Source organism: Odocoileus virginianus, chromosome 7 (assembly GCF_023699985.2).
Source record: "Odocoileus virginianus isolate 20LAN1187 ecotype Illinois chromosome 7, Ovbor_1.2, whole genome shotgun sequence".
NCBI classification, from domain to species: Eukaryota; Metazoa; Chordata; class Mammalia; order Artiodactyla; family Cervidae; genus Odocoileus; species Odocoileus virginianus.
Window position 1 is genome coordinate 3982557 of NC_069680.1, and position 257063 is coordinate 4239619.

At 41.9% G+C, this 257063-nt stretch overlaps 3 protein-coding genes, 1 long non-coding RNA gene and 1 other non-coding gene across 8 annotated transcripts; 1 reads left to right on the top strand and 4 right to left on the bottom strand.

Annotated features, from left to right (window-relative positions):
- Window positions 1-5298: 5298 nt before the first annotated feature.
- On the top strand, window positions 5299-81290 carry ABCC2 (ATP binding cassette subfamily C member 2). 2 transcript variants are annotated; one of them, XM_070470017.1, is made up of 32 exons: window positions 5299-5775; window positions 7933-8106; window positions 24699-24824; window positions 26583-26717; window positions 26918-27025; window positions 27439-27494; window positions 28734-28968; window positions 30869-31032; window positions 32322-32499; window positions 37479-37733; window positions 38821-38886; window positions 41984-42121; window positions 42638-42784; window positions 44908-44992; window positions 45706-45772; window positions 47194-47320; window positions 51103-51279; window positions 52862-53029; window positions 55059-55239; window positions 59185-59305; window positions 59573-59708; window positions 60574-60793; window positions 60946-61100; window positions 64009-64164; window positions 65506-65705; window positions 67187-67313; window positions 68926-69027; window positions 69556-69699; window positions 70510-70668; window positions 71817-71983; window positions 74839-75033; window positions 76673-81290. In XM_070470017.1, the coding sequence occupies exons 1-32, from the start codon at window positions 5743-5745 to the stop codon at window positions 76800-76802; spliced, it is 4632 nt and encodes a 1543-aa protein (XP_070326118.1). In that variant the 5' UTR covers window positions 5299-5742; the 3' UTR covers window positions 76803-81290. The 2 variants fall into 2 exon arrangements, with proteins under 2 accessions (XP_070326118.1, XP_070326119.1); XM_070470018.1 differs by lacking the exons at window positions 5299-5775; window positions 7933-8106; window positions 24699-24824; window positions 26583-26717; window positions 27439-27494 and having other exon boundaries at window positions 26924-27025.
- Window positions 22002-22073, bottom strand: TRNAC-ACA (transfer RNA cysteine (anticodon ACA)). Its single transcript has one exon. It is a non-coding gene; the product is annotated as a tRNA-Cys (tRNA).
- LOC139035954 (uncharacterized) lies at window positions 71465-76737 on the bottom strand. Its single transcript, XR_011488601.1, has 2 exons — window positions 75569-76737; window positions 71465-72118 (listed from the first exon to the last, which is right to left on the bottom strand). It is a non-coding gene; the product is annotated as an uncharacterized lncRNA (long non-coding RNA).
- Window positions 81291-83542: 2252 nt separating the features above from the next.
- On the bottom strand, window positions 83543-201452 carry DNMBP (dynamin binding protein). Of its 2 annotated transcripts, XM_070470014.1 has the most exons (17): window positions 201341-201452; window positions 166869-167021; window positions 165230-165352; window positions 155667-157673; window positions 111437-111630; window positions 110549-110648; window positions 105380-105527; window positions 104797-104814; window positions 104246-104445; window positions 102577-102707; window positions 101418-101522; window positions 97078-97206; window positions 95133-95465; window positions 94602-94781; window positions 92831-93029; window positions 90114-90655; window positions 83543-88868 (listed from the first exon to the last, which is right to left on the bottom strand). In XM_070470014.1, the coding sequence occupies exons 2-17, from the start codon at window positions 167011-167013 to the stop codon at window positions 88683-88685; spliced, it is 4740 nt and encodes a 1579-aa protein (XP_070326115.1). In that variant the 5' UTR covers window positions 167014-167021; window positions 201341-201452; the 3' UTR covers window positions 83543-88682. The 2 variants fall into 2 exon arrangements, with proteins under 2 accessions (XP_070326115.1, XP_070326116.1); XM_070470015.1 differs by lacking the exons at window positions 155667-157673; window positions 165230-165352; window positions 166869-167021; window positions 201341-201452 and adding an exon at window positions 134420-136009.
- A 15959-nt stretch (window positions 201453-217411) lies between these two features.
- Window positions 217412-245266, bottom strand: CPN1 (carboxypeptidase N subunit 1). 2 transcript variants are annotated; one of them, XM_020914531.2, is made up of 9 exons: window positions 244816-245266; window positions 240480-240679; window positions 234738-234893; window positions 229416-229598; window positions 228109-228220; window positions 225049-225188; window positions 223675-223774; window positions 221204-221322; window positions 217412-217685 (listed from the first exon to the last, which is right to left on the bottom strand). In XM_020914531.2, exons 1-9 carry the CDS (start codon window positions 245033-245035, stop codon window positions 217527-217529), a joined length of 1389 nt encoding a protein of 462 aa, XP_020770190.1. In that variant the 5' UTR covers window positions 245036-245266; the 3' UTR covers window positions 217412-217526. The 2 variants fall into 2 exon arrangements, with proteins under 2 accessions (XP_020770190.1, XP_070326120.1); XM_070470019.1 differs by lacking the exons at window positions 223675-223774; window positions 225049-225188.
- Between the last annotated feature and the right edge of the window lie 11797 nt (window positions 245267-257063).

Sequence of the window (257063 nt, forward strand, 5' to 3'; positions counted from 1 at the left end):
GGGTCCAGCCTCGGCAGGATCCAGGGGGTACCCTCAGGATGAACGGCGTCGGCGAGAGAGAGAGAGAAGACACGTGAGACCAGCCTTGATAGGGCCAAGTCTGCGAGGGAGAGAGAGAGAGAGAGAGAGAGAGAGAGAGAGAGAGAGAGAGAGAGAGAATGACCAGACGGGGGTGTTTGCAGGGTCTGGCAGAGTCTGGCAATCCTTTATTTTTCACCATAGCTTTTATACCCTAAGTTAGTACATTTCTAAGGGGAAGATAGTTTAACATTACATCAGCTTGTCCTTCACGAAACCAGGGTGTTTTCTGCGTATTTTTTTGTTTATGAGGGTCTTGTACGTTATCTTCTGGCCTTGGGGCCTATTAACATTTTATGCAAGTCAGGTGAATGTAAACATATTTTCTGTTTCTATGGTGACCTTAACTGAAAGGTAACAGTCTCATAGGGCAACAGTACAGAGTAGAAGTATAACCTTGTTAACACAAAAATTAATCCTTCTGCAGAAGTTGTCAGTTGCGTTTATCTAAGAAGTTTACCCCACACAGACTCTTCAGCTTCAGTGAGGCAGCCTCTGCCTAGCATTCCTGGCTGACAATTAGCAACCATCTCATTGTTACCAGACTAGGGCTAAGTTCTTATTTCTCTAGATCTTTAACTATATTAACAATGGTTTCTATAACACAACCTTAGCACATTAAAAGCAAAAACACAGCAAGTAAAACACAGCAAGCAAACGTCAACCCAATAACCACCTTTAGAATAATTTTTGTTATGTTATCTAATAGGACTCCTTCACTCCCTCAAGAATGCTCTATGTCTATTAGGGCTTTTATATAATCAGGTTCTTTATGCTATTTTATGATTAGGATATTATAAGCAATCATGCATATTAATACCAAGGGCTTAAATGCATTTGGCTAACAAACTACCAGCAAAGGAGTTTAAATTAAAACACTCCTTCACCCTGGATAATCTCATAAAATACCACCACCTGGGAAACTTATTGATTAAAGTTCTAAATTGATTCTTCTTTGGGAAGAGATCGGGGAAGGCCTTCTGCCTGTGTCACAGAAATTAGGCAGTAGTCTATCGAGGCAGGCATCAGAAAGACAGATATCATCTTTAAGGTGAGCGCCGGGGGCAGCTTTTTGAGATCCCTGAAAACCTGATCTGCCTTGCCTGTCAGGTTTTCTCCTCGTGACCTTGTCATGGGTGGGATCTTGTGAGCTGGCCTTTTCGAAAACCCCTGAAAACCTGATCCGCCTTGCCCGTCAGGTTTTCTCCCTCATGACCTTGTCATGGGTGGGATCTCGTGTGCCGGCTCCCGGCAGATGACAGAGGATGAGATGGTTGGGTGGCATCACTGACTCGATGGACATGAGTTTGAGCAAGCTTCGGGAGTTGGTGATGGACAGGGAGGCCTGGCGTGCTGAAGCCTGTGGGGTCAGAGTAGGACACTACTGAGCGACTGAACTGAAAATCACCACAACGTGGAAAAGATAATTACTTGATGATCATGAGCACAGAGCCCCCAGACCTCCTGGAGTCTTAACCCCTCTGACACCGCCCTGTAACCTCACCATCAACCAATCAGAGAGTTGTGCACGAGCTGATTGCCTACCCTGGGATGCCCCTCCCTCAGGTCACTTTAAAATGCTTTGCTGGCGCCTAGGGATGGGTCCTGGTGTTTTGAGCAGTACCTCCCCTGGACTCCTTGCTTGAAGGCCTGCAGTGAGCGCTGCACCTTTCTTCAGCACAACCCAGCTCAGTAGACTGGCTTTACTGTGCACGGGCGAGCGGGCCCAAGTTTGGTTTGGTTGCAGAAATGCCAGAATTATAACAGACAAAAGCAAATACACAAGGCTAACAGACACAGATTTCCTGTTGTCTGCCACCAGCCACAAAATGGATTCCTGTCGAATGCCACTTGGCAGAAATTGCCACTGATGAATGGTCAGACATCCAAAATCCCACATCGCTGGTACCAGAGGAGAAGACTGATTTGATCAACAAAAATCTGAAAAGCCACTTGACTAGTGAGAGCCAAAAAGCTCAATACTGTTTATACCACTCACCAGAAGATCCAGGAAAGGTAAGCTGTAGACCTCATTCCGTTGGAGTGAGGTTCATTTTCAGGCATGTTCTTCTTTTGGGCTCTGATAATAGAGCTCAGGTGGGAAAGTCGGTAAAGCTTTCTGGGTGGTTTACTCTCATCGCTGCCTCCTACTTTCTATTTTCTTAGGACACATTCTGCCCTGCTGCCTGCTCCGACCCCTCCACCCCCTACTTGCCCTTTCCAAGGATGGTTGGGTGGGGTGATCTTACATCCCATGAAGGTGGAATTGCATTAGAGGGGTTCTCTTAGCTCTTTTGCATCTGCCCTAACTTTCTGTAGATGAAAGCTTAAAAAACCTGTGTTTACTCTCAGCTCTCCTAACTGCCTCCTTCCATTTTGTTGTACTGTTCTCAGCACTTGGTAAGACTGGTGTGGCAAAGAGTTGGGGATTGTGCAGTCTTGAAACCCCACAGCTCAGATGGGACTCAAAGCCAACCAAAACCGAGGTTGGGACTTGAGCCCATGGGCTAGGACTCAAATCCACTCTTTTAATTGATATCGCACACCTGGTCTCAGGACTTAATGAAGCTCAGGTTCTCTATGTTTCAGCACAGAGGAATTCAGGGAGAGGCAAAGTGATAGGTAAGAAGTGGGTTTATTTAGAGATACACACTCCATAGACAGAATGCTATTCATCTCAAAAGGTGAGAGACTCTGAAATATGGGGTGGTTAGTTTTTACAGACTGGGTAATTTCATAGATTGATGAGTGGGAAGACTTTTCCAACCTTTTTGGGAAAGGGACAGAGATTTCCAGGGACTGGGAAAACACTCAGCCTTTTATGGTTGGCCTTCATACTGTCATGGCACCTGTGGGCATGTTATTTAGCATGCTGATATATTACAGTGAGGGTATAATGAGGCTTAAGGTCTAATGGAAGTTGAATCTTCTGCCATCTTGGACCTGATCAGTTCTAACCAGTTTGTTTGACTGTGTCATTCTTGAAGGGTTGTGCCCTGCCCCCTTCTCTCCTATTTCACTCTTTCTTGGGCTCCTCTAGATTATATTCTGTCAGCCCCACAAAAGACCTTGAAAAGTCTATTAGAAAACAGACTGATTTCTCCTCAACCCCCTTTATGGTAGACTTCACCTCCCTGCTGCATTTCAGCAGAGATGAAAGCTGCTGTGTCTCTCCTCTGTCTTATAAAGGTCTTGTTTCCGAGGTTTTGTTGGCAAACTTTTCATTAAAGGGTCAAATAGTAAATATTTGGAGCTTTGTTACCCAAGAGGCAAAATTGAGCAGTCTGTCTTTTTCTCTTTAATTTGGCTGTGCTGGGTCCTAGTTGCAGCACACAGAATCTTTGTTGCTGCATGAGGGAATCTTTTAGCTTTGGCATGAGAAATCTCAGTTGTGGCATGTAGAATCTATCTAGTTCCCTGACCAGGGAGAACCCAGGTCCCCTGCACTGGGAGCAGAGTCTTAATCACTGGACCACCAAGGAAATCTTATTGAAAGGCTGCTCATATTGAAGAGTCTTGTTCACATTTTATAATTAAAAATGTAAAAATCAGTCTCAGCTCCAGGGGTCAGATTGATTTGTCCCATGGGTGAAAGCAATCTCTTGTTTAGTTCATGTAGATCTCTTTGTGTCCTCACTGGTGAGTCTTTTAAAAACCTATATAATGATGTCATCTTTCCAGCTTGTTTCTGTTAGTATAGTCAGAGGACTGTGCCAAAAACCACTATGCTAATATCATGCCTTTATCTGATCCTGGATCTGATTTCATTCCAAGACCTAAATCATTTTCTGCTGTTATAGACACACAGAAAAGTGTGGAAGTTCATCTCACAGCTATCTTCTCAGAAGATAACTAAATGAATAAAATATATACATCGTTCAGGTGTTAATAATCCAGAACATATCCACTGGTACTAGTGGTAAATATTTTTATCATTTGTGAATTTGAATAACCAAATTATATTTAACCTTAGACCAATCATTAAAATATAGTATAAATTATACACATATGTATGTGTACATTAAAGTAGACATTATTCTTTTGTTAGTCTCTGTTGAATGTCTGTATATATCCACAGAACAAAGGGCTTTCTTGTGTTGACCACCAAAATGGTTCCACTAAATTCTCCCAATGATGGTGTTTGCACTTTAATATATTGGTAAGCATGTCTGGCTGTCATTATTGTAGAATGTCCTAATTTTTGAAAGAACATTTGCCCTATTAGGGGAAGCAGGTAATGGGGAATGTCCAAGGAGTTTCAGTCTAGGAACACTTAGAAATGGTTCAGTTCAGTTCAGTTGCTCAGTCATGTCCAACTCTTTGCGACCCCATGGACTGCAGCACGCCAGGCCTCCCTGTCCATCACCAACTCCCGAGTTTACCCAAACTCATGTCCATTGAGTCGGTGATGCCATCCAACCATCTCAATCCTCTGTCGTCCCCTTCTCCTCCTGCCTTCAATCTTTCCCATCATCAGAGTCTTTTCAAATGAGTCAGCTCTTCACATCAGGTGGCCAAAGTATTGGAATTTCAGCTTCAACATAGAAATGGTTAAGATGGTAAATTTTACATTACACATTTTTTACCACAACACAAAATTTGCTTTAAAGATATTATTACATAAATAATTATAATGATAATTATGTAAACATCAGAAAATACAAGCAAAAAGGAAAATAAAATCACCCACAATGTTTTATTGCATGGCTGCATAAATCATATGTAGATTCACATTTGGATTTGCTATTTTATAACCTGACTTAGCAAGCAAAGTTTACACTATTTTTAGTTTAGTGTTTTTTTTTTTTTTTTTTTTTCCTGGCTATGTTGGGTCTTAGTAGCTGCGCATGGGCTCTCTCTGGCTGCAGTGAGCAGGGGCTGTTCTTCCTTGTGGGTGGGCTCCTCCCTGCAGTGGCTTCTCTTGTGCAGCATGGACTCCAGGCACCTGGGCTTCAGTAGCTGCAGTGCACAGGCTCAGTGGTTGCAGCTCCCAGGCGCTGGAGCTTGGGCTCAGTAGTCGTGGCTCATGGGCTCAGCTGTTCTGCAGCATGTGGGATCTTCCCGGACCAGGGATCGAACTGGCATCCCCTACATTGTAAGGTGACTGTTAACCACGGACCACCAGGGAAGCCCTTACACTATTTTTAACCATGTTTTAAGTTCTATGTTCTTAATTGAAAATGCAGAGGAGTAGAATATTTCACACTTCTGTAAACTCTAAGACCTCAAGGCAGAAGTGCAATGGCACATTTAGGGGTACACGCCTTTCTGTTGATGCTTCTCTTTTTAGGTCATGTGTCCTTAGGAGAAGGAAAGTCTCCTCCACTCCTGATTTGTCAGCCAGCTCCACTGACATCTTTCAGTGGTTCCTTTTACATATAAACCCATCTTTAGAGGCTTCTGGTACTTTGGGGACAGGTGTGTCTACCTGTCCCTGGGGCTTTTCAGTCACATGTCTATCTACTTGGGTAATGTAAATACACATCTGAGCAAGGTTAACGATTAAATTGTTGAGTTGAAAGGTCAGAAGACCTGTTGTTGGAACATCAGAATAGGAGATAAAGAACCTCTTGAAACTGGCCTTCTACCTTCTCTGAGGAAAAGAATAAATAAGAAACAGCACAGTCATACGAGAGTCTTCAACCCAGAAGTGATCCAGGAATCATGCTGGATACTTTCTGCAACTCTACTTTTTGGGTAAGAAATCACACTTATTCTCACTGACTCTTCTCAGCTCAGAATAAGTAGAGTAGCCTAGAGTGACCACTAATAAGAACTAGAAAAGTTAGATATGCAGTTTGTCTAAAGTTCAGGGGGTTTTTGTTTGTTTGTTAAAAGATAAGTCATAATATCTCCAGCGGATATTCTATGTGGGAGAGAGAATATATTTATTTTTCTAAGATACGTTTATCACATCCCAGACTTTTTTCTCAGAATAGGTAGCTGCAAAATTGCCTTCTCTAAAGAGAAATATGAGAAAAGCTTCCAATTTCATTAATCTTAGGAGAAATTGTTTGTGGAGTAGGAGGAAGAAGAGATGATCTATGTTTGAGCTTTGCTGAGAAATGTTGATGTTGAAATGATACTGATATGTTCTAAATGAACTGGCAATTAGTGAGATGGACTAGAAGTTGAGGCTAGGGATGCAAATTTGGGCATGAAGAGCACTGAGACAATTTTTGAACCGTTAGAGCAGAGAATTCAAGACAGGGTGAGTAACAGTATCACATGGTTTAGTGAAATAGAAATTAAGGGATTTTGAGAAAGTCTGGTTGGCAGACTCCTAGCATCAGAACCAACTGGAGTGCTTGTTAAATTAGCTTAACCATCTTAGTAATTCTTTCACATTCTAAAGTTAGATAATGTTACAAGGAGAGCAGAAATGAGAATAGCAGAGCACGAGGACAGCACTCCCCATCCTAGAAAGAAACTGGGCCCCAAGGTGTTGAGGCCCAGACACGCATGATGCTGAAAGTTCAGCTTTCCTGTCCACCAGTGCCGAATTGAATCTCAGAGACAGTTCTGGGTGAAGTAGAAAAGAATAGCTTTATTTCTTTGATAGGCAAAGGGGGCCACAGTGGGCTCTTGCTCTCAAAACCATGTGTCCCACCTTGCAGAAAATAGTGAACTTTTATAGTAATTGTTCAAAGAGGATGTGACCAGCTCCTGGACATTCTCCTGGTGGGTTGGTGGTGAGAAAAGTAGAAAACATCATTGTCTCCAGCTGGCCTGGGGTCTGAATGCTTGTGGGCAGCATGCTATATTTAATCCTTAACTTCTCCCATCTGGAGGGGGCTTCAGTATCTGCAAAATAGCTCAAAGATATTGTTGTGTGTATCTGTTGATGGGGAAGCAAGGACCTTGCCCCAAGGCCTTCTCTTGACCAGTTTGTTTTCCCTCATCTCGCATCCCCTCCCTTCCCTAATTAAAAACTGCTTGAATCTGCCCATCAGAACTCAAGAAAGTTTCTGGAGGTTGAATGAAGGCTGTTTTCTATAAGGCTTTGTGCCCAGGAACCCCACTGGGCCCTGCCCAGTATCATGTACACCACAGGAAAGGGGGCTTACCATGCCCCAGGATCACACGAAGTCATCTCAAGAGAATTCTGAGACTCATTTGACAGATCATCTTGGTCAGGGAACCTCAATCTTTAAGGAGTGTGCAAAGAGCTGTACGAAGCAAAAAATGTCTGCAGGAAGAGAAAGATCTACCCTCACATGACTCGGATATAAGAACTGGTGCCCCCACCCTCACCTCACAAGATACTTCTGTTTATTGCAGGATGCAAAGTCTAGTAGGAAACTTGCTGGGAATAAGCCTTCCCTCCAATATGCCTCTGCTTGCTCCTTAGCCTAAGGCCCCTTCAGGTTCCAACTTAAGCACTTGGGCCGTAGGAGATTAATTGCCCTATGTAGCTAAGCCCTCTGCTGCCTGCAGGTTTGGCGTTTGCCTGTGAGTTCGGTCAGTACTAAAAACTAGAATAAGTTTTTATATCCTAGGATTTTTCTCCTCTTTGGATTGTGGAATGGTCCCTCTTCTTCCCACAACTTGGCAGATGTAGTGAAATTAAATTTGTATAGATGGTGGAGACATTCACTTAGAATCACAGAAAGAAAGGTTTTTAGAGGCTTGCATCGTTTGGTCAGAAAAGTCACCAAACAGCATTAAATGGTGATGTTTGTATCAGTGGAGTTGGATAGGAAAATACAGCTAGTTGAAGGGTCAGGCTAAATAGGGATGTAGAACTGAGTTAGAACTGTTTGGAAGTGAGGGTAGGGGTGGTAGTGGACTGGGGTTGGTATTCTCTCTTCAAAAATGCATCTATCCAACAGTCATTCCATTTTGATCCCTCAGAATTCCTCGTTGTTGGATAGCCCGGAGGTGGACCTGCCACTTTGTTTTGAGCAGACTGTTCTGGTGTGGATTCCCTTGGGCTTCCTTTGGCTCCTGGCCCCTTGGCAGCTTCTCCATGTATATAGATCCAGGGCCAAGAAATCTCCTATAACCAAACTCTACCTTGCCAAGCAGGTAAGGAAACTCCGCTATTTTCAAATGAATTTTGTAGTATGCAATAGAGAGCATTTCTTGGTGGTTCAACTGTCTCCTTCCCTGTCTGTGCCAGTTTTCCCAGGTTCTGCTGCCTCAGGTAGAGCCATGCTCTGGAGGCCCCTGCTTCTACCTGCCCTGTGCCTCACTGACCCCCTGCCATATTCCCTAGTTAAGATTACTTTGATTATTGCGTAGGAATGATTCTGAAGTCTTATGGATATTGGACTCCAGACACACGAATGATGAGTAATCAGTCAGTCGAATAGCTGTCTCTTCAGCATTTGAGAAGCAAACACTGAATTATCTATCTTTGCTGCATGTGTGTGTGCTCAGTTGTATCCAATTCTTTGTTTCCCCATGGACTGGAGCCCACCAGGCTCCTCTGTCCATAGAATTTTCCAGGCAAGATCACTGTAGTGGATTGCCATTTCCTCCTCCAGGTGATTTTCCCAATCCAAGGATCAAACCCACATTTCTAGTGTCTCCTGCATTGATAAGCAGATTCTTTACCACTAGAGCCACCTAGGAAGTGCATATATGTATCTTCAAGCTGTTCTAATTAATCAGGAGAGTATAATTCAGTTGGCATCTACCATGAGATAAAAATGAACCACCAAAAGTGTCTCCACACCACTCAGGCAATCTTAACATCATTCTTCTCCCCAGACTTGGATCTGAAATAGAGCTTCTGTTCCCCACAAAGTCAACCCTGGGTCTGGATGGTTGCTCACCCTAGAGGGAGGATGGGTGTGTGCTCACTGTGACCTGCCTGAGTAGGGAAATAATCTAAAGGGGCTGCAGGAGAAAGCCCAGGAGGAATGAGGGTAGGCGCCTCTTAGCTGGCTGCACTGATTAATGCAGAGACGATCTTGTGGGAACTGAGAGATCTTCATTTGAGCTTGTGAAGCAACCTCTTAGTAACTATTACCTGCTGCTTTTCACTGGGATTTTTTTCTATCTTGTCCTGATTACTAAATAGGACTTTAGACAGATAGATTTGGTGTTCTATAAGCATACAGATCAATGAACCCAGGTTGTTGCAGTCTAACAAAATGCATGAAGAAATTTGTCCAGAGGAAGTTGAATTCGCACTGACACTCTGAGGTAGTGTTGGGCCTTGTCTCCTCTGGGTAGGAGAACAGTCTGTGAGGGCTTGGACCTGGGCCACTGTCTCCCTCGTAGGGCTGAGTGCCTGGCACAGGGCCGAGCACTTGGCATGGCATTTGCTGAACGCTGGTGTAAATCCATTCCAGGAACAGGAATAGGATCAAGAGTGGGTCACTCTGAACATCGAACATCACGCTTCAGTACCTTGGGGATGAGACAGAGCTTCTGGCTAGTCAAGTTAGAGAGCTTCTATCATTTTTTTGGAGCTTCTAAGCAAAGGTTGGATAATCAGTAAACCAGTATCATAGCTATTAACTTAAAAAAAAAACTTTATTGAGAAATAACTCACATATCTTATTAATACAATTTTACCCATTTAAATACAATTTTTTTTTTTTAGTATTTTCATGATCTGTGTAAACCATCACCACAGTCAAGTTTAGAACATTTCCCCCCTCAAAAATAAATCCTTTATTCATTAACCCATATCTCCCCATCTCCCCTAGCCCTAAGCAACCAATAATCAACTCTTTGTCTCTGAAGTTTCCCTATTCTAAACATTTCATATGAATGAAATCCTATAATATATGATTGATTGGCTTCTTTTACTTGGCATAAGGTTTTCAAGGTTCATGCGTGTTGTTCAAGGCTCAACCATGATATTCCATTATATGGCTATATCACGTTTTGTTTAACTTTCATAACACAAACCTCTAGATAAAACTCAATAGATAAAAATAAAAGCAGTGTATTTGGTTTTTTTTTAATTTCTATAATGATCCACTTACCCTTGCTCATAGCTTATAATTTATACTTTTTTTTGTCCTCCACCCTGTGAGTGAAAAGTACAGATTAGTTTCCTGTTAAAAATGTCAAGATAACTGGTTTATCCTCTGAAACAGTCCAAAGTATAACTCCTCAGAAAATAAAAATTCACTACTTCTTCTTGGCTCAATCCTCAACTTCATTTCTTCACTTCCTATTCTACTTGCCTTTAGGCTGTTCCTCTCTGATTCTCTTCCTCTCTTTTTTAAAAAAAGTATTTCACTGTATTGCTTGGCATGTGGGATCCTATTCCCTAACCAGGGATTGAGGGATGTTAGTTCCCCCACCAGGAATTGACCCCACATCTCTTCCATTGGAAACATGGAATCTTAACCACTAGACTGCCAGGGAACTCCCCTCTGACTCTGTTAAATTGTTATCGTTGTTTGATCATTAGTGCAGTGTTTATCTTATCTGGGCTAAGTCAATTTGTTTGACTAACCTGATGAGAGACTACCAGTTTGTTCAAAGGTGCGCACGTTGCATAAGGGACCCTGTGCCCCTGTGATTTCATGAATTGAATTAAAAATGAATGAGTGAATGAGCTCATATTAAGTCTCAGGGGAACAAAAAGGGAGTTTTGTTCTAGAGGTTATGAAATGGGCTGAGGTCAGATATGCAGCAAAAATGGGCTTATTGTTGAACCAGTGAGATATGGAAATCATCTTCAAGTATTTGTAGAAGTTTAACATAGGAGATTGCCTGGCTCATTCTGAAAGTGTCAGTCAGCAAGATCAAGTTAAGTTGGTGTGGGTTGTTCCAAGGGAGCTAACTTTAGCTAAACATACAGAACTTTTTCTTTCTTGTGTGTGGATGATTTAGCTTTTTTATCCTTTACTCTTGTATAAGTTTAAAGACAGAAAATCAAAGATATAGAAATTATTTTCCATTCAGCTGTATCAAAATTTAAGAACCTAAATTTGAGACAGCTTTATCAGTTGACTTTTCTTTGAGAGGGTTTTAAATAAGTTCAGTTGTAAAGACCATTACAAAGGTGGAAGAACTTTCCAATAGTAATAACTATCTGATAGTAGAATGGTCTCCTGGGGGATATAGTTCCTGAAAATGTTGAATCTGAAGTTATACATTTGTCTGCCAGAGAAGTGATGAAAACAGACACCCTATGTAATGGGTCAGAGGTTCAATCAGAGTGCGTTCATAAAGCCCTGGGGAAAGGAAGACTGTGCAGAGGTGGAAAGATATTAAATATGGCCAAACCACTTTTTTTTTATAGTACCAATGAGATTGTGTCTCCTTAGGAAGCTGAGTTCAGGAAACTCCATGTGCCCTTGAAGCTCCTCCAGTGATTCAGAGATTGAGTGCAAAGCCTATTTAAGGACTTGGTAATCATTAAACAGGGCTTCTCTGGTGGCTCAGCAGTAAAAAAAATCTGTTGCAATGCAAAAGATGCAGGTTCGATCCCTGGGTTGGGAAGATCCCCTGGAGAAGGAAATGGCAACTCACTCCAGTGTTCTTGCCTCAGAAATCCCATGGACACAGGAGCCTGGTGGGCTACAGTCCATGGGGTCACAGAGTCAGATACAGTTCAATGACTGAACAACCACAGCAATAATTAAACAACCATAATGTTCCCTTGAATGGGATTAAAAAATTGTTTCTGATTATAAAAAATGCATTGGTATAGAAAGCTTGATTATGTGATTATTGTAGAAATGTTGTTGACTCTAGGGAAATAGAGGATGAAATCATTGATAATTGTTATCACTGACTTCTGTTTTTAACATTTTGGGATATTTCCTTTTACTCTCTTTAAAAAACTAAATAAAAAAAGACAAATGAAAAAGACACTTCCCTCAACCCTCTACCTTCTAGTTTTATTCTCCAGAGGGTGCCATTTTAAATTATTTTGGTGGCTACCTCTGTATCTGCAAATAATGTTTTCATTCTGTGTTTCTTGATCCATCAACTTCAATAAAGATCTATTTATGTACTCTATAAAAGACAAGGAATTTATTCATTCACCCAACTCCCTAGCTTCCTTTGCCTCTCTTCCTCTTTCTCTCAGTCCTTGAATTCTATATTCTCTACTAATTCAGTCCTTTAATTAGTTTCTGTTCTTCTGTAGGTTATACCTAAAAATCTGCCATCAATTTAATTTGTCATGCCATGCAGCTTGCAGGATCTTACTTTCCCAACCAGGGATTGAATTAGGGGCCATGGCAGGAAAGCCCAGAATCCTAACCACTGGACTGCCAAGGAACTCCCCTCGGTTCAGTTCAGTTCAGTCGCTCAGTCGTGTCCAACTCTTCGTGACCCCTTGCGCAGCATGCCAAGCCTCCCTGTCAGTCACCAACTCCCAGAGTTTACTCAAACTCATGTACATCGAGTCGGTGATGCCATCCAGTCATCTCATCCTCTGTCATCCCCTTTTCCTCCTGTCCCCAATCCCTCACAGCATCAGGGTCTTTTCCAATGAGTCAACTCTTCACACCAGGTGGCCAAAATTATTGGAGTTTCAGCCTCAGCATCAGTCCTTCCAGTGAACACCCAGGACTGATCTCCTTTAGGATGGACTGGTTGGATCTCCTTGCAGTCCAAGGGACTCTCAAGAGTCTTCTCCAACCAGTTCAAAAGCATCAATTTTTCGGTGCTCAGCTTTCTTCACAGTCCAACTTGCACATCCATACCTGACCACTGGAAAAACCATAGCCTTGACTAGACAGACCTTTGTTGGCAAAGTAATGTCTCTGCTTTTAAATATGCTGTCTATGTTGGTCATAACTTTCCTTCCAAGGAGTAAGCGTCTTTTAATTTCATGGCTGCAATCACCATCTGCAGTGATTTTGGAGCCCCGCCCAAAAAAAAGTCTGACACTGCTTCTACTGTCTCCCCATCGATTTGCCATGAAGTGATGGGACCAGTTGCCATGATCTTAGTTTTCTGAGTGTTAAGCTTTAAGCCAACTTTTTCACTCTCCTCTTTCACTTTTTTGCCCTTTTTTCCCCAACAATTTTAAACTCTGGTTCTTCCTTTCATCTTTCTTAATTGAGGTATAACATTGTATAAGTTGAAGGTGCACAATGTGTTGATTTGATACATTTATATATTGCAGTATGATTACCACCATATCATTGGCTAACCAACACTTCTATCATGTCACAAAATTATCTTTTGTGTGTATGTGTGAGAGACAGAGAACATTCAACATCTAGTCTCTTAGCAACTTTCAAGTATGTAATACAATGTTTTGACCATAATCGCAGTGCCTTGTATGACAAACTTGCGGTTAGAAGATAAGTTCTGGAGATCAAATGAGATTTTTTTCTGTTTATAGTCTTTTTAAAAACTGAGGCACAATTGACATATAACGTTATTAGTTTTAGGTGTAAGCATAAGTTTGAAATGATCACCGCAGTAAGTCTAGTTAACATCCATCACCATACATAGTTGCAAAATTTTTTTTCTTGTAATGAGAACTTTCAGAATCTTTCTTAGCAACTTCAAATATGCAGTACAGTATTGTTTACCTATAGTCACCATGCTGTACATTGTATTCTCCGCTTGAACACTTTTGCATAATACAAGAAAATTAGTGCCTCCAAATTTCTTGGAGAACAGCCTCATATAAAACTTTCAGGAAAAAAAAGAATAGTAAATAAAGCCTTGCAGTCCCTGCTTTCTAAAAATATTGATCTGCATATGGAATGCTAGGTTCAAACATTTTTTTCAGCTCTAAAGACGTTGCTGTGTTATTCCCCAAATCTTGTGCTACCAAGTTAGAATTCTTCTCATTCCTTGTTATCCTCTCTAGAAACTTTTATCCTCTTTATTCTTGATGTCCTGAAATTTCATGAGCGTGTTTACATGGGTCTTTTTTCATTCAATGGATTCTACACTGTTAATCTAAAGACTCATGTCTTTATCATCTCTGGAAAATTTTTATATATTAATCTTTTCATTTTTCCCCTCTAATTTTAAAATTCCATCTCTCTAGACCTTCTTTTAGACATTGGACTCTGAATTGATCCTCCTCAAATTTTTTTTAAAGATACTTTAAAAAATTCTAATTTTTGGCTGCTCTAGGGTTTTGTTGCTGTTCATGGGCTTTCTTTGGTTGCAGCAAGGAGGGCGCTATTCTTTAGTTGCAGTGTTGGGCTTCTCACTGCTGTGGCTTCTCTTGTTGCAGAGCACAGGCTCTAGGATGTCTGGGCTTCAGTAGTTGCGGTGCATGGGCTTAATAGTCCCATCGTATGTGGAGTCTTCCCAGACCAGGGATCAAACCCATGTCCCTTGCATTAGCAGGCAGACTCTGAACCGCTGGACCACCAGGGAAGTCCTCAACTTCTTTTCAGAATTTCTTTTTCTCTTTTCCCCTGTGTTCTGAGAGATTTTCCTAATTTTTTCATTTAATCATCCTAAAGGGCCTTTATTTTAGCAATAATGGGTTTGATTCCTAAGACTCAAATTCTTAATTCCTGAACAAGAAAAAAAAGTTGGCCAAGCAGGGTGGCCTGTGAGTTGTTAGCTCCTTGAGTAGGGATTGAACCTGTGCTCCCTGCAGTGGAAGCAGAGAGTCTTAATCACTGGACCACTGGGGAAGTCCCCTGAATATACCTTTTTCTGACAACATATTAATGGATGCAACATCTTCTCAAGTCTCTTACAGGACATTAATTTTAAAATAATTTAAAATTCTCTTCACTTAATTTCTGTTTGTTCCATCTCAGAATCAGTTGTTCTGTTTCATTATCTTGGCTATCTTCTTCACTAGTATTGATTTTTCTCAACTTTTGGTGGTTATTGGTGTTCTGTTTGCATTTATAAATAGGGGACTAAGTCAATGATCACTCACCTAGAGCCAGACATCTTGGAATGTGAAGTCAAGTGGGCCTTAGAAAGCATCACTATGAACAAAGCTAGTGGAGGTGATGGAATTCCAGTTGAGCTATTTCAAATCCTGAAAGATGATGTTGTGAAAGTGCTACACTCAATATGCCAGCAAATTTGGAAAACTCAGCAGTGGCCACAGGACTGGAAAAGGTCAGTTTTCATTCCAACCCCTAAGAAAGGCAATGCCAAAGAATGCTCAAACTACCACACAATTGCACTCATCTCACACGCTAGTAAAGTAATGCTTAAAATTCTCCAAGCCAGGGTTCATCAATACGTGAACCGTGAACTTCCAGATGTTCAAGCTGGTTTTAGAAAAGGCAGAGGAACCAGAGATCAAGTTGCCAACATCTGCTGGATCATGGAAAAAGCAAGAGAGTTCCAGAAAATCATCTATTTCTGCTTTATCGACTACGCCAAAGCCTTCGACTGTGTGGATCGCAATTATAAACTGTGGAAAATTCTTCAAGAGATGGGAATACCAGATCACCTGACCTGCCTCTTGAGAAACCTGTATGCAGGTCAGGAAGCAACAGTTAGAACTGGACATGGAACAGCAGACTGGTTCCAAGTAGGCAAAGGAATACGTCAAGGCTGTATATTGTCACCCTACTTATTTAACTTATATGCAGAGTACACCATGAGAAACACTGGGCTGGAAGAAGCACAGCTGGAATCAAGATTGCTGGGAGAAATATCAATAACCTCAGATATGCAGATGACACCACCCTTATGGCAGAAAGTGAAGAGGAACTAAAAAGTCTCTTGATGAAAGTGAAAGAGGAGAATGAAAAAGTTGGCTTAAAGCTTAACATTCAGAAAACTAAGATCATGGCATCTGGTCCCATCACTTCATGGCAAATAGATGGGGAGACAGTGGAAACAGTGTCAGACTTTATTTTTGGGGGCTCCAAAATCACTGCAGATGGTGACTGCAGCCATGAAATTAAAAGACGCTTACTCCTTGGAAGGAAAGTTATGACCAACATAGACAGCATATTTAAAAGCAGAGACATTACTTTGCCAACAAAGTTCCATCTGGTCAAGACTATGGTTTTTCCAGTGGTCATGTATGGATGTGAGAGTTGGACTGTGAAGAAAGCTGAGCACCAAAGAATTGATGCTTTTGAACTGTGGTGTTGGAGAAGATTCTTGAGAGTCCCTTGGACTGCAAGGAGATCCAACCAGTCCATCCTAAAGGAGATCAGTCCTGGGTGTTCACTGGAAGGACTGATGCTGAAGCTTAAACTCCAATACTTTGGCCACTTTATGCAAAGAGTTGACTCACTGGAAAAGACCCTGATGCTGGGAGGGATTGGGGGCAGAAGGAGAAGGGGACGACAGAGGATGAGATGACTGGATGGCATCACTGACTCGATGGACATGAGTTTGAGTAAACTCCGAGAGTTGGTGATGGACAGGGAGGCCTGGCATGCTGCGATTCATGGGGTCGCAAAGAGTTGGACATGACTGAGCGACTGAACTGAACTGAAGTCAATGAACGTGTGGCTGGAGTAGGTTTCCTGGCAACATCTAGATCCGCTTCCCCAGGTGGCCTCTTCTTGCTGGGAGGACTGTCTGTGAGCTCTGAGTCCTGAATGACTGTCTATACCCACTGGCTTCCCTCAAGAGCAGGATGCTAGCCGGTACCTCTCTACCTCGGTCTGCCGAGTGAAGATGCATTTACTCTGGAGCTCCATTACCCACCCTATTCTTCTCCCAGAAGGATTCAATTTCTTTAGCAAATGCTTCTGTTTTAGCTAGCTTAAGTGTGCTAGTGGCAAATATAGTTGTCTGTGGAGTTGCCTGATGGTTTGGAGGTGGGTGAGAGAATAAAGTGACTGATATAACTACCAGTTCACAGAACATCAACAGAGACTCACTTCTGTCCTGTTTTCCATTCTTAATCTCTGCCGGGGTTGACTAGAAAGAATAGATTTATAGTAAGTTAAGACTCCCTCTTGCAAGTTATACCTGTTGGCTTAAGCAACACATTTTATTATCTTATAAAACAAGAAGTCTAGTGCAGCTCCTGGATTTGTTAATATAGCAATTCAAGAATATCAACAGATTGATTATTTTCATCTTTTTTTCTGATAACCTCAGCAAATCAAGCCAGTTTTCAAGCTGGCACGTGATTTCAGGATGACTAGCAGCTTTCACATACGAATGCAGTCATACAATATTTGTCCTTTTGTGTCTGGCTTCTTTCACTTAGCGTTGTGTTTTCAAGGGACTCTTTCATGTTGTAGCATGTGTTAGTATTTCATTCCTTTTTATGGCTATAGACTACACAATTGTACAGATTCAACATCTTGTTTTATCCATTCATCAGTTGATGGGCATTTGTGTTTTTTCCAGCTTTTGTCTATTTGAAAAATGCTGTTAGGAACATTTGTGTACCAGTTTTTGGGTGGACATAGGTTTTCAATTTTCTTGAGTATGTATATGCTTAGCAACAGAATTGCTGAGTCATATGGTAAATCCATCTAATATCTTGAGGAACTGACAAACATTTTCAAAGTGGCTGTACCCTTTTACATTCCTGCCAGCAAAAAAAAAAAATTTGGAGCATAGTTGATTTATAATGTATTAGTTTCAGGTGTACAATATGGACTCTAACACTCATCCACACCAGTACTTGTTATTCATCTTTTTGATGGAGAATATCATATATCTACTATCCCAGTAGATGTGAAGTGGTATCTTATTATGGTTTTGATTTGCATCTCCCAAGAGACTAATGATATTGAGCATTTTTTTCATCTGCTTTTTGGCTATTTGTATACCGTCTTTGGAAAAATTTATTCTTTGCATAAACCCTTTACGCATTTTAATTGGGTTATTTGTATCTTTTTGCTGTTATAAAGAGTTCTTTACGTATTCTGGATATATGTATCACTTTGATCAGTGAGGGAAACCTTTTTTAGAAGCCCCCACAAGCTGCCCCTCAGAATTGTGGGCATGTCTCTCTTTGGCCAGAATTGTGTTACATGTCTGTGGCAAAAGCAGTCCCAGGCCAGAGGAACAGGATCACCAGGATTGGTTTTAATTCACTTCATAGGATTGGAGATAGGTGCAGTTTCCACCCAAGCCTATGACTGAGCTGAGTAGCGTACATATTTTACAAAAGTGGGGGTTCTGTTACGAAGAAAATGGCTTTGAGGAGGCAACTCTACCAGTTAGTGTCCTCACAGGAGGCAGGTGGCTGAGGCAAAGTAAAATGGTGACAGGAGGTTGTATTTACAAAGAGACCTGGGGCTTAGCAGTGAACTGTTACCACTCCAGGCTCTAAGGGACAACGGTGGAGAGAGAATCTGGTGGGGCAGACAGAAGACACAAGCATAGTAACCAGTAATATCTATCTCAGGGCCCCCTTTCACTGCTTTTTCTTGTGTATATTTTAGACCACAGTTTTCTCTGCTCTTTTACTTGATGCTATTGACATGTTTGCATTTTGTTTTCTAAAACTGCCTTGTTTACCAAGCTCACTCACCCTCTTCCATTCATAATCTCAGTGCTACTATGGATTTATTTCTTGGGTACTTCTTTACCATCATTTCAATGGGATAGGAAAGGCTGGGAAAAAAGTATACTAAACCTGATATTTTTTTAAAATGCTCTTTACTGTGGTAAAATTCACATAACATAAAGCATACTATTTTAACCATACAGTGGTTACAAGTGCAACTCTTACCATCATCCATCTCCAGCATTTTTCACTTTCCTAAACTGAGACTCTATCCTCACTAAACACTAAGTTCCCATTCCCTCTCCTCACACTCCCTCCTGCCCCTGGAATCTACCAATGTATTGGGTTGGCCAAATACTTTCTGTCTCTGAATCTGACTATTCTAGGTACCTCGTATAAGTGGAATCAAACAGTATTTGTCTGCACCTACTGTATATTGAAATGTATTTTTATAAACCTGATATTTTGAACTGGAAACCCCTATCTTTTTCTGTGCATATTTTAAAAACATAATTGAATTCATTGAATGCAATATTATGGTCTACTTTTTTGCGCCTCAGTGTTAAATCACTTCACTCGTGTCCAACTCCTTTGCAACTCCATGGACTATAGCTCACCAGGCTCCTCTGTCCATGGAATTCTTCAGGCCAGAATACTTGGGTGGGTTGCCATTTCCTTCTCTAGGGGAATCTTCCCAACCCAGGGATTGAACCCAGGTCTCCTGTATTGAGACAGATTCTTCACTGAAAGCATTGCCTAGTATTACCAACATTATTCTTTTTTTTTTCCAACATTATTCTTAAAACATAATTTTTCGACATAGTTTTGATGTCCAAAAAATAGCTTATCACATGAGTATACAATAACTTATTTTAACAACTCTTCATAGTAGTGGCTTCTCTCAACTGTAAAAGAAATAATCACAAGCCTCAGTTAAGTAGGTGGAAAACCAGAAGAGGGAGTTCTCACCCACTATAACTGTAGCAGAGCCCAGCAAAGAAGAAGAAAGCCTCTTCTTTGTAAGCAAGGACTTGGCCAAAGAAAAACCATGGCCTCCTTGTTTACTGTAGCCCTTCCAATTTCCTTTTCCTCTTTATGAAAGTGTTCTCCTTCCCATGTCATAGGGGCACTTGCATGTGGCTTGCCATGGTTTCAGACCCCAAAATGCAATCCTCTGTTGAATAAATTGGTTTTTGCTGGAGAAATATCTGGCACTTCTTTCAGATCAATACAACAAACCCCTCCACCACTGTTTTGGGTTATTTTAGGTTTTATAAATTCTTCACTATAAAGAAAGAGACTTCAGTTAACATTCTTGCGCTTAAATATTTGCCTGCAGTTCAGATTATTTCCTCAGAATAGATTCCCAGAAGTAGAACTACTATATCAAAGTATACAAGCAACTTAAAACTTTTGAAACATAATGGGAAATTTTTTTAATTTAGGAAGGTTTTTTTTATCACCTTGTAATCTCACCATGGAAGTGTGTTAAAGTGCTTATCTCTGTACTTTTGCTAGCACTGAGTAACATATTTTTCTTTAATTTTATGTGAAAAAATTACATTCTATTGTTTTATTTTGCATTTCTTTAATAATGTGACTGAGTTTTAAAAAATGGTTAAGAATACAACTTTTAAAAAATGCATAATGTGAGAGTTGTGAGTTGTTTTATTTGAGGCAAAGTGAGGACTATAGCCTGGGAGACAGCATCTCAGATATCTCTGAGAAACTGATCCAAAGAATTAGTGGGGGAATGTCAGCATATATGTGATTCTGGTGAAGTGGGAGTGCATGCAATCAAGCACATATTTTTTGCAGAAGGTTTATTCTAGTCATGAGGAGCAGATGTCTCCATAAAGATTTTAGTGCTTTTCTAGAAATGAGGAGAGAGAGACAAGAATTTGGGTTCATAAAATTCAACTCCTAAAAATATAGTTTTAGATAGAAGATAGTTCCCGCTGGTTGCCCACCACCACCACCCTGAGCACAGAGTGCCTCATTTCTGCTCTCCACCAAGAACTCTTTTCAGGGGGTGTAGAAAGTCAGCAGCTGAAGCAGTATATGATTTAATCCTTGCAAAGGTAGATGGCAAGTGTCAATTTGTAGTCGACACTTTATTTTTAAATTGTCTGTTCACATCAGTTCACGTCACTTGCTCATTTTTTTAAAAAATGGGAGTATTCATTCACTTTTTATCTTTTGAACAGATAATTTGCAGAGGGTTACAAAATTCAAAAGCTACAAAAGGATACATGATACTCCTTGTCATTTATTCCTGTCTGAGGTGGCAACCATTGATACTGGTTCCTTGTATACTCTCAGAGATAACCTGCTGATGTATAACATTTTCTACACAAATGTTAGTACTAGGCTCATACACATCCTTCTGTGTCTTGGAGGTCCTCCCATTTTAGCACTTAAGATCTGCTTCATTCTTTTATCTTTGGCTGTGTTGGATCCTTGTTGCTGCGTGGGCTTTCCTCTAGTTGCAGAGAGCTGGGCTACTCTCCCTTGTTGTGCACAGGCTTCTCATTGCAGTGGCTTCTCTTGCTGTGGAGCATGGGCTCCGGGGTGCGCAGACTTCAGTAGTTGCAGCACATGGGCTCAGTAGCTACAGTTCCCAAATGATAGAGCACAGACTCAATAGTTGTGGTGCAACTTGTTCCATGACAAGTGGGATCTTCCTAGATCAGGGCTCTAACCCATGTCTCCTGCATTGGAAAGTGGATTCTTTACTACTGAGGCACCAGGAAAGCCCCTGCTTCTTTCTTTCTAATGATCACTTGAGATGCTGTTATTTGGATATACCACAACTTACATCCCCTGCTTGATAGAAATCCAAGCGGTTTCTAACCATCTGCCATCAAAAGCAATGCTGCAATGAGTATGTTTATAGGATAAATTCCTAGAAATAAAATTACTGGGTTAAAAGTATGTGGTTAAAAGTATGTGGACTCAATTGCTTTATAGAAAATTTTTTTGTTGTTGTTGTTGTGTTGAGTCTTCGTTACTGTGTGTGGGCTTTCTCTAGTTGTGGAGAGCGAAGGCTACTCTCTAGTTGCAGTGTGTGGGCTGCTCATTGTGGTGGCTTCTCTTGTTGCAAGGCATGGGCTCTAGGCACTTGGGTGTTGCAGCTCTCGGGAAATAGAACATGGGCTCAGAAGTTGTGACTTAGTTGCTCCCTGGCATGTGGAATCTTCCCAGACCATGGATCAAACCCATGTCCCCTGTATTTTTATCCATTGAGCCACCAGGGAAATCCTATAGGAATGTTTGATAATGTAAATTGGTCCTTTTTGATATGGATTGCTCAGTGTATTTCTAATCAGTTTGTATGAATTTAATATATGTAAGCCTGTGGCAAAGGTTTCTTCCTTTTCCTTAGCCTGGGGAGTGGTCTTCTGGTTTGTAGTCTCTTTATCCAGGCATCCTCAAGGGTGAGTGCTTTAGCTCTAGCTGGCACTATTTTATCTCCTAATTTACCTAAGTAAGTAAAGTCACTCAGTCGTGTCCGACTCTTTGCGACCCCGTGGACTGTATGTAGCCTACCAGGCTTCTCCCGTGGGATTTTCCAGGCAAGTGTATTGGAGTGGGTTGCCATTTCCTTCTCCAGAAGATCTTCCCCACCCAGGGATTGAACCTGGATCTCCCGCATTGTAGGCAGACGCTTTACCGTCTGAGCCACCAGGGAATTTACCTAAAGGCAAACATAAATTATTGTTTAAAAAGCTATGATTTTTTTTCCCAAAAAATCTTTACAGTCTCCAGTGAGGAAAGCAGAATATACTTAAGAAAGATGCATTCCCCTTATAGACATGTCTTTGACTCTATATCTTGCTAAGAAATAGCACTTGTCCTATTAAAGGTGCTTTTGTCTTCCTTCTTGGCTGGTTTTCATTATAAAGGGCCCAGGGACTTCCTTGGTGGTCTGGTGGTCAGAAATCTGTGCGAGCACTGCCGGGGGTTGTGGGTTGGATCCCTGGTCTGGGAGCTAAGATCTTGCTTGCTGTGCGGGGCAGCTAAAAAAAAAAAAAAAAAAGAGGTGGGGGGATGATATCGTTGCCTGAGCTGAACTGTTCTGTATGAATGAGGCTTATGGAATGAGGAGGCATAGATGGATGGGAAAAGGAAGTGGTGAAGATGGGGAGCTGATACTAAAGATGTTCATTTTGAGGAGTTAAGATACTGATGGACCTCCTCAATGGAGGTAATAATTTTCCCTTCTGATGGGTGGGCCATAGTTCTTTAGAACAACATGTATCATGTCTTATGACCTCATAAGACAAACATTGACATGGCTGCAATCATTAACTTCAAAGTTTATATGAGAAAGTGGGATATTGACCTAGGAGAGGAATGGTGTCATCCCAGTCATCCCAGTGGAGGAATTCCCCTTTTAAATCTATTTTATTGGTTACATATTGCTATGCAATAAATTATCCCCAAACTGGATGAGATGGTTGGATGGCGTCACCGACTCAATGGACATGGGTTTGGGTGGACTCCAGGAGTTGGTGATGGACAGGGAGGCCTGGCGTGCTGTGATTCATGGGGTCTCAAAGAATCGGACACGACTGAGTGACTGAACTGAACTGAAGCAGTTTAAGCACTTTTTTTTTTAACTTCACAGTTTTCATGGGTCAAGGATTTGGGAGCAGGTTATCTGAGTTCAGTGTCTGTCATGAGGCTGCAGTTAATATACAGGCTGGGACTAAGGTCATCTGAGGGCTTGATTGGAGCTAGAAGATCTGCTTCTGAAATGACACACCCACATGGCTTTTGGCAGGAGGTCTCAGTACCTATCCAAGTAGAACTCTCCAAAGAGCTACTTGAATGTCCTCACAATGGGGCTGGAAATTTCCCTTGTGGTGAGTGATCTGAGCAAGAAAACAAAGAGGAAGACACATTGTTTTCTACGCCCTAGTCTTGGAAGTCACTCACTATCACTTCTGTCATATTCTATTCATTACAAGCAAGTCAAAGTTCACCCCATACTCAAGGGAAGGGGGAACTAATCTCTAATTTTTGGAGGAAGGAGTACCAGGGAATTTGTGGACATATTTTAAAATCATCACACTCAAGACTTCCCTGGTGGTCCAGTGGTTAAGAATTCTCCTTCCAGGGGCCTCCCTGGTGACTCAGTGGTAAATAATCTGCCTGCAAATACAACAGACATGGGTTCAATCCCTGATCTGGGAAGATTCTACATGCCGAGGAGCAGCTAAGTCCGTGCGCCACAGTTTCCGAGCCTGTACGTCACAACTACTGAGCCCATGTGCTCTAACTACTGAAGCTTGTGCACCTAGAGCTCATGCTTCATGACAAGAGAAGCTCATGCACCACAACTAGAGAGTAGCCCCCACTTGCCACAACTGGAGAAAGCCTGCAGTAACGAAAACCCAGCACAGCCAAAAATAAAATAATAAAAATTCTCCTTCCAACGTATGGGACATGGGTTTGATCCCTGGTCAGGGAACTAAGATCCCACATACTACAGGGCAACTAAGCCCGTGAGCTGCAACTACTGAGCCCACACCGCAATGAAGGTCTAGTGCTGCAACTAAGACCTGACACATCCAAAAATAAATCTTAAAAAAGTCACTTCAACATTCCTTAACACTTATCATAGCATACTTTGAACTTTATCCCATTGCTTGAACTCTATGTATTAATTGCAGAAATATTTATTGTTATCTGAATCACTTTTATCATTTTTATTGAGCTATAGTTGATGTACTATATTATATAAATTATAGATGTACAATATGATTCACAGTTTCAAAGGTTATATCCCATTTATTGTTATAAAATATTGGTATAATCCCTGTGTTACATAATATATCCTTGTAGCTTATTTTATACCTAAGAGTTTGTACCTCTTAATTCCCTAACCCCTCTTCTCTCTCCCCACTGGTAACCAAGAGTTTGTTCTCTATATTTGTGAGTCTGCTTCTTTTTTGATAACAAAAAAGAATATAATATAAAATTCACTAGTTTGATATATATATTTTTTGGATTCCATATATAAGTGATATCATACAGCTATTTCTTTCTCTGACTTATTTCACTAAGCATGGTCCTCACCAAGTCTATCCATGTTGCTGAGAAGGGCAAATTTTCATTCTTTTTATGGCTGAGTAGTATTCTATTGTGTGTGTGTGTGTATCAGTCACAACTTCTTTATGCATTCATCTGTTGATGGACACTTAGTTTGCTTCCATATCTTGCACTGCCTACCATTTTTACCATCTGTTACTGGGAACCATTACGTTCTAAAGAATGATATCCTCCTAACAGTAGTCTTTTGCCTTCTCAGGTGATTGTTGGCTTTCTTCTTATTCTGGCAGCCATAGATCTGGCTCTTGCACTCACAGAAGACACTGGACAAGCCACGATTCCTGCTGTTAGATATACCAACCCAATCCTCTACCTGCTCACATGGGTAAGGCTAATCATCAGTTCTACCCTGTTTATCTTCTCATAGCCATCCAGCTGAAATTTGCTCTTGCAGAATGAGATTAAGTTCAATTTCATCTGCCTTTTTCAAAGAACCTATGTAATAGGATAAGACAAATTTTAGCTTTTCATTTGCTTTTAAACATGAGTTTATAATGCTTTCTTCTTAGGGTAAGTACTAGCGTTAATGACTAAGATGTACGTTATGGCTTCATATCTTGCCACCTAAGAATCACAGATGAAATCCAAGTTTCTTGATGTAAAATAATTTTCTAAATGTTGTAAACATTATTTTTAAATTGGTGACTCTTAATCAACAGATCACTGAGTCTAGAGCTGTTTGTATAGATTTGACAAACTTAATGTCTTTCCTACAGGCATGGTTTTGGGGGTGGGGAGAGGGAGATCTATACAGTGTTGGAGAAAACTATTAAATTTACTACCATCATTTTGTTTTATTTATTTATTTATTTATTTGGCCACACCATGTGCCTTGTGGGATTCTAGTTCCCCAACCAGTGACGGAACCCAGATCCCTAGCAGTGAAAGTGCTGAGTCCTAACCACTGGACCACCAGGGAATTCCCACTATCATCATTTTGAAAGAAGAAGATATAACATAATTGTTCAGATTCCTAAACTATCTTGAAAAATCAGAATGCCTGGCAACTGTGAGCTGACATTTCCACAGGGCAAGTCAGCCAGGACTGAAACAACCGGTCACTTTAGACCAGGCTCAGTACTATCCTTCAACCTCACTTCACTTGGTAACATGGTGTGCCTGGCACCTGTAGGGGCCTTTGTTTTGTTGTTATGAAACAGAGAAAGGTCTAGGCAGCAGTGTACTGGAACGGACTCACAGAGCTGACTGTGCCTCTCTTCCCAACCCCAAGTTTGGTGACGTGAGGCTGGAGATTGAAATCCACCATGACACTTGTATTTATACCATGGAAATTCACACATGCCTCAAATTCACGCCTCTGTTTTCAGAATGCCGGTTTATTAGCACAGTACTGGGTCTAGGAAAACAACATTGAATTCATTATTGTTAAGTGAAATAATATGAGGCAAAGTTTTGTTGTTGTTGCTTATTACTTAGTCTAATATTATTAGAAAATATCATGATACAGATACCCTGCACTTGTTCAGAATTTTCCTCCCCCATCTGATTGCTGTTGTGCCTAAAATTATTTTCTTGGTCTTTGGAAAGATTTTTCTGGCTCCCAAAGTTACTCCATTTAGGGTGTGACCCTCTGTGTTCTTGGCTGACTCCCCACCCAAATGTGGTGAATAGAGACGGGATTCAGTTCAGTTCAGTCGCTCAGTCGTGTCCGACTCTTTGCAACCCCATGAACTGCAGCACACCAGGCCTCCCTGTCCATCACCAACTCCCGAAGTTTACTCAAACTCATGTCCATTGAGACGGTGATGCCATCCAACCATCTCATCCTCTGTTGTTCCCTTCTCCTCTCGCCTTCAATCTTTCCCAGCATCAGGGTCTTTTCAAATGAGTCAGTTCTTTGCATCAGAGATGGGATAGGGAAAGGAGATTTCAGACAAAGCACCCGGTCCTGAAAGAGTAAGCTGGGTGGATCAGGGAGGAAATGTACTAGTTGGCATCAGATTAGTTACAACAGTCTCTGCCTTCAGCCTCCATTTCTCCCCCTGTTCTCTGACATCTCTCTTGCCTCTTGTCCTTGGTTGGTGACACTATTTTTCCAAACATGATGTAAATTTCTCTCTAGGTCCTGGTTTTACTGATCCAACACAGCAGGCGATGGTGTGTGCAGAAGGATTCTTGGTACCTGTCCTTATTCTGGATTCTCTCAATACTTTGTGGCACTTTCCAACTTCAGACTCTGATCCGGGCACTCTTAAAGGTAAGGAGATGGTGCCATGAGGAGGTACTCCTAGGCAACTTCTACATTGGAGTAAATGACATCAGGCAAATTGAGTTCCTGGGTAGGAGTGTATTTAGGGGATTTGATAAGTGACTTTAATCATGAGCATTGATACATAGGGACTGTTTAGATTGAATTCAGATAAAAGGCTCATTTTCTTTGTTTTTTCTCCCCCATAGGACAGCAGTTCTAATCTGGCCTACTCCTGCGTGTACTTCATCTTCTATGCATTCCAGATCCTGGTCCTGATCCTTTCAGCATTTTCGGAAAAAGATGACTCATCAGAAGTAAGACTTGAAATATGACCACCTCATATGTTATTTAATTGGATGGTATCTTGACAAATGTAACTTTGAGATGTCAAGTTGTCATGAAGGTCCCACAAGCCCAGAATACAGTAATATAGATGATTTTGTGTCATAAGGACACAAAATGACTAGAATTTGGAAACATTAATTTTTATATTGACCCACCAAGCTTCAGCATAGATAGTTAATTCATATATCTATGCCAAAAAGTCTGGTTATCCTTCTACTGGTGACCATAGCATGTCCAAACAAACACATTGAACAGGCCACTTCAGTGTTATATCTAGTTTCTAGCACAGCATCTATTTAGAAACATCAATTTCTGATTTTAGAGTTCCATTGAATTCCTGTTTCTAATTGATTTACCTTCTGATTTTTTGTGTGTCTTGCAGAATCCTTCTACCACAGCTTCATTTTTGAGTAGTATCACCTTTAGTTGGTATGACAGGTAGGAAATGCCTGAAGTGTGGCTTACCTCTATCCTTCACCCCTCAGATCTTGGTTTTAAAAGTACCTGCTGTGGCCTCCATTTCTCCCCTACTTAGAGTCAGAGAATGTTGAAACATACAGATCAGTTTATTGCATTCCCTTCACGGGGCAGATGGGGAAACTGAGAGGAAGGAGGGAATTTTTTTTTATTTTCATTTTTTGTAGCCTGGAGTGGGGGAATTCCACCCACACTAAAAAAAAGACAGAAGGAAAAGGAGGCAGGAGGACAGGAAAAGGGAAATTTGGGGGCAAGGAGTATGGCACAGACTTGGGTAAGGGATGAATAGCTGTCCTGGGCTGCCAGGAGATCTAGAGCAGCCATCCTTGGCCTTTGTAGTTGCATGGACCCTTTGGGCAGCCTGGTAACACCCATGAATTCCTTCTCAGCTAATGTTTTACACATGTACAATAAAAGACATGAAATTGTAAAGGGAAACAAATATACTGAAATGTAGTTACCGAAATAGTCTTTTAAAATCAAATCTGTGATATAGTAACACTTGTGCCTCTGTGTGAATGCATTAAATAACAAGACCCAGTGCTGGGTTTTAGTTTCACAGCAGTGATACGCGTACATGATGAGTCTGCATGAGCCATGAAAACATCTGTGGTGTCTCCTGGTAACAAAAGCACAAGTACTCTGTTTGACAACTGTGGTTGGTTGACTACATTCGTATTAGAACTAGGAAAGGCTGCGTTTCAGTTAGAAGCTAATAGGAGTAAAGATGTAATTTGTTTTCCGTCCATGTTCTTGAACCCCATGTTGAGGAGCCCTGATCTAGAGAGACACTATAGAAGCAGCCTCTGGGTCTGCTCATTTCCTAAAGGGCCTCTTGGAGGCCCCTCAAGGGATGTCAGGGCGTCAGAGAGGCAGCCAATATTTGAGGAGAAAGGAGCAGGATGTGGGTAGGTGATGCTCTTTTGGTTCTTAATTCAGTAGAACCCCTTCCCTTTCTCTCATTGTTTTCTCCCACCTTCCATCACCCCTACCTGCTCCCTTTTCTGCCCTCCCCACTCCTCGTTAGCCCTCTAAAGCCCTGCTCCTCCCAGGGCTAGGAGCTTGGGTAGCAGGGTAAGGGAGAAGCCCCATTCTTCTGTCCCTCCATCCTGGAACTGGATGGTTTTGATAGAGGCAAAAAGGAGGCCACCTCTGGCCCCCCTCTGCAGGGCCTCAGCCCGTGGCTCACTCTTGTTCCAGCACTGTTCTGAAAGGCTTCAGGAAACCTCTGACGCTCGAAGATGTCTGGGATATTGAAGACGCAGCTAAAACAAAGGCACTAGTCAGCAGGTTTGAAAAGTACATGGCAGAAGAGCTACAGAAGGCCAGGCGGGCGTTCCAGAAACGGCAGAAGAAGAAATCCAAGCGGAACCCTGGAGCCAGCATGAACGGCTTGGACAAGAACCAGAGTCAAAGCCGAGATGTCCTTGTCCTGGTAACTTTGCCACGAGTGTCTGTTCAGACATCCTGCACGTCATTGGTGTCCTGGTGGTGGTGATTCTGTCCTTACATTTCTATAGCACTTTACACTTTGCAGTACATTTTATATTACTAGTAGTCACAATACTATCACAGTACCTTAGTGATAGATGCTTGGGGGTGTAATGTAGTACTATTCTCTCTCCTTTGCGGTATATATGAAATTTTTCTCAATGTCTTTTTTAGCAGAAAAATAAAACAATACCTTAGCATTGCTAGAATTTGTATGTTGGTGGGATTTAGTGTTAGCTAATTTATTTTTTTATTCACTTGAAAATATTTATTGATTAGCACTGTGCATTGGAGACCATTCTGGGTACAAATATAAAGAGTCCTGAAGGAGTCCTCATCTTTAGAGAGCTAGAAACTAACTAATAAACCAATACATACGTTACCCTTTTAGAGCAGGAGGTGCTATTAGGAAAACATATTCATGTATTTGGGGTGAAGTGCTTCCTTAGAGTAATAGCAGAAGCTTCAGAGGAGGTGATATTTGGGCAGCGATCCAAGCGATGAGAAGAGCCCATCAGAAGGAAGCCTGTTCCACTCACGGGGGGCCAGGTTATGAGGCTGAGAGGGAAACATGGTTGGTTTGTTTGGAGAGGAGAAAGAGAGTGCGGGAACATGGAGAGAGAGGCTGAGTGTGCAGGGAGGTGAGTGCAGGAAAGAGGGCGGGTATAAAGTGGTATAGACCCTCATGGGCCATGGTGAAGAGTCTGGATTTTAAGTCTGATGGAAAGCCAGGGGAAAGCTTTGAGCAGAGGAGTAATGCAATCAGATTTACATTTTCAAAAGTCCACTTGGGCAGCTGCCAGGAGAATGAATGATTGGGGTGAGGGGGGGCAGTGGAAGCTAAGAGGTAGGCTGAGGCAGTTGTTCAGGCAAAGAGACTGATAAGATGGGACCTCAGTGACAGCCATTATAAGAGGATGCCACTGAGCCTGAGAATCTGGAATTGGGGGCCTGGTAGGACAGGGAAAGGAAGTAGAGGGTGAGTGGTGGTGACACCCCACACCGTAGATTCCCAGGGTTGCTGAGACAAAGCACTACAAACTGCATGGCTTAAAACAACAGAAATGTATTGTCTCACAGCTCAGGAGAGCAAGAGTCTGAAATCAAATCATCAGGAGGACCACGCTCCCTTCACACCCTATAGAGGAGAAAGCTTCTTTGCCTTTTCCATCTTCTGGGTTTGGCCAGCAGTCCTTGGTGTTCTGTGGCTTTTGGATGTATTAACACACTCTCTGCCTCTGTCATCACATGGCCTCTTCCCCTGTCCTCCGTCTGTCTCTCTTCTTACAAAGACACCAATCATATTAGAGTAGGACCCATGATGCACTCTCATGAACTCATCCTAACTTGATTACATCTGCAAGGCCCTATTTCCAAACAGGGGCACAGTCTAAGGCACTGGGGTTTAGGACTTCAACATTCCTTTTGAGGTGGATTCTATTCAACCCATAACATCCCACAATAATCTCAAGCAAGAAGAGAATGAAAAGTCTTCTAAGCATCTGAAATATATATTAAGTTATATGTTAGCATGTCCATGCCCTTCCCTCCCACAATGCCGCACAGGCCCCCCTCAGAGTCTGTTCTGTTTTTACATGCTATTTTCATCCGCTTTGTTGCCTGTTTTCCTGATTCAAAATAGATTCTAAGCATCAGTTAAGAGGTGAGAGGGGAACAGTGACAGCAGCTGAAAAGGTGGATGGGACCAGGCAGTGAAGAGAAGACTCAAATCTGTTCACTGATGGCCGCAGGGATCAGGGGCTAACACTCGGGAGCTGGTCAGTGAAGACAAAGTCTTACACCATGCACTTCTGCAAGCACTGCTTGTTTGGTTTTGTCCCCAGGAAGAAACTAAAAAGAAAAAAAAGAAGTCTGAGACCACAAAAGACTTTCCCAAGTCCTGGCTGGTAAAGGCGCTCTTCAAAACTTTCTACGTCATCCTCCTGAAATCATTCCTGCTGAAGCTGGTGTATGACATCCTCACGTTTCTGAATCCGCAGTTGCTGAAGTGAGTCCCCAGACCCTGGGCTGTCTCTTTAGGGCCTCCTCTGCCACTCTGCTTTTTGCTCCTTGTATATGCACGCAGGAGCCTATTATTAAGTTCCTAATTTTTTTTTTTTAATGGAGCAAAGGTGCTTTAATGATTTTTCTATGAGTATATACAGGCTGCAGTACAAGAAACTTCTTTCGGGAATGATAGAGTTCAGCAAACCAAACAAACTGCAACGGTTCCCAAGGGAACAAGGAGTAATGTTAGTCACAAGGTCAGGAGACAATCCATATCTCAAGAAAGGGGAAGGGGACTAAGCAGTTTTGTCTTAAAGAGTTGCTCTGCTGAACTTGGTGTTCCTCTGGACTTTGGACGGTGTTCTCGTGGATTCTCTGTTGTTGTTTAAAGGAAGTCAAGCCACTTCTCGTGTTTGATGGGGAATTCGGGATGGCTCTGGAGCACATGCAGGGGAATCTGGACTCATCTCGAGTTGATTTGCAGAACACGGAGCCCTTTCGTGTTGCTGCGGTGACATCAGGGTCCCTCTAGACTTGTGACAGTGTTCTTGGGGACTCTCTCGAGTTCCATCAAGGAAGTCAAGGCTCGTTTCGCGTTTGATGGGGATATTAAGTTCCTAATTTTTAAAAAAATGCTCATAATTTTCTTCCACCTTACAGCATTGTGTTCATGAAAAGCACAAGGCATTTTTCAAGGTCTAAAACAATATGTCCTTTAGCCTTCCCCGTTCCCATGTCCTTTTCCTCATAGGAGCCAAGTATACTTCTTAGGGGCATTTCTTTAAACAGAATTGCTGTGAGCTGAGCTGTGTCCAAGAGGTGGGCCTCATTCCCCAGCAGAGGCTTGTAGGCAGCCTTTGTAACCTCATTGCTCCCCAGTCAGGCGTTAAGTGGGCGGTTCCAGTTAATCATGACAAGACTTCAGTCTGCCAGAATCTATGGAATACACTATCCTCCAGGGGAAACCCTTCTAACTCACGCTGGATACGTGTCACAGCTCCTTCTACCGGGGGGAAGGGAAAGAGAGGGTTGGAGAAAGCGTGGCCGCGGCAGCTCTGCAGTCCGCAGCGTCCTGCCTCACAGCCGTGGGTCATCACCCCTTCGCCCCGGCTGCTCGTCTCCACAGGCGAGAGTGCTGGCGTGGCGGGGGAGCTCAGTCTTCCAGGAGCACTGAACAGCTGTAGTCACTTCAGTTACCTCCAGGGTAGGGCAGGGCAGCTGGTGTGCACTGTGAGGGGAAGGAGCCCTCGGAGGCTTGCTGTCAGCACTTACTTGGTTTTGCTCTGGCAGGTTGCTGATCGCCTTTGCAAATGACCGTGAAATGTATCTGTGGACTGGATACCTCTATTCAATTCTCCTCTTTGTCGTGGCCCTCATCCAGTCTGTCTGCCTTCAGTATTACTTTCAGCTGTGCTTTATGCTGGGCATGAAAGTGCGGACCACCATCATGGCTTCTGTGTATAAGAAGGTATGTGGGTTATGCCAGGGATCACCAAGAAAATCCCCTTAGTAAACACGAGCCTTTGTTCCACGATTGAGGAAAACTTGATGGAAGTGACAGCTGACCTCAACACTGAATTGTGGCTAAACATACAGCCTTCTTTAGACATTTCTTTAAAATGAAAAGTGTGTATATAGACACAGAATATGTGTGTGTGTGGCAGGGCGTGGGTGGTGGTGGTGGAGTGTACCCTACTGCAGGGGAAAGCTGGCAAACTCTTCTCTGCCCAGGATCTTCCTTTCAGCCTTGAAGGCTGGCATACCATCTCTCTCTTTCTTCTTTCCACAAGCTGACAACACCTTAGGATAGAATGTGAAGTCAGAAAAGAAGCTGACCAAGGGCAGACTCTTAAAATCACTAACATTCAAACCAAGTACTACGCGAAACTGGGCTCATAAGACCTGGTGTATCCATGTCAAATCACAGTTTTACCATAGACTAGTATATTCTGTGGAGCAGGACTCCATCTCCCTGGACTGCCTTTTGCCTAGTGATTTCTTTTTCACTCTTAAGTGGCAACCAACTCCTCCTCTGCCTGATTCTCTTTTTGGATTTGTAAATATCAATACCTTCACTCTGATTATTAAATTCTGCAGACTTGGGAGCTTTTCCATTTCCTTAAGATGATTTTGCCCATCTTCCCTCTGACCTGTTGCTTTATTATTATTTTTCCTATTTTTCCGCATGCCACATGACATGTGGGATCTTAGTTCCCTGACCAGGGATTGAACCTGTGCCCCTTCAGTGGGAGTGTGCTGTCTTAACCACTGGACTACCAGGGAAGTCTCTGACACGTTGCTTTTAGTGTTTAATTTTCTCAGAGCAACTTTATTCCCCTCTGTCCTAGACACCAAGGTGAAGTCTCATTTTCTTCCCCTTAAGAATTGAAAATAGACAAGTGTTGTTGTTGTTCAGTTGCTAAGTCATGCGACTCCATGAACAGCAGCATACCAGGCTTCCCTGTCCTTCATCATCTCCCAGAGCTTGCTCAAACTCATGTCCATTGAGTTGATGATGGCATCCCACCATCTCATCCTCTGTTGCCCCCTTCTCCTCTTGCCCTCAACCTTTCCTAGCATCAGGGTCTTTCCCACTGAGTCGGTTCTTCACGTCAGGTGGCCAAAGTATTGCAGCTTCAACTTCAGCATCAGTCCTTCCAGTGAATATTCAGGGTTGATTTCCTTTAGGATTGACTGGTTTGATCTCCTTGCTGTTCAAGGGACTCTCAAGAGTCTTCTCCAGCACCACAGTTCAAAACCATTAATTCTTTGGTACTCGGCCTTGTTTATGGTCCAACTCTCACATCCGTACATGACTACTGGAAAAACCATAACTTTGACTAGATGGACCATTGTTGGCAAAGTAATGCCTCTGCTTTTTAATATGCTATCTAGGTTTCTCATAGCTTTTCTTCCAAGGAGCTAGTGTTTTTAATTTTGTGACTGCAATCACCATCTGCAGTGATTTTGGGGTCCAAGAAAATGAAATCTGTCACTGTTTCTACTTTATCGCTATCTATTTGCCATGAAGCGATGGGACTAGATGCCATGATCTTTGTTTTTTGAATGTTGAGTTTTAAGCCAGTTTTTTCACTTCATGTTCACCTTCACCAAGAGGTTCTTTAGTTCCTCTAAAGGAACTTTCGGCCTTTAGTGTAGTCATCTGCATATCTGAGGTTGTTGAGATGTCTCCCAGCAATCTAGATTCCAGCTTGTGCTTCATCCAGCCCAGTGTTTCGCATGATGTACTCTGCATAGAAGTTAGATAAGCAGGGTGACAATATACAGCCTTGACGTACTCCTTTCCCAATTTGGAACCAGTCCATTGTTCCATATCCAGTTCTAACTGTTGCTTCTTGACCTGCATACATACAGGTTTTGCAGGAGGCAGGTAAGGTGGTCTGGTATTCCCATCTCTTTAAGAATTTCCCACAGTTTGTTGTTATCCACACAGTCAAAGGCTTTTTAGTGTAGTCAAAGAAGCAAAAGCAGATTTTTTTAAAAAAATTCCCTTGCTTTTTTGATAATCCAGTGGATGTTGGCAATTTGAATTCTGGTTCCTCTATCTTTTCTAAATCCAGCTTGTACTTCTGAAATTTCCCAGTTCACATATTGCTGATGCCTAGCTTGAAGATTTTGAGCATTACCTTGCTAGCATGTGAGATGAGTGTAATTGTGCTGTAGTTTGAACATTCTTTGGCTTTGCCCTTCTTCAGGATTTTGAAAACTGACCTTTTCCAGTCTTGTGGCCACTGCTGAGTTTTCCAAATTTGCTGGCATATTGAGTGCAGCACTTTCACAGCATCATATTTTAGGATTTGAAATAGTTCAGCTGGAATTCCATCACCTCCACTACCTAATGCTTCTTAAGGTCCACTTGACTTCATATTCCAGGATGTCTGGCTTTAGGTGAATGACCACACCATCATAGTTATCCAGTTCATTAAGACCTTTTTTGTACAATTCTTCTGTGTATTCTTGCCACCTGTTTTTAATCTCTTCTGCTTCTATTAGGTCCTTGCCATTTCTGTCCTTTATTGTGCTCATCTTTGCATGAAATGTTCCCTTGGTATATCTAATTTCCTTAAAGAGACTTTTAGCTTTTCCCATTCTGTTGTTTTCCTCTATTTCTTTACATTGTTCACTTAAGAAGACTTTCTTATCTCTCCTTGCTATTCTCTGGAACTCTGCATTTGGTTGGATATATCTTTCCCTTTCTGCTTTGCTTTTGCTTTTCTTCTTTTCTCAGCTATTTGTAAGGCCTCCTCAGACAAGCACTTCGCCTCCTGGCATTTCTTTCTTGGGGATGGTTTTAGTTCACCAGCTCCTGTACAATGGTACAAACCTCTGTCCATAGTTCTTCAGGCACTCTGTCTACCAGATCTAGTCCTTTGAGTTCCCTTAATAATTGAAAATGGTCAAGTAAACTTCAGTTTAAAAATTAAAGGAAAGAAATGAAAATAGAGTAGTGACCCTAAGCCTGAGGAGAAAATTCATCCAGAAGGAGACGATACTTTTGATAGGTCAGAACATCAAACAGTTAGTTGCCTCTTCTTCCTTTTTCCATCCACCACTGAAGTGTTCCATCATAGCGATTTCTCTGTAAAAGTTTCTGGTTTTCTCCTTTGCCTTCCTCTCTTAAAACTCCAAGATGACTTTTATCTTTCCTGAGTAGATGCTGACTGGACGAGAGACCCAGAGAGGTGATCCAGATGTCTTAAGATCAGAAGTCTGGTCAAGTTTTTTGAACCCCTAGATAGCCTCATACTGGAATTTGTCTTCTACAAAATTTTTAATCCCTTTATTCCTTCTGTAGTAACTGTGTTTCTGTTGGTTTGCAGGATATGAGGTCACTACCCAAGCTGTCTCAGATATATCTATGAATGTACACTTTTACAATTGTGACAATACATTCCTGCCTCTTTGATTCTTAATATATTCCAGGCTTTGCAATTGTCACAATTCATACAAACTGTGTAAAATAGAGCCTTTAATGAGACACCCATTCAAATAAATATTGCTCCTAAAATAGAATTTAAAATTGACTAATTTTATGTTTAGATTATACTTCATTTATGAAATGTTGTGAAATATATTTTATATCCATTACCAATTCATAGCTCTGTGAAGTAACTGCATCATCACTGTTTTAGAGAGAAGTAGGGCTTAGATCATTTTAATGGCTAGAATCACATAGACAGGCCCTGACTCCAGACAAGGGTTATTGGGACTATATGCTTGACTTTTTCACCCTATTGAGATTTATTGAGAAAAGAAAAGTATAGCAATTACCTTGAAAGGTAGTTAGAGAATACTTTTTTCTTTTACTTTTCAGTACCAAAGGGGGAGTTATAGCAGTGGACTGATTTCTCTAGAACCTTGGTGGCCTAACATTTTGGGAAATTTCCTTCTTTTTACTGTACAGCAAAGCATCCTGATATATTCTAAAGACTACATTGATGGATTAAGATGACAGAGCTTTTAGGAGGAGACTGAAGGTGGTAGCTAGGGCCGCTCATAGCCCATACACTGCCTTGTGGGAATTAGGCTTTCCTTCCTTCGGAAAGATGTGGGCCACACCAAAGGATTGCTTGGTGAGCGTAGTGTCAGCTGGTTTCTGCAGCTACCCCCCGAGCCCCCAGTCTCTTGTCTGGGAACATTTGTACAAGACACTGCTATAAGTCATTGACTGTGGGTCTCAGCCTTCTCATCTCTCTGAAATGATGGCTCATGATACAAGATTCAGGCATTTAGATAGTGCCCTCAAATTTCCTGACAATAAATAAATCATTTTGCTTCCAGTATGTGAGCCCCACAGTTTTCCTCTCCATTGTAAGGTCTCTGTCCTTCTTGAGAATGGCTGCAGCCTCCTTACAGTATGGCTCCAGATAACATTGCCCCATTAAAGTCTGCAAGGCCAGAGTCAATATAGGCTTCCTCCCTTCATTCCTCTGTTCCTTCCATCCTTCAGTATTTGATTTCCCCACCACGTGTAGGTGATTCAGTAGTGAATTGGGCAGAGGGAGCCCTTGTTCTTAGAGTTTTCTACTGGTGGAGAAATAGGAAAACACAATTAGAGTTCCGTGTGATGAATGTAATGGCAGAGATAAGCATTGGGAATACACAGAAGTATCTAACCCAAACTTGGGAGTCAGGGAAGGCTTCTCAGCTGTTCCACCTAAGCTGACACTAAGGGATAAATAGGAATTTTCTGGGTAAGACAGTGTGTGTTGGGGGAGGGGGTGTTGGGGACAGTAGAAATATCAGGAAAGACTGGTCAAGAAAGAGAACACTAAGATTTAGCAGCCAGAAGATCACAGCCCCTTGGAAGTTATGTCCATATGGAGCCAATCCTTCTACTGTCTTTCACTTCCTTCCTGAATCCCCTCTCACTTCCCAGTCTCCTTGGCCTTGTCCATGTGTCTCAATTCCAATCTTTATTTTCAGGCGCTGACTCTATCCAACCGGGCCAGGAAGCAGTACACCATTGGAGAAACCGTGAACCTGATGTCTGTGGACGCCCAGAAGCTCATGGATGTGACCAACTTCATCCACCTGCTGTGGTCAAATGTCCTACAGATTATCTTGGCCATCTACTTCCTATGGGCAGAGTTGGGACCCTCAGTCTTAGCAGGTGTTGGGGTGATGGTGATCCTAATCCCAATTAATGGAGTAATCGCCACCAGGAACAGGGCTATTCAGGTAAAGAAACAGTCACTGGGGATATGTACATGTTCTTCAAAGTCTAAAGTTTTCTTACTTTATTCTGACTGGTGATTGGAGTTTGGGCAAGGCAAGGCTCATAGGAGACTTGCCACTGTCCCAAATGAACTTGGCTTTATCTTCCCTTTCCATCTTCTGACCACTTTTAGGGTTTATATCTCCTGTCTTCATTCATGTCCCTAATTGGAGAGAGAAGAGCTGCCCAGGGACCCTGCATACAACTTTTACACCCTATGCTGGGCTGCTCTTAAAAAGGAATTATGACCCTGGTTCTCTATCATAGCATTATAAACTAGCCACACAGAGCCGTCACAAGAGCAACCCAGACTTTATGCCTAAATCCTGGCAACCGACCTTGTTCCCACCAGGTAGCAGAGCTCCCTGTGGACAGGCCTTATCTCTGCCAGAAATCATATTCTGGATGGCTGAACTCGATGGTGTATGTGACTTAGTCATTCATTTGTTTTGTATTCACTGAGTTACAAATATTGGCCAAAAATTCATTTGGGTTTTTCCTAATGCAGAAAAACCCAAATGAACTTTTTGGCCAACTCAATATTTTAAAAATGCTTACTGCACACCCTATTTCTGGGGGAACATGGCAGCAAATTAGACAAGGCTCTTGCTCTCATGAAACTTACATTCTGCTTGGGGTGGTGATTCAGGCCATAAATAAGTAAAACCAAGGAAAATGTCAGTAGTACTATGCAGGGAATCAAACAAGGTGATGTGATCGTAGGGAGTGGTTTTAGGTCAAGGGGTCAGGAAAGGCCTCTGAGGAAGAGACACTGAGCTGAACTCTGGAACCTAAGGGTGAGGGAGGAAGACTTGGGTAAAACCTGGGAGGAGGGCACAGTCAGGCCAACACTGTTCAGGCTCAGAAGGGTGGTGAGTGTGGCAGGAGCAGGGAGAGCAAGGAGGAGAGTGGGAGAGACACAGCCCATCACTGGGTACCTGAAGTTCTCACCGAGCAACAGCCGCAAGTACCACTGAGAATGTAGCATCTGAAGCAAACCTGGACCCGCTCACGTGGATGCTTGTTCTGTCCATTGTTCTTTCCTGGCAGGTTAAAAATATGAAGAATAAAGACAGCCGTTTAAAGATCATGAATGAGATTCTCAGTGGGATCAAGGTGAGAAGCTGAGCGTGGGCATGGTGGGAAGCTCTCTGGGCACGGTGACAGCCACAGTAGCCTCTTGGCCTTAACAACCTGCTTGAGGTTGTAGACTCCTGCTTCTGAGCCTGGGTTGTGTCCCATGACTCCTGATCCATCCAGCCACAAGTCTCCTGTTTCTTCTGCTACTCCTCTCAGGCCTTCTTTTGATCATGATTTCTATTTATGTATGTTAAATAGCTTGTTTTGTTCTTATGTTTTACCATAAATGTTGTCTAATGTGGACAAAAGTCGAGAGAATGCTTTAACGAACCCCCATGGACTTACCACCCAGCTCCAGCAATTATCAGCAGGACCTAACCTGTTTCATCTACATCCCCACTACCCACTTCATGCTCTGCTAGATTATTCAAAAGCAAATCTCAGATATTTTGTCATTTCACTAGTAAACACTTTGTATGTATTTCTAAAAGAATGACTTTAACGTAATCACAATACCAATAGCATACCTAAAAACAAATCCTTCTTTGATACCATTAAATTTCCTCAATTGCCTCATACAAGTTTTTTTTTGCAATTATTTTTATTAGTTGGAGGCTAACTACTTTACAATATTGTAGTGGTTTTTGCCATACATTGACATGAATCAGCCATGGATTTACATGTGTTCCCCATCCTGATCCCCCCTCCTACATCCCTCCCCATCCCATCCCTCTGGGTCTTCCCAGTGCACCAGCCCTGAGCACTTGTCTCATGCATCTAACCTGGACTGGCAATCTGTTTCACACTTGATAATATACATGTTTCGATGCTGTTCTCTCAGATCATCCCACCCTCGCCTTCTCCCATAGAGTCCAAAAGTCTGTTCTGTACATCTGTGTCTCTTTTTCTGTCTTGCATATAGAGTTATTGTTACCATCTTTCTAAATTCCATATATATGCGTTAGTATACTGTATTATTGGTCTTTATCTTTCTGGCTTACTTCACTCTGTATAATGGGCTCCAGTTTCATCCACCTCATTAGAACTGATTCAAATGAATTCTTTTTAATGGCTGAGTAATATTCCATTGTGTATATGTACCACAGCTTCATTATCCATTCGTCTGCTGATGGGCATCAAGGTTGCTTCCATGTCCTGGCTATTATAAACAGTGCTGCGATGAACACTGGGGTACATGTGTCTCTTTCAGATCCGGTTTCCTTGGTGTGTATGCCCAGGAGTGGGATTGCCGGGTCATATGGCAGTTCTATTTCCAGTTTTTTAAGGAATCGCCACACTGTTCTCCATAGGGGCTGTACTAGTTGCATTCCCACCAACAGTGTAAGAAGGTTCCCTTTTCTCCACACCCTCTCCAGCATTTATTGCTTGTAGACTTTTAGATAGCAGTCATTCTGACTGGTGTGTAATGGTACCTCATTGAGGTTTTGATTTGCATTTCTCTGATAATGAGTGATGTTGAGCATCTACAAGTTTTTTTTTTTTTTTTAACTGTTGGTTAGTTTGAATAAGGATCCAAAAACTGTCCATGTGTTGCATTCAGTCAATAGTGCTTTTAATCTACAGTAGCCCCTTGCCTGCCCCCTTCCTGGTCATTTGATAGAAGAGTTTGTCTTATTTCCTATGCTTACCTGTAAATTGGTGGTTAAATATAGAAAACTTGAGTAGATTTAGGTTTATTTGGGTTTTGATTTTGTTTGAGATGGGGTTGGAGGGCAAGGGGTTGGGTAGTGCTGTGTGCTTCCAAACTTAGTGATGGTGAGTGTTTATGGGGTCCAGGCATTGTCAGCCTGATTCACCCCTTATTCTTTCACCAAGAGCAGTGATTTGTGGCCCTGGCAGCACATTTCAGTCTCCTGGGAGATTTGTAAAATCCACTGAGGTTTGGGCCTTACTGCAAATCATCAAAATTGAACTCTTGGTGGGGGGGGAGGGGTGAGACCCAGGCATGTATATATTTTAAAAGCTCCCTAAGTGATTCCAATATGCAGCCAAGGTTGAAAACCACTGTCATAAAGGTTTTAGCAGCCGCTGTTGATCACTGCCTTGTTCTATTATTTCATTGCCAACGGGTGATGTTTTAATTCCTTTGTTCCTTTGGCATTGCTCAGTGGGAATTCTGTAATGAGGAATGATCTTTAATCAACTAGTTGGCTACTCTAAAGGACAGGTAGGGTAAATATACACTCTGTCCTCTATTTACTAGCTTTCAAAATAATACATTTCATCAAATTCTTTTTTAATATAGACATTTTTTGAATTCCTGGACTTTTTTTAAAAAACTTTTTATTTTGTATTAGGGTGTAGCCGATTAACAATGCTGTGATAGTTTCAGGTGAACAAAAAGGGACTGAGACATATATATACATGTATCTGTTCTCCTCTAAACTTCCCTCTCATCCAGGCTGCCACATAACATTGAGCAGAGTTTGGCTGAATTTATGGACTTTAATATTACCCTACACCTCTTGAAAATGAAAAGAGGCCCCTTTGAACATCTGATATTTCTGCACACAGAGCTCTGATATGCCTTCTTGCCAATGTGCAAAATGAGAAGATAGACCTGATTTTGAGTCTTAGCTCTTTCCACTCACTAGATGGTGACTTTGGGCAAGGTACTTAGTCACTCTCAACCTGTTTCCTTATTGTTAAAATGGATACAATAATTCTGAAAGAGTAAGCAGCTACTTCTTCCTGGTTTGCCCAGAACTTTCCGGGTTTAGCAATGAAAACACCAAGTCCTGGGCAACCCCCTTTAGTGCCAGGCAAAGTTTGTCACACTTAGGATTAAGTAAGATAGAGTACATAAAATGTGTACCTTGTAAGCTGTCAACAAATGCTAGCTGCCTTTCTGTTGTTGTTCAGTCACTAGGTCATGTCCGACTCTTTGTGGCCCCGTGAACTGCAACATACCAGGCTTCCTTGTCCTTCACTATCTCCTGGAGTTTGCTAAAATTCATGTCCATTGAGTCAGTTATTTTCCTGTAATCACTCTTTATAAGCTGAATTTGTACCTCCCCAGTTTGGGGGAGTATTTCCTCAAACCTGTGTGGGTGGGTTGTATCTGATATCCTTCTGGGGCAACAGTGTAAGCTGTGCTCTTCTCTATTATTAGATCCTGAAATATTTTGCCTGGGAACCTTCATTCCAAAACCAAGTCCACAACCTTCGGAAGAAAGAGCTCAAGAACCTGCTGAGATTTGGGCAGCTGCAGTCTGCAATAATGTTTTTCTTATACTTGACTCCGGTCCTGGTGAGTGACAGGAGTCAGCGGGCGGGGTCAGCTTCCTGGAGAGCAAGGTCTGTTTAGAAAGATGAAAGGTGCCTAGCACTTCTAGGCCTGACCCTGAAATCCAAGGAACTTTGACCCACTTCTTAAGTAATCATGCTGTTCTTCCTACCTCACGGCCCGTAGATCTAGTTTCACCCTTATGAACAGACAATTTGATTACCTAGCTGCCTGGAGTAACTACAGGTAATTCAGCATGAATGTGGTATCTAGGCATGGTCTGCACGGGAAGGCTTCTCATCTGTAGGAGAAGGAACGCTGATCATAGGAGCCGGGATTCTCAAGCTCTGGTCCTAGCAATGCCATTGGTTGACTTTGTGACCTCAGGCAAGATATTTCCTCCTCTTTCGGGCTCAGATTTCTCTGTAACATGGAAAGGTTGAGATAATCCCTAAGACTCCTTAAACTCTGACACAGTACTTAGAACAAGGCTGCTTGATCCCTTTTGGGAATAGATCACTGATGGCTCTTCTTTTCCAGGTGTCCGTGATCACATTTTCTGTTTATGTCCTGGTGGATAGCAGTAATGTTCTGGATGCACAAAAGGCCTTTACCTCCATCACCCTCTTCAACATCCTGCGCTTCCCCATGAGCATGCTTCCCATGCTAATCTCCTCCATGCTCCAGGTGGGTAGGATCTCTCATTGCCAGTTGAGTGTGCTCAGTTGCTCAGTCATGTCAGACTTTTTGTGACCCCATAGGCTGTAGCCCACCAGGCTCCTCTGTCCCTGGGTTTTTCCAGGCAAGAATACTAGAGTGGGTTGCCATTTCCTTCTAGCCCTGGTTAAAAATCTTAGATTCCAGGATGACTGGTCTGTCCTTTCTCATATCCAACTTCTGCTAGTGAACTTAGTGAGATTGGTTTGGTCTCTGGAGACCTACAGCATGATTTAGTAAAGTCACAAGTTCTTTGAACCCCCACTTTTCTGACTATAAACTGAGGATAATCATACCAATCTCATACACCTAACAGGGAGACACGGTTTTGAGAGTGTTTAGTGAGACTACAATGATTAGCTCTGCTCCTGAAACATTTCTAAGCCCTTTTCTTGGTTCAGTTTCCTCCATATTTTTCCAACATTCTTAGGGTATTTATAAAGCATTGGGGAAATATGGCACAAAAGGAGAGAAAAGGCTTTTCTCTCTCAATTTAAAAAAAAAATTGGCTACACCAAGTCTTTTTGTTGCAGCATGCTAACTCTTAGTTGCGGCATGTGAATCTAGTTCCCTGACCAGGGATCAAACCTGGATCCCCTGCACTGGGAGCACGGAGTCTTAGCCACTAGATCAGGGGACTTCTCTTTGTATGAAACCACATGGTGGTAAAACCAAATGCGATCTGGGAGCCTCAAGCTGTCAGAAAACTAAGTTTGGAATCCAGTAGGCTTAAGATGGTCCAGAGGGAGTGTCTGGGTCCTGAAAACTGAGCACAGTCACTGAGATGGACCAGGTACCAGATCTCAGGAGGATGTTTCCAGGGAAGTGGCAGACTGGTGAGGCAGCCAGGATGACAAAGTGTGGTGACCTGTGTTCATTCGGAGGTGACTGGCTTCAGAGAGTTCAGGCCCTAGGAAGGAATGGGATTTAGAAGGAGCCTTTCTGGTCCTGGAGGGTGTTAAGAAGGCTGGTAGATCTAGCTGAGAAAGAAACAGCACACTCTTTTTAGAGTCAGATAGTTTAATCACATAGATAGCAAAAGCAGGATCAACAAAGGTGACAACTCTGCAAAACAAAGGGGCCAGATGAGCAGGCAAGTGGGCAGTGAGGCCCTCTCCAGGAGCTGATCCATACCACAGTCATGCAGTTCTATAGCCCACAGTTTGCTCCAAAGAGGGGGAGAGGCAGAAAGTGCAATGCCTGCTTAGTCACTCAGTCACGTCCGACTCTTTGTGAGTCTTTGAACTGTAGCCCACCAGGCTCAGATTTTTCAGGCAAGAATACTGGAGTGGATTGCTATTTCCTCCTCCAGGGGATATTCCCGATCCAGGGATCAAACCCACATCTCCTGTGTCTCCTACATTACAGGCAGATTCTTTACCTGCTGAGCCATCGGGGAAGGCCCCCAAAGTGCAGTACTTCCTTAGAACCCAGGTCGTGACAAGAAGCTGTCTCATGGCAGCCTGCCTGGAAGGGAGGAAGTGAGAAACATCCTTGTAAATCCCCCCAACTTCTCCTGTTCCAGGAGGACCACAGGGCATCCTGCCAGTGCTTATGTTACCTGCAATTTAAGTCTGGCCTAAGTGGAGATATGCTAGGTCACTGTGGTTCCATGGCCACTTCCTCCACAGAGGGTCCCAGTAGTGATTCAGGACACCACCTGGGTCATCAGAACATGAACTCAAATAATATGTCAGGGGCCCAGTTACCAGAATCAGACAGAAACTTTATCTTAGAAGAAGGCAGAAGACAGTTTCTGGATCTAGGTCCGAAACCTGGAGAGAGCACAGGAGAATTAACCTCCCACCCACCCATACCACCACCACCGCAATGAGTTTTCTGAGGGGCTAAAATAGAGCCTCTTAATTTTCCTGTGTTCAGAGTAGGGTGGCTCCCAGGGCTGAGATGTGGCTGAGTCAGGAGTGGGGGAGTTGGGGAGTGCATAGGGGGCCAGAGGTTCCAGCTGTGGCAAATCGCAAATCATGGGCAAGAAGCCTGGCAGGTTGACTGTCTGCTTCCACATCCAAAGCTGATGACGAAGTCATACTCCTTGTGCTTGTCATTGAACTTTGTCCCTCTGTGTCCTTCTCTAGGCCAGTGTTTCCACAGAGCGGATAGAGAAGTACCTGGGAGGGGATGACTTGGACACATCTGCCATTCGACATGATTGCAATTCTGGTAAATGAATTTGGAAGTTGCTTCCCGTATATATTCACAGTGCTGGCACCAGGACTTTGATATACAAGGGCAGAGAAGCAGCAAACTGAAGGAAAGGGAAAGCCAGGGGACTTACCTTGCATCTATATTTGCACTGGTTATTACTTAATTTTGCGTTCATTTAGAACAGATTTCTTAGCCAGCCAGATTGCCAAGCAAAGCTGGGCCAGCTGTTTTGAGAATAGGTGGGGAATCCTGCAAAGGACCTAGAAAACAGAAGTCAGAATGGAGCCAAGCATGTGGAATTGGGAAGAGGGGATGAAGTGAAGGAACACACAGGTTCTAAAGGTTTAAGGATTGAGGGGCATTCATAGGCAGAACAAGCCATGGTTCTGGAATCCAGGGCAGGAGTGGCTGGGTTTATATGTGGAAGTGGAATTTATACAAGAGACTAGGCAACAGAGGGCCTGGGAATGTACCCAGAGTGTCTGTAGATCAAGAATTTGGGCTACCGACTGGCTTGGGACTCCAAAGTAACTAAAGGACTTTGTATGCAGGCGACGCTTGGTCTCACCCCCGGGGCTTTCATTTGCCTCTTGTCAACTCATGATTTAGCACCAGACAAAGGCAGGCTCTGCTGGAGGAAGGAACAAGGGACACATGAAGACTGAGAAAAGGCAGACAGACATGTGGGGACCTACATCTGACTTAAAGACAGGAATTTTTCTCAACAGATAAAGCTGTGCAGTTTTCTGAGGCATCATTTACCTGGGACCATGATTTGGGTGTCACAATCCGAGAGTGAGTTGCCTCCTTTTCTTCTTGCTATATTTTAGGATCCTCCTTGCCAGTCTTGTTATAGGGAAATTCCATATAATATAACACGTGGGGAAATGAGCTGTGCACATGTTCAGTTAGATACTAGTGCAGGTTAAACCCCAGGAGGGATGAACTGACAGCAGTCCCTATGACTGCACCTGCCCGCCTCCCCTCCCCCCCCCCCCCCCACCGCTTTCTTCCTGGGGGACAGTACAGCTGAGAACCTGTGAAGACATTTGTTCTCCAGATTGTGGATGGAGGTAGTGCAGGCTGGCAGGTAGCCTAGGTCTCTGGATGTGCCAGAGGATACTCACGAGAACCTGAACTCAATTTAAGTTCATTTATTCACTTAAGAAGAGTTATCATGAAGGGCCTGCCTTCTTTGCCCAGAGGGGATGATGAGAGCTGCTTCTATAATCAACTTCAGGTCTGGAATTTTTCATCTATACAACCCCTCCTCACATTCTGCCCTGTAGGTCACCCCCTGCCTTAAGCCAACCCTTGCTTGCCACACTGCTGCGTGTAGTGTGTTCCTTCAGTGCTACGTGTATGTACCCCAGCCCCATCACTGAGCACAGGCCACAGCTTCTTTTTCACAGCTGAGCACACCTAATAGTCTTCCTGCCACACCCAGGACTTTCCACACTTCTCTCCTATTTCTCCATCCTCTAACATGGACCCTGGAGCTTGCCCCAGCATGTGTCAGGCCAGAAGCCCTGAGCCCTCCTAACCTGAAAGCCTCAACTTTACAGAGAGGAGAGTGGACGTAGCTCCCCCTTTGCTAGTAGTAAGTCTAGAAGGAGCCCAGCTGGATGGGCAGGTTCAGAAAGCCTGACAAGTTCCCCATGTTCCTAATGTTCTAGGAACTCAACTATTAGGGCTTGAACAGAGAGTTTCCAGGAAGCTGGCCCAGTGTGGGCCCCTACCCAGCCACACTCAGCCAAATCTCGGGAAGGGGGGAGGGCATCTGTGCTCTCAGGGAGCATTTTATTGAATGGCTCTTCTCATTGAATAGTCAAGTTTGGGATGCATTACTCTGTCCCAGCCCCATTAGTTGAGAAATTGAGAGTCCAGGAGAAGTGAGACTCTAAGATCACACAGCTCAGCTGTGGAGAGTTGGGATTTGAACAAATAGGGTCTTGTTCAATGGTGCCACATAGTTCTGAAATTATTTTTCCATTGGAAACTGGCTTTTTGCACAAACAACTTATAAATTAAGCCTTACTCTCTAAAGTCTTAGAGAAAAAAAAATTAGAGGACTACTTTGGAACTTTGTATATCCAAGATACATTTTCCAATCCTGAAGGAAAATCTCCTTTGGCATCTGAGAAGTCCTTTGGGCATCTGAGAGGTGGCATGAGCGTCTGCCCTCCACTTCCTTCAAGTACACTTGTCTCTTTCAGTGTGAACCTGGACATTATGCCAGGCCAGCTGGTGGCTGTGGTGGGCACTGTGGGCTCTGGGAAATCCTCCTTGATGGCAGCCATGCTGGGAGAAATGGAAAATGTCCATGGGCACATCACGGTCAAGGTGAGAAGGAATGCCAAGGAGAAGACTCCTGACACTCAAATGTGGGCAGCACTAAGATTGCTGCCTTCTCACGGGGAGAAAGAATTAGAATCTGATAACCACTCCTGTCAGGTTGCTGTTGGTGGGGCCTTGGAGACATCTTGGAGACTTATAAACTATAGATTCTTTGCCCTACTCACATGTACAATCATATTCTGGGGTAGATTCTAAAAACCTGCATTTTTAATGAGCTCCCCAGGTGATTCTCATGTGCATACTGCAGTTTGAAAGCTGTTGAAAGATGTCTTCTTTCAAAGTATAGGTAATTCTACTATAATCCATGTTTCTGAAATCCTCCTGATCTACAAAATTGTACAATAAAAATAAGAGGACTTGGGGGAAAGAGCTGGAACAGATTAACAAAAACATATGTAGCCAGGCTACCAACAAAAACAATAAGAGCAATGACAATAAAAACAGTAGCATTGTAGAATCTCCACTGACTGTTGCACCCAGCTTCACAATTAGTTCTAGGCCTCTCACCTCTTCCTTTGAGAACTGGGTGTTCAGTGCAGTTCAGTTCAGTCGCTCAGTCGTGTCCGACTCTTTGCAACCCCTTGAATCGCAGCATGCCAGGCCTCCCTGTCCATCACCAACTCCTGGAGTTTACTCAAACCCATGTCCATCGAGTCAGTGATGCCATCCAGCCATCTCATCCTCTGTCGTCCCCTTCTCCGCCTGCCCCCAATCCCTCCCAGCATCAGGGTCTTTTCAAATGAGTCAACTCTTCGCATCAGGTGGCCAAAGTATTGAAGTTTCAGCTTCAACATCAGTCCTTCCAATGAACACCCAGGACTGATCTCCTTTAGGATGGACTGGTTGGATCTCCTTGCAGTCCAAGGGACTCTCAAGAGTCTTCTCCAGCACCACAGTTCAAAAGCATCAATTTTTCGGTGCTCAGCTTTCTTCACAGTCCAACTCTCACATCCGTACATGACCACTGGAAAAACCATAGCCTTAACTAGACAGACCTTTGTTGACAAAGTAATGTCTCTGCTTTTTAATATGCTGTCTAGGTTGATCATAACTTTCCTTCCAAGGAGTAAGCATCTTTTAATTTCATGGCTGCAATCACCATCTGCAGTGATTTTGGAGCCCCAAAAAATAAAGTCTGAGACTGTTTCCACTGTCTCCCCATCTATTTCCCATGAGGTGATGGGACCAGATGCCATGATCTTAGTTTTCTGAATGTTGGGCTTTAAGCCAACTTTTTCACTCTCCTTCTTCACTTTCATCAAGAGGCTTTTTAGTTCCTCTTCACTTTCTGCCATAAGGGTAGTGTCATCTGCATATCTGAGATTATTGCTATTTCTCCCGGCAATCTTGATTCCAGCTGTGCTTCTTCCAGCCCAGTGTTTCTCATGATGTACTCTGCATATAAGTTAAATAAGCAGGGTGACAATTTACAGCCTTGACATACTCCTTTCCTGATTTGGAACCAGTCTGTTGTTTCACGTCCAGTTCTAACTGTTGCTTCCTGACCTGCATACAGGTTTCTCAAGAGGCAGGTCAGGCGCTCTGATATTCCCATCTCTTGAAGAATTTTCCACAGTTTATTGTGATCCACACAGTTGAAGGCTTTGGCGTAGTCAATAGAGCAGAAATAGATGTTTTTCTGGAACTCTCTTGCTTTTTCAATGATCCAGTGGATGTTGGCAATTTGATCTCTGGTTCCTCTGCCTTTTCTAAAACCAGCTTGAACATCTGGAAGTTCACAGTTCACGTATTGCTGAAGCCTGGCTTGGAGAATTTTGAGCATTACTTTACTAGCATATGAGATGAGTGCAATTGTGCAATAGTTTGAGCATTCTTTGGCATTGCCAAAGAGGGAGTGAAATGAAAACTGACCTTTTCCAGTCCTGTGGCCACTGCTGTTTTCCAAATTTGCTGGCATATTGAGTGCAGCACTTTCACAGCATCATCTTTCAGGATTTGAAATAGCTCAACTGGAATTCCATCACCTCCACTAGCTTTGTTCGTAGTGGTGCTTTCTAAGGCCCACCTGACTTCACATTCCAGGATGTCTGGCTGTAGGTGAGCGAGCACACCATGGTGATTATCTGGGTCGTCAAGATCTTTTTTGTACAGTGCTTCTGTGTATTCTTGCCACCTCTTCTTAATATCTTCTGCTTCTGTTAGGTCCATACCATTTCTGTCCTTTATCGAATCCATCTTTGCATGAAATGTTCCCTTGGTATCTCTAATTTTCTTGAAGAGATCTGTAGTCTTTCCCATTCTATTGTTTTTCTCTATCTCTTTGCATTGATCCCTGAGGAAGGCTTTCTTATATCTCCTTGCTCTTCTTTGGAACTCTGCATTCAAATGGGATTATCTTTCCTTGTCTCCTTTGTTTTTTGCTTCTCTTCTTTTCACAGCTATTTGTAAGGCTTCCTCAGACAACCATTTTGCCTTTTTGCATTTCTTTTCCATGGGGATGGTCTTGATCCCTGTCTCCTGTACAATGTCACGAACCTCCGTCCATAGTTCATCAGGCACTCTGTCTATCAGATCTAGTCCCTTAAATCTATTTCTCACTTCCACTGTATAGTCATAAGGGATTTGGTTTAGGTCATACCTGAATGGTCTAGTGGTTTTCCCTACTTTCTTCAATTTAAGTCTGAATTTGGCAATAAGGAGTTTGTGATCTGAGCCACAGTCAGGTCCCGGTCTTGTTTTTGCTGACTGTATAGAGCTTCTCCATCTTTGGCTGCAAAGAATATAATCAATCTGATTTCGGTGTTGACCATCTGGTGATGTCCATGTGTAGAGTCTTCTCTTGTTTTGTTAGAAGAGGGTGTTTGCTATGACCAGTGTGTTCTCTTGGCAAAACTCTATTAGCCGTTGCCCTGCTTCATTCCTTTAACAGAGAGGGAGTGTTTTCATGGCATCTCCATCAGCACTCTTAGCTTCCCCATAGAGCTAAATTTAGGGGAAATTATAGGTACTTGGAATCATTTCACCAGCCACTACTTGCACCCCAAAGAGGCATGTCTAGATTTTTTAGCTTTTCTTCTTAAGATCTTCACATATTGCTAAGCCATTCTTCCTCATTATAAGAAAACATGCCCCTGATAACTTAGCATTGAAAGGCCTGGAAAATTTTTAAGAGCCAACACTTCTTCCACATTATACTGACATTTATTCCCTGATTTACTGATCATTAATGAGATAGTTTACATTAAATAAACATGCAGCATAGCAGAGCAGACTCTACAGATTTAACTCTGTCTACTAACTCCTTTCAGGACACTTTTTCCTGCTAATTCATAACCAAGTTTGTCCTCAAACCCAAGGGCATTTACCCTCTGTCTTTCTTTTGACATGATCAGATTCATGCATCAGCCTGGTGCCCAAATTTCCATCTCTGAGTTCTTGCTTCCTATGATGTCATCTATCTGGTTTCCCCCATCAGTGCTGGCCCTCTGTTGGTCCTAGTAAACTCACCAGGGTCTGACTAAAACCTTGTTCTAGAAGCAGCATGTGCATTCATCCTTCAGCTTTCAGATCATGGCTAGAGAGTGAAGGTCCAAAAAGGAGGCTTTAAATGATGCATGGGATATTGAATTTTTCTCCCTATTTGGTGCAATAAATACATGCACCTTTATAAAGATCAGTTGTCCAGTCAGCCTGACAGTTTTTCAAAGCTACGTTCCATTTGTTCCTCCCACCTCCACCAACCCCTGCTTCAACCCTGCATTTCCAAAGGTACAGAGCAGTCATGTGGTCTGATCCTTCCCATCCAGGGCTCTGTAGCCTATGTCCCGCAGCAGTCCTGGATCCAGAATGGCACCATAAAGGAAAACATCCTTTTCGGATCAGAGTTGGATGAAAAGAAATACCAGCAGGTTCTGGAGGCCTGTGCCCTCCTCCCTGACTTGGAAGTGCTGCCTGGAGGAGACATGGCTGAGATTGGAGAGAAGGTATTTGGGACACGAGGGGATCCCAAAGCGTGAAGGAAAAGAGTGGGGATGGTGAAGAAGTCCATGACCGTAAGATAGTTGATCAATTTTGGTAGTCAAGCCTGGAACAAATATCAGAAAACTTGAGTTTGCACAATATTGTGTGCAAATAACTCAGAAATTTAAAATTTTGTACCTGAAAGCAAATATAAGAGTTGTGTAATCTAAAGGAAAGATAATGAACCTAGGACCTGGTTAACTAACCAGTGCTACCCCGAGGTAGACCTCACAGGTCAGAGGCAGACCGGAGCTGTCTGAACTCTAATTCTGTATACTAATGTGGGTCATGGGTTCTAATAATCTGCAGTGAACACATAGAAATCTAATACATTATTAAATGCCTTTCTTAAAAGTTAATTTTTAATGACCATTTCATATTATATGAATATAGTATAATTTGTTTACAAATCCCTGATTACTATTTATTTAGGATGTTTTTATCCTCTTTCCCCATTATTAAAAATGAATATAGCAGTCTTTTGGGAAAAGGTCTTGAGGTTAGGAGACTGCAGATACAGTTCTTGTTTCTTAATTCAGCATACATTTCTTGAGTACCTGCTATGTGCCAGATACTATTTTAAGTGCTGAAGTTATATCCACAAACAGACAAAATCCACCCTGATATAGCTTTACATTCTCCTGGGGCAGGAAACAAAAACAACAACAAAATAAGTAAATTATATGATATAAAATGATAACATGGGCACACATTTAATTATTAGATTTAAAGTTATTTCTTTGAATCAAAGATATTTATTTGTGTAAAGGAACTTGTGTTACTGAACCCTAGTCCAGCTGCCCACCGTGCAACAAAGCCAGCCTACTGACACTGAGTTGTGGTAAGCAAAATACAGCGTTTATTGCAGGGCCAAGCAAGGAGAATGGGCAGCTAATGCTCAAAAGACTGGAACCTCCTCAGTGGCTTTCAGGAGAGGGTTTTTAAAGGCAGCATCTGGGGTGAGGGTTGCAGCTTGTCTGACTTTCTTCTGATTGGTTGGTGGTAAGTGACAGGGTGCTGTTTCAGGACTCTTAATCATCAACCTTCTGGTTTCAGCCAGTTTCAGGTCTAAGTGCTTATGGTCAGCGTGCAGTTATCATCCTCCAACTGCATGAGAATTTTTGTTTCTGCAGAACAATTTAGAGCTATGCAAACAGATTGTTACATATACCCCTTAAGGAGGAGCTAGGGCTCTGTTTTATAGCTCAACTATTGTTTCTTGATTGCTTTTCCTTTGTTTCCACATTCCCTCACTTCCCTAATTAGTAACTGCTTGGAACTCAGGAAGGCCAGGGAGACTAAAGCTTTTTTTCCTACAAATAAGAAACAGGGGACACAGAGGGGCTTTTGTACCCAGGAGGTTACCCTGCAGGGTCCTGCTTTGTTTCAATCCTTCCTTTATGTTCCTTAATTTGAGGGGAACAGGTATGAGCCAAGAATGGGAATAAAGTTTTGGATAGAGATGTTTATCATAAATTCAGTAGAAGAACTCAGTTTTAGGGGGACTCAGTTTCAGTACTTAATAGAAATTATTTTCTTCCTCAGGGTATAAATCTCAGTGGGGGTCAGAAGCAGCGGATCAGCCTGGCCAGAGCTACCTATCAAAATTCAGACATCTATATTCTGGATGACCCTCTGTCAGCTGTGGATGCCCATGTGGGAAAACATATTTTCAACAAGGTCTTGGGTCCCAACGGCCTATTGAAAAGCAAGGTGAGAACTTATTTAAAGTGATGAAGACATGAAGAAGGGCACACATCTCGTAGGACTGCTGATCCTAAAGCAGATTTCCTTATTTTCCTGTTCTCCTGGGCTGCTGAGGAGATAATATCATGCTGCTCTCGCAGGAAATGGCTTGGTGAGGTCTCCCATCTAGTGGTCATAGCTTATGTGAGAACTGGGAAATTTGAACCTTATTCTCTGGTTCCAACATTGAGCCTTTTATTAATTAAGGATGATTAATTATGATTAAAAAGTCCTTAGAGATCTGTGGTATAAGAAGAAATATATTTGGTTTTGTCACTAGTTCCTGGCGTAAAACTTGTTCAGTTGCTAAGTTGTGTCCAAGTCTGCAGTCCCATGGACTGTAGCACGCCAGGCTTCCCTGTCCTTCACCATCTCCTGGAGCTTGTTCAGACTCCTGTGGACATGAGTCCACATGTGATGGGAAGACAAGTGATGGGAGGACTGGAATTTTCAGCCCCAAACACCAGCCTCTGGAGAGAGGAAGATGGGCTAGAGTTTGGATTATAAAAATTCTTGAATAAGGAGATTCCAAGAGCTTCTGGGTTGGTGAGAACAGAAGATACTGGGGGAGCATAGAAATTCTGCACAAGCACTCCCCCCAGCAGCAAGTGTAGAGTGCGGGCTGGCAGCACTCTGTCTTGTGTTTGGCTTGTTCCCATCAAGATTTTTTTTAATGCTTCCACTCAGGCTGGCAGGGTTGACAGGGCGGCTGTCCCTCTGAGGCCTTTTGCCTCTCTCTCGGATCAGTGAGTCAACAGGAACTCACTTTCCCTCCTATCTTTGGTCCTGGTTTCTGTCCTTAAAGCTAATTGGCTGCATTCATTCTTGAACTGAATACCCACTCTGGGCCTGGTTCATTGCAAATACTGGGCAAGCAGATGAAAAGTTTTCATCTCTGCTCTCAAGTGACTTATCTAATTGGCAGACATATCAAAAAGCAAGCAATAATATTATAACACAAGAATTATTTTTAATGGCAATCTATACAAACTACTATCTGGTGGGTTTCCCAGCTGGCTCAGTGATAAAGAATCTGCCTGCAATGCAGGAGACTCAAGTTTGATTCCTGGGTTGGGAAGATTCCCCTGGAGAAGGAAATGGCAACCCACTCCAGCATTCTTGCCTGGGAAATCCCATGAACAGAAGAGCCTGGCAGGTTACAGTTCATGGGGTTGCAAAAGAGTCAGCATGACTTAGCAGCTAAGCCCCAACAACATACAAACTACAGAGGAAACATTGGAGAAACACCCAGTTCTTGCCTGGGGACTCAGGAAAGGCTACCAGAAGGGTTGACTTTGAGTTGAGACTCAAAGATGGATACGAGTGACCTAGTGTCTGTGGGGCTGTCTGTAGAAAGCAGAGGCAGTGGGCTTGGGCTATTGCTCCAGAGGCTCCTCTCAACACCATGACCCCTATTTGAGCCTCATTACTCATCTGCAAGTGTTCATCTTTCTTTGAGTGGAATCCTTGTGTCAGGAGTCAGTGTGGTCCATAAATAGACAACAATACAAGGAGTGCCAAGTCCTCCACACCAGGGAGGGCCTGGGCCAAAGACAAAGTTCCTTGCCCTGTAATGTTTCTAACATGCTAAAATAATCTGGGCAGTTCTTGTTAGATCAGTGGTTTGCTGGTTAGTGAGAGGGCAGTTAGTTTTGCGTGCCTCAGTTGTATTGATAGCCCTTGATCTCAAGTGACATCCCTAAGCCTAACTCTTGGCTGCCCAGAAAGCTGGAGGGAAATGTGTGCAGGGCAAACCTCATTGTCACTATAGGAAAATAACTGAATATATTCATGATGACAGGAGTCTCATTTTACACACAGGGCCAGATTTTAGGATGAGATGCTGGAAAGTAAAGAGGAAGTAAAAGAAAGAGGTCAAGTGGTTAGGGCCACATTTGGAAGCAAAGCCCCACAGTGGCTCTGGTTTTCCTTTTCAAGAGTAAGCTAAAGAAGGTGGTCACAGGATCATCAGCACAATTTACTGCTATTTTTACAGACTCGAATCTTGGTGACACACAGCATTCACTTTCTTCCCCAAGTGGATGAGATTGTGGTTGTGGGGAATGGCACCATCCTGGAAAAGGGATCCTACAGCACACTGCTGGCCAATAAAGGATTGTTTGCTAAGAATCTGAAGACATTTGTGAAACAGACGGGTCCTGAAGATGAGGCCACAGGTATGTGAAGAGGATTGGGATAGGATAGAACTTGGGTGTGGAAGGGACAGGAGTAGAAAACTACCACTGTTTATCTGCTAACCTGTTCAGTACCCAGTGAACTAGATTTGGAAGTGAATTAGCCAGAGATCCAATATCTGTTCTTCCTGTATTTTGTGTCTCTGTAAAGAAACACAAACATAGAAATTTTTTATCTGAGCCAAACTAGGGGCCTATCTGGCTCATCTGGCCTCTGACATGCAATCATAGGGTACTCTTTAGAAGACGGGGCTTCCCTGATAGCTCAGTTGGTAAAGAATCTGCCTGCAATGCAGGAGACCCCAGTTTGATTCCTGGGTCAGGAAGATCTCTTGTAGAAGGGATAGGCTACCCACGTATTCTTAGGCTTCTCTTGTGGCTCAGTTGGTAAAGAATCCGTCTGCAATGCGGGAGACCTGGGTTCGATCCCTGGGTTGGGAAGATCCCCTGGAGAAGGGAAAGGCTACCCACTTAAGTATTCTGGCCTGGAGAATTCCATGGACTGTATAGTCCATGGGGTCGCAAAGATTCGGACATGGCTGAGTGACTTTCAGTTCAGTTAGAAGATGACTGGAGGTATGGGGTGATTAGCTCTTGTGGGAGAGACTCCGGGGGCAGAAGGGACCCCCTTTTAGGGAATGCCCTGCTTCTAGTCACATATCCCACCCTACCTATCCAAACTCATTAAAATCACTTCTGGACAGCTTCATAATACCTGGTATTAATAGTGTACTGCTAAATTGTTGCTAAGCCCTAACAAAGGAATCTTGACTAACATACCAAAAACCACTGGGTGTTTCAAACCAGAACAGAATCATGGCAGTTGCATAGTCTCACAGTATACCACAGGAATGGCCTCTACCTAATACATGACCACTGGGGTCACTGATTAGTTCCAGGCAGTAATGGAGCCCTGGTCTCTGAGGCCCCTCCCAAGAACCTGCCAGCAGTCATCCCAGGCATGGTTCTGGGTATCTGCTTCAGGTGGCAATTACTAACAGGAGGTCAAGACTGAGAAAGCAAGATCTGGAGCATGCAGGGGCATTCTGAGAATCATTCAGAAGAGGCAGAAACTTCAGAGCCTGGAAGTAGGAGCACATCAAGCCTCGAGGTCAGAAACATGTGATAGTTTCAAACCACAAGAGTCAGAAAGAAAAGCCTAAACCAGGAAGTCTATAAACACTGGCAAGACAGGTCAGAAACAAAGACTGACCTTTGGTGTCTTAGGTGACCTTAGGATGGTGTGGGCTACAGGGATGGGGAGCCAGCCCAGGAAAGCTGGGCAGGGATAACAGCAGGAAGGAAGGGGTCAGAGCTTTCCATCAGCCTTTATGTGCTCTGGGGATTGGCCTGGAGAAAACCAAAAGCACCTGCCTGGGAGCTGAAGGTCTCCAGCAAAGGGCAGGGTCTGATACTGGATCCCCCTGAGTTACTGCTCAGGCAACCACATCCCTGCAACCTGCACAGGTTTCTCATTCTAACTCTAAACGTTTTTCTTCTGATTTGCCTGGATCTGAGTTCTGTTTATCTAAACCCCTATGGGTAGACGGCCTCTTTGAAAACTCCTGTCTTTTGTGTACAGAATTTGCAAACCCTTGTTTTGGGACACACTGATAGGCCACTTCTGAGAAGTTGTGTAAGCCACGGTGCCTGGCATGCTGTTGGCGTGGTTTCCAGGGCTCAAAGTACAGACCCCAGACGGCAGAAGAAAGGAAGGGGCAAGAGGGCAAGGTAACCCGTGTCAGTGTTGGCTCGGTGTTTCCTAATTAGCCATTGTAACAAAATGCTACGAACTTGTGTCTTACACGACAGAAATGTATTATCACTCACTGTTCTAGAGGTGAGAAGTCCCAAATCAAGGTGTCAACAAGATTTGTTCCTTCTGAAGCTGACAGGGAAGGATCTATTCCAGGTCTTTCTCCAAGTTTCTGGTGGTTTGCTGGCAGTCTTTGGCATTCTTGGCTATAGATACACAATATCAACCTCTGCCTTCATCTTCACATGGTTTTATTTCTTATGTGCATTTGTGTCCACATTTCCCCTTTTCACAAGGACATCAGACGTATTGGATCAGGGGCCCATCCCAGTGGGCCTAATAGAGATGTTCTCTATTTGGTGAGAACGTTCTTTTAGAGACCCAGATTCAATCCCTGGGTGAGGATGATTCCCTGGAGAAGGGAATGGCAACCCACTCCGGTATTCTTGCCTGGAGAATTCCGTGGACAGAGAAGCCTGGTGGGCTACAGTCCATGGGATCACAAAGAGTCGGACACGGCTGAGTGACTAACACTTTCTTTTCACTTCCTTTAGATCTTGAGACATGGTTTCCTGTTGTTTTTGAGCATACTTATTGTAGCTGGTTTAAAATCTTTGTCAGTAAGTCCAACACCTGTGCTTCCTTGAGTACAGTTTTTGTTGACTGCTTTTTTTTTCTTCCTGTGTACAGCCCCATACTTTCCTGCTTCCTTGTATGTCTCATTTTTTGTTGAAAACTGATCATTTTAATTAGTTTTAACAATTCTGGAAATACGGGCTCTCTCCTCTCCTTCCTCCACCAGGGTTTGTTGTTGTTCCTCCTCCTAATGTTTAGTTTCCTGAACTAATTCTGTTAAGTCTATATTATTTATCTCATGTGGTCATTGATGTTCCTGCTTGGTTGGGTTAGTGGTCAGATAGTGACCAAGAGGTCAGAGGTTTCCGTAAATGCCTGCAACCAGTAAGTCACTCAGCCTTTGCTGAGAGGCTCTGTGGGAATGAGGAGTGGGGGGGCATGTCTTTTTTAATAAGCCAGAAGGCAATTCACAGTTCCATCTCAGTCTTTGTTGCCTGCTTGCCCAGAGTTTGAAGTTAAGCCAGAGGTAAGGGAATAAGACATTCTCAAGTGTTTCTTGGGTAGGTATGCAACCCTACACATGTGTATGACATACTTGATTGCTAGGAATAAATTGAAGATATCAAAACTCCCTATGAATATCTTATTCCCCAGATTTTTTTTTCTTTTAAGTTCTTGGTCAGTTTCTTATTTGCCCCAACTGTTATCACTGACACGGGCAGTTGAGATATTAAACAACTGCTGATTGTTAGAGCCAACTCCAAGTCAGGCCCAATAAAGACAAGCCCTGTGAATGGGGTTTTCCAGAGGACTGCCAGACTGGTCAAATAATGACAATTGTCCAGCAATGAGGTTTTGGGCATGTTCTGAACCCACACTGTTCCCTCCAGCAGCTGCTAGGTTACAATAACTGTAATTGGTTTACTGTTGGTTTTCTAGACTACAGCAGATCTAAGGAGAGGGCAATAGAAATAGGGTAAATTAAACTACTACAAAGCTTACTGTTCTTTCTGAGATTTAGCCTTTTTTCTTAAATGAATGCTCCTTGGATTTTTGCAAGCCTTTGGTTAACTTCAAAGTTATGGAAAATTTAGTTTCGATAATTTTTGGCCATTATGCTCATTGCTTTTATAGAAGTCTCAATTTCTGGAGGTCATTACCATTTTCACAGCCCATGCTGTTTTACCTTTTCAGGGTATGCTTTTTAAAAATGCTTTAAATTATTTGAATTTCAAGCAGAACATTTTAAATTTACACTCACCTTTTTAGTCAGTTCTGGGGATTATGATCTACTGTTTGTCTCCTATAATCCTTAAAAGTTCTTTCCTGCTCCAAAGGAACTTAGAAGTTTCTGGAAACACTCTCCTTTTTGCCTTTTCTCTTCCAGTGAAATATTAACTCATCTTTCTTTTATTCTGGTATTTCTCAAAGAGATGCCCTAATAAATAGTATTTCTGGAGTAAAAGATTCCAACCTGTATGTACATCTGAGATCTCTTGTCAAGGCCAACAAGATCAGAAAAGATTTCGCTCCTTGTTCATGGGGCTGTGACAGCTCTATGCAGCTCTCTCCCTAACTTTTGCTGTGTCTCCTAGTCAATGAGGACAGTGAAGATGATGACTGTGGGCTGGTGCCCAGTGTGGAGGAAATCCCAGAGGATGTGGCCTCCTTGTCAATGAAAAGAGAGAGTGATCTTCATCGAACACTGAGCCACAGGTTGGTCATCTGTTCAGCTGGCAGCCCCCATTACTTCCATAGTTCCCCTTGATCTTCTCTTTTCTCTCTCTCTTTTTTTTTTTTCCTGAGTGTCCACATGCATGCTCCCAGCTCTCCTTTTGTTTCTGAGCATGGGGAGGAGGGTTGGGTGGTGTGTTTCCCCTTTGATCATCTGCTCTGAAATGCACTGTGATGCAAACAGAACGACTGTGACACCTGCTTCCAAGAAGACACTTGGAAGGTAAACCTCCCCTCTCAATCTTTCAGATCTAGGTCCAGTAGCAGGCGTCTGAAGTCCTTAAAAGACTCCTTGAAAATTCGGAATGCGAATATCCTGAAGGAAGAGGAAGAACCAGTGAGAGGACAAAAACTCATTAAGAAGGAATTCGTACAAACTGGAAAGGTGAATGCCACAGTAAAAAGTACCATTCATGAGAGGTGATAGAAGGCTTGAGATTCGAATATTTTTAAGTTTGACGATTTGAATATATTTGAACATATTTATAGAGGAATATGTCTATGTGCTCTGCCAGTCTTTAAATTTACCATTGAAATGTTAGCAGAGGCTCTAGACTCTTTATCAAATCGTACTTCCATGAAGAATGACACATGTCCTGTGAATATCTTCCTACCACACTATAGTAAAAGCAACAAAAATGAGATGCAATTCTGGGAGCCAGAGAATACCAAGCTATCATAGCACACAGTTCAAATTAATAAAACTTAAGACCATGCTCTTAAATTTAAGGTATTAAACATTAATAAAACAAGGTCTGTGGTATAGCCTTATCTGTCCCATTCTGTTTTTATATCTGTTCCTCTTAATTTCATCTAGAAGTTCATTAATAATCTGATGGTTATTTACCCTGCATTGTATTTCAGCATTGATTATTATCTTGCTCAGTATAGAAATGTGATCCCTTACCAAATTTTGCTACCTGCTATCCACTTTTCCAAAGCACTGCATTCCCCCATGATTGATATTCTGGTAATTCCTCACCAAAATTCAATAATGTGTGTTAGTTGCTCAGTTGTGCCTGACTCTTTGTGACTCCATTGACTGTAGCCTGCCAGGCTCCTCTCTCCATGAGATTCTCCAGGCAAGAATAGTGGAATGGGTTGCCATTCCGTTCTTCAAGGGATCTTCCCAACCCAGGGATTGAATCTGGGTCTCCTGCATTGCAGGCAGACTCTTTACCATCTGAGCCACCAGGGAAACTGAAAATGCCAATAGGAATTCTACTAACGCTGAGGTGGGGGCTTTGCAGGTGAAGTTCTCCATCTACCTGAAATACCTACAAGCAATAGGATGGTGCTCAATATTCTTCATCCTCTTGGCCTTTGTGATCTATTATGTGGCTTTTATTGGATCAAACCTCTGGCTCAGTGCTTGGACCAGCGACTCTAAAAGATACAATGGCACCAACTATCCATCCTCTCAGAGGGACATGAGAGTTGGCGTCTATGGAGCTCTGGGAATAGCACAAGGTATGTGTGATGGCTACAACAGCTGTCCCTGAGACAGTCTGTCAGGTCCACTTCCTTTGCCTTGACTCGGGAAAGCATTTGTCATTGTGTCCCTAGCACAAGTCTTCAGGGGTCCCTGTGCATGGTGCTGACTGCACTGCTTCCATTTCTAGGTTTCTTTGTGTTCATAGCGAATATCTGGAGTGTCTATGGTTGCAACCATGCATCAAACATCCTCCACAAGCAACTGCTGAACAATATCCTTCGAGCACCCATGAGTTTTTTTGACACAACACCCATAGGTCGGATAGTGAACAGGTTTGCTGGTGTAAGTATCTCAAGGGCTGTAAGCTGCATTTATGGCTGAGGATCTTTCTGTTTCTAACAGGGAAAGAATTCTCATTTTCCCCTAGACAACACTGGGCAGTTCCAGTTCTTTGGTCCCACTCAGCATGCAGATGTTTCTGGAATACTTTGTGTGTGGTCCTAAGGGTCCTGGGGATACAGTGATGAACCACTGTGGCCCTTTAAGTAGGCCACCAATGAGTGAGGGAGACAGCCAAGGAAATAAAGGATGATGATAGAATATGGGAAAACCAGGAACAACAATGCGCACAGTGGTATTCTGGGAGTATGAAAGAGTGACAGAGGTACCAGCTGTATCTGGATGACCAAGGTGGGAAATGTCAGAAAAGGTGAGATTTAAGTGGTAGAGGTTAGTCAGAGAGATGGGGAGGGGAGGGGGGCAGGCCGGAGGCACTAGAAGCAGGATGTGAAGGATTACTCTGCAGAGGGAAAAGCACAAGTAAAAGCAGAGTCGCTGGTTCTGACAGTGAGTAGAAGTGATAGCGGGACAACCCCTGGTCACTGCTTGGTCACTGCTTTTAGTCCTGAAACTCCCATCTTTGACACTTTACAAATAAGTAAACGAGGTCCGGGTTATAGAATCTTGTGGTTTTAATGGAGTTCTGGAACACTGTCTCCATCGGCTGCAGATTCTAGAACCCTTAGCATTTGTTCATTCAACATTTATTGGGTACCTTCTATGAGCCAAGGACTGTACTGGGGATTGAGATGCTCAATAAATGCAAAGGTCATAGATGGCTCTCTACCATGGACCAGACTGAACTCATTGATTCTTAATGAATATGAGATGGAAATTTCAGGAACAGAGGAAACCAGACAATTCAGAATAATAATCAACTATCACCAACAGAATTTTCAAACTTTTGTTTGTAGAAGAGGGCACACATTTTTATTAATGTCTTAGCAGCTCTGAGCCCTTATGTGTTTGGTCTTGTAGCAGACACAGAAAGTCTAGCTCCCAGCCTACAGCCAGATTTTGGGGACATGGCGACTACTTCACAAGTGGGCTGGCCCCCACTTGTCACCTTCCTCTGCAACAAAAATGGTGGGCATGATGTCACTGGAGACAGTTTACATGGGCTTTCTGCTCTTTATTAAAGCCTTAAAAAGGACATAATTTTGGATGGGGAGATTTCTCACAGGAATTTTGCAAAGATTGCACACTCTTTTCCAGGGTTGTAATATATATATGTATTATGCATGCTCATTCACTTTGGTTGTGTCTGACTCTTTGTGGCCCTATGGACTGTAGCCCATCATGCTTCTCTATCCATGGGGATTCTCCAGGCAAGAATACTGGAGTGGGTTTCCATGCCCTCCTCATAACTGTGTCCAGGGTTGAGAGAAAAAAAGTTCTCACTATCAGTTCTGTGCAGATTACTTTTGACCATTAACTGGCATAGATTCTCCATCCTTCCTTCCTCCCCTACCTCCATCTCTTCTTAAAGGCTCAGCCATCGGTTCCAGGGGATCTAATTCTCCTTTATGGTCTGAGTCACCTCCACCACAAAACTCAGCATACAATTAATGATAATTTCCTTTTTCATTCAAAAACAGTTAGCAAAATATGACTGTTGCTTAAGTAACTCAATATAAGTTTTCTGTGTTTTCTTTTTCAGAAGATTAATTATGTATATAAACATATAATTATTTTTATATATAATATGTATATATGTATAATAATACATATCATGTATATTAAACATATATACATTTTATAAATATAAAATATATATTATATATAATAATACATATCATTATTTATTTGGAACATGGGAAAAAGGAAACTATCATTAATTGCAGAGTGAGTTTTGTGAGGGAGGTGGCTCAGACATTAAAGGAGAATTAGATTCTGGGTCCTCTGGAGCAGGTGGCTGAGCCCTTAAGAGGAGATGCAAGTAGGGGAGGAAGGAAAGATGGAGAATTTATACCACATAAGGGTCAAAATGCAGAAAGTGAAGAGGAACTAAAAAGCCTCTTGATGAAAGTGAAAGAGGAGAGTGAAAAAGTTGGCTTAAAGCCCAACATTCAGAAAACTAAGATCATGGCATCTGGTCCCATCACCTCATGGGAAATAGATGGGGAGACAGTGGAAACAGTGTCAGACTTTATTTTCTGGGGCTCCAAAATCACTGCAGATGGTGACTGCAGCCATGAAATTAAAAGACACTTACTCCTTGGAAGGAAAGTTATTTCCAACCTAGATAGCATATTAAAAAGCCGAGATATTACCTTGCCAACAAAGGTCCACCTGGTCAAGGCTATGGTTTTTCCAGTGGTCATGTACGGATGTGAGAGTTGGACTGTGAAGAAAGCTGAGCACCAAAAAATTGATGCTTTTGAACTATGGTGCTGGAGAAGACTCTTGAGAGTCCCTTGGACTTCAAGGAGATCCAACCAGTCCATCCTGAAGGAGATCAGTCCTGGGTGTTCATTGGAAGGACTGATGCTGAAGCTGAAACTCCAATACTTTGGCCACCTGATGCGAAGAGTTGACTCATTGGGAAAGACCCTGATGCTGGGAGGCATTGGGGGCAGGAGGAGAAGGGGACAACAGAGGATGAGATGGCTGGATGGCATCAACGACTCGATGGGCATGAGTTTGAGTAAACTCCGGGAGTTTGTGATGGACAGGGAGGCCTGGCATGCTGCGACTCATGGGGTCGCAAAGAGTCGGACATGACTAAGCAAATGAACTGAAGGGTCAAAAGTAATCTTCACAGAACTAATAGTTGGTGAGGGTTTCTTTTTTTCTCTCAACCCTGGACAGTTATTTGCATTCTGATATGACTAAGCAACTACCACAACTGAGAAGGTGTAAAATGTCCCAGGAATTCATGAGCACACCATCTCTCCTCCTGTGTCCCTAGGATATCTCCACAGTGGATGACACCCTCCCCATGTCTTTACGCAGCTGGGTCTTATGCTTCCTGGGCATCATCAGCACCCTGGTCATGATCTGCCTGGCCACTCCCATCTTTGTCGTCGTCGTCATTCCTCTTGGCATCATTTATGTGTCTGTTCAGGTAGGTTTGGAAATGGCTAGGTTTCCCTTCTTCTCTACTCGTAAAAGCTTAAGTTCTCTTGTGTTTATGGCTAGTCACTCCCCACCCCTCGAGCATCTTTGTCACTGAGTCAGATATTAACATACCATCTTCACAATGGTGAGGTTGTTGGTGGCTTCTAGAAGAGGTGTGCTAAGGCTGCTTCCTTGGTTGGCTTAGGTTGATCTACTTGGAGACGTCCCTCAGCAGGAGCCCAGTCTCTCTTCACTTCAGGGTAGTTCTCCTTTCACTGGGGTGTCTGTGGCGGGGCAGTGGGTGGGGGGGTTCAGGCTCAATTCCAGTGTGGTCTTGAGGGCACAAGTAGTTTGACAGCCAAGCCTCAAGGGAAACTAGAGCAAGTAGAAAGGGCTCCATGCCTGTAATAAGGGGAGGGAATGAGGGGAAGGAAGCTGTAGAGAGAACTCTTGTCTCAGCAGCTACCTTTGGGATGAGTTGATCACCTTGAGAAAACAATCCTGAAGCCCTTCAGTGAAGGGTAGCCTTGTGGCTGTGATAAATTTACACTCCTGGGCTTTGTGTTGAGTTCCTAGGTACATTGTCATCTCTGTTAGTAACAAACCAACAAATAGAAGGCAGGATATTTGAGGAAACTTCCAGGTATAACATTTTGGATTCTGACTCTCCCATGCCTAGCTCTCTCCCTAATTTAAACAAATCCTCTGGGCTTCCCTGCTGGCTCAGACAGTAAAGAATTCACCTGCAATGCAGGAGACCCAGGTTCAATCCCTGGGTTGGATCCCCTGGAGAAGGGAAGGCTACCCACTCCAGTATTCTTGCCTGGAGAATTCCATGGACAGAGGAGCCTGGCAGGCTATGGTCTATGGGGTCACAAAGAGTCAGACATGACTGAAGCGACTTAGCATGCATGCATCAGCATACCTTTCTTGAGCCACTTATTGTCCATCTCTCCTTTCCAAACCCCTTGTTCCCCAGCTGCATTTATCCCTTTAGAGACCATTTTTCTCACTACTGTCATTTAGAAATATGTGAAAAAAAAATATGTGCAGATTCTTGGGACCATATGGATTAGGCTGACAAAACTCTTTGGATTATTCCAGCTTCTAGGGCTATGGCGTAGTGTCTTGCTTTCATGCTCCCCCGTTCCCCACCAACCCCAGATCCTCCCATCGTCCTCTTCCTCTGAGCCTCTTTCATCTCTCCTCTACTGAGAGACCAGATCAGAGCTGCCTCTTGTTCAGATGTGGGCTCTGGCCTCAGAGTAATGAATGTTGGTCATGGCCACAGGGAAGAGGTAACAACATATGTGATCGTGTGACAGATTCTTCATTTTTTTGGGTCCAGATATTTTATGTGGCTACTTCCCGCCAGTTGAGACGACTGGACTCTGTCACCAGGTCCCCAATCTACTCTCACTTCAGTGAGACCGTGTCAGGTTTGTCTGTTATCCGCGCCTTTGAGCATCAGCAGCGATTTCTAAAGCAAAGTGAGACAGCGATTGACACCAACCAGAAATGTGTCTTTTCCTGGATCACCTCCAACAGGTGAGACTGCCCCCAGATATTCACTCAGACACGTGTGCTTTGCAGGTCTGGCGTGTGCTTTGCAGGTTTGACGTTAGCTGTGGGAGGGTAGGCATGGCCCGAAATGTGAAATTCATTCTGGCTAAACACGCCTATCATGTGAGAAGAGAGGAGAAAGCATGAGCTTCGGAGTCAGACTGGTCCCTGTATCTGCTCTGCTACTTCCCAAGCAGGGGAATTGTCTTGACCCCTCAGGAAAAATCTCGTTTTCTTTGTTTTTACAATGACTGGAACACAACCTATCTCATGGGCTTATGGAGGAAGTCACATGACACTGCTCAGCATTTTGTAGCACAGATACTGTCCAGGTGCTGGGTGAACCAGACATTCTGTTTGCCTCCCTGAGAGTGGATGTGAGGTTGTCCACAGGCAGGACAGTTTTTGTAGGTGGGAAAGAAGCAGAAGTTGGAGGGAGGAGAGCTGGAAAATTTTAGGTAAAAATCAGTAATGACAGAAATGAAAAGCTCAAATCCTGTGAGGTGAATCCAAAAAGGCTGAGCAGTCTTGGTTCCTCCAGCTTCATTAGACCTTGGCATGTCCTTGGAGGAGGAAGATCTTTTTCAGGAAATGAGAGCTCTTGAGTGGTTTCTACACTGTCTTGCAGTGTGAAGGGCAGGCTAATGATGCTTAGTATTATTTGGAACATGAAGAGGTCAGAAATTTGATTGTAAAGATATTTTATATCTTAGATACTTTCCAAGAAGGAGTGAGTCATTTTTCTGTTGGATGCCCCTTGTAAAATATGTATCATATTTATTTGTAGATGTGCTAGAATTATTTGTACAAATTTAGGTAAGCACATTTTACTGTGAGAGTCAGTTTTTATAAATTACATCGATCGATATACTATTCTGTTCTCTACAAAGCCCAACATATCTCCCTATTATCAGCTCATACCTAACTTCTCTCCACCTCCTACTTTTTCTCCATCTTCTTAAAATCATGGAATCAGACAGGGTACACTGAACCTTCCTGTGGCGACTTCTTTCTAACCTTACATATGAATTCTTGATGCCATTGTTTACCATGCCTAATCAAAAGAACCCATTTGGAACATTTGTTAAAACGCAGATTCCTAAAAGTCATTCCCTGAATCTCCTGGGTAAGAGTCCACAAATTTTTGGCACAAATTTGTATATTTTTAACAATATCCACCAGATGATTCTTATGATTTGGCAAGTTTGGGAGGCACTGAACTATAGGATTCCCTTAGTTTAGCAAACTCTTCCAGTATCTTTAAAAATGCAATTTATTTTCCAAAATCCAAAATTAAAAAGACTTTAGGAAAACATGGCATAGTTAAACTGAGGCACCTCCTAAGAAGGCAGTCCTACCAACTCAAGCCCTCTCGGAAGGTCCTGGGAGCCCCACGCTTGCTGGGTAAGGTAAGGAAGGTGACACCTCTCAGTGACACCTCTTCCTCTGGTTCTGTTGCCCTCCAGGTGGCTTGCAGTTCGTCTGGAGCTGATTGGGAACCTGATTGTTGTCCTTGCATCCTTGATGATGGTTATTTATAGAAAGAACCTAACTGGGGACACTGTGGGCTTTGTTCTGTCCAATGCACTTAATGTGAGTCTGGTTGGGAGTTTGGCTGAATTAATGCATTATTCTTAAATGCATGGTATATCCTAGACTAATTTAAGGATTAGTCTAGGGTATACCATGGAGTCCATGCTCTGGATTCCTTTTTAGATCCAGATAGACCAGGAGAGACTGTGGTTCAAACCCTGTCTCCATCTCTTACTAATTGTGTAACCCATGTACATGCTCCTTAACCTGTCAAAGTAGGTGCCAGTGTCATCTGGGAAACTGGATATATATTTTGTTTCCCTGGGGAGTTAAGAAAGCAATCTCATGTGATTCAATCTAATAGTTTCCCATCTCTTTGCCTCTTTACTTGATTATAGTCAAAAGAAAAAATAAGTATTTCTTTTATAATATAGCAGTAACCAGAAAGTCTTTTGAACAAATAACTTCTACATTTATTTTGTTAAATCACAGAATAATTGGAGTTCACTTTAATGAAGAATATAGAGTCTAATAAAACTATATAATGCATCCCCCACTCGACTAAGGCATAAATATCAGACATTATTTCTTACTGCCTAAGACAAGAGACTGGTACCACAGTAAAATTTTAATAAACAATACTCATTTAATGAGTCATTTGGCCATCTTTTATGGAAACTTTCTGAACTAATATTTTGGGGGTCTGCATAGCTACCAGAAGGCTCTACATAGTACTGTTTTCAGTTGGAGTCCATAAGACCCAAAGGTGATCATGGTGGAAAAGGACTCTGTCATTCACCAGAATCACTGGGTTCCTTGTGCCACTGCCCTTTCATCCCCTCAATTCTAGGCTTATTAACCTAGAACAGACAGGGCAAAGAGTTGGAGAACTATTAGACTGAACCAAAAGAACATCATTCAGATATCAACAATTTATATGGTCCAGCTGACATCAAGTGGTCTGAGATTTCCCTGTCTCTCAACTACCATTTGCTCAACAAAGATTCCTGAGAGTGTGTGCCAGGCCTGTGTTTTTGCCTATAAGAAGACTGCATCTGAGAAGCTTGCTTCTGAGTGACCCACAGATGCCCTGGACTCTGGCCCAGAGTCATGACAGCCATCTTCCTGTTGGTTAGATTTATCTCTGTAATGGCAGGAAGGCACTTGAGTTTACCGGGGTAACAGAGGACAGGGGTCCTCGTGGATGTCCCACCTTGAAGGCTGGCTTCTCAATCGAGCTGTTGTTAATTGAGAGCAGAGAAAGGCAGCAGGTTTTTAGAAGGCCTGTTCCTACTCCAGTCTTTCCTTATGCTTTCCCCATTGGAATGCTACCTCTAAACCCTAATGACTTATAGGTGGGAGAGCCAAGTTCAAGTCCCGAAACACTAACAGCCAGTCTGTCTAGCCTCAGTTTTGGCGCCAGGCCACTCCAAGCCCCTGGTGTCTTTCCTGTGAGCACCACAGAGTTGAGCACTCAATTGTCCTCCCACTATTCAATGCTCTGGCCTCATTTCCTCCCCCAAGGAGGTGTGAATTGTCTCTTATCCTCCTCCTCGCTGTCTTGTAGAGCCCAACTTAGTGCTAGGTACTGAGGAGGCACTAGACTGACCTTGTGGTTTGACTGGTTGAGTTGCTTTGAGCCTCAGATGATCGTCTTCTGGTCTCTTTGTAGATCACGCAAACCCTGAACTGGCTAGTGAGGATGACGTCAGAAATAGAGACCAACATTGTGGCTGTTGAGCGAATAACTGAATACATAAACGTGGAAAACGAGGTAAGGAGGAATCAGAGGAACCAGGGACAAGGCTAAAAAAAAATGCTGATGCTTTGAGAATGCGTCTTCACTTTATCTAAAGATTTCACACAGGGTCATAAAGCTTCTCTGTGAGTTTCCCTTGCTCTGACAGAAAGGACCTAGTTTTTTGAAACCTAGAATAGGTAATGGTTTGGGAGAAGTCAGATCTTGGGATTGCATCAAGTTAAATGGTGGCTGCATTCTCAGAGCAACCTCGTAGCATAGGGTTTCTTTAACTGAATAAGGTAGAAATCTTCTCAGCCATCCTGGTGGCTCAGATGGTAAAGAATCTGCCTGCAATGTGGGAGACCTGGGTTAGATCCATGGGTCAGGAAGATCCCCTGAAGAAGGAAATGGCTGGAAGAACCAGTCTAGTTCAGTCTGTTCAAAGCAAATGCTCATAAGTGGCTGGGACACTGCTACTCTGTTCTGTGACATGAATCCTAGGGGGGATTGTTGAATGAGTCGTCACCACGTAAAGCACTTTTCCTCCTGTCTCCTGGCCAGGCACCATGGGTGACTGATAAGAGGCCTCCAGAAGGTTGGCCCAGCAAAGGGGAGATCCAGTTTAGCAATTACCAAGTACGGTATCGACCTGAGCTGGATCTGGTACTGAGAGGGATCACCTGTGACATTAAGAGCACGGAGAAGGTAGGTGAAGCTGAAGAAAGGCCTGGGTGAGTGCCTGTGGACATAGAAAACCATTTCTTCATTCAATTGAAGTGAAAAGGTAGGAACACTTCTGATGCCCTGAGGTGTAGGGACACAGTGCCACCACTAGAGGGCAGGATATCCACAGAGGATCAAACAGTCTTACTAAGCTCTTAAGGGCTTTCTTGCTCAGCCCTCCCCTGCCTCCCAGCCGGCATCCTCTTCTCCTGTGGCAGATGGGCTCATTTCCTATAAGCCTCAAGGCTTACAGAGGGGAAGTCAGGAAGCAGCTACCTGGGGAAGGAACTGGTGGAACGCCTGTGTGGAGGTTGTCCCTGCAGAGAGAATGGGCTGGTTCTCCTTCTGGTGTGCAAAGTCCTAGTATGGAGTTCTTGTTCTCTGAGGACTTGAGGTCTGATACAGGGCCAAAAAATTGTCTGGGCAACAGTGCTTAGGTCCACTTTCTCAGACCTGATGGCAGGCCCAGTTCTTCCCTTCTCCTCACGTCTAAACAAGATTCTTAAAAATATATTAATTTCCAGGAATAATTATAACAGATGTGTACATTTCCAGTAGTCAATGTAGTTGTCAGCCAGCTACAAGTCAGGGGGTAGGATGGGAAGGCCATCCTTTTCTGACATCTAGGCACTTCCCCCGCCCCCACTCCCCACACCAAAACCACAGTCTAACATCTTAAGAGATGCAGTAGCTAATCACTGTCTTCTCCGCTTTAAGTATGAATGCCCCAGGCTAAATTGTTGTCCCGAAGAATTACACGATGAACTAACATGCAAAAACCTGTATTTACAGATTGGTGTGGTGGGCCGGACAGGAGCTGGGAAATCGTCCCTGACAAACTGCCTCTTCAGAATCCTAGAGGCTGCAGGAGGCCAGATCACCATTGATGGGGTAGACATTGCTTCCATTGGGCTCCACGACCTCCGAGAGAAACTGACCATCATCCCCCAGGTAACCTCTAGGATGTACTCACACGCAGCTGGTTCCAGAGGAAACATGCATCATCTTCTTGATGTATGTTCATTTAGCAGTGTCATTTCTGTCGTCTACCTGGGATACCTAAGCTAGTTCCCTAAAATACACCACTTCCAGAACTTAACAAAAAGTAGTTTTTGCATTTTGGAGGTAATATGCTTGTGTGAGTCAGTATCTAAACAGTAGGTGGCAGCATCACAACAGAAGTCAAGTGGAGCAGATGATTATCTGTAGCCCATCATGGTTCGCAGGACCTTTGCAATCAGCATTAGCAGTTTTGCCACTGAAGCTTGAAACCATTAAGCTTTATTCTCTGCATCTGATGTGGTTACAAGAGAGGGGAGGGAATCTGCAGCAATTTTTTTGCCAGTAAGTGGAACAGTTAGTGTATCAGCAAGAAAGTCTTCCCAGAAGCCTTGCTCTCCGGACCCTTCCAAACAAGAATGCCCTGGAGGCTCTGGGTGTGTGGTCCTGATCGGAACCTGTCTGCCTCTGCTTGCTGCAGCCAAGTCTGGGGGTGGCTTTGGCTAGTCTGGTGTTTGCTGCCTTAGTTACTTTTCTGTAGCCTCTTCAAGAGCATAAGAAATTCTCTTGTGACTGCACTACCCTTTCCTGTGCATGCCCTTATTCCCTCCACCTTCATTTACACCATGAGTTTTCAGTCTGTGTGTGGAGGAGGTGGGATATTCCTCTCATCTTTTTAAGAGATGCTGAGGCAAACTTGGAGATCTGTAGATGAATTTCAGAATGAAAACAAAACCAAGGACTCCACTTCTTTTCAAATAAATGTTTTATTTATTTGGCTGTACCAGGTCTTAGCTACAGTACTCAGAATCTTTGATCTTTGTTGCAGCGTGGGGGATCTAGTTCCCTGACCAGGGATCAAACCCAGGCCGCCCTGCATTGGGATCGCAGAGTCTTAGCCAGTGGGCCACCAGGGACATCCCCCAAGGACTCCCCTTAATGCTGTGTTTAGCTCAAAGCTGTCATCAGGGAAATCGTGCAGAACCTTGACCACTAACTAACCAGCTTTCCATCTCAGACCTGACTGCCTTCTTGGCCACAAAGACCTGGTTCTTTTTCTGACACTTGCCCCAATAACTACCTGGTCCCTTGACTTGCAGGACCCCATCCTGTTCTCTGGGAGCCTGAGGATGAATCTGGACCCCTTCAACAACTACTCAGATGAGGAGATTTGGAAGGCCTTGGAGCTCTCTCACCTCAAATCTTTTGTGGCTGGCCTGCAAGCTGGGTTGTCCTACGAAGTGACAGAGGGTGGTGACAACCTGAGGTAGGGTTTCGTACCCCACTGCTCCCACAGGCTGTGGATGCGGCAAGGGGACCACTCCTTTTGTTGCTCATGCTTGGTGGCAGCTGGCAAAGAATTTTCACTCTCCAGGTCTAATTCCTAGTGCATAAAAGGAACCTGTTGTGAAGATTAAGACAGAAGTGAATGTGCTTGAAAACCTTTGTTAATAAACAAACCCTCATGAGACATTACAAATGTGAGTTTGCAGATCCCACCCTTGTGCGGGTTCTGAGGTGCACTCAGGCCAAAAACAATCCCCAATGCCTGATCCAGCCCCAGAGAGACTGATATAAGCGGTGTGAGGCACTGCTGGAGGTGTGAGTTCTAAAGGATGCCCAGAGGCCCTGATCTAAGGGGCACCTGGATGATGGAGACGTGCAGTCCGCAGGGTCCTTGTAACACCATAACCTAACACCAAGATTCTTTTGGCTTCACAATTCTTTTTACTGTTTCAAAGCATTTCTACACATGTTGACACTTCACAGTTCCTGTTGGCTAACAAGCTGACCTGGCATTTCCCCTATGACAACCTGTTTTTCCCCTCTACAAACTGGTGGTCAGTTCTTAGCCAGAGCCAACAGCTCAAGAGTGGGTCTTCCTGCAGTCCCTGCATGGTGAGCAGGGCTTAGACCATTAGCAGCTGAAGCTCAAAAAAGGGAAGGCTCAGAAGCTCAGTTAAAGGACCTGCCACTCTGGCCTCACTTGGGAGCTTGCTGTAAATACAGAATTTCAGACTCTGGACCTACTATCTGGAATCTCCCCTGTAGCAAGAGTCCTGGGTGATTTGTGTGCACACTAGAGCAGGGGAAGCAATGACGAGCAGGTTGAGTTCTTAGTAGGCAGCACGCTAGCATCACTAGGCAAAGTCCCGTGCCCAGGCTGTACCCCAGACCAGTGGAACCAGGGCCCCTGGTGATTCCAGCGTGCAGCCCCAGGGAACGCCTATGAGCCCTGGTAGAGAACACCCTATGTTTGTTCTCCCTCAGCCACAGATCCGGGAACTAGCAGAACTGAGGTAGGTCTTCAGGCCTATTAAAAATGCTGTTCAAACATTCAGTCAACAAATATATATTGAGCACCTACTGAAAAGACAGAGGAAAATGCCATGGACACACCCATGCGCTCCTAGAACTTACGTGCGATGGAGAAGACAGACATTGGACAAGTAAATTCTGCACAGTAAATGCCTGAGGTGTGCAGGGCCATGCGGGCCGATCTGGCAGGCTCTGATAGGGCCCAAGGACAGAATCACACCACCCTTCTTGGACCATGCTGAGACACATGGCATTACCAGTGCCTTAATTTCAGATCTGGGGTGGTAGATGTTGAAACTTAAACTCTTTGATCAGAGACTAGAGATCAATCAGCTTGGAGATCAAGCCCTCCACAGCTAAAAGCCAAACTGATGCCTCAGCAGCAGCCTGTTACTATGAAGTCCATATGAACCAGGCAGAATTTGGGGAAGTTAAACAGTTTCGCAGTATCTGTGTTCTTACATTACAGGGAAAAACTGGAAGTTCATCTTGGGTGACTTCTCATCTCCTGCAGAAATTTTCTTGCAGGGAATTACAGAACTTTAATCTAGCCACCCCCTGTTTAATATGTTCCCTAATGGCCACGGCAGGAAAGAACAATTAGCAAATTCCCGAATATTTCCTCCACATCATTTCCCAAAGCTTCTTAATGTAAGTAAGAGGTCCAGCCTTCATTACTGGCTTTTAGCAAATTAAAGCTATTTGCATCTTACAGGCATATTTGAATTCCACATACACTGCATCTCACACCAAGACATCATCATGTTCATTAGATGTTCATTAGCAATGGTCTCCAATCAAGGCAGAAGGCCCCAAACAAATAATTAGACTTGAGGCTAGAATTACACATTAAAATAAGGAATGGATTTACTAAGAGCACTAAGAAATGCCACTGGGGCATTCTTGTGTGGTGTCATCCTATAGTAATGATGTCAGGTCAAACACTGCTGAAGCAAGCTTGGTGGCAGCCGTCTTATTTTGAAATTGTTGCTGGTGTACTGAGATATCACTGTAGGTAAATGCAAGGTACTAGCCCTGGGCTAGTGTTTTCCAAACTTGTTAAACATGAAAGTCTCCTGGGGTGTATTCAAAATACATATTCCTCAAAATTGTGCAATTTGCAAAGATGTGGATGGACCCAGAGGCTGTCATCCCGAATGAAGTCAGTACGAAACCTAACACTTATATGTGGAAGCTAGAAAAATAAGACAGGTGAACTTACTTGCAAAGCAGAAGTAGAGACAGATGTAGAGGATGGACGTATGGATATAGGGGGAGAAGAGGAGGTGGCATAAATTTGGAGACTAGGATTGACATATATATATACTACTATGTATAAAATAGCTAATGAGAACCTACTGTACTGCACAGGGAACTGTACCATCCTCACAGGTTTGTGAGGACCTAAATGGGAAGGAAATCCAAGGAAGAGGGGATATATGTATATGTCTAGCTGATTCACGATGTTATATAGCAGAAACGAATACAACTTTGTGAGCAACTATACTCCAACAAAAATTAATTTAAAAAATACATATCCCTAGGCTCCTCCCCTTCTGAGAATGGAGACCAGAAGTATGAATTTTTTAATTAAGTACCTGTGGTGAGTCTTCTAATTAACTAAAGGTTTGGAAAACACTGCCCTTGGCAACAATGAAGAGCTAGTGGAAGAGGGTAAGGCATTCTAACGGAATAGAGGTGTGTGGGTTTTGAAAGTCTGATCTGGGACGTGAAATGTACCCTCTCAGACCCTCAACTCCCTGGTCCTTAGGGGCTAATGCTTGGTTTCTTCCATTGCTGCAGCATAGGGCAAAGGCAGCTACTGTGCCTGGCCAGGGCTCTGCTTCGGAAATCCAAGATTTTGATCATGGACGAGGCCACTGCTGCGGTGGATTTAGAGACAGATCAGCTCATCCAGATGACCATCCAAACTGAGTTCTCCCACTGCACAACCATCACCATTGCCCACCGGCTGCACACCATCATGGACAGTGACAAGTGAGTAAGGAGACAGCCTCATAGCTGGCTTAACCCTTGGTCAACAGTGATAGCATCAGTTGTGAGATATCTTTACAGAAGACTTAACCACCAGCATTTTACTGTGAAGAAATAAAGGCTGAGAGATTTCAAGTAATTTGCCCAAAATTATACATCAGGCCAAAAGGGTTAAGGGAACTGTCTTGAAGGTAAAATGGGAAACTGTGTGTAACTATTAGCCAAGTATGGGCGGTGGAGGCCCAAGCCAGGAGTGGCAGATGTTGATCCAGAGACCTTTTAGACTATATAGGGTCTCAGCTGCTCCCCAGTAAACAGAATCTTTCTGTTCTTTCTATCTCTGACAATTGAAAATGGGGATAATGTCAGTAATCTTGAAATTAGAATAGACTCCCTTTTAAAATCAATGTGTTGGTGATGGACAGGAGGCCTGGCATGCTGCAGTCCATGGGGTTGCAAAGAGTCGGACACAACTGAACTACTGAACTGAACTGATCCTTAAACAATGTGTATCCTTAAAAAAAAGAAAAAAGCTTACGTGAATAGACATACTGCATATATTCCTATTTTGTTCAGTATTTCACATAGAATCCATCTGTGTCGATGCAGATGGCTGTGGTTCACCCTCGCTCCTTTGTAGCCTGTTGAATAAACATACTGTTACCAGACTGGTTACCTTAACTTGCTGCAGTGTCCTAGTCCACAGACTCCTCGTCTTGGCCAAGGAGGTTCTTTCTCTGCTCAGATTCCCAGGCAATAACAAAAGTGATGCTAAGGCTGAAACAGCATAAGCTTTATTCGATGGCCAAAGAATGGAGAAGTGGAGATTAGTTGGCAAGTCAACTTTCTCAACCCCAAAAAAGACACCAATTATATAGGATAGTTGAGGTAGAAAGGGAAAGAATTGGAAAGAGTGGGAGGAATATTCATGACTTATCTGAGACCAAGGTTGTGATTTGGAGCCAAACTAATGCAACCCGCCTTTTCAGTCCTTTTTGGGCTTTTCTGGTTGTTGACATAGCAACTGTTCTTCTCAGGTGCTTGTAGGTATATCATTTAGCATATGCTAATTCAAACCAGTCAACTGTAAAGGAAATCAACCCTGAACATTCATTGGAAGGACTGATGCTGAAGCTCCAATACTTTGGCCACCTGATGCAAAGAGCCAACTTGCTGGGAAAGACTGAAGGCAAAAGAAGTGGGCAGCAGAGGAGGAGATGGTTAGATAGCATTACCAGCTCAATGGGCATGAATCTGAGCAAACTCCAGGGGACAGTGAAGAGGAAGGAAGCCTGGCATGCTGCAGTCAGTCCATTGGGTTGCAAAGAGTTGGACATGACTTAGCAACTGAGCAAAAGCAATAATACATTACAGTGAGCACATAGTGAGACCCAAGGTCTACTGGAAATCAAATCTTTCACCACCTTAGGTCTAGTTGGTTGTAACCAGTTCTTGTTTTTCTCTTTGCAGTGTCCTCCTGAAACTTAGATAAGAGCAATTGGTTTCCATTCGAGGGAGGGGCAGGGGTATGATTCTGGGGCAACCACTTTGGTATAATACCATGACTTTAATAAGTCCTGGTTATTCTTAAAAATGCCAAGGTTTGAGACACTGCTTTCTAAGACTTTCTTTTCTGTTTCAGGGTAATGGTCCTAGACAATGGGAAGATTATAGAGTATGACAGTCCTGAAGAACTGCTGAAAAACCCTGGCCCCTTTTATTTTATGGCCCAAGAAGCTGGCATTGAAAACACGAACAGTACAACGTTCTGAGGGCAAGTCTTATGGGTCAGAGGACTATTTAGATCATTTATTTTTCGTGAAGCATATCATACATATAAAAGTGTGCAAAATGTCTGCTTTAAAGAAGGATCGTAAGTGAGCACCTATGTCCTAAGATTTTAAAAAAAAATCAGTATTACCAGCAACATCAGAAACCCCCTGATGATTCCACTTTGATCATTCCAGCTTGCTACCCACCCACCCTTCTCCAGAGAAACCACCATCTGAATTTTGTGATAATTATTCCTTTGCTTTTCATTTTGGTCTTACCATTTTCCTTAAACATATATCTTTTAAAAAAAACTTAATGTGAATGGCCTGATTCACACTGCATGTATTCTTGCTTCTTTTGTTCAGTATTATATTGAGATTCATCCATGTCCAAGCACGTAGTGAGGCTGCTTCATTCTCACTGTTCTGGATTGGAGCACAGCAACATGTGAATAGGCCTCAGTTTATCCAGTTTAGGTTGGTCAGCAGTGGGGTGATCTCCAGGTTCTGTTTTTCCTGTTATGAACAGTACTGCTATGAGCATTCTGGTACACAACTCCTAAGACACGTGTAAGAGTTAAGCATAACGTATAGCAATGGGAGGTATGCATAGGTTTAAATGCATATGGTAGGTAATGCCAATTTAAAACTTTTTTTTTCCCCAACCTGATGAGTGTGAATTGGTGTCTCCTTGAGGTTTTTAAATGTATATTTCCCAGGTTACTGTTGAGGTTTCCATATGTGGTGTCTGCTGGTTCTTGTGCATAGTGCTTTATCTTCTTGGATGCCTTCTGAATGTTTAAACTGATCAATTTCTAGCATTTTTTAAAAAACTGAAGTATAGTTGATTTGCAATATTGTGTTAGCATTTTACCCGTGAACATGCTTTGAGACCTGAATTGAATCTGAGCTCTCTTAAGAGGAACTGTGAACGTTTCTGCCTGCCACCTGGGGGCGCTACCCAGAAGCAATTTGAGTTAAATACTCCACCAAGAGGTTCCAAACATTATGGTTGGTGGGACTTCAAACCACAATGCTGTGTGAGAGCCAGCTTGCACAACGGTTGAGGTGTCCAGGTTTCAGAAGTCACTGGGAGCCTTGACACATGACCTTCTTCTCCTTCCAGGCTTTTTTGTGTCACATTATTCTGGGTTCAACACATTCTTTACCTCCATTTCAGCGATGCAGTTTTGGAAGATTTTTATTCTTTCATCAATGTAGTCATTTGTTGACTGAGATGCTCAGAGACTGACACTTCCTAAATGAGGGGCCTGGACAACTGTGAGGCAGGATTAAGAAGAGACTTGTTTACTACTGTTTGCTGGTCCCATCAGCATCACTCTAGAAATGCTCGTTTCCCCACAGCGGCAGTTTTTCTAATACTCATAATACCAGGAGGTCATGACAGCACCCGCCGAGCAGTGCCCCATCTGGGAAGTCTGGATTTCAGTTTTAGTGCCTCCAACCTCTGCCTTTTTGTTCCCACGGTACTATGGGTCGTGTCTGCTTTTGCATTTGCTAGCTCTCTGGTATTTGCTTTTCTTTGGCCCTTTCTCCAATGCCTATTTAACGATTCTTTATGTTGTTCTGTTAACCTATGATTTCCGTCTCTTGCCTAACCAAATGGGTAGAACCTTGGAGATAATGCAGTCTCTTATTCTTCAGCTAAGCACCAGACTGAGAGTGGTTTTATGAGACCCACGATCAAAACTTGTTTATTGCAGAGGCAGGACCAGAAACCAAATTCCTGATTTGATCTAATGATTCCTTTTTCTCCTATAATGGGAGAGGGTTTTTCATCTACCTTCTCCTGCAGATGCAGATACAACAGAGGGGAAGTGGTCTTTTTTCTCAGTCAAGCTGACTCAAGACTCAGTGAAGGTGGTGGGAACTAGAGCAGCCTGGATCCAAACCTTTGGTGACGACTCCTCCCCTCCAAATCTTCTGTTGGCCCAGGACTCCGTAATCCAGTCCACACTCTGGACCCACTTACCATGATCACTCTTTCCTACTTGCCTCCTGAAGTCCTCTTTTTTGCTTGTCCTTGAAGCATTAAGATGTCCCCGTTTTTGTCCTTGAACTGCCTCCCCCAGTTCCTCTATTTTCTCCTTAATTTCATATACTCAGTGGTTTGAACTTCTATGCATATGATTCTCATTTCTAGCCTCTAGTGTTGAGATTCATATATTCCACTGCCTCTGGCATTATCACCTGGATATCCTTCAGGCATCTGACACTCGCTACTCTGACAGATCCTCTACTTCTGTACTTTCTAACTCCAGTGGTGACATCATTGTCCACTCGGTCCTACAAAATGAAAACCTGTGTAGCACTCTCAGGTTTTCTTTCCTGATCAATCAGCCACCAAGCTCTTCCAGTTGCACCCCTGTTGCTCTTGCCATAGTTCAGATTCTCCTCACTACCATCCTGGGCTAAGGGCATAGGCCTCCTTGCCTCCAGGGCTGTTTTCCTCAGATACACCCACCCACAGCTACCAGAGCAATCTATTATGAAAAACTGACCATGTTACTCCTCTGCTTAAACCCTTCATTCAATAGCAACCAGAATAAAGTTAAAATCCCTTAGTATGGAATAACAAAGCTAACATCCAGTCCAATCACATGTTAAGCTCTAGTGACATTAAAGCACTTTTAGGATCCACTTGCACCACAACCCCCCCCCGCCCCAAACGCACACAATTACTGTCTGACTCTAGCCTTTCCTTTTCTATCCCCTCTGCTTGGAATCCCATGATTACCTCTAACTCACTAAGACTCAGTAAGAAGTCATCTTCTGAGAGCCTGCCCTGATCCCCTCTCCTCTCAACCCCCAGGCTAGCTGTGGGGCAGCTCTGCATCTGTAAGGCAGTTTTCCATGGACTCTTCCAACTTAAGATTCTGGGTGGGAGACCAGGGTGCGGCCCTGTGACGAGGTTCCATTAATCGGATACACCTGTGCCAGACGTTGATTCAGGAGCTGGAGACACAAGCGCAGGGGAATCTGTCCTGGCCAAAGTTTAACAGTCAGTGTCATCATCCAGGGGTAGCAGTGGCGGTGACTACAGCTGGGCGCAGTGACGCTGTGTGATAGCAAGCACTGTTCCTGGCTTCGAAGATTCAAGTTGGCTTCCTTACCCTCCCAGAGGGTCAGTGAGCCACATACTATCATTTGAAAACTTCCTTTCTGCTTAAGTTTATGAGTTGGGGGGCTGTTGTTTACAACTAAATAATGCTCCCCAGCAGCACACTTAATTTGCTTTTACTGAACTTATTATTTTGTTAGATAATTTTTTGTTTGCATTTCTCTACTAAGCTGTGAGCCTCTTGAAAACAAACAATTTCTTACTGTTTTGTATCTCCAGTGGCTGGAATATAGTAGGTCCTCTTTTTTATTTTTTGGAAAATCAAAAAATTATAAAGATTTTCAAAATAATCTTTATAAAAATATAGCAACAGGGTTGATGCACATTGGTGACTTTAAAAATTAGCAAACGATATTACACAAACACTGATGATCTCTATCAATGTGGATTTATGTTTTCCACATAGACTAGATACTAAATTGACTTTTGGAAAGGTTTCATATTCTTTGAAGACTAGACAAAAGTTGTAAAAATGCAGGAAATAATTGGGTTGTAAAAACACTCCATTTTCATAGTATTTCTTTTTGCTTTGTATGCAAGTAATTTGTTATGCTATAGAATTTAACTGTTTCAGTATAAAAAGCAACTGCTTAGGAAAGTAGTAGAAAAAAGCGGGGGGGGGGGGGGGGGAAGAGTATGCAGTATTTCTTTCAAGACTGCTTTGGTTCTCACTGAATGAAAAATAGTCTTCCTTTCTTCAACTCTTAACAGTCAAGCCCTTGGTTGACACAAGCCCTTGGTAGTCTCCTGAATGGACAGTCACCTTGGTCCTCGCCATGACAGCCATCTGGCCATTCTGCCTGATGACTGCTGATTTCAGACCCACTTGTCCTGTGGATGTCGGGCTCCTCCGGAGCAGCAGTCTTTGGAACATTTATCTGTTGCTCAAGCCCACAGCCACTTGTTCCTCTTTGGGGAACAACCTTATTGGCATCCATCTATAAAGACTGTCAAGGTATTTTCTGGTTGTACGTCTGAGCACAGCTGTCTCCCCCGGTGCTTGGTGCTAAACGCCCTGGACTGCTGGCTCCTTTGTTAGCTGGCACCCAGCAGCAGGTCATTGCGATCTGGTTTGTCAGGGTTTACATTCTGGCATCATAAAGATGCCTCCTGGTTCCATAAACATCTGCTAGGCTGATGCATCTATTAGTTCCAATCTAAACAATTCCACTTTGGCTAGCTTTTCATTTTCCTTCATTAAAACGTCTAAAGTTTTCTGCATACTTGGCTTTAGTGTTAATGGGTTGAACAGAATCCTTTTGTTTTATTGGAACCTAGAGTTAGGGGTATGGCACAAGGGCCAAATTAGGCCTGCTATTTTTATAAATAAAGTTTTTGAAACACAACCATGCTTACTTGTTTCTGTATTATCTATACCTGCTTTGTGTTACAATGAAGTTGTGAGACACTCTGGCCTAAAAAGCCTGAAGTACTTACTATCTGGCCTTTTATGGAAAAGGTTTGCAAATTCCTGCTCTAAAATCAACAGTGTAGTCTGGACTGGATCATGTTTCCATTCTCAGATAATTTGCCTCAAAAATGTCATGTGGCTCTATACCTCCAGCAGATAGAATAATGGTCCCCAAAGACGTCCATGTCTGAATCTTCAAAACCTTAAGGATTTACCTTACACAACTAAAGGGACTCCGCAGATATGATTAAGGATAACAAGATGCAGGTTGTCCAGGTGAGCCCAGTGTTATTACAAGGATCCTTGTAAGAGGATGAAGATGATGTGATGACAGGAACAGAGACAATGGAAGATGCTGTGCCACTGGCTTTGAAGATGGAGAAAAAGACCATAAGCCAAGAAACATAGGTAGTTTCTAGAAGTTGGAAAAAGGCAAGAAAACAGATTTCCCTCTGAAGTCTCCATAAATAATGAGCCCTAGCAAACTTGACTTTGGCCCAATGAAACTGATTTCAAATTTCTGACCTCCAGAACCAACAATAAATTTGTTATTTTACACTACTAAAGAAGTGGTAATTTGCTAAAGCACCAATATGAAGCTAATACAATATCATAAGTCCAAGTAGCTCTGATAAAATTGCTAATATCCTTTAACTGAAGTCAGTTTAATAATTCATTGACCTTCACCGAATCCCACTGTAGTGTGAATTTGTAGAGGATTATGTCATCTTTAAAGTCCAGCTAGGGACTTCCCTGGTGGTCCAAGGAACTGGTCCCTTGGTGAAGACTCCATGTTCCCAATATAGGGGTCCTGGATTCGATTCCTGGTCGGAGAGCTAAACCCCACACACTGCAACTAAGAGTTTGCATGCTGCAACTAAAGACCCCGCATGTCACAAAGAAGATCAAAGATCCCACTTGCTGCAACTGAGAGGCGGCGCAAATATACATTTAAAAAATAAAAGCTACCTTTTAAAGTCCAGCTGGAAGTATTGAATTCAATGCTCATGGCTCTCACCCCTTCTATCAAATTGCAAAGATCTTATTCAGCTTAATCCTATTTGGAGGTAAAATTTTGATCTCACCTGAGAGGCTGCAGGAAGGTCCTTTTTTCAAGAGTCACGGTGATGCTGATGACAGGAGGCGACCATGAGAGATCAGGTATCTTTCAGCTTCGCTGGTCCTGAACCCGGGGAAGGGCTGCCACGGGAAAAGATTAGAGCTTGACTCCTCTTGGAGTCCCAGGGGACACCCAGACAGGCGGCTAGCCCTGGTGACATGGTCCTGCTGATTCTGTAGACCCCCACAAGTCCACTTGCTCCCAAGAAATGTTCCTGAGTGGAGACACTGCTTGCTTCTGCCACTACACACCTTACCTCTGGGAAAGCACTGTCTGTTCCTTCAGGTCACCTGTGAGTGGTGGTAAGGAATAAGATACTCCTAGGCAGCTTCCAAGGGTGGCAAATCTGTTGTAGATGACTCCCATACTGATACACACAAAACACTGTTGTGGATCTCCCCCTGACAACCACAGTGAGCTGCATGAAAGGAAACAACGCAAACTAGAGATTGGAGAGCCCTGCTCTGTGGTACTGAACCGTCTGCCTCACCCAGCCCATGTGAAATGTGAGAGCTTCATCGGTGCGATGTACTAATAGATGGGAGAGTTTAAAATCCTGAGTTGGGCTTCCCTGGCAGTTCAGTGGTTAAGAATCCGCCTGCCAATGTGGGAGACACGGCTTCAATCCCTGATCCAGGATGATCCCACATGCCGTGGAGCAAAGCCCATGCACCACAACTATTGAACCTGTGTTCTGGAGCCCGGAAGCTGCAACTACTGAAGTCTACAAGTCCTAGAGTCCGTGCTCCATAACAAGAGAAGCCACTGCAATGAGAAGCCCACACACCCCAACTAGAGAGTAGCCCCTACTCGCCACAACTATAGAAAGCCCAAGCAGCAGTAAGGAGCCAGCATAGCCAAAAATAACTGAAAAAAAAAAAAAAATCCTGTGAGTTGTAATGACCAGAGAGATGATTTAGGAGTAAGTTATATGATACTCAAGGTTTCTCAGTCCTTAGGGCTAAGGTTCTGCAAGTGAAACACAAGTCAGAGCACACCTATGTTCTTTTGGAGCCTGTTTGCACTCCTGACCCTGAAACAACGGACACAGAGTTCCAGCTTCACAGTTAGAGTGAAACAAAATTCAGTCTTTATTAAAACCATGTAATTCTAGAGCTCACAGTTCACAAAAATTTGCAGAATCATCTTATTTGTTCTCACAACAATCTTGAGAGGGAGATCCGTAATCTACACACTTTAGATGACAGGAGATTCCCACCACCACTCCCTGTTCTCCAAGGACACTTGGGAGAAAGCGTCACTGAAGAGCTGCCTCCAAGCAGAAAAGGGAGCACACTCGTGACAGGAATTAAGCAGGCAAACTGGATTTGGAAATTTCTGTTGTGTCAGAAACATATGACACCCTTTCCTTCCATTTTTTTTTTTTGGTAATTCCTACTCTTCCAACGGTAGGCTTCCCTCGTGGCTCAGATGGCTAAAAACCTGCCTGCAATGCAGGAGACCTGGGCTCGATCGCTGGGTCAGGAAAATCCCCTGGAGAAGGGAATGGCAACCCACTCCTGTATTCGTGCCTGGAGAATTCCATGGACAGAGCAGACTGATGTGCTACAGTCTATAGGCTTGCAAAGTCAGCCATGACTGGGCGACTAATACACACTTTTCCAATAGTGAAGTGAAGGGAAGTCACTCAGTCATGTCCGACTCTCTGCGACCCCATGGACTGTACGCCTACAAGGTTCTTCTGTCCATGGAAATTTCCTTCACTTGTGGCTCAGCTGGTAAAGAATCCGCTTGCAATGCAGGAGACCTGGGTTTGATCACTGGGTTGGGACGATCCCCTGGAGAAGGGAAAGGCTACTCACTCCAGTATTCTGGCCTGGAGAATTCCAGGGACTGTACTGTCTATGGGGTCGCAAAGAGTTGGACATGACTGACTTTCCAATAGTAGAAAGTTCTTTTAAAAAAACAGCCTACACAGGTGCTTCTCAAGTTTAATGTGCATACAAATCACCTGCAACCTTGACTCAGAAAAGTTTAGGGTGGGGCCTCCATTTCCAGTGAGCTCCCAGGTTACATGGGTGGGATGCTGCTGGGCTGAAGACCACACTTAGACAGGCAAGACCTAGCAGCCACTATGGAGAACAGTATGGAGATTCCTGAAACAAACTAAAAAATAGGAGGAAATGTGCAGGATAGACACACAGGACAGTAGGCTGGCAAGGGAACACAGCCCGGCCTGCTCTGGGAGGAGCATCCCGTAGCCTCTCCCAGCCTGACCAAGCCCCACTGACGATGGACACAGGGGAGGAAGACGACAATAAGGGAGCCTGGTACAGTAGTTTGGCCACCTCATGCGAAGAGCTGACTCATTGGAAAAGACCCTGATGCTGGGAGGGATTGGGGGCAGGAAGAGAAAGGAATGACAGAGGATGAGATGGCTGGATGGCATCACTGACTCGATGGACATGGGTTTGAGGCCTGGTGTGCTGGGATTCATGGGGTCGCCGAGTCGGACATGACTGAGCAACTGAACTGAACAGTTCCAGTAGGTGGAGCCCTTGTTCTCCCAGTGCAGCAGCAGCCGCAGCTCGCCCTGAGTGCAACCTCTACCAGAGAGCCCTGGCAAGGTGGGGGGCAGCCTGAGCCAGCAAGGACAGGAGCCTGCTGAGTATAGGGAAGAGACATGCAGCTGCCCTTTCAAGCAGAACCAGAGAACTTCCTGGCATCTTCATCAGCCATGGACTGAAAACTCACTAAGGACATCTACCTTGTCTGGTTTGCCCTACCCAGGCACAGCTGGCTCAGCTTGCAGCCTGGCCAGCACCTCATCCTACTTACGGTACATGCAGTAAGTGGGAGAACCCAGGTCTTGCAGCCCTGCTCTGCCATTTGCTAGCTGTGTGGTCTAGAGCTACTTGCTTAATTTTCCTTGAACTTCCATTTGTCATCTTCAAAATAAACAGTGATACATAAAAAACAAAAAACCTAAAAATTGGGCTATCATATGATCCAGCAATCCAATTTCTGGGCATGTGTATCTGGAAAACACAAAAATTCTTAATTTGAGAAGATACATGTACCCCAATGTTCACAGCAGCACTATGTACAAAACAGTCAAGACATGGTAATAACCAAAGTGTCCATTAACAGATGAGTGGATAAAGATATGGGGCATACAGACAACAGAATACTACTCAGCCACAAAAACAGAATGAAATAAAGCCATTTGCAGCAACACAGATGGACCTAAAGAATATCATATTAAGTCAGAAAAAGATGAACATCATACCGTATCACTTATATGTGGAAACTAAAATAATGATAAAAATGAACTTATTTACAAAACAGAAATAGACTCACAGACATAGAAAATAACTTATGGTCTACCAAAGGGGAGAGGGGGAGAGATAAATTGGGAATTTGGAATTAACAAATACACATCACTATATATAAAACAGATAAACAACAGGGACCTACTGTATTAGCTCAGAGAACTAAAGTCAACATCTTGTAATAACCTATAGTAAAAAAAAAATCTGATAACATATATAACTGAATCACTTTTCTGTATACCTGAAATATTGTACATCAACTACATTTCAACAGAATAATAAAAGTAAAGAAAAAGTAAGACCTAGCAGACATGCTAATGTTTAAATAATACTTATCTTTTCATAAACTTGCTCCCATCCCAATGATCTCCCCTTTGTTAAGGATTCCATTTCTCTAATTTCATCTTTATAGGATGCTGCTTTTTTCCATTCACAAGCAATCTGAAATCCAAGCCAGTTAGTTTTTAAATTAGATTTTTCTGACCTTTGATCTGTCCTCCCCTCAAATCATCCTGCTATCATTAAGCTTTCCTATAAACAGGCAATCTGCTTAGGAAGCTTAGGTAACAAGAAGTTTCTCGTCAAATCTGAATTCCTTGACCTGGACCTCAGGGCTCTCTAGTCTGCTTGCTATGTGCCAGGCAATGTCCTAGCACTCTCCATGTACTAACTCATCTCACCCTTACCACAACCCCATGAGGCAGAGAACAAGTATTATCTCTATGTTAGAAAAGGAAGCTGAAGCCCAGGTTGGGTAAGTTGCCAAGGTCACAATGCACTTGAGTGTCTGAAGTCAGTCTGGCTCCAGAACAAGGTGGAAAGGCTCAGCCTGACCCAACTTTAGATTCAGGCTCCATCAAACCCTTGATGTAAGACTTGGGCAGGTCACAATGTCACTGGACCCCATCTTCCTTCTTCATAAAATAAGTTAGCCTTGCTGGCATATAAGTTTTTCTCCAGTCTACCTTTCACCCACGTTCTCTATTCCTTAACCGTCTCGGGCAACTGCTTCATTGTCACCACCTCCGCCAGTGCTCCTGCTACTTCTCCCCGCTCCCACACCCAACCTGTGTGACCTTGTTAATTCAGCACTAGTGCATCAGTTTCCATATCTGTAATGGCTGGCAAATACCTCTTAGAATTCCCAGCTCTTCTGTTTTGCTAGGATTTTACTGAATGAAATGGCTTAAAATGCAACATGGACTTATTTTGAGTATAGAGTGTTTCTGCTGAAATCATATCTAAAAAGGAATTCCTGACCCGAGTTTCTTCACTTAGCCTCTCCCACTTCTTGAAACCTGAGCATCACTGAATCATCAAGAAGTTACCCCCAGAAACATGAGAAGTTCAGGCTAAACTGGGAAGAAAGTCAAGAAAACATACTTATGGCCCTTAAAATGCTTTTATTTATAAAATAACTACTTAAATATAAACATCTCTAGATATAAACACTATTCACGAGAGACTTGTGTTGCTGCCTTCTGATCGACCAGCAGACCCCGGGGTTGCCAAGGAGCCCCCGGGTGTCTCCCGACTGATCAAGACTTTAAGGTGAAGGTGCATTTGGAGGAGCAAGGGCTGTACGCTATTCTTCATGCCCTTTCTTGCAAGACAAAATTCATGATTTCCTGTTCCAAGGCAAGCTTTCAATCTGGGGCAGACCTTAAGAATAAGAGCCCTGCTCACATACAAACTTCAGGGGGGACCTTAGTGTTAGGATCAGTAAACATCTTCCTGAGGTGGAGGAGGTACAATCAGGCACTTTAGATTCTGTTTGGCTTAGACCATGGTCTCTGAAGCAGGGGGGCTGATGAAACAGAAAATGCTTATTTCCAAGTCTAGGATAAGCTACTTCGGGACTGCTTATCCAAATTCAAATGAGATAAATGTGCGTTACGTCTCTTCATCTGTGGACAGTAGTGTGCTTGGAGGAAGGGAGAGGCATCCAGTCTCCCTCTGGGCTGGACTGGCTTCAGCCCACTGCAGAATGAATCCCCCGAAGGGAACAGTAGGAGCTCCGATTCCGCTCTCCCAAGAAAGTCTATCAACTATTGAGCTTCAGCAAAGAAGCCAGGAAACATTATCGTACACAGACCATATAGAGATGGTGTCAGCAAGGTGTGGAGGATAGCACCTAATGTGAAGAGAACCTTTCCTATGAAGGTTCAGGGGAAAGGAAGATTCTAAACATTTTTTAAAAGGAGAAAGTAGTACTAGGTTGGCCAGAAAGTTCGTCTGGGTTTTTCCATAAGATCTTACAGAAAAACCCAAATGAACGTTTTTAGCTGACTCAATAGTTGAATTTTGCCCAATCTGGAAATGTGGTGAAATAAATAAGAAAAAGATGACAGATGACAGTGTTTTAGGGATGTTTAGAAATAAGGGGCGTGTGTGCAAATATGTGCCAGACACTGAGGTTTTAAAACACCAGATTTGGTACAATGTTGACAAACTTCTTGGCATATGCAGAGGTGCAGCCTGAAAGGGCTCCCAGAGAATTCATCCAAGTCGGTTTCTGGTCAGTTGATCATGGAGCATGGGGCCACCCCACTCAATACGGCACAACCAACATCAACTTCTTCTAATGCTATAGCACAGCTTCTAGCATATATTGGATACTGGTCTTCTGATTGGAAATCTCTCATTGCCAAAGGCTGACCCCAGGACTTGCTTCTCTTTTCACGGTCACTGAATCACTTGTAAGCACCAGGGTCCATTTCGAATTCTAGAGATTCTAGTGAGCATCAAGGCTGACAACCCAATCGAAGAGAACAAGACTTAGGCCCCACTGGTGCCATGGTTAAGCAATGTGGCAGGGCCAGTGTCTCAGGAGCAGGAGCCCTCTTGGTGGATACCAGAACCCTTCAGCAGAAGGAAGTGAAGGCAGCAAGGATGAATGGGAAGCAGAACAGGCTCAGGTGTACTCAGCTTTGCGGATATAATTGGATGGAACGTAACCCTTTTTCCCATTGACTTCAGCTAACCACCATTCTGTATTTCCTGTAACATCTTTAAACTCTAGGATCTTGAGTCTCTGATTGGCTGACACACTCAGTTCATTTGGGTTCCGTGCCTTGAAGGTATAAACAGCAAAATAGACCTGTGAGAGGGAGAGAAAGTGAGTTAGGAAATGGGAAACATGTGAGAGCAAAGTTACCCAACAGAACTTCCCACGGTGACGGGTACCATCTGATCTGGACTATCCATTACGGCAGCCCCTAGACACACGGCCATTGAGCACTTGAAATAACAGCTAGTGAGATGAAAGAACTGAATTTTACCTCTTGTTTAACTTTACCTAACTTAAATTTAAATAGCTACATATGGCTGATGGCTACCATAATGAACAGGACAGCTTTAAAGAAAACCAAAATTCACTTATTTTACTCTTTCAGAGTTGCCTTAAAAAGGGAAAAAAGCTTCAGTCAGTATGGAAGATGGATGAGACAAGAGGATGCTCTTTCATACTCCTAACACAGAAATTCTGTATTTAAAAATCTTTACAAAACAACAAAAAACCCACATCTAATCTCAAAGTAAGAAAGGATGTTCTCTAGATGCCCATAACAGGGCTAGCAAGCAAAGCGAGGGTGGTGGTCCATGATCAGGAGGAGGAATCATGAGGCCCGCAGGGGCACAGAGATGAACACACACCCAAGGGTGCTCAAGGACTGGAGCTGGTGAGCTTAGAACTGAGCTCCTTGCACAAAGTCACAATCTCAGAAAGGGCCATTTCCTGGTCCATTTCCACCAGCCCGCTGGTGGGTCCAGAGCTGTGATGTGTGTCCTGGGCTTGTAACAGAACCACAGAGAGCTCACTGATAATAAGACACACTTGGAGACTCACTGCTGCAAGTGAGCAAAGGCAGGTGGCCAGGGATTCCTCAGTTGTGGATGTGAAAGTGGCTTTAAAACATGGAGGTTTAAAATGTTTATGACACAAACAAGGGGCCATTACAAAAAGAACAGGAAAAACAAACAGAATCAGAATTCTATTCCTGAATTCTAGAAATATAGCTACTTGAATGAGAAACTAAATAGATGAGTTAAACAGCAGACTTTATACCAATGGAAGAATCAGTGCATTGGAAGAGTGTGAAAAGCTTCATGGTAACACCAGGTAAACGCTCCACAACACTACAGCCTGTGAAGTCAGCCACCAAAGGTCCATTAGAGTGGAGCTGCCCACTCTCACAGCAGTGAGCTTCTGCAAGTCCTTTAAGGATTTATCTGTGGGCCCATCTCCAGGGTCACCCCCAGGCCGGGGCAGGCCTCGCCCACTCCTGAGAGCTCATCACCTGCATCCACACGCAGCGCAGTAACCATGGAAACTGGGCGCACTCACCTGGTTGCCTTCCGCCTCGCTGCTCGCTGGCTGATCTTGTCTGTCGTCCAGAGACAGCGCTGTTCTTGCACCGGCTTTTACAAGGTCTCGACCCTGCCCGTTACGCCCTGGCACAGAGGAACCAGCCATTTCTGGATGCCTGGGGCTTCGGGAGTTCCTCAGGGTAGGGGCAGGCTGGTGAAGGTCTTTGACCGCATCGCCCGAGTCCCAGGGCCTGTGCCGGGAGGGGGAGTCTGGGTCCGAGGGGCATTTGGAAGGACTGCCCTCTGAGTTTAAGGATGCGCTGAGAGTTCCTTGGTCAAATTCTGTCTGGGAAGATGCATCTGGAGGCTGTTTCTGGCAAGGCCCTGAGCTAAAGGACACAGCCATGCTGCTGGGGTTGAAGGTCAAAGTGCCGCTGCTGTTCTGCCGCCGCGGGAACCTGGGGGAGGAGCCGCCGTGCTCGGACTCGGAGGGGGACTGGCTGCCCACCGAGGCGTCGGAGTGGCTGCGGCGCGCGTTGTAGGGCTTCAGGAAGGAGCTGTACACAAAGCCCTTGGTGACTGCAGGGAGGAAAAACAAACACCAAGAGCTTTTCGTGGGAGGAGGAGCCGGGAGGAAATCAACAGAGGAGAAACTGTGGCTTAAGGTCAATACTGAGAGGGAATAAGATGTCGGGAGACAAAGAGAACAGACACCACCCCAGGGCGCAAGGCGGATGGCAGAGATGAGACGCTGTGGCTGTCGTCCAACAAGTGAGTGACAAGGGGCTTTGCTGAGAATTGAGAGACAGTAACAAAAATGACCACACGCCTGAGCATGAGCAGGTGAAGACATTTTAACAAGAGCGTCAAACCCTGGGAGCAAAGGCTAAGGGGAAGACTTCAGTAAGGATGTGTGCAAGTCTATAAGAGTGTGGTTAAAAGGGATTTAAAAACCATCCTTAGCCTGACAGAGCCCCTCCCATATGCCTCCCTGCCCTCTCCACCCCTGGTTTAGGAATGCAGTGGGAATACTACTAGAGTAGGAAACTGCTTATATTAGTTAGAATACACACTTGTTCATGTCAGTAAATTACCTAAGATGAGGACAGAGGGCCCTCAGCTAAAACCTTCAGCACAAATTAGGAACTGAGATCCCTAACCCATAGAAAAAACTGTCATAATATTGAATAAGAAATAATTATCTGTGAGGCAGGGACCTGGAGTATGTAATCTCCACTTAAGCAAGAGTCATCCCTGTCTTGACCGTCAGTGTGCTTCCTGGACCTAAAAAAAGGCCAGCTTGCATTTGTTCTCTTTTCTGAGTGATGGCAAGAAGTCCCCTAGGCAGACGGCAAGGGGTAGAGGGTCTAAGAACTGATCCTGATGCTGTGAGCTTCCTGCTACCACTTTACTCATCAGGACTGTAGAGCTAGGAACCCAAGGACAGGGGAGCTCAAACAGTCTGAATCTTCACTAAGAGGCCATCAGTCTATCAGTGGCTCTCACCTGCCATTACCCTGGGGGCCCCTTCCTTTGTCCTGCTTTTCCCACTTCAATCTTTATTATTTTGGGTAAGCAGAACAGGGGGCTGGGAAAGGAGAAAAAAAATTCACAAAACACTTTTAAAGAAACTGAGAAATATTAAAGTTTTCAGTTCTGATGGTATGAATATGGGTGTTTATTACAGAGGCCACAATCCTTCTCTAAAACACTTGGGGCCAGATGTATTATGGAATTCAGATTTGGAGATTTAGGACTGGGTCAACAGCCCATAGTCAAACCCATTCAGGTTTCTGTAGCAAAACATGACTAGTCACACCAAAAGGGAAAAAGTAAGGGGTCATAAACAGCCTCTCAGCATCTGTTCAGGTTTTGTCACCAAATGAGTTCAGATCAGGGCAGGTTTGGGCAAATTAGTTCTTTACAAAAAAAAACCCTCTGACTTTCAAAGCTTTTCAGATTTTGGAACTGTGGAAAAAGGATTATGGATTGGCATTATTCTTTGTATTTTATAAAAACAATTCTGCACCCCTTCCCCACCCCAACTCCCACCAGAAAGAAAAAACAAAACAAAACAAAACTGTAAGCTGTTTTTAAAGTCATTTCCTAAATAGTCATGAGGTAAAATTATTGGCCAGTTTGGGGGGGGGGGGGGGGGGGGAGCGGGCAAAAAACCCTATCTGAAATTCATATGTTCACAAAACATATAAAAAACTTATGGTTCACTCAGCGATGGAGAGGGCAAAGGACCCTTTAGGCAGGATTCAGCGCCTGTAAAGGTAAAATAAGGCAAGATCTTGCATGGGAAGTAACAGAGTCTTCTCTGGAATTCAAAAAAAATAAAAAACTGGTTTTGTTCTGTAATGACTTGAGTATTACACTCTCTAGAGATGGAGAAAACTTTTAAGGTTATTTTTCCCTTTAATCAAAGATTCTCATATTTTCTGCTAGCCTACACAGGATTCAGGAACAGCCCAAGTCACTCTTTTCCTCACTTAAGAGTCATGGTAATCTGTGCTGGGCTTCCCTGGTGACTCAGCAGTAAAGAATTCGCCTGCCAATGCTAGAGACACAGGTTCAATCCCTGGGTTGGGAAGGTCCCCTGGAGGGAGGGCATGGCAACCCACTCTAGTATTCTTGCCTGGAGAATCCCGTGGACAGAGAAGCCTGGCAGGCTACAGTCCATGGGGTCACAAAAAGTCAAGATACAACTTAGCAACTAGACAACAACAATCTGTCCTCTACTGCTCTTACCTCCGTTGTCAATCAGCCAGCGGTTCTGACTGCCCATGGGGTCCTTCTTCTTGATCACACCCACCAGGTCACCTTCCAAAAGTGAGACATCCAGGTCCTGGGCTGCATTGAAGTTCCGTTCTGCCTGGAAGAGCTTTTCAGGGGGATACCTTGCCAGGAGTGAGGCCCGAAGTTCTTCCGACTGGAGCATATAACTTGGCTGAAAGGTAATATGAGAGATACCATCATCTAAACCCCTCCCTGGCTATTACCCCGGCAGTTGTATGTAATCACGCATGCTGTCAGTCTCAGAAACGGAGGCAATGACAGCCAGCTGCTCCCAGCTCCTATAACATGTTTCTGCACTGAGTCAGCCTGTGTGGCTGGGAGAAAACCATAATCTCTTAGGTCACGTTTTGGTGCCTTTACAGCTAGAGTAAGAAAATTTAACACATCCTTAGTTTTAGATCTGTTATCCTGTGATAAAAATATGTGGTTAAACTGCCACCTAAAGAATCAAAATAAGTAATATGAGTAGGTCTCCTTGTACTCTGCTATATGATTCTAAACAACTGAGACTTTCCTTATCTTGGCTTCTCATCTCCAAAAGCAAATAATATTCATAAAATAAGAAAAAGTAAAGTGATAAAAAATGTGATTCCCTTTTTAAAGATCATTGGAGGAGGAAATGGCAACCCACTCCAGTATTCTTGCCTAGAGAATCCAATGGACAGAGGAGCCTGGCAGGCTATAGTCCCTGGAGTCGCAGAGAGTCAGACACAACTGAGTGACTATCACTCACTTTAAAATCATATAAAAATTTTTAAAATTAACTTATTTTTCAATTGAAAGATAATTGCTCTACAGTCTATGGGATTATATGGGGCAAAAATACTGAAGCACAGACAGATCAGCAGTCTTGTAGATTATTACCTCATATGTCTTACCCTACTTTTCAGAATGTGGAATAATTGAGTTCAAAATGAAAATAACTCCAGGTAAAAAGTGATCAGTCAATAACTGTTTGGTAGTGTATCAGATAATTACTTTTTCTAATACATGATCAAAAATAGGGAGCCTGGCAGAATTAACATATCCTTAAACCAGTTCCCTTAATTGACTGATCAAAGTATTAATATTAATCCTTTATTAACTCCTTTCACTGTAGAGACAAGGTGCCAAGACTGCTATTCAGAGGGCATTTGAAGTCTGTACCAGCTGGCACACTGCTGGTGCCTGGTGATAGTAAGTAAAGAAAGAATGAGCACATGACAGATTTGAACTCAATAACCTTTGTTCTCCAATTATTATAAAATATTTAAATTCATTAAATTGTTAATCGGTGGGGACTTCCCTGGTGGTCAAGAGGTGCTTGACTTGACTCTGTGCTTCCAATGCAGGGGGTGTGGGTTCAATCCCTGGTCAGGGAACTAAGATCCCACATGCCACGCAGCAAGGCCAAAAAATAAAAATATAAATAAATAAATAAATTGTTAATCAGTAGAGACAGAGCTGAGTCAATCAATAACGCTGATGACAGCTTACTCGAATAACGCTTACTATGTGCCAGGCCAATGCCTAAGTGCTCTACATACTTTAACTCATTTAAATCACCAAACAACTCTATGATGTAGCCAGAACAATTATTGGTGCTTTAGACATGAGGAAACTGAGGCACGTGCTCAAGGACACAGAGTGACTCTGTCAGAACTGTGATATGAACCCAGGTGGTCTCGCTCAGGAGTTTACACCTTAACCACCAGGCCATATGAGTGTCTCTGGTTCCACTCACCATGCCGAGGAGTGGCTTTCGGGTGGACTGGCGGTCCATGGTTTTCCTCTCAAATGGTCTCTTGGTGGTGGGAAGAGACTCTGGGAAGAAGGTGAAAACCTGGAGCTGCTGCAGGACCCTGCTGTGCTCCTCATGGAAGACGGCAATCAGGTTCCCCTCCCTACCGGTGACTTTGAGTAGCTGGAGTCCATTTGCAAGAACAGAGACAGAGGGGAGAAGAGGACACACGTAAAGACCCAGGACTGGCACAGTCTCCTTGAAACTCCTCACGTGTGAGCCACCAACACTGCAGCCAGGAGCCCGCAGGCCCAGGGCCCGGCTCCGCCAGGGCGGCTCAGGAGAGCAACCATTCAAGGCCCTGGGGTCCCAGCACCATCACGGCAGCAAGGACTCCACCTCCCGATGGGCTTGACCTAGTGACCCAGTTAATCTGCCTAGCTTAACAATGACTCGACAACCCTGACGTGTATTCCCCAAAAAACCTGGGGAGAACCCGGGAGTCCCCTTCTCCACAGGGAGGGAGGGTCTCACCGAGAGCAGCGGCTTCAGTTGCTCCAGGGCCTGACGCACGAAGTCACAGTGGGCCTCTGCATAGCCGTGCACGCAGTTGCTGAAGAGGCCCTGCGCGTACTGGTGGAACTTGGGCAGCTCATCTAGCAGCTGGGCATTCAGAGCCTCATAGTTGTTCCGCGCCGACTGCAGCTCCTCCAGGGTTTTCTTGTCCTTCAGCTTCTCCGCCCGTTCTGTACAGTTATAGAAGTCCAGAAGTTTGTCGAAGCGTTTCTGTACCAGCTTGTGGGGTCCTGTGAACATGCTCAGTAACTGATTCAGCGGAGAGATGACCAGCCGCTCTGTCCTCTCTTTCTGTGAAAATGAGAAAGGCATGGTGTTCAGTACCGAATTTGTTATTCTTAAGAATACTCTTCAGGTGGCTTTTGTTCCATCCTGCACCACCTGCTTTTCTCCAAGCTAAACCTGTGCAGATCCAACAGTGTTCTGCCTATCTGATACCAGGTGTCTGCACACAAAGCTTCTCAGCTTGTAACTCTTCACCCAGCAATCTGCACACACCAAAGAGTATGCAAAACAGCTACACAGTTGACAACAAATGCTCAACTACATACATTAACATGATGTTGCATTATAACCCAGATGTGACCATCCGTCTGGTATCACTTATGTGTACATGTCTGTACATAACCTGAATTTAACTTAAGGTTTAATTATTAAAAGTAGAATTACCATATGATCCAGCAATCCCACTCCTGGACATTTAAATATCCAGACAAAGCTATGATTCAAAAAGATACATGCATCCTCATGTATTCATAGTAGCAGCACTATTCACAATAGCCAAGACATGAAAACAACCTAAATGCCCTGCGATAGATGACGGGATAAAGAAAATGTGGTATATAAACACAGGGGACTACTACTCAGCTGTTAAAATAATAATGCTATTTGTAGCAACATGGGTGGACCTAGATATTATCACACTAAGTGAAATAAGTCAGAGGGACAAACATTGGATCATACCACTTATATGTGGAATCTAAAATATGACACAAATGAACCTATCTAGGACACAAAACAAAATCAGAGACATAGAGAACAGACTGGTGATTGCCAAGGTAGAAGGGGGTAGAAGAGGGAAGAAGTGGAAGTTTGGGATTAGCACATGCAAACTGGTATATATAGGATGGATAAACAACAAGGTCCTACTGTATAGCACAGGGAACTATATTCAGTATCCTGTGATAAACCATAATGGAAAAGAGTATGAAAAAGAATATATAAATATATATACACACACATATATAACCGAGTCCCTTTCCTGTACAGAAGTAATTAACACAATATTGCAAGTCAACCATAATTCAATAAAAAATAAAAAGATTTAGTTGTTACACAAATCTGGGGTAGAGAAACTTTCACACACCCTTATCTTTTCTACTCATAACTACTGAATAATCTGTTTTCATTTTTCAAAGATTTTTGTCTAATTCTAAAGGGATAGATATCAAGGACACAATATGGATACAAAAAGAACATAAATAGGTACTTAGTAAATTTTTACTAAGATGCTACTGTCAGAATACCTGTAAGCTTCAACTATCATGTTTTCTTTAGCCTCAAGCATTCAGAGACCTCCAAGAAGCTATCAAAGCACATCCATTTCTACTCAGGATCTCTCTCTCTCTCTCTCCATTTAGAGTTTCCCAAGCAATCTGATATTTAGTAGTCTTTATAAGGTAGTTTATGCCATTTAAAGACCTACTTGTTAAAACTATTAACTGTGCCGAAATATTCCTTTTAAAATCGTTAATCCTTTAGTTGTTTTCTTTTGATCAGTTATCAACAGTGCTACCAGGTTAAATTTCTGAGTTTTCCTTTGTCCCCTGAAACTGGGCTGGTCACTAGATAGAGCCCTGGGAAAAGAGCCAATGCAAGAAAAGTGGGCTGAAGGGTCACTTACAAAGTTTGTGAAGAGCTGGTCACTGATGTAGCGATGCACCTTCTCGAACTGTTCCAAGTCTCTGTGTCCCTTCTCCACGCACACGTCCCACATGCTCACGGCAGCTACCACCTTCACACATGCTGATTCCTGCGGCCAGTTACAAACACGGGTAAGACCAGACAGAACTTCTGGCCTCCATCATCCACCCTAGATAGCAGTTAGCAGTCAGAATCAAACTGACATGCCCGTCCAAGGGCTGTCACCCACTGCTATGGAGACAAGCTTTTTAAGACCTGGGGGCTCTGGTGTATACTTGCTATGCATTTAGAAAACATGGGGGAAAAAGTGGCTAATAGGGAGATAACAAAACTAGAGGAACTGTAGGAAGAGTCCTAAGGCAAGGGAAATACACTTGGTCAAATCTCTCACTTTAATCCAGTGTGCTACTGAAAAGTCTTATAAGCCCTGATCTTTACTTAATCAAATTTTTATTTCTTTTTTTGGCCATGCCCTGCAGCATCAGAATCTTAGTTCCTCAATCAGAGATGGAACCTATATCCCCTGCAGCGGAAGTGCAGAGTCTTAATCACTGGACTGCCAGGGAAGTCCCCTTAATCACAATTTTAAAATAAGGAGAGTTTGCTACTTAAAAGAAATGTAGGAAGCATATCATATCAGTGGGGATTACTCAATAAATGCTAATGACAGACAACTGGATAAAAAGCAAAAAGTTGGATTCCTACCTCAAACCTTATGTGCTAATGTGAATTTCAGCTAGATTTATGACTTTAATATAAAAGATAAAATGATAAAAGTACTGAAACATAGGAGATCTTTTAAAAAATTATCTTGGAATGGAAAAGATCTTTTAAAGTATGACACAGAATGAAGAAACCATAAAAGTTTTATTAGATTACACAAAAATAAAACTCTTCTACACACACAAAAAAAATTTTAAGCAAATTCAAAAGTCAACAAACTAGGGGGAGGGGGTATTTGTAAACCATCATCTCAGATAAAAGGCTATTTCCTCCAACATATACAAAAGTACTATAAGTCGATAAGAAAAGAACACTAAGTCAATAAATAAGTGCCCCCAGAATGTAAACTGATACAGCCTCTATTGAGAATAGTATGAAGGTGTTAGTCACTCAGTTGTGTCTGGCTTTTTCCCAGCCTGTGGACTGTAGCCTGCCAAGCTCTTCTGTCCATGGAATTCTCCAGGCAAGAATACTGGAGTGGGTAGTCATTCCCTTATCCAGGGGATCTTCCCAACCCAGGGATCAAACCCAGGTGTCCTGCACTGCAGATTCTCTACCATCTGAGCTACCAGGGAAGCCCAAGAGAACAGTATGGAGGAAAAAACTAAAAACAGAATTACTATATGACCCATGAATCCCATTCTTGGGCATATTCTCAGAGAAAACCACAATTCAATAAGATACACACAACTCAGTGTTCACTGTAGCACTATTTACAATAGCTCGAACATGAAAGTAACCTAAATACCCACCAACAGAGGAATGATAAGGAAGATGTGCTGTATGAACACACACACACACACACACACACACACAATGCAATATTACTATATTACTCAGCCATGAAAAGGAACAAAACTGTCATGTGCAGAGACACGGATAGACCTAGAGACTATTCATATGGAGTCTGCTTAGCTGCGCTCAGTCATATCTGACCCTTTGTGACCCCATGGACTGTAGCCCACCAGGCTCCTCTTTCCATGGGGATTCTCCAGGCAAGAATACTGGAGTGGGTTGCCATTTCCTCCACACACAGTGAAATAAGTAAAAAACTGAAAAAAAAATATCATATATTAACACACATATGTGGAATCTAGAAAAATGGTATAGATGAATTGATTTGTAAAGCAGAAATAGAGACACAGATGTAGAGAACAAATATGTGAATACCAAGGGGAGGGGGAAGGAGAATGGGATGGATTGGGAGATTGGGAGTTACATATATATACTACTATGTATAAAACAGATAACTAATGAGAACTGACTGTATACAGTCAGGGAACTCTACTCAATGCTCTGGGATGACCTAAATGGGAATGAAATCCAAGGAAGAGGGGATACACGTATACGTGTGGCTGAATTACTTTGCTGTACAGGAGAAGCGAACACAACACTGTAAAGCAATATACTGCAATAGATAGCTAATAATTAGTAGATAACTAATGATAAATAAATGCCCTCAAATATACCCAAATCACAGAAAAGAAATACAATGACTTAAGTCATCAGTATGTGAACCAAGAACTTCCAGTTGTACAACCGATGTACAAGCTGAATTTAGAAAAGTCAGAGGAACCAGAAATCAAATTGCCAACATCCATTGCATCATAGAAAAAGTAAGAGAATTTCAGAAAAACATCTACTTCTGCTTCATTGACTACACTAAAGTCTTTGACTGTGTGGATCACAACAAACTGGAAAATTCTTAAAGAGATGGGAATACCAGACCACCTTACCTGTCTCCTGAGAAACCTATATGCAGGTCAAGGGCAACAGTTAAAACTAGGCATGGAACAATGGACTGGTTCAAAATTGGGAAAGGGGGTACATCAAGGCTATATATTGTCACCCTGCCTATTTAACTTATATGTAAAGTACATTATGCAAAATGTGGGCTGGATGAATCACAAGCTAGAATCAAGATTGTTGGGAGAAATATCAACAACTTCAGATATGCAGATGTTACCACACAAATGGCAGAAAGTGAAGAGGAACTAAAGAGCCCCTTGATGAGAGTGAAAGAGCAGAGTGAAAAAGTTTCTTTAACACTCAACATTCAGAAAATGAAGATGATGGCATCTGGTCCCATCACTTCATGGCAAATAGATGGGGGAAAAGAAGTAGTGGCAGATTTAATTTTCTCGGGCTCCAAAATCATTGCGGACGGTGACTGCAGCCACAAAATTAGAAGATGTTTGCTCCTGAAAGAATAGCTATGACAAACCTAGACAGTGTATTAAAAAGCACTGATATCACTTTGCCAACAAAGGTCCACAGTCAAAGCAATGGCTTTTCCAGTAGTCATGTACAGATGTGAGAGTTGGACCATAAGAAGGCTGAGTACCAAATAATTGGTGCTTTCGAACTTAGTGATGGATAAGACTCTTCAGAGTTCTTTGGACAGCAAAGAGATCAAACCAATCAATCCTAAAGGAAATAAATCCTGAATATTCACTGGAAGGACTTATGCTGAAGCTGAAGGCCACCTGATGTGAAGCGCCGACTCACTGGGAAAGACCCTGATGTTGGCAGAAAAAGAGAAAGAGAAAAGAAAGAAAGAAAGAAAGAGAAAAGAAAGAAAAAGGGAAAAGAGAGCAGCAGAGGATGAGATGGTTGGATAGCCTCACCAACTCAATGGACATGAATTTGAACAACTCTGAGAGAGAGTGATAGACAGGAAAGCCTGGCCTGCTTCAGTCTATGGGGTCACAAAGAGTTGGGCACGACTTAGTACCTGAATAACAACATTCCTTTGGCAGTTTTTGAATTCTGCACCATGTTACTTAGTTAAAAAATGATGAAAATATTAAGAAAAAATAATTTTTTTAAAAAGCAAAGGATCACTTTTAAAGGAAATTATTTCACAGGATGAGATTTTCCTGTGTGAGGGACAGGGGTATATGGTATATTTATATAAACACTATTCTATTAAATCTCCAGCAGATCTTCTTGATCCCAGAATCAAACCAAGGTCTCCTGCATTGCAGGCAGATTCTTACCAGCTGAGCTCCCAGGGAAGCCTTAATTTCTATTAAATCAGCAGAGAAATTACAGATATTAAGAGAAAGGGTTCTAGTCCTGGATCTGACTTCATGAAGGAAGCCCTGCCTCAGGCAAGGAAGACCGGGGCCTCCATGATCTCCTAAGTTCTTCCAACTCTCTAGACGTATTTGTGGCTCTAACAGCCTTAGAGGCCCACGGACAGTTGTAGATGAATATGATCATTAGGAAGCATTGGCCCCCCGCCCCCCCAATAGGAACCATTCTCTTACTATGTGATCTTCAAAGTGATTCTGACAAAATGAACTGTGATGAGTGCTTCTTATATAACTGGATATAGGAACAGGGCAAAAAGGGTGAAGACTGAAAGAGATGAAGGAAAGAGCTAGGTTCCCTTACTATGAATACAACAGTGCTGATCTTCTGATGTTTAACTTTTAAATAATCTGCAAGAATCCCAGTAAAAAGCTTGTCATGGTATAATGGTCATTTAAGTCCAGGTTATTCCACATTCGTTAAGCAATATGCTGGATGAACAGGAGAACGGCTGGAATTAACACTGTCAGCAATTCTAACAAGAATAAGGTCTTTACTCACCCGGATGTGCTGGAGGTAGAGAGACAGGTCTCGGATAAAAGACTTGATCAATCTTTCTTGCATTCGGAAGTTTTTCTCTGTTTCTTCAAATACTTCATCTTTAATCTGTTCAAAATGAGTAAGTGCTGTTAGCAAATGTGCACTCTCTCTCAGTTGATCTTACTAGAAATGCATCTTTCTTAAGCACATCTTTCGTTTAAATTATAAGCCTTTGATGTTTCTCTGAATCATGTGGAATTGGACTTAAGCACTTCTCCAGGCTTTGACAGCCTCCTGAGTACACACAGGCACGCCTGTCTCCACCCGGCCCCCTCTGCTCCTGACAAAAGCCCTGGCTGGTCAGGCTGCTGGCGTCACCAGTGCTGCCACCTGGCCAGGTGTGCCCTCCCTCTCCCTGTGCCAAACCTGCCCATCTCCTTTAAAGCTCAGATTAAATCTCACCAACATGAAGCTCACTCTCACGGAGCTCCCGTTTACTTAAGTACCACACTGTGTAGAGATCAAACTGCCAAGCTTAGCAACTGATTCTTTAGTTGGTATTTTCCACTGACTGTATCACATTCACATGGTTCAGCACATGAAGTCTGGAGACTCTGGATCTTCTCTGTGGCTGTTTTACAAGTCACTCAGATTTTAGACTTTACATTTCCTTACATGTGACTTATGGTGTTGAACTAGGTGATCTCCTAAATCCCTTCTACCCTCACATGTCCACAGTTTTGTCTCCCCCAGATGATAAACTCCTTATGGGTGTCTAAAACCATGATAACTCTTACATGGTGACAGATTTGGTTTCCTGATTTGTCTTTGTACACGTTGTAAGCAGCTTAAGGCTCAGATGAAGGGTTGTGGGGGGCAGTAGATTTAAATATAACAGCAGAGGAACTTCCCTGATGGTCCAGTGGCTAAGACGCCATGCTCCCAATGCGGGAGGCCTGGGTTCAACCCCTAGTCAGGAAACTAGATCCCACATGCCACAGCTAGGACCCAGGGCAGCCAAATAAACAAAGAGTAGCTGTAGGGTGTTTTATCTACCAGCTGGCAAACACCAAGAGGGTACTAAGAGGGGAATCTTACCAATTCACACCATGTAGGCTGCCCTGTGGAGCCCTGAAAAGCAGCCAAAGACATGCTGAACCTTCAAGGGCAGGAACCTCACCTGTGGAGCAAAGCCAGTGAGATGCTTCAGGTGACTGCTAACCCGGTTGGATTTCTTGATGATGGAGTGGATGTTCAATTTGGAAATTTTCTCCATGAGGCTATCTTCATCACCTTTTCGGTACTTGAGAACTGGGGAGTAAGTCAAACTGGTGAGTGGAGAAAGCCCTCTTCCAAGCATGGAGAGACTACAAACGAGACTAACAATCCAAACTAGAGCTAGTGCTTATTTTCAAAGAGCTTATGACTGAGTACACAAAATGTTAATCCAAATCACCATTTATGGACAGATCGGATACCCAGAGAATAGCAGAGACTGGAAAAGATTAGAGACAAGGAAGGAAGGTCATGGAGGTACAAGGAAAAAAGCCTAAGATCTGAAGTCAAGGCAACCTCTGAGTTTAATGCCTGAGTCTGTCATTTCATCAAGGTGTGGCCTTAGGGAATTCCTTGATGGTCCAGTGGTTAGGACTATGCACTTTCACTTCCAGGGCCCAGGTTCAATCCCTAGTCAGGGAACTAAGGTCCTGCAAGCTGTGAGGCATGGCCAAAAAAAAAAAAGTGTGGCCTTAAATAATTCACTTAATTTCTCTGAACCGCATTTTCCTTTCCAATAAAATGAAAACAGTAACAGTACCTGCCCACCTTAAATGGTCTCATCCACAAATGAGGTATTTATATCCAGTCATCTCACACAGTGAAATGCTATGCAGGAGTTGTCTGACTGTGTGTCATACATCAGTCAGTCTGCAGAAAACCTCAGAAATAATAGTAGAAGGATAGCGAAGGAAGTCTGGGTGGCACAGAAAGGCACACTTCACTGTTTGTAGGAGATGAAGATGACATTATATGAAGAGATATGAACTAAGGCAATGGGCTCGATGGCCAGAGGGCTTTAACAGCCACAGCCAACACTACACATAAACATGGGTGACATGGCTGAAGCAGGAGGGGAAAATGGTTTTAGATAAATATGCAGAATAGTGGAGAGACAGGCAGAGAGGCTACATTATAGATTCTTTGAGGATATGAGTGATAAATCAGTTTATTATAGCATGGTCACCATGCTATACTCATTGAGTATTCAAAATCAAAGTTTTGACAAGAGATTTCATGAGACAGAAGATATGGTTCAGTTTGTCCTCTATCATAAAGAAAGAGTGGGTGGTCTGTCAACTGACTGCACAGTTTTGGCGGTAAGGGGAGGGGCTCAGACCAGAGGCAGGACTGATAGGGCCAGAGAGGTAGGCACACTGGGGTTTTCTGAAAGAAGACAAGAAACTTCTAGCTTAAGTGGAAGCAAACATGCAGGGCAAAGAGATGCAAGAATGGACCAAAAGGGACTCCCTTCAATGAGAAGGCAGTCACTCAACTTGAAGGAACTGTCCTGATCAGCAGCCATTTTCTAACTGGTCTTCATATCTCCTGGGAAAGACTCATTGCTATAAGCTTTGTCACAGATGCCTTATTTCCAACATGCATGACTGTGCTTTTATTATCATCATTGCTTTCTTTCTTTTTATCTCATTTTCCCCAAATCCTATTACCATTTCTTCATCACAGCCCTATTACCTACCATCTGCCTGTCCACCTCTGGTTTAGTAATTAATTCTTTTGAGGAGAACATTCTCAAGGGCATGCCTCCTTTTCAGCAAGTACGCTTTTCTTACCCAGGTCCTTTCGACGTTTATACTCATTAATATTAACGTTGATTTCCTTGACTGCAAGGACTGCATTGGTTAAAGGCACTTTATCTGGGTGGGATTCAGGGGTGGAATTCAATAACTCCATCAGCAGCAATGGGTAACGCATTACTCTCTGCACTGGTTTGATGAGGAAGGAGCCCAGGTTAATATAATTTGTGCATCCCCTATAAGAGAAGGGAAAACAGAGACTCTGGTCAACTGTCAGTAACACCGGGTCTATAGCCAGTATTTGTTACTCCTAATACAGCTCTGTTCTCTTACCCTACTTCCCAACTTCATTCATTCACGTTTACCAGGCACCTAACAAATATCAGGCAATGTTCTAGTGTGGATTTAGCAGTGAACTAAAAAAGTCCCTGCCTGGTGGGAAGAGGCAGACAAAAATCAAACCAACATCATAAAAAGTGTCATTTGGTTGTAAGTGCTATGGAGGAAAATACAGCAAGGCAGGGGACCTGCTGTGACCTCTAGCTTCTGTCTATGAAAGAAGAAAAAAAAAAGCGGCAATAACTCACCATTCATTGTACAGGCTCCTATAAAGCAGTTGAGCGTGAAAAGAAGAAACAGCTGATTAGAGAAAATACTGATGCTGATTTTCACATTCCTCTCAGAACATATTAGTCCAACTAATGCCTATTAGCTGGGCAGACAAAAAACACACGAGATAAAAGGGGAATTGTAAATGTTTACGGTGGCATTTCTAGTCTATTAAAAAAGTCAGTAAGCCCCTAACTTCACTCTGACCTATTCAGACACATATTACATCCTCACAACTTGTCTCCCTAAGACATGAGAATCTCATGATGGTCAAGACCAAACTATCTTCCTGGCAGCTTCTTACCTGAAAATGATAACCTTATATGTATAAATAAAACTGATTTTAATGGATAAAACTACAAGCAGGAAGCTACTTAAGATTTCCATGATACAGGACGGGAAAAGGGCAAGTTACACAGAAGGAACTCCAATGATTTATCACTTATATTTTAAAATACGATAGATTTACAGATGTCATAAGAAGTCTAGAGAGACATGGGAGTGACTTCCAACAGGCAGAACTAAAGAGCTATGATGGAATGAAGTGCTCAAAACTCCTACTTAAGATCTGCCAAGGAGTCCTGAAGATGCTTCTGGATCTTCTCATCCTTCTCATAGATTTCCAGCAAAGAGATGGCCTCATCATGATTCTGGCAGTAAACCTTGTATGTTCCTTCAAGCTCATCTCGGTGATCAAGAAACACAGGTCCTGTGGAGGATATACAAACACAAAGTGTTTTTAGTAACTTTCTTCTCAGCATCCTAAATGGAAGGTATATAACCAAACTTTAATACCAGATAATCCTATCCCTTAAATAAGAAGCTGTTTCCCTGTAATAGCTTGAAATTCTACTTATTTAACACAAAATTAAGAGAACTCTCATCCATGTATTTATTTTTCAGAACCCATACACATGCACACACCACACACACACACCCCCACATACCCAGTCCCTGAAACAGCCTCCAGTCCCTTTTCAGTCAGGCAATCAAGTACTCTCTACATCGTTATGTGATCAGAACCTATAGAGACCCCTTAGCTCCCAAAGCCCCAAATCTCCACAGAGATAAAGAGATCCTTCTATGGCAGCAGCTTCTAATCTTTTCTTTGTGCATAAATTAAATACAAGGACTATAAATGAAGTTTATTATATTAAAATATAATATATATAATATAATATATATATTATATATAATATATAAAATATATAAAATATATTATATAAAATATATAAAATATATAAAATATAATATATATAATATATATAATATATATAATATAATATATATATAATATATATAATATAATATATATATATATAATATAAAACTCCCTGAATCTATGATATAGTAATATATGTACTTCTTTATAAAACACTGAATAGCAAAACACAGCATGAATCGAATACACCATAAGTTCAAGTATGATGAGTGACCTAAGAAACTGGTAACATGGGCCGTTTCTGGGATTTCGAGATACCTGCAACAACTTAATGTGATATGAGCATGTGACTTTAGTTGGTGAGATCATTGTTCTCTACAATCATATCTTAAATCAGCACTACATTTTTGTTATAAACTTCTATCCAAGTTGGTGGACTCCTTGAAATCTACCCACAGACACCCCTCCCCCGCAGTCTACACCAGTCAGGCAAAGGAACAGTTTGTAAACACACTTCCACAGAGCCGACGCACTTAGAGCAGCTCCCTGAGCATGCAGACTTCCCTGATTTGTTAAAACTCTTGCTCTTGCCCCTCTTCCCTCTCTCAGTGAGCCTGCTCCTTCCTTCTTCAGCTTGCACTGCTCCCCAAAAGACAGCATCCTCTCATTCCTGAGCTTCTTCCTCAACATATGGCCCTACTTACTGCTTCCCTACAAGCACCTCTCTCCCAACTGCTCTGGGCATGAACCACTCCCTCAGGGAGCCCCATCTCTCTCTACAAGGTCACCTGTTTCCTCCATGTTATGTCCCAGGGAACTCCCTATTCTCGTGCAGAGCACTTTTCATTTAAATGAAATGTGTTTCCTTAATTATAGCTCCTTCCTCCAAGAGCCTTGACTATGTCCATACACATCACACTTGTGCTGCTGTCCCTGGCAGCCTTACTTTGTCTAACCCTGCAGCTCAACAGACCCAGGGGTTTAAGAGTGGGGCTGCTTCCTCTTGACCTTCAGGGCCACCATGGAGACCCTGAGCCACCAGTGTCTCCACCCACTTTCACCAACTGATATTTGCCTGGCTTCTTCCCTTCATATCCTCCACCCTCCCTGCCCCCCCAACCAAGCACTCCTAGAACCTTCAGGCTGACACCCATGACTCTGCACACACCTCCATTCAAGGGTTTCCAACCCCCCCATTTGTGACTCTTCTACATCAACTACAACCTAGCAAAGTTATGCCTTAATTTACAGCATCTTTTCAAACTTAGGTCACAACCCATGAATAGGTCATGGAATCTACTTTATGGGTACAATCAGCACATATCTGAGGAAACAGAATGGAACAGAAAAGAACAGAACAGAAAACACTGGCCACAGTGAAAGCACGCACAGACACACACACAGACATGTATCCTGGCCGTGATGTAAAATATATTTCTTTCTGTGGGACATGTTTAAAATAATTAAAAGCCAGTTCCTTACATATTACCACATATTCAGAGTCTCCTGGTACTTCTTCCTCATCTCAACCTCCTCATGTTCTAATTCATCCAAGCCCCGGAACACCGACTATTCTCTCCTTCCCTGTGGACTCTTGGCCTGCCTGCATTAGAATTCGTCTCCAATCAGGCTTATAAGTTAATTCAAAGACACTTTCTCCAGCATCCTGGATTAGCTTGGAATTTTACCACATTATCCACTGTATACTTTTTTCATTTCCATTCCTGGGTGATTAAAAACTGTTTGGGAGGCATACTTTTAAAAGGGGAGTTAAGCGTACTGCAGAGCAGTTTGAATAGTATGCTGTTTATCTAATTTTTTTTAAAAAATGGAGATGGGGGACCAGGGCAGAGAAAATACATATGTCATTTCTGTTATGAATCTCCAAAAGGAGATATAAGAAAACTAATGACATTAGTTGTTTCTGGTTGAGAAAAGCTAAGTGGCAGGGGCAGATAGAGTTTTCATTAAGCAGTTCTTTGTACCTTTCAAATTTTAAGCCATGTGAATATATTAAAAGCAAGTTACACTTAAAATATATATTTATATATCAAAATATATATTACATATAAAAATAAACTTAAGAAAAATAAAACACTGTTTATGCAATTCAAGTCAATCTGCCCTTTGCAAGTGGCTGAACAATGTTTTAATTTGCCTTCCCTGACTTTCCAGAACCTTCCCTTATCAGATATGCAAAACCTTGTCCTTTATTAATTCCCCGAGTGCACTGTCTGGCCTCCTGTGGACCAAGACTGAAGCTCCCAGCCTGGAGCGCTCATTCAGCCTCAGTTTTGCCTACTGTATATCATGGTCACGGCGCACTGTCCCTCCTTGTAAAGCTAACCCTCCTCTGAGGCCCTAAGCCCTTTGGTTCCCAGGCCTTCTCCTCCCCCATCCTCTGCATGCCTTCAGCTCATCTCAGTCTGCTACTTAAATTCTTGGTGTCTTGGGGCAAGAGGGGAAGGGGAGAAACAAAATGGCTGAAATTGTATGGGGTGAGATTATGGATATTCTGTTTTCATTTCTTCTCTTATTGTCATAATATACAGGTAATAATATCATTCTACAAAAATGGGGTCACCGTGGCTTCCTCCGGTCAATGTGTGCGTCTCCTTCCTCAACTTCCCTGACCTCTGGCCTTACCTCTGGCCTCTCCAGGGAGACTGAGAGTAGGGCCCCAGGCTTCAGTTTCTCTTGCTATTCCATAAAGTACTATTAATACATAAGCAGCTGTTCTGTACAGAGGCTAACAGCATATGCAGAGACAACAGGAAAGACCTGAGTTTGAATGTCAATCCAACAGAATACTAGCCATGTGACCCTGGGCAAATTACTCCCCTGCAAAAGTCTCAGTTTCCTCATCTGTAAACTAAGATTAATAGCAGGTTAACCTCATAGGGCTGTTGTAGGGAACAAGTGCAGTCAAGCTTGGCATATCCTGAAAGGGAGTGTGGAATTAAACCCTGGAGAAACATTAACAAAGCTGCACTATCACCTACCATCCCACAGCCACCACCCCTTTCTGCAGGAGGGCAGAGGTCTGACTATTCTTATATCCACTTCTCTCCCTGGTGAGTCAGGTCAACACCACCTAGCTTAAGTCAACATCATGAGCCCATTCCCCTCTCTTGTGATCTATGTAGGCATATGCATGTGACCAGTTCTGGCCAATGAAGAATAGAGAATTCCAGTGAGGGGGCTCTGGAAACGTCCGCTTATCCCTAAATGACACAGGGTCACTTGTTCCTTCTGTTGGATGTTGTGATATGTGTAGTGGGATGGCTGGAACTGTGACAGCATCTTGTTACTTTGATTCTAATAAAATACCAAAGTGATAGGAAGTCCCCTCCCACATGGTACCAGAGCTGGTCTGTATGACCAGTAAAATATGGCAGAAGCAATGGCATGTCACATCTGAGATCAGGTTATGGAAGACACTGGCTCCCATCTCAAGCCATCTCTCTCTCTTGGATCACACAGTTTGGGGAAAGCTAGCTGCCACCGTCATGAAGGTGAAGAGGCCTACATGGCAGGGAACTGATGCCTGATGATCTGAGTGAACTTTTGGGACCAGATCCTTGATTGAGCCCCAGATGATGGCGGCCCAGATAACAGCTCAACTCCAACCTCATGAGAGACCCAGAGCCAGAATCACCTAGCTAAGCCACTCCCAGATTCCTGAACCAAAGGAAATGTGACCTGTTTCTGTTTTAAGGCACTAAATTTTAGTATAATTTGTTTCACAGCAATAGATAACTAACACAATACCCTTGTTTATAAGAAATAGATAATTGTTTTCCAAATGTTTTTGACAATGACCCACATGAATAAACACATTTTAAATCATGACTCAGTGGACATATATGTAGAACTGAAATAAAAATTTCAACAACTGTAGTTATTATTTACAGTGCATTCTGGTATTTTCTATTTTATTGGAACTATATATATACTGGGTGTTAATTTTTTTAAAGAAATCATTCAGCAGATTTCTTTATTAATAAGAGTAAAGATAAAGAAAGGCAACCTTTTGAAGACCAATTCTCCATGGCACTTCTACATGATTTGGGACAGCTCTTATTCCAGATTAGATTTCCAAGGATGTTTGTATAGCAGAAAGCCTGGAAGATAGAGACAGATTCCCCTTCCTGGACAGATGGCAGCTTTGTTCCTGACCAGAATAACAAAGACAATGTCTTCTTCCTGCACAAAGTTGGACGAATCTGCCAGTAGCCTACTATAATACTGGGGTTTATCTAATGTGATTGGTTCCTTAGCTGTAAGATAAACCCACTGAGTTACTGGGTCCTAAAATGATCTCATGACCCACTAACAGACTGCAACTGTCAATCTGAAAAATATCACACCATGTAACAACAAAAATTTCTTCTATTGCAAGCATCCGATATCACCACAAAGTAGACCAAATAACCTTGGAACTAAGTGACTAAAACTTCATTTTCCTAGTAAAACTATTAAATACCAGTGCTCTTCTCCTCTGTCTCCTACAAAAGAAAAAGAAAAAAAACAAAACCTGTTTCTGAAATAACAGCAGGGGCTCATACCTATGGTATCGCTGATTTCCAGATCAGTCAGTAAATGTCTTGAGACCTTAATCACCATCTGCATATTTCCAAAAAGCCCCTCAAAATCAATGTTTGGTATCTGAGAAAGGAAAACAAAACAAAGATGCATGGAAATAAAATTAATAGCATATCATTCACATTAGGAACATCTCTTCAAGGATGATACAAAAATTGCTCAAGGTTATCTTCACCACTCTCATGAGGTTTCCAGAATGGGAACATCTAACATCACCTTCAGTGTCACCTTTTGTCCTTGATCCAACTACTTTCTGCTCCCCCACCCCCATTACCATAGTGAAATGACTGTAGAACCAATTTCTGTAACTGCGTAATAATTGTACAATTATTATACTGAGACACAAACTCCACACAGGACCCCAAATCTGATGGCACCATCCACTTCCTAGAGTTCTTGTGAGTGATTGCTCCAGGAGTCCACACCCAAGCTGAGCCCAGGTGGTCAAGTAACAAGCAACAGGACTGACTGTAAATCCCTAGGATACTGTTAACCTTCCCCCTGCCTCATCTCCAGCATTTAAGAGAGTGTCTAGCATACACACACTAGTAAGAGTTTCTGGAATAAACCTGTAAATCAGATGCTATAGCCAGGAAAACCATCACCAGACTTCATTATATTAATATTACTGCACAGCTTCCCAGTGAAGTGTAAAGTGCTAATTCTAGACTCACTAGAACTGTTTTCAGGGAGCCACAGAAACAGGAAATGTCCTAGGAGTCATTGCAGTAACTTAAGTTAGTAAGTTAATAGTGGACTTGATAAGTGACAGGATGGTGCTCCTGTACCCTAAGCCTTAGGCCTGGAGAACCATGTTCATGGCAAAGCTCACTTTCTCCCATAGTTCCCACCTGTGCCTGTTGCAGGGGTACCATGATCCGCTCAATACACATCTCCAGATCCCGGATGTAGTCTCTTTCCGTCTGAAGAAGTTCCTCTATCACCTTGGCTCTCTTCTCTAGCATCCTTTGCTCTGGGTTTTCAGTGGACACAGAACCAGAAGGGGCCATCAGTGATGAAGACTGGGAGGAGAGAAGCGTCATTTCTGGAAGGAAAAAGACATCGGGTCAACAGCTATGAAAGCAGGCCTCTGCAACAGTTTGAGTTGAAAAGAGCACATTCTTTGAGAACCGAAGGTCTCATGATTGTTGACCATCAGGAAATCTGATCCCCAAGTCCATTCTAATCACAAAGATGAAGAGCTGAGCAAGCTTGCAGACAGAACTTCTCCCATCTGTGAGATACCATTTCTAGAATCTGTCCTAAAAACAAGCAGCTGGCTCATTTTATGAGGACAAACCAGTGGCCACAGCAACCTTGCAAAAGAGGCTGAAGGAGGTGCTGTTCTTATAAAGAACTGCTTTCACTTAGTTAGGTATAAAACCTGTTTCAGGAACTTAGCAGCAGAGATACCAAGCTGGAAGTTATAAACACTGATAAAGCACATGTTAAAAAGAATATTATGGAAACATAACAATGCCAGCTAAAGGAAAGACAAGAACTAGGTAGGAATTGTCTGAGATCTGGGTGACTGTATGGCCTACCTTAACCCAATTACTGTGATGGCAGATTAACATTAGTATATAATAAAATATTTAAGAATTGTTTGGGCTTCCCTGATAGCTCAGTTGGTAAAGAATCCACCTGCAGTGCAGGAGACCCCAGTTCGATTCCTGGGTTGGGAAGATCCTCTGGAGGAGGGATAGGCTACCTACTCCAGTATTCTTGGGCTTCTCTTGTGGCTCAGCTGGTAAAGAATCCGCCTGCAATGTGGGAGACCTGGTTTCGATCCCTGGGTTGGAAGATCCCCTGGAGAAGGGACAGGCTACCCACTCTAGTATTCTGGCCTGGAGAATTCCATGGACTGCATAGTCCATGGCATCACAAAGAGTCAGACATGACTGAACGACTTTCACTTTCTTTCTCCCTGTCAAAACAATAATGAAGACTCACAAGCAAGTTCTGTTACTTCAAATATCCTGGAAGATACAAATGTACTATAAATATGAAGTTCTTTAACAGTATTTTCAATTAAAAAAAAACCTCTGCAGCCACAATACATGATCTAAAACTGAAAACAAATGCATTTTGTCACTAGCTTTTACAAATACCTGTTACTTAGATATATATGATGAGAGATCTACTATCTTATACATAAAATGAGATGGCATTTATTTTAAATAGATGTTAAATGTTAAAATAAACAACAAAGAAAATTTCAACAGTGAAGCAATCTCTGCTGTTTATTTCAAATTCCTTAAGATCCACTTTAAAAAATGACAACTTTGGTAAGTAAACATACTAGTCTGAGTAGGATTACAAGAATATTTTTACCCAGATCTAAGAAGTGAAACGGAAAAGGCAATGGCACCCTGCTCCAGTACTCTTGCCTGGAAAATCCCATGGATGGAGGAGCCTGGTAGGCTGCAGTCCATGGGATCACTAAGAGTCAGACATGACTGAGTGACTTCCCTTTCACTTTTCACTTTCATGCATTAGAGAAGGAAATGGCAACCCACTCCAGTGTTCTTGCCTGGAGAATCCCAGGGACGGGGGAACCTGGTGGGCTGCCCTCTATGCGGTCTCACAGAGTCAGACACGACTGAAGCGACTTAGCAGCAGCAAGAAATGAAAACACAAGTGGTCAAACTATTAAACTTATGGAAAACTAAGCTTTCACAGCAGATTTTAGTCTCCAAAACTCTTCCCCATAGCCCCTTCACTAAGAATTTAGGAATTCCAATGTTTAAAAAGTGTTAACTCAGATTCTGGTTTCTAAAACCCATTCTCCAGTAAAAGGAACCAGAGTTCTTCGGAGAAATGGCTCTTTTCAAGGTAAGAGAAAGGTAGATGAGTCTGAAACATGGCAGAAAATAAGGACATGCTGAAGAAAATGATGGGACTGTGTTGAAAGGGCATGGAACCAAACTGAAGGGGCTCCCACTGGCCAAATCTATACAATTCGAGTATCAAAATAAATAAGCACAGCAATGAATTTTAATTGCACAGCAATGAATTTTAATCTGTTGACTAAAATAAGAATCCATGAACTCTCATCAATAATATATATGTACATAAATAAGCAGGGGAGAAGAATCCGCCTGACAATGCAGGGGACGTGGGTTCAATCCTTGGTCCGGGAAGATCCCACATGCCAAGCAACTAAGCCTGTGAACCACAACTACTGAGGTTGTGCTCTAGAACCAGCTAGCCACAACTACCAACCCTGAGTGCTGCAACTACTGAAGCCTAAGCTCCACAAGAGAAGCCATCACAATGAGAAGCCTGCACACCACAACAAAGAAGAGCGCCTGCTCAACCCAACTAGAGAAAGCCTTCACAAGGTAATGAAGACCCAGCACAGCTATTAACAAATAAATAAAATTATAAATAAATAAATATATATATATATATACACACACACATACACACACATATATAAGAAATAACAGAATTAGGAAAAAAATCAGTATTTTGCAGCCATCAAAATAAAATTTAGTTCAGGCACAAGCCATCAATGGATGATTCCACTGTTAGTGATAGGGTTTTGATGGTGATCAGGATATCTGCATAGTCTAAAACTAGTTACTATACATTACTTATTCCAAAAATGAAAAAGTGACTCTAAAGTGGAGAAATGGGTAACACCAAAACCTACTATTCAAAAATTAACACTACCAGTTAAGGAAACAGACATCATGTGCTTCCAAATGTCATGTCAAGAAACAGCACAATATCCCTTATGTGGTATTCCAGTCCAAAAAACATAATCTGAAATAAATCTTGAGGAAACGTTACACAGACATACGTATCTGTAACCTTCAAAATGTTACGTCATAAAAAACAGAAGAAGCCTAAGGACAAATCCCCAATTAAAGATAACTGAAGAGATGACAAGTAAAGGCAATGTGTGATCCTGAACTGAATCCTGATCTCAGGGAAAAAATGCTACAAAGGACATTAATAGGACAAACTGATGAAACTGGAATACAGTATAGACTGTAGATTGGCTACATGATTAAACCAATTAAAAATTTCCTGAAATGGACAGCTACATGCAAAAGAATGGAATCTGAACATTCTCTCACACTCTATGCAAAAATAACTCAAAATTAATTAAACATCTAAATGTAAAATCAGATATTATTCAACTCTTAGAGGAAAACAGGCAGAACACTCTTTGATACAAAGTGCAGCAATATATTTTTGGATCTGGTTCCTAAAGTAAATAAAAGCAAAAATAAACAAATAGGACAAATAGCTTTTGCACAGCAAAGGAAATCACTGAGAAAATGAAAAGCCAATATTTGAAAGGGGAAAATATTTGCAAATGATATGACCAAAAGGGATTAATACCCAACACATATAAATAGCTCCTACAACTCAATAATTTAAAAAAAAACCCACACAATTTTAAAATGGGCAGAACGGAATAGACATTTTTCCAGAGAGGAAATGCAGATGGTCAACAGCCATGGGAAAATATGCTCAACATCTCTAACCATAGGGGAAATACAAATCAAAACCACAATAAGGGATCACCTCACACTTGTCATAATGGCCATCACTGAAAAGAACAGAAATTAACACCTGTTTATGTACATAAATAAACAGGGGAGAAGAATCCGCCTGACAATGCAGCGGAGGTGGGTTGGGATGTGGGAAAAAGGGAACCCTCCTATACTGTCGGTGGAAGTGTAAATTGGTGCAGTCACTATGGAAAAGAGTATGGAGGTTTCTCAGAAAACTAAAAATAAAACCACCACATGACCCAGCAATTCCACTCCTGGGTATATATCTGAAAACAAAAACAAAAACGCTAATTCAAAAAGATACATGCACCCAGGAATAAAGCATAGCAGCATTATATACCATAGCCAAGACAAGGAAGAAACCTAAGTCTCCACTAACAGATGAATGGCTAAAGGAGATGTGGTATACATACACATATATACACAATGGAATACTACTTAGCCATTAAAAAAGGACAAAAATTTGCCATTTGCAGCAACATGGATGGACTTGGAGGGCATTATGCTAATGAGCAAGTCAGACAAAGACAAATACCACATGATATTACTTATATAATAGAATCTGAACAATACAACAAACTACTGATTATAACAGAAAAAAAGCAGCAGACTCACAAACACAGAGAACAAACTAATGGTTACCAGTGTGGGCAGGGAGGCGTGATGTAAGGATAGGAGAATAGGAAGTACAAACCACTGGGTATAGGATAGGCTCAAGGATGTATTGTACAACACAGGGAATGTATTCAATATTTGGTAGTAACTGTAAATAGAAAATAATGCTTAAAATTGTATAAAAATTTTTAATTTAAAAAAATTCCTGAAATGGCACATCTATTATGGTCATGTATGAAAATATCCATATTATACACTGGTACTTACCAAGGAGCACAATATATGCAACTTAGTCTCAAATAGTAAAGAAAAAAAGTTCATGTGCGGGTGAGGGTATGGGTAGAGAAAGTGAGAGAATGAAAACAAAAAATGGCAAAATGTTAAATATTGGCAAATATAAATAAAGATCTGTATACCACTGCAATTTTCTATAAATTTGATATTATTCAAGATAAAATTTAATAAGACAAAATTTGAAATTTTCTTTCTGGAGCTACTTTTTTGGATAGAATGAATGACAAAATTTCAAGCCTTACTTCAGAGTGTTAAATTATGACTAAATTAATTGTAGTCTACATAACAATTTCAATGGCCTTATTTTAAATTTTATTTGCAATTTCAAACCTATGGAATTTCAGTCCCAAATACAGTTGCCAGAGCAGCAAGTTGAGAAGAGAAATTTATTTTCAACACAGAAATTTATTTTTTCCCTTTCTGAAAAGGGAGAACACTTACTGAATTCCTACTATGTGTCAGGAGCTTTATATGTTATGTCCTTCTACTCATTTAATATTCACACCAAAACTCTGAAGTAGTATTATTATTCCCATTTAACAGATAAGAAAACCCAGGCTTTGAGAGACTGACCAATTTGTCCCAGCCTCTGTAGTGAGTAAATAGCAGTTCTGGGATTTGAATCTAAATATATTTAAATCCAAATCCTGAATTTAATCCACTTAATCCTGCACCATTCTGCCTCCCTAGCCTGGAATTTCAACTAGAAAAGGTCAGGGCTTATTTCCCTCAAACCTTAAAAATTTCCTGGAAGCTATTATCTCCCAGGAATCAAAGTTCTATTAACTATAATACCTGAAAGTATAAGATGCCAGAGCACTCATCAATTTGAACCCACTCAGCAACCTACACTGAGACTCAATCAGATTTTTATTTATATTTAGAAAGAGAAAGAAATCATAATAACAATTCTTTTAAAATATCACAAAGCCATTTTTTTCCCCTACAGGTGGATTTATAAACTGTTGAAAAGACTTTAAAAAAACAGAAAACATCCCTAAGGGATGTTTTTGCTAATTTGCAGTTTTCTGGGCACCACCCCCTGGTGGCTCAGATGGTGAAGAATTTGCCTGAAATTCAGAAGACCTCGGGTTCGATCCCTGGAGAAGGGAAGGGCTACCCACTCCAGTATTCTGGTCTGGAGAATTCCATGGACTGTATAAGTCCACAGGGTCGAAAAGAGTTGAACACAACTGAGTGACTTTCACCTCACCCCTGATAAAATGCTAGGCACTTCTGAAGATACGGGTCATCTCCAGGCTCCACATACACATTAACACTCAAAGATTAGGTCCAACTAGGAACACATGGCTTGAAATGGCTCCAAATGTAAAACTGTTAATCCATTATTTCAAACATACACTAAGGGGGGAAAAAGATCTACAATTAGTTTGCCAACAAAGGTCCATATAGTCAAAGTTATGGTTTTTCCAGTAGTCATGTATGGATGTGAAAGTTGGACCATAAAGAAGGCTGAGTGCCGAAGAACTGGTGCTTTTGAACTTGAGAGTCCCTTGGACTGCAAGGAGATCCAACCAGTCAGTCCTAAAGGAAATCAACCCTGAATATTCCTTGGAAGGACTGATGCTGAAGCTGAAACTCCAATACCTTGGCCACCTGATGTGAAGAGCCAACTCATTAGAAAAGATCCTGATGCTGGGAAAGATTGAAGGCAGGAGGAGAAGGGGACAACAGAGTAGGAGGTGGTTGGATGGCATCACTGATTCAACGGACATGAGTTTGAGAAAGCCCCGGGAGATGGTGAAGGACAAGGAAGCCTGGCGTGCTGCAGTCCATGGGGTCACAAAGGGTTGGACACGACTGAGCAACTGAATAACAAGTGAGAGAGAGCCCCCTACCCTGAGGGCCCATGAAACTCACACTCCCCTATTATTTAACTGGGGAGCCTTGAGAAAGTCCATTTTCACCTCTGGGCCTCAACAACCTCATTTGCAGAACTGCTGAGCAAATTAAACAAGGTAATTACTCAACACAAACTAGTCCTTTTTCCACAATGGGCCGGAAGACGCCATCGGCACTAAGTTAAGGTAAAATGCACCAAGGAGAAATGATTCAGGTACCATAAAATTCCACTTTTCTGTAAGAACAATAAAATCTGCGGATGGGGAAGCACTCCAGAGGAAACTGAGGCCCAGCAGCACCAGCTAACAACAAAACATGCAGACTAGGCCCACTCTCCTCCTCGGGCAGCCCTGAAGGTGACAAGCAGCTGGAGCTGGCAACACAAACTTATGACTGTGATAAAACCAATAGGGATGGGTGTTTGTTTGTTTTGTTTCATTAACCCCACCCCCACCCCCCCAAAAAATCCCAAGACATCCCCCTGCCCTGAGGTTAGTGCACGGTCCCAGGCTCATTCTGAAGAGTTCCTAGGAAGCGATTCAGTTAACCGGCAGCTTCCACAACTCTACCCACCACATTCCAAAGCAGAGTTAAAGAGAACCGCCACTCACTCTTCCCTTGCCTCTGAAAGCTGGCTCTTTGCTAGGGAAAATCGCTCAACTGGCGAAGTTCCAAGCAGCACTTGAAAGAGGCAGCCAGCTGTTCTACCTGCTTTTGTGGGGGTTTCAGCAACCCTGGACATACCTGCAGCACCAAAATGCTGGTGCAAGAGTTCCCATGGGTCCAAGGCCAGGCTGGCAGAACAGAATCTTCCCAGAGCTCTGGAATGCTCCACAACCCCCTAAAATCCTTTGAATAGGGTAGGCATTTCCCCCAGGCTTTCCCATATTTACATATGAATCGTTCTGAGTCCCCCAGGCTATCACAACAGGGCCTGTTCTAAAGGACGGAGCTGGAATCCTTCGCTTCCTGGACTGAGATGCAGAAGAGCAGGCCCAGCTCTGCTCTGACTCAACCCCTTTTCCCTCTTAGCTTTCCATTCCTAGTCCTACAATTGCCACAATTTCACTTCAGGAGTTTTTTAATCAGGAGTGTTATCTCCTTTTCCTACTCCTTTTACTGTGTTGTTTTTGGACACTCTTTTCAGGGAAGAAGTCTTATGATAAAAGGCAAACATGTAAAGAGGGCAGCATTTGTCTACCTTTCTGCTCTTGGGACCTCTTGTTCTGCAGTCCCTCTCCCAGGCCCCGCACAGCCCTCACTTTCCCCAGCGCCCTGCTACTTCTAGGTACCTTATCCTAAAGCCATCAGAATGCAGATCTCACCTAGCTGGTCCCAGGACAGCAAGAAATGCTAACATTTACACTTTAAAAGGAAGTGTGGAAAAGAAAGTTGCAGAACAACATGCCACTTCTGTTTTTAAAAAGGTGGAGGAAGAGATGGAGAGGGAGAAAGAAAAAGGTGAGAAACATGCAAAAACCTCTACATATTTCCATATACACACATATAATATGTAAGCACACAGAAAAAGGTATCAGAGAACACACTAAACTCCTCAGACAGGGAACTGGGATTGGAGACAGGATTCATGGAGACTTGAGTTCAATCAGTACTTTTTAATTTCCTAAGAATCTAGTAATGTACTACCACTAATTTAAGACAAACTGTCATGCTAGCCAAGATTCATCTCTATGGGTGAAATTTTAAGCAATCTGAGAGAAGAACTTCTGGTAAAGTCTCACTGCAAGAAGGGTGGTACCATTGCCTAACTCCAGGGTTCCTGCTTCCTTCTACCATTAAATGGAGCTCTTTTTGGCTTTAAATTTTAACAAATATTTATAGGACACTTACTCTGCATGTCAAGCATTGTTCAGGCACTTTACAAATACTGGTTTATTTAATCCTCATAACAATCCTCACATCATCCCCATCTTACTGATTCATGAAGAGAAATTTTAACTAGCCCAGTATGTGGAAGATGAGAGCCCACACTGGCTTCAGAGCCTACAACTGCTACTCTGCCTCTAGTGCTCTTTCCAGGCAGGCAAATCTTGGCAACTGTGACCTAGAAATCTACTTGTGGGTTTTGGTGACTGCCTGGTAGCTAATGGCAAAACTGTGATTTTAAAGCACACTTAAGTTCTTGTACAGCCACAGGTCACCCACCCACCATTTCGACTGTGAACAATTACGTATTTAAGTATGTATACTATATGCATGTCCATATCATCACAGCTGTAAAACCCTACTCAGTGGACTTCCCTGGTGGCAGAGGAGATAAGAATCTGCCTGCCAATGCAGGGGACATGCATTCAATCCCTGATCTGGGAAGATTCCACATGTGGAGCAACTATGCCCATGTGCCTTGAGCCTGTGCTCTGCAACAAGGGAAACCACCGTAATGAGAAGCCCAAGCACTTCAATGAAGAGCAGCCCTGGCTCACCGCAAGCAGAGAAAGCCCATGCATAGCAATGAAGATCCAGTGCAGTCAAAAATAAATTAATTTTAAAAAGCCCCACTCAGTATAATGTAAATAATTCCTCAGAGAGAATCAAATCGGCTTAGTTCCTCAGTCATGTCCCAACTCTTTGTGATCTCATGGACTGTGCCCACCAGGCTCCTCTGTGCACGGGATACTCCAGGCCAGAATACTGGCGTGGACAGACTTTCCCTTCTCCAGGTGATCTTCCCAACCCAGGGACTGAACCTGGGTCTCCTGCACTGCAGGCAAATTCTTTACTGACTGAGCCACTGGGGAAGCCAAATACATATTCAATAGTATTCCAGATAATTTATGGCAGAAATCATAGGCAAGTAAAGCATCTTTATCAATGCATAAAGAAAATTTAGAAGCAAAAATTTCTTCCCAAAGGGGCCTGTTAAATAAATTATAGCATATCTGCATAATATCAATATTGTACTATGACAACCATTAAGATACAGATTTATATTCGTTAATACAGAACGCTTTTCTACTGTGCGTTGCTAAATGGAAAAAGGCTACAAAAGAGTTTGTGAAAGAAGTGCCATTTTGTTAAAAAGGGGAAAATATTTTCAATGCACATATCTGAAAATGAAAAACAAGGGGACAGGAATTCTGATATTTTCTCCTTTCTTTTTAATTTATTGTATTTTCTACTTTAGTGAACATTCAGTATCGATACAACAAAGAATAATGTGGAAAAGAGAACACTTGCTATGAAACAAGAATATTCTACTACTCAGTCCTCTCTCAATTACCCTGTTAATTCTTTTCAAATTTTCTTCACTTTTTAACAATCTGAGATTTCTTTTCCAACCTAATACCTTTAAACTGCTGAAAAAAATCGGTAACAAAACATTGATGCAACAACAATTTGCTAGTCTAATAAAAAAAGCAAAACCCCCTCCTGCTTAGCAAATTGTCTAGAAAACTCTGAAAGGAAGCAACCTTTGTTAAGTCTGCTTATATTCCCAGCAGGCCAAGTGGAAGAATCATAAATCCTGGTTTTCCATGTGCCCACATCACTCCAGCCAGCCCACCCAGCCCCCACCACTTCTTTTCCTTCAGCACCTACTTACGCATATTTGGAGAAGGCTTATCCCGCCAACATTAAACTTTCAGCACTGGTCTCTGGCTTTTCTGCAGGACTCATAGACTCTTCCCGACCACCAGACCTCAGGGAGGAATCTATTATATTTTGGTCCTCAATCTCAACAGTAACTAAAAAAACTTTTCCCTGGGCCTTTTGCTCAGTGACTGCCCTGCCTATTTTGGCAAGTAGCCTCCACTACAATCCCTGCTGGGACAGTTTCCACCTCAGAAAACCCAGCTCAAAGCTTCCCACCTCTCCCTTCTTCTACCAGAGCCTACCCAATCCTTTCGAAGAGCACACAAGAGTCAAGGACCCAGTCTGCAACTTCTTACACTGCCAGGATAGCAAAATTAATACTAGATTCTTTGAAACACCATGTTTGAATGCTCACCAAATCCGAGAGAGAAGTGCTTTAAACTATGAAGTTATTACTACTGTCAAATCTTTAGGCAGCAGAAGTCAAATAATCAAGAAGGCAAAGATAGTGTTTGTAAAAAAAAAAGAAAAGAAAGAAAGAAACCATCACTGTTTAACAAGCAAATTTTGATTACAGTCAGCCAACAAAACTTTACACAAAAACTTTATTTTCTAAACAGACCTACATCTGATGTTTTCTTTACCAGGTAGGTCTCTTGAGGGAAAGTATAATTGCTCTAAATGAGAGCACTAAACAATGAAATGACTTGCCTGACACCACACAGCTAATAACTATTCAAAACTTAGCATCTCTAGCTGGGGCTTTCCATCAAATGTCAAGGGTTCTGGGTTACATGGTTTTTCGATATAAGTGTGGCTGTTTCCTACACTGTATTTCCATTTTTGATAATTAATAACACTACAGTGAAGTCTCAAATGTTGCTCATCAACAGGACCCTCTGGTTATTTTTGTCCTATTCTGTAAAACCCAGACCTTCTGCTTCTATTAGATAGTTTACTTTTACTCCTTTCCATTTGTTCTCATAACATTTTATGGATCTTTTAAGACTGTACAAAACAAAACTAGTTGATGTGAGTTATAATTCTGCATGAAGTTTTAATAACAAAAAATATGAATATTGAATAGAAAGCTACCAAGCAGAGTACTCAGAGATGGGGCAAAGTATAGAAAGTTGAAAAGCCCTCCAAAGCTTTCTTCCATTTCAGACAAGCCATTTCATCTGTCTGATACTCAAGAACAGCAAACAAAGTAGGGAGAAAGTAGGTGGTCTTAGACATAAGTTCATAAAACAAAACAATTATACAAAATGAAGTTAAGCACTGTGTATTTTACTACGCTAATTTAAAGGAGTGAACCCAGTCTTTCAAAATGAGAGTTTTTTCCAAGTGTAATCCAATATTTTCACAGTAAAATCTGATTAAGCCCTAGGATATCAGTCAATATTATCTTACTTTCTAGCCGAAACTTCAGGGAAAAAAACAAAACCTCGATATGAGGGACCCTAAACTGGGTTTTCCCTGGACTCCAGTTGTTCATTCTGTACAGGCTTAAATGAGCTCTTAGCACCAATAGTGACTCTATTTCCCCATATCTCCTTTGGCTTTCATTTCCAGGGACATACGTGGAGTTGCTTCTAGATCCTGAGAGGGCAGCAGGCATAAGGAGTATGGCAAACAGACTACAAGTCAAAAGACCCAGAATCGAGCCCTCACTTTAACCTGACATGTTACACAGCCTCTCTGGGTTGTTGTTTCCTGGTGTGCATGACAAAAGCGTTGGTTCTTGGTTACTTCCAGGCTCTAAAATCTTATGTACACTCCCACTCTGTTTTACCACTTACTCCCCTGGTTTTGATATAACTAACACTACTCTCCAACTAGCTCCACAAGGAGTGTCAGTAGTGACTAACCTGAGAAGTTAGTCACTTCCTGTCTGCAAGCCTAGAGGCCTGTGCCCAGGCTGCTATCACGGAACCTAGCACAGCATACTTTAAATATTTGTTCCTTTATTACTCCTTGGACCTAACAAGCCCAGCTTGTCTCTGTGCCTTTCAGCTCAACTACTGTCCTTTAAGCCCAGCTAGATGAAGGCTTCTTTAGTCTTTGGATTACCCTGTACTCTAAACTTCACTTCTTGAGCAACAACACAAAATAATACTATCTATCTTTTGATGTACATGTTCTGTGCCCTCAAATAGAATGTATTTCATTGGATAGCAAACATTCATTGAATATTTATTATACACTAAGTATTAATGTAAAAGTCTGGAAAAAACATCTTCATTGCCATCATGGAGATTAGAGTCTACTAGACTTTTCTGCATACTGCATTTGTACCTACTCTATACTAATCAGCACAGCAACCAGGACTTAACAGATGAAGCAATTATTATTATTTACCCTAGGCACTGCTCTGGGCTTCCCTGGTTGCTCAGTGGTAAAGAATCTGCCTGCTAACACAGGAAATGCAGGAGACTTGGTTCAATCCCTGATTGGTCAGGAAGATTCCCTGAAAAAGGAAATAGCAAAACAGCCCAGTATTCTTGCCAAGGAACTCTCAAGGACAGAGGAGGCTGGTGGGCTGCAGTCCACAGGGTCGCAAAGAGTCGGACATGACTTGGCGACTAAACAACAACAAAAACAAGTATTACTCTGCTGTGATTGTGACGGAAAACACTACTTAAGTTTTAAAAAATCATTAAATATCCTAACTTTTGTTTGCCTTAACTACTGAGTTGCCACAACTATGATGTTAGGGTAAGTTAGGTTTCAATCTTCCCCTAAGGGGTAGCGGCTGAAGAGCAGAGGAAACTGAATTCTAAATCTTCAAATCACTGAGGAAAGGACAGGAGGAATTCTAGATCAATGGGAAGTGGAAGCATCTCCATATCTCAGTAGACTCTAAGATACACATTTTTTCATATTCTAACATCTCAGAAATGGAGATGTATTTTTCAGTAAATAGCATGTTAATCAGTCTTCCAATTAGAAGCAGTCTTTCTAATGCTACATAAAATTATTTAGTGTCTTACAACAGAGGGTTTTAGATTCAATGACATGAAATATGTCTTATCTGTTTGGCTTCTCTCAGCTTATGATTTGAAGAAAGGATTTTCCTGACACCATGGAATGACTTCTGTGACCTAGAATCTAGCCCTGCCCCCTGCTGTGGGGCCAGGTACACAAGTGTGTATCTTCCCGTCAGAAATGACTATGCATTGAACTGCCACACCTCTCTTCCTTGACAGCCTGGGGCACTTTCTGGTTTCTCAGGAAATATGGAAACCTGTGGTGTCCGGGTGGGAGTGTCAGGTTTCTGAGCTCCCAGCCCGACATGCCTTTGAAGGCTGGCCCTGCCAGGGCACTGCAAGTGAGCCAACTGGATTCACCCCCCTCCTATGCCCACTTCAACATCCTCAGGACCACAGGAAATATGATGCCCAAGAAGACTGCCTCTCCCTATCCAACCTCAATCTCTTGCCTTTCCTGGTTTTCTTTTTGCTTTTACAGAAGTCTGGAATCTCCCCAGACCACTATTCCCATTTATTGCTAAAGAAATATTATCTAAAAATAATGTAGGTAACGGTTCGTGGGTTGAGTAAGCTCCAGGAGTTGGTGATGGACAGGGAAGCCTGGCGTGCTGCAGTCCATGGGGTCGCAAAGAGTTGGACATGACTGAACTACTGAACTGAACGGTTCGTGGAGAAAGCAGACAGTCTGGCTCACGTAAGAAGGCCAACTCATAATCCCAGAAGGCAGGACTGCCTTACCTTCTCCTTCTCTAATGCTTCAATGATCTCCCAACCCTTGACAAAACAGGTCCCTATATTTATTTCCTTTCGCCTCCACATATTTTCTCTTTTCCTCTTCTTTGCTTCCTACCTACCTATCTTAATCAGCCTGTCAGTATAGCCTGATTTTAAAAAGTAAATACAGGAAACTTTGTTCAACTCTGTGCCCCCCTCAGTCACAGTCACCTCTGTTTCACTGTGTGTGTGAAAGGTCTTGAAAGAGTGGTCTTCATGCAAGAAGACCTCCTTCCAGACCTCCTCCCCCATCTACTTTCTTCCTAATTAATTGTGTCATCACTATATTTCCATCAACTGATAACCTCTAAAAATCCATGGCATCATCCTTGACTTCCCTGTGGCATTTGAAAGTGATGGCCATTCTCTCCTACTCTAAGCCTTTTGGTTTTCTTCTGCCCTCTCCACAGTGTTCCCTTCTCCTGCCCCATGCCGTGGGCATCTCCTAGGCTGGAGTTCTCAGATGCCCACCCTTTCCACAGTCATTCCAGTCCTCAGAGAAGTCATCCACTCACAGTGTTAGTGATCACATCTCAGAGGGGGAATCACCATGTGCAGGGCCAGCTCTGACTTCTTCCTCAGGCTCTGGTCCAAACTCCCATTTGGTTTCTAAGATTTAGTTCGATACACTAGTTCTTCCCCACACTGTATTCCTCTTTGTCATGACAACTTTGCATCTTTGCTCATCAACTTTCTCCAACTAGAAATGTTCTCCTTGTTTCTCTCTGCCTATCTCAACCCCACTACACCTTTAAGCTTTAGCTAAAATTCAAGCATCTTCCTAAAGTCTATTCCATTAACTCAAGTAAAAACTGAGCTTTTCCTCTTCTGATTGTCCATAGCATTTACTGTCTAAGCTAGACGCTTCTGTACTTTATTTATTTAATTATTCATATTTTTACATTTTGCCTTTTCAACTTATCTAAAAATGCCTATGATGGTGAGGGGTATGGGGGGGTATCCTTCCCGGCATACCCCAATGCTTGGTACAGTGCTAAGTACAAAAACTAGTTAATAAACACCTGTGTAATCACATTCAAAGGGAATACGGGATCTATGTGCTGGAATAATATAATTGATGATGATGGTAGCAGATTATGTTTATTTAGCATTTACTATGTGCCAGGCTCTGTTGCACTACTCTAAATATTTACACATCTAAACTCACCTATTTCTGATAATACTATCATGTATGTCAGTTTTCATACAAAGAAGGGTAACACCATAGGATGTTCAAACTACCACACAGTTGCACTCATTTCACATGCTAGCAAGGTAATGCTCAAAATCTTTCAAGCTAGGCTTCAACAGTACATGAACCAAGAACTTTCAGATGTACAAGGTAAACTTAGAAAAAGCAGAGAAACCAGAGATCAAATTGTCAACATTCAGTGGATTACAGGAAAAGCAAGAGAATTCCAGAAAAACATCTATTTCTGCTTCACTGACTACACTAAAGCCTTTGAAAGTGTGGATCACAACAAACTGGAAAATTCTTAAAGAGACGGGAATACCAGACCACCTTACCTGCCTCCTGGGAAACGTGTATACAGGTTAAGAAGCAACAATTAGAACTGGACATGGAAAAACAGGCTGGTTCCAAATTGGGAAAGGAGTACATCAAGGCTGTATATTGTCACTTTGCTTATTTAACTTATGGGCAGAATACAACATGCAAAATGCTGGGCTGGATAAAGCTCAAGCTGGAATCAAGATTGCTGGGAGAAATATCAGCAACCTCAGATATGAAAATGATACCACCCTTTACCGACAAAGTTCTATCTAGTCAAAGCTATGGTTTTTCCAGTAGTCATGTATGGATGTGAGAGTTGGACCATAAAGAAAGCTGAGCACTGAAGAATTGATGCTTCTGAACTGTGGTGTTGGAAAAGACTCTCGGGAGCCCCTTGGACTGCAAGGAGGTCCAACCAGCCAATCCTAAAGGAAATCAGTCCTAAATATTCATTGGAAGGACTGATGCTGAAGCTGAAACTCCATTACTTTGGCCACCTGATTCGAAGAACTGACTCACTGGAAAAGACCCTGACACTGGGAGAGACTGAAGGCAGGAGAAGGGGATGACAGAAGATGAAATGGTTGGATGGTATCACTGACTCGATGGACATGAGTTTGAGTAAACTCAGGAACTGGTGATGGACAGGGAAGCCTAGCGTGCTGCAGTCTGTGGGTCGCAAAGAGTCGGACATGACTGAGTAACTGAACTGAACTGAATGGTAGAAAGCAAAGAGGAACTTTGCTTGATGAATGTGAAAGAGGAGAGTGAAAAAGCTGGCTTAAAATTCTACATTCAAAAAACTAAGATTGTGGCAGCTAATCCCATCTGCTGCTGCTGCTGCTGCTAAGTCACTTCAGTCGTGTCTGACCCTGTGCGACCCCAGAGACGGCAGCCCACCAGGCTCCCCCATCCCTGGGATTCTCCAGGCAAGAACACCTGGAGTGGGGTGCCATTGCCTTCTCCAAATCTGATCCCATCACTTCAAGGCAAATAGATGGGGAAACAATGGAAACAGCGACAGATGTTATTTTCTTGGACTCCAAAATCACTGCAGATAGTGACTGCAGCCATGAAGTTCAAGGATGCCTGATTCTTGGAAGAAAAGCTATGACAAATCTAGACAGTGTATTAAAAAACAGAGACATCGCTTTGCCGACAAAGGTCTATATAGTCAAAGCTATGGTTTCTCCAGTAGTCATGTACAGATGTGACAGTTGGGCCATAGAGAAGGCTGAGCGCCAAAGAATTGGTGTTTTTGAACTATGGTGCTGGAAAAGAGTCTCGAAAGTCCCTTGGACTGCCAGGGGATCAAACCAGTCAATCCTAAAGGAGATCAGTCCTACCTAGGTGTTCATTGGAAGGACTGATGTTGAAGCTGAAACTCCAATACTCTGGCCACCTGATGCAAAGAGCTGACTCATTTGAAAAGACTCTCATGCTGGGAAAGGTTGAGGGCAGGAGAAGGTGACAACAGAGGATGAGGTGGTTGGATGGCATCACACTGACTCAATGGACATGAATTTGGGTAAACTCCGGGAGTTTGTGATGGACAGGGAGGCCTGGTGTGCTGCGGTTCGTGGGGTCGCAGAGTCGGACACGATGGAATCACTGAACTGAACTGAACACCCTGAAGACATTTAGTGTCCCTGGTCCTTGTCTCAAAAATGCAAGAAGTAAAAAAAAAAAAATCCAAGAAGTCCTCTGCGTCCTGCCACTGAGACAACCAAATGATACCACCCATTTCCAAACCCAGGGCTGAGCTCACCAAGCCTCAGAAAGCCTGCTGCCTCCAGCGCCCTCTACCTATCAAATCGGCACTATCAACAAGTCCCTACAGCTAGGGTTTCAACTAGGTGATTCCCCACCTTAGCCTTTACCACTGCCATCTGGACCATGGATGGGTACCTAATCATTGAACAGTTAGTTCATATGATGAGGCCTAACTAAAAAATTCAAGCTGAATCAATTGTATTCTCTCCTGGGAATCTGAATTAAGAACTATCATGCAGATTAGAAAGAACAAAGGCAGAAGCACTGGACAACTATGGTTACGTGTAATTGAGTAAAGGAGTAGAAACTCTAAGTGGAAGGTGTTGGTCTCGAGTCAGAGAAAACTAAAGCAGAGGCCCAGAGAAGAGCAAAAACGTCTGGAGGAAAGATGGTCTGTGAGAGAGAGAGACAGGGAAAAGGAGCAGCTGGTCCACAGGGTACCTGGCATCAGTCCACCTGTACTAGAATAACAGCCTTAGCCTTCCCCAGGCGTCTTAAGGTTGTCTCTCTCCAAACAGAACATAGCACAGTGTTTGGTATTCAGTAAATTTGTTAAAGGTACATGAATGGCTCATGTACATTAAAACAGAATGAAATTAGAATAAAAGCTGTAAAGTGAAGGTGAGTACTCAGTTGTGTCTGACTCTTTGCTACTCCACGGACTGTAGCCCACCAGGCATCTCTGTCCATGGGATTCTCCAGGCAAGAATACCAGAGTGGGTTGCCATTTCCTTTTCCAGGGGATCTTCCCGACCCAGGTATCAGACCCACGTCTCCCACACTGCAGGCAGACTCTTCACTGACCGAGCCACCAGGGAAGCCCCAAGCTGTAAGAAGGGCTCTGAAAACTGTAAAGCATGTAAATTACAGTGGTACTACTATTACTTCTGCTGATGATAAAATGTCATGGTTCATTCTGCCGACCTTTTGTCACTGCCCAGTTAATTCTAAAAGCAGGCCCCTGCTCTCTGGAGGGGCAGAGACTTCTTGGCATCTGTTATACTCATTGCTTATAATCAGTATATGAAGTGAGTCAAGAAAAAAACTAATGCCTTGGATTGATGGGCAGATATTGTATTCTAGTAGCTTGAATACAGATTGTAACTATAGAGATGTATTCACACACTTGCAATGAAAAGAAATCTTGACTATATGAGAGTCCTAAAATCTCTGAACTATCTGTATATAACACTGGCAAAAGTGTCTTCAAATTGTGCAGTTTTTACCTTGGGGAAAAAAATAAGATTTTCTTGCTCCACTGCAATTGTTGTCCAAACTTTTAAGGAATCGATTTTACAGTATGCCCTCCATATCCACGGGTTCTGCATCTGTGGATTCAACCAACTGCAGAGCGAAAATATTCTTAAAACTCCAGAAAGTTCCAAAATACAAAACTTGAATTTGCCCCACTGTCAACTGTCTACACAGCATTTACATCAAATTTACAACCATTTACAAGGTATTAGGTATTATAAGTGGGAGATATCTAGTGGCTCAGACAGTAAAGAATCCGCCTGCAATGTGGGAGAACTGGGTTTGATTCCTGGGTTGGGAAGATCCCCTGGAGGAGGGCATGGCAATCCACTCCAACATTCTTGCATGGAGAATCCCCACGAAAAGAGGAGCATGGAGGGCTACAGTCCACGGGGTCGCAAAGAGTCAGACAAGACTAAGAGACTAAGCACAGCACAGATATTATAAGCAATTAAGATGATTTAAAATATATGATTTAAAATATATGGGAGGATGTGCATAGATCACCTGCAAATACTATGTCATTTTATATGTGACTTGAGTATCTGTGGATTTTGGTATCCGCAAGGGTGTGAGGGTGGGGCAGAGTGTTGGTCTTGAAACCCGCCCCCCATAGATACAGATATTAGGAGATGACTGCATATCCCTCATCGCCACTTCCCACCCAAACTCCCTGTAATACATCTCGTGCCTCTGTTGCTCCTGTTCCTCACCTCATGTACCAAGTGAAAAGTCTTTCCTCAGAACACATCCCTTCATCTCTCTGCTGCATGCAACACAATTGAGCCCATTCCGTTTGAAGCCTCCTCCCTGGCTCCCCTAACACAATACTTTTCTGCTCTTCTAAGTTCATTTATTTGAAATGAACCTAAACCTGCACTTCTGGCTCCAACTGTGGTGCTGTAGTAAAAGCACTGGTCTGGGCATCCAGAGATCTCCTGGCCACATGGTTCAATTTCTCTGAGCTTTGCCTCTCCATTTAAAAACTGAGTGGGTTGGATCTAAGTATTTTTTTCATACTGTGACTCACATTTTACATTGTGGTTCAGTATATACACACATACATTTATGGAATCCATGTATGTATGGGTATATACACACAGAAGTAATACAGAAGTACTACATACTTTTACTACATGAGATGTACTTGAAATTTTCTATTCACTTCTATTTTATTTTTCAAAAAATGCCAGCTGCAATCTACTAAATAGGTTTCAAACTTAATCATGGGTATTTACCCACATGTATAAAATAGTGGACTTGCTGAAATGTCAGGTTCCTTCTAGTAATAATATAAAAGGATTTTGTGTTACAGCCTTCCAACCTTGAACCATTAGCCTTAACTTGCATCTGAATTCAGCCTATTTCTCTCTGTAAGAGTTCTTCATATAGGTATCTTAGTATCACTTAAATTAACCTAGTTAACATAGAATTTGAAGCACTAGGTCCCCTTCCCATTGTAACTATTAATGGTCTTGAAGTGAAGTGAAGTCGCTCAGTTGTGTCCGACTCTTTGCAACCCTATGGACTGTAGCCTACAAGGCTCCTCTGTCCATGGAGTTTTCCAGGCAAGAGTACTGGAGTGGGTTGCCATTTCCTTCTCCAATGGTCTTAAGTAAGTGTTAATCACTCAGTCGCACCTGACTCTTTGCAATTCTGTGGACTATGGTCCGACAGGTTCCTCTGTCCATGGAGTTTTCCAGGCAAGAGTACTGGAGTGGGTTGCCATTTCCTTCTCCAGGGGATCTTCCCAACCTAGGTATCAAACCTGGGTCTCCTATACTACAGGCAGATTCTTTACCATCTAAGCCACCAGGGAAGCCCATTTATGTTCTTGGCAAGCATAAAATCCTAGTATTGACTTTTGGTCTAATAATGATAGAGTCGCTTACATTGTACTAACTTCCCTACTGAAAACTAGCAGCAACTCTGGACAAGATATTTTTGAAAATAACTATGTGCTGGAAAGCCACCAAAAACAGCCAGAAACTGGAGGGGATACAACTCAAAACATGGGAAGAAAACTAGGTAAGATCCCTATTTATCTGATACCCCATTACCCCCACCCCAAGGGAATTCCTAGTGTTTTAGCATGCAGGAAATAAAGCAAAACTTGAGAGGCAACCAATGGTAATCTTATTTGGCTACAGAATCAAAGGTCGTGGGACTCTGAAGTGACTTGATATTAAGGAAGATATCCTGAAAAAGAGGAAGTTGCAAAGAGGACAGCCCCAAAAGTCTATACAGAAATTCCCTTCAAATCCCAAACTGTGCATGCAAGTGATGTGACCAGGGAACACAGCAGAAAGCAGCAGCTGAAGGCCAAAGAGCCTTCAAGCAGACATTCACAACTCTCTGCGAGTTGAGACAGAGTTTGAAATCTGAGTCCCTTCAAGTTAGGAGGTTCAATAAACATGTCCAGTTGGAAACCTCAGCAGAGCTGCACCTTAGGAGCAAGGCCCACCTCCTGGGATGAGGAGACACACCCTAGGACTAAAGGCAAAACCGTAACAGACCTGCCCTAACAAAAATCTAAGCTTGAGGCCTTCACAGGAGAATGAACTGTTAATACAGGTCAGGGGAAGGAAAAATCCTGGCAGAACAGCTTGGGAGATGGTCGAGCCTGGGAGATGGTCAAGGAGCAGGCACTGAACAGCACTATGCTTCTCAGATGCAGTAGGTGGAGGGTAGGGGAACAACGGGAGAGAGGAAGGGATGGGCAGAATACCTGTAAACACAGGGTCCGAGGACAGATGTTTGTCCAGTGTGGGGTCAGTCTGGATCTCAGAAGGGAGGGGACCATGCAGTGACAGTGGGAGAGGGGGAGGACTTGTTAGGGGGAAGGGTTGTGGGTGGATAAGAGATGAGGAAATCACAACTTATGAGCACCTACTATGTTCTAGACATGTGATTAAGTGTTTTATTTATATTATCTCACTATGAGACAGGTATGATCATCTTCATTTAACAAATAAGGAATCCAAAGCTCAGAGAAGTTAAGTAATTCGTCTAAAGCTGAGATATGAATGCAAGGCAGAAGTTCAAACGTGTTCCCTTCTGTAAGCACCTGCTGTGACTGTCTTTCAGGAAGGGCAGTGGCACCTGTGCTGTAAAACAGCTAGCAAAGTTAGAAAGCAAAAAGATCTCTGGACAGACCAAGATACTGTTACAGGTCAAGGAGGGTATTAGAAGTATGAAAAGAAGTGTTAATGTGAATACACTATCAAAATTTAAGTCCTCAAACATAAAGAGAGAGAGTTATAAAAATGGAAACGTTATCAGGTGGAACTGAGCTGGTCTCAGAGAGCTCACTGGGCACATTACAACACTCCAGAGAGAAGGGTTTGACTCCTAAGTGAAACAACAAACACAGTTAGGAGGTTTAATACAATAAGGAACTAACCAAAGGAAACAAAGTTCATCTAAGGAACAGCTGTGGGGGAAGGGAAAAGGAGCGAATCAAAAAAACTAACTGAAGGAATCACAGAATCAGACTTTTTTAAGCTGGAAAGAATGTAGAATTCATCCAATCCTTATCATTTCAAACTAAAAATGCACCTAGGAAAACATAGCTAGCTGCTTAATATCTCAGCCTCCCAACTAAAGCCGAGTTTGGTGCATTTTTTATCTTTACAAATGCAGGTAGAGGGACTGCTTTGTCCAAAACAGCACCCTGGAAATTCAAGTTAAGTCAAGTCTGTGTTGAAAAGACCACTGGATAAACCACCAGCAGTTCCAGGATCACAACAGGGACTTATCTTTTCAGTGGCTCCACACAATTCTAACCACCGGGCCTATTCTGAAGGAGACCTGGACGAGAAAGCTTCCACTTGGGAGGAAGGTGTGAGATGGATTTTCTAGATCATTCACATTTTCTGACTCTAATCCTCCTCTCATCATGTTCTGCACTCTCCTAAACTGGCCAAAACCATAAAGTCTGCTTGACATGAGTATAACACACATAAAAAAAAACAAAGATTTAAAAGGAAGTTCAGTAATTGCAACAACAAAATAAAATAAACACAGTTCATTTCAGAGACCTGAAAAAGACAAATTGGCAAGAAAGAAAGAACCTCTAATGATAAGAGACCCTTAATATCCCCCCATTTTACAGATACCTTAAAGTTCAGGGAGACAAATTCACCTGAATTAGCTAACATATACAATGCACCGTTAAAAATATACTCTTCTCATTTCCACAAGAGGTCTGGTGTGCACCATTCACTTAAGATTCCTAAATGTCAAGGAATGAACCATCTATAAAACAAGTTAAGTCTTCTTTCCCCCTAATGTCTAAAGAAGTGCAGGGATTGAGAGAGAAAACAGGCCAGGAAAATAAATTTTCACTTGGTGCCCTGATAAAGGACTTGCCCAGGCTCCATAAGATAAACAAAGGATATTAAAGTAAAAACGGAAAGATCTTTGGATTACAGACCCTGACAAAAACCAACTCAGGTAAAGGAGAGTTCCCATGAAAGCAGTCTGGTTTTGAAAGCCATGTCGCAAATTTACAGCACTATGCATGCTCTTGGCTGTTCTCACTCAGGATACACATATTAAAAATTTGGGGCCAGTTTCCTTAAGTTTACAAATGTTCCCGGTACCTAGAAGAACTATTCCTTTTATTTATTCCCAGGTCTTATCCTCTAAGAAGGCTGTCTGAGTTCCTACCTCGGGCTCTCCTCCTGTTCTGCACAAATTCCGAGTGTCTCAAGGTGCTCGGTGCTGTGCGGCGGAAGCAGCTATTCCTTTTCCAAGTTTCTGGATCATTTAATCTTCTCTCTTCCTCTACATGCCAGCTACTCTTCTCTAATGAAGTGCCCCGAGGAACGCCACCATGATGTTCTCCTTGGTTCCCTCTTGTCCACTGATTTCTCAGACCCTCTGGGAAGACCCCTCTGCTCCCAAGTGCTATCATTCCTGGTCTGTCGATGCCATTACATTCTAAAGTCTTCCTCTGGTGGAGAGAATCTGCTCCTCTGTAATTCTGAAATTTATATTCACAGTTTGCAAATAGAGAATCAGAGCCTCTATTCTCCATATCAAAACTACTCTGATCCCTGGCATGAATCTTGGTTTTGAGATCGATTTTATCATTTTGATAAACATTCCTGTCCCCGTCACGGTATTTGACAAATTCATTACCTTCACTGACACCACTCAAGTCTGGGAATTCCACAGACTGACCATTAGTATAATTCTCAGGAACATGATCTAAATCCGTGAGGTTTCTATGATAAAAATTAGTTTCTTTACAATCCTCAAGATTGTAATTACAATTCCTGCGGTCTATATGCTGGGTTTGAGGCTGACCAAAATTCCCCACAGAATCGTCCAAATCCCTGCAGTCAGTCCACTGTCCAGTTTCTTTAGAGTTCTTAGGATTATGATTCAGATTCTGATGATTTACGCAGCCAGTCGTCTCCCTGTATTCTCCAACTTTCCAGGTTACAACGGGGCTTCCAGTAAACCAATCATCTTTAGTCGTGGAGTTTGGATTCCCATCATTTACATTTTCTGAATTATAATCACCACAGCCTGGAGTCACATTTCTGTTGTACATACAGTCCTTTCTACTTTCCTGTGCTTCCTCATCGTCCACATAGCTTGGTTCACTCTGTTCAAAATCCCAGTATCCACAATGCCTTTTTCTGTAGGGCCGATTCTGCCTTGTGATTAGGTGTCTGGAATCCCAGTCCTCTTCTCTGTAAAGTCCACCCAGCACTGGAAGGTCCCTTTCCTGTAGACTCCTGCAGTCTTCATACTCCCGGTTGGAGCTCCAGTCCCCGTTCTTCTGCAATTCTTTTTCTTTCTTCATCTCGTGGGTTTCACACATATTCACTGTGCTCAGAGACATGTTTTTTCTCTCTCTTCCATGGGTCTGGGTTGAGCTCAGACGAGGACAGGTGCAGGGTAGCCCACGGCGGTATCTGTCCTTCTTAAAATGTCTCCCAAAGCACTTCAAATGCTCTTCTTGCTACTCCGGTCGGATCACGAACACATGTAGAGTAATTTCCATCTCAGGATCCAATCAGTGAGCTGCTCTAGCTTTCCCCATGGAGCCCTGAAGGTAATTAGTAACTAGCGTTCCCGTGATTGGAGTTGGCAGTTTTGTTTCGTGTTTCCTTCAAGCTGGTCAAACTGGCTTGGCTGCTTTATGAGCTGAGGGCAGAAGCATTCTGCCGCTCTACAGGCTTTGCAGAAAAAGCAGAGTGAAAGAGAAACAGCCCCCTTCAACAGCCCGAGGTAAGATCATGTAACACTTTCATCTGCCTCTTTAATCCTTTAGTAATCAATCAGGGCTATGAATAAATGCTTTCATGTGCAGCGCAAACTGGACCTCCACTGCCCGTCCTCTGAGTCTGGCTTTACCCCTTGGACATCTGAAACTCTTCGGGACACCCTTCCCTTTAGTTAGAGGCAGGACTCTTCCGCCTTTGAGAGCTTTGCTTTTATGGGATTCAGGTTACCAGTAAGTGTATACTCAAATCCCAAGCTGTTCAAGCTCCTGTCCACAGACATGTTGGCTATCCCACTCAAGAAAGAAAAAGTACTTTTATTCTGATTTGGTGTGTGGGTAATTTTATGGTGTAAAAACTCTTCCCCAGAGGAATACAGTTATGTATCCTTTCACGTTTTCCTTGACATTTGTCATGCCAGAGAAGCATCAAAACCATTCCTCTTCTGGGACTTCCCTGGTGGCACAGTAGATAGGAATCCTGTCAATGCAGGGGATACGGGTCCGGTTCCTAATCTGGGGAGATCCCACAGGCCACAGAGCAATTAAGCCCGTGTTCCACAGATACTGAGCTTATGCTCTAGAGCCCTCAAGCCACAACTAGTGAGCTTGTATGCTGCAGCTACTGAAGCCCAAGAGCCTAAAGCCTATGCTCTATAACAAGAGAAGCCACTGCAATGAGAGGCCCGCACACTGGAACGAACAGTAGCCCCTGCTCTCCGCAACAAGACCCAGTGCAACCAAATAAATAAATGATATATTTCAAAAAACTCATTCATCTCCTACATTTCTTTTCCACCTAATTCATGTAGCATATTTAGGAACTGGAGAATCAGACTGGAAATCAGAAAGGTGGGTATAAAAATAACACTTTGAATTCATCCAATAATGGATTACTTTAGGTGAAGCACTGTGGAAGAGAAAAGGATGAAGTTAGTCTCTCTTATGATGCAGGAGCAACACACTATAACGTATGACTGGAGGTGAAGTACCGTAACAAACACAAATGGTGATGGCAAAAAGCAGTGTCTCTGGTGGGGCAATTGCAGTTTCACAGCAGTAGTCTTTGAGCTGTGCTTTCAAGTAAAAGTGGGGTTTCCAAAGACTTTCTACACATGGGAAACTAGGAAAGGGGGAACAGTTTGAAGGATACCACGTGTGGAGAAAGTAACAAGCATCATGCTTGAGGGGTAGGTTCAGGCAGATCTGAAAGGACTGAGGCCACTTATTTTATTTTTTTCACTTATTTTATTTAATGAATAACGAAGGGTCATTGAAGGCTTCTCAGAGAGAGAGATGCTAAGAGAGTCTTTAGTAAGATTACACTTTCAGCTATGGTCATCTATCAGGTGTCCTTCAACTTTTATCTAATCCCTATTTGTGAAACAGTATAAAGACCCTAAGGAGACCAGGGTTATAAGCTTTGTCAATAATTAGATGTTTACTCTTGGATAAACAAACTGGTTCCAAATAAGGTAAGGAGTAGTCAAGGCTGTATTGTCACCCTGCTTATTTAACTTATGTGCTGAGTATATCATGAGAAATGCTGGGCTGGAGGAAGTACAAGCTGGAATCAAGATTGCTGGGAGAAATATCAATAACCTCAGTTATGTAGATGACACCACCCTTATGGCAAAAAGCGAAGAACTAAAAAGCCTCTTGAAAAGAGGAGAGTGAAAAAGTTGGCTTAAAACTCAACACTCAGAAAACTAAGATCATGGGATCTGGTCCCATCACTTCATGGCAAATAGACAGGGAAACAATGGAAACAGTGAGAGACTTTACTTTTTTGAGCTCCAAAATCACTGCAGATGGTGAGTAGCCATGAAATTAAAAGACTTTTGCCCCTTGGAAGAAAATCTATGACCAACTTAGACAGCATATTAAAAGCAGAGACAAAAGTCTATCTAGTCAAAGCTATGGTTTTTCCAGGAGTCATGTATGAATGTGAAAGTTGGACTATAAAGAAAGCTGAGCACTGAAGAACTGATGCTTTTGAACTGTGTTGTTGGAGAAGACTCATAAGAGTCCTTTGGACTGCAAGGAGATCCAACCAGTTCATCCTAAAGGAAATTAGTCCTGAATATTCATTGGAAGGACTGATGCTGAAGCTGAAACTCCAATATTTTGGCCATCTGATGTGAAGAACTGACTCACTGGAAAAGACCCTGATGCTGGGAAAGACTGATGGTGGGAGGAGAAGGGGACAACAGAGGATGAGATGGTTCGATAGCATCACTGACTCAATGGACATAAGTTTGAGTAAGCTCTAGGAGTTGGTGATGGACAGGGAAGCCAGGTATGCTGCAGTCCATGGGGTTGCAAAGAGTCGGACAAGACTGAGCAACTGAACTGAATTCTTGGATAAACCACTTATTCTCTCTGGGACTCAACCTATCCATTTATAAAACGAGGCAGTTGGCCCCAATGACATCCTTGATTGCTTCGGTTTTAAAAATTCATGCTTGTTTTCCTTGAAACTCCTTTTCCTTTCCTGAAATACTGAATGTACTGTGATACATCTTTGGATTCTGTACTAACAGAATTAACCTCTAGATTGTTAAATCTGATTTTCTTGCAAAGTTTTTTGTTCTTTTGTTCGGCTGCAGTAGCAGCAACAGCCCTGGCAGCTGCCATGTTGTCAAGTGTGTTTTTATGGGCCAAGATCAGGATGAGGACTAGGAAGCTGACATAAATATTCTTTGATCTTCACTAACTATAAGGAGGATATTGTATTAATCTGCTACAGATAAAGAATCTCTGAGACTTTGAAAAACCTGTCCAAGATCACAGAAACCAGTACAAAGAGGGGCCATAATTTAAACCCAGATCTGACTGACTTCATGGCACTAGACTAAGAGGAATATCTCAAAAACATAGGAAAAATTTCATTTTCCTCAAATCGAGTAAGCAAACAGGCACACTCTATCATGGTCTAATTCATGGTCTAATTCTATTCCTGGTCTAATTCACACTCTACCACTGCCAAGGTGAGTGTGCACACCACCCCATGCGCCACACAGCCATTCCCTCTCTGTCTTCAGTCCTGGCTTACCTTTACCCTGCCTGAGTGTTGACCTTCAACACCCAACTGAAACGAACACCCACACCAGCACAGTAACAGAAAGACTGTCCAGGACTTGTGACTTAGTCATATAAAATCTCCGGCCTAAACCCAATAAAGATTGTGATTCTGTTCACAAACCAACAGGATGACATCATTTAGGAGGACCGCTTTGACTATGAGTTATACAGAGTGACAGTGTAAAAGAGGGCACATGAGATGAAGAATTAGGGCAGCTAGCTTTCAGAAGTTCAATTTTCGCTAATAACCAGTTTATAGCTATGCTTAATTTCTCTGGCTGTCAGTTCTCTTATGTGTAAAATGAGGAAGTTAATAATTTCTCTGCCACTTTAAATTTAAACTTCTATGATCTTACTTATTTCTAAGCAAAAGTGAAAAGTAAAGATTTATCTTTCCCTGTTATGGAAATGGAAAAGTTCCTTTTAGCAACTTCAAATCTTCCATAAAGCTGGCATGATGAGAAATAGGCCTAGTAAATCAACCAGTAGAATAAATAAAAGAGGATAAATTACAGGTGAGACGGATACTAGTTATAAAACAACCCAGTAGAAAAGGTTACATGAAGGTAAAAAGAAATGATCTGTGGATGAGTGAAGAGTGAATAGCTGGTTAAAATAAAAGGCCTCCCTTCTCCTATCCTTACTCCCTCTCTCTTTTTCTAAGCCCTACTGCCTTTAGGACTTTAAAGATACAGTTTGCATAAAAATGTAAACTGTCTCAGCTTTACCTCACTACTACTACCCAGAGCTAATCAAAAGCTGTGAAAGGATTGCTCTTCTCATGTGATAAATCTGTGTGCAAAGAAATGTGGCCCAAGGGGATGAGGAGAATAACTTTCCCATTTTTCAGTCCTACTGGTGAAATACAATCTTGCAGATAGTTATCCTCCGTTCCATTTGATGTAACAATCACATTCCACAGGCTCTTTCCAAAAGCCTGGAGCAGCTCTCTGCCGTGATGCTTGTTGTTACTAAGGGCTTCCCTAGTATAGTGGCTCAGACAGGAAACAATCTGCCTGCAACCTGGGAGACCTGGGATCAATCCCTGGGTTGGGAAGATGCCCTGGAGAAGGGAATGGCAAACCATTCCAGTATTCTTGCCTGGAGAATACTACGGACAGAGAAGCCTTGTGGGTTACAGTCCATGGGGTTGCAAAGAGTTGGACACGACTAAGCGACTCACACACACACACAGGGTGGGTGATCAGCTTACAATGTCCCTCTGTGGATAGAAACTCTGTGAGCCTAACACTAGAAGTGAAGGTGGGGCAGCAGGATTTAGAGGATGAGAGGAGAGACACAAAGCATAGAAAAGGCAAAGGAACAAAAGGGAGGAGATAGATTTAAAAGAAAAAAAACCTAGTAAGAAAAGGTAATCATCCTTACTTCCTAAGACTCTACCCCAATGACACTCTCTGATTCCCATAGAGTTTGCTATTTTTCAGAGCACCAGGCAAATATCCCTCTCATCTTACCTGTTACTTTATTATACTTGTTTATCTCCTTTTATTACACTGAAAGCCTGAGGGCAAGGGTCACGTCCAACCTCCAATACAGCTCTATACTGGGTCACACAGGAGGCACTCCCAGGCTTAATGAGTTGATATGGTCACAGGCTAGATTCGATCAAGGCAGAGGGCAGGCGCACTCACAGGCTGTGCTTTTTTTTTTTTTTTTTAAATGCTGACTCTGTCGGTGGTGGGGTTCTGCCCTTGGTTTGCTGGGTGGGGGCTGGATGCTGCAAGCCCCCCTTCTAAAGTGCAATGCAAAAGGGACACCGTGTATATGCAACGTGCGTTTGGTTGTTTTTCTTTTTTCTTTTTTTAAAATTTTTTTGCTTCTGTTTTTCTTTGCAGTTATTAAATCTGTATGCATGGACTTTTAAACCTCTGCCATACATATATCCACTGATGGGCATTATTACCATGTCGTGTAGAGGGTCGATTGTGTCACGCAACACTCAGAATGCTGTGTTTACCCTTGTTTTTCCAGAGTTGTGTTTTCCAGTCATTTCTTCAAGGGAAACTAAATGATTTAGTTGGAGCAAAGAAAAAAAAAATGCTGACTCTGCCACTTACTAGCTGTATCATCTTGGGAAAGTTACTAAGCATGTTTCTTCATCTTTTCACCATCAAATCCACCATTCTACTTGCATCTATACCCATCTGTTCTGCCTTCCCTCTTGTTAGAATGGAAAAACTGTCTCTGCTCTGATCAAACAGGCCAATCTCTGTTGGTTCACTGCTCCCACTTCCGCCTGACCCTCAAAGACTGTTCCAGCAATGAGCTACTGCCACCACCACAACCTCTTCAATGTGCCCACTCTAACCACCAGTCTCATAAGGCTGTGAGTGTTTCCCATCCTACAAACATCTGTTGGCTCCTCAGTCCAATGCTGCCTCCAGGTGCTACCCCGTTTCTTTGCTTTCCTTTATAGCATACTTCTGCTTTCAAAGACTTTTGAGCAAATATTCAATGCCTCTATTTCCTTACCTCTCAGCCCACAAGGCAGGAGAGCCGGGTTCAATCCCCGGGTTGGGAAGATCCCTTGGAGAAGGAAATGGCAACCCACTCCAGTATTATTGCCTGGGAAATCCCTTGGACAGAGGAGCCTGGCAGGCTACAGTCCATGGGGTCACAGAGTCTGACATGACTGAGCGACTACCACACACAATAAGGCTTTTATCCCTTTGTTATCACTGTACTGAAACTGCTCTTGACAAGGTCATCCAATCCAATGGCCATTTCTGGGACTCACCTCACTTGGCCTCTCAGTAGCTTTTGGACACAGTCACTTTCTTCCTTGAAGAGCTTCCTTCACTTGACTGGCTGCTCCTTTTCCTTTGCTGATTTATCTCCCTAGTCTTGCATACTTCTAAACAGTGGCTGCCCCAGGTCTTCTCCTTTGTACCCAGCTACCCAGCATGGGCTTCCCAGGCGGCACTAGTGGTAAAGAACCTGCTTGCCAATGCAGGAAACCTAAGAGACTTGGGTTTGATCCCTGAGTGGGGAAGATCCCCTGGACGTAGGGCATGGCAACCCACTCCAGTATTCTTGCCTGGAGAATCCCATGGAGAGAGGAGCCTGGTGGGCTACAGTCCATGAGGTCACAAAGAGTGGGACACATCTAAAGTGACTTAGCATGCCCCACACCTAGCACATAGCAGGAACTTAAGGAATTCCTAGACTAGGAATGTGGTTTCCATTCTTTGTTCAGCTGCCTTTCAGCCTATGGGCTTCCTTGGTGGCTCAGAGGTTAAAGTGTTTGCCAGAAATGCGGGAGACCCAGGTTCGATCCCTGGGTTGGGAAGATCCCCTGGAGAAGAAAATGGCAACCCACTCCAGTATTCTTGCCTGGGAAATCCATGGACGGAGGAGCCTGGTGGCCTGCAGTCCACAGGGTCGCAAAGAGTTGGACTGAGCTATTTCACTTTCACTTTCAGCCTAAGGGTTAATTAGGAGGAGTTGTAAAGAAGATCCTATCATTATTAGGAGGAGTTGTAAAGAAGATCCTATCATTAAGGTTAAAGAAACTCAAGGGATATTAATACAGCTGCAGCCTCCAGCTATGTGCAAAGAGAGAATCTGGAAATGAAGACAGATATCTAAGATTAAAAAGTAAATTCCCTAGTAAAGGAAGAGATTATGAACTAATTAAAAGACAACTGACTGGGACAGAGGAAGACAGACACACAGAGAAAAAGAATCTGGGAGTACTGTAAAAAATAAAAAATAAAGACTAGAATATAGGAAAACAAGAGAGTTAAAAACAGTTTAAACCTTATGATGAACTTAAAGATGAGTTAGGCGAAGGTTACAAATCTTGGGGATGTTACTAGTATGAATGGGTCAATATTTTGAAAACTTAAGTAACTTCATGATAAGCTAGCAGTCAAAAGTATATCTGTGAGGAAGGATTAAATATTTATATATGTATATATCAATATATACATATATGCTCTTAAATCCATAGATACATGTAATTTAACAAATAGTTTTCAACAGATGAGAGTACTAAAAAAAGTTTGGCATAAATGAGAGTACTAAAAAACATTTGGGACTATAAAGAAAGCTGAGCACCGAAGAACTGATGCTTTTGAACTGTGGTGTTAGAGAAGACTCTTGAGAGTCCCTTGGACTGCAAGGAGATCCAACCAGTCCATCCTAAAGGAGATCAGTCCTGGGTGTTCATTGGAAGGAATGATACTGAAGCCAAAACTCCAATACTTTGGCCACCTGATGTGAAGAGCTGACTCATTTGAAAAGACCCTGACAAAACAAACAAACAATGAAAAGACCCTGATGCTGGGAAAGATTGAGGGCAGGAGGAGAAGGGGATGACAGAGGATGAGATGGATGGATGGTATCACCAACTCGATGGACATGGGTCTGGGTGGACTCCAGGAGTTGGTGATGGACAGGGAGGCCTGGCGTGCTGCGATTCATGGGGTCACAAAAAGTCGGACATGACTGAGCGACTTAACTGAACAGAACTTATGTCTATGTGTTCTCAAAACTGGTTCCAAATTTATGTCTCCAGGCTTAACTCCTCTGAACTCTGGCCTCTACATCGAATTGTGCAGTTGACCTCTGCCCTGTCCCACCTCCCCCAACAACCAGAGTCTCCTGCACTCTTCACCATTAATTGAGAAATTACTGGCAACTCCAGTCCTTCCAGTTGCTCAACCTCAGCGTCGTTCACCTCACATCCAATCCGCTAGCAACTCCTACTGGCTCCAACTCAAATATACCTTATAGCAATGTATGATACTCAAAATAACTGAGCACTTCCCCTCATCCCCACTCTACTATCCTGGCCCAAGCTACATCATCTCTTGCCTAGATCACTGCAGTAGCCTCCTAACTGGTCTCTGCTTCTGTCCTTGTATCTCTATCTACCATCTATTCTCAACACCGCAGCCAAAGTGACTCTATCAAGATCTAAGTCACCTCATGCTGCTCCCCTGCTCAGAACCTTCCTGGGGCTTCTCTACTTTGAATGATGGGCTTACAAGGCCCACACCTTTGCTAAACTGGCGTCCCTGCTATTCCTCAAACACCAGGCATACTCTCATACTTGCTATTCTAGCTGCCTGAAAAAAACAACCCTAACCCCAAAATGGCTTGGCTGGCTCCCTACAATCTTTCAGATACTCATTCAAAGCCTTAAGACATTACCTTAAGGGGAGACATTTAGGAGCAAGATTCCAGATGCAGAAGAGGCTAACTCTACAAATTACCATCCACTGCACTGATTTAGATAAACAGAGTCATGGCTGATATGGAGAGTAACTACAGCTATGACTCAAAGGCAGCTAGACAGAAAGGGTAATAAACACAGGTCAGATTCACTATGATCACTAGAATTTCAAAGATACACAAATATGAATGATACTACTATATCTTTTTGATTAATCAGTGTATATCCAGTGCCGGATCACAGTATGTGTTCAAGAAATACTTAATGAGTAAAAAAGTCACTTTTCATTGAGATTTTTCCCTGCTTCTATAGGTTCTTTCACCTTCTAATAATACATATATTTTTAGTTACTTATCGTCTCCCCAAGGGGGCAGAGATCGCTGCTGTAACTCTAGAACCCTGCCTGGAATATAGTAGGAGCTCAACCGTATTTATTGAATACATTACTGCCCTAGAGTTCTTCCTCTTTGAGGTCTTGCTGTTGAATACATCTGATAAAGTAAACACAGGAGTCCACACACTCAGGTAACTAGCCAGCAGCAGCAGGACCGCTTTTGACGGCGGCAGGAGGCGGGTCCTTTCACTAAGTGCTGCAACCTGGATGAAATCTAAAACCCTGGAGCTTTTGCAGGTTTTCCACCCCTCTGCCTGGAGCTGAGGGTGAGGAAATGTTCACAGACCTACACTACAAACTGCGAGAAACAGTGATTCACAGGCTAATTATAACGAAATAAACCATTTCCAGCTACCTATCTTGACAGACAGTAAACCATTTATTCTAAGAGGAAAACTGGTTTCTGTCCTGAATCACAGACCCCAAATGGCTTCTGACTATGGTTGCTGTTTCATACCAAGAAAAAAATCCATTTTAAGTGACTGAGCTAATTTTTACTGAGCCAACACCCTAAACTAGATGTTACACAAGCTGAGGATACTATTTTGATTTGTTTGTTTATAATTATGTCTGACAAACTAGAAAGAAAAATCATTATTTCTTTTACAAAAACTTTTGTATCTTGAAAGACTACAAAATGCCTTAGCTTTAAAACTCTATTTATCTTTTACTAGTTTAAGAATTCTTACCTGAGGCATTCCAAGAAGTCTTCAGAATAATTGCTTCTATACGTAGAAAAACTATACTCTTAAGTTTTAAAAATCTGTCTGGAATATTACGTATCACTTCAGTGTACAGAGGTTATTATTCCATATCGACCATTCTCTAACTGGTTAACCTAATGACTCTCTTTAGTGGATATTAAATCTCATCCAATATCTTGTTGAAAACATTACTTTTCTGAAAAACATATTCTGATTTAATGTGTGAGATGTGTGTGTGCTCAGTCGTGTCCAACTTTCTGTGATCCCATGGACTGCAGCCCATCAGGAATCTCTGTCCATGGAATTTTCCAGGCAAGAATACTGGAGTGGTTTGCCATTTCCTCCTCTAGGGGATCTTCCCAACCCAGGGATCCAATCCGCATCTCCTTTGTCTCCTGCATTGGCAGGCAGATTCTTGACCAACAGCGCCAGCTGTGAAGGACAGGGAAGCCTGGTGTGCTGCAGTACATGGGGTCACAAAGAGTCGGAAATGACCGAGTGACTGAATAACAACAAAGCGCCACCTGTGCAAGTCATTTAAAATTTATATTAAAAATCACCCGGAGAGTCTCTGGTCAACCTTCCTCTTGGCATTACCTTAAAGGGAGAAGTTTAGGAGCAAGATTCCAAACGGAAGAGGCTAACTCTACAAATTATCATCCACTGCACTGATTTAGATAAACAGGGTCATAGCCCACATGAAAAGTAACTATAGCCATGATTTAAAGGCAGCTAGAGAGACAGTGTGATAAACACAGGTCAATATCAGTATGCTCGCTAGAGTCTCAAAGATACACAAATATGAATACTACTACTATATCCTTTTTATTGATCAGTGTATAGCCAGTGCCTGGTTCATAGTATGTGCTCAAGAAATACTTGCTGAGTAAAGAAATGAATGTACAACCATGACAAATTCAAGCATGCGAACCTCTCCTAGAGGTAGAAAAGAACTATGATATGTTAAAATGAGATTCTCTCAAGGCTACAGGATATAGTCCTCAACAATGTTTCTAAAAGAAACATACACTGGGAAACCTGAAATTCTGGACTAACCCTGAATATTTCTACTGCTTCAGAAGCCAAACTATCAGATTTGAAGCTACCCTTTTTTGTTGCTGTTGTTCTATTTTTTTTTTTTTTTTTTTAACCATGACACATGGCTTGTGGAATCTCGGTTCCTTGACCAGGGATTGAACCTGGACAACAGCAGTGAAAGCCCAGAATCCTAACCACAAAACCACCAAGGAACTCTTGGTACTGTGTTTTAGATGTGGACTTTAGGAGATCCAACCAGTCCATCCTAAAGGAGATCAGTCCTGGGTGTTCATTGGAAGGACTGATGTTGAAGCTGAAACTCCAATACTTTGGCCACCTGATGCGAAGAGCTGACTCATTTGCAAAGACCCTGATGCTGGGAAAGATTGAGGGCAGGAGGAGAAGGGGATGACAGAGGATGAGATGGTTGGATGACATCACTGACTTGATGGACATGGGTTTGGGTGGACTCCGGGAGTTGGTGATGGACAGGGAGGCCTGGCATGTTGCAGTTCATGGGGTCGCAAAGAGTCGGATTTGACTGAGCGATTGAACTGAACTGAATGTTCTACCCTATATATGTCCAACTGAATGCAGAGTTCCAGACAATAGCAAGCAGAGATAAGAAAGCCTTTTTTTTTTTTCTGTTTAAATTGCTTGCACATTTATTTTTTTAATTTTTTTTCCATTTATTTTTATTAGTTGGAGGCTAACTACTTTACAATATTGTAGTGGTTTTTGCCATACATTGACATTCTTAAGTGAACAATGCAAAGAAAGAAAGAAAAACAATAGATGGGAAAGACTAGAGATCTCCTCAAGAAAACTGGAGATACCAAGGGAACATTTCATGCAAAGATGAGCACAATAAAAGACAGACACAGCAAGGACCTAACAGAAGGAGAAGAGATTAAGAAGAGGTGGCAAGAATACACAGAAGAACTGTACAAAAAAGGTCTTCATGACCTGGATAACCACAATGGTGTGGTCACTCACCTAGAGCCAGACATCCTGGAATGTGAAGTGGGCCATAGGAAGCATTACTATGAACAAAGCTAGTGGAGGTGATGGAATTCCAGTTGAGCTATTTCAAATCCTAAATGATGATGCTGTTAAAGTCCTGCCATCAACATGTCAGCAGATTTGGAAAACTTAGCAGTTGGTCTGGAAAAGGTCAGTTTTCATTTCAATCCCAAAGAAGGGCAATGCCAAAGAATGTTCAAATTACTACACAATTGAACTTATTTCACATGCTAGTAAGGTAGTGCTCAAAACCCTTCAAGCTAGGCTTCAGTAGTACGTGAACCATGAACTTTCAGATGTTCAAGTTGCTTTTAGGAAAGGCAGAGGAACCAGAGATCAAATTGCCAATATCCACTGGATCATAAAAAAAAGCAAGAGAATTCAGAAAAACATCTACTTCTGCTTCACTGACTAAGCTAAAGCCTTTGACTGTGAGATCACAACAAACTGTGGAAACTTCTGAAAGAGATGCGAATACCAGACCACCTTACCTGCCTCCTGAGAAATCTGTATGCAGGTCAAGAAGCAACAGTTAGAACCGGACATGGAACAATGGACTGGTTCAAAATTGGGAAAGGAGTACATCAAGGCTATATACTATCACTCTGCTTATTTAACTTCTATGCAGAGTACATCATGCAAAATGCCTGCCTGAATGAATCACAAGTTGGAATCAAGCTTGCTGGGAGAAATATGCAGATGATACCACCCTAATGGCAGAAAGCAAAGAGGAACTAAAGAACCTTTTGATGAAGGTGAAAGAGGGCAGTGAAAAAGCTGGTCTAACACTCAACATTCCCAAAACTAAGATCATGGTATCTGGTCCCTCACTTCATGGCAAACAGATAGAGAAAAAGTGGAAACAGTGGGAGACTTTATCTTCTTGGGCTCCAAAATCACTGCAGACGGTGACTGCAGCCATGAAATTTAAGAACACTTTGCTCCTTGGAAGAAAAGCTATGACGAAACTAGACAGCATGTTAAAAAGCAGAGACATCACTTTGGTGACAAAGGTTCAAATAGCTATGGTATTTCCAGTAGTCATGTATGGATGTGAGAGTTCAACCATAAAGAAGGCTCAGCACAGAAGAATTGATGCTTTTGAACTGTGGTGCTAGAGAAGACTCTTGAGAGTCCCTTGGACTGCAAGGAGATCAAACGAGTTGATCCTAAAGGAAATCACCCCTGAATATTCACTGGAAGGACTGATGCTGAAGCTGAGGTTCCAGTACTTTGGTCACTTGATGGAAAGTACTGACTCATTGGAAAAGACCTTGATGCTGGGAAAGATTGAGGGCAGGAGAAGGGGATAACAGAGGATGAGATGGTTTACTAGCATCACTGACTCAATGGACATGACTTTGAGCAAACTCCCAAGAGATAGTGGACAGGGAAGTCTGGCATGCTACAGTCCACGGGGTCACAAAGAGTCAGACAGGACTTAGTGACTGAACAACAACAACCAATGTCAAGTTGCTTTTGCAACACAGAAAATGTTACGTTCGACTCTTCTGTGACCCCATGGATTGTAGCCTGCCAGGTTTCTCTGTCCACAAGATTTTCCAGGCAAGAATAGTGGAGTGGGTTGCCATTTCCCTCTCCAAGGGATCTTCCAGACCCATGGATCAAACATCTCCTATATTGCAGGTGGATTCTTATTTATCACTGAGCTACCAGGGAAGCCCAAAAGCCGAAATACTGAACAAAGAGTGAAGATTAAGGTTGACCGGGACAAGAGCACAAAGAAAAGTGATCAGGTTCTATCAGTTAGTATTGTTTGTAGCCATTGCTATGTTATGAATGTATTTTATAAAGCTCATGTGTTTCAATGGCCCTGTGTGCTAATAGTAAGTCACTCTTGCAAGTAAAATAAATATTAATAAGCTTATTTGCACAGTATATTTTATATAAGCCTGCATTGGCAGGTGGATTCTTTACCACTGGGCCACCAATGAAGCCCTCTATTATTTTTTTTTCCTCTATTATTTTAATACTACCCAAATACATTTGCTAAGTTTTTTCCAGTGCTTGTATTCGCTACAGATTATAGTTCATTTAAGTATTTTTAACTATAGTTCTTTTAAGTATTTTAACAAAAGAAATGCAGAGGAGATGCAAATATTAATACTGAACTATTATGTTTTATGTTGTTGCTGCTGTTGTTCAGTGGCTAAGTCGTGTTCAACTCTTTGCGACCACATGGACTGTAGCACTCCAGGCTCCTCTGTCCTTCACTATCTTAAGTTTGTTCAAATTCACATCTAGTGAGTCAGTGATGCCATCAGAGGGCAGACAGAATGAAATCCACAATCACAGAAAACTAATCAAACTGATCATATGGACCACAGCCTTTCTAACTCATCCATGAGGCATGAGTGTAGGGCCACCCAAGACAGACAGTTCATGGTGGAGAGTTCTGACAAAACATGGTCCACTGAAGAAGGGAATGGCAAACCACTTCAGTATTCTTGCCTTGAGAACCCCATGAACAGTATGAAAAGGCAAAAAAATGAAATAGTAAAGCCACAGAAAACTAATCATCTGATCACATGGACCACAGCCTTGTCTAACTCAAGCCATGAGCCATTAGTGTAGGGCCACCCAAGACAGATGGGTCATGGTGGAGAGTTCTGACAAAACGTGGTCTGCTGGAGGAGGGAATGGCAAACCACTTCAGTATTCTTGCCTTGAGAATCCCATGAACAGTATGGATAGGACACTGAAAGTTGAACTCCCCAGGTCAGTAGGTGCCCAATATGCTACTGGAGATCAGTGGAGAAATAACTCCAGAAAGAATGAAAAGACAGAGCCAAAGCAAAAACACCACCCAGTTGTGGATGTGACCAGTGATGGAAGTAAATTCCAATGCTGTAAAGATGCAAATAACTGACTCATTGGAAAAGACCCAGATACTGGGGAAAATTGAAGGCAGGAGGAGAAGGGGACGACAGAGGATGAGATGATCAGAGGGCATCAGGCACTCAATGGACACGAGTTTGAGTAAGCTCCAGGAGTTGGTGATGGACAGGGAAGCCTAGTGTGCTGCAGTCCATGGGGTCACAAAGGGTCGGACATGACTGAGTGACTGAACTGACTGACTAACTGATGCTATCTAACCATCTCATTCTCTGCCACCCCCTTCTTCTTTGGCCTTCAATCTTTTCCAGCATCAAGGTCTTTCCAATGAAATTAATATGTTGTACATTATTTCAATAAAAATTTTTTAAAAGATGTGAATATTGTCACAGATTTATTGTCTAAAATTTAAATTAGCAAAACAATATGGCTTTCAATGGCAAAGTCAAAATCATAGCAAGCAGACAGAATATTTTAATTGTTAATAAATAAAAAGAATAGGAATTTCCCTGGCAGCCCAGTCGTTAAGATTTTACCTTTCAATGCAGGGGGTGTGGATTAGATTCCTGGTAGCAGAGCTAAGATCCCACACACCTTTTGGCCAAAAATCCAAAACACAAAATAGAAGCAATATTATAACAAATTCAATAAAGTCTTTAAAAATGGTGCACATCTTTTAAAAGAGAAAGAATGTGTATATGAATAACTGAATTATTTTGCTGTACAGCAGGAATTAAAACATTGCAAATCAACTGTTGATTTCATTCAATAAAACTTAAGAAAAATAAATACAAGTAGTTGCTAGAAAATAAAAATCTGTCTGTACAAAAATTATGCAAAGCAACATGTACCCTAATGGCCCCGCTGAAGACATTTTTGGATACACTCAACAATTCAACCAACGTCAACAGAAACTTTTTCTATGTCTGAGATATTAGTCATAAAACAAAGACCAATACCATCAGCCATCAGATAGGGTAACCAATGCTTTGTGTATTTAAAATTTTGCTTTAAAAATCACTTTTAAATATTAAATATCTGGGTATTATTTTACAGCTTTTAAACTATTTTTAACATTTTGTGTTAATATTCCCTTCTTTTAATATTTTATATTATCAGATACCTATTATGTTAATTTTCTAACTTTGGTAAGTATCAATATTTTATGATTATGTAAGATATGAGGGTTAGGGGAAGCTGAGTGAAAGCATATGGGAGCTCTACTACTGTTGCAACTTCTTTACAAATCCAAAATTATTTTAAAGTAAAAACTTAAAAAATATTTCAAAGTTTATTATCAGGTAGAGAATAATTTTACATGTCATTAAGATATACAATCTAACATTTCGGTTCATAATAATAACACATGCATTATTTCATATATATATATACACATATACATAAAATCTCTGAAACTTTTAGTATAATCCTAACAGAAAAATTGTTCACTATTATTATAGTTATCACTATTATCAAGAACATATATAGAGCCTTTTTTTTTTTTTTTTAGAAAATACAGAATAATTTATAATTTTAGGAATTACCAGGAATTCCAGTTTCTTGTTTCTGAACTTCAATGACTACTATCCTTCAGGAATTTGGAAACACTGGCTGACTACAAGCAACTGACAGAAATAAAAGCAAATCCTCTCTGGAGTCATGACTTAATTCATCTCAGATCTTGATATTTTCCAAATACTATGACTAGCACACAGAAAAAGATAACCAGACACATGATGAGTGTAGACCACATGAATGAGAACAATGTGACATTAAAAACACTCCCAGTAAGACTCAATACCTTGAAATTATCATTAGTTCAGTTCAGTCACTCAGCCATGCCGGATTCTTTGCGACCCCATGGACTGCAACACGCCAGGCCTCCCTGTCCATCACCAACTCCTGGAGTTTATGCAAACTCACGTCCATTGAGTTGGTGATGCCATCCAATCATCTCATCCTCTGTCATCCCCCACAGACTATAAAACAACTATCCTTACCATACATAAAGAAAATAAAAACTGAGCTGAAAGATACCTGCAGGAAACAGAAAACTATAAAAGGTAACACATCAGATTTGGAGAAAAAAATAAAAATAGAGCTTCTAGTAAATGAGTCCTCATTACTTTGTAATTCCAGAGTCTTAAGAAGGAGCAATATGAAGAAGAGTACAAAGGCTATATACATTTATGTGTGAGCTCTCATGGAAATCTATACACCATCCTACATTTAAATTGAATCCATTCAGTGTATTCCCTGTTGGTCTAACTAGATTCACACTAATACCCATAAAATGGAGTTGAATGTAAACAAAATAGTCATGTATATTCTGCTCTAAAACCACCAAGCACAAACTAGAGCCCCCAACTGACTACAGTTCAAATAAATAAAGTCATACCCCTTCTTCCTATACTTAAATCTTGCAATTAGAAGTGTTTCTTAAATGTATTTTTTCTAAATTTCTCAAACTCCTATTAAATATCTACCATATCATAAGCATAGCTAGGCATCTGCCCATTCAATTTTCTTATTTAAAAAAGTAGAAGGAGTAATAGCTACAAAGAACCTAATTTTATTTTTAAAATAACCTAATTTGGGGTCTGGCTCACTATTGGACTACTTTGCTACTGTTAACTATATCTAACAAGGAGACCAGAATCTTAGCACCAATAGTCCCTAGCTCCCTAGTAGTCTAAATTCAAAGAAACAATGGAGGAAGGAGATCTTCAAAAGCTCTGGAAGGTAGAACAGAAACTTCAATTTCATTCAGTTAAACTAAATTCAACTCATCAAGTATTGACTGAGTCTACTACATGTTCAACACCACACCAGGTGTGTGGGAAATGGCACACCCACTATCACACAGTAGCAGTCTTCTCATTAGGCTTAAAATTTTCATGGAGAGGTATATAAGTAACTAAATATTAATCAGGATTAGACAAATACTATATCAAAAGTTCTTTAAGGATTTCCCTCATGGTTAGGAATTCATCTGCCAATGCAGGGGACATAGGTTCAAATCTCTGGTCTGGGAAGAATCCATTTACTGCAAAGCAACTAAGCCTGTGTGCCACAGCTACTGAAGCCCACTCATCCTGGAGCCCATGCTCAGCAACGAGAGAAGCCACTGCAGTGGGAAGGCTGTGAACTGCAGCGAAGAGTGCCCCCACTCGCCGCAACCAGAGAAAGCCCACATGCAACAGCGAAGACCAAATCCCGCCGAAATATATAATTTTTTTTAAGTTTTAAATTTTATGCCTTAAAGTTGAAGATTAAGAGATTGTATGGGACTGCACTGGAGGGTTAAAGGCTGGTGTTCAAACTGATTAATTTCTGTCTCTTCCAAGAGACTGCTTATATTGCTGGATGTACTTTTTTATGAAGACAGAAAAAGATGACTTTAAGAGGCACCGTCAGGGACCGCAAGAAGTAATTTCATCATATTAGCAATTAATACAAATAATACACCTATTAAAAATCAATCAGGTCAACAGTAACACTGGCAATATTGTATATGGTGGAGTCAGATAAAGAAAAGTCTTCCTGATTAAGACTATACCCACCTACTGTGGGTCTTTCATGGCACTGAACTTTTAGAATTAAAAAAAAAAAATAGTTAAGAACACCAGCTGAATTATTAAATTAGTTCTGAAAAAGAAGGTCAATAGAACAGGACTTCCTTGGTGGTCCAGTGGTTAAGAATCTGCCTGCCATTGTAGGGAACACGAGTTCAATCCCTGGTTGGGGAAGATTCCATGTGGCACGGAGCAACTAAGCCTGTGCACAATTACTGAAGCCCACACGCCCTAGACCCTGTGCTCTACAACAGAAGTCACTGCAATGAGAAGCCTCTGTACCACAAGGAAGAGCAGCCCCGATTGCCCCAACTAAAGAAAGTCTGGCACAGCAATGAAGATTCAGTGCAGCCAAAAATAAAATAAATACATAAAAAAAAAAAAAAAAGCTCAGTGGAATAAAAAAAGAATACCAATTTCATCCATTAGTACCAGTCTGTTACTAGAATGTTGAATGTAACATTTCTCTGGAATACTACTAATTCTAAAAAGTATCATTATTGAGAAATTATTGACACCTAGAATTTGAGAGAGTTTTGTTCTGCCACCTGCACATCTAATGCAAGAGCAGTTTACAAGTATATCTCAAAAACTGTATGTACAGAAGGTGATGGAGAATCTGAAGCTTGCTATGGCTTTGAGGATATAGCTCTGAGCCAGGGTTCCCTTAGGATTCCTTTTCAGGCCCTCTGAAGTCATCAAGCTATCTGGCATTCCCCCAAGAGTTCAGATACTCATATTAAACGAACGCCCTCTTGAGGACACATCTAAGTGCTCACCCTTGTGCTTTACCTTGAGGGCAAATGTTACTGCTGCCACAAATGACCTGTGAGTCCAGTGACCTGCCTGGTCTCTAACTCATCACCCTGCAAGTGCTCCAGGACACTCTCCCAGAGCCGTACCTCTGATTTTGGAATTCCCACAGAACTATGCCCACTGGCACAGCAATTCTTGCCTGAGCATATTTTAGACAGAGGTTTCCTTTCTTTCTGTAATCCATTTGCTTTCCACCTTTCGGAAAATTACTCGATTTCTGGTCTTCCAATAATACTCTTTCTTCTTGGATTTTTTTTTTTCATTCACTTTTAGAGATCTAAAGGAAAATGAAGTTGCTCAGTTGTGTCCAACTCCTGAGACCCCATGGACTATAGCCCTCCAGACTCCTCCATCCTTGGGATTCTCCAGGCAAGAATACTGCAGTGAGAAGCCATTTCCTTTTCCAGGGAATACCCACCTTTTATTTATTACAATCCTGTAACTCCTAGATCCACAGAGTGCGTTTCATTACTGACTTTCTTAAGGAGATATAGGTTTAGAGCTTTCTAGCACATATGCCAAAGGGCATGCACAGCCATGCTCTCCTTGGGCCCTAGACCAGTTGCTAAGTCTAACTCTTTTCCTACTTTATAAATTATTTCTTCTGGCAGTCTGGTGAACACAACTGGAGAATACACCAGTATTCTGGTGAACACCACTAAGTCCATGCGCCACAACTACTAAGCCTGTGCTGAGAGCCCAGGAGCCACAACTGAAGCCCGTACGCTCTAGAGCCTGCACTCTGTGACAAGAAAACTGCCACAATGAGAAGTCCCTGGACCACAACCAGAGAGCAGCCCATGCTGGCCAAAACTAGAGAAAAGCCCATGCAGCAACAAAGATGCAGCATAGCCAAATAAATAAATAAAAGGCAAATCATTCCTTAGTTGTCCATCAAAAATGGTAACATATCCGTAAAAACTCGGGTAGGCTGTTATTTGGACTTGAGGCTATCAAGAAACAAGTATATACTATCTTCTAATCACTTACCTCTAAGTTGTTGGAGTTCCATGTTCAAACTCTCAATGTTACTCTCATAGAACTCAAGATTCTGAAGGGTCTCTGCCCTCAGTGATTCCTCTTGCTTCTCCTCCAGCAGTAAGTTGAGGTCTTCCTGAGCCCTGCGGCACATATCCAAGTCCTGTTCCATCTCCTGAATCCTCACCAAGACCAAGGGACACTGGGAAGTTTGGTCCAAAGTCTTGTCCATGTTCTCAGGGCCCTCCTTTTCTAGGCTCTCCCAGCCAGGACGGTTACAGATTAAGAGCTTGGGGGGTACTGCATTTGTTCTCTGCTGGGCCGAGGGAGGCAGGGGAGCTGGGCGAGAGGGTCTCATTGCCAAGGGTGGATCCAGTCTCAGGTTCTGGTCTCCCAGCACATGCGAAGGAGTGGATGCTGGAGTACAGGGACGGGGCGGTGGGGGCCTTAGAGCTTTTCTTCTTTCAGGCAACTCCTGCTGAGTCATTAGCTTCGAGGAACCTCGGAAAATATCCTTTTCGGAGTTAAAGTCCATGATTGAAAAGTGGCGCAAAATTTTATCTGGTTCTGGGCAGGGCCCTGACAAGCTCTTCTCAAACTCTATCAGTTGTTGTGTCAACTTTGAATCCAGGTCCGTGCTGCCTTCTCCTTGTGACTGTGTCATGGCTTCCAGGGCAGGTGCCTTGTCTTGCAGACCAGGCTTCATCTCTGATCTGTCTGGGGCGGAGCAGAAGCTGGAAGCACTTTCTTTGGGTGTGCAGTGCTTCTTTACACATCTTGCCAGGCCCTGGAGCTGAGAGCTCAACTGGCTGGGTCTGACTGCCCTGGAGGCAGTGAGGGAAGAGGTGCTGTGAGGAGGTGGCCCTGGCTTCTGCAGGGTTTTCGGCTGGGAATATGAAGTTCTTCTGGGAGGTAGGCTGGAGTAGTCTCGAGTCCTTGCTTCTAGAGGGAGAGAGTCAGAATACTGGTCTGGGCTTGGGTGGCTTCCTCCTCTCATAGAATAATACTGGTTTCTCTGCAATTCAGGATGAAAAAGTAGTGGAGGTTGGGACGCAACACCATTGACAACCTCTGAAGGATCCTTCGTGGAAGACCATTTGACAAGAAGCTGCTCGTGCCCTGCACTTGGGCTTCTCGGGGGCCCTCCTGAGGGGTCCGTGTCCCAGTGAGACTGTTTACTTTCTTCACACTCAGAAGTCAGGTGCTCCAGGGTAGAAGTGGATGTTTCAGAAATAACACAGTTGGACTTCTCTGCTTTATACTCATGAAATTCATGTCTTTTTCCTTCTGCTTCTAAGGAGTTCTCCGAACAGTCCAAAGGTGTGTCAGGAATGTTGGTGAGGTTGCTCTCCTGTGGCAGATCCATGGTTTCCTCCACCCTTGTTTGAGGACATAACTTTACAAAACGGTAAGGAAAGATGCCTGTCCTGCCCTTCAGTGACCCTTCGAGCCAGCCATCTTCCAGGGTGCCCAGGATTCGGATTTTATCACCTACTTCAAAATCCAGCTCATTTGGCTCCAGGGCCTGGAATCTGTAGAGGGCAATTCCGTAGGTGCCCGGCTGCTCACTGTCCTCTTCTGCCTCTTTCTCTTCTGCTGTACTGGTGTCTACCTCACCGTTACTAATGCCATCATCACAATTTCCAGAACTTACCGATTCATCCACAGTCCTCAGGGGCCCCAAAAGCTCTACAAAACCTTCTGGAAAAATGCCTCTTCGACCCTCTAGTTCCCCTTCAAACCAGCCTGGCTCAGGAATTCCAATAATGGTAATCACATCCCCTTCTCTGAAGTCCAGCTCCTCATCCAGCTGGGCAGAAAGCCCCATCAGCGCCCGGGCTTGTCCCATGGAATATTCGGGAATCTGGAGAAGAGCACTCTGTGAGTGCCACTGCTGACTCTGTGAGGAGAGGCAGAGCTCCCTAACACACGAGGCTGGGAAGAAGCCCCGGGCACCCCAGCAGTTTCGGCCCTGCAGCCAGCCACCAGTGAGAGTGCCATCGAGAATCACTAGGTCACCTAAAGAAAGAGAAGAGAAGCAGAGATAATGACTTCCATTATCACCCCAGGAGGATAGAGGTATAAGTAACAGTGCAATTCATCATCTTAAATACCTACCAGATTCAAGGGAATGTAAATCTAGAGTTTTCAGGGCTTAAACACTTTTTGACAATTTGGTGAAAATAGAGTGAACACTCCTGTAAACCTGTGGTTTCCAAAATGTGGTCCTCAAAACCCTGGGGGTGGATTCCTAAGATCTTTCAGAGGGTCTGTGGGGTCAAAACTATTTTTTTTTCCCACTTCATCCAAAACAATGTAATGTGGCAAACTGAATACTGATTCAAATAAAATAATCTAGATTTCTTCTATTTTTAAATTAAATTTTTAAAAAACTGTTGAGTGCATTGCATGGCTTGCAGGATCTTCGTTCCTCGACCAGGGATTGAACTTGCACCCTCAGCAGCAAAAGCACAGAGTCCTACCTACTGGACCACCAGGAAATACCCTAGATTTCTTCTACTAAACCAAATATTAAAGATATCTGCAAAAAATGTAAACAAATGTTACTATTCTCACTAAATTTTTTTGTTTAGGAAACTACTTATTTTTCATAAAATGTTATTCTTGTTATTAATGTTAATATGCATTTTAAAAATAAATTGAAAATTTAAAAAAATTCTCAGCTTTAATAGCTAATGTAAATATAAACAGACTCACAGAAGCAAGTACTCTTTAGGTTCTCAAAAATTCTAAGAATGTAAATGAATCCTAGGATCAAAAAGGTTGAGAAATGCTACTATCAACAAGTTTGTACCACTGAATTTATTTATAAATGATGGAGAATATATTCATTTCCACTAGAAGCCTTTGAATAGATTGATCTAATTTGTCACACTAGTTATACTCAATATCAAAAATTAGCAAAGGAAGAAATCTTCAAAGTCCCTCCTATCCTTATCCTAAAAATACATCATAATGAAATCTCTAAAGAGTGTTCAAGTAATCAGGACTTTGTTTTTGAAAATAATCAGTAATTTCAATATTGTTGTTTCAAGCTATTATCACAAAATATACACTAAATAGTTAGCATCTATCTTACTGCTGAAGAAGGTGAGGTGTGGAAAAAAAAAAAACTATAATTCAACCAATTATGATTCACCCCAGTTTAAAAAATTCCTCTATAAGTTTTGCAGCAAATTGTTTTGCAGCAAACTTTTAATTTTCTAATTATGAACTATTCATTTTGCAGATTATCAATTTTAATTTTTTTTAACTTTCTTAACATCTGAGTCAGTTTCCCTTTCATGAGTAGAGGTGATTAAGGAATGCAACTGGCCCAAGTAAAATAAGACCAAGAAAGCAAAGAACCTGGCAAAATCATGAGGTCTTTTATAGTCAAGCATACCTGAATGTTGGATTATCATTTAGGGTATCAATTTATATGCTCTTTTTATACAAATTAAATCTGACTATCTTCTTACCAAGTGAATTAGATGCAATACTGGCAGGTACCACTTCTCTTTTTTGTTTCAAGAATCTGGTATAATGCCTTTCACACAGCAAGCACTCAATATCAACTTCATTATTAGTGAAGATTCTTCAATTTCCCAATAAATATATCTTCCCTCCAAAACTAGCTCCACGCTGCCAATTTCCTTCTGTTCTATCATTTCTTCTCTCAAAACATTTATTCCGTTCATCACTTGCTCTTTGCTACCATCTAGTCCAACTCTCATCATCTCATTCTTTTAAAGCTTTTCCCAGACACTGTCTCTTCCAATATACCAAACTAAGACTATAAACATACCAATTTTATCATACCCTTCCCCTGCTCAAATGTTTACCATGGGACACGAAGCCTTCTTCCTATTAACCAAGGATTCTTCTATAATAATCCTATTTTTACTACCTGAAATATATTAAAAGAAAATAAGCTTGCTCTGAATGTTCTCCAAAGAGATTTAGTTACTAAGCTACCAAAAGAAAGTGTTCGTGAAAGTCACTCAGTCGTGTCTGACTCTTTGTGACCCCATGGACTATACAGTTCATGGAATTCTCCAGGCCAGAATACTGGAGTGGGTAACCTTTCCCTTCTCCAGGGGATCTTCCCAACCCAGGGATCAAACCCTGAATTGCAGGCAGATTCTTTACCAGCTGAGCTACCAGGGAAGCCCAAACTACCAAAAGGCTGTTCTTATGTTTTCACCTCAATGCAACCAGGCATTCACATCCAGATATAACCTCCCCCTGCCCCATCCCCAGCTATACAATATTATCTCACCTCTGAGAGCCTAATTCCACACAAGGGGACTTTCATTGTCTCCTAGACAAGCCTCTCCGTCCGAAACCTTAGTATATTTCTCTAATAAACTTTAGAGGTCTATACATATCTTGGTCATCTGTAGTCTACTAAAGAAATGATCACTTATATCAACAATTTTGACACTTGTATATTTATAGACTACACAACTCCTAATGTAAGATTTTTGCATTTAGTGGTAGGCACTAAATCATTCTCACTGATTTCATACTGATTTGCTTAGATGTTCCTGAGAAATAGGGTCTTGGTCCTGTATTTTTATTTTCCCTTTAATTTCTGATTCAATATCCCATTGGTCAGAGCTTGGGGTCCTGAGAATTACCAGCGACTTTTCCCCATTCCAACAGGACCACAGAAGAAACTCACTGGAGACACAGCTACTGTTCAGACACAACAAGCCTTTTAGTGAACAAAAATAAAAGTGTGTCATAACTCCCACTCTACTGGCTTCGAAACGAACTGGCTTTTTTAAAGCTGCAGAATCAGAATATTTTCTTGTAATGCCAGATCTCTATGAAATCCTTACAGTAGGATTTCTGTCCCTATTTTCTGTTGAGTGAGTGTTTTGATAGGCTTTATTATCTGCAGACTGTCATTCTGTTGATTATTTCTATATATAAAGGTGAATTTTTTTTTAAAGTCACAATTTAGTCCCTGAAAAGTACTTCAGAGATAATTTTGTTGAATACTTTTATTTTATATAGCCCTGTTACTGAGTTTTTTGCATTCTGATTCTTTAGGAATGGAGGCTACTTGGTGGTCATTTCCATACTTCAAAAACAACAATATGAGGAACTCCTGGAATACAGCGACCAGATTTTGAGAATAGAAAAATAAGAAGTGGGGTGACTCTTAGGGTCAGCCTGAGCCTTTTATTTATAGACAATTAATCCCAGTCACCACAGTGCTTGTTTCTTCTGGTTAAATTTTTATTTTATATTTGAACAAGAAATGCATTAAGAATAAGATGATAAGAAAGTCCTAGATTCTGAATACAAGTAGTCTGGCTCTGCAGGTATTAGGTCCTCACTGAATCCTAGCGCCCAGGGACTCTGCTCTATGCAGACTGACCACACTCTTTACCCAGGCGTCCACATGAGCCGTATCAGAACCTTAATACTGATATCTCACGTGCAGGACACCAGAAATTTATGACACAAGTGCTTTAAGTGATAATTATCATTTATCTATTTATAAATAAATTTATCAATTTAAATTTTATTGGTCTTTTTTGGGGGTAGGGAGGTAGTCTAGAAGCATGGGGTTGTAAGCAAGGAATAAGCATCCTGTATTGTGTAAGGCAATTAAATATTTCATCACTCTCTTTCATCACTCTTTTTTTTTCTCTCCTCTTTCACTGTCTTTTCTTTGCCACACTCTCATTTTGTTTTCTGTTGTCTCTCTCTTTCCGCCACCCGCCCCCCGGCCCCGTATTTTTTAGGACAGCACTCGCATTGATCTAAGAGACAAACTTGTTTCTGAATTTAAATATAACTCAAACTATAGGGAACAAACCAAGACAAATGGGAAGCTTCAGGGAAAGGAGAAAGGGTGACACCTGCTGGAAGAACCACTGCTGGTTTTCATTCCAAATATAATCTCCCTGGAAAATGTAGATACACACAAAACTTCACATAATTATCAAGAAACGAGGCCCCCTGAAGCACATTTATGAGCTCCAGGATGAGAACAATGAAATAGCTAATTTTTACTGAGTGCTTACCCTGTGCCAGATGCTTTAATGTATAACCTCATTTGGTCCTCATGACTACCCTGAGGTAGGTATTCTCATTTGTAGATAAGGACACTGAGGCCAAGAGAACTTAAGTAATTAGACCAAAGTCAATAGCTACTGAGTTGTGAAGCTGGATTTAAATCTAGGAACATCAGCCTGGAGAAGGAAATGGCAACCCACTCCAATGTTCTTGCCTGGAAAATAGTCCAGAGTGGCATACGGTTGTATGCCACTAATATCTAACCTGAGAGATCAGAACCCTTTTGAGGAAGTTTCACTGGGGCTAAAACTTGAATGATTTGTTTGTACCACCATGCAAAGGTGGTGAGGTTATCATATGCAAAGGCACTGTGGTGGTGACAACTGAGGTATTTTAAGGAAGTGAAAGAGTTATGGATGAATGCTACAGAGTACATGGTACAGTAGGAGAGATGTGACTAAGATGCTGAACCCAGAATGTGTAAAGCATTTAGTTCCACATTAATAGTTAATATCAAAAAGCAAAATGTACATGAAGGAAAGAACATAAACAGAGGAAAAAAAAAAGAGCAATACATAGAAGCCTCATCCTGAGCTGTAAGTGGATTACTTTGAAAATCAACATTTTCAAAAATCTCTTCTACTTTTACTGTAAGCATTTTAAAAGTGTTACATGTATACCCATTGCACATAGAAATAAGAAATCTATGAAACAGTGGTCAACATTTTTTTTGTTAGTCACTTGTTTTTAAATGGATAAATCTTTAAGTAAAAAGCTATCTGTCCAACTGAAGTAAAGTAAATTGTAAGACATGTCTATAATAAACAATAAAGAATAGAAAATTGAAAATAAATAAATAAATCTAGGAACATCAGAATTCTTACCCCCTAAACTATACTGCCAGCTCTAACTATATAAAATATATATTTATTAATTATACATACATATAAAATATAATTTTATAGTTAAAATAGATATACTTTTTCTCTTATTTCAGCGATACTTCTGAAAGGTAAGTAAATAACAACTAAAGGTAGCATGGTAAAACAAACCAGATCTCAAACATTATCCCACATGCTCTTAAAGGTTTCCAAATCCCTCTCGACATACACTAAATCACAGAAGAGGAGAAGCTTCACTGCTACACTGAAGGATCAAAGGAAAGGTAAAGAAACAACAGGGAACTGGATTAATAGTACTAGAGGACAGGGAAAAAGGAATGTATACACTCATGAACAGAGACACTGATCTTCATAAACCATATGTAGTTAAAAAAAAAGAAAAGAAAATCAGAGGAATTAAAATCATTTCTGTGTCTCATGCTAAACTTCCCAGAAAAATAAATATTGTATACATATACCTAACTTCCCCATCTTCAAAGGCTATATGTCCTAATCAGAAGACATACAGAACTAAAAGATGTGTAAAGCATAGAAGGAAAGAAAGCTGAATAGTCAGCGTGTTAACTGGCAGACAGCAGAGTATCAGAGAAGAGAACAAGATAAAACCATTAATAATATATCTCTTTCTATTCTCTCTTTTCCTATGCACCCCCTGCCCAACATTCTTTCCTTTTGAGATCTGCTTATGTTTTTAAGGGGCTTCCCGGGTGGTGCTAGTGGTAAAGAACCCACCTCCCAGTGCAGGAGACTTAAGAGACTCGGTTTGATCCTTGCGCCAGGAAGATTCCCTGGAGAAAGGCATGGCAACCCACTCCAGTATCCTTGCCTGGAGAATCCCAGGGACAGAGGAACTCCTCAGGTTAACTTGTTAAAAGCTAGTTAAGATAAGATGTACAGGCTCCAGGATCCGGCCCGACCTTGAGTCAGTCTTCAGAAAGGTGACTTGTGGCTGAAAGATCCACACCAGGGTCTTCATGAGAATCCCTTGGGCGGCCCTGGGATTCCTGAGGTGGATTTTAACTTTAAAGCAAGTTCACAACACAGTAGTCCAGTCTTCTCAAGGGAAGCATTCAGCAGAAAATCTGTTTAGTACCTAAGACAACTTTGTGCTTAGTCTCTCAGCCATGTCCAACTCTTTGAGACTCCATGGTCTGTAGCCCACCTGGCTCCTCTGTCCATGCCCATGGATTTTTCAGGCAAGAATGCTGGAGTGGGTTGTCATTTCGCTCTCCAGGGGATCTTCCTGACCCAGGAATCGAACCCACATATTCCATGTCTCATGCACTGCCTGTGGATTCTTTACTAACTAAGCCATCAGGAAAGACTACACAAGATATAATATGAAGTAAACAAACTAATTCCAGAAGCCACATTCTCAAATTCCTTAAATGTTGTAGACATACTGTATATTCCCATATAGTATACTGTTACACACAGAATAATAGATAACAAAGTCGTATCAATGTTGTTAGCCACTGGGCTCTGGCCCTTTCTCCACACCTTCTGACTGGTCTGACTGACGTGAACTCAATCCTCCAATGGAAGAACTTTGAGTATGAACAGATAATGTCCCCTGCTATAACATCTTCCTCTATTTCTGTCTTTGCAACACTGATTTAGCAAAAATGTATTCAGAACAGAGGTAGGACTCAATGTAAAGTGAAGACAAGAAACTGACAACTAATTTTGAGGATTAAGGTCAAAGGCCACTTTTCCTTTCTTCTCACTGAATAAAGGTTAGGGAGTTTGCTTGGTCTCTCTCCCCACCTCTGTGCACACTCTCTTTCATATGTGTACATGGTTTAAGAAATTAAGCCTATTCCAGGACTTCCCTGGTGGTCCAGTGGTGAAGAGACTGTGTTTCCATTGCAGGAGGCATGGGTTTGATCCCTGGTAGGGAACTAAGATCCCACATGCCATGAGGTATGGCCCAAAAAAGAAAAGAAAAGGAAATTACATCTATCCCTTTAGAGACATACTCAAAAGAATAACAATATTAATATATCCAATAAATCATACAATTCTGATGACTGCTGTAAGTCACAAAACTGCACTGATCATAAGCCTCAGTTCGTGGAACACTACTGGTTTCTGTGCTTGTACAGAAATGTATGGACGGACGGACGTGTGCTAAAATGGTTTAGTCATTCTCTTTAGACATTCTTAAGTCTTTCAGAGTACATGAAGCAAGAAATACTTGAATACAAGAAATACTTGAGACATGACTATGACCATCTGTTTAAAACCACTTCCTTTTAAACCTGTTCTGATGAGAACTTTAATAACATTACCTAATAGTTGGGTAGGAATGGGAATGTTTCGCATCTCTGCCTTAATTTGCAAACCACAATTCCTGCTCTATTACTGTACATTAATAAACAAGCCTTAGTACATAAGACTTGACTACACAAGATACAGAGAATGAAATGAGACTATATTTGTGAGAAAAAAAATACTGTAGAAATTATAAAATGTTACTCAAAGATAAGGGTTTATTACTGTCAGCTCTGTCTTAGTATTATTGAAGACTCTCTAGAGGTTACTTACTTAGAAAAATTTAAAAAAGAGCGAGTTGTCAAAATGGACTGACCCCACCAGTATTATTTTAAACAGACTACTCTTGGGTGATCAACTTACCTCGATGGAGAGGAAGACTGTTCAGCTCTAGGGATGTAAATTCACAGATACAGACATAGAGTCTCTCACCCTCTTTTAGACTGGGAATGGTAACAACTTCTACAAAACTGCTGGGGAACTGTCCTGAAAATAAAAGCAAACATTTCCAGTATTAAAATTCCTTTTTTAAAAAAATAAATAAATAAAAATAAAATTCCTTTTTTTCTGTTCGTATACCAGGACAAAAAACTTTTTTCTGAGCTCATTTATAGACACCAAATTAAAAATTCACTGAGTACTCATAGCTGGAAAATCTATTGTAGAAAATGTGCAATGCACAAAATTGGGGGCCTGCAGAACACAGAGAGTGCAATTCAATCCAATAAGCATTTAATGGGTGTCACTCTATCAAAGGCACACTGCAGACGGGAAAAACAGTAAGACAGTCTTGGCCCTGAAAGATCTTAAAATCTAGTTCAGACACAAAATCTAGTTCAGACATAAGCAATATTTCAGTCTGAAATCCAGTGTCAACTCATAGGTATACAAATTGCTATGGAAGTTCAGAGAAGGCAGAAAACGGGTTAGGAAGAAAATGAAAAATTTTATGGAAAAAAACTACAGTTGAGTCTGAAGATGGGCGGGGTTTTAACAGGTAATAGTAGATAGACAGGCCTGTCAGCTGGAAAGCATCAGAAAGTTTAGCTGATTCCACCTTCTATATATCTCTTGCATCTGTCCACTATCTCAGCATCACCTCGGTCCAAGCCACAGCTACTTCTCACCTCGATGCAACGACTTCCCATCTCGCCTCCCTGCCTTTGGCTTTGCCCTTTCCTATCACTCTTCACTTTGAAGCAGAGAGTTTTGTAAAATACAAGTCTAACTGTGCTTGAAGCACGTTTACAGCAGCCTGTTTCCATAACCCCTCTCCATAGCATGCGCTGTCCTCCATGATCTAATCTTTGTTCATCTCCCTATGCCATCTCCCCCACCTCATGCCAGACTGAACTTTTCTCAGTTCCTCCATGCTCTTTTCCTCTTGATCCAGGGCCCCTGAATAAGCAATCCTCTCTACCTACCCTCTTTGACTTGCTAACTCTGACACACCATATTTATCCTAGCTGAGGTATCACATCTACCGGGAAATAATCTATTATCCCCCAAATATGGGTTAAGTATCAAAAGAGTCTGTTCTCAGGACTGTAAGATATACTCCAAGCCAGACGTACATAAATACATGCAAGTTAAGGCTGGATTTAATACAGATGCATGTTGTGAGAGAAGAACTTTTAGCCTCCTCCTGAATTCATGAAAGAAACTAGTGCTAATCTATGTTTTCAATAATAGAAAAAAGGAAACCAGGCACACGCAAAGTGGGAGATAAGTGCATCTAGGGTACACAGCAACTTTAATAAATTTAGGTCACCCAGGGATTTAGGAGGGCAGCTGGTACCTAACCACGTCAACCTTTTAAAGGAACCTGCAAGGAGAGATGCAATGATAACAGACGTTCTCTCCTCGCTGGTAGAAACCACGGCAAACACATACAGAAAACACAAAAGGATCTGAAGTTTATTAATTGGGCTTGCCATAAAACTATAGAAAGAAGGGAGGGCCTATGGCCTATTTTGAATGTGAAGAATCATAAGCCTCTTACCTGTCACATCCTCTTTCTTTCCTAGAAGCCAAAATTCATCCACCACTGCCAATACCTCAATAATATCTCCCACAAAGAGTGGCAGTTCTTCTGACACACTAGGGCAGAAGTCAAAGATGGCTCGAACCACTGAGCCAGCCTCCATCTTTTAACCTGGAAAGGAAGGTCAAAGAAATGGGAAAGTAGAATTATTTAAGACAGTGCAGTATAGACCTATAGCTTGAGATTTATCATTAAGATATAAAGGTACTTATAATGAAGTCAAAGTAAATAAGAAGTCTGTACTTTAAACAAATCAGAATGCTATCTCATTTATTTCCTTAGAAACAATAATTTCCTCATACCTTTTCATTTGATTTTCAAAGTCATTCTGGAATCGGAAAAAAAAAAAATGACCTATAGCTATGAGTAACAGAAAGCATGCAATGTGGAAATACAGACTTTCCAATATGCCTGAGGAAGGCAATATGGAAATTAACATTTTTAAAGTACGAGGCAAGAGGGTACTTTTAAAATATGGTATTTAAAAGGTAGGGAACTGAAATATGGCATTTCATCTAGTCCCCTTAACTATCTTTTTACTTATTTATTTCTTCCCTTTGTATTTCCACATAAATTTTATTTTTTCAATTTTTACTGATATAATTGACGTACACCTCTGCATAAGTTTTTGCTTCCCTGGTGGCTCAGATGGTAAGGAATCTGCCTGACTGCGATGCAGGAGACCTGGATTCAATCCCTGGCTTCGGAAGATCCCCTGGAGAAAGCAATGGCAACCCACTCCAGTAATTTCATGGACAAAGAGAAGCCTAGTGGGCTATTGTCCAGGGGTTGCAAAGAGTTAGACACGACTGAGCAACTAACAGAGTATATTCTGCCTAAGTTTAAGGTGTAAAGCATAATGATTTGACTTACATACATCATGAAGTGATTATTTTAGTAAGTTTAGTGAACATCCATCATTTCATATAGATACAAAATTAAATGTATTTTAAAATTACATTTTAAACATGTATTTTTCCTTCTGATGAGGGCTCTTAGGATGTACACTCCTAATAACTTTCATACATAACATATGCAGTATTGGTTATACTGATCATGTTGTACGTTACATCGCTAGTACTCATTTATCTTACAGTGAAGTGACTGAAAGTCACTCAGTTGTGTCCGACTCTTTGTGACCCCATGAACTGTAGCCTGCCAGGCTCCTCTGTCCATGGAATTCTCTAGGCAAGAATACTGGAGTTGATTGCTATGCCCTCCTCCCAGGGGATCTTCTCAACCCAGGGATTGAACCTGAGTCTTTTGCTGGGAGTTTATACCTTTTGACTGCCTTCATCCAATTCCACCAGCCACCTCTGCCCTATCTATGGTGACCACAAAATCTGATCTCTTTTTCGGAGCTTATTTGTATCTGAAGTATAGTTGACATACAACATCATGTCAGTTCCTGTTACACAATTTGGTGGTTCAACAGTCCTATACATTTCAAAACGATCACCATGATAAATCTAGTCATGATATGTCATCATACAAAGATAGGAGTTATTAACTATATTCCCCACACTATACATTTCATACTTGTGAATCATTTATTTTACAACTGGAAGTTACTTCTTAAACTCTCATCTATTTCCTTCCTCTTCCTGCCCACCTCCCCTCTGGCAACTACCTGTTTGTTCTTTGTGTCTATGACTTTTTTTCAGTTTTATGTTTGTTCATTTGTTTTTTAGATTTCACACATATGTGAAGTCACACAGTATTTGTCTTTCTCTGACATTTCATTTAGCATAATGCCCTCTAGATCCATCCACATCAAAAATGACAAGATTCCATTCTTTGTTAAGAATTAGTAATATTCCATTACACACACACACACACACACACACACACACACACACACACACACAGATATATAATATAACCACATCTTCTTCATCCATTTATCTCCTAACAGGCACTAAGTTTGCTTCCTAAGTTTACAGCTTTTGTAAATAATGCTGCAATGAACACAGGGGCTCATCTCTCTTTCTGAATTAGCTTTTGTCAGATAAATACCCAGGACTGGAATTTCTGGATCACACAGTAGCCCTGTTTTTAATTTTTTGAGGAATGTCCATACTGTTTTTCATAGTGGTTGTACCAGTTTATATTCCCACCAACAGTCCATAAGGGTTCCCTTTTCTCCAGATTACATCCTTGCCAACACATGTTATTTGGTCTCTTTAACAGCCAACACGGTAAGTGTAAAGTGACATCTTATTGCAGCTTTAACTTGTATTCCCTGATGACCAGTGGTGTTGAGCATCTCTTATGTGCCTGTTGTCCATCTGTACACCTTCTTTGGAAAAATGTCTAGATCTTCTGTTCATTTTTTCAACTGGGGTGTTTATTTGATGCTGAGTTGGTTATATCATTTGCAAATATCTTCTCCCATTCAATAGGTGGTGTTTTTGTTTTGTTGATAATTTCCTTTGCTGTACAAAAGCTTTTTAGCTTTGCGTAGTCTCTCTCCACAACTACCTTAAAGATGGGGGTACTGAGGCTCAGAAAGTTAGATAATTTAATTTGTTCAAGATCACAGAGTTTATAGCAGCAGGGCCAGGATTTGGATTGAGGGAATTCTGGTCCCTACTTACTTCTATTTAAAAAAAAAGAAAAAGTAATTCGACCTGAATAACAGCAACAGTAGTGCAGATTTAAAATGCATTGAAAAATAAAAATCCATAAAAAGAACAAGAAAAGATTATGTAGATGGCGCCTCCAGACAAGAATGAGTACACTATACCACATCAAGAATGTGCTTTCTGTTCAAAGAAGCCTACAGTTCAAACTTGCATACTACCTGCTATGGTATCTGTGCTGTTATAAGACAATGTGTCTGTTATTCTCTGTCAAGGGAGCCTAAGAGCATGCTCACCTGGTGGCTCAGGTGGTAAAGAATTTGCCTGCAGTGCAGGAGACCTGGGTTCCATCCCTGGGTCGGGAAGATCCCCTGGAGAAGGGAATGACTACCCGCTCCAGTATTCTTGCCCGGAGAATCCCATGGACAGAGGAGCCTGGCAGGCTACAGTCCACTGGGTCACAGACAGTCAGACACGACTGAGAAACTAACACTTCACTTCAAGCAACAGAAAGGGAGGCAATAAAAAGGAGGGCATATGTACTGGAAAGCCTCAGGATTACTTTACTCTTCTTCCAGGTCTTTTACAAGAAGCAACAGAAGATCTCCAGAGTGTAGAGGCCCCAAGTCTACTGTTCTTTATTTGCCTCAAGTATTCATTTGGTGCTGGCAGAGATGAGGATTCTAACTTTCGTCCCACATATAACTATGCTAAGTCACTTCAGTGTGATTCTTTTCGACCCCATGGACTGTAGCTTGCCAGGTTCCTCTGTCCATGGGATTATCCAGGCAAGAACACTGGAGTGGGTTGCCATGCCCTCTTCCAGGGGCTCTTCCCAACCCAGGGATCAAACCTACATCTCTTATATCTCTGACATTGGCAGGCAAGTTCTTTACCACTAGCACCACCTGAGAAACCCCTACATATAACTATAACCAACATCAAAAAGCACCAAGTGCCTAATTGCAAAAAAGAATAGTTATAGCTTCATTAAGTTTACATTCTAAGAATGATGTGGACAAATATTTAGGCACATAATAAATTGTTTAGTCTATTAATGCAAAGTACCTATAAGATTTTAATGACTCATGCAATACAAATGTCATGTATTTCATTTGAACTACTGAGTAAAAAGAGCTCATCTTTGTGTTCAGTTCAGTTGCTCAATTGTGTCCGACTCTTTGTGACCCCATGAACCGTAGCATGCCAGGCCTCCCTGTCCATCACCAACTCCCGGAGTTCACCCAAACCCATGTCCATCGAGTCAGTGATGCCATCCAACCATCTCATCCTCTGTCTCCCCTTCTCCTCCTGCCCTCAATCTTTCCCAGCATCAGGTCTTTTTCAGTCAGTCAGCTCTTCCTATCAGGTGGCCAAAGTACTAGAGTTTCAGCTTCAACATCAGTCCTTCCAATGAGCACCCAGGACTGATCTCCTTTAGAATGGACTGGTTGGATCTCCTTGCAGTCCAAGGGACTCTCAAGAGTCTTCTCCAACACCACAGTTCAAAAGCATCAATTCTTTGGCGCTCAGCTTTCTTTACAGTCCAACTCTCACATCTATACATGACTACTGGAAAAACCAATAGCCTTGACCAGATGGACCTCTGTTGGCAAAGTAATGTCTCTGCTTTTTAATATGCTGTCTAGGTTGGTAGTAACTTTCCTTCCAAGGAGTAAACGTCTTTTAATTTCATGGCTGCAATCACCATCTGCAGTGATTTTGGAGCCCAGAAAAATTAAGTCAGCCACTGTTTCCCCATCTATTTGCTATGAAGTGATGGGACTGGATGCCATGATCTTAGTTTTCTGAATGTTGAGCTTTAAGCCAACTTTTTCACTGTCCTCTTTCACTTTCCTCAAGAGGCTCTTTAGTTCTTCACTTTCTGCCATACGGTGGTGTCATCTGCATATCTGAGGTTACTGATATTTCTCCCAGAAATCTTGATTCCAGCCTGTGCTTCCACCAGCAGAAACTTTTTTCCTATAATGAGATGACTTGGGTATACAACGGAAAAGAGAAGTAGCTAGTAACATTCCCCACATCCTCTCCCACCACATATTTTCTTTAAGTATTAAAAGATATACAAATCTTCCCTAGTGGCTCAGATGGTAAAGGATCTGCCTGCAATGCAGGAGACCCAGGTTCAATCCCTGGGTTGGGAAGATCCCCTGGAGTAGGAAATGGCAACCCATTCCAGTACTCTTGCCTGGGAAATCCCATGGACAGAGGAGCCTGGCGGGCTACAGTTCATGGGGTCGCAAAGAGTCAGACATGACTGAGTGACTAACACTCACAATTAAAAATCACACACTGAGGAGGCAGCGTAATGTGAATGCAAATTACTGGGCTCCTGCTGTCAGAGAGATCAAGGTTCAAATCTCAGCTCCACTATATATTAGCTTTTTACCTTGGATATATTACTTGGGCTTCAGCTTCTTTTTTCAAAAAATGGACATAATCCTACTTTCATAATAACCATCAAGAGGGTGATGATAATGATAAAAGTAATTATACTAATGCCTAATAAGGTGATGAATAGATTTAAGGGATTAGATCGGGTAGACAGAGTGCCTGAAGAGCTACAGATGGAGGTTCTAACACTGTCAAAAATACGGTTTTTCCAGTAGTTATGTACAGATGTGAGAGCTGGACCATAAAGAAGGCTGAGTGCCAAAGAACTGATGCTTTTGAACTGTGGTGCTGGAGAGAAGACTCTTAAGAGTCCCTTGGACAGCAAGGAGATCAAACCAGTCATTCCTAAATGAAATCAACACTAAATATTCATTGGAAGGACTGAAGTTGACACTCCAATACTTTGGCCACCTGATGGGAAGAGCTGACTCACTGGCAAAGAACCTGATGCTGGGAAAGATTGAGGGCAGGAAGAAAAGGGGATGACAGAGGCTGAGATGGTTGGATGGCATCACTGACTCAATGGACATGAGTTTGAGCAAACTCCGGGAGATAGTGGAGGACAGATAAGGCTGGTGTGTGTTCTGCCCGTAGTCAGAGTCCCCAGTCGGGAAAGAAGACTCCTCGAAACAATGCAACTTGCAATAGGGGAATTTATTACTGACTCGAGCCAGGGCCTCCCGCCCTCACCAAGGGTGTGAGGACGAAAAGGCCCTGAGCCCCAGTTCTCTCAGCTATTTATTAGGTCAAAAAAAGCAGCAGGTAGTTGGCGCAAGCGGATTGGTTACACAGCGGGTAGTTGGGCCAAGCGGATTGGTTACACAGTTGCAAGGCAATTTTTGTTGGCCCAATGTGGGGCTTTAAGCTTTCCCCTGATAGGTTCCCTTTTTCTTGCTAGACATACGTTGATTGGCTAGCTCCAGGAGGCCTGATAATTATGTTACCCCGGGAAACCAGGCCTACTCCTAATCTAGGCTGCCTGTCATGGCGTTAGCCGTGACAGCCTCACAGTGTGCTGCAGTCCATAGGGTCACAAAGGGTCAGACATGATTTAGCAATTGAACAACAATGCCTAATATTTAATTAGCACTTCTATATGTAGCACTATGACTTCCCTCCTTGGGTCTTCACAACAGCCCTGCTGTATATAGTTGGTTCCCATTCTGCAAGCTCAGAGAGGCGATGTAAACTGTCCAGGGTCACATAGTAAGTCAGACATGGAATAGGAATGCAGATCTGTCTGTTTTCAAACCCATAACCAGTATGCTAATAGTGTGAAAGCACTTAGGACAGGGGAAATACAGTAGGTGCTCCATAAATGTTAGCAGTTTTTATTAAACATCATTTCCATAATCAGCTACAAGATTAAATCTGTCAACGATATAGCATCATCAGAGAATGTGATATTTCAAGTATATAAACACTACATAATTTACTATTTCAATGTGTCAAACGTGGTTAACCTAGACCATGTTTAAAACCTAGGCACATAACATTCATCCTTGCCGTCAACAGAAAAGACAATAAACACTAACTTAATAGTAAGCTCATTATTAAGACCGTTCCTTACTGTACGCTTCTGTAACACACAGTACCAGTGCTATGTAAGTTTTAGGTTTTTCTCTTTTAATGTCAGCCTTTGCTCTGCTATCAGTTTATCTCCTCTGTCAACTTTTCTACCTCTTTCTAGGTCATTATTTACAATCTGCTGGGAGTGGTGGGGAACCACACACACACCGCCAAAATTATTAAAAGTGTCTAGATAAATAAAAAGTAAGCATGCTCCAAATAAGAGGTTAACAAACTCTTCTGCAGTAGTAAAGTACATGTGGTAGTGCTAGAGTCCTTCAACAGTTATTTTTTATGTGCTCTGAGGCCCCTTTCTCAGTTTCTGGCTGTCTTCCAGACAGCTGAAGTTGCCAGATGTCAGATTTCCACATAAGGGTGGTGTCAAAAATATTTCTTTCCCCTAAAACAAACAATTTTTGCGAAATCCTTAACCATCTATACATTATTAAAACAACTCAAGGTTGAGCCAAGGTAGATATTATTTTCCTTTTCCTACTACTATCTTTTCTCAAATTTCATCTATCAGACTAAATATATACCTCATTATCTAAAATATCAAGAAGACAATTAGCATAAGCCCCAGAGAGTGACTTAGAGAGCTACCCTGTTCCATGGAGGAGTAACCTTTGTGAGCTGAAAGGGTTAAAGCTTCTCCCCGAGAACCTTCCTGCTCTACCAGAAAATGACTCAGGAGCAGAGGAGGGTCTGGCTCAATAAATACTTTTACTGACTGACCTCCTACCCTATTGGAAGGAGTGCGTAATCGCTAAGGAATACACACCCTGGAAGTGTGCTGCAGTCAGAACCTGGCTAAACTACAGGATTTGTGGGTGAGACCAGAAAGGAGGTCTTTATGTCCTTTGTTTTATGTGGAATAGTGTGAATTTCATCTGTCTTCTCTGTACACACCATGAAAAGCAACGATTATTGTTTCTGTCTGGGCCGTTTTAGAAGCCAGGACTGGGATTCCCTGGTGGTCCAGCAATTAGGACTAGGTGCTTTCATTGTCATGGCCTGGGTTCGATCCCTGGTTGGGGAACTAAGATCCTATATGCCATGTAGTATGGCCAAAAATATTTTGAAACTTAATCATAACTAGTTTACACATAAACTGTTCCACCAACTTTAGATGGAAGCAAAAAAGAACTATTAATACATTGAAAATCAGAATGCAGATGGGCCTGAGAGAAAGCAGAGGAAATAAATGCCTGGGTGGCATAATGTCTGGGACATCAGAAAATCTGCTATGACAGCGTTTCTTCTCTTGCTGGTGAATGCCTGTCTCTCCAGCTTTGCAGAGTCACTCTGCATGTGAGATGCAAAGACCCTTCATTCTTCAAACCCTCATAGGATATAAAACTCTATGAGGGAGGAGATTTTTGTCTGTTTTGTTCACTGGTATAGAGCAATGCTCAGTGAGTAATTTTTGGTGAGCGAATGATTTACTGAACTTCAGGAAAAATACAAAGAACTGTTCATATCAAAATCTCTACTTCCACTTATCTGAAACTAAATTAACCATCTCTTCTTCACAAATAGTTTTATCATCCAGCTTGAGTAACAGTGTCATATAAGTCTCTCAGATCAAACATCAGAATCTGATACCTCATCCTGTATAATCCAGGCAGCACACTAACCACAACAGCTACCATTTGAGAATTTATCACATTCCAGATACTGAGCTAGAAGCTTGTACTATCACCACACTGCAAAGTGGAGACCAAGGTGCTTGAGTCAGGGTCCCTGGTTTCAAACCCCAGTGCCACCACTAAACAACATACTTAACTCTCTGACACAAAGCTAAACCAGAAGCAGAATTCAAGTCTATTTGATTCCAATGCCCATGTACTTTTTATTGTAAATGTTATTACTTCTCTTACATCTCACTGGTTCTTCCTTCAAAATCACTGAATTTCCATTTTCCTCTCTTTAGTTCTCCAACATTTTATTATGTAAAATTTTCAAACAGCCATGCCGAAAGAAGCTGACACCCACCATGTAGAGTCTACCATTACATGTTACTGCAGGCACTTTGTCACATACCATCTAGTTCCCCATTTTTCAATCCATGCTATGTTTTAATGTATTTAAAATACTTATTTTTCATTTTATCTTTGATGTATTCAAAATATATAACAGATGTTTTCCCCAATACTTCAGCATATATCTTGCTGCTAAGTCACTTCAGTCGTGTCCGACTCTGTGCGACCCCACAGAGGTCAGCCCACCAGGCTCCCCCGTCCCTGGGATTCTCCAGGCAAGAACACTGGAGTGGGTTGCCATTTCCTTCTCCAATGCAGAACAGTGAAAAGTGAAAGTGAAGTCGCTCTGTCGTGTCGGACTCTTAGCGACCCCATGGACTGCAGCCTACCAGGCTCCTCCGTCCATGGGATTTTCCAGGCAAGAGTACTGGAGTGGGGTGCCATTGCCTTCTCCGTCAGCATATATCTTAACTAGAGTTTATTATTTGTTTACAATGCATTTTCTTTTGGGGAAGTGCCATTTTCCTCTCTTTTTGGCTAAAGATACAATTTTTCTCCTCACTAATATGTCAGTGAACCTGGTTAATCTTTTAAACGGTCAATTTTTACACATTACACAGTTGCTTAAGAATTTACAAGATTTTCCTACTCTCTATAATGCATTCACATATTCAATAAATTTTAGTCAAGCCAAATGGAATCAATCAAATTCCCATGCAGGCTAAAAATCTGGCTCTGCTGGGTAGGCTAATCAGTTGATGACTCTTTAACCCAATATTCTTTAAATATTTTTCTCTAATTCCACTGGAGACTAACAGGAACATTTAAACTCTCCTCTATTGTCCTAAGCAACTCAACTCCTATCCCAAAGTCTCTACCATACACAGGACAAAGTAAGACTCTGTAGATAATCTGACCACTATCTAATAAGGAAACAGGTTTCTTTCCATAAGGAAGAGATCAAGAGAGCAGACAACTGATTCATAAATCTGCAGTGATTTTTCTTTTTTTTTTTTTTGGTGGAGGGAGCCTGGCAGGCTATAGTCCATAGGGGAGCAAAAAAAGGAAATGGCAACCCACTTCAGCATTCTTGGCCTGAAGAAATCCATGGACCTAGCAGCCTGGGGTTGTAAAGAGTTGCATGCGACTGAGTGACTTTCACTAAGGATATTTTAACACTTTCAAAGGACTAACGACCTTGGCAGCAATCTAACCAGTTTTACTTCTCTGACGTACCAAGGAACATTCAAGATGTTGTGAGATGAGCTGTACTTCCTGCACCCAAGAAACCTGGCTTAGTCCCCACCATTTCCCCAAAACATGCTGAGGACACTAATCATACTGTCCCCAAATACAAGAGTTCTATGGTCACTATAAACCTAGGGAAGGCTATAAGCCATATTTCTCTCTTGGAGGGACATTTACTATATCAGAGATTGAGTCAATCCAGCCAAGAACTCCTTTTTAATTCAACTTATCTGGCACAGCACACTTTTTTTCAGGTCAAACTATATTTTTTTAAACTGTTTCTCACTCCACTTATTCATAAATAGTCCTTGTGCAGTCCTAACCAATCAAAAGGCTCTCTGCTCCCTTAAAGCACTTTCTGTCCAAAATCCGTTCCTTTGTTTACGCGCTGTTTTTTTTTTTATCCATGGTGGGCTCCATTGTCTCTCCACACAATTAAACTGCCTCTAAATGATGCCCTTCTCTCTTGCTCAAGCCCACATCCGCTGTTCCTGTCTCAGTCCCTTGTTCTTTTATCACCTTGCAGTTCTGTGAGAGATCAGGCTGGACATGTAAAAGTTGCAGCCATGAGAGTGAATGTATTCAGTATTAATGAAAACACATCCAGAAATAAAAATAACACTTAAAAAAGTATATCATGCAACCTGTATGGCCATCAAAAGAACAGGTAAACATATACATACAATGGAGTATTATTAAAAAGGAAGGGCATTCTGACACATACCTCAATGTGGATGAACCCTGAGCATACTATGCTAAGTCACAAAAAGACGATTTCACTTGTATTTCACTTGAAATCACTGTGTGATTTCACTTATATGATACATCAATAGTAGTAAAGTTCATAGAAACAGAAATTAGAAAGGTGGTTACCAGGGGATGAGGGGAAGGAGAATGGGTACAGAGCTTGTTTGTGACCATGGAAAGGTTTGGAAGATAGATGATGGTGATGGTGGCACAACAAAATGAATGTATTTAACGCCACAGAACTATACATTTAAAAATGGCAAAATGGTAAAGTCTATGTTTTACATACACACACACATATATATTTATCATAACAAAGATTTTCAAAAATCTATGTCAGAAGATGTGAGAGAATGTAGAAGGCAGCCTAGTAAACTTCAATAATTGCTGACAAGAAACTTATCTACAAGTCTGGACATACTTCATTAAAAGGAAACCTCCTGAGATGACAAACTTTTCCCCTGAAAGAAAAGTGAAAGAAAGTGAAAGTCGCTCAGTCATGTCCGACTCTGCGACCCAATGGACTATACAGCCCATGGAATTCTCCAGGCCAGAATACTGGAGGGGGTAGCCGTTTCCTTTTCTAGGGGATCTTCCTAATCCAGGGATAGAACCCCGGTGTCCCACATTGCAGGCGGATTCTTTACCAGCTAAGCCACAAAAGAAGCCCAAGAACCCTGGAGTGGGTAGACTATCCCTTCTCCAGTGGATCTTCCTGACTCAGGAATCAAACCAGGATCTCCTGCATTGCAGGCGGATTCTTAGATATTGATATCAAACCTGGAACAGGCTGAGAACACTGAATATTAAAGCCAGGGTTGGGTGTCTTCCATTCCCCCTTCTAGGTCTGTCTGTCCTTCCCTCCTCCACCTTGCTCTATGCTCCATGAGGCTGACCCACAAGAAGGCATCAAGGTGTTCCCTTGCTTCTGGCTTCCAGTTTGGTTCAGTTTGGTTCACCAGCAGGAGATCTGAAGGCAGAGGGATGGTGAGGTTGGGTGTTTATTCCCATGCATCTTTTCCAGCTGGGCTATGAGTTGGCTTGGCAGTGTCATTCTACTAAAGGCCATAGCTAATATAAGGAAGCCCCTCAAAGCAGCTCTTTTTCTTGAGTCAGGTAACAACCCAGTTTCCTGCCCCTTGAGGCCTGGGTGGCTCACTGGCTATCTCTGGGGTACAGTACAATTCTCCAGTATTTTCCCTACATTTGTCTGTTCCTAGCGGGACCTCCTCAAATCACCCAATTTGAGTATGCCTTCTACATTCTGCTGAGCCCCTGACAGATACATGCCCAAAAGGATTCTTTTGAGTTTATGTATGCATGAAAAAATGGAGACAGAAAATACAGGAAATCATATAAAGTTAGTTTCCTAAATCTACCATCCTAAATCTAGATGAGAGATAAGAGGAAGAGAGATAAATTTTGAAGGCTTAAAATATATTTAGAAAAAGACTAATGCCTGGGTTCCTATGCACCCACCCTTCAAAAAAAAATAAAAAATCCCACTGTTGACAGATTTGGTGTATGGGCCCAGACTCCAAATTGCTTTCAAATTCTGAGTAATCTATTTCACAATCCATTGTGTCCTAGAAGAGTAGGACACAATGTGTGAGAGCTTTGAAAAGGTACTATATCCTTTCAAACAGCACTGATGACACCTTGCAAGCGCTTCCTAATATTGCCCAGTTGAGAGTATAAGTTTTTCTGGACTTTCAGAATCAAATTTCTGAAGGGATTTCCTGAACTAGAAGACAGTTTCTCTTCCTTTCCTGTTTGCTCCTACAAAGTGGGTGTGCTGCAGGAGCCCATGTGCATCTTTGCCAACCTGAGAAGAGTTGGAAGAGGGTCCCCTTTGGAGGGAGTCTCCAGTATAAGTTCCTGCAAAGGAATATGTTTGCCTGAGCATCTGGAAAGTTCCTTATGTCCTGAAACTGAACTCTCCATAAAACATCAGTTTTGGAGAATGGAAATACATTTAAAAAATTTCAAATCCAAGCAATGAAAAGTAATCTTTAGCCTCAAAAGCAATTGCACAGTTCTCTTATTCTTGGCAATATAGGACTAATAAGAACAAGCTCTTTCTTCTGGGCGAAAGGGTAAGAGGTGTCAGAAAATGAAGCTTAAATCTGTTTCAGGAAGGAAATGAGAGAAGCTAGGAAAACATCATTTCCTCCTCTGGTTTATGTCACCAGAGCTCGTTTTGGACAGAAGGTCAGCAGTCACTGCCAGGTGATTACTCAAATATCCAGCAATAGATGAAGGGGAAAAGAACCCATCTTGAGCATGGTGGCCCCCATGAGGCTGAGCAGCATGGCCTGGGCCAGCTGTCCTCAATCAAGTATCTTTCTCCAACCCACTGTGCTCCCCTGATGACAGCAGCACTGATTCACAACATGCACTTTGCGAAACATGTTATGGAATGTTGGACTGTAAGAAAAAATAAAAAGCCTGCTCTGACGTAGGAGGGATGATCAGAGAAACGAGGGTAGAAAAGGAAAGGAATCTGCTATCATAAACTGTCTTACGGGGTATATTACTTTTTGTTTATTTCAAACTTGTCCCAAGTTGGAAGGCAACAACCTCAGCAGATGGAACAGGACACAGATCAGAGTTTCCACCAATCATGGAAGGGCCCTTCAGTCCTCTTTAGGAATTAAACTGAATAGTTCTCATCTCAAACATCTAAATAGTTCTAATTTCTTTTGATGAAAGACAAAATTTAAATTAAGAAAGCTTCAAAGATTTCCCTGGTGGTCCCGTGGTTAAGAATCTGTGCTCCCAATGCAGGGAACCCAGGTTCAATCCCTGGTCAGGGAACTAGATCCCACGTGCAGCAACTAGGACACAGTTCAGTTCAGTAGCTCAGTTGTGTCCAACTCTTGCGACCCCATGGACCGCAGCACGCCAGGCCTCCCTATCCATCACCAGCTTCCAGAGTTTACCCAAACTCATGCCCATTGAGTCAGTCATGCCATCCAACCATCTCATCCTCTGTCATCCCCTTCTCCTTCTGCCCTCTATCTTTCCATCAGGGTCAGGGTCTTTACAAATGAGTCAGCTCTTTGCATCAGGTGACCAAAGTTGCAGTTTCAGCTTCAGCCATCAGTCCTTCCAATGAAAACTCAGGCCTGATCTCCTTTAGGATGGACTGGTGGGATCTCCTTGCAGTCCAAGGGACTCTCAAGAGTCTTCTCCAACACCACAGTTCAAAAGCATCAATTCTTCGGTGCTCGGCTTTCTTCACAGTCCAACTCTCACATCCATACATGGCTACTGGAAAAACCATAGCCTTGACTAGACGGACCTTTGTTGGCAAAGTAATGTCTCTGCTTTTTAATATGCTGTCTAGGTTGGACCCAGTGCAGCCAAACAAATAAATAAATAATAATTAAAAAAAGAATCCACCTTGCAATGCAGGAAACACTGGTTTGGTTCAATCTCTGGCCTAGGAAGATCCCACATGCCACAGAGCAACTAAGCCCATGTGCCACAACTACTGAGTCCCTGCTCTGGAGCCCTCAAATTGCAATTACTCAGCCTATGTTCCACAGTTACTGAAGCCCAGGTGCCTAGAGCAGCCTCCTGCTCACCACAGGCTTCCTTAATAGCTCAGTAGGTAAAGAATCCAGAGACACTGGTTCGATCACTTTCACTGAAGTAGAGAAAAGCCCTCTTCAGCAAGGAAGACCCAGCACAACCAAAACAAAATAAAGTAAATTAAAATAAAAAAAGAAAGCTTCAGGACTGACTCTCCTCGGACAGCTGTTTCAACTGACTTAAAGGATTCCACACTCCACCCCCACATTAAGCTGATATTTTTCTTCCTTTTTAGTTAATTTTTAAATTGCTTATATATCTCTACATCAATTTTGTCTTTTTCGACAAACCACATTGGTGGAGGAAGGTCCTAAGATTAATATTTTAGAATTACCAAATTTGAGGAAATATAAAGACATTTTTCAAATGGGTCAACCTAACAATTCCTTTAAGTACTCACTCAGACTTTCATTTCTTAAATCCTGCGTGAATCTCAATTATGAAATTTAAGAATCACTGACTCATAAGTATATACACTGGACATGTCTGAGCTAAGCAGCCTAGTGATACATTAAAATTAACAGCTCCAACATGCTGTATACAATAAATGCCCAGATAACACAACCCATAGCAGCTGTAGAAGTACAGATTAATTTGAAACTACAAAGTGAAACTTCAGGGTGAAGCTGCAGCTAACAAGGAGCAAAACAAACTTGTGATAACAGGCAGTTTTTAGGACAGTTTCCAGGAGATGTCTAGAAAATTTATTAACCTAAGCTATGAGGATAAATAGCACAGAGATCTGCAAGGTTAGCGTCTTTTTTCCTTTCCTTATCTCTTTCAAGCATAGGCTTGTTTTTTGGCTAAAGAAGATTTAAAAGATAAGGTGCTTCTCTACCCTTCAGATATTCGGAGTATAAAATATTCTTGATATTTTGGAAGAAAGAATCAGGAAAGGAATTTAGAAAACTAAAGATTCTGAGGAAGAAAAATAGGGAAGAAAGAAACTGTGCAGCTGGAGTTAAAAATCATTGAGACCACTCTCAGAGTGAGTGATTTTAGGTCATTCTATGCAGTACCAGCATCCAAGGGCCATGGAAAAGAGGGACCAGCAGTTTTATGTGTTGTGTTGTTTAGTCTCTAAGTCATGTCCAACTCCTTTGAGACCCCATGGACTATAGCCCACCAGGCTCCTCTGTCCACGGGATTTCCCAGGCAAGAATACTGGAGTGGGTTGCCATTTCCATCTCCACGGGATATTCCCGATCCAGGGATCAAACCCATGTCTCCTGCATTGGCAGGAAGGTTCTTTACCACTGAGCTACCAGGAAAACCCCTCTACACTCTTTTCCTATGAGTCTGGCATTTTTCTTTTTTTTAAGATTCCATGTACAAGTGAGATCACAGTTATCTTTCTCTGAATTTCTAAAATGCATCTCTTTCAGACAGTTGCTATATACATTTAAAGTAATTATTGATACTGCATTTGTTTCTATTTGCCCTATTTTTTGTTCCTTAAAGCAAAGAAGAACTAAAGAACCTCTTGATGAAAGTGAAAGATGAGATTGAAAAAGTTGGTTTAAAACTCAACGTTTGGAAAACTAAGATCATGGCATCCAGTCCCATCACTTCATGGCAAATAGATGAGGAAACAAAGGAAACAGTGACAGACTTTATTTTCTTGGGCTCCAAAATCACTGCAGATGGTGACTGCAGACATGAAATTAAAAGATGCTTGCTCCTTGGAAGAAAATCCATGACCAACCTAAACAGCATATTAAAAAGCAGAGACATTATTTTGCCAACAAAGGTTTGTCTAGTAAAAGCTATGGTTTTTCTAGTAGCCATGTATGGATGTGAGAGTTGGGACTCTATAAAGAAAGCTGAGCACCAAAGAATTGATGCTTTTGAACTGTGGTGCTGAAGACGACTCTTGAGAGTCCCTTGGACAGCAAGGAGATCCAACCAGTCCATCCTAAAGGAAATTAGTCCTGAATATTCATTGGAAGGACTGATGCTGAAGTTGAAACTCCAGTACTTTGGCCACTTGATGCGAAGAGCTAACTCATTTGAAAAGACACTGATGCTGGGAAAGACTGAAGGCAGGAGGAGAAGGGGATGACGGAGGATGAGATGGTTGGATGGCATCACCAACGCAATGGACAAGAATTCGAGTAGGCTCTGGGAGTTGGTGATGGCAGGGAAGCCTAGCACGCTGAAGTCCATGGGGTCACAAAAAGTCAGACACAACTGAGCACATGAACTGCCACAACTAGAGAAAGCCTGTGCAAAGCAACAAAGACCCCGTGCAGCCAAAAATTAAGACAAATTTTAAAAGAAAAAACTTTCCACAGTCTAGATTTAATATTATACCATTTTACATACACTATATGAACTACATAATGGAATAATTCCATTTACCACACCATCCTGTCCTTTGTGTTACTGTTGCCATATATATCATTTCTACTTTGTGTTACTGTTGCCATAGATATTTGTGGTAGCTTTAAAGTAGATTCCAAAATTTTTTGATACTGCTCCCTATTTCTTCTCCTCCTGAGTGTGGGCCATACTAGTGACTCATTTCTAACCCACAGAATACAGTGGTAGTGACAGTGTGTGATTCCCAAGACTAGATTGTGAGGACACTCAGGCAGTCTTATGCATAAGCCCACACAGTGAAAAACTGGGGCCTCCTGCCAGCAAGCATGTGAGCAAGCATCATGGAAGGAGATTACAGAGTCCCAGCCAAGCCTTCAGATGAATGCAGCCCCCACCAACATCTTGATGGCAACAAGTGACACATTCTGAGCTAAGCCCAGCTAAGCCACTCCTGAATTCCCAACCCACAGAAACTGTAAGATAATAAGTATTTATAGTGTTTTAAGCCATTAATTTTTGAGAAAATTTGTTACACAATGATAATTAATGTAGTAGATTATAAACCCCAAAATACAAGGCCATTTTTGTTATAAACAATGAGTTGTCCTTTAAAGAAAAGGTCTTTCACTTTTGCCTGTACAATTACCACTTCTTGTGTTCTTCACCCCTTTCCGCAGATCTGAGTTTCCTTCCGTTACCATTTCCTCTCAGCCTAAAGAACATCTTTTAGCATTTCTTGCAGTATAAGTCTGTTGACAACAAATTTGTTTAACTTTAGTTTATCTGAAAGCATTTTAATTTTACTCTCATTTCTGAAAGATTTTTTTGCTTAGTACAGTATTTTGGATTGGTGATTTTATTTTTCTTCTTTCAAATTTTAGAGATGCTGTTCCATTATCTTCTGCCTATTTCAGATGAGAAGTAAGCTGTCATTCTTATCTTCATTCCCCTGTAATATCTTTTTTCTCTTAAGAGTTTTGTATTTGTGTTTAGTTTTCAGCAATCTGACGACAAAGTGTTGAGGTGTATAGTCTTCTTATCTACCCTGTTTGAGGTTCACTGAGATTTTTGAATATATGAGCTGATGTTTTTTATTAAATTTGGGGAAATTTTGGTCATCATTTCTTCATCTTTCTTCCTCTCTTTATGAGATTCCAATTAGACATATACTAAACTACTTGATATTAACTCACTGGCACTACAGTTCTATTTTCTCCTGTCCCCAATCTTTCTTCTCTCTGCATTTCAGCTTGGATAACTTCTGTTTATCTGCCTTATAGTTCATTGGCCCCTTTCTTCTGTAGCATTGCTCTTGCTCTTAAGTCCATCCAGTTAATTTTTATTTCCGCGACTATACTTTGAAGGTCCCTATCATTATGGCCTATTTACATCAGCTGCTTTAAATTCCTCATGTGCTAAATCTATCATTTCAGTCATCCCACAATGCGTTGTATCTTTCCCTCTGGGGTCTCAAATGAATGTCTTAAGTGCTCATCAAGGTCTCTCACCTCTGGTTCGACTAGAAATTCAGTGTTTCTGAGAAACGTGCACCCTCAGGTATCTCTGCTCAGCTCTTAGCCCCACAGAAGCCACTCTGTGTCGGGCCTCACCGAGGCTTGCCCTGGGCATATCCCTTCCAGCCCTTGACCAAAGACCTGAGATAAATCCCCAAGAAGATTCCTGCTCCTATATCCATTTGCTGCTGTCTCTACTTCTTTACTCGGACCTACAAATCTCAGCCCTCTCAGAGCCATGAAAACAAAAGCAGATGGCTGTTTTAATAAGCTATTGAGATGTTGCAGTTATCTGTTGCACAGCCGAAAAAAAAAAAAGACACAAGGTGATGTTAGTTTTTTTGACTGGATCAGCTGAGCACTTCCCTCTTCCATCGAACATGCATAACTCTTATTTTCTGGGTAAACTATTATCTTTTAAGATCCAGCTCATGGTACCTCCTCTACGAAGTCTACAGAATTAGTCCTTATCCACTACCTGCTCTATAGGACAGGGGTCCTTTTTGTCTATTTTATACATTGATGTATACTGAGCATCTAGAGCACCGCTTGGTACATAGCAGTCCCTCCATAAATAGTTGCAGAATGGATGACCTAACACACAAATAATTTAAGTTATATATCAAAATGTACATTCACATTCCCAATCTTACAGGATCTCACAGTACTCACTCCTACATTAGAAAGGTTGGGCTTTGATTTTAGGTACTTGGGAGCACCTGAAATGTTTGAGTAAGAAAGTAGAATGGTTAGAATTAGAACAGGTTTTAAGTATCTGAGCACTCCCAAACACAAATGTGTGTGTGTACACATAATTTTTTTTTCCCAGATAAAGACAAAAAGGTATTCCAAGGCAAATCATCCAGGTCATTTATCTTCATATCATTTTTAAAAAATAGGTTTATTGCGTTGCAACTCACATACTATAGAATTAATCCAAAGTGTACAATCCAATGGGTTTAGTAAATTTCCAGAGTTGTGCAACCTGTACCACTATCAATTTTAAAACATTTTCATCATCTCAAAAATACACTCCATACCCATTAGCAGTCACTTTCCATTTGCCTCCAAAACTCTCCCCATCCATCCCAGCCCCAGACAACCAGTAATCTACTTTCTCTCTAGACCAAAAGATTTGCCTTCTCTAGGCATTTCATACAAACGGAATCATACAATAGGTGGTCTTTTGTGACAGGCTTCTTTCACTTAGCATGGTTCAAGGTCTTTATATAATTTTCAAATATAAATATGAAACTTAAAACACAATAATTAAGAGCACAGATGACAAAGCCAGACTATCTGGATTTACCTCCTAGCTCCACCCCATGTTAAGGTTATGTGATTTGAGGTAAGTTACTCAACTTCTCTGTGCTTTAATTTCCTCATCTAGAAAATGGGTTTAGTAATAGAACCTGCTTCATAGGGTCACGGTGAAATTTAAATGAGTTAATATAAATACAGCACTTAGAAGAGTACCTTACACGTAGTAAGCACTATACAGGGGTCAGCTGCTATTATTATTGTTGTTTTTGTTGCTCTCATCATCATCTGCATTAGAGAGCAAGACTATGGACAGATATGCTCAAAATCCTTGTCATAGCTTCAGGATGTTTTTTGGCATTTAATGGGTTTTTAAATGAGTGTCTCAGGAGAAAGAAGCGGGGAATGACTAACTGCTAAAGAACACAAGGTTTCTTTCCAGTGTGAGGAAATGTTCTGGAACTAGACAGGGGTGAAGGTTGCACATATGTGTAAGACACCCAAAAAAACCCCACTCAATCGTATATTTTAAAAGGGTGAATTTCATGGTTTGTGAATTATGTCTCAATTTTTAAAACTGAGTGTCTCTCTTGTTTTAAAAAACTGCTATATTTCAAGCTAAAAATAGTGAAAGCATACATGGATATCCTGCCTTGAAAAAAGCCAGAAATTTAAATAGCTTCCCTACTTATGCTCCACTTTGTCCTTCAAGTGTTTCCTGTATTTCATGTATCAAAAAGGTATTTATGTTTTATTCCCACTATTAGCTCAGATGGAGGGTAGGAGATACAGTGTTTGATTATGTGAACTTTCTAGGGCATGGCTACATAAAGGAGTAAATTTAAAAAGAGAAATCATTTTTCACTTCTAAATTATATTAGGTAATAAATATATCCATAACAGTTAAAAGCTCAGATTTAAGTCAGAGAGAATTAGTTTCAGTTTTTGGTTCTGCCATTTGTCAAGCTATGTGACCTTGGGCAAGTTACTTAAACTACTCAGAACTTGTGTTTCCTCATCTGTAAACTGAAGATAACAATAGTAATTTATTTTATGGTGTGTTATGAGGATTAAGTTTGATCATGTAGGGAGCTTCTCTGGTGGATCAGTGGTTAAGAACCCACCTGCTAATGCAGGGGACAAGGGTTCGATCCCTGGTTCAGGAAAATCCCACGCACCACAACTACTGAGCACAGGTGCCCGAGGTCTGATGCTCTGCAACCAGAAGCCACCACAGTGAGAAGCAGGCGTACCCCACTCTGCAACTAGAGGAAGCCCTTGCACAGCATGAAAGACCCAGCACAGCCAGAAATAAATAAATAAGTTTGATCATGTAGGTAAAACCTTTAATACATTTCCTGGTAAACAGTGAACCCTCTCACATTTTGTAAATGTCAGCTATGAGGATGGTGGTGATGATAATGAAATGAGAGGAGAACTGTTATCATCGCTCATAATGACGATAACAATAATAAAGGTGAGGCAGCAACTTCTGGGTGGGGCCAATTGCTCAAAATTGCTAGCCTTTTTGAAAGGAAGGGGCAATAATGTGACTCTTTGTGGTTACTGGTCACAAGGACAAAGTAATTGACAACCCCCTCTACCCTAAGTTCTAAATGAACTACATAGTTCTATATCCCACAAAGATCTGGCAGCAGTTTCACTTAAAAGATCCTTGCCTATGGGTCTAAGAAAACCTTTGCCAAATGCCTTCCAGGGATAGCAGAGGAATATGAAATTAATTAAATTAATATCCTATGGAACTTACACCATCCTTGTTCTCAAGCCTTCAGACTTAGGCTAGGACTATACTACTGACCTTCCTGGGTTTCTACCTGGCTGACAGCAGATCATGGAACTTCTTAGCCTCCATAATCCTGTGAGCCAATTCCCCAAATTAATCTTTTAATAAATGCAAAAAAAACTAATATCCTAAAAAAAAACTTCTAAAAAAGTATCCTCCATTTCCAGGAAAAACATTAACACTACTGTCAAGTCCTTCAAACTCATACACCTCTTAAAAATTGTTTTTTGACGACATTTTTCAATTTGAGATTTCCCCTGCCCTACTTATACTCCCACCATCTTTTCTTTGGGACTATGGCAATAACTTCCTAAATGGTTACCCACCAGTCTTATCTCCCTCTGTTCTATTTTCTACACTATACTAGGATTATCTTTTTAAAATACAAACTTTCATAATTCTCTACTGCTTAAAGTTGAAAAGACTTTCTCATCCATCACTGATAAGAAGTATCTGAAACTCGTTTGTAAACTGTACAGAGCTCATCATGATCTGGTTCCCACACATATGTTTGGCCTCATCTGGACACCCTCCACCCACCACACACCCTAAACTCTAGCCTCATCAAAATACTGGCAGTTCACTGTAAGGTACTACATTGTAACACATATTATTACAACACATCTACAGACTGCTTTTCAATCATATTATCTCCAGTGTGTGCCGTTGCTACCTTTGACTATGGTAAATAGGAAGTGTTTATTTTTGTTAAACTGAGCACTGCAAGGAAGAACACTCCATAACTAGCAAACCACCTCTGGTTGACACTTCTGTTGTGAATAATAATAATACTTTAGTTTTTAAGCATTTGGAGTCACCAGAAGAGAATATTGACCAAGTCTGACTCCCAACTATGGACTATAAGAATAAAGTTTGAATATACTGCTTAAATTCAACACAAAGATTTCCAGTAATTTACTGTTATCAATACCTTTAATTAAAGCAAACCTCTTCTTAAGATAGCAAGTTAATTTCATAATAAAAGTGTATCATTATCAGAGAAATGCAAATCAAAACCACAATGAGGTACCATTATACGCCAGTCAGGATGGCTGCTATCCAAAAGTCTACAAGCAATAAATGCTGGAGAGGGTGTGGAGAAAAGGGAACCCTCTTACACTGTTGGTGGGAATGCAAATTAGTACAGCCACTATGGAAAACAGTGTGGAGATTTCTTAAAAAGCTGGACATAGAACTGCCATATGACCCAGCAATCCCACTTCTGGGCATACACACCGAGGAAACCAGATCTGAAAGAGACACGGGCACCCCAATGTTCATCGCAGCACTGTTTATAATAGCCAGGACATGGAAGCAACCTAGATGCCCATCAGCAGACGAATGGATGAGGAAGCTGTGGTACATATACACCATGGAATATTACTCAGCCATTAAAAAGAATTCATTTGAATCAGTTCTAATGAGATGGATGAAACTGGAGCCCATTATACAGAGAGAAGTAAGCCAGAAAGATAAAGACCATTACAGTATACTAACACATATATATGGAATTTAGAAAGATAGTAACGATAACCCTATATGCAAAACAGGAAAAGAGACTCAGATGTATAGAACAGACTTGTGGACTCTGGGAGTAGGCGAGGGTGGGATGTTTCAAGAGAACAGCATTGAAACATGTATATTATCTAGGGTGAAACGGATAACCAGCTCAGGTTGGGTACATGAGACAAGTGCTCGGGCCTGGTGCACTGGGAAGACCCAGAGGGATCGGGTGGAGAGGGAGGTGGGAGGGGGGACTGGGATGCGGAATACATGTAAATCCATGGCTAATTCATATCAATGTATAACAAAAACTACTGTAATGATGTAAAGTAATTAGCCTCCAACTAATAAAAATTAAAAAAAAAAAAAAGAGAACAGCATTGAAACATGTATATTATCTAGGGTGAAACAGATCACCAGCCCAGGTTGGGTGCATGAGACAAGTGCTCGGGCCTGGTGCACTGGGAAGACCCAGAGGGATCGGGTGGAGAGGGAGGTGGGAGGGGGGACCGGGATGGGGAATACAAGTAAATCCATGGCTAATTCATTTCAATGTATGACAAAAACCACTGCAATGATGTAAAGTAATTAGCCTCCAACTAATAAAAATAAATGGAAAAATAAATAAATAAATAAATAGAAACATAATAAAAGTGTAAGCAGTACTATAACAAACACATTAAATGTCCTTATTCTATGTTAGATTTTCAGTCTTAGTTTTATTAATTGTTGGGCTTTAAAACTAGATGAAAATACTGACATTGAGATACTTTTTTTTAACAGTCATCAAGCACTAAATATTGGTGAAAGTGAAAGTGTTAGTCGCTCATCTGTGTCTGACTTTTTGACCCCATGAACTGCAGTCTGCCAGGCTCCTCTGTCCATGGGATTTTCCTGGCAAGAATACTGGAGTGGGTTGCCATTCCCTTCTCCTGGGGATCTTCCTGACCCAGGGATCAAACCCAGGTCTCCTACACTGCAGGCAGATTCTTTACCATCTGACCCACCAGATAAATAAAGCCAAATACAGCTTCACACATCAATAATTTTCTTTCTTTTTATTTTTATATTGACTAATTACCCTGTAGAACTATTATAGTCGACTAGTGAGTCAAGGGAACAAGACTAAAAGAAAAATAAAACAAAATTGGACTTCATGTCTACAGCAGTCCAAATATTATAATTATTGAACGACATCTAGACAGTGGCAGCATAAAGAACAGATAATAAACACTATAGGTGTGAAGACCATACATATTAGCATTAGGCTTTACAGTCTGGCTAGCAGCTCAGGAATAAAACACAGGACCCCAGCAGGCAGTAACAAAGGTCTGACTTTAATGTAAACTCATTCTCCTCTTAACTGACCCTTCAGGGATTCTGTTTCCTGATAAGCAGATCTAAACTATAAGACAATAATATCCCAAGGAAGTTCTGGCACTGAGCCCCAGAAATCCTTAAAGCAATAGACACTGTCTGAAAGAAGAAAACCAGACCACTCTCTCGCTTCTCCATTCCCTTCTCTGACTCTAGGGACCATGAAAATACCTTGCCAAAGAGAAGCTATAAAATTCCTTCTGAGACAAAATGTTTTTTAAATAGAGATATCTGTTGCTGATTATGTCATTCCCTATCACCTGGAACACTTTGGAAGACTCCTCGGAAATGAACTCTGGACCAGACCAAGTTGTATGTGGGTCAGTGAAACCTTCCTATTTATGGAGACTGAATAACTTGGAACCTCCAAGAGTGACTGACAGATTAAAAGTGTAAATTAACTCGCAACTGGGAAATAAGGTTGCATCATAGCCATTCAAAAAAAACCCCGAATGTGGGAAACTACATGACAAAACTCTTTAACAAAATAAACTGTAATCAAAACTTAAAATGAAAACGAAAGGAAAGGGAACTTATCAATTAAAAACTACTTAAGAAACGTATTAGCTGAATGCAATGGGTGCCATTTCTTGGATTCCAATTCAAACAATGTTTAAGAAACTGAGACAAATGGGAGAAATTCAGAACATTGACTAGCTTCCTGATTATATATTAAGAAATGACTGGTGCTTTTTCTTAGGTGACAGTAATGGTACTGCTGTCATATGTAAATAAAATGCAATTCTTTTTTTTTCCTTCTAAGTCACTAGAACCAGAGAATCTTAAAAAGGGCAAAGGGAGGTGGAACACAGAAACAAACTCAGCTTTCTACATCTTAAATTGAGTGTTGGATACATGGGACATTTGTTGTATTGTTTGCTCTTTATTCATTTTTTGCAAATCTCAAATATTATTAATTATTAGGAAATTATTATTTTTAGGACAAGGTCAAAAAGCCAGAGAATGCAAGCTGGATGGGTAGTTTCAGATTCCCTTTCTGAGGTGCCATTCGTTTCTGTCTGCAGAGTCAACACAGGATCTGAGAAGAAACTCCCCAGCCAGTCCCAGCTGCAGAGTCCTCCCAGTCCCCCTACACCTCACCCCAGCGAGTAGTGTGGTGAACGTGAAAAAAGGACAATCATCACTAACCATGTGACTGTGTAAGTCATTCCTGGTCTTCAGGCAGCCCCTTACCTGAGACCTGCTATGGCATGCTGGTTAAGAGAGTGGGTGCTGGAGAAAAACAGGCGTGAGTTTCATTTCCTGTTCTATCACTTAACAGCATTAAAAACTTTAGGGCAAGTTTCCTAACCAACTTATACCTGAGTTTCTCCAAATGCAAAATGAGGATTACAACAGCACCTTCCGTATAAAATTGTTCTGAAGATTAAATAAGAATGCAGTTAGGACTATGACTGGCTAAAATAGTAGCTGCTGTTAGTATATTATTATTGTTGTTTTAAATTCCTTTCCCTTCATTTGAATTCAGACTCCTAGTGAACCCCAAGACATATTCATAATTATAATAATATACTTCTTGCTATCATCATTGCTATAGGAAAGAAAGAGAGATCTGACTGAAGTAGAAATAGGGACGTGGAATTAGAATATACATGGACAGTTTGGATCAGATTTGAGGGCCAGGTAATGTGTCAAGCTGTAGAATAATAGTAGGTAAAAATAATGGTTAAGTGGAATTTTTCAGGACCTTGACTCAGACAATGGTCTATACAAGACAGATGGGTCTACAGCTGTGGCCTCCAGGACAGCATTATGGTGTATTTGTGTCGACCCCACCCCCCCTTTTTTTTCTCTTAGCACCCTACAGAGTGCTATTAAATATGATTGAGCCTTGCTTTATAATAAAGTGACCAGGTATATGCAGCATGACTGTTCATCATGACAATCCTGAACCAGATCCAGAAACAACAGAAATGCCAAAAGGTTTCTGCATGGCTGGGGATGGGAGGAAGAATAAACTAGAAAGGGGGAGGACATGGGGTGTGACGCTGGGCGTTCAGCACCGCTTGGCACATCCACTGCAACTTTTTTTGCTGATGGGGCAGATCATTTATCCTAAGAGAATCAATCACCTCATGAAAACAATGCAGAGTGTGTGCTGGGCCCGGAACCTATGAACCCACGTCAGCACTGACTATTCTCTCTGGGGCCCTACTCCCACCATGTGCTTGTCAGCAACACAGACACACTCCACTTTCAAAAACCATAGGGTGGCTAAAACGGATGTAGAGAAATTAACTCTGTGGCTGGGTTGACAGAAACGCTTACAAGGTCAAGCAGGAAACTGGAACTCCACTAGTTTATCGGACCCATGAGGCTAAGAAAACTGTCTTCCCTTACCTCTCCCTTAAGACTTCCCCTCTCTATAAAGCTGCCTCCTTACAGACTGACTCATTTTATGGGTTCCATCTGTTGAGGGCATGCTACGCACTAGGCAAGGCTCAAAGGTGCTTGGGATTTATCAGTGAAGAAAACAGGTTCCTGCCCTTGAAGAATTTCCTCCTGGAGGGATGGGGAAGGCAGACAACAAGATTTGAGGAAGTGACAGGTATCTCAGCAAAATGAAAAAGAGCAGGGTGAAGGAATGAGTTAGGAGGGGAGGGCATTGGAGGTTGAATCTATCAGCTGATAACAATGTTAAAAATTGTCACTTCTGGCAATTTAGTACCATACTCCCTCACCTCACACTAGCAGAAGGTGATTAGGGAAACAAACCAATATTTTGGGCTTATTTCAGAGTCAAAATAAATTACAACTATTTCCTCCATACTTTTTATTTTCTGAAAGATAAATGCAAATGTGGTCTAAAAAAGGAAGGTGCTAACTGAACTGAAGCAGAGGGACATCAAATAGATTCCTCCTCTCCTTCAAGCTAGTCTTCAGTCTGCTGGCAGATGGACTATGACTTCACCATACTCTGTAATGAGGCTGGGCTGTCCGTGCACTCAGATACAGCCTGTTAGAAATGTCCAAGTCATCAGCAAGCAATAACCCCGCCTCTATAAACTAATCATATCTTTCTTACAGCTTTTTTTTTTCCCCAGAAGATCAATCAAAACAAGAGAAACAAGAGTTGATGGCCTAAACCTGAAAAAGGAGGGGTGATACACAATTATACAGCCCAATGTTGGCTGAATTCTCCTCCTTCAAAAAGTAATCCCCCCATACCTACTCCCCAGAGAAGATCAGAGAGAGAAACAGTTTAACAGGGATTGATTCTAAAAGGCAGAATCAAAGATTTCCTTTTCTATTTGAAAATTTTCTACAATTAAGAGGCATAATTTTTATAATTAAGAAAAAACAGCTAGCTTATAAAAATCATGTACCAAAAGAGATGGCCCTGAGAATCTACTGCCCAACACTCTAGCAGTTATGATTGCTAAAGAGCTACTTGCTGAACCATCTCAATATTCTGAGAGAGATACTTAGGTGAGATTTATACCCAGAGTAGAGACTGATCCACAGAGCAAGGAAACTATAATTTACTATCTTATATTTACAATCATGCTGACGACTTCAGTTATGCTGAATGTGGTGCTCTCATCCTTCATACCAGCTTTTTAAATTCTCACTCTTAAAGCAGGAGGAAGAAGATGACATAACAGTGAAATAAGCTTATATTGGAATTGTGAGATGTTTACCATAAATTTATATATGCAGTGTTCCGAAATATTGAAGACTTTTATTAATCTTCTTATACTTGAAGCTAAAGCTCAGCTTAGGATTTTGGTTTGCAGCCTCCTGACGCCATCTTATTTCTTTGGAGACAAATCCTGAAAAAGTATTTGACAAGGCTTAATACCCATTTATGATGAAAAAGCTCAGTAAACTAGGAGTACCTAGAGGAGAATGCCTTAATCTGACAGAAATGTCAGTCACTCAGTCATGTCCGATTCTTTGTGACCCCGTGGACTGCAGCCTGCCAGGCTCCTCTGTCCATGGAATTCTCTAGGCAAAAATACTAGAGTGGGTTGTCATTCCCTTCTCCAGGGTAACCTGATGAAGGTACACCTAAAACCTAAAACTAACATTATATAAAATGGGGAAACTTTAGATTAATTCTCCTTAAGAATGAGGACAAGATAAAGATGTTCACTAACATAGCAACATTTTTTACATAGTTCTGGAAGTTCTGGTCAAGGCTGTGAAGGAAAGATAAACAAGAAATACAAGGATGGGAAATAACAAAACTATCAGTATTTTCAAAGGACATGATTAATTATGGGGGAAAAGAAACAACAGTAAACAACAGACTATTTGAATAAGACAGTGAAGCTGGGCTGCAAAATACAAGATTAACTTACAATAATCGATACCATTTCTCTTAAACTATCAATAGCCAACCATAAAACAATAGTAATAGAAAGACACATGATTCACAATAGTAACAAAACTGTCAAGTATTCAGAAATTAATTTAGTCAAGAATATCCTCTTAGACCTTTATGGAGAAAACTTTAAAGTTCTAATAAGGGACTTAAAACATGAGCTGATGAAGTATTCAGGCGTAAAGGGTCATGATGTCTGCAACTAATAACTCAAATGGGTAAGAATAAATGGCACAGAAATGTAGACAGGGAGTAATAAAGCAAATATAGCGATATGAATCTAGGTAAGGGAAATACAGGAGCTCTTTATACTAATCTTAGAATTCCTCTGTTAGTTTTAAATTATTTCTAAGTAAAACAAAAATTCTGGAAAAAAAGTGAGCTGAATAAATGAAGAGACACATGACATACTTCTGAATGGAATAAGCTAATATCAAAGAGATGTTAAGCCTCCTTCAAATAATTTATAAATTCAGTGTAAGCCCAATAAAAATTTCTCACAAAATTTGAGGAACTTGATAAGCATACTGCAAACGTTATATGGAGAAATAATGACCCCAGAGTAGCTAAACAAATTTAAAAATAAAAGAGATGGGATACTTGCTGTGCCAGTCCTGAGGATGTATTGCCAAATCACTGTAATATAATTAGAGCGATAAAAAACAGAGCAAGAACTGACAAACTAATGGAACAAAACAGAGGCTTAGAGATAGACTAGCATATTCATGGAAACCATATAGGAGAAAGAGGGTATAACAATGTAATGAAAGAAATGATGGGTTTTTTGGATATGTTACTGGAAAAACTGGCTCATTAAATGGAGAATAATAGGGCTGGATCCCTATCTAACTCATGTGTAATGTGGACTCCAGACAAATTAAAGAAATAGCAATAACTTGGGGACTGGCAGGGCCTTCTAAAAACTCTAAAAGCATAAGACATAAGCCAAAGAATTTACTTATTTCATTATATTGAAATTAAGAATTTTTATTGATAATGGAAAACAAAGACAAAATTAACATATGAGAAAACATCTACAAAGTGATGATGAACGAACATCTATAAACTGTCTTCCATGAGTCAACAGCAACAACACAGTAACTTCAAGAGAAAATAGGCTGACAGGAATCAGTAATTTATAGATAAAACTATATGTATGAGATGTTTATAATCATTAGTAACCAAAGAATACAAATGAAAACGACAAGACACCACTTTGCCCATATGAGATTACAAAAGGTGGAGACAGAGAGAAAGCTGAGTGGTGGTTGGGACATGATATAAGACCCCTCGAACACTCTGGCAGGAGAGATTGGTACAGCTATTGTGGGCAGGCTTCTGGCACAGTCTGATCAAATTCAAGACATGAAAGCCCATGACCCAGTGATTCCCTTCTAAGTGTATACCCCACACTTCTATTACACAGTTTTAGAAGTGGACAGGTATGAAGATGCTCACTGCAGCAATATTTGTGCTGGTAGGAAGTAGGGACAACCTAAGTATTACACAGAGAGGAGATAAGCAAAATTGTGGTTCACACACGCACACAGAGCATGGGACATAATACAGCATTCAGAAGCAAAGAATTAGATGTACACATAGAAACACAGGAGGGGAAAAAAAAGCATAATGAAATGCACTATTACCAACTAAAATGCAGGGAGGAGGATAAGGGAAAAAAAAAAAAAAAGACATCTTTTAGGCTCCTTGCATGTTTAACAAGAAGAATTCAAATGACCTATGATGAAAACAAAATTAGAATTGTTTCCTTCCCCTAAGTTTCCAACTTTCCTAACAACAAAAGCAACTTTGGTTGCCAGTTTTGTTGATGAGTAACAGCTTTTCATCCTTTTTCAAGCAGGAAGGGAAAAATTCAGGGATCAGCAGAGTACTAAAGAGATCAGGGGAGAATGGTCACGAAACAGTGTTTTTGTTCTCATGACCTCACAACCTGACTGAAAAGAGCCGATTACCTCTTGATTAGGAGTGAGATTAGGAGTGATTCAGCTAAAGGCACATCGGTGGCATCAACTTTTCACCTCCTCTGAAACTACTTACTTTCAGAACCTTTTCATATATATAATCCTCTAGTCTTCCCACAGAGATCCCACACTTCTTAGAATCTAAAAATTCTAGAGCTAGAGAGCACCTGGTTATCCTAAGATGAGCAAACAAAGGCCAGGGGACTGCAGTTCAGGGTCACACAACTGGTATGAATGGGAAGACCTCACTGATTGTGCCCTTGTCCCCTTTCTGTCTCTCTGGCCCAGCAGCCAAAGTGATCCTGTTAAAACATAAGGCATCGGAAGCTTCTCTGTCCAAAACGCTGAACGGGCTCCCCCCTCACTCAGAGTAAAGGCCAAAATACTTTACAAAACCGCCTACACTGCTATGCACACCCCGTCCCCCACCCCAACTCCTACCACCCCTCATCTGCTGCACTTTCCCCTCACCCACATGGGGAATGCTTGACCACCATGACCTCGCTGTCCCTCACACATGCCAAACGTGCTTCTGCATTACAGTTTGGAACTTACTCACTCCTCTGCCTTCTGCTCATTCCCTCACTCCTCTCAAGACCTAGGTTGAAAGCGATCTCAGTAGAGGCCTTCTCAGACCACTCTGCACTTTATGAGTGCACTCCTCCTTCTTTGCCACTTACACCTCTTTATGTTTCTTAGCAACACTTATAATCATGTGACCATGACCCATTCACACATTTATTTCCTGTCTGCCCCCATGTACCAGAATATCTACTGCATGAGGGCAGGGCTTTTTCTGTTTTGTTCACAGCTATATCCCCAGCACCAAGAACAGATCTGGTGCTCTATGAATATTTGTTGAGCCTTGATTTACCAATTCTTTCATCACAAGGTTGATCTGTGATATGATTTTATGACTGCTAGTTCATACCTTTCTGCCTTTCCAGGTGAGAGACTGATATCTTATAATTAGCTCCTAGCCAACAAAACTAAGTTATCCAATCTTTTTTCTTTTTTTCACTTTTAGTTTTTTTTTTTTCATTTATTTTTATTAGTTGGAGGCTAATTACTTTACAATATTGTAGTGGTTTTTGCCATACATTGACATGAATCAGCCACGGATTTACATGTATTCCCCATCCCAATCCCCCCTCCCACCTCCCTCTCTACCCGATCCCTCTGGGTCTTCCCAGTGCACCAGGCCCGAGCACTTGTCTCATGCATCCAACCTGGACTGGTGATCTGTTTCACCATAGATAATATACATGTTTCAATGCTGTTCTCTCGAAACATCCCACCCTCGACTTCTCCCACAGAGTCCAAAAGTCTGTTCTGTACATCTGTGTCTCTTTTTCTGTTTTGCATATAGGGTTATCATTACCATCTTTCTAAATTCCATATATATGTGTTAGTATACTGTAATGGTCTTTATCTTTCTGGCTTACTTCACTCTGTATTGTTATCCAATCTTAAAGGTTAGTTTATTCAAATGATTTCCTAAGCAAGGCATAATAAGAAACTATTTAATATTAACTGAATTCATGTTTAAAGGTTGCCATTTCCTCCTCCAAGGGATCTTCCCAAACAAGGGATGGAATCCACCTCTTCTGCACCAGCAGGCAGTCTTTACCACTGGGCCATCCGGGAAGCCCACTGTGGGGTAGGTAATACATTAACTAACTTCAGAAACAACAGACTAATAAACCTAAAAAACAATGCAAGCCTTATATCTGGTAGTGGGTATGCAAACCTCCATTTGCATTCTAGTTTAATTGCTTTTGTCACTTTAAAAAGTTCACCAAATTTAAAAAGTATCTGTAATCTGAACACTGAAGTGTCTGAAATATGAGAAAATCACCTTTTGCTTATTTCAGCCCAACCCTGATAAAGTGAGTGGGAGAGACGAGAAGAATAACAAGTTTGAAGATTCACTAGGAAACCTGTTGAAACTGTTTCCTTCTGAGGCAGAGAAATGAGTCTTAAGGGCTCTGGAGGCTTCCTAGATTGCAGTCTCCCAGTTTAGGGAGGATAAAAATCTATACACAGTCCCCTTAACCCTTTCTCAGAACCAGAGCCTCATGGAGTCTTGCACTGTGTTCTAAAAATGAATATTCACTCTGAGTTTTTAGGAGACCTAAATGATGATTCAAGAATTACAATTTATCATGTACTTTAAGAGGAGAAAAAGTGTTGTAGGTTCAATCAGTGCTTGAAAGAGGCTCTGAACTGCCTTTTTTATGTGGATCAAAGAGAAATGTGAAGGGGTCTCTGCCCATAAGAGGGACACTAAGAAGAAAGGAGCCAGAAAAGAAACAAGAGGTGGGAAAGGCTCTACTTTGGAGCTGCAAGACAAAATAACATGTACATATTTGGACAGATTGTCTACGAAGATTATCACATCTCGGCTGGAAATTCACACAGTATGAACACTGTATAGAAGACACCTTATCACATTTCTGAGGCAGAATGTTCTTGGCTTATTGCAAAAGTTATCTGTGCACTGCAGAGATCCCATCCCCAGGCCAGATTTTAGCAGCTCTCCACCATACACAAAGCACTCCATTACAGTCTCTAAACTTAGTGAATTCTGTGTTAACACAGAAGTAATTTGAAAAGTCTCTTTTGACTTACATTTACTCAACAATGATGAAGTAACGGGGAGCACTGAGAGTAACACTGAATTTGAAGATATGCTATGCATGATGCAGAGTTTTAAAAAAAAAACATGTTTTCTAAAAATCAGTATTGTCACAATGATCGACATGTTTCAAATTAACAGGTAAAATCAGGGAACTTTAGAGATGGGAGTCTTAGAGATCCTTTAAATCAATAATTTAGAGAAAAACAGGTGCTGAGGTTTAAACTAACTTGCTCATCACCTTGAATCAATTCTATGCCGTGAGTAATAAACACAGCAACAGTCTAAGAAACAACACCTGTATGCTGGCACATACTTCACTCTTCAATATACAACAAGGAATTAATCGAGCCTGTAACTTCAGCTATACAAACATGTGCAGCTAACCTATGTGTGCTAATGTCGCTTCAGTCATGTCTGCCTCTCCGCGACCGCATGGACTATAACCCTCCAAGCTCCTCTGTCCAGGGGATTCTCCAGGCAAGAATACTGGAGTGGGTTGCCATGCCCTCATCCAGGGATCTTCCTGACCTAGGGATCCAACCCATGTCTCCTATATGGGCAGGTAGGTTCTTGACCACTAGTGCCACTTGGGAAGCCCAGTTAATCTATGCTCAAACACTAAATATTAATGCTACCACTGGCTTGCCACATTCCACACCAGTGATAGTGAAAAGAAAGCTCACATTATTATAAAACAATTACTGTAAAACAGACCTAAAGGCAAATTACTAACTACAGAATAATTTGTGAGTATCCTTCATTACTATATAAATGAGACAGACAATAAAGGATAAAAAGATTGCATGTAAAGTGGAGTTTTTTCATTTAAAATTTAACTGCATACACCAACCATTTTCCACAGCACCTAACTTGCAGCAGACCTGACCTGTTTGTAAGCCCAGTATTCCTTTATTCAACTGACAGCATGGACATCCTTTTTAAGGTTAGATGCCTTGAGAAATTGATGCCTGGTGGACATCAGTACCTGTGGCAGGAAAGCAGGTGTACCAAATTCCACCAGAAGCAAGCTTGCATCTCTAGCCAAACAGGTCTAACTCTCGTTTCGGGAACCGTCCTCTTCTGCCTCCCTGACACAAAATCACGTCCTACTCCGACTGAAAGTGACGCTGTGTGAACCAAAAGAATTTCTTCATCTGTAAAATAACGCTGGATTTTTTTTCCAGAGTTTACAAACACCGCCTGATTGCCGGAGTGGCAGGGCGGTGCAGTGCAAAGATCCCTGGGCTTGCCTGACACAATTTAAAACGCCCACGTCTGCACCCCTCGGACTGCCGGCCACCTGGCCTCCTAGGGCTCGACCTAGGGCGCCTCCTAGGGCTCGACCGACCTGGACCGGAGGGCTCCAACGGGGGCCCGGCGTCCCGCTGCTTGTCGGAGGCTCCCGGCAGGGGTAACGGCCGCGGCCGGGCAGAGGCGGCGCAGGCCCAGCATCCCGGCGCGTCCCTCGGAGTCCGGGTCCCCTCCGCCCGCCGCCCCCAAAGACCGAACCGCCCAACCCGGCCTCGCCCGGCCCCTGACCTGCTCTCTGCTGCCCGGCGGTCCCTCGGCGCAGCGGGCAGCTACGGCCGCACGTCCCAGGCCCGCTGTCACCACCGCCTCTGCAGGCGGCGGGCGGGTCAATCCCGCGTGACTCAGCGCCGCGGCCCCGCCTCCAGCCTAGGCTTCCGCCTCGCCCGGACTGCGCGGCCCGGGGGCGCCACGCTTCGTCCCGGCGCGCCCACCCCCTCAGGGCCAGCCCCGCGCTCTAGCCCCCAGACGGCCCGCCCCGTGACGTCAGAGGGGGTGGCGCTCCAGAACCTCTACCCCGGGAAACTGAGGCAGCCGGCCGCGCGGCGCCTACTTTGCTGGGGCAGCTCGAGTGTCAACTCCCCGTGGCGCGTTCAGTTCTATGTGCAGCTCTCTCTGGTCGAAAGTTCCTTTCCTCCCTTGCTGATCCCTCACCCGCTACACTCCCCATCCAACCTGGGCGGGGGTGGGGAAGGGGGTTGGGGTGGGTGAGTTCCATTTAGAGAAGGCCCATTCAATTCCTGTCTACGGTGCGGTCCTCTGTGTTGCTCCGAGGTAGTTCCTTTTATCACGTCACAAATGCTTGCCGTTCACTCTGGCCTATTTTTTTCCGAGGAACTTCTCTCAGGATTTCGTCAAGAATTTGAGAGTAAGGAATGACAGAATGCCAGAACTAGGCAGGGCTGAGAGCACGCTTTTAACTCGTTCGTGAATCCTCACAGGATGTTCTTTGTGTGTTAGTGGCCATAAAGTCACACTGCTTGGCTTCTTGTTTGAATTTCTGTGCTTGATTCCTGGCATCTATCTGGGAGATGCTCAAGAAGATGAAACAAGTCTATCACTGTGAACACATAACAGATAAACCTCTACAGATGGTCCCCACTTAAAATTGTTGGACTTAAGATTTTTCCACTTTAGGATGATGAGAAAACGGTAGGCATTCAGTAGAAACCACAGTAGGATTTTCAATTTCAATCCTTTCCTGGGCGAGCGATTTGCTCTAGGGCACTCCTGATGCTGAGAGCGACTGTAAGCCTGCTCCCAGTCAACCACAAACAAGATAAGGAGGGCAAACCACCAATAGGCTTTCAACCATTCTGTACTCATAAACAATTCTGGGTTTCACTTTCAAAATACACTATTCAATAAATTACATGAGATATCCAATACATTATTGTAAAATAGGCTTTGTGTTAGATGATTTTGCCCAACTATAGGTTAATGTAGGCTTCCCTGGTGGCCCAGTAAAAAATCTGCCTGCAGTGCAGGAGACCCGGCTTCATTTCCTGGGTTGGGAAGATCCCTTGCAGAAGAAAATGGCAACCCACTCCAGTATTCTTGCCTGGAAAATCCCATGGACAGAGGAGCCTGGCGGGCTGCAGTCCATGGAGTAGATTAATGTGAGTGTTCTGAGCACATTAAAGGTAGGTCAGGCTCTAATGTTGGGTATGTTAGTTGTATTAAATGCATTTTGGACTTAGGATATTTTCAAATTACCATGGGTTTGTCTGGACATCCCACTGTAACTGGAGGAAGATCTGTATTTCAAAATTTTCATCAGATATTGTTTCTCCTTTCTATTACTTGTGTGTGCTTGTTAAAATATATATAACATCAGTCAGTTCAGTTCATTCGCTCAGTTGTGTCCGACTCTTGTGACCCCATGAACCGCAGCACGCCAGGCCTCCCTGTCCATCACCAACTCCCGGAGTCCACCCAAACCCATATCCATCGAGTCGGTGATGCCATCCAACCACCTCATCCTTTGTCATCCCCTTCTCCTCCTGTCCTCAATCTTTCCCAGCATCAGAATCTTTTTAAATGAGTCAGCTCTTCGCATCAGGTGGCCAAAGTATTGGAGCTTCAGCTTCAACATCAGTCCTTCCAATGAACACCCAGGACTGATCTCCTTTAGGATGGACTGGTTGGATCTCCTTGCAGTCCAAGGGACTCTCAAGAGTCTTCTCCAACACCACAGTTCAAAAGCATCAATTCTTCTGCACTCAGCTTTCTTTATAGTTCAACTCTCACATCCATACATGACTACTGGAAAAACCATAGCTTTGACTAGACAGACCTTGTTGGCAAAGTAACGTCTCTGCTTTTTAATATGCTGTCTAGGTTAGTCATAACTTTTCTTCCAAGGAGCAAGCATTTTTCTAATTTCATGGCTGCAGTCACCAACTGCAGTGATTTTGGTTCCCCCCAAAATAAAATCTGTCACTGTTTTCCAGTTTCCCCATCTATTTGCCATGAAGTGATGGGAGCAGATGCCATGATCTTAGTTTTCTGAACATTGAGTTTAGTGAGTACCCTAAAGGCTAAGAAGCACTGCCCTATTGTAAAGATTCTAATCATCAAAGGCAAAACAATAACTCATCAACAATAATTTACAATACAACATTTGCAGTGCAACAGGCATTATGCTAGATGTTTTCCATTCAGCCTAACAAAGACAACCAATAAACTCCCTATCCTCATGTCCACATTTTAGAGAAAGGTTGTTGTTCAGTTGCTAAGTCCTGTCCAACTCTGCAACCCCATGAACTGTAGCATGCCAAGCTTCCCTGTCCTTCACTATCTCCTGGAGTTTGCTCAAACTGATGTCCATGGAGTCAGTGATGCCATCCAACCATCCCATCCCCTGTTGCCCCCTTCTCTTCTTGCCCTCAATCTTTCCCAGCATCAGGGTCTTTTCCAATGAGTTGGCTCTTCGCATCAGGTGGCCAAAGTATTGGAACTTCAGCTTCAGCACCAGTCCTTCCAATGGATATTCAGGGTTGATTTCATTTAGTATTAACTGGTTTGATCTCTGTGCTGCCAAGGGACTCTCAAGAGTCTTCTCCAGTACCACAGTTTGAAACAATCAATTCTTCAGAGCACAGCCTTCTTTATAGTCCAACTCTCACGTCTGTACATGACTACTGGTAAAACCATAGCTTTGACTATAAGGACCTTTGTTGACAAAGTGATGTCTCTCTTTTTTAATACACTGTCTAGGTTTGTTATAGCTATTCTTTCTAGGAGCAAGCATCTATTAATTTTGTGGCTGTAGTCACCATCCACAGTGATTGTGGAGCCAAAGAAAATAAAATCTGACACTGTTTCCACATTGTTCCCATCTATTTGCCATAAAGTGATAGGATTGGATGCCATGATCTTTGTTTTTTGAATATTGAGTTTTAAGCCAACTTTTTCACTCTCCTCTTTCACCTTCATCAAGAGGTTCTTTAGTTCTTCTTCACTTTCTGCCATTAAAGTGGTTGAAAAGTTGTTTATCTGAGGTTGTTGATATTTCTCCCGGCAATCTCAATTCTACCTTGGGCTTCATCCAGACAGGCATTTCACATGATATACTCTACATATAAGTTAAATAAGCAGGGTGACAATATACAGCCTTGACTTACTCCTTTCCCAATTTTGAACCAGTCCGTTGTTCCATGTCCAGTTCTAACTGTTGCTTCCTGTCCTGCATACAGGTTTCTCAGGAGGGAGGTAATGTGGTCTGGTATTCCCATCTCAGTAAGAATAGGAAGAGTAAGGTAATCATTAAGAATATGAAAAGTAAGGTAACAGACAATAAATCATTAAACAAATGGTATGCCAAATAATTACAGGGTATGGTGAATGCTGTGAGGGAAATAAACCAGATGATGTGATAAATTAGACCATAGAGAATTGAACCCTAATGCCCTAGGCATCCATTGTATATAATGAATTGATCTCTCTCCTATACAGGGGAATGGCACAAGTTATACCTGGTTCTTGAGAGAACTGAGAATGGAGAATGGAGAAGTGTGAACTGAGAACTGTGGTGTGTTCTGTGGTTTAGATGAGGATCTGGTCTGATAAGAGCCAAAGTAAGAAGTGGAAACTTTCTTTGAATATAGTGGTTGGGGGTCAGGAAAGTCTCTGCGGACGTAACCTTTACTTGTGACCAAAATGATGAGAAAGAACCAGCTATGCAAAGAGCTGAGGAAGTGTCTTTCCAGCAGAAGGAACTGAAGGTGCAAAGCCCTAAAGTGGAAAACAATTTGATCAGTTTCAGAACAGAAGAGAAGCCTGTATGAGAAAGAAATCAAGTACTATAAGATGAAATTATAAAACAAACAAGAGTGAAGGTCTCCTGGGCCTGGTGGGCCGTGGTAACGAGTTTGAACTTCATTTTAAGTCAATGTACTGATACATAATAAAATGTCCTCAATTGAAGAGACTGAAATAAAAAGGATCAAAAGAGATAATGCATGTGGAACCTCTCTGTTAACAATAACGACAATATCCTCCTATAGAATACTAAAACAGAAAAGTTTAATTTTTTTCCTGGCTAATCCTCAATAAGCCAAAATCAATTCCTGTAGACTTTGACTAATCACATTGATCAAAACTATTTAGGTGTGTCATCCTTTGATCCCATGTCAAAACCCACTCTATCAGGACACGCTTAAGTGTCCATTACTGTTATAAAGTACTGCATCACTAACAGTTTCCATGGCTGGCCGCAAATCAAAGCCGTTCCCCATGGCTTCCCTCTGGAGCAACGTAGTAGTAGAACATACAAGGCACCGGTTTAGCTTTTTATATCAGAGAAGGAAGAAATAGCACTTGGAAACACTAATAACTATTTGTCAAAGTGGTGCCAGAATGCACTGGAATAGAAAGGAGAGGACTCCTGTTGGGTGGAGGAAGGAAGGGTCGGGGAAGTCTGGCTCTCTTGGGGAGGAGTCCAGGGTGATTTTTGAGGAAGAGTATCTGTCTAGTGGACTTGCACTGAGGCAAGATCAGCTCCTAGATGAAGATAACGGAGGTCATTTAGCTCCATTTAGGAATAGACCCCAGTTGGCAAAAGTAAAGCCAATTTCTATTTTGTTCTTTCTAGGACTCTGTAAGGAAGTTCTGAATTCAAACAAAGGACCCTATCATGTTTATCTTAAGAGTTGCTCTTATATATTGATATAGTGTTTTCTAGGGGGCTCCTTCTCTTCCTATCTGCTTGCAGAAGCTTGAAATTGGTTTAATGAGGAAGAGGAAATCCTTTCATAATTAGAAGTAAAAATCAAACTAGCAAACAAACAAATCTACCTTAAAATGCTAATGCTTAGTCCAGATAACATTTTGGAAAATAATCATTCTCTTGTGTATCCATCAAAATATTTAAGTGAGGACTTCACTCATGGTGCAATAGATAAGAACCTGCCTGCCAATGCAGGTTCGATCCCTGGTCTGAGAAGATTCCACATGCCTTGGAACAACTACCAAGCCCGTGCACCATAACTACTAAGTCGGTGTTTCAGAGCCCAGGAGCTACAACTACTGAAGCCCATGTGCCTAGAGCCCATGCTCTGCAATAAGAGAAGCCACTGCAATGAGAAGCCCACACAGCATAACAAAGAGTAGCCTCAGCTTGCTGCAACTAGATAGAGAAAGTCTGAGCAAAGTGACAAAGACCCAGCGTGGCCAAAAATAATTTTTTTAATTAAACACACATGCACATATATGTATATATGTATGTATTTAAGTGACACTATCAGATTTCTTCTTATTTTCATAGGAGATAAGAAAGAAAGAAGATAGTTGAGAATCTGGAAGGAGGTAACGGAAGGAAAAAAAAGGGGAAGCTGAAATACTAAACACAAGTTTATAGTAAATGTTCATTGGGACCTGACCTTATGTTAAGAACTTCCCATATATCATTTTTTTCTTTTATTAATCAGAAAAAAATATTATCCTAAGAAATAGAACCTGGTTCTCATTTGAATAGAAGCAATAATTCTTTAAATGTAATTCACAAACCATCTTTATTTTCTTTCCCAGTTTGTCTACATTAATGAAGAAAGATAATCAAGATCATCATTTTCTTCTCCAAATAATATTGGTGGTTTATTCTTAGCACATATCATGTCAACAACCAGGCAAGTAATTGTTATCTTTAGCTTATAAATGAGGAACTGAGGCTTCCTGGGGCTAAACAGCTGGCCTAGTGCTTCCACACTTCACATAATTCACTCTCAGAAAACCATCACAATAATTCTTGACTAAATGGATATCACCTTCCTAAATTTTCAAAATATTTTTACTTATTTTTTATTTAATTTTTTTGGCCATGCTGCCCAGCATGCAGGATCCTAATTCTCCGACTAGGAATCAAACCCATGCCTCCTACCATGGCACCAAGTCTTAAGTACTAGACCACCAGGAAAGTTCTAAAATATGTTTATTTAAATTTACTCACCTTGTTTTTTAAGGAAAAACTTGTACCACTCCCATAAATGCAAAACCAGTATATAGATTGCAATAGGAGATAATCTTCAAAACAAACACATTGAAAACAAAATGGTTATTAAATTCTAATTCTGAGCTTGAGGGCTACTCTCCTCTTGTTAAAAAATGAAAACAGCCAATGTTAGAAAGCAGACCACCTTACCTGCCTCCTGATAAACCTATATGCAAGTCAAGAAGCAACTGTTAGAACCAGACTTGGGACAATGGATTGGTTCCAAATTGGGAAGGGAGTACATCAAGGCTGTATATTGTCACCCTGCTTATTTAATTTATATGCAGGGTACATCATGTGAAATGCCAGGCTGGAAGAATCCCAAGCTAAAGTCAAGATTGCTAGGAGAAATATCAACAACCTCAGATATGTGGATGGTACCACTCTAATGATAGAAAGCTAAGAGGAACTAAAGAGCCTCTTGATGAGGGCGAAAGAGGAGAGTGAAAAAACTGGCTTAAAACTCAACATTCAAAAAACTAAAATCATGGCATCCAGTCCCATCACTTCATGGTAAACAGATGGGGAAAAAGTGGGAACAGTGACAGATTTTATTTTCTTTGGCTCCAAAATCACTGTGGACGGTGACTGCAGCCATGAAATAAAAGACTCTTGCTCCTTGGAAGAAAAGCTACCACAAACCTAGACAGCATGTTAAAAAGCAGAGACATCACTTTGCCAACAAAAGTCCATAAAGTCAAAGAAGTAGTTTTTCCAGTAGGTATGTACGAATGTGACAGCTGGACATAAAGAAGGCTGAGTGCTGAAGAACTGATGTTTTCAAACTATGGTGTTGGAGAAGACTCTTGAGAGTCCCTTGAACAGTAAGGAGATCAAACCAGTTGATCCTAAAGAAAAGCAACCCTGAATATTCATTGGAAGGACTGATGCTGAAGCTCCAATACTTTGGCCACCTGATGGGAGGAGCCGACTCACAGGAAAAGACCCTGATGCTGGGTAAGACTGGGTAAGGAGGAGAAGGGGGCAACAGAGGATGAAATGGTTGGATGGCATCACCGACTCACTGGACATGAGTTTGAGCAAACTCCAGGAGATGGTGAAGGACAGGGAAACCTAGTGCTGTAGTCCATGGGGTCAGAGAGTCAGACACAACTTAGCAAATGAACAACAAGAAAGTTAGAACCCAATAGAGACTTTCTCCTTGATATACTCAGAAAGATCTAAATAAATTATTAAGAGAATAACTTTTTCACTATTTATTGCTTGGTTGGAGCATCAAGCAAAATTGGCTCCTACATCACTTGAATTGTCCTGAAGAATATCTAGAGTGATTCTTTATCCATATTTGTGATTCTTTACCCATATTTTGGGAAATACCTGATTTCCCAAGATAACAGAGCTTGAAAAGGACAAAGTTAGGTTTCAAACCACCATCTGCCAGTCTCAAAGTCTTTTCACTGTGCAATGTGGGCTCACCACTCAGACAGTTTCAGAACTTTGCTTTGAACCAGTCCTGTTTTTCTTCTCCTGGCAAAATTGTATCTTCCTGTGTCCACGAGGCTTAGTGATGTCATGAGCTTCAAAGTCCTTCCTGAAAATATGCTGGGAACTATATATCACACTCCAGAGGAAGACTGACTCTTGCATGGCCTGGTGGAACTGTGCTCTTCTGATGTGACCCTGTGCTTCTTTAACACAGTCTAGGAATGTTTTACCTGCCTAACAGCTAACGCTGTGCTGCGCTCACTTGTGTCCAACTCTTTTCGACCCTCTGAACTGTAGTCCCCCAGGCTCCTCTGTCCACGGGATTTTTCAAGCAAGAATGCTGGAGTGGGTTGCCATTTCCTTCTCTAGGGGATCTTCCTGACCCAGGGATTGAACCCACGTTTCCTGCAGCTCCTGCAATGACAGGCATATTCTTTACCACTGAGACACCCAGGAAGCCCAGTCGCTTCAAAGACTATTATAAAAAGTGTCTGCCTCTCCCCCTCTTCACATAAGCTAAGTTCACTGAAGGCAGAGACTGAGTGGATTTATCTTTGTTTCCTATTGCCTAGCAAAGTGCCTGACACATAGATGTATCTAATAAATGTTTGTTGAATGACTAAGTTCACTTGACTTAAGAAACACAGTAAAATTAAAATGATGCTTGAGTTTAATAAAATTATAATGTTCTTTTGCTGCTTTTGTCTATAACCATCCATTCTCTTTTATTTGGTAACAGTGTTTTTTAAAACAAACAAACAAAAAAAAACGGGAACCAACTCTTCTACACTAGGTTCCCATCCTCACTCTGCGCCTTCTGCGAGTGGTCATATAACTCCAGAGTGACCAGACTCATCATGATGGTTTTAGGGACAGACATGTCACCCAATCTGTGCTATGGAGAGCCAGGCCCAAGAATCAATAGTTTGTTGCTAGGCTGACAAAATACAAGCTTGAAGCTGCTACTGATCATCTAGTCCCACATGGGGAGAGTGTGTATGAGAACAAAGTCACCACCGAAAGAAATCAAGAAGTGAAATGAAATGAAATCATGAAGTGGAGAAAGATTTCAACCCATTAACTGGGGCACCTGGTTCCAACTGTGTCTGAAAACCCTTTTTATAAATTTTAGTTATCTGAACCACTAACTACTTTAAACTACTGGTTCAGAGGTGACAGACTGAAATAAAATGTTTACTGTTCCCTAGCAAAATGAGAGAAATTTCATTGATGATAACATTTAAAAAAAAATATTGGCTCCTGCACCAGGTGAAGCCACATCCCATGTGCAGCAGGGCCCTTGATGCAGTGAGGGCAAAGGTGCAGGGAAGTTGTGGGAAATGAAGAGAATGAAGGTAGAAGAAGGAAAGATTCATGAGGGGAAGGGGTGTGGGGAGGAACAGTAAGCGCAGAAGGGAGGAATAAGAGAAAGTGAGAGGGAAAAAAACCTTTATACATAGTGAAATTTAACTTCTGGGAGGAGGGAGAGAATGGATGCTTGCTTAGGCATTTGTCCAGAGGGAATGTTTACTCATGGTTTAATAGCCAGAATGAAGTTAGTGTTGAAGTGAAGTAATAGGCTAGGCAGAAGGTGGGCATGATGGAGTGTTGATGGGAGTGTGTGTATTAGACAAATCATGGTAGCACATAAGTGAAGATGATGCTCCAGACCCATGAACTTTGACTTCTCTCATCCTGATGGCACATTTGTCCCAAGCCAGTCTATCCCACTTTCTCAATCCTTGTTTTTGAGATGACTGGTCTTATTAGGGGTATTTTCTCTGGCCATGGAAAAAGTGAATCTTACTGGCTCACTTATGACTAGATTCAATGTGCTTTGGATGCTATGCTGAGTCGTAGACCTATGCGAGGTTAAGCTTCTAGCATGTTAGATCTCACACACACACACACACACACACACACACACACACACCCTTTAGACCCAGGAGATGAAGCTGTGCACATACACATATATCCTTAGACCCAGGAGATGTAGTTGCTAGAACCATCCATGCTCTGGTTGGCTGAAGGGTCCTTGGCCTTGCTATTCCTTCTGCCTGTATTTTTTATTCCTATTCTTTGTAAGCTTTTCCTTTTTCTTATCCTTTATATCTCAGCCCCAAAGTCACCTTTTCAGAGAAGTCTTCCCAAACAATCCTATTTTAAATAGATCCTTCTAGCATTTTCTCTCTCAGCACCACTTCTCAGCTACTAATTCTTTTTATGTATTTGTTTATGAACTTGCTTTGTTCTTTGTCTCTCCTTCAAATCCTCAAACTCCAAATAGGTAGAAACCATGTCTTTCTGGTTTACACTGTTTCTTTGCTCTTAACACAGATAACACAGGGTTCGATTCATAAATGGGATTCAACTATCTGTCAGATGAATGAATTAATAAATGAACTGCTCTCAAATCTTATCTTTGGTCTTTCACAGATTAAAAACTTGACATTGTTCTCAGTTCAGTTCACTAAGTCATGCCCGACTCTTTGTGACCCCATGACATTGCTCTACTGGGGTTATATCTTGTTAGAATAAAATTTCAAACTGTAAGAAATTACTTTTGGCTATTTAAGATGGCTCCTGCTCTCACTTTTTCTCCAAAATGTCCTGAAGATGCACAGAAGAACTTGGGATGTTACACACTATCGACTCTGGTCTTTTGGGAAGGGCAGAAGAGCCTCCATTTAAAGCATTTAAGGAACCATTCTGTCTACAGAGTCTTTGGACATGCTTTACATTTTTCTTGCTTTAGTATTTGTGCCAATGGTACATCTCCATAACCCAGTAACAAGAAATTTGGTGCAAATGATGGGCAATATTTGAAGCCAGAAACTACAGTTATCTGAAGGATAAATTCCCTGCTGTCAGAGACATGTATTCTTTAGAGAGAGAGAAAATGGGTAAAGTTGCCTATACTAGCCCTCTTATTTAAAAAGAGTTGTATGTTTTTGTTTTTTTTCCTGTGCTAGGTTCCGCATACATTCATATGAGGCAGAAGTACTGGCAGCCTTACCATTCAGTAGGGTGAACACAATTGATTATTGTTGTTTTATTGGTTTATATCCTAATTTACAAAGCAATTTAAGATAGTTTATATATATTACTAATAACTTTCTATTGTGTTTAGTCGTGTCTGACTCCTCATGACCCCATGGACTATAAACCACCAGGATCCTCTGTCCATGGTATTTTTCAGGCAAGAATACTGGAGTGGGTTACCATTTCCTCCTCCGTGGGAACTTCCCAACCCGGGGATCAAATCCATGTCTCCTACACCTCCTGCACTGGCAGGCAGATTCTTTACCACTGCACCACTGGGGATTAGCACAAACATAGAGGCTTCAAACAGCATGAATGCATTATCCCCAGCTTCTATTGGTCAGAGGTCTGGACGTGGTTGAACTGGACCTTCTTCTCCCATCTCTCAAGACTATACCCAAGTATGGGCCTGCAGGGAGCCGGCCTGAATGTACAGGCCCCTTACGGCCCTAAGAGAGAACAAAGGGTCTCTCTTTGTCCTGCCACCCCTTCTTGTTAAAGTATAGACTGGCATTTGTCCCCTTCAGGGAAAAAACACCCCGTGACCTTTCTCCTGTTTTCTTGGTGCTGATAAACTCGTCATGCTTGAAACCTGTTTTCTATCTAGTTAATGTTCTATTGATCTTAATCATGTTGGGTGCTAGTGTAATGCTTTACTGATCTTAAGTGGAGGAATTTAAAACATCTGTGCCTGTAGCTCTGCACATATGCAAACCTTTGATCTATTAGTAACTCCTGTTAGCATATATATAGGTGTGGTATTCTTCAATAAAGTTGTCAGAATCAGACGCAAGCTGACTCCGTCCCTCTCAACCCCATCTTTCTGAGTCTTATTTCCTAGGTACTCTGGTAATTGTGTTCTCGACCAGTTCGTTTGCCGGCAGGCTCCGGCATGGGCCTAAGCTCATTCAGATTGTTGGCACAACCCATTTCCTTGTGGTATATGACTGTGTCCCCATTTTCTTGCTAGCTGTTAGCCTATACCACTTTCAATTCCTAGGGGCTGCCTCTTTTCATGTGCAATTCACAACCCAGCTGTCTTGTTTTCTTCCTCCCAGGCCTGGGAGAGAAACTCCCCAATAGTAAAAGGCTGGTCTGATAAGGTCAGATCCATCCAAGATAATCTCCCCTTTGATTAACTCAGAACTGGCTGGTTTTGAATCCTGATTACATTTGCAAATTCCTCTTGCCATATCTGTCCCAAGTCACTTCAGTCATACCCAACTCTTTGTGATCCCATGGACTGTAGCACACCAGGCTCCTCTGTCCATGGGATTCTCTAGGCAAAGAATACTAGAGTGGTTTGCCATTTCCTTCTCCAGGGGATCATCCTGATTCAGGGATCAAACCTGGGCCATATGGTGGAACGTAAGTCAGGGAGTGATATCTTGGTCACAAGGCCCATCCCACCTGCCAGGGGAGGGTTTAGACAAGAGCTGAGATCATGGGGACTCATTTTAGAATTCTGCCTATCATGGTTTACAATAATAATTTTTAAAACAGATGTTCAAGGGCTTCCCTGGTGGTCCAGTGGTTAAGAATCTGCCTTGCAATGCAGAAGACACCAGTTCAATCCCTGGTCTGGGAAGATCCCACATGCCACAAGCCAACTAAGCGCACGCTACAACCACTGAGCCTGCACTCTGGAGCCTCGAGCTGCAACTACTGAGTCCATGTGCAGCAGCTATTGAAGCCCACATGCCCCAGAACCTGTGCTCAGCAACAAGAGAAGCCACTGCAATGAGAAGCCCATGTACAGCTAGAGGGTAGCCCCTGCTCCCTGCAACAGGAGAAAGCCCATGAACAGCACTGAAGACCCAGCACAGCCAAATAAATACATATTAAAATGGATGCTCAAAACTATACTAGATAAAAAGAAGAAAAACAGTTAAAGAGGAAAGAATGGGGGGGGGGAATGTGAAAATAGTCATGGAATCATTCACTCAACAAATATGCTTGCTGTATGTATATATATAAGGCGGGCTGAAAGGAAAGACAAGGGAGTCACAGCTTACCAGAGCAGGATCTTCTGGAGGCACCAGTGCCAGATCCAACAGTCATTAGGTATCATCCTGCCTTAAAACTGGAAATTCTCCTCCTAGTCACATGAGGAGGATCACTGGGTCAAGAGTCTTCAATTTGGAAGGAAAAGTGCTAGGAGGAGTAAGGAACACTAAAGACTTTCAGCACATGAGATTTTTTTTAAAAAGAAAGAATAGACTTGACTCAGCCCCTTAGGACCTGCCTCACTTAAACTCGCCTTTGCACCTTTAAGTCCTTGATGCCCCTGTAAGCCTCACTGGTTTACAATCGACCCAATTGATGAGTTACAATCCTCCAAGGAGAGTCCAGGGCAGAAGCTGCCTTCTCCTCCCTACTGATCTATAAGAGTATCACCTTTAACTCCAGGTGAGGTTGATATTATCTCCATTTTTTTTTTCCAGGTGAGTAACCACGATCAGAGATGGTAAGTTACTCATTCAAGGTCACGCAGCAAATAAGGAGCAGAGCTAGGATTAAACCCAGGTCTGTCAGAGTCCAAAATTCATGCCCTTAATTACAGTATTCTTCCCCTGGGAAACATTATCTATCTAGGCTGGCATTTTGTGCGGAAGATTTAAAATAAGATCCTAGATATAAAATAGAAAGGATATTCTCCAGAAAAGTGCTGGACTCAAAGATGGAGGATGTTTCTTCATGTCCTCTGAATTCTGCCTCTCTCCCCCATTAGCTCTGACTTCACATCCTTCCTTCACATATGAGAAAATTTTATACAGTCATGGCCAGACCCTGTATTTTCCATATAATAGTCTGTCTGTATTATCACCTCCAGCTTGAGTGAATTTTACTCAGCATAGCCTTTAAGGTTTGGTTGAAAACCTGCCATCTCCTTTAGTGCTTAAAATCCTCAGGATGGCAGGCCAGGAGGGCCTGAATGAGAAGGCTGCAAGTCTTGAAGAGGTCAGGGAAGCCATGGGGGCTGACAGGAAGCCTCTGGCTCAGTCACGAGTTGCCTGGTGGTCCCCACCCCTGCTGTTCCACCCAGGTCAAGTTCTCACCTGGCTCTCAGCAGTCTTTGCAGTGACTCATCCTTGCCGCTGCTCCAGCCGGCTTGTCAGGCTATAGCCAGGGTGAAGGCTCCAGATTTGATTCTGCCTCTCCCCTCAGTGGAACCCTTCAGTGGCTGCTTGTTCTTCTCAGGATAAAGTCTGAACTCTGTAATGTGGTTCAAAGGTCCTGCAGGTTCTGGTCTCTCCCCACTCTACTGACCTCTCTGGGCACCTCACTCGCTCCCTGGTGCTGAATCTCTCACAATTCCCTCCCTGAAGGGTCCCCTCTTCCGTGCCTCCAGACCTTGGTACTTGCAGTCCCCCTCAGCCTAACTCTGGCTCCCCTATCTTTCACTACCCCTCTCCCTGCCCCCGACCAATGCCTCTTTATCTGACCTTGTTACATCTCACCGTAGACTTTACGAAATCCAATATGACTTTCCTGATCTTCCCAAGATTATGCCAGGGCCCTTCCCACAGGTTCCCTGTCCCCCCACCTCAGAGTTTACTTAATCGTAGCAATTATCACAAGGCAGTGTAATGACCTATTTGTCTTCCCAACTAGGTCACGGCAGCCCTGAGATCATGCGCTGTATCTTCTTCCTCTTTGTATTCTCAGCATTTGTTGAGAGCAAGGACTCAATAAATGTCCCCTGCATGAATGAATGAATAAATAAAAGTATACTGTTGGGCCAGGGAAAGCACTGTGACCCTGCTTTGCAAACATCAGCTTTGCTAAACGACTATGTATAAAGGAAGCTGAAATCAAAGTAAGCAATATTGACAGTCTGGAAAACTCAAGTGCATATGGCAACGTCAGTCACAGTCTTACTGAACTGAAAAGAGCCCTCTCAAGTAGTTCCCTCTTTATAACAATAAGAAGGGAACCAAGGGATATGGGATTAAAATTGGGAAGAAAGAAAATATCACCTGAGGAGAGAATTTCCTCTTTAAATGGGAAAAGATACGTTTTCTTCTGTCTCCCATTTGACCACAGATTGAGGGATTGCTCAGGTAACAAAAATAAATCACGTGTTCATCCTAATCTTGAATGGTCTCCTGCAGAAGGTGAACGGTCATAGAGAGAGCACCTGCTGTTTTCCAGTGGAGGTGAGAATACCTGCTGAGAGCAGCTAAACTTCTCAATGTTGGGAAAGTTCTGGGCTTGGGAGAGGCTGAGGAACCATTGCGGGAGGATGACAAGGTGGGGAGAGGTGGAGCAAGTGTGGGGGGAAATGGAGCCTGCCCTGTCTCACTGGAGCTGAGCCCTGAAATGGGTGATGATGGGTAAACTCCCCCTCTAAGCCCTGGGGACAGGGAACTCAGGAACCCCGAACATGCCCAGTGGGAGGTTATGAACTTGAGTGATGAAAGACTGCACATTCCTTCAAAACCTTCAGTGACGTCTATTTTGCTTCATAACACTTTTAGTACAAATGGTTCATTCTGGGGAACTCAGGGGGGTGGAGAGTACTGTGTATTCCCGAAACAGGGTCGGGACACAGTCATTCCACAGGGGCATCCCTATGACCCAGAAAATGTTTGAAAGATGCATATTGTTTAAAATGCTTGTGTATAAAAATAGGTAGCAGAAGGATTAGGTGTTTGTGTGTGAAATCCTTTAGTTAATAAGAAACTATTGGCTCAGGCTTCCCTGATGGTCCAGTGGATAAGAATCTATCTGCCAATGCAGAGGACACAGGTTCCATCCTCGGTCTGGGAAGCCCGTGGGCCACACCATTAAGCCTATGCGCCTAGAGCCTATGCTTCATAACCAGAGAAGCCACGGCAATGAGAAGCCTGCGCACAGCAGTCAAGAGTAGCCCCTGCTCACTACAACCAGAGAAAACTCCACACAGCAACGAAGACCCAGTGCATCCAAAAATGCATAAATAAAAATTATTTTTTAAAAAGCACTAATATTTTTTTAAAAAGAAACTATCGGCTCTTGTTGAGATGGTCTTCTAGGATTTCAGAATGGGCTACCTGGTCTTTCTATGGGAACAACATCAATGATGGATCATCTCATCCTTTCAGCCATTTGTCCAGAAACCTTCATTGGGTACTTACTGTGTTGCAGGCTTTGTGCTAGACTCTAGAGGGAGAGTGATTAACCAGCCAGAACCAGTCTCTGGATACAGCGTGGATTGGCACAGAGCCTTCTGGACCTAAACCATATTCCCGGAAATGGAAAATCTTAATGAATGTTATTTGCATGTATGTATTAACTGCATCAGAAGGTTTACCCCTGGAACAGATGGAAACCATTCTGAATTGTTCTGAATATGTTTATATTTAAATATGTCTCAGATAATAAAATAGAATGCTTCTTCTGGTGGGAGAGCAGGAACAAAGCCTTTCCAAAGCGTTGCCCCGAGCACTGCAGATTTCAGGCAGGGCCTCTCTGGGGTTGCTTCATCATCGTTTCTTTTTTCCTAGCTGCCCGGGGTTGCACTTTCTTTGGTAAGACTCTGCCTCTATGCCCTGAGTTGGGAATTCTCCTCTTAGTCGCTGCTTGAGGGGTGCTTCTCTTGAGTTGGAAATTAACCTGAAAAAAAAAAAAAAGAAGAAGAAGAAGCTAGGAGAGCACAGAAATCAGTTTTCCATTCCCTAGAACTGAAATTGGGGGAAGACCAGTTTGGATCCTGCTTTACCTGAGGTCCTGAGGACAAGGAACTGAGGAGAATATCCCGGCAACCACCCAGTGTGGGTGGTGTCATACAGGCTTGGCTCATATCTCCCCCAAAATGGTACATCATAACTGATGATACATAGGGTGTATCTGCATGAACTTAATGTACATTTATTTTATATGTAATAGAAAAAAAAATCTACACTCAAGGCATGATGTTTGCCAATACTGCTGTTCAAAACAAGAGTTAAGATTCATGGTGCCACAGTCATCACCTTTAAGCTGACTGCGTGAGTTGCAGGTACTGTGCTCAGGCAAGCCAAAGAACGCCTCAGACCTTCAGAAATAGATTGCTAGCATGGATTCTTAAATTCGCAAAGTCCTCGTGCACTAATGCACTGTTTCCAGCAGTACACTGAAACCTTCCTTCTGGCCATGCACACAGAGGTGACAATGCTTCTGACTGACAAGTGTGGAATCTGTGGGCTGTGCAGAAGCCCTAGAGCTCTGGCCCAGGAAGGGAAAGGCGAGGGTGTGGCACAGTGTTCTAACCACACTCCCTGGAGGCATCCTTGGCTCTCAGGCCCTGGGAACTGACTGAGCTGCTGAAGCCAGCAGGGAGTTGGAAAACATGTGACAGACAGACCTCTTCACGGGGTTATTTCTTGCCCCTTTGGGAAAAAACCCACAGCCAACTAGTTCTCCAAAAGCCGGAGAAATCAAAGCCAATTGTACTGGATCAGTACTATTTCTTATATATAGTGTCAATATAAGGATCAAGGAAAGGAAAGTGGGGGGGGGGGGGGAGAGAGAGACAACAAAATGAGGAGAGGACAGAGGAAATGAAAAGCGTGGGACATCTGGATGGCAGTGAGGGAAGCCACGGGGAAAACACTGGACTCTTGGAGACACTTTAAAGAGTTTTACTTGTAGCACAAAAACCCTCTAGTAAACGATCTTTTTTCTTTTCTTTCAACCAAGTAGATCTCTGCTTTAGAATGGGAAAGGGACTCAACTGAGATCAATAAGTGGATTTTTAGTTGTGACACTATCTGAGAAATGTATCCAAAAGATAAATTTTCCCCCCTCAGAGTTATACGTGATACAATGATGGGTTATATCAATTCATTTAAAGGTTATATGAGAAAGGAGGCAAGATCTTTTGAAGCCTAATTTGTTACTCAAGAGGATTTGTCCTTGTTTGAATTTGCAATTGAATAAACTTACACATAGTGCAAGACTTCTGTAAGCAGCTGCCTAACAGTCATTTGATTTTAAGGTAGATGAGGAGCAGGGGGATAACAAGGAAAAAGGGAGAGGGTGCACCGATTGGGAAATTGGGCGCAGGTTAACAGGCTGCCAGGGAAGAGCTACTTTCTGCTTCCCGCATCTGCAAGTAGAAGTCATTTATATCCTGCAGGAGAAGGGAGTGGAGGGACTAGGACAGGGGAAAAGGGGAATTGTCTAGAAATTTCAAAGGAATTTTCAAAGTCTTTAAAGAGCTCTTTTCTGTGATTCCTATGTTAAAAAAGAGGTTACAAACACAGGTGCTGAGCTCAGTATAAGGCCATGTAACAGACTGGCTGAGAAAGCTGCCCTGAAAGCCTCACAGAGGCTGGACTCCTGGTTCCCACTTACTCACCGTTCTTTGAGCTTCAGCTTCCTCAGCCACAAATGGGTTTATATACAGGGTTGTTATGAAGGTTAAATGAGATGATTCTGGAAAGCTCTCAGGTAACATCTGACACACAGTAGCTATTCAAAGAATAGTACCTATAACTATTTGAAAAGGCAAGATATTTGACTGCATTGAGTTAACAGGGAAAGGGAGGAAGCGTGTGCTAAGTTCTCAGGATGTATAGAGAAGGAATAGGACAGAGTGAGGGGGCCCAAGGGACGACCTGACATGAGGGAAAGGTCCACAGATGCTCATTAACCAGGACGGCCTCATTACCTTTCCTTTGTCTGAGAAACCTGAGGATTACAGTCCATGATCTTTGAGCTTCTTTGGCTCTGAGATCGCAATCCCAAACGACCAAAGCTAAAAAGGCCCAGGCTATAGATCAAAAAAATTTTTCACTTCTCATCCTGTCTATAAAAGAAAGCCTTTTGGAGAGTTGAATATTGAAGAGCTCCGAGGTGAGTGGAAAGCAAGGCTGTCTGGGCACATGGGCACCAGAAGGGGGCAGAGTGCCATCTGGTGGTGGTCCTTACTGATGACCGAGAAGACTGTAAGCCTGTGTATGCAATGTCTCTGGGATTTACAAACTAACACTTGTTGAGCACCCCACTCCAGAACTCTTGCCTGGAAAATCCCATGGACAGGGGAACCTGGTAGGCTGAAGTCCATGGGGTCGCTAAGAGTCAGACACGACTGAGCGACTTCACTTTAACTTCACTTTCTAAGTCTAAGTCACTGTACTACATGCTTTATGTGTACTTTCTCATTTCAACCTCTTGTGAAAGAGGCATTATTATTACCAGTTAACAGAGGAAGAAACTGAGGATGAGAGCAATCAGGTAATTTGTCCAAGGTTTGCAGACAAGTGAGCTGGATTTAGAATCTGGCAGTGTTTTAATCACAATGCTACGTTAAAGAGAAAAACCAAAAGAAATGGGGAAGGATGTAACACAAGAATTATAGAAGAAAAATTAGCATATGGGAGCACTAATTTTGTTTCTCTTAGGTGGTGAAAGAGGGAAGCTTGGCAAAGGTTCAATTCAGTTCAGTGCTCAGTCGTGTCTGACTCTTTGTGACCCCATGAATTGCAGCACGCCAGGCCTCCCCGTCCATCACAAACTCCCAGAGTTTACTCAAACTCATGCCCATCGAGTCGGTGATGACGTCCAGCCATCTCATCCTCTGTCAGCCCCTTCTCTTCCTGCCCCCAATCCCTCCCAGCATCAGGGTCTTTTCCAATGAGTCAACTCTTCGCATGAGGTGGCCAAAGTATTGAAGTTCAGCTTCAACATCAGCGCTTCCAATGAACGCCCAGGACTGATCTCCTTCAGGATGGACTGGCTGGATCTCCTTGCAGTCCAAGGGACTCTCAAGAGTCTTCTCCAACACCACAGTTAAGAAGCATCAACTTTTCGGCGCTTAGCTTTCTTCACAGTCCAACTCTCACATCCATACATGACCACTGGAAAAACCATAGCCTTGACCAGACGGATTTTTGTTGGCAAAGTAATGTCTCTGCTTTTTAATATGCTGTCTAGGTTGGTCATAACTTTCCTTCCAAGGAGTAAGCGTCTTTTAATTTTATGACTGCAATCACCATCTGCAGTGATTTTGGAGCCCCCAAAAATAAAGTCAGCCACTGTTTCCACTGTCTCCCCACCTATTTCCCATGAGTTAGAACTATACAATTGATTATTTGTAACTCTGCCTTATGTGATCTTTACAGTGCTATGTAGAGATCAGCCTAACTTACCAGCTTGGGTTCCGCAGGACCCACGGTCACACTCACGGTCTCTGGGTCGAACCCAGGTGCTGTGGCAGTGACAGTGTAGGTACCTGGAAGCAGCAGCCGGAAGTAATCGCCATGGGCACCTAAAAGTTACAAGGATATAACTCAGTCTGCTGATGAGAAATCTGCCCCAGATGAGGCTTTGATATGAAAAACAATCTGAGGGGTTTAGCTGACCACAAACTTAATTTTTTTAAACAGCATAATGAATCTGGTAAAGATCTAAAACAATCATAGGCTGTCATAACATTGTAAGATCATGGGCCTCAGCTCCTGGGAAGCAGAATTTTCACTGTGCTCTGCACTGAGAGTACTATGTTTAATTTTAGACCCTGCATGCATTTTAAAACAAATGCATGTCCACTGAAGAGTCACTAGGAGAAAGGTTAGGAATGTGTTTTCTGGTAAAGAGATGACATGAGACCTTTGTTTCAACGTCTGAAAAGTCATTGTGAAGAAACGATGTCTACATAAAGAAATAAGAATGAGGACAGAAGTAAAAATTCGACAAAATATGAGTTACCAAAAAAGGAATGGACTGCCTTTTGAAATTGTGAGCAGAGACTGAATGGAATGAGGGGCTCTAGAAAAGCTACACAGTTGTGCAGTGCACAACCTGTATCAGTGGACATGATGCAAACAACCAGATGTCAGTGGTGCTGTATAAGTGTAATTTTTTTGAAAGTGGAGAATAATTGCTTTACAATGTTTTGGTTGTCTCTGCCATACATCAACATGAATCAATAATAATTATAAATATATATATGATATATATATATATATCCCTTCCCACTTGAGCCTTCCTCTCTTGTATGTAATTTTGTATTGAGTGGGAGGGCTGGACTAAATGACCTAAATATCTGATTTTGAGAATCTTATTTCTAATATTTCTTCCATCACCATCAAAAGGGGAAAATAAAACTGAAAAGAAAGCCTGTTTCTCAAGACAGGGATGTAGTATTTTTGCTAATGACTTTACATCTCTTTAGAATAAATTATGACTGTGCCTTTAAAATTCTTTTTATTGTAACAGCAATGAAGAACTGACATAATAAATGCAATTAAGAATGAGAGATAATAAATAATGAAGAAGTCTCTGCCACCTATAATGTCTATAATTTACTTTAAAATTCCTTAGTTAAAGCAGTGTGTTATAATGCATACACTGGATACTTTGTTATACTCTAGGGACTGTCATTTTCTTTAATTAGAGGCTCCAACTAGGAGTGGTTAGCTACCACTGTACCAGAAAGGCCTAATTCCAGATGCAGCTATTACAATGGCTTCAGCTATCTTTATCTTTTAGCTACACTAGATGCTTTGCTAAGTAGCATAATGAACATTAGCAATGAGCTCTTCCAGTAGTGAAATGAGTAATTTATCAATTTAGCATCCTGTGTGTTAGAAGTGGGTTCTTATTGCTGAAATTCGTGGTGTTCAACATATGTTGATTGACTAGAATGAGACATTTCCCACCCTTGCATGAATAGGATATAAGAATCCAGCAAGCCCTGAAGCTCTTAGGCATGTCACAGCATGGTTCCCTGAACAGTCCTGGGTCCAGTCACTGGACTGGAAGAATCTGGTGTCTGATGCTTGACTATGAGTCTACAGAATTCTGTCTTTAGAATGCTGTTGCCTTTGCCTTGAATGAACTGTTCATGGAAAAGGTGTTGGAAGCACCTTAAGGAATGTAAGTTATCTCCTTAAAATTGAGATTTCATCCAGTTTAAACAGACTGTTTGAGCTGTAAGATGCCTGCTTGGTAAAGCTAGCATGGTGAAATGTGGCTGAGCCATGCTGGTATTAAGGTTGGGGGAGGCAGGCAAATCTCACCCACCCCCTAGCCATTAGGAGCTACTGCTCTGCATGAAAAACCAACCAAACAACCCGAACCCCAAAGAGTTGGGCCTGATCAAACTGTGCTGGGGCAGTTTGCAACACCATTGTGCCTTGAGATAGTCTGTACCATTCTGGAAGGTTTCAAGTTGGTTCCAAGAAGACCTGCTTCCACCATCAATCTTGCCCTCAGGGAGCCTACTATGGGATACATCTTACCAATTTTTTCCTAAACAGAGCTGTAGCATGATGCCTGGCTTGGGGTCAAGACTAAACATCAGTTTTACAGTCCTTTTCTTTTCTATCCCATTTCACATCAGTATGAGAGCTATTAATAACCTCAATCCCAGAAAACACTCCTAACAAAGTATGAGGCAGTGACTCCTGAATGCTGAGAGAGATGTTCACATTTGCATCTTCCTGGCCCTTGACTCTTAATTCCTGTCCTCAATCCTGTTATCCTTCCTTCCTCCAATCCCTCCACCTCCAGTGTCCTTGACGTCCCTGCTGGTCTCACTGGCTTACAAATTGGCTTCCTGACTATGCTTAAGACAGTGAAGCAGTAAAGGCCACCTCACAAAGCAGTGGCCACCTACCCGAAGTGACATCATGATTAATCCCACTGACAGAAATGACGGCATCCGCAAGATTATTATAATTCTCATCCCTCACCATTCCCTTGATGCCCTGGTGGACCTGTAGGAAAGTTTATAGTGTAGAGTTATGCTCACAAAACACTTGTGCCCTGTTTGAGAGTCCTCAAAGCCCTTCCCCATGTGCCACTGCACTTGATATTCACAAAGATTATGGTAACAGACTCTTGATTGGTCTTTCTGTTCTCACCACAATCCCCAGTAATCTCAAAACAGCAGTCAGAGTGATCCTGTTAAAATCTAAGTTTTAACACAAGTTTTAACACAACATCTAAGTGACACAATCTAAAATTGTGTCACTAATCTCCTTTCTATCTCTATGAATTTGACTACTCTTCATACCTCATATAAATAAAATTGCTGTTTTTTTGTGACTGGCTTATTTCACCTAGCATAATGTCCTCCAGATTGATCCACATTGTAGCACATGGCAGAATTTCCTTCTCTCTTAAGGCTGCACATCCACTGTGTGTCTATACCACATTTTGTTTGTCCCTTCATCCATCAGTGGACACTTGGCTTGTTCTCACCTTTTGGCTACCGTGAACAATGCTGCTCTGAAAACAGGTGTACAAATAACTCTTTGAGATCCTGCTTTTAGTTCTTCTGGATATATACCCTGAATTGGTTTTGCAGGATCATATGGCGGCTCTATTTTAAATTTTTTTTCAGGAACCACCACATTGTTTTTTCATAGTGGCTACACCATTTTACATTCCCACCAACACTGCACCAGTGTTCTGATTTCTTCACAACACTTGCTATTTTCCATCATTGTTTTTAAATTCGTCTTTTTATAGCAGCCATCCTAATGAGTGTGAGATGGTACTTCATTGTGGCTTTGATTTACATTTCTCCAGTGATTCTGAGCATCTTTTCATCTGCTTACTGTTGGTCTTCCATTTGCTACTATGACTTCATCAGGGAGCCCTGTTTCCCCTAGATATCTGAACCGTTTACTCCCTTACCTCCTGTAAGTCTGTTTAAATGTTACTTTCTCTGTAAGGCCTTCATAGCATTTTGCATTTAACATGTTACAAATTATTTAATTTATTGTCCGTCTCTCCTTACTGGAATATGAGCTGCATACATGCAGAGATATACATTTGTTTACTCTTAATCCTCAGCACAGAGTACAGTCTCTGACAGATAGCTGTGCTCAACAAAGTGGAATGAATTAATTTCACTGGTAGAAAAGCTGAGATCTATTGTATTGAATCAGAGCAAAAGTCAGACCTGAGTCATACAAAATACCTTGCCTACCATCAGAAAACACTTCCCTTCCTATGACCAGGAAACTTAAAATATGGAATTTACCTGTTCCAAGAATTGGATTAGGGCTTCCCTATTACCCAGCCACTCGCGTTGTAATTCCCCTTGCAGCGGAAACTTGTCACAACTAAGTTCCAGCGTGATCTCAAAACAGTTGGTATGGAGATAATTAAAGTCTTGCATTCCTAGGGGGAGGAGAGCAGTGGCAGAGCTGTATAATCAGGTTCCCACTCAGCACTCAATTTCCCCACACTCTCCTCCCCATCACCTGCTGCTCTAACTCTTTATCTCCATTGTTTTTCTCCTCCATAAACCCTTTCCCCAGTTTCCAAATTCACATGCCTATCTATCTTTCCAGTTTTCTCCCTTCACAAATGCCCACTGTGTGGTCTCCATTCTCTACTTCTTCCATTTCAAGACTTAAATTCACTTCTTGTCCCTCTCATCACACCAAGGTCTGCTTATTACTCATGTCTTCATGTCAGACAATTACTGCTCTCAGGGTGATAGATTCTTCTCTTGGACTGTGATATTCTTCAGATCTGGGAGGTCAGAAATGAGATGGCTATCTTGCCTTCACACCCTTTCTCCTACCTGAGAACACAGCACCAACTTGAAAATAGTTACCCTAGAAAAACAGACTCCAGAGAGAGCAGAAGGCAGTTATAATTTTTCTTCGTCAAATGCTTGCCTGTTTCCATCATGCATATTATTCAACTGAATCAATCACTTTTAAATATATTTCTGATTATTAGAGTGGTATTTATATCACAACCTTATTGGGATTAAAAATTATTCATCTAATCAACTTTTTACTGCTCTCTAAGCTGATGAGTGCAAACAGCTTTTATTAAAAAGAATGGGGAAAGCTGGAGAACAACTCTAGCCTGTTACATTGATTCTCTCCCTGAATCAGAATTACCTAGAAGGCTGTGACTTCCAGCCAAATACAAATTGCTAGGCCTCAGCGCCAGAGTTTCTGACTCAGTATGTATCTAGTACTTGCTTTTTTTTTTTTTTTAACAAGTTCCCAGGTGATGCTGATGATGCTGGTCTAGAAACCTATCATTTTGATATAAACTTCATGATCTTGGAATTACACTCATTTAATTTGGGGTAATGACTAAATGATTGATTTAGTGGAGGCATGGGTTATGCTATCCCAGAAAATGGAAAGGGAAAGGGAGGAACAAGTACTTGGAAAAGTATACTTTATATTTTAAATTTGGGAGGGGGGAATTATTGCTTTTGAACTATGGTGTTGGAGAAGACTCTTGAGAGTCCCTTGGACTGCAAGGAGATCCAACCAGTCCATCCTGAAGGAGATAAGTCCTGGGTGTTCATTGGAAGGACTGATGCTGAAGCTGAAACTCCAATACTTTGGCTACCTCATGCGAAGAGTTGACTCATTGGAAAAGACCCTGATGCTGGGAGGGATTGGGGGCAGGAGGAGAAGAGGACGACAGAGGATGAGATGGCTGGATGGCATCACCGACTCAATGGGCATGAGTTTGAGTAAACTCCGGGAGTTTGTGATGGACAGGGAGGCCTGGCACGCTGCGATTCATGGGCTCTCAAAGAGTCGGACACGACTGAGCGACTGAACTGAACTGAACTGAACTGAACTTATTGCTTTGGGGCTTCCCAGGTGGCGCTAGTGGTTAAGAACCCACCTGCCAATGCAGGAGACTTAAGAGACATGGGTTTAATCCCTGGGTAGGGAAGATCCCCCTGGAGAAGGAAATGACAACCCATTCCAGTATTCTTGCCTGGAGAATCCCATGGACAGAGGAACCTGGTGGGCTACAGTTACTGGGGTCGCACAGAGCTGGACACGACTGAATTGACTTAGCACACAGGCACTTATTGCTTTGACCCTGATTCTGGGAAAGACTGAATGCAAAAGGAGAAGGGGGCTGCAGGGCTGAGATGGTTAAACAGAATCATCAACACAATGGACATGAATTTGAGCAAACTCCAAGAGATGGTGGAAGACAGAGGAGCCTGGTGTGCTGTAGTCCGTGGAGTCTCAAAGAGTTGGACATAACTTAGTGACTGAACAACAACTTACTGCTTTCCTAATGTAAACCAAAGTAAAGTTCAATCTTCCTGCTTTGGGTTCAAGCGAGTTTTTGGCCATAAGAAGTCTGTCATCTTCCGAGTACATGATGACTTGCTAACCTTCCTCCTTCCCAGTCCCCATAGGACAGACATCAGCTCAGACCTCACCAGTGAGTTTCTACTACCTGGGCTCTGACAGGTCAGGTGTGAGAGGATGGGGGAAGAGAGCTGCTGCAACATGATTCCTAAGAGAACCTGGCTTCCTGCTTCAGCTCTTAACCTATCCTTAGGTTCTTCATGTACTGAAGGTTTGTAAACAGAGGTTACATCTTGACCCTCAGTGATGGGAAAAGCCCAAAGAATAGAGAGAAGAGTCTCTTGCTAAGGTGTCTGCTATGTTATCAGTGGCCAATGTCCATGGCAAATCCCTGTTGATGGGAGATGGGCAGGCAGGGTACAAAGAGCACATATCAGAGGAATTGTCTGTCCAGCCTGGCATCTCTCCTTATCTTTGCTATGTGAGGCATACCTCATGCCACTTTAGAAAAAGCTTCATATTTTATATATGCTTTATAGCAGGCATTTCCACATGCTCTGTGTGCATTATTTTATTTAATACTTACATAAAAATCATAATGCAAGTAGTGTTATTCTTAAAGTACAAACGAGGAAACTGAAGCACAGAGAAGTTAGGTAATTAGCCTGAAGCCAGATAATTAGTGAACAGGCAAGCTGGGTTTCAATCCAATGTAACCTTAGAGACCACACTCTTAACCACTTGACTACATTCCTATGATTTAATCCACTACATGAACCATCAGTTCTAAAGGATCATACAGTGTTCCAACCTCCATTTTAAAGAATTACAAGATGATGTTAAATGCCAACTTAAGGCTTCTCATTTTTCAGATCTCTACTTGAATGCAAAATAGCATTCCTGTCATATCTCTGACAGGATGCAAAAATCAATTGACAATTTAAAAGCAGAAATGAGTCCCAGTCTACTTCAGCATACAGCACTCTTGTGCCCAGCATTCTTCTTACCCTTGCTGAGGGAATACCAGGAAGCCCCATTGGTGATGCCATCTGGGAAGTAATCCCCACAGTTCCAACCTTGGTGCATCCATCCATGTGCATAGGAGTAGACCTTTGCCAGCTACAGGTAAAGCGGGTGAAAAATGACCTTGAGTGTCCCCGACTCATATGGCAATGCTCATACTCAGAAGCAGGGTGAGGCCAAAAACCCCACTAGGTAGAAACAACTGATTATTTCCTTTTGTGAAGGAAAATACCAGGAGAAATGGAGAGATGGTATATGTGTGTGTGTGGAATGGACTAGAGTTAGGAGATCGATCTCCTGCTGTTCCCACAATATTGGGCCTAAATTTCTTCAAGTGCAAAATGAGGGGTGGCATTCGATCACGTACAAGCTCTCTTCCAAGTGCACCTCAGTTTCCACCTGAGTTTTGCAAGAGAGAATCAAGAAGCAAGTAAGACAGGTCTTCATCACAAAAGGAATTATGTATTGGGAGTGAGAGATGTATGTTAAAGGGACAGGGGTAGATTCAAAATCTCTATCATTTTCTTTCATTACTATTTTATAACAATGGACAAAATGAGATTACCAGAGAAGAAAATACAATAATATATTTGCTTTGCAAAGCGACACCTGGTGTTATTCTCTATGCAATTCATTAACTGTTGAATTAATGTTATCATTATAGGGGAATTCCCTGGAGTCCAGTGGTTAGGACTTGGTGCTTTCAATGTGGGGACCCAGATTCAATCCTCAGCCAGGGAACTAAGATCCCACAAGTCATGAGACTCAGCCAGAAAAAAAACCTGAAATACTAAATAATGTTATTATTTTATTAATTATATATTATTAAGAATATTAACTATAAAATAACTAATCTGTTAATTTTATTCTACCATTGTTTTGAACTATAATATAAGCCTTTTTCCTATGCATGGTATATTTTACATTTATACAGCCATATTACTATAAAACTGTAAATTAGAGCCCCCGAAATTCACATTTAATGCTCTAGCTTACCACCAGCACTATCAGGCTTTCAGTGTGTTTCTTCCTTTTCACCAACAAGTATTTTTTTACATTGTGGTAACTGTACTATAAAGCTTTCCTATTTATTTACTTTTTCATAAATGTATGATTTATCACTCAAAACAAAATGTAATATACTAGATCATAAGCTCCTAATGAGCAGGAGGTATTTTCAATCATTTTCTGTCAACTCATTCCTAATAGGATCCTGTGTTAACTGATTTGACCTCTGTCACTCTCCTGAGCCCCACTTTCCTCTGCCTGGACAGATGGCCATTCTGCATACCTTCTGGAAAAGCTTGTCATCAGGCGTGGGGGTATTGGCAGTGCGGCGGAAACCTCGGACCCGGTGCTCAAGGGACTTGTCATATGGGTAATTGGCCACCACTGCCCCTCCATGGAGATTGGCTGAAAGGACAAAGTTGAAGGAGCGGATCCACTGTATCACAGCCTGGGTCTCGGGTTCCACCTGAGGAGAGATGAGAGCTTGGCGGTGAAGCTACAACTAAAGCCAGATGGCTGTTCACGTGAGTTTGTCAGGAAGTGGCCGAAAAGGATGGAATGTCTGACAGGAAGTGGCCTGAGAGGATGGCATGCCTGAAAAAAGCAAAGAGAGTTCTACCAGATAAAAGAAGTGCAGACAGGGAAATTTTGATCTTTTGCTTGACAGTGTAACAAATTAGGTGAATAGAACACTTTCAAAATGAAATCTCATGTGGAATCCCACTATTCAAAATAGCTAAAAAGAGGTCATGTAGGGCAGTGAAACTATTGTGCATGATGCAAAATGGTAGATAAATGTCATGACACATTTGTGAAAACCCACAGAGTATACAACATGAAGAATGAACCCTAATGGAAACTATGGATTTTGGGGTAATGATGACAAGTCAATGTAGGTTCATCATTGCAATAAATGTACCACTCGGGTGGGAGATGTTGATAATGGGAAGCAGGGAATATGTGGTAACATTCTATACTTTCCATTCAAGTTTGCTGTGAACCTAAAATTCCTTAAAAAAAATAAAGTCTCAAATAAAAAAGGGAGGAAAGGGAAGAAAGAGCAATTTGAAGAGGAGGAGCACAGGGTTTCTGAGCTCAGAATTCCAATTTGGCCTCTCTTATGTAATAAAGAAAGGGTTCTTCAACTTACCCACTTTTCCAGTAGCTTCTGGAGCTGCAGAAATTTGGAGTTTAATTAATATATCTGAAAATTACTGGTTTACAACAATGATTTTCAACCTCTTCCTACTCCCACACATCTGCTGTAATGTTGACATGTAGAATGTTCTCCCGTCAGTTCAGTTCAGCTCAGTCGCTCAGTCGTGTCTGACTCTTTATGATCCCATGGACTGCAGCACGCCAGGCCACCCTGTTCATCACCAACTCCCAGAATTTACTCAAACTCATGCCCATTGAGTCGGCAATGCCATCCAACCATCTCATCCTCTGTTGTCCCCTTCTCCCACTCTCAATCTTTTCCAGCATCAGGGTCTTATCAAATGAGTCAGCTCTTCGCATCAGGTGGCCAAAGTATTGGAGTTTCAGCTTCAATATGAGTCTTTCCAATGAACACTCAGGACTGATCTCCTTTAGGATGGACTGGTTAGATCTCCTTGCAGTTCAAGAGACTCTCAAGAGTCTTCTCCAGCACCATAGTTTGAAAGTATCAATTCTTTGGTGCTCAGTTTTCTTTATAGTCCAACTCTTACATCCATACATGACTACTGGAAAAACCATAGCTTTGACTAGATGGACCTTTGTTGGCAAAGTAATGTCCCTGCTTTTTAATATGCTGTCTAGGTTGGTCATAACTTTCCTTCCAAGGAGTAAGCATCTTTTAATTTCATGGCTGCACTCACCATCTGCAGTGATTTTGGAGCCCCCCAAAATAAAGTCAGCCACTGTTTCCACTGTTTCTCCATCTATTCACCATGAAGTGATGGCACTGGATGTCATGATCTTTGTTTTCTGAATGTTGAGCTTTAAGCCAACTTTTCACTCTCCTCTTTCACTTTCATCAAGAGGCTCTTTACTTCTTCTTCACTTTCTGCCATAAGGGTGGTATCATCTGCATATCTGAGATTATTGATATTTCTCCCAACAATCTTGATTCCAGCTGTGCTTCATCCAGCCCAGCGTTTCTCATGATGTACTCTGCATATAAGTTAAATAAGCAGGGTGACAATATACAGTCTTGATGTATTCCTTTTCCTATTTGGAATCAGTCTGTTGTTCCATGTCCAGTTCTAACTGTTGCATCCTGACCTGCATACAGATTTCTCGAGGCAGGTCAGGTGGTCTGGTATTCCCATCTCTTTCAGAATTTTCCACAGTTTATTGTGATTCACACAGTCAAAGGCTTTGGCATAGTCAATAAAGTAGAAATAGATGCTTTTCTGGAACTCTCTTGCTTTCTTGATGATCCAGCAGATGTTGGCAATTTGCTATCTGGTTCCTCTGCCTTTTCTAAAACCAGCTTGAACATCTGGAAGTTCATGTGCTGTTGAAGCCTGGCTTGGAGAATTTTGAGCATTACTTTACTAGTGTGTGAGATGAGTGCAATTGTGTGGTAGTTTGAGCATTCTTTGGTATTGCCTTTCCTTGGGATTGGAATGAAAACTGACCTTTCCCGGTCCTGTGGCAACTGCTGAGTTTTTCCAAATTTGCTGGCAGCACTTTCACAGCATTATCTTTTAGCATTTGAAATAGCTCAACTGGAATTCCATCAACTCCACTAGCTTTGTTCATAGTGATGCTTCTTAAGGCCCAACTTGACTTCGCATTCCAGGATGTCCGGCTCTAGGTGAGTGATCAGACCATTGTGATTATCTGGGTCATGAAGATCTTTTTTGTACAGTTCTTCTGTGTATTCTTGCCACCTCTGCTTCTGTTAGATCCATACCATTTCTGTCCTTTATTGAGCCCATCTTTGCATGAAATGTTCCCTTGGTATCTCTAATTTTCTTGAAGAGATCTCTAGTCTTTCCCATTCTATTGTTTTCCTCTATTTCTTTGCATTGATCACTGAGGAAGGCTTTCTTATCTCTCCTTGTTATTCTTTGAAACTCTGCATTCAAATGGGTATATCTTTCCTTTTCTCTTTTCCCTTTAGCTTCTCTTCTTTTCACAGCTATTTGTAAGGCCTCCTTAGACAGCCATTTTGCTTTTTTGCATTTCTTTTTCTTGGGGATGGTCTTGATTGCTGTCTTTCTGTACAGTGTCACAAACTTCCATTTGTAGTTCATCAGGCACTCTGTCTATCAGATCTAGTCCCTTAAATCTATTTCTCACTTCCACTGTATAATCAATAGGGGTTTGATTTAGGTCATACCTGAATGGTTTAGTGGTTTTCCCTACTTTGTTCAATTTAAGTCTGAATTTGGCAATAAGGAGTTCATGATCTGAGCCATAGTCAGCTCCCGGTCTTGTTTTTGCTGACTGTATAAAGCTTCTCCATCTTTGGCTGCAAAGAATATAATCAATCTGATTTCGGTGTTGACCATTTGGTGATGTCCATGTGTAGAGTCTTCTCTTGTATTGTTGGAAGAGGGTGTTTGCTATGACCAATGCGTTCTCTTGGCAAAACTCTATTAGCCTTTGTCCTGCTTCATTCTGTACTCCAGAGCCAAATTTGCCTGTTACTCCAGGTATTTCTTGACCTCCCACTTTTGCATTCCAGTCCCCTATAAGGAAAAGGACATCTTTTTTGGGTGTTAGTTCTAGAAGGTCTTGTAAGTCTACATAGAACTGTTCAACTTCAGCTTCTTCAGCATTACTGGTCGGGGCATAGAGTTGGATTACCGTGATATTGACTGGTTTGCCTTGGAAACGAACAGAGATCATTCTGTAATTTTTGAGACTGCATCCAAGTACTGCATTTCGGACTCTCTTGTTGACTATGATGGATACTCCATTTCTTCTAAGGGATTCTTGCCCACAGTAGTAGATATAATGGTCATCTGAGTTAAAGTCACCCATTCCAGTCCACTTTAGTTCACTGATTGTGGTCATATCCAAATTCCATGAATTAGATATACTATAATATGGGCCAGTCTTGTCTAGTTAATGAGAGTCCATGCTTTCTACTACAAATTATATTGCGAGCGAATGACAGTATTCTAAACAAAGCCTTGAATCTATTGGACTTGTAGTGTAAGTAAATAATTTATAGTTTTCACAGTTTTTTCTCCCCTCCAGATGAATGTGCTTAGAAGTTATGTGGTGTTAATGACTCCTCCTGGATCAAGGGTCTCTTGTGAAGGTTCTGATCTTTTCTATTCCCAAGGAGACCAAATGAATAATATTGAGCCCCACTCAATCAGAGTGAATATAATCCCAGAGGAACCAGTCCAACTCTGACCAGGGCTCAGATGCTTTAAAGCAGTCCTTTCTCCATGTCCTAAGCCTTCATCCATCAGAAGGAGGCCAGCCTTTCATGTTCCTGGCACTTTAGGCTATCCCATCAAGAGTGAGAGACTTCTCATTGTTTTTTTCTTTCTAAGCCGCAGACAGAGGAGCCAGTGGAGTTTAATTATTACTGGCTCAGTTACCTTACTTCATGTAGACAAGTTTAATAAATCAGAGCATCCTTCTGGCTAAATATGACAAGTACAAAGTTATTTTTGATTTATTATTTACCTGAGCCAAGAGCATAGCTGCTATCCAAAGTCTAAACATGTCAGCATGACTTTTGCTTCAATTGCAATGGGAAGAAATTGGTAATATTCATCTAGCAATTCCCAATATAAAGCCTTATATCTGCTTTATTTTTCTCTCCCCAGTCTCTAAGCTCAGATAGTCACAAAGAGAATGTTTAGAACTAAGCCATACAGTGTAAGAAACAGGGTGGCGGTGATACTCCAAGGATGACAGCAGTCATTCCCAGGAACAGGCCAACCATACGGATGAAATCATTTCTAATACGAAGAGGTAAGAGACCTGGGAGTATCACATGTGATCTTTGATTGAAAAAAGGAAATGAGAGTATGGTAAAGTAGTCAATGGCATACAGAAAGAGAAGAAGAAAAGCTTCTTTCCAAGGGTGAGACTCCCTGAACCTCTTTCTATCGCTAATTGTTGATAAGCACACAGTTCATCACATGCAAGAGAGATTTCTCTCTAGAATCCTACAGTTCTCTGTTGACAGGATAGTGCAGTAGAAAGAATGTTGGATGAGGGGTCAGAAGACTAGGTTTTAATTTTGAATCTATCAGTTGCTATCTGTGTGAGTTTAAGTTAATTTTTTCTCTAAGTGATATCTATAAAATGGGGATGGATAACACTGCTTGATGCATTTACCACAGTTTTATGATGATACACTAGCTGAGAAAGAGTTCTTTAAGATTGTAAAGTGCTGTGAAACAATATGATACCAGTTTTACCTCCTTCACCACTAACATCAAACATCTTGTGCTCAGTGAAGGGCTCTATGCTCAGGGAGGCAAGAAATACAAAGAGGCATACGATATGGTCAGCACTGCTCTGGATAGATTAGCACAGAACTGGGTTGTTGCTTTATTCTTGCTTGTTTAGTTGATGTGAAGATCGAGAGAAGAAATCCCAGATGCTGATTTACCTGCTTCTGCATGCAAATTTCATCTCATACCTGACTTTTCCAGTTGTCTGGAAGGGGCAAGTGGTGGTTGGGGCCTCCGTTCTTCTCATTGTAGTAGATGTAGGTATTGAGATCAGGGAAATTGCGGTTCAGGTCCACTCCATTTGCATTGTTCCTGCCAACCAGATACCCAGAGATGTCCCGTTCCTAGTAGGAAAGGGAAGAAATGAAAGATGAAGGTTTAGGTTTCACACTGACTGCTGTATTGGAAGAACACTGTATAGTTTTTTTTTTACTCGTTAGTTCGATCTATGAAATAATGTAACATTTTATTCTTTAATTTATCCAAAGTCCCAGTGGCTGATTCAAGTTTCCTTGTTGACCATGTGCTAGAGGTAGAGATCCCAGGAGAAGCTTGAACAAAAGAAGGGTGTTTCAGGATAAAGGGAACCCATATTTTTAAAAAAATGGTTATGTCTATTTAATCAGAATGATAAAGGTATATGTGATAAGAAAATATAATTTTTCAGTTGCATATGTATTTTTTCAGATTATTTTCCATTATAGCTTTTTATAAGTTATTGATCATAACTACCTGTTCTATTCAGTAAATCCTCATTGCTTATTTATTTTATGTATTATGTTTGTATCTGTTAATCCCATACTCCTAATTTATCCCTCCACCCTCTCTTTCCCCTTTGGTAACTATAAATTTGTTTTCTCTGAGTCTGTTTCTATTTTGTATACAGATTCACTTGTATTATTTTTTAGATTCCACATATCTAATAATATAATAAGTGACATAACTTATCACTTGTAATATTTGTCTTTCTCTGACTTACTTCACTTAATATGGTAATTTCTAGGCCAACCCATGTTGTTGCAAATGACAGTACTTCATTCTTTTTATGGCTGAGTAGCATTCCATTGGATATTTATACCACATCTTCTTAAACTAATCATCTGTTGACGGGCACTTTGGCTGTTTCTATGTCTTGGCTATTGTAAATACTGCTGCTATGAAGACTAGGGTGCATGTATCTTTTCAAATTAGAGCTTTCATCTTTTCCAGATATATGCCCAGGAGTGGGATTGCTGGATCATAAAGTAGCTCTGTTTTTAGGTTTTTAAGGAAGCTCTATACTGTTTTCCATAGTGGCTGCACCAATTTACATTCTCATCAATCGTGTAGGAGGGTGGGAACTCCTATTTTTTATTTCTGTATCTATTTTTTGGCTGTGCGAGGTCTTTGTTGCCGTGAGGGCTTTTCTCTAGTTGCAGAGGCCAGGGGCTACCCTTCGTTGCAGGGCGCTGGCTTCTCGTTGCGGGGCTTCTGTTGTTGGGGAGCACGGGTTCGAGGGCACACAGGTTTCGGTAGCAGCAGCACGCAGGCTCAGCAGTTGTGGACCCAGGCTCTAGAGCACAGGCTCAACAGCTGTGGCACACAGGCTCAGCTGCTCTGCATGCGGGATGTGGCAGCATGTGGGATCTTCCTGGACCAGGGATCAAACCCATGTCTTCCTGAACCTGTGTCTCCTGCATTGGCAGGCAGATTCTTTACCAATGAGCCACCAGGGAAGCAACTCTTAGTTTTCAAAAAGTTTTATGAGATATAGCTTATATGCCACAACATTCACCCATTTTAAGAGTATAACTTGATGAATTTTAGTATGCTTACAGAATTGTGCAACCATTACCACAATTTTGGAATATTTCTATCAACCTGAAAAGAAACCTCATGCCCATTTACAATGACTATTTTGTTTTACTCCAGTTGTAGTAATCACTTTCAATATCGATGGATTTGCCTTTTCCAGACATTTCAATAAGTGGGATCATATATTATATGATTGGCTTTTTTCACTGGGAAAAGTGTTTTTGAGGTTCTTCCATTTTGTAGCATGTATCAGTACTTCATTCCCTTTTATTTCTGAATAATTCCATTATATGGATTTATCACATTTTGTTTACCTATTCACCAGTTAATAGACTATATTTGTTTCCTGGGTCTGCTGTAACAAATGACCACAAACTAGGTGGGTTATAAAATGAGAAATGTATTCTTTCACAGTTCTAGAGGTTAGATGTCTGGAATCAAGATGTTAGTAGGGTTAGGCACTCGAAAGTCTTTAAAAGAAGATACTTCTTTGTCTCTCCTAGCTTCTGGTGGTTGCTAGCAGCCCTTGGCATTCCTTGGTTTGTAGATACTTCAGTCCAATTTCCACTTCCATCTTCATATGGGCTTCTCCCCCATATATCTGTGTCTCTGAGTGCAAATTGCTTCCTTCTTATAAGGACCCCAGTTATATTTGACTTAGGTCCCCTAATCCAATATGATTTCACTTTAGCTTGATGACATATGCAAAGACAACATCTCCAAATAAGGTCATGCTCAAAGGTGCCAGGCAGACATGAATTGGTGGGGGTGGGGGGGATACTATTAAACCCAGTACATGGGCATTTGGTTTGCTTCCACTTTTTGGCTATTGTGGATAACGCTTCCATGAACATTTATGTACAAGTCTGAGCACGGACATATGTTTTCATTTCTAATACCTAGTAGTAGAATTTCTGGATCATAAAGTAAATTCATATGTAACTTTTTCAGAAATTGCTAAACTGTCTTCCAAAGTGGAAACTATCCTCCCCCTTTATTTATTTTACTTAGGATCCTTGATAATCTTTCTTCTGAGCAATATCAGCTTCCTGGACCCCTTAATCTCTCTGCTTACACTTCACATTTCATCACTTATTTGGTCAGGTATTCATTCTCTCAGTCATCCATTTAATCAATCCACATCTATTTAAGCTTATCTCTATTAAAGCCCTCTGCAACACTCTAGGGAAAAAGACAATGTGACATTACACTAGCTTTCCAGGAATTCATGGTATATATGGAGAAATAGATATTAATATAAACAATAAAATATATACAGTGGTAGAACAGAGATAAGTTCACAGGCTCTTTCAGAACTGAAGTTCTATTTGATGTTCTGTTGGCATTGGAGAAGGGGAACAGTGTCCACTGGAGCCCTTTGGGACTGAGAGGGGAGAGCCTAAATTGGTGGCCATTCCTGGAAATAGGGTAAATGAATGAGGAGGCTGAAAACTCACAAATGTACTACTACTCTTGATTCCTCTAAGAACTCTTTATTGTTCTCAGATTTATCTATTCTTCATGACATCATGCTCATATTTTACTCTTAAGTCTCACTGAAAACATTTTTTTTACATTCTCTTAAGTTTTCTACAGAAATTCTGTTTTAGTGGAAAACATTTGTATGATTTTTCTATGTGGAGTTTGATTTTTCACTTCTATGAGATCTAGGAAATACTGATTTTTATTATGCTTCCAGATGTTTCCATTGCTTTCTCATTCATATTAACGTAACTCATAACTGTTCACGTTAATAGTTATGCTAACTTACCTATCAGTTGACTTACTACTCACACACGTCATTGGTTAGGCTGACAGTCGAGACTTCCCTTAACAGAAAGTTCCTACTCACAGGGTTTGCTTATTAGCTTCCTATTACTACTATTAAAAATTACCACAACCCTAGGGCTTAAACTTGCACAAACTTATGATCTTATAGTTTTGGAGGTCAGCAGACTGAAACGGGTCTCATAAGACCAAAATCAAGATATTAGCCGGGTTGTGTTCTTTCTGAAGTCTAACCCCTTAGAACATCTTCAAATCTCTCTTGGACTGTGATCTCCTGCCTCTCTCTTCTACATTTAAAGAACCTGCACAATTGGTGACACTGGGCCCATTCAAATAATCCAGGATATTTTAAGGTCAGATAATTAACAGCCTTTATTCCCTTTACCATGCAATATAACACATTCACAGGTTCCAGGGATTAGGCCTTGAACATCTTTGAGAGGTAAAGCCACATTATTCTACATTCCCTACAGGTGGCTTTAAATTTAGGTGGCCAGGCAGGTCTTCCCTATGTAGCAATGCAGATAGGCTGGCAGTTAGCTCTGGGAGTTGGAGAACATGATGGGTTCTCTTTTGGGGTCAAGGTTCAAGATCTGCTCCCTTTGAACAGGTACACAGTAGGTGAGCAGAGGTGACTAGCTCCTCAGAGATAGATAGCTCTAGGATCTAGTGGGCTGGCAGGGGCTTTCCAAACTCCCCCACCCCAGCCCCACCCCATCACACAAAAGATGCGGGCAGGTCTGATGTGCTTCTCCTTGTCTTCCTACTGTTGTACAACAAAGGGCTACTAGGAGGAAAGCAGCCAGGCTGGGTTCTCCCCCACACCACTCTCAAATTGTCCTGCTTTTTTGAAACTTAAGTCTTCAGGCACATTAGTGTCTACCTCTCTGATGTCCAGAGGGGAAGATGACATTTTTTTTGTTATGCTTTGTTGTTGTTGTTCTGCTTTTTTCATTTGTTGAGTCATGTCAGCAGGAGGTTGTAAGATTACAAAGGTGAAATTTGGGTTGGGTTCAACATTTGGCTGCATTCCCCTCCCTGTTGCTATTCACCCCTTGGCCCTGTCCTCAAGTAGGTTTAAACCAGGATGGGTCATTAAAGAAGAGATGCTGAGTGGTTCCACTTGTACAGGACAGAGCAGTCAGATTCATGCAGTCAGAGAGTAGAAGGTAGTTGTCAGGGGCTGGGAAGAGGGGGAAATGGGAAGTTACTAATGAAGGGTCATAATTTTTTCGTTGAACAGGATAGATAAGTTCTGGAGATCAGGTATACAACACTTTACCTATAATCAGCAATGCTGTATTATACACTTAAGACTTTGTTAAGGGGGTAGATTTCACCTTGAATAGTTCTTGTCAGAATAAAACAAAATTTGTAAAAAAGTAAAGCAGTGAAGTCTAGTCTTAAAAACATTTCAAGACTACCCCCAAACAAACATATTTTTAAATGAAAAAAAAAAAAAAACCTCTTTAATTTATTCCCCCCCCCAACCCCCCCCCTCCCAAAAAGCCAGATTTAAACATAGCTTTTAAAGGAACATATTCTAATTCAGTAGATTTGGGGGTGGGGGTAGGACCTGGGAATCATATTTCGAATATCTTTATCCTCAATTCTGATGCACAGCCACAAAAGAATCACTGATTTAAAGTTAGGCACAATAATATTTTGAGTTTATGTTAGGAAATAAAGAAAAGCCCATAAACATTTGTTTTGGTCTGTCCCCTGACCAATGTGACCCTAAAATAAAGAATTCAAAGGCTCAGTACTATACTAATAGAGGAAAAAGCCATACAGAAATGTAAATAAATGCAAATAATTTATTATTTATTATTATTATTTATATATAATTTATAATTTATTATTTATTAAATTTATTATTTATTAAAATGTGAAGAACTAACCTGCCACACCCACAATTTCGGAGAAATTTTTCTTCTCTCCCCCCAAATACAAATTGAAATGTAGTGTGGGAGGGAGAAGAATACTTAGGATTTGAAGCATAAAGTGCCAGGAAGGAGGGCTGTTTTGCAATATTCTTTCATACCTCTTTAGTATTTTCCAGTTGACAAAGTGTTGTCACTGATATTGCTTCACTGATCCTCGCAATGAAACAGAGAGCTGAGCTGGAAAGGCAGAGAGGGAATCCAGGCTCAGAGAAAAGCCACATTCATTGCCTAGGGTGCTACAGGGCTGAACCTATCTTCAAACTTCATTCTATTTCTCCAGCTTTTTCTTTGTCATACCATGGCATTTACAGTGGGACAGAGAGGATGCCTGCTCCCCCAGCTTTTCCTTACACCCTTAAGCTGGCTCTGCTCTCTGCAGGGCCTCCCCCTGGAGGTCGGTACCTGGGCAGCAGCGGCCACCTCGTAGCCGTCAGGGTTCATGGACGGCATGATGTGGATGCGCGTGTCCTCCACCAGCCGGACGATGCGCTGGTTCCTGTTGCGGAACTCCTCACACAGGAACTCCGACAGCTGCAGCAGCAGCTCACGGCCTAGCACCTCATTGCCGTGCATATTCCCCACGTACTTGACTTCTGGTTCCACTGCAAGTGAAACACACGCAGGAAGAAGATGGGGAAAGCTAGTGAGTGCTGCTGATTCCTAACCGTGCCAAGGGACACTTTCCTTCTTTTTCAGTAATGAATAAAAGAAAACCTCTTGCTTCTGTTAGGTCTTTGCCAATAACCCCCGAGCCCCCTTTGAATAAACTGTAACTACAAATGCTACAACAGTTCATGCCAGCGATAATAATGTCTACTATTTGTTAAAACTCTACTGTGCACTAGGCATTTATGTTATTGCTAATCTTCACAGAAAATCTGTAAAGTCGGCATTATTAGCTTCAGGATGAGGGTATGGAGTATGGAAGAGGTTAAGTAACTTGTCTGAGGTCACCTGGCTGATTAACAATGGAGGTCAAAGCCCAGAGGTAGCTTAATGCTTCTCAGAGACCAACTTTTTCAAGGATGGTGCTTTTCCAAGATGTGCTAGCCTAGACTCCTCTAGGTTATAGCATAACAGTTCCTAATTGTACCAGTTAAAAATATAATTTTCCTGGTACTCAGGAAACTAAAATTTCCCATTCACATCTGAGAATGCTGTGTCTTGAGGCACAGAGTAGGAAGGAGTCTATGTTTGTCTCATTCCTTAGTCTTTTCTTTGGCTATCTTAACTGTGCAACTGAAGTAAGAATTGTGGTAATTAAAAGAGCCTCTAGAATCACTTAAAGAAAATCATTCTTGCCCCACTTTTAAAAGGAAGGAAGGAGAAAAACTCTAGCCAATGATTTCCCTTCTACCTAACACACTCCTGCCTCCATGCCTTTTCTGATTCTGTGCCTCTTCATCTCCACATTTCCACATCCTCCTCACTGTCCTTCTAGGCTCAAATGCGCCTTATTCCATGAAACCAACTTCGATTCTCCTTGCTGGGAGTGAATTCACTATTAAACTTCTCTTTTATTATATTTACCACTTTCTACTCTGAACTTCTACTTTAATTTTGCACACGTCCTATTTTATTTACTGGACCTGGCCCTTGCAATATATGCCATTTTAAATTTTCTTTAGGACACAATCCATTGCTATTTATCTTAGTAAAGCTAGAGCAGTCTTTCCCAAAGGAATGTCTATAACCCCTACGGATTGTGTAGTGGATTTTCTATCAAGTGCGTTCTTTAATCTTAGTGTATTTCTTTGCTCTTATCATGTCTTTCCTGCTTTTCTTGGTATTAGAAAGTGAAAGTCACTCAGTCATGTCTGACTCTTTGCGACCCCATGGACTATACAGTCCATGGAATTCTCTAGGCCATAATACTGGAGTGGGTAGTCTTTCCCTTCTTCAGGAGATCTCCCCAACCCAGGGATCAAACCCAGGTCTCCTGCATTGCAGGTGGATTCTTTACCAGCTGAAACACAAGAGAGGCACTTCTTGGTGTTATTACTTATTTTAGGATGGTGATAGCAGATGGCAGGTAGTATTTTTCAACATCCTTGTTCATTAAAATAAAATTTGGAAAATCTATTTTAGTCCCTTCCAATCTTATTTAAAAAACATCATATATATATATAATATATATATATATGTATTATATATAATACATATATATTTTTAACTTCTGTGAAATCCAAAAGTTTGGGAACCACTGCCCTGTAGAACCTAGCATAGTGCCCTGCACTGAGTAGGTGCTCAATATAAAATTCTTTTGTCTCTACTCTCCATATATCCAGAATGCAACCATTTCTCCTAACAATCACTGCCATCGTTTTGGTACAAGCCCTGACACCTGCCTACCTGGATTATTACAATAAATATCCTACTTGAACTCCCTGTATCAGCCTCGCCATGCAACTCTATTCTCGAGTCAGTGGTTGGCAAAATTTCCCTGTAAAGGACCAGACAGGAAATCCTTTGGGCTTCCAGGGCTACACTGTCTTCACTGCAGCTACTCAGTGCTTCCAGTGAAAGCAGACATGGGCAATACAGAAACAAATGGGCGTGACTGTATTTCAGTGAAATTTTATTTACCAAAACAGGTAGCTGGCCCTCAGGACTCTAGTTTGCCGACCCTTGTTCTGAGTGATCTTTCAAAAATTTTAGTCAGGTCATCTCACTCCTCTGCTTAAAACTCTCCAAAGGCTTCTCACTTCACTCAGAGCAAAAGCCAGAATTTTTGAACAGTCCTGTAAGGCCTTACGTGATCTCCTCCTGCCCCCTGAGCCCTGCCAACTCTGCACTGACTTCCCTTGGTTCTCTCCGCTGGGGCCACAGGGGCCTCCTTGCTGTCCCTCACACATGCCAAGCACACTCCTGCTCCTCCCTCCGTGTAGCACTTTCATCCCTGATATCAGTATGGCACCTCCATCATATGCTAAAAAATCACCTCAAAAGAAAAGATTTCCTAGAAAGCAACACCCCTGCCCTACTCAATCCACCATCCTCCATGACTCTCCATCTCTCCTTCCTGGTTTCTTTTTCTCAATAGCACTTATTTCAGCTGATATAATTACATTTATTTAGTTACCTATTTATTGCCAGTCTTATCCTGCTAGAATTAAGACCCTGGGAGCAGAGTCTTCGTTTTATTCTCTGTGCTATATTCAGAGTCTACCAAAATGCTTGCACTGAGTAGGTAATCAGTAATATTTGTGGATTAATTAAAGAATGGATGAAAGGAATGAATGGATGGACAGCTGACAGGGCATCAGAGAAAAGAGGGATCAGTGAGATAGAATAGTATAAAAAGGTTCAGGAAAGGCCTCGAATGCTAGAAATAGGGGGAGCTTAAGAAAGGGGCACAGAATGAAGGGCTAAGCCTACAATGCTCATTAGCATCCACAAGCTTCTGAAATAAACATGCAACCTGAGTAAAAGAAGGGTGTTTGCTATGCAAGTGCATCTTCAAAGCAAGGCCCTGGTCATCAGCTAACCACAAAGCCTTCCTTGAGCCAGGCTCCCCACCCCTCACACACCTCCCTCCACTGATCACATAATATTCTGAAGCTGTCATGGATTGTAAGATTGCCACCCAATGGGTGTTGGGTGCCACCCATGGGTGTAAGATTGCCACTGAAGGTTTTTAAGCAAGGGAGTGAGGTGATTATGTCAGTAATTTGGGCATCTGGCATCTGTGTCTTAAATGCAGGGATGAGAGAGTGGTGACTGTTAGGAGTTAGGAGAACAGTTGGGAGCCCAGCGCAATCACTTAGGCAGGTTGTAATGTAATATGGGCTAGGGTGTGGGGTGTGGAAGTGGAGAGGAAAAGAGACTTGAGGTTAACAGTTTGAAAAAGGAAATGATGTATTTGCATGTCACAATTGCTGGTAGGTAAAGCAGCAAAAGTACTGAGAAATTAGAGACAACTTAAATGCCTATCAATAAACGAACTGTTAAGTACAACCATACAACCATGGAATATTATGCAGCTGAAAATGATAATGCAGATCTACATTTCCAGACATGTATGCTGTTCATCAAAGACTAGGATGTGAGAAAAGCAGATATAGTATGATTCCATCTTTATTTAAAAAATGCAAAGAAGAAAGTCTGCAAGGAGATACATCAATATGTTAACAATGGTCATCTCTGAGTGGTGAGATTATGGATAAGGGTTTTTCCTTATCTAATTTCTATTTTAATCCAAACATGGATTGCTTTTATAATAGTAACAAGTAATAAATAATGCAATGAATAAAATGAATAACCCAGACCTCGGATTCTCTCCAGGATCCCAGACTCTGATTACACTGTCATTCCACAAAGAGCTATCCCTAAACTCTTCTAAGTTTCCCGGCAGAACCAGAAGAGCTAATTGTTTCCCCAGAGACATTGGATAGGGAAAGGCAGGACAGAAATAGCAAGCAAGGAAGAAGGGAGGGAAGGGGAGTGCAGGGGGGATGGGAAGGGAGCAGGGAAGAAGACTCACTCTTTTACCACTAAGGTCTTGAGCAAACAGAACCCAAACAGGGGCAGCAGACAGGAGCTTGAATTGGGGTTGCAGCTCTCCAGAGGCTGGGCCAGTTTGACGACTAAGTAAGGAAATACTTAGCACAGACTGGGGAAGTGGTGATACTTCACAGCTAGAGGGTCCATGGACCTTCGCAGAAACCACCCCAGTTACTGGATTTGGAAGGCAAGGGTCCTGCCGCCACACACTTTAAGACACACGCTCAGGGCTTACAGGGTTCGTGGATTCCGGGGTAGTCGCTGAATTCCAGCACGTAGAGGTGTCTCCCCTTCACGCTGCGCCCAATGCTGTAAACCCGAGTGATGTGGGGACATTCATTGTGCACCTTATACAGCATCCGCACGAGGTCATCATAGCGGTGATGGTGAAAGGTCACCGGGGCAACCATCTTGAAGAGAAGGAGGTGGAGGAAGATTGAGACCAGGTCTGACATCTTGCTAGGCTTTTTCAGAAACTAAAATAGGCCCTGCTTCTCCCAATAACCAGTCAAAATCCAAGGGCCAATAACCAGCTCTTCTTGTTTCCCGCTAGTAAACACCAGTGTGACAGCACCTGGGAAGAAAGTTCAGAATTGTCCGTCCAAAGCCAGAAATGATTTGTGTAGCTCTGGAATAGGCACTCATCTCCCCTCCCCCCATTTCTCTGCCTCTCCTAATCCATGAAAACCTTTTGAAAGTTTTTTGCAGTTCCCCAGATTGGGTTGTTTTCACTGATTCTGGTTTACTGATTAACTGGACTGTAAACAGGCTTCAATAAATAGCTGCTTATAACCCTTTGATTCCCAGAGAATTTTGAGAAGCTTGGCCTGTCCTTCTTCCCTGTATTACAATACAGAGAAGGGTATTAAAATAGAGCACTTGTCCTTTTGATCCATTCTACATCTTATCTTTCTGAAGCACAGCTGTGTCTTGTCCCTTTTTCCCTCAAAAATCTTTCAACAAATACCAATGACAAAATGAAAAAGTGAGCCACATTTTGGGAGAAAACAGTTGCCAATCATGTATCTGACAATATATCCAGAATAAATCAGAATTCCTACAACCCAGTAATAAAACTAACCCAATTTAAAAGTGGGCAAAAGATCTGAATAGACATTTTACTAAAGTAAATACATGAATGACTAATGAACACATTAAAGATGTTCAACATTATTGGTCATTAAGGAAATGCAACTTAAAATCACAATGAGATATCACATTACACCCACATCTAGTGGCTATAATAAAAAAAGACATAATAACAAGTGTTGTTGAGAACAAGGAGAAACTAGAACCTTCATACATTGCCAACGGGAACATAAACGGTGCAGCCACTTTCGAAAACAGTTTGCAGTTTCTTAAAGGTTTAAATATATACTTAACTACACAACCCAGCAATTCCCCTCCTAGTTTATCTACTCAAAAGAAATAAAAACATATATCCACACAAAAACTAGTATGTGAATGTTCAAAGCAGTATTATTCATGATAGGAAAGTAGAAACAATCCAAATATCCATTAACTAATGAATGAACAAACAAAATATGGCATATCCTTACAATGGAATATCATTTGACAATGAAAAGGAATGAAGTACTGATACATTATACAAGATGGACGAACCTTAAAAATATTATGTTTAGTGAAAGAAGACACAAAAGATCACATATTATATGATTCAATTCATATGAGGTGTTTAGAAAAGACAAACATATAGAGACTGAAAGTAAACTAGAGGTTGGCTAGGGCTAGGAGTGAAAATAGAGAGTGATTATAAATGGGCACAAGGTTTCTTCTGGTGATAGAAGTGTTCTCAAATTAGATTGTGGGGAACGTACAGCTCTGTAAATATACTAAAATGCACAGAATTGTAAACAGGAAGTAGATGAATTTTATGATATACAAATTGTGTCTCAATAAAGCTGCTTTTAAAAAAGAAACAAAGTAGTTAAGTACAGTTCCCCAAAAGTTAACTATAAATTTACCATACAATACAACAATTCCAATCCTGGATACCTACTCAATACAACAAAGGCTTGTACACAAGAATATTCATAGCAGCCTTATTCATAATGATCATGAAAGTGGAAACTACTCAAAGGTCCATCAACTGGTGGATAAATAGAATGTGGTAGGTACATCGATACAATTATACACTATTCAGCAATAAAAATGAAATATTAATATACATGCTACAACATGGATGGACTTCAAAAACATTATGCTAACTGAAAGCAGCCAACACAGAAAACCCACTTATTGTTATGATTCCATTTACATTAAATGCTCTGCAAAAGTAAACCTACAGAGGAAAAGTAAAATAGTGACTGCCAGGGCTGGGAGTGGGAGCAGAGATTCACTGTAAGTGGGTATGAGGGACCTTGCTGGAGGAATGAGGATATTCTAAAACTGGGTGATGGTTGCATAATTTGGTAAATTTACTAGAAATCATTGAATTGCACACTTAAGATGGTTGAATTTTATGGTATGTAAACTATACTTTGATAAAGTGGTGGGTTTTATTTTTTAAAAAAGCAAAGTCTCAGTGCATCTCTCTGCACCAGAGTGTAAAATCCAAATGCTTCTGCCAGGTTTTCAACTCATCCCAACTGTGATCTCACCCCACAGAGGCCCCACCACCCTGCCTGCTGTCTTCTGATCATGTTCCCATCACTTGATTTCCTGCTTTCGCTTACGCTGTTTCCCCAGGTAACTTAACTCAGCTCCAAACCCTGGGTCTTCTTCACTTTCCCTTGCAGTTACTGTTACCATCAGTCTTTGTACTCCAGTCTTACAACTTTGCCTGTTGTGCACTTATCCACCAGGCTAGGTGTTAGGTGTTAGGACAGAGGGCAGCCCGGCCCCGCCCTCTACCCCCTGGGATGAGCATCAGCCTCAAGCAACCAGCCTGGCACAGGTGCACATTTGGTGACGAATGATCAGACCCATTGTTGACTTTTCCTCTTGCATCCTGCTGTTCTGCCCTCAGCAAACTTTCCCCGGGAAATTCTATGCTTTTATAACCTGTCCGTGGAACTAGCTATTAACTCTTGGACATATTGGTTGAATAAACTAAGCCAGGCCAATCTGGCCCACAGAGAGTCTAGAGAGTTGGCTCAAGATAAGAACCAAGTCAGCAGCACTACAGAGGGAAAAAACCACAGGATTTGCACCCACTGTTAAAACCCCAAAATATTCTGATGAGATCCTGACACCACAGGTAGTGAGAGCAGGCATCAAGAGAGAAGGATGAAAGCACATCGCTGACGCTGCTACACACTAAGCCCCTGATAGAGGACTGATGAAACAAAACTTACAGTTTAAGGCAGGACAAGAAAAAACTGAACGTCAAATTCTCTGTGTTTGTTTGGACCTCTCCCTCCCTCACCAGGTGCAGTGTCATCTGCGTTATACATTAACACAAGAGCTCCTCAAAGGTGGGCCTGCTCTACAGTACAGATTGGTTTTGTTTTTTTTTTCTTTCTTCTGACAGCTAGCAACATAACTTCTTAAAAGAACAGTTCTTTCCCAGCTCTGTAGGGGGTCATGATGATTTGCTGATGATTACTTTGCTTGTGTCTATCTGGACCATGTGTCCTTGGTGAATTTTATGTAAAATATCAGTATGTCATTTTGACGTACGATCCTTTGTCTTGAAATTGTATAAGACTGTGCCTTCTGCTTCTAACAGGTGGAATAGTTCTCAGAGCTCTCTAAGAATCTGCTTCCTGGGTTACAATCCTCAATCCTTTCTAAGAATCTGCTTCCTGGGTTACATTTGGATAAAATCCCCCTTCCCCCACCCTTAACTTGATAGTCAATTGAATTTGTCAACAGGACAGTACCTGTCACTACTGAAGGCTTGACTCTGTGCTCCCTAGATAACCCGAAATTGTTCCTCTGCAGAAGAATTTCCATTTCTCTGGTAAATGTGTCTACAGTTCTTAAGGTGACCTCATCCATGCTAAACAAATGGGTCTCACTGAACTATAAGCAAGGGTCAGCAGGGCTGTGTTCTTTTCTGGAGGCTCCAGGAGAGAATGTGCTTTCTAGGCTTTTGTAGTTTTTAGAGGCTGCTTGCATTCCTTGACTTATGGCTTTTTCCTCCATCTTCAAAGCCAGGAACGGCCCACTGAGTCTTTCTCCCATCTCATCACTCTGACTCTGATCCTCTTGCCTTCCTCAGGACACTTGGGATTACACTGGGTCCACCTGGATAATCCCTCCATCTTAAGATCAGCTGATTAGCAAACTTAATTCTATCTACAAACTTCATTCTCCCTTGCCATATAACATAACACATTCACAAATTCCTGGGATTAGGATGTGGATCCATTTAGGGGCCGTTATTACAGCTACCACAGGAGGATACAGGACTCTGATCTGATCCAACACCCACATATCCTCCAGCAAGCCATCCCTGATCCTCCAAAACTAGGTTAGGTGACCCTGCTTGACGGCCCATGTGGTTATGGCCATCAGTCTTCCCCTAGTGTTGGGCTTGCTCATTAGTGTATATCTTTGAGAACAGTAACTGCCTTTTTCACTCTTGATTATCTGTCTCTTCACTAGAATGTAAGCACCACATGGTCAAGAATCTTTGTTTTATTCTGTATGAAAAATGATATAAGTAAAGCCTTTAGATATATACAATCCACTTATTCAATATATATGTTAAGTGAAAGAACTATATTTCCATCACCTAACCTGGTCTCTAGCACAGAGTAGATAGATGCTTAATGCTGCTGCTGCTACTATTAATACTGTTAATAATATTTATTAATCCCTTACTATGTGGCAGGTAGTCATGTATGGATGTGAGAGTTGGACTATAAAGAAAGCTGAGTGCCAAAGAATTGATGCTTTTAAACTGTGGTGTTAGAGAAGACTCTTGAGAGTCCCTTGGACTGCAAGGAGATCCAACCAGTCCATCCTAAAGGAAATCAGTCCTGAATAATCATTGGAAGGACTGATGCAGAAGCTGAAACTCCAATACTTTGGCCACCTGATGCGAAGAGCTAACTCATTTGAAAAGACCCTGATGCTAGGAAAAATTGAAGGAGGGAGGAGAAGGGGACGACAGAGGGTGAGATGATTGGATGGCATCACTGACTTGATGGACATGAGTTTGAGTAAGCTCTGGGAGTTGGTAATGGACAGGGAAGCCTGGTGTGCTGCAGTCCAAGGGGTCTCAAAGAGTCAGACACAACTGAGCAACTGAACTGAACTCACTGTGCAAAAGGACTCACATACATTATCTTGCCTGATTCACACAACTCATGAGGAAGGAGCTATTTTCCCTCCATCCTATACAGATGGACACTGAGGTTATATAAGTTCATTATTTTGCCCAAGGTCAAGTGGCCTAAAAGGGAGTTGAACTTGTCAACTCAGTGAAGGTCAAGACTAAAATTGTCTGTCTCTGCATATGCTAAGCATATGCACCCCACTCTAGTGGGGCAATGGCACCCCAGTCCAGTACTCTTGCCTGGAAAATCCCATAGATGGTGGAGCCTGGTAGGCTGTGGTCCATGGGGTCGCTAAGAGTCAGACACAAGTGAGCGACTTCACTTTCACTTTTCACTTTCATGCATTGGAGAAGGAAATGGCAACCCACTCCAGTGTTCTCGCCTGGAGAATCCCAGGGACGGAGGAGCCTGGTAGGCTGACATCTATGGGGTCACACAGAGTTGGACACGACTGAAGTGACTTTGCAGCAGCAGCAGCATATGCTAAGTGAAATAAACCAGAGAGAAGAAGACAAATATTGTATTATCTCACTCATGTGGATTCTAAAAAGGCCATACTCATAGAAACAGAGTAGTTGCGTCTGGAGCAGATGGGTGGGGAAAATGAGATGTTGATTAAAGGCTGCAAACTTCAAGCTGTAAGATGAGTAAGTTCTGGGATCTAAGGTACAGCATGGTGACTATAGTTAATGGGACTGTATTATATATTTGAAAGTTGCTAAGAGAGTAGATCTTAAGAGAGTATGGGTGTTCTCATCACCCATACACAAGTATATGAGGTGATGGAGGTGTTAATTAACCCTAATGTAGTAATCATTTTGCAATGTATACATGTATTAACTCATCATGTTGTATACCTTAAAAGTACACAATGTTGTATGAAAATTACACTTCAGTGAAGCTGGAAAAAAAACTTTAAAAAATACCCTATCTCTCTGATACTCAAGTTCCTTCTACTTCTGAAACTGCTTTAAGAGGCATTGTGTGCCCTCTGGCTTCAGGCCATATGCTCTGGTACTCTATATGAAATTTCAGGGAAGGAGTGCCAGTCTCAGCCCTGAAATACAGAGGGTGTTCCCTGTTTACAACAACCCAAAGTTCATACAGGCAGGGAAGGAACATTCCTCTTCTAGAGAAAGGGCATCATCTATTTATGTTTGTGGTAAATTCCTACCCACAATAGGAAAGGAATACATCCCCCAATACCTGAAGTCTTGGACAGAGCTGGAGCTCTTGGGGGTTGGGGAAGGCTGCAGCAGAAAGCTCTCCTGTCTGACATCCTGCCAGCGTCTTGACTCAAATCTTGGGAAATCAGCCCTGCAGAGCCTTTTTTAGGCAAATGAATGAAACTTTCCAAGCCACACCTTTGGTTATCTTAGTTTTAAAATGTCTTTCTATCCTCTAGCAGTAACTCTGAGCTTCTGCAGAGCACTCTGAATGTAATTTAAGCCTGCTTAATAAATTATCAGTTGACTAGACTTATAAATGAATCAAGAGTCCAGCTCAATTCAAGTTAACAATGACTCAGAGTTAGAGTTTTATGGGTTAGGAGAGGATAGAGCAAAAAGGAGCCTGGCCAAGCACAGACAATAAGGGAAGTTGGTGCCCAGGACAGATTCTTCTAATTCTTTGCCTAGAACGTTCTCCTCTAAGCTCACCTTATAATTCTGATATTAGCACAACAGTGAACAACACGTGGGTTTCCCTGGTGATTCAGTGGTAAAGAATCTGCCTGTCAATGCAGGAGATGTGAATTTGATCCCTGGGTCAGGAAGATAACCTGGAGAAGGAAATGGCAACCCACTCCAGTGTTCTTGCCTGAGGAATCCCATGGACAGTGGAGCCTGGCGGGCTGCCGTCCGTGGGGTCGCAAAGAGTCAAACAGGACTTAGCGACTGAACAACAACAAACTACACATGGAGACTTTACCCTGATATTTCACTTAAAGAGGTCTCCCCTGGTTATGCTCAGTCTTATCTCCTGTTTATTTTAATCAGAATATGTGACTTAGTCTGTAATTACCTCATTTACTTCTTTATTGTCTACTGGCTTTCTCTCTCAGTAGAAGATAAACTCAGCCAAGGCCAAAACTAATTTATCTTATTTACCATTCATCACTAAATCCCAGTACAATGTGCAGGATAAATTTTAAAATGAAGAAAGTAACATATGGACTGAGATCTGAATGAGTAGATGTTAACCAGATTAAAAACAGAAGAGGAGTGTGTGTCTGGGGAGAGTTTTGAGAGGGGTGAGCCTTACTGATTCCTCCTCATCACACTGACCCTGTGGAAATCGGCTAGGGTCTGACCTTGAATTTCTTTTCTTTATTGGCACTTAATTTCAGATGATCTCATGCGCAAATCCCACTGTAAGCTGATTACTCTCAAATTTATATCTTCTTTTATTGCTCTGACCTCCAAAACTGCATTTCCAACTCCCTACCTCATACCTCCATGAGGATTTCTAGTAGGTACCCATGTTTAAGGCTACTTACCCGCTTCCAGTTCCTGGAGCCAGAACAGAGCCTTACAGATAGAAGTTGTTATTGTTTAGTCACTAAGTCATGTCTGACTCTTTGTGATCCCATGAACTGTAGCCCACCAGTCTCCTCTGTCCACGGGATTTCCCAGGCAAGAACACTGGAGTGGAACGCAATTTCCCTCTCCAGGGGATCTTTCCAACCCAGGGATTGAAACTTCATCTGCTGCCTTGGCAGGCTGATTCTTTATCACTGAGCCACCAGGAAAGCCAAACTATGTCTACAAATGGCACCAACTGATGACGGGTCAACTGGATGAGGGGAAAACAATCTTGTCCCCAGGACTTCCTTATCATCTTTCCCTGTTTCCTATTTCTTCTTCAAAGTACTTATTACTATCTGATACATTACATATTTGTCTGTTTATTCTCTTCTCTCCCTATAAAGATATAAGCACCTTGTGATCAAGAATGGATCTCTTTTATTTTCTGATGTGTCTCTAGCAACTAGACTGGGGCCTGATATGTAGTAAGTTCTCACTGAATACTTGTGGAGTCAGTGAATGATTGAATGATTACATGCTTTTACCCACATAATCCCATTTAACCTTCACCTCAATCTTTCTTGAGACCATTATATCCCATTAATATATATGAAGATCTCTAAAATTTAAGGTGATGTCTCCCAGCTCACACAACATATAGTTAGACAATCTGGAGATTAAATTAGCTGTCTGACTCCAAAGCTGGGTGCTTTTCATGACACTGGAATGCCTCCACCACTTGGGCCTCGTTACATCATGAAAACTGCCTCTAACCTGGCCTCCAGTTCTTAAGGGTAATTGAAAAATCATTTTCAAAAAATAACTGAATATGACCATGTAAACATGAGATATTTTTGTTATGAAAACAGAAAAATATAAAGATAAAAATAAGACACGACCCCCATACTCTATCAGCTAGGAATAGCCACTGTAATCAACTGGTAACAATTGATCTTACTGTGATGACTCTTAAAATCTGTTCCTTCTTCCTTTTTTAGTTTCCCCAAACTGGCAAATATTACCATGATTGACCCAATTCCTGACACCAAAACCTAGGACTCATCCACAAGTCCTCTCTTTATCTCATTCCCCATATCACCAAGTTATACAGACTGCTTTGAAAATATGTCTGGAAACTACTTCTCTCACCTTGATCACTGTCATCTTAGTCCAGAGGACCATATATTTCTTGCTTAGATGGTAACGATTGCCCCATCATATGTTTCTTGTTTGGACAATGACAAAAGCCTCCTCTAATATTCCCCATTTCCATTTGGTCCTACTAGTTTTATTCCCTACAAAGTAGCTAGAGTGTTTTAAAACATAAATTACTTTCAGAGTCAAAACATTTCAGTGATTTCCATGCTTAAAATATAAATTCTTACAATGGTACTAAGGCCCAGTAAGCAACAGTCCCAAAACCCTTCTACTTTCTTAAAACATACCAAGTTTGTATCTACCACAGGGCCTTTACATTTGCTTTTTTTTCTGCCTGGAATGCTCTTATCTTAAATGTTTGCATGCTCTTATCTTAAATGTTGGCCCTTTACATCACTTAAGTCCATACTCAGATACCACAGTCCTAGAGTGGCGGGCTCTGATCTTCTGACCTGAACTAGTCCCTGGCTGCTACCCTTTATCATTCTCTATTCCTTTTACTTGATTATTCTTCATAATACTTATCACTAGCTAAAGGCAAACTATATAATTATGTGTTCATTTTTTGAGTGTTGTATTCACCACTAAAATGTAAGTTGCATGAAGCCATTACTGTCTTTTCTTGCTTTTTCCTCTGTCCGGCCTTTTTTTTTTCCTCTTCTTTTCACTACCTTTCCCTCAACGCTTAACATAATGTTTAACACTTACTAGGTGTTCACTAAATGTTTGTAAAGAATGAATTTGCAGATGGGGGACAGACAAATAATTTTACAAAAAAGAGATCATAGTCTTTATGCTTTTAAAAATAAAAATTACTACACAACATATATTTAACAGAAGAAAAAGAAGTTGAAATAAAACTGAAGGAATCACTCACCTTTAGAAAAATGTTTCTTCATAAGATGCAATATTGATGCTGTCAACTTTAATGGCTCTAGAGGGAAAAAAAGCATAGAAATCATTAAGGGATGGTGATTATGTTGCTATGTTTTTTCAACCACATTTGTAAAGAAGGATAAAGAGCTTAACAGAAATATAACTGAAACTTTAATTTATTTTTTCAAGATATTAGGTTGATACCTTTTCAGAGAGCATTTATCTGGCCTTTGCAGTAAGTTTTGTTGACTCGTCAAAACCTGCCACAAAACCAAAGCTGTCAGTGTCGCTTATAAAGAGACATGCACTCCTGGTGCTTCAAGGCTATCTTTGTAATGCTTTACCTTTTCTTTTCTTTTTTTCTTCCTGAACACTTCCTTTGGGCAGTTTCCTACTATTCTGCCTTCCTGTGTGGTTTTCTCTAAATTCTCTGATTTTCATGTGTGTTTCCTGCCCCCAACACCTTATATCCTTTAGGATTAGAAAGAAAATGCCAAATAGTTGGAGCTTTACCACTTTCTTACATAAATGGAGTTTGGAAGTGTTAGGTAGGAAGTTAGGCATGAGCTCCTTGGAAGAAAAGTTATGACCAACCTAGACAGCATATTAAAAAGCAGAGACATTACTTTGCCAACAAAGGTCCATCTAGTCAAGGCTATTGGTTTTTCCAGTAGTCATGTATGGATGTGAGAGTTGGACTATAAAGAAAGCTGAGTGCCAAAGAATTGATGCTTTTGAACTGTGGTGTTGGAGAAGACTCTTGAGAGTTGCTTGAACTGCAAGAAGATCCAACCAGTCCATCCTGAAGGAGATCAGTCCTGGCTGTTCATTGGAAGGACTGATGTTGAAGCTGAAACTCCAATACTTTGGCCACCTGATGCGAAGAGCTGACTCATTTGAAAAGACCCTGATGCTGGGAAAGATTGAGGGCAGGAGGAGAAGGGGACGAGAGAGGATGAGATGGTTGGATGGCATCACTGACTCAATGGACATGGGTTTGAGTAAACTCCAGGAGTTGGTGATGGACAGGGAGGCCTGGAGTGCTGCAGTCTATGGGGTCATAAAGAGTCGGACATGACTGAGCGACTGAACTGAATTGAACTGAACTAGGCATGAGCAGTGACTGCTGGCCTGGCTGAAAGGGATGCAACTTGATCTCTAAACCCCATCCCAGACACACCCAAGAGAGCTCACAGATATGCCACAAAAATAACCACAAAGACTTTTCCAACTCCCGCACATGCATCCTACCTAGGCACACAGTGGAACACAAACTAACCACAGGGGTTTCTCCAACTCTGGCACATGTGCCCTTGATGCACAGCTGTGTCCTCAAGTAAGCTTAGGCAGGTAGGCACCCATTGTGCATGTGTGCTAAGTTGCTTCAGTCATGTCCAACTCTTTGCAACCCTATGGACTGTATCCCACCAGGCTCCTCTGTCCATAGGATTCTTCAGGCAAGAGTACTGGAGTGGGTTGCTGTGCCCTCTCCAGGGGATCTTCCAAGCCCAGGCTTTGAACCTGTGTCTCTTACATCTCCTGCATTGGCAGGCGGGGTTCTTTACCACTGTAAGAGCCCATTAAGGATTCAGCAATATTCTATACATACATATATCTGATTATACCAGACTGAATTATGGGGAAGACATGCACAATGCAGCCTGTTGTCATATAACATGCAACTGTCAATTGGCCTTGATGGTTCACCCATTTGCATTCCCTTTCCTGATTGGTGGCAGGTATAAGCCCTATTTTGCACAGGGCAGAACCAAGAGAAGGATACAGGTGAGTATAAAAAGGAAAGCCAAGCTGGATCCCTGCCACTCCTTTGGGGTTGGCCCACTCCCATATCTCAGGAGTGTACTATCCTCTGTCTGTTTAAAAAAAGATCTGTCTGCTTGAGTATAACTACAGTGTAACCAGTCTGTTTCAAATCCTTACTATGATAAGACAGTCTGTCATTCCAAGGGAGAGAAGCAGTGACAGAAGCAGTGACAAGACCAGTGTTGTGTTCATCAAATGGTCCAGGCACATTCTAGCTTGTTACTCCACCTGTCTCAACACACACTTAACTTATTGTCCAGACAGATCTTCCAGCCCCATGTTCACATTCACATTCTAGCCACCCCGCTGGTGGGAATGAGCAAATGGAATGTGCTAGATACATATTCAGCAGTAAAAAGAAGTGGAGTACTAATCCATGCTGAGACATAGATGAACTTTGAAAACATTATGTTAAATGAGAGAACTCAATCACAAATACCCCCCACATATTGTATGATTCCATTTATATGTGGTATGTGCTTTATATTGCAAAAAAAGCTCCTTAAAAAATGAAAACAATAGCAAACTTCCCGTAGTTTTACATGGCTCCCACTTACATCTCATAGGCAGTCATGTGGTCATGCCTATTTACAAGGGAAGCTGACAAATGTAGACTTTATCCCAGCCAGCCAGCCATGTGCTCAGCTAAAATTCAGAGGTCCTGGTATAGCACAGGGAACTATATTCACCATGTTGTAATAATCTCTAATAGACAAGAATCTGAAAAAGAATATACATATAAAACTGAATCACTTTGCTATATACAAGAAACTAACATACAATTGTAAATCAATTATACATCAATTTAAAGAAGTCAGAGGTTCTCTTACAATAAAAATAGGACATCTATT

What these genes read in the sequence shown, in the direction of transcription:
- CPN1 (XM_020914531.2), bottom strand. Translation starts at nt 245,035, where the DNA reads ATGTCAGACCTGGTCTCAATCTTCCTCCACCTCCTTCTCTTCAAGATG. An exon ending in CCCCGGAATCCACGAACCCT is followed by an intron (nt 240,680 to 244,815) that starts GTAAGCCCTGAG and finishes TTTCACTTGCAG; the next exon opens with TGGAACCAGAAGTCAAGTAC. An exon ending in ATGACAAGCTTTTCCAGAAG is followed by an intron (nt 228,221 to 229,415) that starts GTATGCAGAATG and finishes CTTTACCTGTAG; the next exon opens with CTGGCAAAGGTCTACTCCTA.
- DNMBP (XM_070470014.1), bottom strand. Translation starts at nt 167,013, where the DNA reads ATGGAGGCTGGCTCAGTGGTTCGAGCCATCTTTGACTTCTGCCCTAGT. An exon ending in TCTACCTCCAGCACATCCGG is followed by an intron (nt 97,207 to 101,417) that starts GTGAGTAAAGAC and finishes AACTGGCCGCAG; the next exon opens with GAATCAGCATGTGTGAAGGT. An exon ending in CTGGCTGATTGACAACGGAG is followed by an intron (nt 90,656 to 92,830) that starts GTAAGAGCAGTA and finishes TCCTCCCTGCAG; the next exon opens with TCACCAAGGGCTTTGTGTAC.
- ABCC2 (XM_070470017.1), top strand. Translation starts at nt 5,743, where the DNA reads ATGCTGGATACTTTCTGCAACTCTACTTTTTGG. An exon ending in TCGACATGATTGCAATTCTG is followed by an intron (nt 44,993 to 45,705) that starts GTAAATGAATTT and finishes TTTTCTCAACAG; the next exon opens with ATAAAGCTGTGCAGTTTTCT. An exon ending in TGGCTGAGATTGGAGAGAAG is followed by an intron (nt 51,280 to 52,861) that starts GTATTTGGGACA and finishes TTTCTTCCTCAG; the next exon opens with GGTATAAATCTCAGTGGGGG.